This window comes from Moschus berezovskii, chromosome 8 (genome assembly GCF_049115385.1).
Source record: "Moschus berezovskii isolate FMDL1 chromosome 8, NW_MosBer_1.0, whole genome shotgun sequence".
Lineage (NCBI taxonomy): Eukaryota > Metazoa > Chordata > Mammalia > Artiodactyla > Moschidae > Moschus > Moschus berezovskii.
Genome location: NC_142467.1, coordinates 110,902,915 through 111,191,272, shown reverse-complemented (window position 1 = coordinate 111,191,272; position 288,358 = coordinate 110,902,915). Strand labels below are relative to the sequence as shown.

Genomic DNA, 288,358 nt, shown 5'->3' with positions numbered 1-288,358 from the left:
GGGATTCTCCAGGCAAGAACACTGGAGTGGGTTGCCATTTCCTTCTCCATCACATGAAAGTGAAAAGTGAAAGTGAAGTCGCTCAGTCGTGTTCGACTCTTCACAACCCCATGGACTGCAGCCTACCAGGCTCCTCTGTCCATGGGATTTTCCAGGCAAGAGTACTTAAGTCTACTAAGAATTGTTTTATGGCCTAGAATATAGTCTGTCTTGTTGAATGTACATTTGAGGTGAATGTGTATTCTGCTATTCTTGTATGAAATTTTCTATCAACATCAGTCAGTTTGTTGCTTGGTAATGTTATTCAAGTGTTCAATATTCTTCGTGACTTTTTATCTACTTATTCTGTCTATTATTGAGTAGGGATGTTAAAATCTCAGCTACAATTGTAGATTTGCCTGTTCTCACAGTTCTATCTTTCTTGCTTCATGTATGTTGAAACTCTGACATTTAGATAGCACATGTTTAGGATGATTATGTCCTCTTAGTAAATTGACCCCTTTGTCATTGGAAATGCCCCTTTTTATCAATTCTGAGAACAATGTAGACATACCAACTTTCTTTTTTTCATCTTTTTACCTTACCACTATTTGTGTCTGTATACTTAAATAGAGAGTTCTTTGTTGGTTCTAGCTTTCTTATCCAATCTGAAAGTCTCTGCCTTTTCATTGGGCTATTTAGACCATTTATATTTAATGTGATTATTGGTATTATTAGATTGAAATTGACCACCTTGCTATTTAATTTTTATTCATTTCATATGTTTCTTATCATTTTGTCTTCTTCTTCAGACTTATTTTGGGCTAATTGGATATTTTTTAGTGATTCCACTTCATCTGCTTTGTTGACTTATTAGCTATTAATATATCCCTGTGTTATTTTAGACCTTCATTTAGGTATAATAATATACATTGTATTAATTTTTTTATTGTTGCCTAAAGCATTAAAACAATTTTGGAGACATTTAAAATATATACATTTGTTATTTTAGTGTTTCCATGAGTCATGTTGCAGGGAGAGCTTAACTGGGTCCTCTCCTCAGAGTCTCATAGACCTGGGGTTGGAATTTCATCTGAGGCTTAGGATCCCCTACCAAGCTCACGTAAATGGTGTCAGATTTCATTTCCTGGCAGCAGTAGTACTCTCAAGGACTACTGGCTTACTTTCTCAAGGACATCAAGAAGAGGTTGTGGTGGGACTCCCAGACCTCTAGAACTTCTTTTTAAAGAGCTTGTCTGATTAGGTCAGGCTCACCCAGGATGAAAGGCAAAAAGATAAGACACTGAAACATGAACTCCCTAGGTTGGTAGATCCCCAGCACACTACAGGAGATCAGTGGAGAAATAGCTCCAGAAAGAATGAAGAGATGGAGCCAAAGCAAAAACAACATCCAGCTGTAGATGTGACTGGTGACGGAAGTAAAGTCCAGTGCTGTAAAGAGCAATATTGTGTAGGAACATGGAATGTTAGGGCCATGAATCAAGGCAAATTGGAAGTGGTCAAGCAGGAGATGGCAAGAGTGAACGTTGAAAATTTAGGAAATCAGCGAACTGAAATGGACTGGAATGGGTGAATTTAACTAAGATGACCATTTTATCTACTACTGTGGACAAGAATAACTTAGAAGAAATCGAGTAGCCATCATAGTCACCAAAACAGTCCAAAATGCAGTACTTGGATGCAATCTCAGAAATGACGGAATGATCTCTGTTCATTTCCAAGGCAAACCATTCAGTATCACAGTAATTCAAGTCTATGCCCCAATCAGTAATGCTGAAGAAGCTGAAGTTGAACAGTTCTATGAAGACCTACAAGACCTCCTAGAACTAACACCCCAAAAAATGTCTTTTTCATTACAGGGGACTGGAATGCAAAAGTAGGAAGTCAAGAGATATTTGGAGTAACAGGCAAATTTGGCCCTGGAGAACAAAACGAAGCAGGTCAAAAGCTAACAGAGTTTTGCCAAGAGAACTCACTGGTCATAGCAAACACCCCCTTCCAACAACACAAGAGAAGACTCTACACATAGACATCACTAGATGGTCAATACCAAAATCAGATTGATTATATTCTTTGCAGCCAAAGATGGAGAAGCTCTATACAGCCAGCAAAACCAAGATTGGGAGCTGACTGTGGCTCAGATCATGAACTCCTTATTGCTAAATTCAGACTGAATTTGAAGAATGAATTGAAGAAAGTAGGGAAATTGACTGAAATTGAAGAAAGGAGGGAAAAACCACTGAGCCATTCAGGTATGACCTAAATCAAATCCCTTATGATTATGGAGTGGAAGTAAAAAATATATTCAAGGGATTAGATCTGATAGGAAGAATGCCTGAAGAACTATGGGCAGAAGTTCATGACATTGTATAGGAGACAGTGATCAAGACCATCCCCAAGAAAAAGAAATGCAACAAGGCAAAATGGTTGTCTGAGGAGGCCTTGCAAATAGCTGAGAAAAGAAGAGAAGCTAAAGGCAAAGGAAAAAAGGAAAGATATACCCATTTTAATGCAGAGTTCCAAAGAATAGCAAGGAGAGATAAGAAAGTGGTCAATGCAAAGAAATAGAGTAAAATAGAATGGGAAAGACTGGCATTCTCTTCAAGGAAATTAGAGAAATTAGGGAACATTTCATACAAAGATGGGCACAATAAAGGGCAGAAATGGTATGGACCTAACAGAAGCAGAAGATATTAAGAAAAGGTGGCAAGAATACACAGAAGAACTATACAAAAAAGATCTTCACGACCCAGATAACCAAGATGGCGTGATCACTCACCTAGAGCTAGATGTCCCAGAATACAAAGTCACGTGGGCCTTAGGAAGCGTCACTACAAACAAAGCTAGTGGAGGTGATGGAATTCCAGTTGAGCTATTTCAAAACCTAAAAGATGACACTGTGAAAGTGCTGCACTCAGTATGCCAGCAAATTTGGAAAATTCAGCAGTGGCCACAGGACTGGAAAAAGTCAGTCTTCATTCCAATCCCAAAGAAAGGCAATGCCAAAGAATGTTCAAACTACTGCACAATTGCACTCATCTCACATGCTAGTAAAGTCATGCTCAAAATTCTCCAAGCCAGGCTTCAGCAATACATGTACCATGAACTTCCAGATGTTCAAGCTGGTTTTAGAAAAGGCAGAGGAACCAGAGATCAAATTTCCAACATCCATTGGATCATTGAAAAAGCAAGAGAGTTCCAGAAAAACATCTAATTCTGCTTTATTGACTATGCAAAATCTTTTGACCCTGTGGATCACAACAAACTGGAAAATTCTTCAAGAGATGAGAATGCCAGACCACCTTATCTACCTCCTGAGAAATCTGTATGCAGGTCAAGAAGCAACAGTTAGAACCAGACATGGAACAATGGACTGGTTCCAAATTGGGAATGGAGTAAGTCAAGGCTGTATATTGTCACCCTGATTATTTATGCAGAGTACATCATGAAAAACACTGGACTGGAGGAAGCACAAGCTTGAATCAAGATTGCCAGGAGAAATATCAATAACCTCAGATATGCAGATGATACCACCCTTATGGCAGAAAGTGAAGAAGAACTAAAGAGCCTCTTGATGAAAGTGAAAGAGGAGAGTGAAAAAAATTGGCTTAAAGCTCAACATTCAGAAAATTAAGATCATGGCATCTGGTTCCATCACTTCATGGGAAATAGATGGGGAAACAGTGGAAACACTGGCTGACTTTATTTTTTGGGCTCCAAAATCACTGCAGATGGTGACTGCAGCCATGAAATTAAAAGACGCTTACTCCTTGGAAGGAAAGTTATGACCAACCTCGATAGCATATTAAAAAGCAGAGACATTACTTTGCTAACAATTGTCCATCTAGTCAAATCTATGGTTTTTCTAGTAGTCATGTATGAATGTGAGAGTTGGACTAAGAAAGCTGAGCGCTGAAGAATTGATGCTTTTGAACAGTGGTGTTGGAGAAGACCTTTGAGAGTCCCTTAGACTGCAAAGAGATCCAACCAGTCCATCCTAAAAGAGATCAGTCCTGGGTGTTCATTGGAAGGACTGATGCTGAAGCTGAAACCCCAGTACTTTGGTCACCTGATGTGAAGAACTGACTCATTGGAAAAGACCCTGATGCTGGGAAAGATTGAAGGTGGGAGGAGAAGGGGATGACAGAGGATGAGATGGTTGGATGGCATCACCGACTTGATGGACATTACTCTGAGTAAACTCCAGGAGGTGGTGATGGATAGGGAGGCCTGGCGTGCTGCAATCCATGGGATCGCAAAGTGCTGGACATGACTGAGCGACTGAACTGAACTGAACTGAACCCAGCTGATTAAGGCGCTTGATTAAATTTGCAAAATTCCCTTCACCTTTGCCATATAACTTAACCTAGTCATAGGAGTACCATCAATGATATTCGTGGGTCTCACCCACGCTCAAGGAGAGGGGATTACACAAGGCACGTACACCAGAGGCTGGGAGTCTGGGGGGCCATTTTAGAATTCTTCCTGCCACAACTTTAGCTTAGCACTGTCTACCTTCAAGTAATATTATACTACTTCACACATAGTGTGAGCACGCGCTGCCAGCGTACTGCCCTTGTCTCTCAACCTTTGTGCTTGTAGTTGTTTCTTAGAGTTGTGTAACGAGGTACCAGAAGCTGGGTTGGCTTAAAACGGCAGAAATTTATTCTCTCATAGGGTAGAAGTCCAAAATCAAGGTATTAACAGGACCATGCTTTCTCTGCAACCAACAGAAAAATCCTTCCTTGCCTCTTCCTAGCTTCTGGTGGTTTGCCAGGCATCTTTGGCAGTTCCTTGGCTTGCAGCTTCATTGTCGCATGATTTCCTCTCAAGTGTGTCTGTGTCTTCAGATGAACATCCTGTTTTAAGGACATAAGTCATATTAGGTTAGTGGCCCACCTTACTCTAGAATGACCTCATCCTAACTAATTAAATCTACACTGACCCTATTTTCAAATAATGTTACATTCAGTGATACTAGGGGCTAGAAATTCAACATACCTTTTGGGGGACACATTACAGTACTATTGTCATACATTGTGTTTCCACATATTTACAAACCCCACATACATTATTTTTGCTTTGCGCAGTCAATTACATTTTAGAGATATTTAAATAAAAAGAAAAACTGTCTATATTTATCCATGTAGTTCATGTTCTTGCTTCTTTTATGTAGGTCTGGTGGGATTGAGGCTGAACAGGCTTGGCACATCCCTCGACAGCGGCCTCTCGACCGCCAGTGGTGAGAGGCAGAGTAGCCCCAAGCTGGGTGTGCAGCCCACCGTGGCCGCATAGGTGGGGCACGTGGGGCCCCTCCTCATCTCCCCTCTCTGCATTTAGCAGTACCCCTCTGGGTACAGCACATATCGGGCTTTGTCTTAACAGCGATGGTTTTCTACCTCATGATCCCTCTTCATTTTTCTTTCCTGTTGAAATTAAGGGTTAATGAGTGGAAAGGAGCCCAAGCCAAACTTTGGGGAGCTGGAAAGAGGCTCCTTCTCCACCTGGGTGCCGGTTGCACAGGTGTCTTCACTTTGGGAGGACCCACCTAGCTGCGCACTTCAAACGTGTGTGCGTTTTAGGATATATGCTGTACTTCATTAAAAACTTAAAACACAGACTAGTAACAGTGACTAACACTGGAAGAGAAGAAGTTGAGGGCCCCAGGGACCCTGCTTGCAGGAGTGGCCTTGCTGGTCCCCTGGGCAGGAGCTGGGTCCTGGGCTGCTTATTAGTGGCCAAACACATGCTGGGGGCTCGGCTCCCTCAGGGGATAGGCCGGGACCTAGGACACAGAGGTGATGAAAAGACTCCACAAACTAAAATGTTGTACACATGCCAGTCTGAACCCCTAACTGCAGTTTGAATTCCAACTATTTTGAGTCTTGGAACTCTTCTCAAAGAGCAGCGGTGGCAGCACTGCTCTCAGAAAAGAGGTGACGTTGCAGCTGTCGGATGTCTGAAGACAGTGGCTGAGCCATCCCATACATTGGTTTCTGCTTTGACAAATGATTTGAAATCAGTCACCCCTGCTTTTCATTCAACTCAAATGTGTGTGTTATGACCTCCTCAGACCAATGAGTGCCTGGAGAGAGAGGAATTGGCCGCCTTCCCCAAAGCTGTAGGCTCCAGTAAATTGCCTTCTCCTGGCACAGCTGGTGTCATGCTCCTCCTCCATCACCTGTCTGCTCTCTGTTTATCTTTCCTTTCTTTTTTCCCAAAATGAAAAAACCCTTTGACGCTTCTTTGTAAAAGTAATACAAGCCATTGAATCTGAAAGTATCGGAAATGTAGAAAGCAGAAAAAGAAAAACCAAAGCCACTGCTTAGCCTATTAAGGACAAGATGATCCCTCTGGTCATTGAATGTGGTGGGCTTTTTCTCTGGGCTTCCCTGATGGCTGAGTTGATAAAGAATCCGCCTGCAATACAGGAGATCCGAGTTTGATCCCTGGGTTGGGAAGATCCCCTGGAGAAGGGAACTGCTACCCACTCCAGTATTCTGGCCTGGAGAATTCCATGGACTGTGTAATCCATGGGGTCACAAAGAGGTGGACACGACTGGCCAACTTTCTTTCCTTCCCTCTGGGTGTGTGGAGGTATATTTTTCTTCTGCAAAGCTTCACTCATTCTAAGCATAGCCTGAATCATAACTGGCTTTTCTCACTCCTCAGCTGCAGATGTGCTCACCATCTCCTGTGCTCCTCCGACTACTGCATGGCTTTCTGTTGAAGAGAGGGACGACCCTTTGCTTAGCCAGTGCCTGTGGCCAGGCGCTCTGCACTCTTCGCAATGTGGTGGATGTCCTTGTTCTTGGCAGGCGCTGTCAGTGGTTGCACTCTCCCTGGACAGGGTCTCAGGGTAGTTATTATGGTCAAAGGTGTACATCCATGCCAGCTTCCGCCTTCGTGCCACCCATCTGTTGCTCTGGAGCTCGTCCTCCAAACCTTGGTGTATCACGCGGAAGATCACCATGCCCTCATGCTCTCCTCCTCCGTCCATATGGCTGGCCCAATAATCAGCCTTGTCTTCCTCCACTGCTCTACTCTGGGCTTCCCCCCACTCCCACAGCTTCCCTCATGTCAGTCAAGTCCCCCAGATGGCCAAGTGCCAGCCTGAATAGCCACACCCTTGCTGTCCACACATCAGCATGGCCTGTGGGCATCGCCTTCCGCATCTGCCCAGGATGCAGCCGCTCTCTCCACCCCCAGACTCCAGCTCATCCCACAGTCATCACTGTCCCTCTGTCCATTCTTCACCCAGCAGAGACCTGCCAGGGCCATCCCACAGCACCGGGCCAAACCTCCCTCTGCTCATCCCACGCCCCATGGTGGGGGGCGCCTCACCTTGCTCTCGCCACAGTGGCCTTGCCTTCTCGGCGTGTTCCCTTCTCTGGGCCTTGACATCTGCTGCCTCCCTACCCAGCCGTCCCCCAACTCCCAGGACGTCCCTCCCATGTCTGATCCTTCCTTCCAGTGAGTTTCAGAGCAGATGTCAGCCTGTGAGCTGGGCTCCTTAGATCCATTTTGTAGAAGAGAATGTAAGAGGGAAAGGGATCTCCCCAGGGACTCCCAGCTAAGGACCAAACGCATGTCTGCCCTGGTCAGCCTGTGTGTCCCCACAGCCCAAAGCTGATGGGGTGTAACCCACCCCCTGCTGCTGATGTTGCACTCCAAAACCATGTCTGTCTCCAGAGCCTCGGGTCTTAGGATTCTTTCCATTGCATGTGCAAAAGCTCAAGCAGATGCAGCTGAAGCACAAAAGGAGGATGTCTTTGCATCTGTAAATAAAAAGTCTAGGGGTGTGCCTATGGCTAATTCATGTTGATGTTTGGCAGAAACCAACACAATATTGTAGAGCAATTATCCTTCAATTAAAAATAAATACTTTTAAAACTAGAACGAAAAGCCTAGGGGCGGACATCGGACACGGCTGGGTCTGGGGCATGGTTTCTGTCTCCCTGCTGGTGGGCTCTACTTTCTCCACTCGGCTTCTCTACAAGAAGGCCCTTGGCAGCCTTCCATTTACCTCCTGTCCTTCCTTTTCCCCAGCAGCAGGCAGAGTCTCTGCTCCAACAATTCAAATCCCTGTCCCAATGATTGTCTGGTGGCCCACCCCAGTGAAGTGCTACTCATGGATCTGTTCCTAAGTCTGTGGGTGGCGTGCCCTGAGTGGCTGCGCCCAAATCACACACCCATCCCAAAGCACTGCAGTGAAAGCTAGTTCCTACCCCAAGTAGCCACGGGGGCCACATGGCCTTAATGCCACAGGCAAGAAAAAGAGGACAGAATGGTCTCTGTTGCCATAAGGAGAAACAGGTGCTCAGTAGGCAGCAGCCACAGAGGCCCGTGGCCTTGGGCCGCTGCCGCAGAGCCAAGTCTCGCTGTGGACACGCCTAAGTGCTTCCTCTCGGTCGCCATGCCCGGGCCTCACTTACTCCCGGAACCACTGTGGCCTGGCCAGAGGGCCTCTGCAGACCCTCACCTGAGGGCCTTTGCTGGGGCTGCTGGGGCTGCGAGGAGGCTAGAAACGGAGCCAGTTACCAGGCTGCTTCCTTAGAGAAACCGTTGTTCTGTGGCCGTTGTTAAGTAGCTCCCCTTGTTCTGTGGCCTTTAGGCTAGCATCCCCCTCCCTGCCTCTTTGCCAGCCACTCCTTTCTCTCGCTGAGAGTCTCACCCCCACGTCTCAGTCACCCACATGCTGCCAATGTTGTCATCCCTGGAAGCCCCCATTCTGTGTAGCCCCCACCTCCAGGAGCAGAGGGGGCCAGGAGGGTGCTCAGATGGGCCTGACCTGACAGCTACCATTGCCAACACACTGATGTTTTCAGAGTGTCTCTGTGGCAGAGTCTTTCTGAAGTGTTAGTCCCAGAAGTGCCTGTCCCCTGAGCAGCAGGGCCCATCTGCACAAGCGGTGATTCCTCCCAGCCTTACCCTGGCAAGTCTTGGAGGTGTGACATGTGGTACCTGGGCTGGCCTGGCAGCCCGCACAGAGCCTGGACTTTGTTGTCCCGACGACACGACTGATAGCCGCTCGGGCCAAGATGAAAGTAGCACTCAGCATGGCTGGACCATTCAGTGCCCAGCCAGGCCCTCTGTGGACTGGAACCCACGTGGAACGTGTACCTAGGGGAGGGCAGGGCCTGTGTGGCCTCTGCCTCAGGGGCCACCGGCTACTGGAGGTTGTGGCCAGCTGAGGCTCAAAGAAATGGGTCCCTGTGGGTCTCGGGCATGTCAAGGAAGCAGCTTGGTTCACCTAGGAGACTCCGAGACTGGAGGACCTATAATCTACCTCAGCGCCAGCCGTTGTCTTCAGGGCTGAGGACTAACTGCAATACATTTATTCGCTCTTCAGTCATTCCAGCAATGCTGAGGAGTGACCACTGTACTGACATGTTTATTTGAACACATTTTAAAAAGCGCATGGCCAGCACATTAGACCCATGAGTTCGTAGATACTATCAGTAAGAATGATGCTACTTTTAAAACGTGAGTTGATACAAAGAACGTGACTAAGTGCAGAGTCGTCGGTCTGGAAATATGAAAGTGATCCTGGGATGTGTCATTCAAAAAACGCTGGAGTGAAGGGTTTCATGTCCTGAAGGTCCTGAGTCTGGTTCTTGGAGGGATGCAGGGGGCTGCAGAGGGCAGGTGTGTGCACAGGGGAGCCTCACCCTTGTCACCCTTCTGATGCCTGGCAGCAGGCATCCCCAGCCCTGCGCAGACTCCTCCCGGTGGCTGTCCTCCCTTCACGCTCCTCCTTGGCGATTCCTTGCCCTGACACACATGGCCCAGGGCCCAGAACGGAGGAGGCAGGATGCGCTGGGCTCCAGGTCACACACTGTGTCCTGGCCTAGCGCCCCAGCTCCCCACACGGCAGTGCCCAAGTCACTCAACCAAGGTCACCTCGTGTGAAACAGGGAGGATGAAAGCAGCGGCGTGTTTGGACACAGAGGTTTGAGGGCAGAGGTCACTGTATCTGGGCGTGAGGCAGCTGATTCACACCTGTGTCTTCCTGTCCACAAGTGAGGTGGTGCACTGCATCCACTTTACTAGGAAGCTCTGAAGGGATTGAGCCTTGCCCGAGGGCTCTCGGTTGGGTGGCAGTTTGGAGGGTCCCCACCTCTGGGACTCCTCTAGGTTGAAGATTTGGCTGGTTGGGCATCAGAACCACCTGGGCTGTCGACAAGCTGGCATGAGACCTTGGCGTCTGCATTTTCCAGGAATGCAGCTCCAATTGACAACCAGCCTTCCCCAGATTCTGAGGGCACGGACAGATGTCCAGTGCTCACATCTGATCAGGATGACCCTACCCCCACGGTGTAGTGTTGGAGAAGACTCTTGAGAGTCCCTTGGACTGTAAGGAGATCAAACCAGTCCATCCTAAAGGAAATCAGCCCTGAATATTCATTGGAAGGACTGATGCTGAAGCTCCAATATTTTCACCACGTGATGCGAAGAACTGACTCATTTGAAAAGACCCTGATGCTGGGAAAGATTGAAGGCAGGAGGAGAAGGGGATGACAGAGGATGAGATGGTTGGATGGCATCACTGACTCAATGGACATGAGTTTGAGCAAGCTCCGGGAGTTGGTGATGGACAGGGAAGCCTGGTGTGCTGCAGTCCACGGGATCTCAAAGAGTTGGACACGACTGAGCAACTGAACTGAACTGAACCCCCAGTGTGAGAGGTTTCAGCTTTAGAGGCAGAGGCTCACTGGCTTTTGCAAAGGTGGCCATGCCCAAGTGGTGTCCTTACACAGGACTCCAGTTCTAACACCACTGCCTCCATGACTGTCTTTTAGGACATTGGCTGGAGAGGCCCTGCTCTGCATGAACGCCCAGCGTTGGCCATGTGCGCTGGGCAGCCTCGACTGCCTGTGATCTCAGGAGCCCCCCATCCAGCCTGGGCCTCTCCCCACACAAGCTGCTTGGGTCTCTGCATGGAGAACCTCTCAAGTCAGAATCTGTCCTGGCTGTGGGCTACCCCAGACCATTTCAGAAGTCAATAAAAGCCCAATATTAGTTTGAATCCATGGTATGGCTGGGGGCTGTCTTGTCCCCCACCCAATCCAACTAGGTGACCTGGCACAGGTCAGGCCCTCTCTCTGAGCCTCAGTTTCCCCTTCTGTGACAACCATAAGACCCCTTCTGTGTCCCCCTGCAGGTGGCAATCAAGCTGCTTTTCAGCAATCCTAGAGGGAGCAAGGTTCCCAGTCGCCTTTGGGCACATGCTACTCGGTGCTGGCTGTGCGTGAGGGCTCTGCAAGTCCAGAGGCTGCAGCATGGGCCAGGACTGACCCAGAATGCCCCATGGAGCCACCGGTGTGGGCCTCGGATACACTCGCACATCCTCCCAGCTTCTCTGACAAGAGCCCTTTCTCTGTCTACTCAAGGTTGCTGAGAGAAGCCAGAGAAAAACAGTATGTTTCTTTGTTTTATTATAACACGGATGACTTCATCTTCCCAGAAAAGACAACAACGAATTTGTTAAAGTTCAGCTGTGAGAACTTCCTCTTATAGCAGGAATGAGGGGTATTTAAAAGCAGCTTCTTGCTTCCTGGAGCTATTTGCAGCTGAGTGGCCCAGATTGCTGTCGCTTGGGCCCTCCTGCTCCAGTCCTGCCATCCATCTGCTGGGGGAGGGGCTGCATCGCTCTCTCCTCGTCATTCAACTGCCCGACGCTCTGGGACCATCCCATGAGTTTTAATTACTTCCTTCAGATTTCCAAATTCAGGGAGAAATGAAATTATTTCTCTGTCCATTAAGATCTTTCCTTCCTTTCGGCTGGAACCTCCATCTTTCAGTAATTCGCCAAAATGAGCAACCCAAAGGGGAAGAGGAGGGACTCCCGCTATAGGACCTCAAGGCTGTTTAGAAAACATGGAGTTGTTCCTTTGGCCACATGCGTGCAAATCTACAAGAAGGGTGATATTGTGGATATCATGGGCACAGTGGGCACTGTTCGAGAAGGAATGCCCCATAAATGTTGCCATGGCAAAACTGGGAGAGTCTGTAGCGTGACCCAGCATGCGGTTGGCATCATTGTAAGCAGACACGTTAAGGGCAAGATTCTTGCCAAGAGAATTAAGGTGCGTATTGCACATATTAAGGACTCTAAGAGCCAAGATAGCTTCCTGCAATGTGTGAAGGAAAATGATCAGAAAAAGAAGGAAGTCAAAGAAAAAGGGGCTTGGGTTCAGCTGAAGCGCCGGCCTGCTCCAACCAAAGAAGCACACTGCTTGAGGACCAATGGAAAGGAGCCCAAACTCCTGGAGCTGATTCCTATGAATCCATGGCATGATGGGTGTAAAAATAAAGACTTAGACCGTACAAATGTTTCTCTTAATTGAGTAGAGGTGTTGTGTCCCTTCCCAAGGAAATGCTTAAGATACATTTTAATTGTGTCCAAATTCAGTGGGTGACGTGTTTTTTAAATTTAGTGTTTTTTCTTCCTAAAAGATGTAAGATAGCTTGCTGTTCAAGCTAATAAACTACTGTGTACAGACCCTTGACAGACATCTCTAGCTAGAAGCAAACAGTCCTGGGGAGTGATGTCTGTGTGACCTCCAGAGAGGTGCAGTCAGTGTGAGGATCTGGTCTCTAGTCTCCCAGAACACCAGGTCTCCTGAGGTACCCAAACTCAAGGTGACCACAGAGAGTTTAGTCAGGCCAGCCAGAGCAGTAGCAGGCAGATGATGGGGACAGCAAAGTGGTGGCCTCCCTGGGTAGAGGGACAAGTGCCAGGAAGGAATGGAGGCTTAATGTGGCTGGCTCTTGTGAGCTCTTAAGTAAAGGCAAAAATGCTGATTCTCATGAAAACCCTTGTGTAAACAAGGTCAGCAGATCCACCATTTACAGGGGCAGGACACCTGGACCCCTGCTTGTCAACCTCTTGATTTCCCTAGAGTGACCATTGTGGATGCACTTGGCAACTGCCCACCTGGATCTGTATGAGGGACAGAAGTGGTGAACTCTTCCTGGCCATGAATAAGTAGGTGAGAGAGCCACACAGGGACCACAGGGCTTGCCCAGGGACAAATTGCCCAGAGGACTGTGTGAATGGCATGGGAGCCCAGAAAGGGAGCTGTGGCCATTAGCAGGGCCGAGGGGATTGAGTCAGGCTCCCTGGAGGAAAGGACAGCAGGTTGAACTTCAGCCTCTGCCATCCAGAGAGTACAGCAAGTGCAGAGGCCTGGAGGCAGGAAGGGTCCAGAGAAGTAGGAACGGAATGTTGGTGGGCAGGTGGGAGGGCCATAGGGCAAGAGGCCACACGTGTGGGGAGGAGATCCAGGTGGGCTGCAGCTCCCAGGGGGAGCCTGGCAGGGATACTGGAGAAGGGAGAACGTGGACCCAGTTCTTTTCAGGCTGGGGCAGGAAGTCCCTGGCTGGGCTTGATGGGAGGGTCTGAGGGGAGTCGGGGGCAGCAGCACCCGTGAGTTTTCACATCCCAGACTGTCCTAACTGCTGGGGATCCCTACACCTCCACAGCCCCACTTCATTAACCGCCTCATGATTCCTGGGCCCTGATCAACACAGCTTAAGGAGCACTTGGCCAGCTCAGAGAGGCCTGAGCTCAGAGAAATGCCGGATAACCCAAGTGGCAGTGGAAGGCTAGGCATCCGGGGCAGTTCCTGCCTGAAGGAGGCAGAGGAGCAAGCCAGTGCAACCTCCTGGCCAGGAGCCTGAGTGCGTCTCATCACAGAGTGGGCAGTAGCACGCCAATAGAGCAGTGACTCTACTTCTCACCCCAGTAGATCCACCAAGGGGGGCTATTATGAGCCCACTTTATAGATGTGGAAACAGGCTCAGACAGGTGAGGAGGCTGTTCCACTACCAGGCAGTGAGGAAGACCCCCTCCCTGCTCCGTGTAGTCCATGGAGCTCATCCCCAAGCCTCCCAGGCTTGCCTCCCCAGATACTGAAACAAATCCCAGAAGCCACAGGGATAAAAAATAAAGCCTTTATTTTTGCCGACTGTTTCCTGTCTTTGAAAATGCCTGAGAGGTGTTTGTCAAGAGGTGTGGGTGACTCATGCAGAACATGGAAATGCGATTAGCTATTTTTGCCTCAGACTCCAAAGACAGATGGGCAGCATCCCTGAAGGTTTGCAGGCAGTGGGGGCTGGCCCTCAGCAGGGAGGCAGGGCAGTGGTTGCCATGCACAGTGGCCTGGGCTGTCCCAATGTTGTCCGCGTTGATGAAAGCAAATCCGACAGCCCAGAAGGCTAGCTCTGGGTTTGCTGGGGTGTTGTCGTCTCCAGGGTTATGTTGGGTTCCAAGGCCACAGGAGGTGGGGACTATGTTCCTTGTTGATGTCCCCTGCCTTCCAGTCTGCAGTGTCTGAACGTGAGGCTCCTCCTGCCCTGCCACCTCCAGGAGAGCAGGCCCCGGGCCTGGGACCCCATACATGCTCACACCTTCCAGATTTACCTGAGGCCTGCCTTCAGGGCTCAGCTGTGGAAGCTGGAAGTCCCAGGCTCTGTCATCACATTCGATACTCTGGCCTGATGATGAGGAAGCCGAAAAACCTAAACTGAGAGTGGTTTCCTCCTCTGTTGCCAATGGGGTCCTCCCTCCCTAAGGAGGTTCTGGCAGTGGGGATCCCACTCCTGGGCTGGAGGAGGGCCCCAGGATGCCTGGAATGGGAGGCATGGCCTGGGTCTCACCATGTGGCCCCTGAACCTGGAACCAGGGCCGTGGCTTCCGACTTGGTCTGTCTCCTACTCTCTGGGGCTTCCCTGGTGACCCAGATGGTAAAAAAATCTGCCTGCAATGTGGGAGACCTGGTTTCCATCCCTGGGTTGGGAAGATGCCCTGGAGGAGGGCCTGGCAACCCACTGCAGTACTCTTGCCTGGAGAATCCCATGGACAGAGGAGCCTGGAGGGCTACAGTCCATGGGGTCACAGAGAGTCGGACACAGCTGAGCAAGTAAGCACCAATTCTCTGGGACTCAAGGGCCCCAATTTGGAGCGGGTCTGTAGTGCTCACAGGAGCCCCTGCCCTCCAGGCTCTAACTGGGCCGGGCCCACACAGGGTCATCCTGACCCCACCCACTAGAGAGGGTCACAGCCTGCAGTGAGGAGGGACCGAGGGCAGGGGGCCCGCCTCAGGGCAGCTTCCACGGCTCTCATCACGCTCGGGACTCAGACCTGACAAGGACGAGAACAAGCGAGGGACGCGGCCGGCTGCCAGCGCAGCCCCTCGGCGGAAGCACAGGGAGTGGCTCGGCGGAGGCCTGGGGCCGTGCGAACCGTCAGGAGGCTCAGCGCGGGAGAAACCCGGGATGGTTGCTCCCCGGGGCCCAGGCAGGGGCCTGGGCAGGGCAGGCAGGACTGCGCCTCGCAGCTGGCAGGGGTGGGGGCGGCTTGGGGAAAGACTCAGCTGAGAACAGCTAGCGCTTTCATTCCTGCGTCCTCGATTCACACGTCCCAGTGACAAATGTGTTTTTCACCCAGTCTTGAAATTCACTCTCTACGGTAAATAAGACGCTTGTTTCCCCCTCACAGAACCAGCCACTCTCCTCCCTGGCAGCTGTCGCCCGGCTGGCCAGCCCGGTGGAGCAGTACGGTCGCCACTGGTGGCCTTGGCCACTGGCCGGGCGCCCCCGAGCACCTTCTCTGCCCTCCTCTGTCTGCTGTGGCACCAGTCACCTCCTCGCGGCTGTTGTTTGTTCATTCACTCGTTCCTTTATTTAGCCCTTCAGCAAGTGCTAGGTGAGCCCTGTCCTAGATGTCGGTGGTACAGCCTTGGGTAGGGCTGGCAAAGCCACACCCTCAAGAACTCATGGTCACGTGGGGAGAACAGGGGCCGAACAAGTGAATAAGATACACAATAACTTCCTGCCACAGGAGTATGAAGTGGGAGGAAATGCAACCAACTCCAGTGTTGTTCCCTGAAAATACCAAGGACAGAGGAGCCTGGTGGGCACAGTCTGTGGGGTCTCAAAGAGTCGGACACGACTGAATGACTAAGCCCAGCACCAGTGTGGAGAATGACTGGGCAGTGAATCCCACCTGAACCTGTGGTCAGAGAAGGCTTTAATGGGGCATAAGAGGGAAGCAGCCAGGTGAAGGCCTGGGGGAAGGGTGTTCCCAGTGGGGGAAGCACAGAGCCCTGAGGTGGGAATAAGTGTAATGTATGCAAGGGAAGGATTTGTGGCAAGGTTGGAGAGGTGGGCTTGGAGCCCAGTTGGTGGGACTTCACGGTCCACGAGGACTGTAGAGGAGGTCCAGCCATTCCATGGGATGTAACCAGTGATGATTCTGATCAAGTTCCAGTGCTGTGCTGGGCACGGTCACTCACAGCCTCTCCATGCTTATGTGGGCTTATCATCTCCACTGTGTGTGGGGGGAAACTCAGGCTCAGGAAGGAGCCCACATACCCACCTGCCGCCAGCTTCTCCTGTCCCAGCCTACCAGCCCTTCCCAAGTCTGTCTGTATAACCCCAGCTGCTCAGAGGACCCTTTCTTTACTCAGCTCCTCTTGTGGCCCCCTCCAAATGCACTGGACCTTCCCCCCCCCAGGGGGGGAAGCCCCCTGCCTAGGCTTCTTCTAGGAGGGGACACTGCAGCTGGATCTTCAAAACGAACAGAAGGGTCTTCTAAAATGGAAGAAACAATTGAAAACTTGACTCAGTGGTGGGAGTGTGGATACAATGTGGGGCACAGCAGGCAGGCATTACTGGAGTAGTCTTGCTTACTATTTTTTTAATAAAAACTCGTTTATTACAATGAAAATATTCTGTAATAAATTTTACATTTCTATCAGAATCACCATTATCACTTCCCACAACTTGAAAGTTTCCATGTAATGAAAACATGGAAAGTTAATGTAATGAAAACAAACGTTATTGATTTTTTAAAAGAATAAAACTACAAAAATATAAACACCAACATTCGGGCTGTAGGATCATGTACGTATACTCCATTCTGTCTCTTGCACTGACTGCAGCTTAAAATCTAACAGGATGCATGGAGTGGCTACTTTGAAAACTAAATAATAACAGGCAGATTGGAGAAGAAAATCATAATTTGAAGCACCACCTAATTGTCAGTGAACGTACCATTTTTCCTCCACTTGTGTTCCCTGCCGAAACCCAGGGCAGCCTGCGCACTTAAGGGACATCAGCAGTGACACAGAGAGCTTTGGGACATCTCCTGATTCCGGCTCACGGGGCAAGTGAGCCGTCTCTGAGAAAGAGCAGGAAACTGCATTTAAAGACATCTTTCCTGTGCTCTTTTATACTGCAGCTCGCAAACAATGCCACAATAGCATTCCATGGACCCTGTGAGAACCTGAAACTCCGAGGCAGGGGAGCCTTTGTCTCTGAGCAGATGCGTTATTGCCCAACTGAAGGCAGGATGAACTTGGCACGTTTCTTTCTCTTTTGTCCTCCCACCGTTTAGCCCTAGACTCAGGCATAGTCATGGGAAGTGTATAGCTGAACTGGGTAAGTTGGGGAAGCAAAGCCCTAGCTTTCTGGCTTGAAGACCAAAAATGGGAGCCCCAGGACAATGGAAAATTCTAGAGGAGGTCAGGAAAGCTACCTCATAAAGTTTTTTTATTAACTCCTGGGCTAATCCCCAAGCTGCACAGGTTGATATACTCTGACCCTAAAGAGTATATCATAGGTTTTGAACTTCCAGATGTTCAAGCTGAATTTAGAAAAGGCAGAGGAGCCAGAGATCAAATTGCCAACATCCGTTGGATCATAGAAAAAGCAAGAGAGTTCCAGAAAAACATCTGCTTCATTGACTATGCAAAAGCCTTTGACTATGTGGATCACAACAAACTGTGGAAAATTCTTAAAGAGATGGGAATATCAGGCCACTTTACCTGCCTCCTAAGAAATCTGTATGCAGGTCAAGAAGCAACAATTAGAACTGGACATGGCGCCACCACCGCCGCAGTTCAGTTCAGTTCAGTCACTCAGTCGTGTCCGACTCTTTGCAACCCCATGAATCACAGCACGCCAGGCCTCCCTGTCCATCACCCACTCCTGGAGTTCACTCAAACTCATGTCCATTGAGTCGGTGATGCCATCCAGCCATCTCATTCTCTGTCGTCCCCATCTCCTCCCACCCCCAATCCCTCCCAGCATCAAACTCTTTTCCAGTGAGTCAACTTGTCGCATGAGGTAGCCAAAGTATTGGAGTTTCAGCTTTAGCATCAGTCCCTCCAATGAAGGGGCACATCTTTCTCTGGCCTTGTAGCTCTGCTGCTCTGGGATTCTTGTGTGATTGATAAACCTCTGATGAAGCCCTGACCAGACGGGCACGAGTTATTGCCACACAGAACAAAAGACCCTTCCCGACAACATTATGGGAGAACGTGAAGAAGGGGTCCTTTGAGGGACAACACCAAAACCTTCCGAAGAGTAAACAACTGGAAGCCAATAGGCTGTGCCTTAAAAATGATGCACCCCAAGCAAAGCACAAAAAGAATAAAAAGAAAAAGGTGTATTTAAATGAAGACGTGAATGGATTAATGGAACATCTAAGACGAAACTCACAGATGGTCAACAATGGTGAGATGATAGCAACAGTCAGGAAGCAAGGGAAAAAATTGTAGTTGCCTTAAAGAAAGACAGTTGCTGGGAAGGAAGACAATTAAAAAGACAAGCAGCAAAGAAAAATGCACTGGTACGTTTCCATTCTAGACAGCTGGCCATGGGATTGCAGATTGCCCTGCTGCCCTTGAGAATCAAGAAATGGGCACTGGAATATGTTACCGGTGTGGATCCACAAGTGCAAGGTTCAAATAGACCCAGCTCTTGGTGAACTTCCTTTTTCAAAATGTTTTGTTTGTGGGGAAATGGGACATCTGTCCAGATCTTGTCCTGATAATTCCAAAGGACTCTATGCTGATGGTGGTGACTGCAGACTTTGTGGCTCTGTGGAACATTGGAAGAAAGATTGTCCTAAAAGTCAGAACTCAGATCAAATGGTCACAGTTGGTCACTGGGGCAAAAGGAATGAGTGCAGACTATGAAGAAATTTTGGATGTGCCTAAACCACAGAAACCCAAAACAAACATACCTAAAGTTGTTAATTTTTGATGATTAGTACTATTGTTTGTTCAACATTCTGAACTGGGCCTACTTCACAAGTTAGAGCTGGACTGTCCTTTGGAAGCCTGTATTGTATATATCAGTATAATTCAGGTACGGCCAAACCAGTTCCTGAGTTCAGTCCATCAAAGAGCATTCTACCATTGTTTGGAGAAAATCACTGAAAAAAGTATAAGATGTTTAAAATGGATTTTCTAAAAGAATATATTTTTGACCAATAGAACTTAGGTATAATAAGTGGCTATATACCCGACTGTACATCTTTTTTTGTAATCATCTTTTTCTTAAAAACAAAAATATACATTAATATAAACTATCCCTAAACATAGGATAACTGCTTTGCATTTGGAAATGCATTTGTGGCCCTATTACTTTCTTGGTTCAAATTATCAATTTATTATTATATTAGGACTTTATTTACTTTTGCCACAAATGTATTATTTGTAAAATATTAAATAAAAACTCATTTTCAATTAAAAAATGGACATGGAACGATGGACTTGTTCAGAAGTCAGAAAAGAGTACATCAAGGCTGTATATTGTCACCCTGGTTATTTAACTTACATGCAGAGTACATCATGCAAAATGCTGGGCTGGATGAAGCACAAGCTGGAATCAAAATTGCCATGAGAAATATCAATAACCTCAAACAGGCAGATGACACCACTCTAATGGCAGAAAGCAAAGAGGAATTAAAGAGCATCTTGATGAAGGTGCAAGAGGAGTGAAAAACCTAAAACTCAGCATTCAAAAAACTAGAATCATGGCATCTGGTCACATTACTTCATGGCAAATAGATGGGGAAAAATTGGAAACAGTGGCAGATTTTATTTTGGGGGGCCCCAAAATCACTGCAAATTGACTGCAGCCATGAAATTAAAAGATGCTTGCTCCTTGGAAGAAAAGCTATGACAAACCTAGTTCAGTTCAGTTCAGTCTCTCAGTCGTGTCTGACTCTTTGCAACCTCATGGACTGCAGCACGCCAGGCCTCCCTGTCCATCACCAACTCCTGGAGTTTACTCAAACTCATGTCCATCAAGTTGGTGATGCCATCCAACCATATCATCCTATGCCATCCCCTTCTCCTCCTGCCTTCAATATTTCCCAGCATCAGGGTCTTTTCAAATGACTCAGTTATTCGCATCAGGTAGCAAAAATATTGGAGTTTCAGCTTTAGCATTAGTCCTTCCAATGAATATTCAGGACTGATTTTTTTTAGAATGGACTGGTTGGATCTCCTTGCTGTCCAAGGGACTCTCAAGAGTCTTCTCCAACACCACAGTTCAAAAGTATCAGTTCTTCGGTGCTCAGCTTTCTTTATAGTCCAACTTTCACATTCATACATGACTGCTGGAAAAACCATAGCTTTGACTAGAAAGACCTTTGTTGGCAAAGAAATGACTCTGCTTTTTAATAAGCTGTCTAGGTTGGTCATAACTTTTCTCCCAAGGAGCAAGCATCTTTTCATTTCATGGCTGCAGTCACCATCTGCAGTGATTCTGGAGCCCAAGAAAATAAAGTTTGTCACTGTTTCCACTGTTTCCCCATCTTTTTGCCATGAAGTAATGGGACCAGATGACAAACCTAGACAGCATATTAAAAAGCAGAGACATCACTTTGCCAACAAAAGTCTGTATAGTCAAAGCTATGGTTTTTCCAGTAGTCATGTACAGATATGAGAGTTGGACCTTAAAGAAGGCTGAGTGCCAAAGAATTGATGTTTTCAAACTATGGTATTGGAGAAGACTCTTGAGAGTCCCTTGGACTGCAAGGAGATCCAACCAGTCAATCCTAAAGGAAATCAACCCTGAATATTCATTGGAAGGATTGACGCTAAAGCTGAAGCTCCAATACTTTGGCCACCTGATGCGAAGAACTGAGTCACTGGGAAAGACCCTGATGCTGGGAAAGATTGAGGGCAGGAGGAGAAGGGGGAGACAGAGGATGAAATGGTTGGATGGCATCACCAATTCAATGGACATGAGTTTGAGCAAACTCCTGGGGATAGTGAAGGATAGGGAAGCCTGGCATGCCATGGGGTTGCAAAGAGTTGTACATGACTTAGAAACTGAATAACAACAAACCAAAGTACAAAATAGACTGCTCTCCATGCTCAGATTAGCTGCTGCATGGCACACAAATTTGAACATCAACTTAATGGTTTTGAAAATAAAACTAACGTTAAAACCACAACCCCATCAGAGCTTTAGGAACAAGCCCCTCTGAATCAATTGCCTGCCAAACCAATAACAAACGTATTCTCCTCGGGATTTTAAAAGAATCAGAATTTGTAAACATAGTATTCAAAATGTCTATAACACCATCCAAAGTTATTTTACATGTGAAGAACTAGAGAATCTCAACTCACATGGGAAAAGATAGTGAATAGGTGCCAATGCTAAGATAAAACCTAGCACATTCATATTATCTGACAAAGACTTTAAGGCAGCTATTGTAAAAATGTTCCAACAAGTAAGGGCAAACACTTCTGAAACAAATAGGAAGATAGAATATATCAGCAAAGAAATAAGAGATATAAAGAACCAAATGGAAATCTTAGAACTGAAAAAAATAACAATAACCCAAATCTAACAGAATTGAAAATGAGAGAGAAAATGATCGGTGAGATTGAAGGTAGTTTGATAGAAATTATCTAGGCTGAACAATGGAGAGAAATTGAAAGAAAAATTAACAGAGCTTCAGGCACCTCTAGAATAACAGCAGAAGTCTAACGCATGTCACTAGAGTCCTAAAAGGATAGGAGAAAAAGTGTAATTCAGAAAAAGTGTTTGAAGAAACAATGGCTGAAGGAATCTCAGTTTCAGTCTCTATATCAAAGATATAGATCCACATATTCACGAACCCCAAAATAAGGTGTATTCCAAACAGAATAAAACACAAAGGAACTCGTGCCCAGATACATCATAATCAAACCACTGAAAAATAAACACAAAGAAAAAATCTTAAGAGCAACCAGGAGAAATAATGCTTTACTTAGAATTGAAGAATGTGTCAAATGATTGTGGCTTTCTCATTAGAAACCAAAGAGGTCAGAAATAGTTGAAACAAGATTTTTTAACATGCTGAAAGAAAAGAACTGTTAACCCACAGTTCTAGAGCCATTGAAAAGATCATGCAGGAATGAAGATGTTATAAGAAACAGTCAAGTGAAAGAAAACTAAGAATTTATTGCCAACAGACCTGCTCTTTTGCATTGTTAAAGGAATTTGCCCTGGTAGAAAGGAAATGATGCCAGAAGGACACTTAAAACATCAGGAATGAAGCTGAACTGCTTAGAGAAAGGACTGGGCCTGAATGCCGCGAGGGCAGTCTGGGGGAGCTGACTGGAGATAGCAGAGCAGACTGTGGGGTAGCTACCCCGTGAAAAGGCGAAAAGCCCTAACCTAAGACTCCGCCAGCCCCGCTCACAGAACAAAGGACTGAGCAGAGCTAGCTGGCTGTGGACGGCCCATCCCCCACTGAGACAGGCAGAGGAGGGCAGCCAGAGACAGAAGGGGGCAATCGCGGCCCCAGAGAGGCATCCGATACCAAACTGCAGGCAGGCTTCATTGTTAACCAAGACTTTTTGGGTTTCTGGCTGGTTAACATCTGCCTGAGAAGGTGCGCCAGTTGTACACCCAGAAAACCTAGCAGGAGGGACCGGGTAGGCAATAAGTCGCAGCAACTGTGCTCGCCAAACACCTGGTCACTTGAGCTGCTCAGTCCGGGGAAGGCACAAAATGCAGGCCCAACCTAGTTTGCGCCTTTGTGGAGTACCCGAGTACCTGAACCTGAGTGGTTTAGACCTGGGATGTGCATGCAACCCAGCGCTGGCCTCAGACAGTTATCAGCAGAGCAACCTAGAGCCTGTGCAGTGTAGACTGGGACAGCACACACGCCGTGAGCGGGGGCAAACCCAGTGTGGCCGGGACACTGCGAGCACACCCACAGACGCCAGAGATATTTGTCTGCAGTGCTCCTCCCTTCCCAGAACAGGACAGAACAAGTGAGTCTTAAAAAGTGTCCACCACCACCCCCTAGTGTCAGGGCAGAAATTAGATACTGAAGAGACCAGCAAACAGAAGCTAAAACAGAGGGAACCACCTTGGAAATGACAGATAGAGAAGCCTAGAGGCTACTGTAGGAATAAGACTGAAAACAAGAGGCAGGAGAATTAAGTTTGAATCGTGAGAACACCAGAGAACTTCTGACTATAGGGAACATTAATCAATAGGAGCTCATCAAACGCCTCCATACCCACACTGAAACCAAGCACCACATAAGGGTCATCAAGTTCCAGAGCAAGACATACCACGCAAATTCTCCAGCAATACAGGAACATAGCCCTGAGCTTCAATACACAGGTTGTCCAAAGTCACTCCAAACCCATTGACATCCCATAACTCATTACTGTTCACTTCATTGCACTCCAGAGAGAAGAAATCCAGCTCCACCCACCAGAACACTGACACAAGCTTCCCTAACCAGGGAACCTTGATAAGCCACCCGTCCAACCTCACCCATAGTGAGGATATGCCACAATAAAGAGAACACCACAAACTGCCAGAAGACGGAAAGGCCACCCCAAACACAGCAATATAAGCAAGATGAAGAGGCAGAGAAATACCCAGCAAATAAAGGAACAGGATAAATGCCCACCAACCCGAACAAAAGAGGAAGAGACAGGGAATCTACCTGATAAAGAATTCTGAATAATGATAGTGAAAATGATCCAAAATCTTGAAAGCAAATTGGAGTTACAGATAAATAATCTGGAGATGAGGATTGAGAAGATGCAAGAAAAGTTTAACAAGGATCTAGAAGAAATAAAACAGAGTCAATATACAATGAATAATGCAATATATGAGATCAAAAACACTCTGGAGGGAACCAACAGTAGAATAACGGAGGCAGAAGATAGAATAAGTGAGTTAGAAGATAGAATGGTAGAAATAAATGAAGCAGAGAGGAAAAAAGAAAAATGAATTAAAAGAAATGAAGACAATCTCAGAGACCTCTGGGACAATTTTAAATGCCCTAACATCTGAATCATAGGAGTCCCAGAAGAAGAAGACAAGAAGAAAGGCCATGAGAAAATACTTGAGGAGACAATAGTTGAAAATTTCCCTAAAATGGGGAAGGAAATAATCACCCAAGTCCAAGAATCCCAGAGAGTCCCAAACAGGATAAACCCAAGGCAAAATACCCCAAGACATATATTAATCAAATTAACAAAGATCAAACATAAAGAACAAATATTAGGGCTCCGGCGGCGCAGACGTGAGAGACGCCCGGCTCCGGCGCAACCGACCACGTGCAGAATCGTGGCTGAGAGGAGCTGCCCCACGCCCAGGGTTAGGGCGGTGGCCAAGAGGAGCTGTACCACGTCCGGGAGGCGGTGGCTGCTTGGGCACCGGAGGGCCGAGAGGAGCTGATCCACATTCAAAGCAGGAGGGGCGGCCTTGAGGAGATACCCCTCGTCCAAGGTAAGGTACAGCGGCTGCACTTTGCTGGAGCAGCTGGGAAGAGATACTCCATGACAAAGTGGAATATAAGAATCCAGTGTTCTGGGGAGGAAGGAACAAGATGGCGGAGGGATAAGACGGCGAGACCACTTTCTCCCCCACAAATTCATCAAAAGAACATTTGAACGTGGAGTAAATTCTGAATACTGGCAGAGGACATCAGGCTCCCAGAAAAGCAGCCCATTGTCTTCTAAAGGAGAGAGAAGAAATCCAGCTCCACCCACCAGAACACCGACACATGCTTCCCTAACCAGGGAACCCGGACAAGTCTCCCGTCCAACCCCACACACAGCGAAGAAACTACATATATAATAATCACCCAAGTCCAAGAAACCCAGAGAGTCCCCAACAGGATAAACCCAAGGCGAAATACTCCAAGACACATATTAATCAAATTAACAAAGATCAAACACAAAGAACAAATCTTAAAAGCAGCAAGGAAAAAGCAGCAAATAACACATAAGGGGATTCCCATAAGGATAACAGCTGATCTTTCAACAGAAACTCTTCAGGCCAGAAGGGAGTGGCAAGACATACTTAAAGTGATGAAAGAAAATACCCTACAGCCCAGATTACTATACCCAGCAAGGATCTCATTCAAATATGAAGGAGAAATCAAAAGCTTTACAGACAAGCAAAAGCTGAGGGAATTCAGCATCACCAAACCAGCTCTCCAACAAATGCTAAAGGATCTTCTATAGACAGGAAACACAGAAAGAGTGTATAAACTTGAACCCAAAGCAATAAAGAAAATGGCTATGGGATCATACTTATCAATAATTACCTTAAACGTAAATGGGTTGAAATTTTCAAAAAGGCTAGGAAACAATTCTCATAGCCATCAATAGTTCAGTGTTGAGTTCATGAATAGTTTTTAAAGTTTGGGACAAACTGTAGTATTTGCTATTTGAAGTACTATTTGTAATTGGCATATTACGATGTAACATTGGTCTTCATTTCCAACTTAAAACGCCTAAAAATGCCTAACAGGTTTTTAGATTTGTGAATTTTAGTTGATATGTATTTTATGATGTTACTAAACCTGCAGAAATATTGAAATATTTCAGAGAACTTTTTCACTGTACATTTAATTTATTTTATTTATAAAAGTTATGAACTGTAGAAAGTTTTACTTGTTGGGTCAAATGCTTGTTGCTTCAAATGCTTGTTGCATTTGAAGTGCTAGTTACAAGAAAATCAAATACCTTCAATGTATAAATGCTATTAAGTTTTTAAAGGACTCTGGAGTATAAGTAAGTTTGTTTAAAGAAATTTAGTCTATTCAACCTGAATCAGCTCTGTCAAACATTAATTAAAAGCCTCATTTAAAATAAAAAAAATAATAATAATAAATAAAAATAATAGGTTTACAAAAAAAAAAAAAGAACAAATATTAAAAGCAGCAAGGGGAAAGCAACAAATAACACACAAGGGGATCCCCATAAGGACAACAGCTGATCTTTCAATAGAAACTCTTCAGGCCAGGAGGGAATGGCAGGGCATACTTAAAGTGATGAAAGAAAATAACCTACAGCCCAGAATACTGTACCCAGCAAGGATCTCATTCAAATATGAAGGCGAAATCAAAAGCTTTACAGACAAGCAAAAGCTGAGAGAATTCAGCATCACCAAACCAGCTCTCCAACAAATGCTAAAGGACCTTCTCTAGACAGGAAACACAGAATGAGTGTATAAACTCAAACCCAAAACAATAAAGAAAATGGCAACAGGATCACACTTATCAATAATTACCTTAAACGTAAACGGGTTGAATGCCCCAACCAAAAGACAAAGACTGGCTGAATGGATACAAAAACAAGACCCCCATATATGTTGTCTACAAGAGACCCACCTCGAAACGAGGGACACATACAGACTGAAAGTGAAAGGCTGGAAAAAGATATTCCACGCAAATAGAGACCAAAAGAAAGCAGGAGTAGCAATACTCATATCAGATAAAATAGACTTTAAGATAAAGGCTGTGAAAAGAGTCAAAGAAGGACACTACATAATGATTAAAGGATCAATCCAAGAAGAAGATATAACAATTATAAATATTTATGCACCCAACATAGGAGCACTGCAATATGTAAGACAATTACTAACAAGATTGAAAGGGGAAATTAACAATAACACAATAATAGTGGGAGACTTTAACACCCCACTCACACCTATGGATAGATCAACTAAACAGAAAATTAACAAGGAAACACAAAAGTTAAATGATACAATAGACCAGTTAGACCTAATAGATATCTATAGGACATTTCACCCCAAAACAATGAATTTCACCTTCTTCTCAAGTGCACACGGAACCTTCTCCAGGATAGATCACATCCTGGGCCATAAATCTAGCCTTGGTAAATTCAAAAAAATTGAAATCATTCCAAGCATCTTTTCTGACCACAATGCAGTAAGACTAGATCTCAATTACAGGAGAAAAGCTGTTAAAAATGCCAACATATGGAGGCTGAACAACACGCTGCTGAATAATGAACAAATCATTGAAGAAATCAAAATATGCATAGAAATGAATGAAAATGAAAACAGAATAACCCAAAACCTGTGGGACACTGTAAAAGCAGTGCTAGGGGGAAGGTTCATAGCAATACAGGCACACCTCAAGAAACAAGAAAAAAGTCAACTAAATAACCTAACTCTACACCTAAAGCAACTAGAAAAGGAAGAAATGAAGAACCCTAGGGTTAGTAGAAGGAAATAAATCTTTAAAATTAGGGCAGAAATAAATGCAAAAGAAACAAAAGAGACCATAGCAAAAATCAACAAAGCCAAAAGGTCGTTCTTTGAGAGGGTAAATAAAATTGACAAACCACTAGCCAGACTCATCAAGAAACAAAGGGAGAAAAACCAAATCAATAAAATTAGAAATGAAAAGAGAGAGATCACAACAGACAACACAGAAATACAAAGGATCATAAGAGACTACTATCAGCAATTATATGCCAAGAAAATGGACAACTTGGAAGAAATGGACAAATTCTTAGAAAAGTACAACTTTCCAAAACTGAACCAGGAAGAAATAGAAAATCCTAATAGACCCATCACAGGCATGGAAATTGAAACTGTAATCAGAAATCTTCCAGCAAACAAAAGCCCAGGTCCAGATGGCTTCACAGCTGAATTCTACCAAAAATTCAGAGAAGAGCTAACACCTATCCTACTCAAACTCTTCCAGAAAATTACAGAGGAAGGTAAACTTCCTAACTCATTCTATGAGGCCACCATCACCCTTATACCAAAACTTGACAAAGATGCCACAAAAAAAGAGAACTTCAGACCAATATCACTGATGAATATAGATGCAAAAATCCTTAACAAAATTCTAGCAATCAGAATCCAACAACACATTAAAAATATCATACATCATGACCAAGTGGGCTTTATCCCAATGATGCAAGGATTCTTCAGTATCCGCAAATCAATCAATGTAATACACCATGTTAACAAATTGAAAAATAAAGATCATATGATTATCTCAATAGATGCGGAGAAAGCCTTTGACAAAATTCAACATCCATTTATGATCAAAACCCTCCAGAATGCTGGAATAGAAGGAACATTCCTCAACATAGTAAAAGCTATATATGACAAACCCACAGCAAACATTATCCTCAATGGTGAAAAACTGAAAGCGTTTCCCCTAAAGTCAGGAACAAGACAAGGGTGCCCACTCTCACCACTACTATTCAACATAGTTTTGGAAGTTTTGGCCACAGAAATCAGAGCAGAAAAAGACAAAAGAAAAAATCAGGAATGAAGGAAGGGTAATAAATTATAAATATCTATATAAATTCAACAGATTATTCTCCCTTTGAATTTTTAACATGTGTTCAATGGTTGAAAACAAAGATGATAGCATTGTCAGATGAAGTTTTCAGTGTATGTAGATGTAACACATGAGATGCTTACAGTATGGAGGAGAGCAGGTAAAGCACCCTATTGGTGGCTAAGATTTTTCTGTTTCACTTGAAGTGGTGAAAAATATTGATTCTAAATAGATTATGAAATGTACATACAAATATACTTCATTTTATTGCACTTTGCAGATGTTTCATTTTTTACTAATTGAAGGTTTGTGGCAACTCTGATTCAGATGACCATTATATTTACTACTGTGGGAAGGAATCCCTTAGAAGGAATGGAGTAGCCATCATGGTCAACACGAGTCTGAAATGCAGTACTTGGATGCAATCTTAAAAATGACAGAATGATTTCTGTTCATTTCCAAGGCAAACCATTCAATATTACAGTAATCCAGGCCTATGCCCCAACCAGTAACGCTGAAGAAGCCGAAGTTGAACGGTTCTATGAAGACCTACAAGACCTTTTAGAACTAACACCCAAAAAAGATGTCCTTTTCATTATAGGGGACTGGAATGCAAAAGTAGGAAGTCAAGAAACACCTGGAGTAACAGGCAAATTTGGCCTTGGAGCACAGAATGAAGCAGGGCAAAGGCTAATAGAGTTTTGTCAAGAGAATGCACTGGTCATAGCAAACACCCTTTTCCAACAACACAAGAGAAGACTCTACACATGGACATCACCAGATGGTCAACACCGAAATCAAATTGATTATATTCTTTGCAGCCAAAGATGGAGAAGCTGTATACAGTTAGCAAAAACAAGACCAGGAGCTGACTGTGGCTCAGATCATGAACTCCTTATTGCCAAATTCAGACTGAAATTGAAGAAAGTAGGGAAAACCACTAGACCATTCAGATATGACCTAAATCAAATCCCTTATGATTATACAGTGGAAGTGAGAAATAGATTTAAGGGACTAAATCTGATAGATAGAGTGCCTGATGAACTCTGGATGGAGGTTCGTGACATTGTACAGGAGACAGGGACCAAGATCATCCCCATGGAAAAGAAATCAAAAAAGTAAAATGGCTGTCTGAGGAGGCCTTACAAATAGCTGTGAAAAGAAGAGAAGTGAAAAGCAAAGGAGAAAAGGAAAGATATAAGCATCTGAATGCAGAGTTCCAAAGAATAGCAAGGAGAGATAAGAAAGCCTTCCTCAGCGATCAGTGCAAAGAAATAGAGGAAAACAACAGAATAGGAAAAACAAGAGATCTCTTCAAGAAAGTTAGAGATTCCAAGGGAACATTTCATGCAAAGATGGGCTCGATAAAGGACAGAAATGGTATGGACCTAACAGAAGCAGAAGATATTAAGAAGAGGTGGAAAGAATACACAGAACTGTACAAAAAAGATCTTCACGACCAAGATAGTCACGATAACGTGATCACTGACCTAGAGCCAGACATCTTGGAATGTGAAGTCAAGTGGGCCTTAGAAAGCATCACTATGAACAAAGCTAGTGGAGGTAATGGAATTCCAGTTGAGCTATTTCAAATCTTGAAAGATGATGCTGTGAAAGTGCTGCACTCAATATGACAGCAAAGTTGGAAAACTCAGCAGTGGCCACAGGACTGGAAGAGGTCAGTCTTCGTTCCAATCCAAAAGAAAGGCAATGCCAAAGAATGCTCAAACTACCACACAATTGCACTCATCTCACACGCTAGTAAAGTCATGCTCAAAATTCTCCAAGCCAGGCTTCAGCAATATGTGAACCGTGAACTCCCAGATGTTCAAGCAGGTTTTAGAAAAGGCAGAGGAACCAGAGATCAAATTGCCAACATCCGCTGGATCATAGAGAAAGCAAGAGAGTTCCAGAAAAACATCTATTTCTGCTTCATTGACTATGCCAAAGCCTTTGACTGTGTGGATCACAATAAACTGTGGAAAATTCTGAAAGAGATGGCAATCCCAGACCACCTGACCTGCCTCTTGAGAAACCTGTATGCAGGTCAGGAAGCAACAGTCTGAACTGTACATGGAACAACAGACTGGTTCCAAATAGGAAAAGGAGTACGTTAAGGCTGTATATTGTCACCTTGCTTATTTAACTTATATGCAGAGTACATCATGAGGAACGCTGGGCTGGAAGAAGCACAAGCTGGAATCAAGATTGCTGGGAGAAATATCAATAACCTCAGATATGCAGATGACACCACCCTTATGGTAGAAAGTGAAGAGGAACTCAAAAGCCTCTTGATGAAAGTGAAAGAGGAGAGTGAAAAGGTTGGCTTGAAGCTCAACATTCAGAAAACAAAGATCATGGCATCCGGTCCCATCACTTCATGGCAAATAGATGGAAAAACACTGGAAACAGTGTCAGACTTTATTTTTTGGGCTCCGAAACCACTGTGGATGCTGATTGCAGCCATGAAATTAAAAGACGCTTACTCCTTGGAAGGAAAGTTATGACCAACCTAGATAGTATATTAAAAAGCAGAGACATTACTTTGCCAACCAAGGTCCGTCTAGTCAAAGCTATGGTTTTTCCCGTGGTCATGTATGGACGTGAGAGTTGTACTGTGAAGAAGGCTGTTGGCCGAACAAGTGATGCTTTTGAACTGTGGTGCTGGAGAAGACTCTTGAGAGTCCCTTGGAGTGCAAGGAGATCCAACCAGTCCATTCTAAAGGAGATCAATCCTGGGTGTTCATTGGAAGGACTGATGCTAAAGCTGAAACTGCAATACTTTGGCCACCTCATGCGACAAGTTGACTCACTGGAAAAACTCTGATGCTGAGAAGGGTTGGGGGCGGGAGGAGAAGCGGATGACAGAGAATGAGATGGCTGGATGGCATCACCGACTCGATGGACATGAGTCTGAGTGAACTCTGGGAGTTGGTGATGGATGGGGAGGCCTGGCATGCTGTGATTCATGGGGTCGCAGAGAGTTGGACACGACTGAGCGACTGAACTGAACTGAACTGAACTGGCAACTCTGTGTCGACTTAAAAAAAAATATTCACAACCTAAAAGTTAAGAGTTATGTTTTATTCAGTGGGAATTTTTAGGACTCCAAGCCTGGGAGACAGCATCTCAAGTCTCAAGTCACCCTGAGAGAGCTGCTGCAAGGACACAGTAGGTGAGAGGGGAGGAGCCAGGTTATATAGAAGTTTGCAACAAGGGGCAGGTCATCTGAACAGTAAAAGATAGTTGTTAATTAAGAAAAACCAGATATCTCAAGAAATTTAGCACTTTTCTGTATATGGGAAGATTCAAGAGCCCAGGCTCACTGTAATCATTCATTTCATGTGCATCTCAAGTATCTGGGGCCAGTTTTTCAGTACAGATCACAGGTATTGTTCCACAGGTGGTGTTCTTCCTGTTTGCCCTGGAGAGTTGGAATCGCTGATGACTGTGACATTCTTGTTTATTGATGAGGCAGGAAACACTCCATTTCTACCCAACAGCCTTTGCCCACTTTGTGTCTCTGTGTTACAATTTGTTAACAATATTCCAAACTATTTGAATATTGCTGTAATTGTTAGGTGGTGTCCGATTAATGATCTTTGACAATGCTATTGTAATGGCCTTGAGGTACCACAGACAGCACCCACAAGGTAACAAACTTAATATATATCCTGATTGCTCCACCAACATCCTGTTCCCCAACACTTCCCTCTCCTCCGGTCTCCCTATTCCCTGAAATGCAACAATATTGAAATTAGATCAATTATAACCTTACAAGGGCCTCTAAATGTTCAAGTAAAAGAAAGAATCACACACCTCTCACTTTAAATCAAAAGCTAGAAATGATTACACTTAGTGAGGAAGGCATTTCAAAAGCCAAGATAGGCTGAAGTGTAGGTCTCTTGTGCCAAAGTTAGCACGCAGTTAATGCAGAGGGAAAGTTCTTGAAGGAGATGAAAAGTGCTACTCCAGTGAACACACAAATGGTACAAAAGTGAAATAACCTTATGGCAAATATGGAGAGATTTTAGTGTTCTAGATAGACGATCAAACCAGTCACAACATTTCCATAAGCCAAAGCCTAATCCAGAGCAAGAGCATAACTAACTTCAGTTCTATGAAGGCTGAGAGATGTGATTCTGGAGCCCAAGAAAATAAAGGCTGTCATTGTTTCCACTGTTTCTCCATCTATTTTCCATGGAGTGATGGGACCGGATGCCATAATCTTAGTTTTCTGAATGTTGAGTTGTAAGCCAGCTTTTTCACTCTCCTCTTTCACCTTCATCAAGAGTCCCTTTAGTTCCTCTTCACTTTCTGCCGTAACGGTGGTGTCACCTGCATATCTGAGTTATTGATATTTCTCCCAGAAATCTTGAGCCCAGCTTGTGCTTCAGTCAGTCTGTCATTTCACATAATTTACTCTGCATATAAGTTAAATAAGCAGGGTGACAATGAACAGCCGTGACGCACTCCTTTCCCAATTTTGAACCAGTTCGTTGTTCCATATCTGGTTATAATTGTTGCTTTTTGACCTGCACACAAATGTCTCAGGAAGCAGGTAAGGTGACCTGATATTCAAATCTCTTTAAGAACTTTCCACAGTTTCTTGTGATCCACACAGTCAAAGGCTTTTGCATAGTCAATGAAGCAGAAGTAGATGTTTTTCTGGAATTCTCTTACTTTTTCTATGATCCAACAAATGTTGACAATTTGATCTCTGGTCCCTCTGCCTTTTCTAAATCCAGCTTGAACATCTGGAAGTTATTGGTTCAGGTACTGCTAAAGCCTAGCTTGAAGGATTTTTAGCATTACTTTGCTAGCATGTTAAATGAATGCAATTGTGTGGTAGTTTGAGCATTCTTTGGGATTGCTCTTTTTTGGGATTGGAATGAAAACTGACCTTTTCCAGTCCGTGACCCCTGCTGAGTTTTCCAAATTTGCTGACATATTGAGTGAAGCACTTTCACAGCATCATCTTTTAGGATTTGAAATAACTCAGCTGGAATCCATCACCTCCACTAGCTTCGTTCATAGTGATGCTTCCTAAGGCCCAATTGACTTCACATTCCCGGATGTCTGGCTCTAGGTGAGTGATCACACCATCGTGGTTATCCAGGTCTTTAGGATCCTTTTTGTACAGTTCTTCTGTGTATTCTTGCCACCTCTTCTTAATATCTTCTGCTTCTGTTAGGTCCATACCATTTCTGTCCTTTATTGTGCCCATCTTTGCATGAAATGTTCCCTTGGTATCTCTAATTTTCTTGAAGAGATCTCTAGTCTTTCCCATCTTATTGTTTTCCTCTGTTTCTTTGCATTGATCACTGAGGAAGGCTTTCTTATCTCTCCTTGCTATTCTTTGGAACTCAAAGAGTAGCATCCATTCAAATGTGTGTATCTTTTCTTTTCTCCTTTGCCTTTCACTTCTCTTCTTTTCTCACCGTTTTGCAAGGCCTCCTCAGACTACCATTTTGCCTTGTTGCATTTCTTTTTCTTGGGATGATTTTGATCAGTGTCTCCTGTCCATAGTTCTTCAGGAACTCTATCAGACTAATCTCTTGAATCTATTTGTCACTTCCACTATATAATTGTAAAGGATTTGATTTAGGTCGCACCTGAGTAGTCTAGTGGTTTCCCCTGCTTTCTTCAATTAAAGTCTAAATTTTGCAATAAGGAGTTCATGATCTGAACCACAATCGGCTCCCAGTCTTGTTTTTGCCGACTGTATAGAGCTTCTCCATCTTTGGCTGCAAAGAATATAATCAATCTGATTTCAGTGTTGACCATCCAGTGACGTCCATGTGTAGAGTCTTCTCTTGTGTTGTTGGAAGAGGCTGTTTGCTAAGACCAGTGTGTTCTCTTGGCAAAACTCTGTTAGCCTTTGCCCTGCTTCATTTTGTACTCCAAGACCAAACTTCCCTGTTACTCCAGGTGTTTCTTGACTTCCACTTTTGCATTCCAGTCCCCTATGATGAAAAGGACATCTTTTTTGGTGTTAGTTCTAGAAGGTCTTATATGCCTTCATAGAACAATTCAACCTCAGCTTCTTTGGCATTAGTTGTCAGGGCATAGATTTGGATTACTGTGACATTGAATGGTTTGCCTTGGAAATGAACTGAGATCATTCTGTCATTTTTGAGATTGCAGCCAAGTACTGCACTTCAGGCTTTTGTTGACTACGAGGGATACTCCATTTCTTCTACAGGATTCTTGCCCATAGTAGTAGATACAATGGTCATCTGAATTAAATTCACCCATTCCAGTTCATTTCAGTTCGTTGTTTCCTAAAATGTCGATGTTCAGTCTTGCCATCAACTGTTTGAGCACTTCCAATTTACCTTGATTCATAGACCTAACATTCCAGGTTCCTATGCAATATTGTTCTTTATAGTATCGGACTTTACTTTTACCACCAGACACATCTACAACTGGGCACTGTTTCCACTGTGGCTCAGCCTCTTCATTCCTTCTGGAGCTATTTCTCTGCTCTTCTCCAGTAGTGTATTGGGCACCAACCAACCTGGGGAGTTCATCTTTCAGTGTCCTATCTTTTTGCCTTTTCATCCTCTTCATGGGGTTCTCAAGGCAAGAATACTGAAGTGGTTTGCCATTCCCTTCTCTAGTGGACCTCATTTTGTCAGAACTCTCCACCATGACCTGTCCAGCCTGGGTGGCCCCACACGGCATGGCTCAGAGTTTCACTGAATTAGACAAAGCTGTGATCCATGTGATCAGTTTGGTTAGTTTTCTGTGGTATGGTTTTCATTCTGTCTGCCCTCTGATGGATGAGAACAAGAGGCTTATGGAAGCTTCCTGATGGGAGGGACTGGCTGTGGGGAAGACTGGGTCTTGCTCTGGTGGACAGGCCATTCTCAGTAAAACTTTAATCCAATTTTCTGCTGATGGATGAGGTTATGTTCCCTCCCTGTAGTTTGGCCTGAGGCCAAACTATAGTAGGGTAATGGCAACCTCCTCCAAAAGGACTGTGACAGTTAGTGTCACTGACCCTGTGGCAGGCCACTGTCAACCTACACCCGTACAGGCGACTCCTGAACACTCACAGGCAAATTTGGCTCAGTCTCTTGCGGGGTCACTGCTCCCTTCTCCTGGGTCCTGGTGCACACAAGGTTTTGTTTGTGAGTCTCTGTTTTCCCAGTCCTGTGGAAGTTGTGTATTCAAATCCCACTGGCCTTCAAAGTCAGATTCCCTGTGGGCTCTCAGTCCCTTTGCTGGAGCCCCAGGTTGGGAAATCAGTGTGGGGCCTAGAACTTTCACAACAGTGTGAGAACTTCTTTGGGATAATTGTTCTCCGGTTTGTGGGTCGCCTGCTCAGCAGCTCTACAGTGGGGCTAATGGTGACCTCCTCCAAGAGGATTTATGCCAGACAATGTGCCTCTCAGGTCTGCTGCAGCCAGAGCCCCTGTCCCCGTGGCCGGACACTGCTGACCTGTGCCTCTGCAGGAGACACTCAAAGGCAGGTCTGGCTTAGTCTCTTGTGGGGGTCACTGCTTCCTTTCCCTGGGTCCTGATGCACACAAGGTTTTGTTTGCGCCCTATGAGTCTCTGGCAGGTATGAGGTTTGATTTTAAATGCAATTGTGCCCCTCCTACCATCTTGTTGCAGCTTCTCCTTTGCCTTTGGACATAGGGTATATATATATATATTTTTTTGGTGGGTTCCAGCATGGATGGAGGAGGCTGGTAGGCTGCAGTCCGTGGGGTCGCTAAGGGTCGGACATGACTGAGCGACTTCACTTTCACTTTTCACTTTCACACATTGGAGAAGGAAATGGCAACCCACTCCAGTGTTCTTGCCTGGAGAATCCCAGGGACTGGGGAGCCTGGTGGGCTTCCGTCTATGGGGTCGCACAGAGTCAGACACGACTGAAGTGACTTAGCAGCAGCAGCAGCAGCAGCAGCATTCTCCTATTGATGATTGTTCAACAGCTAGTTGCGATTTTGGTGTTTTCACAGAAGATGAGCACACACACTTCTATCCTGCCAAATGCTCATTTACCCCTCCCCCAAATCCTAGGGCCTTAAGAGCTACGCTAAATCTACTCTGTGTGTGTGGTATCAGTGAAAACCTGGATGACAGCACATCTGTTTACATCATGGATTACTGAATATTTTAAGCCCATTGTTTAGACCTACTGCTTAGAAAAAAAGATTCCTTTGAAAATATTACTGTTCACTGACAATGCCCTTGGCCACCCAGAAGCTCTGATATACAATAAGATTAATGTTGTTTTCATGCCTGATGCTAAAGCTGAAACTCCAATACTTTGGCCACCTCATGCGACGAGTTGACTCACTGGAAAAGAGTCTGATGCTAGGAGGGATTGGGGGCGGGAGGAGAAGGGGACAACAGAGAATGAGATGGCTGGATGGCATCACCGACTCGATGGACATGAGTTTGAGTGAACTCTGGGAGTTGGTGATGGACAGGGAGCCCTGGCGTGCTGTGATTCATGGGGTCGCAGAGAGTCGGACACGACTGAGCGACTGAACTGAACTGAACTGAACATAGGATTCATTCAGCAACCACGGACCAAAGAGTAATTTCAACTTTCAAGTCTTACACTTTAAGAAACGCATTTTGTAAGGCTATGTGTGTGTGCTCAGTCGCTCAGTTGTGTCTGACTCTTTGTGACCCTATGGACTATAGCCTGCCAGGCTCCTCTGTTCATGAAGTTTTCCAGGCAAGAATACTGGAGTGAGTAGCCATTTTCTTCTCCATGGATCTTCCTGAGCCAGGGATCAAACCCTTGTCTCGTGTATCTCCTGAATTGGCGGGTGGATTCTTTACCACTACACCACCTGGGAAGCCCCTTTTGTAAGGCTATCACCACCATCAGTAGTGTTTCCTCTGACAGATCTGGACAAAGTAAATTGAAAACCTTCTAGAAAGGATTCACCATTCTAGGTATCATTAAGAACTTTTGTGATTCATGTAAAGAGGTCAAAATATTAACATTGACAGGAGTTTGGAAAAAGCTGTTTCCAATCCTCATGGATAACTTTGAGGAATTCAGGACTTCAGTGGAGGAAGTAACTGCAGATGTGGCGGAAACAGCAAGAGAACTAGAATGAGAAGTGAAGCCTGAAGATTCGACTGAATTGCTACAATCTCATGATAAAATTTTAATGAAGGAGGAGTTTCTTCTTATGGACGAGCAAGGGAAGTGATTTCTTGAGATGTAATCTACTCCTTGGAAGGAAAGTTATGACCAACCTAGGTAGCATATTAAAAAACAGAGACATTACTTTGCCAACCAAGTTCCGCATAGTCAAGGCTGTGGTTTTTCCAGTGGTCATGTATGGATGTGAGAGTTGGACTGTGAAGAAAGCTGATCGCCGAAGAATCGATACTCTTGAACCGTGGTGTTGGAGAAGACTCTTGAGAGTCCCTTGGACTGCAAGGAGATCCAACCAGTCCATCCTAAAGGAGATCAGTCCTGGGTGTTCATTGGAAGGACTGATGCTAAAGCTGAAGCTCCAATACTTTGGCCACCTCATACGAAGAGTTGATTCACTGGAAAAGACTCTGATACTGGGAGGGATTGGGGGCAGGAGGAGAAGGGGATGACAGAGGATGAGATAACTGCATGGCATCACCGACTCGATGGAGGTGAATTTGAGTGAACTCCGGGATTTGGGGATGGAAAGGGAGGCCTGGTGTGCTGTGATTCATGGGGTGCAAAGAGTCGAACATGACTGAGCGACTGAACTGAACTGCACTGTATCTACTTGTGGTGAAGACGTTGTGACAGTTGTTGAAATGACAATGAATAATTTATAATGTCACATAAATTTATTTGATAAATCAGCACAGGGCTTGAGAAGATTGACTCCAATTTTGAAAGAAATTCTACTGTGGGTAAAATGCCATTAAACAGAATTGCATGCTACAGAGAAATTATTCATGAAAGGAAGGGTCAATCATGTGGCAAACTTCACTGTTGTCTTGTTTTAAGGTATCGCTGTAGCCACCGCAGCCTACAGCAATCATCACCCTAATAATGTAGCAGCCACCAACACTGAGCTAAGGCCTGCAACCTGCAAAACAATCATGACTCACCGAAGGCTTAGGTGATGGTCAGCTTATTTTAATAATGACATCTGTTTAATAATTTTAATTTAATTTAAATAAATTTAATTTAATTTTAAAGGTATGTACATTTTTTTACATAATGCTATTGGACACTTAAGAGACTATAGTGTAAACATAGATTCAATATGTACTAGGGAACCAAAAAATTCCATGTGACTCACTTTATTGCAATATTTGCTTTATTTTGGTAATCCGTAACCAAACCCACAATATCTCCAAGGTATGCTTGTGTATTGCAATCCTTAGTGCAACCTTTGGAAAACAATACAAAGAGATATAGTAAAAAGCCAAAGATAAATTAAAATACAATATTTAAAAATGTTCAAATAATTTCAAAAAGGCAGAAAAGGGGAAACAGAGTTAAAATGGAGGCAACACATAGAAAGAAATGGTTTCTGTAAACCTAAAACTACTCTGAAAATAAAGCATGTTTTAAAAAATATAAAATGTTAGCCCTTATCCAAACACATCAATTAATACATTAATTGTAAACAGTCTAAGCATACCAAATAACAGACAGAAATTGTCAGAATGGATTTTTTAATGATCCAATTTTATGCTCCCTAATTTCTCTGGTGGCTCAGAGCTTAAAGCGTCTGCCTGCAATGCGGGAGACCTGGGTTCGATCCCTGGGTTGGGAAGATCCCTGGAGAAGGAAATGGCAACCCACTCCAGTACTCTTGCCTAGAGAATCCCACGGATGGAGGAGCCTGGTAGGCTACAGTCCACGGGGTGGCAAAGAGTCAGACATGACTGAGTGACTTCACTTTCACTTTTCAAGTTCAGTTCAGTTCAGTCACTGGCGTGCTATAGTACACCAGGCTTCCCTATCCATCACCAAGTCCAGGAGTTTACTCAAATTCATGTCCATTGAGTCGGTGATGCCATCCATCTCATCCTCTGTCGTCCCCTTCTCCCGCCTTCAATCTTTCCAGCATCAGGGTCTTTTCAAATGAGTCAGCTCTTCGCGTTTCAGCTTCAGCACCAGTCCTTCCAAGGAATATTCAGGACTGATTTCTTTTAAAATGGGCCGGTTGGATCTCCTAGCTGTCCAAGGGACTCAAGAGTCTTGTCTAACACCACAGTTCAAAAGCATCAATTCTTCAGCGATCAGCTTTCTTTATAGTCCAACTCTCACATCCATGCATGACTACTGGAAAAACCGTAGCTTTGACTAGACAGACCTTTGTTGGCAAAGTAATGTCTCTTCTTTTTAATATGCTGTCTAGGTTGGTCATAACTTTTCTTCCAAGGAGCAAGTGTCTTTTAATTTCATGGCTGCAGTCACCATCTGCAGTGATTTTGGAGCCCCCCAAAATAAAGTCTGTCACTGTTTCCATTGTTTCCCCATCTATTTGCCATGAAATGACAGGACCAGATCTTAGTTTTCTTATTGATCTTATTGTTCTAATTGATCTTACTTTTCTGATTGTTGCGTTTTAAGCCAACTTTTTCACTCTCCTCTTTCATTTTCATCAAGAGGCTCTTTAGTTCTTCACTTTCTGCCATAAGGGTGGTGTCATATGTGTATCTAAGGTTATTGAAATTTCTCCTAGCAATCTTGACCCAGCTGTGCTTCATCCAGACTAGCATTTCGCATGATGTACTCTGCATATAAGTTAAATAAGCAGGTTGACAATATACAGCCTTGATGTACTTCTTTCCCGATTTGGAACCAGTCTGTTATTCATGTCCAGTTCTTACTGTTGCTTCTTGACCTGCATACAGATTTCTCAGGAGGCAGGTCAGGTGGTCTGATATTCCCATCAATCGAAGAATTTTCCAGTTTGTTGTGATCCACACAGTCAAAGGCTTTGGCATAGTCAATAAAGCAGAAGCAGATGTTTTTCTGGAACTCTCTCACTTTTTCGATGATCCAATGAATATTGGCAATTTGATCTCTGATTCCTCTGCCTTTTCTAAATCCAGCTTGAACATCTGGAAATTCACGGTTCACGTACTATTGAAACCTGGCTTGGAGATCTTTGAGAATTAGTTTGCTAGTGTGTGAGAAGAGTGCAATTGTGCAGTAGTTTGAGCATTCTTTGGCATTGACTTTCTTTGGGATTGGAATGAAACCTGACCTTTTCTAGTCCTGTGGCCACTACTGAGTTTTTCAAATTTGCTCCCTGAGTAACTTATTTCAAATATAGTTGATCCTTGGACAACACAGACTTGAACTGTGCAGGGACACTTATATGTGGATGATTTTTCAGTACATACATACTACAGTGCTACACAATCATTGGTGCTTTGAATCCATAAGTGCAGAACTGCATATTCAGAACTACAGATATGAAGTGCTGACTGTTAAGTTAAACGTGGATTTTTGACTGCATGGAGGGTCAGCACCACCAAAACCCTGCATTGTTAAAGGGTCAGCTGTACAATGACTTTGTTAGGTTAAAAGAAAAAGAATGGTAAAGGGTACACCATGAAAATATTAATCAAAAGATATCTAGAGTAGTAATATTAATAACAGTAAACTTCAGAAACTTTCCAAAGATAAGGAAGGATATTACATGATGATAAGAGGGTCAGTTTATAAAAAGTGCATAACAATCCTAAATGTGTGTGCTTCTAACAGCAGAACATTAAAATACATGAAGCAAAACTGAAAGAACTGAAAGGCAAAATAGATAAATTTGCAAATATATTTTACTTACAAACCTCAAAGCTTCTCTTTCACTAAACATTAGAACTAGTCAATAGAAATGAGCAAGGATGCAAAACTGAACGGGGCCATCAAGCAGCTGGGTCTCACTGATGTTTACACACACTTCACCCAGCAACAGAATACACTTTCTTTTCAGATGCACATGGAATATTCACCAAGATATATTATGTTGGATCATAAAACACATCTTAAGAAACATAAAGTCATTGCATTACAAATTATGTCTTCTGACCATAAACAAATTATATTGGAAATCAAATATAGAACAGTAACAGAAATTAAAAGACGCTTACTCCTTGGAAGGAAAGTTATGACCAACCTAGACAGCATATTAAAAAGCATAGACATTATTTTGCCAACAAAGGTCCGTCTAGTCAAGGCTATGGTTTTTCCAGTGGTCATGTATGAATGTGAGAGTTGGACTGTGAAGAAAGCTGAGAACCGAAGAATTGATGCTTTTGAACTGTGGTATTGGAGAAAACTGTTGAGAGTCCCTTGGACTGCAAGGAGATCCAACCACTCCATCCTAAAGGAGATCAGTCCTAGGTGTTCATTGGAAGGACTGATGTTGAAGCTGAAACTCCAGTACTTTGGCTACCTGATGCAAAGAGTTGAGTCATTGAAAAGGACCCTGATGCTGGGAAAGATAGAAGGCAGGAGGAGAAGGGGGAGACAGAGGAAGAGATGGTTGGATGGCATCACTGACTCAATGGACGTGAGTTTGAGCAAACTCCTGGAGATAGTGAACGATAGGGAAGTCTGGCATGCTGCAGTGCTTGGGGTCACAAAGAGTCAAACATGACTTCATGACTGAACAGCAACAACCACGTGCCTAAGCACAATTCAGGCACTTGGGATGCTGCAGTGGACATGAAAGACTGTTCCAGGGTTCTTGATCTTGTAGGGAAACAGAGAAGTAAGTAAACAGACAGACATGAGAATTCTGGTAGGTATCAAAGACTGTGAGAAAATAACCCTGGTAATGAAATGTCTAAGGCCTCCAAAGGAGGTCTGCATGCTGTGATCTGAGATGATCCAGTGTGCATTTCTCCTTTACCTTCACACTCACAACATTTCTGACACAAGCTGGGTGTCCTACAATTCAGATTTGTTTCCTAAGCACTCTTTCCCAAGAAGCTACTGGAGGATGAGCTCCATCAAAATGAGGAAATAAACCAGAAAAGAAGACATGAGCTACAGAAAGCAGGAGACCCAACACAAGAGAAATGATAAGGGAATCCTTTGGAGGATGGTGAAAACTGTTCCAGGATAGTGGGATTTGGACCATGACCCAAGTCAGACCATGACCCAAGTCAGACCATGACCCAAGACTCCTCCACTTACCTCCTCCAGTAGCTTCTGCCCAATGAGGGCAGTGCTGCTGTTTCCTTGCATGGCCAGTGCATGCATTCCCTCCGATTTTAAGACTAAGAAGTATGTTTCTTGGGGTAGATGCACAAGATGCCATAAAGCAAAGCAAGGGAACAATTAACACAAAAACTAGGATGGTTTTTGCCTAAAGGTTAGGGAGTAACCTGATTTATCAGGGGATGTGCATAGGGATTTAATGGTATTGGTAACTGTCTTTTCTTCGCCTGGGTAGAAGTCCACAGATGTTCATTCTTATTGTTATAATAATAATAAAAGTAATTCTTATTTAAATTGTAGAGGCATTTGAAGGATTTTTTGTGTTTAAGAGGAAAGCGTATCAAGAGAACGTCTCTGTGGTGGTCTCCAGGCATGGCCCCATATTTACTCTGGTTGGATAACCTGGGTGGGTCCCTTGCCCAGGGATGGGATGAGGGGCTACCGGAGGAGGTGAGTGGAGGAGTCTTGGGTCATAGTCTGACTTCCTGAGGTGACAAGACCCTTTCTGGGGAACTTGCGAGCAAGGCCATGTCCAAGCCTTGGGAGACACAGGGCTCTCCACAGTTGGGTGCCTGGCAAGGCTGAGGTGTGCAGCAGAAGTTTGAGCAGTGAGAGCGGGCTGCTCTGTCTTTCCTAGTCACTTTCATTCACCAGTACCCAGTTTACCCCCTACTAGTCCCACCCCTCCCTAACCAGGTTCTAGCCAGTGGGGCTAAGTGGTTCCTGGAAGTAAGGAAGCATGGGGGTTAGGAGGGTAAAACCAAACCACTTCACTGTAGTTTGGGGGAGCAACTGGCCAGGGTAGTTTGATTCCCTAATAAGGACTGGTGTCTTTCAGCCCAATGATGTCCCTTCTAGAAGTATGTCCTCAGGAAACAGTCAAGGTTATAGACCAAGAGTAAGGAACTGACCAGATGGATTATGGAGCAAGAGAGAGACCAACTTTCCCTTTTTGAAAGGCTCTATTTTTACTTACTGACCTGTGGTAAGTATTGGTGCTATCAACCTGCACTCCACAGATTGCCTGCAAGCAGAGCCCTGGAATTTCAGAAACCCTAGCTTCCCAAGATACGGAAGCAGCAGGCTCTGTCAGCAAGAGCTGAGGGTTGTACGGAACACAAAAGTAACCCATGCCAGTCCTCTCCTCACAGGCAAGTCTGTTGGCTGGCCTCCCAACGGTAAGGCCAGGTGCATTCCCATGCTGGGTAAGTGCAACCTCTGGGTTCAGGTCTGGGGGAGACTCTAGCACCCTCCAGTATCCCTTCAAGCAGTAGGGAACAGGGAGGAGTCTTTCATGTGACCCAAACTGGAAAGAGATGAGTATCCCAGCTCCAGGCTTTGTTTAGGGAGGGAGGGAAGAAGAACCACAGAGTTCGTTGGGCCTTGGACAAGATGCTGCCACAGCTCAGAGCAGCCAAGCATGAGATGGCATAGGCCATTCCCCTACCTCAGTTGGACCCTTACATCCTCTGATGTTCCAGTGAGACTGGGGGAAGGGCTTGGCCATATGCTGCAACCTCTTCTTGAGCTGAGTCCTTTAGGGGCTGCTCAGGGGGTTTCCTGCTGGCTGGAGGCTGTGCCATGCTTAGATTCCCAGTAATCAGGTTGCCATTCTCAAGCTCTTACCTAAATCTCTGAGCTGCTAAATCTCTGAGCTGTGTCTGTCTTCCACTCAGCATTTGCCAATCTCCTTCCCAAGGCCAGGGGTAGGAACTGGGTCTGGAGTCTGGAATCTGGGCAATAGTTACTAGCTGGTAACCTTGTCCACTCTACTTTACCTTGTAGGGCCCAGATTTGCTCATCTATGGGAGTGGACAATCATTCCCATATGGTCATTTTAAGGATTAAGTGACATGTGAGAACAAAAGACACATAAAGCCTGAGGGAAAATCTGTTTCTTCTTGAAATGAAACCCCTGAGGGTCAGAACTTGCCTGGATTAGATGGGGCAAGTACTTGATCCAGGACCCTTGAAAGAGCCCCAAGTTTAGCTTCCCTTCCCCTAGGGCACAGACTTTCCCTGTTCCTTCCCAATCAGTCCCAATCCCAAAGATGCCCACTTGACTCTCTCAATCATATCGTGGGCCAGCAGAGGCTCCAGATGCCCTACCTGGGGAGCAGGTCCTGCCTGGACCCTGTGAGAAAAGCTTGGAATTCAGGTCTCTTCTTAGAGCTTCAGATAACCATGTACAGAGAGAAGTAAAACTGAAATATGGGCCTGAAGAGTCCATCTAGATGGGTAGCTCTTTCTTTCTTTCTTTTAAAATTATTTTTAATTGGATAATTGTTTGACAATGTTGTGTTGCTTTCTTCTGTACATCAGTGTGAATCAGCTATAAGTATACATATATCCCCTCCCTCTTGAGCCTCCCTCCCACCCACCCCCATGGGCAGCAAGAGCTCACGGCAGGGGAAGAGGAGGACTGGGGCTTTCAGGATACACACAGATTCAGGGACTGTGTGGCCCCAAACCCTCCCAAAAAGCTGCAAGGGGATTGGAAGCATCATCCTACAAGGGGCCTCATCTCTGTCCCAGAGCACACGTGGCCTTGACGGAGTGATGGAACAATATAAGATGCTTATTCCCACTAGTATTGTTTTTGTTGGAGTTTTTTCCATGGTTGGTTTCTGGAAAATCCAAGACTATTAGAATTAATGAGGTATAACAATCCATATACAAAACCCACTAGCAATACTCAATTAAAGATATAACAGGGGGACATCAGGGAAGATAGTGGCATAGAAAGTACCAGGACTCCATCTCCAGCCATATGACAGTAAAGCTGACATAGTCTGTCTAATGTAATTATTGTCACACTCTGGAGTCTATTTAAAGGCTTGAAACTCCAAGAGGAAGACTTAAACAGTGAGTCTTAATTAATTTTGGTCAGTTTCAGGTCTGAATATGCTAACAATATCCTCTACCCTTCAGCCTCATGGCAGGCAGTCATGCCATGGGGAGCAGTTTGTCCGTGGTTTACGGGAGCCAGGGTGGGCAACAAAGCCCTTGTTCTCCAAATACTGGGGACCTGAACTTTTATGCTTCTTGCTTCTGATCATGGAGGCACAGACACAGAAGCAAGCCAACATAAACAACCCCCACTAGCTGAATAGGCTTCAGGGAATATAAAGAGCCAGAGCCTGGTTACCCCTCCCTTCTTTTTCCTCGTATTCCCCTTTTGGGAGCCAGACATTCAAGGATTAGGACTTTTTATTTGTTGCTTAACAAAAGTAGCCACATGTAGGGGAGAATTTTTAAAGTTACTGTACATGCCTGTAGAAAAGTGCAGGTTCAAAAAGACCCAAAATTTTAGATCTTAATCTTATACATTAGGCTGATCCCAGCACAAAGGCACTGTGAAGAAATTAAAAAAAAAAAAAAAACAGGAAACCCTGGGGAAATCTGATTTCCATATTTCAGTTACTACACTGTAAGACTCAAACATCCAGTTTTTAACAACAAATAAAAAATCTTAAGGTATACAAAGAAATGGACCATTGGAAGGAGAAAAAAATATCAACACAAACCATCCCTGAGAAAGACCAGATGATAGACTTATTAGACAAAGATGAGGTGACCAGTTAAGAAAACTATGCAGAAACAAAATAGAAATATCCAAAAAGAGATGGAAAACATAAAAAAGAACCAAAAGAAATTTTGGAGCAGAAAAGTACAGTACCTGAAATAAAAAGTTCACTAGATACATTCCAAAGCAGATTTGAGCAGATAGAAAAATCAGTGTACTTGAAGATAGGATGATTGAGATTACTGAGTCTTAAGAACTAAAGGAAAAATACTGAAGAAAAGTGAACAGAGCTGAAGGAGCCTGAGGAACACAAATAAGCAAACATACACATTGTGAGACTCCCAGAAAGAAAGAGAAAGAGAGATAAAGGAGCATAGAGATTATTTGAAGAAATGATGGTTGAAAACTCCCCAAATTTGATGAAAAACATGAATATAAATGTTCAATAAGGTCAATAAACTCCAAGTAACATACACTCAAAGAGACACACGATGAGACATCTTGTAACCAAATAGTGAAAGATAAGATAAACAGAATATGGAAAGCAATGAGAGAAGCAAATTGCCGCATACAAGAGACCCTCAATAAGATCATTTTCAGATTTCTCATCAGAAACCTTGAAGGCCAGAAAGCGGTGGGTGGATACAGTCCCAGTTCTGATGGTAAAAACATTGTCAACCAAGAATTCAATATATACCAAAACTATCCATCAGAACTAGAAAAAGAAGAGCAACCTAAACCCAAATCTAGCAGAATCAAGGAGTTTATGAAGATCAGAGGCGAAATAAATAAAATATGGAATAGAAAACAATTATAGAAAATCAATGAAACCTAAGGTTGTCTCTTCAAAAAGATTAACAGAAATGGCAAGCATTTAACTAGGTTGACAATAAAAAAGGAAATTACTCAACTACTAAAGTTAGAAGTGAAAGTGGGGACATTACTTCCAATTCTACAGAAATAAAATAGGTATGTTAGAAAGTACTGTAAACAAGTGTATGAGAGCAAATCGGACAACCTCAATGAAATGTACAAATTCCTAGAAACACAAAACCTACCAAGATTGAATCACAAAGAAAATTTAATAAACCTATAATTAGTAACGGGATTGAATCAGTAATCAGAATCCTCCTGACAAAGAAAAACCCTGAAGCTGATGGTTTCACTGATGATTTCTACCAAACATTTAAAGAAGAATTAACACCAGTCCTTCTCAAACTTTTCTTAAAAAGAGAACACTTTCTCTTTCTATGAAAGCAGCATTGTTCTGATGTGAAAGTGAGACGAAGACACTGCAAAAAAAGAAAACTTTAGACCAATACTTCTCATGAACATTGAGGCAAAAATCCTCTACAACATACTAGCAAATTGAATTCAGCAACATATTAGATGGACCAAATGGGATTTATTCTTAGAATTAAAAGATGACTCAACATATTAAAATCAATTAATGTAATACATTGCATTAAGAGAAAGAAGGGGAAAAAATCATTTCGATTGATGCAGAAAAATAAGTTGACAAAACCCAGTATCCTTTAATGATAAAAACACTCAGCAAACTAGGAATAGAAGGAAAGTACCTCTACGTGATAAAAGCAATTCATGAAAAGCCCATAGTTGACATTATACTCACTGACAGGAACAAGACAAGGATACCAATTTCTGCCAGTTCTTTTCAACATGCTGTTGTTGGTGTTCGGTGACAAAATCAGGTCCAACTTTTTGGGACCCCATGGACTGAGGAACACCAGGCTTCTCTGTCCTTCACTATCTCCAGGAGTTTGCTCAACCTCACGGCCATTGAGTTGAAGTCATCCAACCATCTCATCCTCTGTTTTTCCCTTCTCCAATTGTCCTCAATCTTTCCCAGGATCAGGGTTTTTTCCAGTGAGTCAGTTCTTTGCATCAGGTGGCCAAAGTATTGGCGCTTCAGCTTCAACATGAGTCCTTCCAAAGAATATTCAGGGTTGATTTCCTTTAGGGTTGACTGGTTTGATCTCCTTGCAGGCCAAGGAACTCTCAAGAGTCTTCTCCAGCACCACAGTTCGAAAGCAAGACTTCTTTGGTGCTCAACCTTCTTTATGGTCCAACTCTTACATCCATACGTGACTACTGGAAAAACCATTGCTTTAATTATATTCAACATAGCTTTAACTCTATTCAACATAGTGCAAGAATTTCTAGCCAGAGCAAGAAAAAGAAATAAAATGCAACTAAATTAGAAAGAAAGAAGTAAAATTAGCTGTTTGCAAATGAATGACCTTATATGTAGAAAACCCTAAAGATTACACACCAAAAAAAAAAAAAAAACCTGTTAGAACTAATTAACAAATTCAGCAAAGTAATGTGATACAGAGTCAACCCCAGAGAATTAGTTGTGTATCTATACACTAACAATGAACAATCCAAAAAGGAAATTAAGAGAAAAGCTCCATTTACAATAGCATCAAAAAGAATAAGTTCAGAAACTTACATTTAGAAATCAAATCAGTTTAGCCCAGGAGGCAAAACACTTATACCCTGAAACCACAAAACTTTACTAAAGAAATGACACCAACAAATGGAGACAACCTATTTCATGGATTGGAAGACTTAATGTTGTTAAAATGTTAACACTATCCAAAGTAATCTGCAGATTTAATGCAACCTGTATCAAAATTACAATTGTGTTTTTTGCAGAAATAGAAAGCTATCTAAAATCTGGCATCTTAAAGAACCCTAAATAGCCAAACAATCTTGAAATAGAAAAACGAAGTTGTAGTAGTTGTACCTCCTGATTTCAAAATTTACTACAGAGTAATCAAAACAGTATGGTATTGTTGTAAAGACAAACACATAAACCAATGGAATAGAATAGATAGCCCAGAAATAAATGACAGTGTATAGTCAAACTGTTTTTGACAAGAATGCCAAGACCATTCAATGGGCAAAGAACAATCCTTTCCCAAATGATGCTGGGAAAACTGGATATCCACATGACAAATAATAAAGTTGGACCCTTTTCTAACAACATGTACAAAAATTGATGGAAAATGAATAAAAGACCTAAACATAAGAGCTGAAACTATAGAACTCTTAGAAGAAAACACTCGGGAAAAACTTCATGAGTTTGCATTTGGCAATGATTTCTTATGTATGACATCAAAGGCACAGGCAACAAAAGAGAAAACTAGATGAACTGGACTTCACCCAAATGAAAAACTGTGGTGCATCAAAGAACACTAAGAGAAAAATATTTGTAAAACACAAAACTAATGAGGTATTAATATCTGGAATATATAAAGAACTCTTCAAACTCAACAACAGCAAAAAAAGCTTAATACAAAAATTAGCCAAGAACTTGGACATTTCTCCAAGGGAGATGTATATGAATGGCCAATAGGCACATGAGAAGGTGTTCGACATCACTGATCATTAGGGAAATAATCAAAACCATGATAAGATGGCATTTCATACCCTAATGGTGGCTACCATCAAAAATAAAGAAAATTGATATTAGCATGGATGTGGAGAAATTGGAACCCTTCTATTTTACATTGCTGGTAGGAATGTAACATGGATAGCTGCTGTGGAAACCAGAGTGACAAAGGGGGAAGCCACCCAAATATCCACTGATGGATGAGAGTCAGGGTGACGGTGAGAGTCGGGGTGAGGGTGAGGTTGATGGTGAGAGTGAGGGTAATAAAGAAAATATAGTACAAATATACAGTGGAATGCATTACAAACATCCAGCCATAAAAAGAAAGGAAATTCTGACACATGCTACAACATGAATGAACCTTGAAGACCTCGCGCTCAGGGAAATAAGTCAGTCCCAATAGGACAAATACTGCTGGGTAGCGTTGGTGGTACAGTGGGGAGCACAGCTGCCTTCCAGAAAGACAAATACTATACGATTCCATTTATACAGGTAGCTGGAGTAGTCAGCTTCTTAGAGAAGAAAGGAGAACGGTGATGACCAAGGCCTGAGGGGAGTGGAGAACGGGGAGTTGCTGCTTCATGGACATAGAGGTTTATTTGGAGAAGACGGAAATTTTCTAGAAATGGAAAGTGGTGATGATTGAGCAACTAAATGGTTAATGCCACTGAAGTGTACACTTCAGAATAATTAATTGGAAAAAAAAAAGGACCCGCCTGCCAGTGCAGGAGACAGAAGAGACATGTGTTTGATCCACTGGTTGGGAAGACCCCCTGGAGTGGGGCATGGCAGCCCACTCCAGTATTCTTGCCCATAGAATCCCATGGACAGAGGAGTCTGGTGGGCTGCAGTTGGGGTTGCAAAGAGTCAGACATGACTGAAGCGACTTAGCACCCATTCACACCAGTGACACCACTGGACCCGGACTTTTCTTCTGGGACGTTTTTTGATTACTACATTGTAGAGAAAAAGGAAGTAGATTAGTGGTTTGATGACCAACAGCTTGTGGCTGATTGCCTAGCAACTGCTAAGGGCATGAGGGTTTCTCTTCTGAGAGTGACAAAAGTGTTCTAAAATTAGCTTGTGGTGAGGGTTGGACAACAGTGTGAATATACTAAAAACACTGAATTGTTCACTGAGTGAGTGGACTCTGGTATGTGAATTATACTTTAGGAAAATTGTTTAAAAAAAAAAAAGAACAGTTAAAGTGGTAAAGTTTACATTAAGCAAATAAATAACTATATGCTTAACAATTTTTGAGAAAGATATAATGGAAGAAAGGGAAGAAAGATTGGAATTCAAACATGTAAATGTGTGAATGTCTACTACACAAAGGCAGAAGTGACTCTGACTTGAAGTTGTGACCTACCGCAAGGGCAATCCCCAGCAGCTACTGATCGCTGGTTCCAGGAGCACCGGCCACAAAGCTGGACGAGCAGGGTAGAGGGCCTTAGGCCACAGCCAGCTTGGACAAGCTGGTGAAGCACAGGAGTACTGCTGACAAGGCTCTCTGGCACAGACCTCCATTAGCATTTGCAATCACTGCTCACACTGTGTCCTAGGCCCTTGCAGGTGGTGAGTGCCCGTGGGGAGGACTGACCCCGGTGGTCCTTTCTTCTCCATGCCCGGTACTGTGCTGAGTGCTTTGTGTACTACTCTGGCCAGCTCCTCTCCATCAACGCAAGAGAGAGTCTCCTCCTGTTCTCAGGGCACAAAGGCACTTTTCAGGGTCACTTTTAGGAGTGTCCTCTCCCTCTGTCCCCTTGGTCAGGCCACACCCAGTGCCCACTCAGGAAAGGATGCTTGAAAGAGCATCTCTTCTCCTGTCCCCTGGACATGCACTGGCCAGCTGCACACATTTCTTCCACGGATTCTTCAGAGTTCCATTTATGGCAGCCTTTTTATGCCAACAACCAGTGCTGGGGGTGGGAGCAGCAGAATGGGTCTTGTAGACTGGCCACCCAGGAGCCAGAGATGTCATTGTAATTGGGATTTGGAACAGGTTACAGGGAGAAGATCCCAGGTGTCTGGCAGGAGAAAGCAAACCTTGCTGGCCTCAAAAGGGTTCTATTAATATCTAGTGGAACTGGGCTCCAGTTTCGGGCTTTGCATGAGGGGCAGAGTGGCACCCACCCCAGAGCTGACCAGCATACCCCATTGAGCACTGGCAGTCCCCGTATGTCCACATGTGCAGCCGCTTGCCCACTGAGGGACAGGAGACAATTTGGTGAAATGTTTAGTTTCATCAGCTGAAAACCGGACACTTACAACTTTGCTGGAAAGGTGAAATAAAGCTGGGGCTGCCCAGGCTGCTGTCTCCACTGGTTCCCACACCCCCATTCCCTGTACCCCCATACCGTGTGCCCATAGGACAGCCCTCTGTGGGGCTCCTTCTGGTACCTAACCTCAGCTTGGACTCTCTAAGTCCTTCTGTCTCTACTTTCAGGGCCAGGTCACCCAGAGGACAGAAGAAGTCAGAAACAGGCTGGGGCCAGGGTCTGCCATGGGGGTGTCCGGGGTAAGGTGAGCAGGGTGATGGGGAGATGAATCCCTGGAAGGCCCCTGGAGTGAGCCTGCAGGACTCCACAGTTAAGACTGTGGGGACAACTTGAATGTCACATGGGGGATGGTTAATCAGTCACAGGCTTGGCCAGGACTTGTTGCCACATCTGCCCCAAAGACTTCATTCAGGAAGACTGGTTAACAGGGATATATGTAGAGCCTGAGAGAGGAAGCACTGTCCACTGCACTCTCATGGATGGGCCCCTGCTGCAGGCCGGGCCCTTGACCTAGTACTGGATCAGAAGACATGCCCATTCTGGCCCCACCTGAAGGAGGTCTGGCTGGAGACTTTTCTTTGCACCGGGTGCTGGCTGCACCCCAAGCACTCTGCAGTGCTGACAAGGAGAGGCTTCTGATGTCCACCAGAAGTCAGGCCCAGCCTGGATGGGGTCATTGCAGGGAAGCTTTCAGCCATGTCCAGAGGGAATGGAGGATTGAAGATAATGGGAAAGCCTTCCTGCAGGAGCAGACACCTGGACAGGTCAGTGGGTTCTCATCGCAAAGACCTGGAAGGCCAAGCTGTGGAGGCTGCACCTGAGAGAAGCTCAAACACAGTCATGTTACGGAGCAGTCTACAGAGCAGCTTCAGGCACAGCAGGATCCAGGCCTCAGCCACTGAACTCAGGGACGTGCTTTCCTGGCTCCTGGAGGGACAAGATGGTCCCAACAGTGCCATTGCATCAGCTCAGGGACCTAGGGGAGAGAGCTTTCAAGGGCCACACAAGTTCTAGGATTGCATCTGGACCCTCTAGTTAGGATCAGGTCGACCTCTGATTCATTCTTGTGGCCAACAGCACGGCAAATATGCTGACTGTCTAAGCCTGGTCAAAACCAACCTTCACTGTAAGACTCGACACTGGAAGCAGTCAATCCCTAAATGGCCAGGACTGACAATGAAACAGAGATGCCTCCTGGGGGATGCAGTGGCCCGGGGGGCTGCCATCCCTGGCAGACCTCCCAGGAAGTTATCACTGGGCTCGAGTGGGCACAGAAGTGCCTGTGGGAGGCAGGGCCTGCCCAGCCAGGGATCCTGGGGGACCAGCAGATCCAACTGCCACCTTGCCGTTGCAGGTGGGCATGCCCCAGACACTCAGCGCATCAGACATGGTCACCCCAGGCAGGCTCGGCCCACCCCCCACTGAGCCCACGGATGGCGAGCAGGCTGGGCAGCCCCTCCTGGGTGGAGCTCCGTCCTCAGCCTCCCTGGACACCCTGATCCAGCACCTGGTGCCCACCGCCGACTACTACCCTGAGGTGGGTGATCCACCCAGTGGGGAGGAGGGGTAGTAAAATGGGCTCTGTTCTACCATGCCCGGGGGAGACAGCAGAGCTGGGGCTGGCTGGGCCTGGGGGTGCAGGGGCTAGGAGGCACATCCTCCCGGGCCATGTGAGCATGTGCTGCCTGTCTCCTGTGTCCCCCAGAAAGCCTACATCTTCACCTTCCTGCTGAGCTCTCGCCTCTTCATCGAGCCTCAGGAGCTCCTGGCCCGGGTCTGCCACTTGTGCATTGAGCAGCAGCAGCTGGACAAGCCAGTGCTGGACAAGGTGAGAGGCGGGGCAGGGGAGCGGGCCCCCGAGCGTGCTGCCCTCCCCTGACGTGCTCTTGTGAATCAATATCTTGGATAGGCAGAGACTGCCCCTATTCACCTGCCAGGGGTTTCTGACTTGTCTGAAGCCCAGAGCCAGAAGGGGGCAAAGTCAGAATCTTTAACCCCAATGCTGTTTTCCAGGGTCTTATGGGAGCCCCCAGGCTCACACAGCCCAGACCTGGGCCCCCAGAGGATCACGAGGAGAGCCCCATCTGTGGCCGGGGGTGGCCCTGCAGTGCCTGCTGCGCTGCCTGCCCCCTGCATCTTCTGTTCCATCCTTTCTTCTGCGGGTCCGCTGATGGCTCCGCCTTCCCTCAGCGCCCCACTTCCTTTCCTCCATCCCTCGCTGTATCCCATGGGCTGCGACTGTCTATTTATACATGAGTCAGTAGGGACCCACTGTCCAGTGACAGAAACCTGATTTCAACTGACCTAAGGCCAAGGGACTTCACTGGCTCACATAACTGCAGTCTCGAGCTACTGCTGGCTCCAGGGGCTCAAACATCAAGTGGACTTTCTCCCTAACACCCCTTGCTTTGTTTTCCTCTGGGCCAGCCTCTCTCTTGCTAAGGCACATTCTCTGCCTGGTGACAGGTGGCCTCCGCAGGTCCAGGGTCCTGGTCTACCCTTCCCAATCCTATGGAAAGAGGATTCCAATAAAGATCGTGATCTCGTTGGCTTAGCCTAATTAGGCAGCATGCCCCTCTGTGGGCCAATGCCATGCCCTGACTGGCCAGCACTGGTCTGGGGTGTTCCTGAGGCCCTGGGGTAGGGCCAGCTGGAAATGAGGGAGAGGGGTCCCCCACAGCAAACTGAGATGCTGGCAGCAGAGAAAGGGGGATAGGAGGGCTGGCGGTTATGCGTGGGAGATGACCCCCATTCCAAACACGGGTCCACCCCCTCCGCTCTCCGTGGTCAGCCCCCATGCCCCGTCTGTCTCCTGGGACAGAGGAAGGAGAGGCCAACCTCCCCCCAGCCATCGCTGCTGCCCTCGGGCAGCCCACGCACACAGGGAGTGGCTGAGGCAGGGCTGCTGTGACCCCCCACCTCCCAAGCAGCCCTCACCAAATGCAGACGACCCTTGGCTTGCCTTGCAGGCCCGGGTCCGGAAGTTTGGCCCCAAACTGCTCCAGTTGTTGGCTGAATGGACAGAGACATTTCCGCAGGACTTCCAGGAGGAGTCAGCCATCGGTCACCTGAAGGACGTGGTGGGCCGCATCGCCCCCTGTGACGAGGTGGGCAAGCCAGGCCAGAGTCGTTTCAACCTGTCCCCACCCTCACACCTGGGACCTGAGCCTGTTCCCAGGCTGGCCTCTGGGCCCGCATCTCCACACCCACACCCTGGGCCCCTCTGAAATCAGCCCCTTCCTGCCCCATCAGAGAATCGGGCACTGGCAGAGCTGGCAGGGAAATCAGGCCTCCAGATCTGGACCTGGGCTCTTGAGCTCTCTCCCATCCTGGTCTCATCAGATGGCAAGCAAAGGGCTCTTATAGCTGCCTGGTCAGGTCAGTGACCCAGCAGCCTGGCATGGCAGAAACCTCTTCCCCAGTAGCTTGGGAGGCAGCCTGTGTACTGGGCATCAGGTGCCTCTGCACCCCACACCGTGCCCCAGCTCCATTACTCTGGGGAAGGCACTTAAAGGTGAAAGAGGAACAACACTCCCTACCTCCCAGGATTGGGGTGAGAACACTGAGGGGGGAGTGCTTGTCGCTTGTATTGGGAGGAAACCAAATGTGGCAAGTTGTTAGCCCCACAGTGGGTCTGAACCCAGAGCCAGCAAGAGCCAAAGGAAAACTTCTAAGGCAGGCTGAGCAACAGGAAGCTGCAAAGTCCAAGGCCTAATGAGGCTCAGAAAGGGAGGCCCTGCCCTGGGGTTGATTCAGAAACAGAGCAGGCGAGTTAGTTGTTCTGACAGCTTGATGAGCTGAAGGTCATCTCCTCCTCTGCATCCCTTGATCCATCTGGGGATTGATTATGACACTTGGCTTAGGTGCAGCAGGAAACAGGTTCAGGGAAGTCTCCAGGACTGGAAGGATTAGGAGAAGGAAGCAGGAAGGGGAAATGCTGACTGGTTTGCTACATAGTTGGCTACTTTGATGGGTGAGTGGAGGCAGGAAGAGAGTTGTTTGGGCGGTTGGGTAGGCAGGGAGATTAATAGGATAAGTGGCTGTGGAAGACTGATGGAAAGACGTGAAGGCGAAAGGCAGAAATGTTAACTGGTGCGTGGGTCGATGGGTGGACAGATGGATGGGAGGGTGGGTGAATGGGGGGTGGGTGAATGGGAGGGTGGGTGAATGGGGGGTGGGTGAATGGGAGGGTGGGTGAATGGGGGGTGGGTGAATGGGGGGTGGGTGAATGGGGGGAGGGTGAATGGGGGGTGGGTGGCTGGGTGAGAACACGGATGGGAAGGGGGGTGGGGGGTGGAGGGATGAGGACAAGTGTTGGAATGCAGGGAGGAAGGGTAGATAAATGAGTTGGTGGCTCTGTGGGTGACGTTATAAAAGGGGAGGTGGGCATCACAGATGGATGGAAAATAGATGGGTACAGAGATGGTAAATGGATGGATGGATGGATGGAGTAGAGGGTTTGTAGGGGGGTGAGAGCCCAGTCCTCTGCTTTATCTCCACCCCCTGACAGTAGGCCTTCAAGCAGTGTAAAGTCTAAGCCGTTGACAAAATGGATTATCTGCCCTTGTCAGGCCTGCCTCTGCCATTGGCAGAGCCATTTCAGAGGCAGACCCTGCCATTCTGGCCACAGGGGGTTGGGACAGGTGTAAGTCCTGGGCTTGTTTCTTAGAGAAGCAGGGCCTCCTCACTACACCCTCAAGAATCTGCTGGGAAATCTTTTCTAACCACTGAGTGGATGAAAATAAGACACAGCCGAGACCTATGAATGGGCTGTCAAAAGCAGTCATCCACCGGGTGTGGATTTTCAAGAGCTGAAGTAACTCATTTAGGGAATTTTTCATCCCTTCCCGTGGAATCCAGTTAGGTATGCTAAGTGATGTAAACCAGAGCCGAGATTCCCTAGTCCCCTTGCCACCCAGCCAGGCATAGGCAAGGGATGCCCCATCCGTCTTTGTGAGTCCCACATCACCCCTCTCCAGAAAGCGCTTACTCCCAGGGGATGTGCGGTAGACGTTGCTTCCCTTTTCTGATGCTTCGGGCAGCCTGCAGGCTGCTCCCTTCCCAGCACAGGCACAGTCTCAGCTGAGAAAGGAGTTGGTAAGCTCTGAACCAAACTGGTAAGTCAGGACCCATGGGACTCAGAACCTGAAGTCAGGGTCAGACCTTCTGAGCCTACAGCTGTGTGACTTTGGGCAAGGTGCTTCCCCTCTCCAAATTTCAATCTCCTCATCAGTCAAATGGAGATTATAACTACTCCCACCACACAAGTCTGAGGCAGAGTCCCTGCAGTCACCTGTGCTTGCATTTCAGCACTTGGTAAACGTAAGCTATGATGAGGAACAAATTCTTTCCAAAACTCAGGCACATGGGGATTATTTTTAACTTTTATGAAACTTCGTTATGGAACTTTTCACACATATACAAATATAGATAGTAGTAACGATGAAGTCCTGTGTGCTTATCGCCTAGATTCATTCAGTTCAGTTCGCTCGGTCGTGTCCAACGCTTTGCGACCCCATGAATCGCAGCACGCCAGGCCTCCCTGTCCATCACCAACTCCCGGAGTTCACTCAAACTCATGTCCATCGAGTCGGTGATGCCATCCAGCCATCTCATTCTCTGTCGTCCCCGTCTCCTCCCACCCCCAATCCCTCCCAGCATCAGAGTCTTTTCCAGTGAGTCAACTCGTCGCATGAGGTGGCCAAAGTACTGGAGTTTCAACTTTAGCATCAGTTCTATTTGGCCAAACTCGTTTCTTCTCTCCTTTCACACACTTCCCCCTCCCTCCAAATGTTTTTTTTTTTTAATTACAGACATTATATATTTTGCTCCAAAAGCATTTCGGAATCATCTTGTAAAAGATTTCTTACACAGAGATGACAGGATCAAATGATATGAAGTGTAGCGCACAGAACAGTGGGGAAAGCACGAGTGTTTTCAGAACGTGTGTGTCTTGGGGCAGTTACCTAACCCCTCTGGGCCCGGAATTATCTTCTGTAACAGGGACAATGATAATCCCTCCCTCGCAGGATGGTGAGGAAAACCGCACTGTTCAGGAATATGAAGGAGGCCAGTGGGGAGCGGGCTCTCCTGTCAAAGTGGCTGTGAAAACTGACACGTTTCTCTTTCTGCCTGACTCCCTGCTGTCTCCTGGAGGCCTCGCGTTCTCCCTGTGCTGCCCACCACCTCTCAGTAGCCGGGGACAAGGGGCTGGAGGGGCTCTGAGGAGGCCCTGTCCATGCCTGTGGAGTCTGAGCTGCTCCGGCCTCAGGCCCCCCTCTGCTGGGCAGGAGACCCTGCCTTAGACGGTGGCTCCCGTGCCCTGCCTAGAGGTTGGGCTCAGCCGTTTCACCTCAAGAAGCCCAGCAGTGTCACCTTTTGGTGATGCCGAAGCTGAAAGAGACTGGGGGGCCCCAAGGAGGCCTAGAGGGTCAGAGACCTGCTGAGAGAGACAGGGCAGGGAAGAGCAGTGCCCTGGCCACACGCACTGGGTCCCTCAGGAGACTGGCTGTCTGCTGGCTCCCCGGGGGCAGGGGTGGCGGCCCGCCCGCTTAGAGAACAAGCTGTCGATGGTGCAGAGCGCCTGCCTGTGCTGTTGGACATCGGCCACAGGCCCGCTCAGGAGGGAGCTTTCAGGAACTTTAGAAAACAAGGGTCTTTACTTGTCTGGATGGAAAGTGACCCTAAACACAAAACGCTGGGTCCAGGAGAACTTGGAAGTACTAGGAGAGCGCTGCCCCTCACCCAGGCCGCCCTGCGACGGCAACCTCCACGCTGACAGCCGGCTCTGCCCGCAGCGGGTGGCACTCTGACAACTGAGAACGACAGAGAACAGAGTCCGGCCCGTCCTCCCACTGGGGAGCTGAGGCGGCACGGCGGCCGGCGCTCCAGAGGGAGGCCCCGACAGCGACGAGGAGCACCTGGGCTCTCTCGGGGGTGGGTCCCCGGGCCTGCCTGCATTCACCAAGATCACGCAGCCTGCGTCCACAAGGTGTAGAGATCACTGAGCAAACGAGGCAAGGTCAAAGAGAAGGTCAAATCCCCTCCCCCCATTCAGATTCACCAAAAAAAAAAAAAAAAAACCAACAGAAAAGCTTGAGGTTAACACCACTAGAAAATTTTTAAATGAATTAGCACACAGTCAGTGGCAATTTGGAGTGGTTATTGGTTCTATAGAAACAAGCCCTGCTACATTGTTTGCATATTTTTAAAAATAGGGGCAGTGCGCGGTTCTATCAAACTATAGGCACAGACGCACTTCGTCCTTGACTTCAGTAGGATCTGCAGTCTGCCCTGGAGAGGCTGATTGACGGGAGGCAGGTGGAGGCCAGGTTTGTCCCATCCGCTAATGTGTGTGGGTCCCTCCTGTTCATTCTGGGCACCAGCAAAGACAGACCAGGTGTGACCTTCATGGAGCTGGTACTCCAGTGAGAGGCTTGGGCAAGGACTGTGAAGGAAGGGGACGGAGCTCGGAGGAAGAAGGCTACAGGTCCTGCCGTGGCTGCGGGACAGAAGAGACAGCAGCTCAGAGGGGTGGCGGTGGCCTGTGTCTGGAGCATGGAGATGGGGAGCAAGGGCTGCATGGCGGCCACTAAGCGCAGCCAGAGCTGACCTCAGGACCCCCGAGCCATGCCAGGCTTTTGTCTTTGCAGCAGTTTAGGAAAGGAGGGTGCGGTGGTTAGATGAGTGTTCGGAACAGAACGCTCTTGTGGCAGGGTGGAGTGGACAGAGGCTGGCGGGAATGCACGGGGCCCACCGAGGTGGCTGCGACTGCAGCCACCAGGGAAATGACTGTGGCCCACACCACATACACTGTGGTGGAAGACACAGAGACGTAAGCAGGCAAAATCAAGAGGGCTGCTGGTGGTCTGGAGCGGCCTGAGGGAGATGGTGGTTTGAGGATGGCTCCAAGCCAGGAGCCTGAGACAGGGAGCGGGCGGAGCAGGCAGCCCTGCGGAGGACAGCGTGACTTCTGATGGCATGTGTCTGGTCTGGGTAGCCCCTTGCCCCTGCGGCTCTGGAGATCAGAGGAGAACACTGTCCACACGCTGTCCACAGTAAACGACACGTTGGAGATGAGCCAGAAAACCCAGGAGTAAAGTATACAGGATGATCGAGACAGCAGGAGACGAGGCAGGAGGAACTCGGCATGCAGCCACAGGGCAGACCAGCGAGCCCGCAGACAGCCCAGGGCAGGAGAGCTGGGGAGCTGAGGCAGACGCTGCCTGAGAAACGACCACCTGGCTCTCATGACAGGAGGTCCTCGGTGACAGCGAGAGTCAGCCTGGTGATGAGAGTGCAGTCAGGTGGGGTGGTGGAAGGCTGAGTGGGAGATGCAGGAACTCGACATCCAGTGTAGCCCCTCCAGACTAAGTAGCAGAGACATGAGGGGCGGGTGGCGGTGTAGGGGCTCACTGCTGAGCGATGTGTGTCACTGGGGCTGACTCTGGCTGGACCTGACTCGCTGTCTTCCTGGCACTCAAATGAAAACCTGGGAGGCAGCATGTGTGGTCAGCATACTTTGGGATACAGCCCTGACAGCTCAGCTGGTAAAGAATCCGCCTGCAATGCCGGAGACCCCGGTTCAATCCCTGGGTTGGGAAGATCCCCTGGAGGAGAAGGGATAGGCTACCCACTCCAGTATTCTTGGGCTTCCCTTGTGGCTCAGCTGGTAAAGAATCTGCCTGCAATGTGGGAGACCTGGCTTCGACCCCTCAGTTGGGAAGATCCCCTGGAGGAGGGAACCACTCCAGTATTCTGGCCTGGAGAATTCCATGGACTATATAGTCCATGGGGTCACAAAGAGTCAGACACGACTGAGCAACTTTCACTTTCAAGCTGAGAGGCGGGTGTTCCTCCCACCAGCAACAAAGGGAAGTCAGACCTCAGGTCACCCACACACTGGCTACCTTCTCGGTCTGTCCCTCACGACTCTGGGAGTCAGGGTTTGCGTTCAGGATCCGGCTCCCTGTGTCCTGGGGGCTCTACCAAAGCTGTCTTGGTCACTCCACAGAGAAGCACTTTCACAGAGTGTGGGGACATCATCTCCATCTCCAGAGGTTCGGCACCAACAGTGGTCGTCCTCAGTGCTCCTCCGAGCCCCATCAGAGACTTAAGGAACTACTGAGGTCCCCAGACAAGCCCTGCACCCTGTTGCCCACCTGCAAAATGCCTCTGGGATCTACACACGATGAAGAACGTGCATTTTTCCTATCAGAAATTACCTGGCGGTGCTGACCAGTCACCACCTTCTCCTGAGGCATCTGGGACCAGGCCCCACTGGAAACCCCACCTGCCTGCCTGACACCTTTTTGCTGCCAAGAGTCCAGACCCCAGATGCCCACTGCTGCTCCCAGGCCAGCTCCTGGCTCGAGGGGGTTGAATCCACCTCTGGGGTGGCCATTTGCTGACAGATTGGGGGCCTGTTCTGTGGGTTATTGACAGCCCTTTGGGAAGGTGAGGACATCTTCCTCCATAAACCCAGCTAGTCTGATGTGCCTTCCTTGGAAATAGGGGTCTCTGAGGGGCAATAATTGGTTTCGCTGTGGGGTGGGAGGGTGGTCCCTGCACCAAGCCCAGGGCATCTGAGCTGCATGGCGAGGGGCCCTGTTGCTACAGTAAATGGTTATCAAGTGTCCACTGCATGCCCAGAGCTCTAACAGAGGTCAACTGAGATTCCCTGCTCTCACTGAGCTATCACTGCAGGGCAGTAAACAACTGCAGTCATCTCCTACATTGGTCCCACAAGGAAGTCATGTATGGTGAGCTGGAGAAGAGTGCCCAGGGCAGAGGATGGACAGCAAGGCTGGGCAAGGAAGGCCTCTCTAAGCTAGGCCCGGGAGACAGGAAGGGACACCTATTAAAGCCAAGCAAAAGGCTAGCATCCAGGGACGAGCCCGTCCCATGCCTCTCTTCTGCCACTCCCTGGCAGTGACCGCCCCACCTGGACAACTCGGGCAGCTCTGCACCCCAGTCATCCTCCCCGAGGTGTGTTCTACTCGGCTTCCACTGGCTATCCTGCAGCCTTTGCTGCAGCCAGCTTTGCCTGTGAGCCCCAACCCCAGCCTGTCCTGAGTTGGGTCCTGGTACAGTAGGTACACCTAGGAGTAGCCCATCCATGTCAGCTGGGAAGACTTCCTGTCTCAGACACTGCTATGCGGAGGCAGGTTTCCCGGCCTGAGCGCGTCTCTGCCCCACTCCAGGCGTACAGAAAGAGGATGCATCAGCTCCTGCAGGCTCTGCACCAGAAGCTGGCAGCTCTGGGCCAGGGGCCGGAAAGTCTGCTGGGCACCGACAGGCCAGTCTCCTACAGGACCAAGCCTCCAGCCTCCGTCCACAGGGAGCTCCTTGGCATCTGCAATGACCCCTACATGCTGGCTCAGCAGCTGACGCACGTGGAGCTGGTGAGCAGGCCTGTGCCACCCTCCACCCAGACCCGGAGCCTGGAAGGCTGAGTGTCGCCAGCCACCCCTCCCCCATCTGGTCCCACACCTAGTCTCAGCCTGACCCTGGGTCTGAGCCCATCCCTTCAGGGCCACCCCGGCATCTGTAGAGGGCCCTGACTCTGGAGCAGTCTCTCCCCACGCCTGGGGAGAGGAATAGAAGGGCTGCAGGTACCAACCTTGCCTAACTTTGACCTCTGGCCTGTCTGAGTCCAGGCCTCAGACAGAGGAACGAAGTTCAGATCCTGGCTCTGACACCACCGGACGTGTAATCAGCTCCACGGCTAGCACCTTCCCACCCAGGTCTCAGTTTTCCCCATCCATGACTCACACAGCCACTGCACCCACCCCAGCTTTCCAGAGAAGCACAAACAGCCTTTACGGTCAAGACTTATATTCACTGTCTCATTTCATCTTCCCACCACCTGGCCAGGTAGGTGTTGTTAGTATTCTCTTTTCACAAATGAAGCTAAAGCCCAGAGCTTTCGTTTAAGTGATTTGCCACAAGTCACACAGCAGGAGGAACAGAGCCAGGATTCGTTTCTGACCCAGACCCCGTGCTCTTATCCCCTAGGCTACCCTGGAGGGAGGTCATTGCGATGACCCAGTTTTGAGCCTGGTTTCCTAGGTATCTCCCCCCACAAGCACTCCCTATGGAGACGCTGCCCCTGCCCCCGTGAACAGCAGCAGTCCCTGGGCAGAGGAGGGAGGGGCTGGCAGCTTCAGGATGGCGCTGAGCGCTGTGACAGCCCGGAACAGGGCTGTGGAGCCCCCGTGAGAAGGGCGGCAGGCCCATGCCGGGCGCCCCGTGGACATCCCTTTCTCCTTTTCCTGACTCCTCTTCTCTCTCTGGTGCAGGAACAGCTGCGGCACATCGGACCTGAGGAGTTTGTCCAGGCTTTTGTGAACAAGGACCCTCTGGCCAGCACAAAGGTAGAAGGCCCATGGACGGACTGTCCAGGCAGGCCCCTACCCACGAGTCCCTCTGTGGGATTCCCAGAGCACCAGCTCAGCCAGCTCCAGAGGGGCCCGGAACAGAGTCCATGGCTTTGGAGGGGACGTGCTAATTCCACCCGTGCCCCTAGCCTAAGGCTGGCACATCCCAGCAGCCCTGAGTCCCAGGAAAGCCTGGGAGGGAGGGACGAGCCTGACAGGGTCAGCCACCCAGCAAGGGTCGGGGGCACTCCATGATCTAAAGCCCTGGGTGGGTCAGAGGGTGAAGGTTCACACCAAGGCCACTACGAGACCCCATGTGCCCTCCCGGTGTGTTGTGGTGGGCGCCGATGCCCTCTAGTGGCCACTTGGGGAACGCAGGCCGATGCATGCCGTCCAGCAGTTCAGGTCACAGGCTCTTCCCTCTGAAGGCGGATTACACACCGAATGTCAGAACCTGCCCCTCTCTCTGAGAGCCCATCCGTCAGTCTACTTGGTGTTTATCAACGAGTTAAATCTGAAGCAGAACGGGAAATATTGTGTCTTCTTCCCTGGCACCTAATAAAAGAAGTGCAAACTAAATGTACAATTCCATTTCGCCTCCAGGATAAGCAGAGATTTGGGGAGGGGTGTGTGTGTAGGGAAAGGGACAGTCTCACAAACAGCTGGTAGGGGGTGAAATTGGCACAGCCACTTTGAAGAGCAGCATGACATTAGAATCAACACTTGAAATGTACACTCTGGACCCCAACTTTTCGCACCTAGCAATTTATCCTACAGGTACACACACAATATCTGGGATATTTTTCTGTGTTTTATGACCAAAAGCTGGAAGCAAACTACCTTACCACCCACGGGGACTCGATTAAATATTGTAATACATCCATACATAGAAGGCTATGCAGCTATTAGAATAAGAGCATCTGTCAGAATGGAATGAAGGACATTTGCATGGCATCTTTGGTGGCTCAGACAGTAAAGAATCTGCCGGCAGTGCAGGAGATCTGGGTTCAGTCCCTGTGTTGGGAAGATCCCCTGGAGATGGGAACAGCAACCCACTCCAGTGTTCTTGCCTAGACAATTACATGGACAGAGGAGCCTGGCAGGCTATGGTCCATGGGGTTGCAAAGAGTTGGACATGGCTAACACTTTCTTGGGCCTCCCTGGTGGCTGAGATGGTAAAGAATCTGCCTGTGATGAAGGAGACCTGGGCTCGATCCCTGGGTTGGGAAGATCCCCTGGAGGAGGGCATGGCAACCCACTCCAGTATTCTGGCCTGGAGAATCCCCATGGGCAGAGGAACCTGGTGGGCTGCAATCCATGGGGTCGCCAGGAATCGGGCACGACTGAATGACTAAGCACAGGACACAGCAAGAATGGAATATTTGCCAAAGATCCATTGTTGAGAGACGACAAAGTGACGAGCAGTGACAAAGAGCATGTGACCACCTGTGTAATGAAGGAGGACGCATAATACACATCTGCCAGTACATATGTGTGGACAGGCTCTGGGAACACCGGTACTCTGAGGGGTTCATCATGGACCTGGGAGCAGGAGTGCAGAGGAGACTTTGCTGCTCTTAGTGGGTTGTTTTTCCGTTTTGTTTGGGGCTTGGGCCATTTCCAACTATTATTGTTTATTGTGAAAAACATCGTGATTGTTTACCCACTCTACTGTAAATGAATATGTCTGTGTTCTAGCCTCTTAGCTATTACAGATATTGCTGCTATGAACATTCTTATACATTTCCTATGTATGTACATTTTTTTCTAGAGCATCAGTTCTCAAGTGGTTTAGTCCCAGGACAGCTTTTAGTCTTAAAAATTATGGAGGACCCCAAAGAGCTTTTGGTTATGTAGATTAATTACAGAAAGTTCCCTGCATATGAATGACTTCCATTTTGAGAGCACGTTGGTAAGTCCAGCAAAGTTAGCCTACATAGCCAGGTAACACAATTGGCTATATAGTACTGTGCTGGAAGACGTTTGTAATACTTTTCACACAAATAATATATAAAAAACACAAAAATAGAGAAAACATTTTAAATCTTACAGTACAGGACTGTGAAAATCACAGTACAGTACAACAGCTGGCATGCAGGGGCTGGCGTCACGTGACTAGGAAAGAAGGGTTACTGACGGGAGAAAAGAGAGGAGGCGGGAGACGGCAGAGCTGAAGGATCAACAGCAATGGGAGACGGAGGGCAAGCCGCCACTCACTCATGTCTGATGTCGCTGGAGCACACCTTCACATGTTTGAAAGTTCCCAACTTGCAGGTTCATGTGTAGGCAGCTTATTGCGTTTATTATACTGCTCTTTCCTGTGGCTCAGAGTGAAAAATCTGCCTGTCAAAACAAGAGACATGGGTTTGATCCCTGTGTCAAGAAGATCCCTTGGAGAAGGAAATGGCAACCCACTCCAGTATTCTTGCCTGGGAAATCCCACGGAGAGAGGGGCTGGGTGGGTTACAGCCCATGGGATTGCAAAGAGTTGGACACGACTTAGCAACTAAGCAACATTTATTATAATAGCCAGTAAGACCAATAACTTTTAAAAATATTTATTCAAAATCATAATGATCTATTATATGTTAATAAGTTGCATATTTTATGAAAAATAACTCTATTTTCCCAAAAAATTAATGAGAAGAGTGATATTGTTTTTTTTTTAAATTTCTCTCAGTTCAGTCATTCAGTCATGTCCAACTCTTTGTGACCACATGGACTGCAGCACACCAGGCCTCCCTGTCCATCAGCAACTCCCCGAGTTTACTCAGACTCATGTCCATTGAGTCGGTGATGCCATCCAACTTTCTCACCCTCTGTCATCCCCTTCTCCTCCTGCCTTCAATCTTTCCCAGCATCAGGGTCTTTTCAAATGAGTCAGTTCTTCACATCAGGTGGCCAAAGTATTGCAGTTTCAGCTTCAGCATCAGTCCTTCCAATGAACACCCAGGACTGATCTCCTTTAGGATGGACTGGTTGGATCTCCTTGCAGTCCAAGGGACTCTCAAGAGTCTTCTCCAACACCACAGTTCAAGCATCAATTCTTCGGCGCTCAGCTTTCTTTATAGTCCAACTTTCACATCCATACATGACTACTGAAAAAACCAAAGCTTTGACTAGACGGACCTTTGTTGGCAAAGTAATGTCTCTGCTTTTTAATATGCTGTCCAGGTTGGTCATAACTTTTCTTCCAAGGGGCAAGCATCTTTTAATTTCATGGCTGCAGTCAGCATCTGCAGTGATTTTGGAGCTCAAAAAACTAAAGTCTGTCATTGTTTCCATTGCTTACCCATCTATTTCCCATGAAGTGATGGGACCGGATGCCATGATCTTAGTTTTCTGAATGTTGAGCTTTAAGCCAACTTTTTCACTCTCCTCTTTCACTTTCATCAAGAGGCTTTTGAGTTCCTCTTCACTTTCTGCCATAATGGTGGTGTCATCTGCATATCTGAGGTTATTGATATTTCTCCCGGCAATCTTGATTCCAGCTTGTGCTTCATCCAGTCCAGCGTTTCTCATGATGTACTCTGCATGTAAGTTAAATAAGCAGGGTGACAATACACAGCCTTGACGTACTCCTTTCCAGCTCGTGTCAGGTGCAGCAGTGCGCTTCCCCAGGAACACCATGAGACCTGTGTGTGCAGCAGAAGTGCCTGTGTCTACAGTCCTCCCTTGCACCTGCAGCTTCTGCGGCCACAGGTTCCACCGCTCTCAGATAAAAAATATGAGAAAAAAGTAAAATTCAAGAAAGTTCTAAAAAAGCAAAACTTGAATTTGCTGTGTACCAGGCCACTATTTACGTAGTTTTTAGACTGTATTGGGTATTATAGGTAAACTACAGGTGATTTAAAGTATACAGGAGATGTGCGTGAGTTTATGCAAATACTATGCTGTTTTACATAAGGAACTGGAGCATCCTCTGATTTTGGAATCCAAGAGGGGTGGTGGAACCATTCACCTAAGGATACCAACAGATGATGGCACTCCCATTCTGTCACACAGATTACGAAAAAGACATGCACTCAAGGGTCGAGATGTAATAAAACTGGAGTTTACGTTCTCAAGAACATTCTTAAGTCACACTCACTTTTTTTCTTTTACTGTGAGTGTGTAGTAGTGAAGAACACAGTGGTATCATTTGGGGCTTCTGTCTCAGTTCAGGCTAAGGAAGCACTAATTTTACCCATCATTCTATTATGCATCAGTGCAAATGCTAAGACAGTGAAAAGGCAGGAATGTTTTATGAATATGAAGATAAGTTCGCCCTTGTGGACCTCCTGAAAGGGTCCTGGAGACCCCAGTAGTCCAGGGACAACACTGAGATGTTGCTCCAGGATATACCTGTGAAAGGAATCACTATGAAGGGACTCGCTGCCTGCCCTGTGTCAGTCACAGGTGACGCCGGGTGAGCTCTACCCATTTACACTTGCTCCATGGCCTCACTGACACTTGAAGTTGTCAAACTTTAGTTTTGTTAAATGGAGCATCTTTTCATGTGTTTTGGACCTTCTTGTTTTCTCTTCTATGAAATGCCTGTCCCTAATTTTTCTTCAGTTTTCTATTGCTGATTTGTCTTTTTCCTTAAGGATTTTTAAGAGTTTTGTGTGAGTATTTAAAATATGTACTAGTTAATAATCCCTTGTCAGTTAGATGTACTGCAAATTTTCTTCCCCTGGTTGATTGCTTTGAATTTCATTCTCATTATGGTGTCTTTTAATGAATAGGTGTTCTTAATTTCCTCCTGATAAGGAATTTACATTTTTGGATTATTTCTACCTTCATATTTTAAAGTTATATTATTAGGTACAGACAAATTTAAACTCATGCTATATTCTCAATAACTCAAAAATTTTATCTCTATGCAGTTACCCTTTAAACTCTTCTAACGTTTCTTGCCTTAGAGTCTTTTTTGCCTTAAAGTCTATTTTGTCTAATATTAAGATAGATATGTGATATTTATCATGCATATTTTTCTATTTTATTTATATCCCTGTGTTTGGGATGTAGCTCTTGAAAGTAGCAGGCGGTTGCATTTTTTTTTAATTAGTGACTAAACAAATCCATATAGAATAATTTCTGATCTGTGTGCATTTGTTTTTACTGTCTTCTTTTGTACCTTGCCTTCTTTACCTATTCTTCTTTTTTCTTTCTTTGCTTCTTTTGGATTCTCTGAAATTGTGATACACTTATACAGTGGACTTATAAAATTATGTTTCCATTTTTTAAATTATGTTTCTAAAGGATATTTGATAGCACATAAGAAGGTTCATGTGGGAAAATATAGAAATATATATAGTTACAGATAGAAACGTGCATACATACATATGACTGACCCTCATTATGCCACACTTACATCCCACAGTCATCATGAACACTGAACTGGCAAATACTGAGTCCTTACTCCCAAGGAAAATATAAGATTAGGTTCCTTGCAAGCCTCTCATCACAGCCTTTTCATCAACCAGTCAATATATAACCTTGATTTGTGTGTGTTTCTGTTTGATGAGACCTTGTATTGTTGATTCAGTATCACTGAATTCATAGCCAACAGTACGACAACGCACGTCTGAATGAAGCTTATCAGACACATATTGTTTTTTCCTTAGGGCACATGTCAGCCTTCATGTGCTTAGGGACATGAGACAGCATGGCAGCGCTGTGCTGGAGGGTTCCATCTCTGTGCTTGGGGCCACTTTGACCAATGAAATCACCAACAAATATCACGAAAATGCAAAAAGTGACACTAAAATAGATTAGAAAAAGGACACTTGTACAGTACAGAAGCTGAAACCAGAAGTCAGGGCATCAGCTCAACCTCAGCTGGGAACTCACAGGTGTGCTGGGTGACAAACGTCTTGCTGCTCTGTGCATGTCCACAAGTGACCAAGAAGCGATGTGAGTATGAATTTGGAGGTCACGCATGGGATGAAATTTTAGGAAGCAAACACAAAATTTATGAGTAATGCGCATTACTTGTGTGTAGGGGTGTGCGATACACACATACATGAAGTCACATCTTTAGCTGTATAGAAAAGATAACTGGAAGGACATGTCAGATCATCGATACTTGTGGATGGTTTTGAGGTTTCGATGTTTCTGAGATCGTCTCTAATGATGAGGGCTGACTTTTAAAAAGTTATTCATGTTCAAAATGTTACTGACAAAAAATCTGAGCGTGGTTCTTGTGTCTTTCCTAGCCTTGTTTCGGTGACAAGACTAACAACCTGGAAGCTTACGTGAAGTGGTTCAACAGACTGTGCTACCTCGTGGCCACTGAGATCTGCATGGTGCGTAGGAAGTGAGAGCCTGAGCTGGCATGGCCAGAGCTGGCCGGGGCTTGAGAGGAGCCCACCTGGGGGGGCCAGAAGGCCATGATGAGCCCATCTGTCTCCTAGCCCAGAGCCAGGCTGGGCACCCTCTGGGACAACAGGTGTTACCTGGCTTGCCTGTGGAGACATTTCCCCCTGAGTAGAGCCTGACATGAATTCACCTGCCGGTCCCAGAGGGAGTCAGAGAGATGCTTGCTGAAGGAGAGGGGAGTAGGCTATCCGCTTCTCCCACCTGTGCCTGGGGCGGCCTGGCCTGCAGCTGAATTCTGTGTGGCTCCCTCGGAACTTAGAAATAATCCAACTTTAAGAAGTGGGAGATCGCCCTTTGAAGCCCAGGTCCCCGGCATCTCCCAGAAAGCACAGAGACTCGGCAACACCGAGCTGGACGTGCTGGCCCCTGGATCTCAGCCCTGCCGAGCCAGACCCCGCTGAGCCTCCTCCCCTCCTTACGGCGGTGGGGACCCTCTCCCCAGTCCATTCCTCCACTGTGAGGCGAAGCCCAGGGGCCCCTGTCTCAAGAACAGTTTGGAGGGGGCACACGTGCTGGGGTGGGCTCTCTGGAAGCAGACAGAGCTTGGGGGGTAACGGGTTTGTTTATGGGGTCAAAGCCTGAAATTGAGAAAGTGGGAGAGGCTCAAGCGGCTCCCGTCAGGACACCCACACCCCACCGTGGTCGAGCCTGATCTCCCACCTTGCTCGGTCACCATCGCCATCGCTGTGGGGGCCGACCTCCAAAGCAAGCAGGACCTCAGGCGGGCAGCTCTCTGAAGGGTCACGTGTTACAGCTCCACCAGTAACACAACGCACTTCTCAGTGGCAGTAAAGACCGTGGCTGCATGTCTGGGAGGCAGGCGATATCCTTGGAGAGGACAGTGTGGGTTTCCGTGAGCCCTGCCTCTTCTGACATTGCATCCCTGGCCTGGGAGTCAAGAGGGATGGGGCTTTACCTGAGCAAACCCTGGACCGAGCTCACCCAGAGCTGAGCAGCACTTGGCTGGAGAAGGACACGGTCTGCTCCTGAGCCGTCACAGAGGTCCAATCTCACACACTCAGCTGGCATTGGGGGTGAGGTCACACAATCAGTTGACAGAAAGCAGTGGTGGGACTGCTAGGGGACAGGGCCTCGGGGTCACTGTGTGGCCCCCACACCCCATGCAGAGTGAAGTTTGGTGCTGGGAAGAGAGGCGAGGTGGCTCTGCTCCCTGCACCTAAGGGAAGAGATGCTGGAACTGAGCCTGAGAGGAGGGGCCATGAGGGGCCCCCAGTGCCCCCAGGTTTCAGGCGGCTCGTGTGTCCCCCCAGAAGTCCCACCACCCCCCCACTTGACCCTCTGTGCCATGGACTCTGTGCTGCCTCCCCCCGGGGCGTCGTGAGACCCTGAGTCCTCAGGCTGCAGATCGCCCTGGTTCGAAGCATCTCAGCTGGAAAGTTTAATGAGTTTAATGCGTAAGCAGGTCAGTGCGGGGTGGGGACCCCTCATCACTGAGGCTCAGGTGCCCTGTCCCCAGCCGGCCAAGAAGAGACGGAGGGCCCAGGTGATTGAGTTCTTCACCGACGTGGCCCGGGAGTGCTTCAACATTGGCAACTTCAACTCCCTGATGGCCATCATCTGTGAGTGGGCCGCCAGGCCTGGGGCCCCCAGGGCAAGTGCTCCCAGAGAGTGTGGGGTGGGTGCAGGCAGGCAGTGGGGCACCAGCCAGGATGTGCCTCTGAGCAGGAGGTGGGTGCAGGCTGGGCCCCAATTCCCCCACCCCACCCCAAAGGTCCTGGGGAGGTGCCCCTTTAGAGGCGAGCCCAGCCCTTTCAATGTGCTTGGTGAGAGCTTGGCAGCGTGTATCCAGATTCAGGGCGAGTGGAGACCAAAAGCAGGCTCCTGGTCACAGCATAGGCCTGTGTTGTGGGCATGGGGACAGGGGCATGCACATCCAGAAGCCAGGCCAGCCTAGACACAGCGTCCACTAGCGCCCACCCACCCCCCTGGCAGGCTGAGGCTCCCCCAAATGTCAGCCCTCATCAGGGTGCAGCCTGAGAGGATTAGGGGATCAGCCAGCTAGGGGCTTCCCAGAGGAGCTGTGTAGCAATAAAACTATGCAGCCCAGAAGAGCCCTGCCAGCCTGGCCCTGCCCCTAGCTCAGCCATCCCTCTTCCAGCGGGCATGAACATGAGCCCGGTCTCCAGGCTGAAGAAGACTTGGGCCAAAGTGCAGACTGCCAAGCTTTTCATCCTCGAGGTAAGCAAGGCTGCTGGGCTGCTGGGGCCGCCAGCATCCCCAGGACACCGTTGCCCAAATGCCTCCCTGTCTCCTTGCAGCACCAGATGGACCCAACGGGCAACTTCTGCAACTATAGAACAGCCCTGCGAGGGGCAGCCCACCGCTCCCTGACTGCCCACAGCAGCCAGGAGAAGGTAGGTCAGAGGCTTGCCTAGCCCTCAGAGCTCCTCCCTGCTCCGGGCCACCTGGGCTCAGGAAGGCTGTATCAGGGATCCTAGGTGGGGACTGGGAGGTCACTTGGTCCGATCCCTGGCCTTCTACAAGCCCTGTAATAGATAGTCACGCCATCTTGCTTGAATGCCTCCAGTATAGGGAATGCACCGTTTCCCCAAACAGATCAAGACACTCCGCGGCAGCTCTAAGTGGCAGCTAGACGGATGGATGGGTCAGTGGGAGAATGGACGGAAGAAGGATGAATAGACGGGTGGAAGGGTGCGCAGAGGGGAGGGAGGAAAGATGGAAGGAAGAATGGGGGGCCCGGGGCTGGAAGGCAGGTAGAGGGAAGAAATGAGGGCTGGGAGGAGGGGAGGAAGTCTGGAGGTGCCGCCGCAGCCCTCCAGGGCCCCAGGCCGACACTTTGAGGCCAAAGCTCACTCTGCTCTCCTCCTGCCCGTGGCTGGCTCCCTCCGCCCCTCCCGCTCCCCTCGTCTCTGTCGTGAAGCCCCTCCACACAGGTCTCTCTGGGTGACCTCCGTGTTGAGCTGGGTTCTGATGGAACTGCTCAGGTCCAGAAAACAAGGGCACAGGTTTACAGTCGTGAGGACACACAGAAGCGGTGAAAAATTCTCACACGTGGGAAATGTTGCCACCCTGAGGACCGCTCCAAGAAGCCTGCCCCAGGCACCTGAGGGGCCACCTCTGTCCCCAGAGCCCCACTGCCCTTAATCCCCACCCTCTATCCATCTCAGCGGGGCTCCCCATTCCAACTTCATTTAGCCATCACACCCTGGAACTGGACTAGGAACTCAGCACCACAGTGAGGGGCTGGAGATGGATGGAGACCACCCACCCCCGGGCCCAGTGAGGAAGAGGGCAGGACAGGGCTCTGGAGCAGAGCCCGCTGGTCCTGTCCTGCGTCCACTGCTTACCACTGTATGAGCTCATATGAGCTACTGTACCTCAGTTAGCAAAGAATCTGCCTGCACTGCAGGAGGCCCAGATTCAATTCCTGGGTCAGGAAGATCCCCTGCAGAAGGCATTGGCAGCCCACTCCAGTATTCTTGCCTGGAGAATCCCATGGACAGAGGAGCCTGGGAGGCTACAGTCCATGGGGTCGCAAGAGTCGGACACGACTGAGAACTAAACCCCCACCATGAGTTACTTACCCTGAGTCTCAGCTTCCTCATCTGTGAGATGGGTCATAAGAGCCCTACTTCACAGGACAGTGATGAGGATGAAATGTGAGCCCATCTGTACACAGTTTAGCACACGAAGTGCTCAGGCCCACCACTGACACCCCGGTGACCAGGGTGGAAGTGTAGACAGGAAGGGTCTGAACACAGCATGGGGAGTGGCAAAGACATCCCTCATTGTGTAGGTTGAATCCCACCATATTGGTATCAGGAATGAATGTTTGTGACACGTTCTCACTGTCTCCAAGCCCTGGCACAGACAAGACGTGAGCAAATGGTTGCTGAATTGACACAAATCTAGGATAACCAGTTCACCCCAATTTGCCTGGGACTGCCCCAGGTTTAGCACCACAAGTTCTGCGTTCCAGGAAACTCCTGTTGCTGACAAACCCTAGTGAGCCTGGCTCTGGCCCTGGCTTAATGGTCACTAGCTAGATGACCTTGTACCAGGCCCTGACACTCTATGGGCCTCAGTTTCCCCCTCTGCGCTGCCCAGCTGAGCCATCCGTGCTTCGATGCTATGCCGAGTGCTCAGTGCTCAGGTTCTCACCTCAAAGCCCTTGTCATCTTGGATGGGGAATGATCTAAGCATTCCCCGAGCCAGAAGCATCAGGACTTGAGGGATGGGCTAGAAGCCGGCTGTAGCTGGACTGGCCACATGGGCCCAGCTCTGGAGCCTGAGGGCAGAGCAGATGTGTTATTTCCTGGGCTGGCAAAACACAGCACATAAACTAGGTAGCTTACAACAACAGAAATGTGCTATCTCACAAAGCCAGAGGCCACAGGCCAAAGTCAAGGTTGGCAGGGCCACGCTGTCTCTGGGGGCTCTATGGAAGGATTCTTCTTTGCCTCTCCTGGTTTCCGATGGCCACAGGTGTTCCTTGGCTAGTGACTGCATCACTCCTACCTGTCTCTGTTTTCACATGATTATGTGAAACAGATAGTATATGTCTAAATTTACCTCTTTATAAAAGTACCTGCCCACATAATCCAGTGTGACCTCATCTCCACTTGATTCCATCCAGAGCAAGACTGTATCTCCAAGTAAGTTCCCATTTGTAAGCACTGGGGTTTAGGATGTGAACATGCCTTTTTTGAGGGGCACGATTCAATCCACACATAAGGTAGCCCCAGCTGACCCCCCAGCAGTAGTCTGAGCTGTCAGCAGTTGGTCTCCTTTCTTTGTGCTAAGTCACTTCAGTCCTGTCTGACTCTGTGTGACCCTGTGGACTGTAGCCCACCAGGCTCCTCTGTCCATGGCATTCTCCAGGCAAGAGTACTGGCGTGGGTTGCCAGGCCCTCTCCAGGGGCTCTCTCCCCCGCCAAGGGATTGAACCCGCGTCTCTTACATCTCCTGCGTTAGCGGGCAGGTTCTTTACCACTAGTGCCACCTGGGGTCACCAGGTGCAGAATAAGGAGGGAGAGACTGGCCCTTCTCAGGCTGAGGGCAGAAGCCCGTCCCTTTGCTGGCCTTGCCCTGAAATGGCACGGTCGGATCTTTCGCTTCGAGAAAGACATGGAGCAGCACGTTGTTAAACACGTTTGTGAAGGAGGCCGCAGAGTTTCAAGCAGACGACTCACATTCCACTTTTCAATTCATAAAGCCAGAGCTTTCAAAAGCATTGTTCTCTTTCCACCTATTTATTCTTGTTTTAATATTTATTTTATATTTAGCAGTGTGCTCAGCACACACCATTCCTCCTGTCTGTGGACCCGTGATCCGTGGGGGGAAGCTCCCACTGGCCTCTCCCAACAGACGATGGGAGAAACGTTCAAAGGCCACTGAAACTCTGCATCTTTCCCTCCACCCCAACACGAGGGGAGCATGGCATTGTATACAGCAGGAGCTCAGTCATGCTGGGGTCCAATGGGGCCTGGGAGAAAATAGTCTGGTTCCAGTTTGTGCCTCCTTTGTGGTTTCCACATTGCCCGCCCCCATAGTGCACACTAGGTGGTCTATATCCTGTGGATCTCTGAGACTGGGCAGCCTTGCCCGGGAAGTCTCTCCTGCCCTCTGCATGGGGTTATCTGAGGGCCCTGGGGCAGGGGGCTGCTGACACGGCTGCCTCTCTCCTGTGCAGCCGCTGTGGGGAGTGCAGCTGAGGGCTGACCTGCACCCTTTCCCTTCCAGATCGTCATCCCCTTCTTCAGCCTGCTCATCAAGGACATCTACTTCCTAAACGAGGGCTGTGCCAACCGCCTCCCCAACGGACATGTCAACTTTGAGGTAGGGCCCAGGCTCTCAGAGGGCCTGCCACCAAGTTAGGCAGACTGATAAGAGCTTCCCGAGCAGAAGTTCTGGCCCCGAGTGGTTGGATTAATGTAGGGCTCTGAGGCGGAGTGCAGCAGTTTGCAGCCAGCATCTGGGCAGGACTGTTGGGGTCCCTCCACATCTCCCCCAGGAAGAGACTGAGACTCATGAACACATGGATCCCCACTCTGCAGAGGCCTTGTGCCCAGCACAGATGAAGTAGCATAATTTTCAGCCCTTAAAAAGCACCAGACTGGTGAGAGAGAGAGCCGTGCAGATCCACGGTGACAACTTTGATGAGATGCTGTGACAGGAGCCACATAGGAGCACAGTTCAAGGTCAGAAGAGGCCTTCCAAAGGAGGGGCCCTTAGCAGCATGAGGAAGTGATCAGGTGAAGTGGAAAGAAGGAGATAAAGACTTCCTCTCCCTCTGCAGATAACTCCTCACTGGCAGCTCAGGTGCTCTTCCCTCCTCCAGGAGGCCCCCACTGACCTCACAGGCAGAGGGAGGCCCTTTACATAGTGGGCTGGTATCCATCAGTCACAGCACTCAAGTCCCCAAGCTCTTCAGAAGCAAGGCCAGGCTGATCCACTCTGTCTTAACCCAACACACAGACTCACCCAGCACATGTGTCTCAAAGTGGCTTGTGGGCTGGGCATGGAAGGGGAGCAATGGAAGAGGAGTCCCAAGGACACAGGTTAGTGATAGCAGATGGTCACCGAGTCAGACAGAGCATTGCATGAGCAGTGATTCCCAATCCACAGGAGAGCAAGGGCTTTTCTCCTGCAAGAGGGCCAGACCTACCCTGGTACAGCCCCACTCATTCTCCAAGTGGTAGCAATTCTGGGCTGGCCCCTCACTGTCCAAGTCTCAGGCTCTCCCACCACGGAACAGGGCTTCCGCCACGACCACACAGAGGGCCTGGGAGGAGTGGACGTGCAGCAAGGCTGGCCGAGGGCTCTGCCGCTGCCTCCTACTGACAGGGTCCACAGTGAATGCCTGGACTCTCTCACCTGGAGCTGCCTCTGCTGTGGGCCTCACCTGGACACCCCAGCAGGTCTTCACATGCTACCCACAGGCCTGATGACCCCTGAGGGCTGAACATAGCTGGACAAAGCCCAGTCCAGCAAGTGGCCTGGGTGCCATATCCCAGGGGAACAGTCCAGGCTGCAGGCAACAAGGAAGAGGCTGGGCTTGGGAGAGACCACAGAGGCTAAGGGGCCAGGGAGTTCACAGTACACACCCTGTCTTTTGCCTTTCTTGAATTGGTCCTTATAACCAAGGCCTAGGAGGAAGGGTGGGTGGTTGGACAAGAGGCAAGGTACTTAAGTGGCCACAGATCCCTGGGCATGGGCAGTGGGGGCTAGAGGCAGACACCAAGGCTGATCAGAGGAAGCCACAGAGTGGGGTTCTTACCCAGTCACAACTTTGTATTTAAAAAGCAGCAGTTAGCAGTTTTTAAACTTTTAAATAAATGTATTTAAATTTTACTCAAAATTCTACTCAAATGAGTTAAATTTTATTTAAATGCATTTACATCTCAGACTTGCTGTAAGTAGGGATATATCACTTGCCATAAGTTGAGATAACCACAAAAATAAGCAGAATGAAAGTAAAGCAGTAGTCCCCTCTAGCTTAATGCACTGCCTGCTGATGGCCATAGCCCAAGACTGCCCTTTCCCCAAGACAAGAGAAGAGGATGAGCCTTAGGTATTGGGTGTGGCAAATTCTTCACAGAGAATAAAGAGAGATGACCAGCATCCAGATTTCCTGATGAATGACTCTGTCATTTTCTGCCCCATGATCCGCTCTGCCCGCCCTAGAAGCAGGCCTCTCTGGGAGTGATGAGAGAGGACGAGCCAGGGCCAGCCCGGCTGTCACAGGTGACCTCCAGGCACTAAGGGTGCCTACACTTTGTGTCTCTATGTCTTTGGCAGAAATTTCTGGAGCTGGCCAAGCAAGTAGGAGAGTTCATCACCTGGAAACAAGTGGAGTGTCCCTTCGAGCAAGACCTCAGCATCACCCACTACCTGCACACTGCCCCCATCTTCAGTGAGGATGGTAAGGCAGCCCCTGGCCTCCCTTCCCCTCAGCCATGAAACTCGTGGGAGGTCTCTGAGTCACGTCACTGTTGAGGGCCCTTGCTGTGAGTAGGGATGCGCCACACCCAAGTGTGCTGGTTCTGGGAGGAAGCAGAGAAGACTGCATCCCCCAACTGGATAATTGCTGCCCCCAGAGCACAGGACAAGGCCTTGGGAGATGCAGGTTGTGGCCCCAAGGTCACGCTGCTCCCTGGGCACAGTTTGGACGCTGTTGGACATTGTAAATCTGAACAATGTTTGACCCTAATTCCTTCATCAGGAAAGTGGGCGTGATGATAAAAACAGCCCTCCCAGGGCTCATGTGGGGATGGTAAAGCATTCGGCTGACTGTGGGTCTTTTCACAGCTGGTGTTTGTGTGTGTGTGTATGTATGCAATGTGAGTACCTGTGTACATGTGTGTGCATGTGTAATACACACTGTCATGAAATGAGGCATGCATTCCCCCAAGCACTGTTGATATCTGTCTCCTTAAATAGGTTAGCATTTCCATCTGATCATTTGTCAGAATCAACAGATTTGCTTATGAACTTACTGAGTATACTCCCGGAGCTGCCTCCTCCAGAAAGAGAAAGTAATGGAGAAGCAAATAGTCATCTGGGGCTCAGCCGATGACCCTCACAGAGGCAGTGTGACTCCATGGTTAGCTGCTTTCTGGATGCAGGATGCCATGGGACCACGCTGGGAGGACCCTGCTTAGCACACAGGAGGCCTAGATTCTCATCATGGCAGGCATTCTACACACGGACCCACACCCATGCTCAGGAAAACATCATCTGCCAAAAATAAAAAATTAAGGGAAAGAATTTTTTAGTGACTTGCTTCTGAATTAATATTTTCAATTTGGCCATTTTATTCCTTTATTTTGAAGTTAGTAAATTGGGGGGGTGTCACCCATATCTGGAGTCTCCCCTGCTACACATAACGATAAGCTCACCAGCCTGGCTGCTCCCACCCCAGAAGCGGTGTTACCTATCGGCACATATTGCAACTATAAAGTTGGGTAATGAGAGAAACTACTTCCTAGCGCTATGGTGAGAATTAACTGACATGGCACCAGCAAAGCCCACAGGACTACATTCAATCAATACTAGTTGTATTCGTTTCTTACTGACGTTGTGACAGATCACCACAAATTTGGTGGCTCAGAACAACACAAGTTTATCCTCTTGTGACTACAGAAGTTAGCAAGTCTGAAATCAGTTCTACTGTGCTAAAATCGAGGTGTTGTCAGAACTGGTTATTTCTGGAGGCGTTAGGGGGGAAATCCATTTCCTGGCCTTTTACAACTTCTAGTGGCTGCCTGCCTGAATTCCTTGGTTTGTGGCCCCTTCTTCCACATTCTTCTTATACCAGCCTCTGCTTCCACCAGCATATTGCCTTCTGAAGTCAAGTCTCCCTCTTTCTCTCTTGTAAGGATACTTGTGATTGCAGTTAGGACCCCCCCAGATAATCCAGGACAGAGAATCTCCTCATCTCTGGATCCTTAACTGAACTGTATTTGTGAAGTCCCTGTTGGCCATATTCAGGGGATTAAGACCTGTATCTCTGGGGCAATTACTCAACCTACTACACTAATTATTATGATGGTTACTGTCGTTAGTCAGTGGAACGTGGGCAGTAAGATGTGTCCGAGGCACAGTAGGAGAGGGGTGGGGAGAGTCTGGGGCGGGAGGAGGAGAGGCTTGGGGGTGCGTTTCATCCACTCCTTCAGTCAACAGTGTTTCTAGAGGGCCCGCTAACTGCTGGCCAGACAGACTGCCGTGAACATACAAGTGAAGTCCTGGCCCTTCTGGAATGCCCTTAGAGGGAAACACCTTCCATTCTGACCCTCCTTTCTTCCTATCCTTCCCTCCACCCTCCCCCCGGACACACACACACACAAACGAAGGCTGAGAAAATCAAGAAAAGCAACATAAGACGTATTAGGCCCCAGTTAGGATGGTCAAAGCCTCTGACAAAAGCCTGGCCCTGCCCTCAGTCCCATCAGACCTCTCCTGACAGGGTGTGCTAGCCATCCAGTCAGCTCCCTGAAACAAGAGAAAATAGAGAAAATCTCAGCAGAGACATAGAAGATATACAGAAGAGTCAAATGGAAATTATAGAACTGAAAAATGCAACAGCTGAAATAAGAAACCTGAATGGATGTGTTCAATAACATAACAGGGAGGACAGAGGAAAGAATCAGTGAGCTGAAAGACAGAACAGTAGAAATATACAGTCTTAACAACAGAGAAAAAAGACTGAGCCAAGCCGAGGGGCCAGTGGGACTGTAACAAAAGACCTAGCACTCATGTCATCAGAGTCTGGGAAGGAAAGGACAAACTGGGTATGGTTGAAAAGTGCTCAAAGACGTAATGGCAAGAAATTTCCCTATGTGGAAAAGATATAAACCTACAGATTCAAGAAGCTGAGTGAATCCCAAACAGGCTAAACCAAAAGAACCCACACCAAGACATATCATAATCAAACATCTGGAAACTAAAGAAAAAGAACCACCTTGAAAGTACTCAGAGGGAAATGACAGTACCCATAGGAGAAAAACAATCCAAAATTGACATCAGGTTCATCATCAGATACCATAGCCAGGGGCAGGGGCACATTTTCCAAGTGCTGAAAGAAAACAACTATTGACCCATAATTTTATATCCAGTGAAAATATCCTTTAGTAACTTACTGTGGATAAGTCAAAATGGAATTCTAGAAACTGTTCAAGGAACTCATAAGAAAAGAAGAAAAACAAAACACAGAACAAAAAGAAAATAATACATGAGGAAATAAATAAACAGGCAGACTTAAACTCTAACATATCAATAATTATATTAACATAAGTGATCCAAATACAGAGATTGGCAGAGTAAATTAAAAATGTGACCCAACTGTATGCTATCTACATGAAACTCTTTTTCAAATATAATGAGATAGACAGGTTAAAAAGTAAAATGATGGGGAAACATTAATCAAAAGAAAGCAGAAATGGCAGTATTACTATAAGATAAATTACTTCAAAGCAAAGAAAATTTCCAGAGACAGAGAGGAACATTCAGTTCAGTTCAGTTGCTCAGTCATGTCTGACTCTTTGCGACCCCATGAACCACAGCACACCAGGCCTCCCTGTCCATCACCAACTCCCGGAGTCCACCCAAACCCATGTCCATTCAGGCAGTGATGCCATCCAACCATCTCATCCTCTGTCATCCCCTTCTCCTCCTGCCCTCAATCTTTCCCAGCATCAGGGTCTTTTCAAATGAGTCAGCTATTCACATTAGGTGGCCAAAGTATTGAAACTTCAACATCAGTCCTTCCAATGAACACCCATGACTGATCTCCTTTAGGATGGACTGGTTGGATCTCCTTGCAGTCCAAGGGACTCTCAAGAGTCTTCTCCAGCACCACAATTCAAAAGCATCAATTCGGCGATCAGCTTTCTTTATAGTCCAACTCTCACATCCATACAAGACCACTGGAAAAACCATAGCCTTGACTAGATAGACTTTTGTTGGCAAAGTAATGCCTCTGCTTTTTAATATGCTGTCTAGGTTGGTCATAACTTTCCTTCCAAGGAGTAAGCGTCTTTTAATTTCATGGCTGCAATCACCATCTGCAGTGATTTTGGAGCCCCAAAAATAAAGTCAGCCACTGTTTCCTCTGTTTCCCCATCTATTTGCCATGAAGTGATGGGACCGGATGCCATAATCTTAGTTTTCTGAATGTTGAGTTTTAAGCCAACTTTTTCAGTCTCCTCTTTCACCCTCATCAAAAGGCTCTTTAGTTCTTCTTTGCTTTCTGCCATAAGGGTGGTGCAATCTGCATATCTGAGGTTATTGATAGTTCTCCCGGCAATCTTGACTCCAGCTTGTGCTTCATCCAGCCCAGTGTTCCTCATGATGTACTCTGCATATAAGTTAAATAAGCAGGGTGACAATATACAGCCTTGATACTTCTTTCCCTATTTGGAACATTATGTAATAATAAAATGGTCAGTCCCCCAAGAAGATGTAGCAATCTTAAATGTGTATCCACCAAGCAACAGAATTGCAATGTTTATGAAGCAAAACTCAACAGAACTGAAAGGAGAAGTAAACAAATTCACAATTATTAGTATAATTGGTGACTTCAACACCCTCTCTTAACAACTGATGCAACAACTACGGCGGATACCAGCAAAGACAAAGCAGAGCTCTCCACCACCATCAAAGAGGGTCCAACGGACACTTAACAAACCACTCCATATAACTGCAGCAGAACACACATTGTTTCAATTGCCCATGGAACATATACCAAGATAAACTATATCCTCAGCTACATAAGACAAAGTGCAACAGATTTAAACAACTGAAATCATGCGGTATATATTCTCTGATCACAACAGAATCAAACTAGAAATCAGTAACAGAAGACAGCAGGAAAATCTCCAAATGCTTAGAATCTAAACAGCATACTTCTAAATAATCCATGAGTTAAGAAGTCTCGGGGAAATAAAAAATAATTGAACTAAATGGAAATGCTATCAAAATTTGTGGGACATCGCTAAAGAAGGGCTGAGAGAATTTTACAGCAAGGAATGCATATATTAGAAAAAATGAAACACCTTGAATCAATCATCTCAATTCCCACTCCAAGAACTCAGAAAAAGAGGAGCAAAATAAACCAAAAGTCAGCAGAAGGAAAGAAATAAAAGCACAAGAGAGCAGAAATCAATGAAATGGAAAACAGAACCATTTTTAAAAGTTAATTAAAGAGCTTGTTCTTTGGAAAGCATAATAAAATTTCCATCCTCTAGCAAAGAACATCTTGACAAAGAAAAACGAGAGAAGGAAAGAGAAATTACTAATATTGGGAATGAAACAGAGTATCACTACAGACTCTGCCAACATCAAAAAACTCATAAGAAAATACTACGAACAACTATATGCATGTAAATTTGACAATTTAGATGAAATGGATCAATTTCTCAAAAAACATAAACTTCCGCAACTCAACATAAAATAGATAATTTGAATAGCCCTTAGCTATTAAGAAAACTGAAATTTTCATTTAAAAGCACTCCAAAATGAAGCATCTGAGCCCATATGGTTAGAGAATTCTACCAAATATTTAAAGAAATAACACCGACTCTGTATCATCTCCTTCAGAAAAAGAATGAAGAGGAGGAAACTTCCCAGTTTGCCTTATGAAGCTAATATTATGATATCAAAATCAGAGAAAGACAGTACAGATAATACAGACTGAGTCCCTCATGAATACAGATGCAAAAAATCCTTCAGAAAATACTAGCAAATATAATTCAGCAATATATAAAAAATAATTATATATCATGACTTATTCCAGAGATGCAAGGCTATTCAATATTCAAATAGATAACAGAGAACCCAGAAAGAGACCGACACGAATATTCTAAGTGATTTTTGACAAAATTGCAAAAGCAATTCAGTGAAGGAAAGATAGTCTTCGCAACAAATGATGCAAGTGTATCTGGACATCCATAGGGCAAAAAATGTTTCAACCTAAGTCTCACATTTTATACAGAAATTAACTCAAAATGGATCACAGGCTTGAATGTAAAATTATAAAACTTTTAGAAAAAAAAAGAGAGAAGCAAGAGAAAATCTTCAGAATGTAGAACCAAACAAAGAGTTTCTTATAAAACTAAACATGCAACCACTATATGACTCAGCAGTTATTCTCTTGGGGATATGTTTACTCCAGAGAAATGAATGTTTACATGTTTTCACAAAAACTCATGCACTAATGTTTACAGAAGCTTAATTTGTTACAGCCAAAGACTGGAAACAACCCAGATGGCCTTCAGTGGGTGAATGGTTAGACAAAGTATGGTGTGGAGTACTATTCAGCTACAAAAAGTAATGAACCACACTGATACACACTACAGCAGGGATGAATCTCCGGAGAGTTACAGAGTGAAAAGAGCCAGTCCCAAAAGGTTACATACTGTGTGCTTCCATTTATATCAGTCTCAAAATGACAAAGATACAGGGAACAGCTTAGTGGCGGTCAAGGGTTAAGGAAGGGGTGGGGCTGGAAGGGAGCCGAGTGTGGCTGTAAAAGGGCAGCAGGAGGGGCCCCTGTGGCGATGGCATGTTCTGCGCCTTCACTGTGCTGACCCCAATATCCTGGTGATAATCTCGTCCTATAGTTTGGCAGCTGGTGACTGTTGGGAGGAGCTGGGTGAAAGGTGCATGGATCTCCCTGTATTATTTCCTACAACCGCATGTGAGTCTGCAGTTACATCCCAATAACAATTTAATTCAAAAACAAGAAGCAGGTGAGACTGTTGCGTGTACACGACGTTATTATCGTTGACCATACATGCATAATATCACTTCATTTTCTGATTAGGTCTTTATTTGGCTTCTTATGAAAGTGAGAGCCCAGAGAACCAAACAGAAAAAGAGAGGTGGAAATCTCTAAGGTGAGTCTCTGTGCCAAGACAAGGTTGGGGGGTGGGGGGCAGGGTAGAGGGAGGGGTAGGGTGCTTGGGGCCAAGTCAGAGCTGAGGGACTTCATCCATACCTGGTTGTCAGCCTCCTGGGAGGCCTTCTGTGGGGGTGGGGGCAGGTCAGACCAGGGTTTTAGAGGTTAGGGAGGAACTCAAGCACTGGGGCATGAAGAAGAGGCAAGGACCATGCCCCCCAGAGCTGGAGGTTGCTACGTGGGCAGCTGAGATGTGTGCCCCGGGGCCTGGAACCCCAGTCCATACTCATGCTAGAAAGTTAGACATGCACCATCTCTTCTTGTTTGGCCTGTTAATACAGCTGAACAAGGTCAGAAAGGAGGAGCAGCAGTGGGCTCTGAGGACTGAGGCACGAAGATGGCACACGCCCCTCTGGGGTGGGGGTCTCGGGGGTGTATAACCACAGGCCAGGCCAGCAGGTTCTCACCACCCTCAGCATGTTTAAATCTGCAGGTCTTCTATTCTGGGGAAGACATGAGAAGCACTGAGCTGGAGAAGGAGGAGGAGGGAGAGGAAGAGAGGAAGCCAGCCTTCTGCAGTCCCGCCTGCCCCAGCCAGCCCAGTGGGAGGCGGAGGCATTGATGCGTCACTGCTTTGCAAACTGTCATCCTGTGGCCTGCCACCTGCCACAGTGACCACACCGCCCAGGCCAACTTTCTCCACCTTTTGTGAAACCTCAGCCCTGGAAGAGCCTAGGGCCTCCAAACATATGAGGGGCACGTGCCTCGGGGGCCCTGCCTTCAGAACAGTGGTGGTCACATTGCTGGTCAGTCTGTCTGTCCTTGGCAATGATCCAAGAGGTTGGGCGGCTATGGTCTCACCCTCGCCATGGAGGTAGACACCTAGCCTGTCTCCGGGTGACCTGGGAGCCTTCATATCTCCAGCAGGCATCATGGTGGCATGAGAGGGGCTACAGCCCACCTGTGGCCCCTGCCGTTTTACTAATGAACCCAGTCCTGCCCAGTGGGATGGGCTGGTTTCTGCAGCCCTGTGTATGCCATTTCAGCATCCTGCTGGTATCAGGAGGGCTTCCTGGTGAGAGCTATGACGCCGGCCAGCAGGACACATTTGAGTCACGCTCTTGACCATGTGTGCCGTACACTGTAAATTTTAGAGTTGGTATAAACACATTGGTATACCCTGTGTATTGACATCCACTTCACATCTCACTGGTGACCTTCTTCCAGGATGCAGGGCAATGTCCCAGTTCAGGCCCAGGAACACAGTGACCGCAGGTCAGGAAGGGGACTTGGGGGCCATTTCCATGCCATAGACCCCATATCCTGCTGAAACTTGCTGGTGCACAATAGGTATTTGGTGAGCTCCAGTGAGTGGATACTGACAGCCATGTGTGAGGCAGATGCCCCGCTTGTTTGGGTGAATAGAGATGGAGTCGTGGAGGACTCACATCTCACAGGAGATCCTCCCAGCAGGCTCTCACTCTGCCCTTCACACACTGAGCCACATTTCTGGGCCTGGAGCAAATGGGTCATGGAGCTGCTGAGCCCCCACCTGGCATGCGACCAGATCACCCAGTCAAGAAGTCAGGGAGTTTGATGTGCACCCCCATTCCCAGTCAGGGCCTGAGCACTGAGGACTGTGCTGAAGATGCACTGCTGCATCCTGGCCAGCCCCTGACCACATCAGGCCTCTCAGAGTCCAGATCCCACTCAGCTGGGACCAGCCTCAGCTGTCCTGGTAGTGTGGCCCTTGGTCCCACATGGGGGACAGGCAGAAAGAGGACAACCAGCACCCCAGGTGCCTCCCCCAACTCGGAGAACTCCGCCTGACGAACCCAGGGCCTCAGCAAGGCTCCTTCAGCCTGAAGAGGCGCGGGAGTGTGCCTGTTCGGCTTGAACGGAATCTGCTCTACTCCAGACCAGCCTACCCCTTTCCATCCGAGACCCCAGAGAGGCTGAGGAGTACAGCAGGTAGCAGAGATCTGGGTTTCAGTCAGTCCCAGGCTCCCGCCCTGCCTCACACCATATGTAAGCTCTCCACGGGGTGGGGGTGGGGTTCGGGGGTCCCAGGAGCTAACTAGAAGCACTTCCTGATCCCCTCAGGCCTAGCCAGCACACTCCCTCGGTGTCTGGTGTCCCCTGGGGCAACGCTAGACCACAGTCCTGAAGCCCTTGGCAGGGGCTGTGTGCGCACCCCAGTTGCGCAGAGCACTGCCAGTCAGAGGTCGGGGCAGGTGCACAGAGCAGGTTAGTGGCCTGGAGACGCGATGGCAGGCCCAGGGCTGAGGCCTGGGGAGCTCCGGGAGGCCTCCCCAGGTTATCTCCTTCCCTCCTCCCCAGCCACAGGGAGGCAGGACACGCTGGATGGGACCCCCAGTTCCACAGGCCCAGGCCTTGCCAGTCACCTGGCTCCAGCTCCCTATTCTTGAGCAGTTCAGCTCAGGAGCCTGTGAGGAAACCCCAGAATACTGAGCTTCAGGAAGCAGCAGGTGACGTCAAGGAGGTGGGGGCAGCTGGCCACAGTGTGTTCTCTGCCTCATGCGCTCCTTCACCTGGGCCCAGGATTCCAGACCCCAAATTCTTCCCCTCAGCCACACCCTTCAGAGTCCTCTCCTCCTACCAGAGGACTGCAGCTCCTCCAGGCTGTGGGGAACATTAGGAAAGGATGCTGCAGGTTAGCTGTGAGGCAGGCCAAGAATGGCTGTCTCCTGTTTCCTAGTTCTGTGGCCTTGCACTGGGTGTTCCCACTGCCGGGCATGCTGTAGCTGTTTTTCGATCTAGTAAGAGCTGCAACTTCAGACACTGCGGTCCCCCTTCCGGGGGGCTTCCTACTTGCAGCACTCACATCCACGGCTGATCCCTCCAGCCTGCCAGTCCCTTTGGCCCAGGGCAGAATAAGTGTCAGCCGAGGATGGCGAGGTGAGGCCTGGGCTCATCCCCATCTTGGAGAGAGTCCATGCAATGAGGAGGCAACCCCACAGAGAACACAGGGTCAAGGGACTCGAGCTGAGTGCACTTGTATCTCAGATTTATCCAGGAACCTTGCTCCCCACCTCTGTGAGCAGCCGCTTGGTACCAAGCTCCCAATGCCCAGGCCAGGAGGAAGACTTGACTCAGTCGCTCCACAGGTTGGGACCATGGTACCCCTTCTCAAGCACAGCCTCAGGGCTCAGGGAGGATCAGTACCTGGCTCATGGCCTATAGATGGTTCCTTCGCCACAGCCAGGACTCGTGGCCCCTCCCTGCAGAGACCCTGCTGTCCGCCTGCTCTCCTAGCCTCAGTCCCTGTAGCCAGGTCAGATGGCCTACCTGGGGGGCAGCAAATGGAGCCCAGGCTTTGGACCAGGTGTCAGCAGCACAGGTGGTGCCCGAGCATGATGCCCAGAAGCCCAGTCTGGTGCCAGGTGACACAGCTCCCTGACATACGGCAGGTCTGTGGCACCCAGCTCAGCACACTGCAGGAACCGGGATGCAGGACTCGGGGATGACCTTTATCCCCACTGTGCCCAGGAGGCCAGCGGAGGGCGGGGGCTGTGCTCATTCTTTGTGGTCTTGTACTTTTTCTCTAGCCTTCCCCATTCTATTGTTTTCCTCTATTTCTTTGCACTGATCACTGAGACAGGCTTTCTTATCTCTCTTTGCTATTCTTTGGAACTCTGCATTCCTCAGGGATCAGTGCAAAGAAAACAGAGGAAAACAATAGAACAGGGAAGACTAGAGCTCTCTTCAAGAAAACTAGAGATACCAAGGGAACATTTCATGCAAAGATGGGCTCAACAAAGGACAGAAGTGGTATGGACCTAACAGAAGCAGAAGATATTAAGAAGAGGTGGCAAGAATACACAGAAGAACTGTACAAAAAAGATCTTCACGACCCAGATAATCACAATGGTGTGATCACTCACCTAGAGCCGGACATCCTGGAATGTGAAGTCAAGTGGACCTTAGGAAGCATCACTAGGAACAAAGCTAGTGGATGTTTTAGAAGTCCAGTTGAGCTATTTCAAATCCTAAAAGACGATGCTGTGAAAGTGCTGCACTCATTATGCCAGCAAATTTGGAAAACTCAGCAGTGACCACAGGACTAGAAAATGTCAGTTTTTATTCCAGTCCCAAAGAAAGGCAATGCCAAAGAATGCTCAAACTACTGCACAATCGCACTCATTTCACATGCTAGTAAAGTAATGCTCAAGATTCTCTAAGCCAGGCTTCAGCAATACATAAACCATGAACTTCCAGATGTTCAAGCTCGATTTAGAGAAGGCAGAGGAACCAGAGGTCAAATTCCTAACATCTGTTGGATCACTGAAAAAGCAAGAGAGTTCCAGAAAAATATCTATTTCTGCTTTATTGACTATGCCAAAGCCCTTGACTGTGTGGATCACAATAAACTGGAAAATTCTGAAAGAGACAGGAATACCAGACCACCTGACCTGCCTCTTGAGAAATCTGTATGTGGGTCAAGAAGCAACAGTTAGAACTGGACATGGAACAAGGAGATCCAACTAGTCGATCCTAAAGGAAATCAGTCCTGAATATTCATTGGAAGGACTGATGCTGAAGCTGAGGCTCCAATACTTTAGCCACCTCATGCAAAGAAGTGACTCATTGGAAAAGACTCTGATGCTGGGAAAGATTGAGGGCAGGAGGAGAAGGGGACGACAGAGGATGAGATGGTTGGATGGTATCCCTGACTCAATGGACATGATTTTGAGCAAGCTCTGGGAGTTGGTGATGGACAGGGAAGCCTGGTGTGCTGCAGTCCATCGGGTTGCAAAGAGTCGGACACGACTGAGCAACTGAACTGAACTGAACCAGAAAGAACCATGGAAAAAGGCAGTAATGAAGAATCCAACTAGGGTCAGAACAAAACTCAAAAACTGGCCTTTAAAAATACCCCTGAACCTAGAGGGGTGGGATGAGGAGGGAGATGGGAGAGAGGCTCAAGAGGGAGGGGATATACTATGGCTGGTTCCTGTTGAGCTTTGAAAGAAAACAACAAAATTCTGTAAGGCAATTATCCTTCAATTAAAAAATAAATAATTTTTTAAAAAACTACCCCAGAAAGGGGGGTTGCATTTGATTGGGTCAGACTGTAGAACAGTTTATGTCCCAGGAAATTGTCAAAAGCAATAGAAAAATCATCCACGTATTAGTGGAGCTTAGCAGAGGGTGTGATACCAACGAAGAGAGACAGTAGCAGAGAGATAAGGGAAAGAGATGGTGAAAAAGAGCCCTGCCAGAGCACTGTCATCCCAGGGTGGCTGGACATGCCCGAGACTGCACACTCTGTGGCCTCTGCCATCAAAACAGACATGCTTCTCCAAAACAGTCCAGCTAAGTTACCAAACAAATAAACAAGCAAGCAACAGTTAGCCTGAGGGCTGGGGGCAAAAACCAGTGCCCAGATTTACTAACACATATTTTCTAAAATTTCTAGTTTCCATCAAAAATTTCTAAGATGTGAAAAGAAGCAGGAACATCTGCTCATGTATAAGGGGAAAAAAAGCAGGCAATACAAGCCAGCTTTGACAGGACCCTGATGTCCAATGTGATACACAAAAGCTTCAAAGCAGACCACTGTAAATATTCTCTAAGAGCCGAAGGAAACCATGCTTAAAGAAATAAAGGATGAAATGATGACAATGTCTCATCAAGTAGAGAATATAAGAGACATAAATTATAAGAAGGAATAAAATGGAAATCTCAGGTTGAAAGCATAGTAACTCAAGTAAAGACAATTACTAGAATGGTTCAAGAGTATATCTGAAATGGCATAAGAAAGAAATAGCAAACTAGAAGATATGTTGATACAGATTATCCAACTTGAAGAACAAAGGGAAAAAGAATTTTTTAAAATGTGACTCTATTAATCTCACAAACATATGCCTAATGGGAAGATTAGAAGGAGAGGAAAGAGAGAAAGAAACAGAAAAATCTGTTTGAAAAATAATAATAGCTAAAAATTTGTCAAATTTGATGAAAAATATTAATCTGTACATCCAAGAAGTTGAATAAACTCCAACCAGGATAAACTCAGCCACCCACATACAGACAAATCATAGTAAAAATGCTAAAAGACAAGAGAAGAATGTCTGAAAATCTTTGAAGCAGCAAAAGCAAACAGCCCATCAAGCATAGGAGAACACCATCAGAGACAATAGTAGGCGGGGAGATGATGTATTCAAAGTGCTGAAAGAAAAAATATGTCAACCAAATATCTTATCTAGCACAGCTATCTTTCAAAGGATAGGCTGAGCTCTTAGCAGAGCCTTGTGATTAAATGACAGATACATGAGTGGGGACAGAAAGCGAGCAAAACAGGTGGCTAATGCACAGAGAGTTACGGCTTTTACTCATGACTCCTTGGGGTTCAAGGGTCACAGACCCTGACAGGGCCACACTGCTTTCCAGAAGCGTGGTCATATAGTCAATGTGCTAGGTGGAAAAGGATTCAGCTGAGGACAAAGAGGCCAGAAAAGAACTGAGAAAGAGGGTGAGAAGTGAGGGAGAGAAACGTGGCTGGGCGAATAACTGGATGGAGCAGAAGTGAGGGGAACAGAAGTGCTGGAGAAGGGGACAGGAGGGACGCGGGGATTGCTTGACTGTGAGGTGGTACTGTGAGAACAGGATGCTGGAGACCAGAGCATGCAGAAGTAATAATCATCAGAGCAGAAATGAATAAAATAGAGATAAAAAACTAGAAAAGATCAATGAAACCAAAAGTTGGGGTTTTTTTTTTTGGAAAACATAAAATTGATAAGCCTTTAGCCTGGCTCATTAAGAAAAAAAGAGAGAGGACCCAAACAACAAAATAAGAAAGATAAAAGGAGAAATCAAAACAAATAACACATAGATACAATCATAAGAGAAAGCTATGGACAGTTATTTGTCAACAAATTGGCAACCTAGAAAAAATGAAAGATTTTCTAGAAACATATAATCTTCCAAAACTAAATCTGGAAGAAATAGATAACCTGAACAGACCAATTACTAGTTTGACATCAAATCAGCAATTAAAAAACACACAAACAAACAAAAGTCCAGGACCAGATAGCTTCACAGGAGAATTTTACCAAACATATGAAGAAGAGTTAATACCAATTCTTCCCAAACTATTCCAAAAAATTTAAGAGGAAGAAACACTCTCAAATTTGGTCTACAAGGCTATCATTGCCCCAATACCAAAACCAAATAAAGTCACCACAAAAAATAATAAAATTACAGGCCAATATCTCTGATGAATGTAGATATACAAAAATCCTCAACAAAATACCAGCAAAACTGAATTCAACAATATAGAAAAAAGGATTGTAGATGATGACCCAGTGGGATTTATTTCAGGAGTGCAATGATGGTTCAGTATCTGCAAATCAATCAATAGGATTTACCACATTAACAAAGCAAGGGATAAAATCACATGATCATTTCAATAGATGCAGAAAAAATGCTTCTGACAAAATTCAACATCCATTTATGATAAAAAAAAAAATCTCTCAAGAAGTTGGTATAGAGGGAATATATCTCAACATAATAAAGGCCATTTATGCAAACCTACAACTAACATCATACGCAGCAGTGAAAAGTGAAAGCTTTTCCTCTAAATTAAGGAACAGGAAAAGGATGCCCACTTTCCCCACTTCTATTTAAAATAATATTGGAAGTCCGAGCCACAGCAACCAAATAAGTAAAAGAAATAAAATGCATCCAAATTGGAAGGGAAGAAGTACACTGTCACTATTTGCAAAGGGCATCACCGACTCGATGGACATGAGTCTGAGCAAGCTCCAGGAGTTGGTGATGGATAAGGAAGCCTGGCGTGCCGCAGTCCATGGGGTCTCAAAGAGTCGGACATGACTGAGCAACTGAACTGACTGACTGACTGATTTGCAAATGACATGATACATAAACATAAAACCCTAAAGTCTCCACAAAAAAACTAGTACAGTAAATGAATTCAGTAAAGTTGCAAGATACAACTTGTAAGATACAAAGTTGCAAGATTTACATACAGAAATTTGTTACTACTCTACACACTAAAACAATCAGAAAAAGAAACAAAGAAAACAATCCCATTTATCAGTTCAGTTCAATTCAGTCGCTCAGTAGTGTCCGACTCTGCGACCCCATGAATCACAGCACGCCAGGCCTCCCTGTCCATCACCAACTCCCGGAGTTCACTCAAAGTCATGTCCATCGAGTTGGTGATGCCATCCAGCCATCTCATCCTCTGTCGTCCCCTTCTCCTTCTGCCCCAATCCCTCCCAGCATCAGAGTCTTTTCCAGTGAGTCAACTGAGGTGGCCAAAGTATTGAAGTTTCAGCTTCAGCATCAGTCCTTCCAATGAACACCCAGGACTGATCTCCTTTAGAATGGACTGGTTGGATCTCCTTGCAGTCCAAGGGACTCTCAAGAGTCTTCTCCAGCACCACAATTCAAAAGCATCAATTCTTTGGCACTCAGCTTTCTTCACAGTCCAACTCTCACATCCATACATGATCACTGGAAAAACCATAGCCTTGACTAGACGGACCTTTGTTGGCAAACTAATGTCTCTGCTTTTTAATATGCTACCTATGTTGGTCATAACTTTCCTTCGAAGGAGTGTCTTTTAATTTCATGGCTGCAATCACCACCTGCAGTGATTTTGGAGCCCCAAAAAAATAAAGTCTGACACTGTTTCCACTGTTTCCCCATCTATTTCCCATGAAATGTTGGGACCAGATGCCATGAGCTTAGTTTTCTGAATGTTGAGCTTTAAGCCAACTTTTACAATCATACCAAATAGAATAAAATAACTAGGAATGAACTCAACCAAGGAGATAAAAGATCTATACGCTGAGAACCATAATATATTGATGAAGGAAATTGAAGATGTTTCAAATAAATGGAAAGATACCCCATGTTCACATATTGAAAGAAGTAATATTGTTAAAATGTCCAAACCAGCCAAAGCAATCTCTAGATTTAACGCAACCCTTCTGAAAATATCCATGATCTTAGAACTAGAGCAAATAATGCTAAAATTTGTGTGGAACCACAAAAAGCAAACAAGCAAAAACGAATAGCCAAAGGAATCTTGAGGGGGAAAAAAAACAGAATAAAGCTGAAGGTATCAGACTCCTTGACTTCACACTACTCCAAAGCTACAACAAACAAAACAGTATGTTCAGTTCAGTCGCCCAGTCATGTCCAACTCTTTGCAACTGCAGGACGCCAGGCTTCCCTGTCTGTCACCATCTCCCAGAGCTTGCTCAAACTCATATCTATCAAGTCAGTGATGCCATCCAACCATCTCGTCTTCTGTCATCCCCTTCCCCTCCTACCTTCAATCTTTCCCAGCATCAGGGTCTTTTCTTTTCTGGTTCTTCATATCAGGTGGCCAAAGTATTGGAGTTTCAATTCAGCATCAGTCCTCCCAATGAATATTCAGGACTGATATCCTTTAGGATGGACTGATTGAATCTCCTTGCAGTCCAAGGGACTCTCAAGAATCTTCTCCAACACCACAGTTCAAAAGCATCAATTCTTCAGTGCTCAGCTTTTTTATAGTCCAGCTCTCACATCTGTACATGAGTACTGGAAAAAATATAGCTTTGACTAGATGGACCTTTGTTGGAAAGGTGATGTCTCTGCTTTTTAATATGCTGTCTACATTCATCATAGCTTTTTTTCCAAGGAGTAAGCATCTTTTAATTTCATGGCTGCAGTCACCATCTGCAGTGATTTTGGAGCCCAAGAAAATAGTCTGTCACTGTTTCCATTGTTTCCCCGTCTATTTTCCATGAAGTGATGGGACCGGATGCCATGATCTCAGTTTTTTGAATGTTGAGTTTTAAGTCAGCTTTTTCATTCTCCTCTTTCACCCTCTTCAAGAGGTTCTTGAGTTCCTCCCTACTTTCTGCCACTAGGGTGGTGTCATCTGTATATCTGAGGTAATTATTTCTCCCAGCAATCTTGATTCCAGGCTGTGCTTCATCCAGCCTGGCATTTTGCATGATGTACTCTGCATATAAGTTAAATAAGCAAGGTGACAATGTACAGCCATGACATACTTCTTTCCCAATTTGGAACCAGTCCATTGTTCCATGTCTGGTTCTAACTGTTGCTTCTTGATCTGCAGACAGGTTTCTCAGGAGACAGGTAAGGTGGTCTGGTATTCCTATCTCTTCAAGAATTTTCCAGTTTGTTACAATCTACACAAACAATTTAGAGTAGTCAATGAAGCAGAAGCAGATGTTTTTCTGTAATTCCCTGACTTTTTCTATAGTCCAATGGATGTTGGAAATTTATAGATAATGCTTAATAATCAGTAGGACCATGTGGCCTCTATGCCCCCAAACAAAGATGAAAAGCATCACTGACATATTCCTAGTGCCCCTGAGACTATTTACCCATTCACAAATCTTGACTTAGGAATGTGTGTCCTTATCCCAGTTGCCCCTTGGTGATATGGTGTGCAACTATAAATACTTCTGATTGTCGTCCCTCAATCCCACCCAGTAATAAGCTACCCTATATCAAGCCGATCCATGGATTATGTGGAGATACCTGCCTCCTTTTTTGGCCTCAAGATGCCTTCCTTCTCAATTCAGTGGGCACTTTTCATTCCTTTCGTCCTCTAACAAGAATAAAATCCAAAGTCCTACTAGAAATACTGGCTGGTCAATAGACCTGGGGCTGAATTCATTTACTCATGCTTTCAGTCAACTTTCACTGAGTGTTGAAACCAGTGATCTAAATGAAATCACACAGCGATGACACAGGTAGCGAAGGAAACATACTGTATTTTATTTTATTTATTTTTTTATGGTCTTTTTTTTTAAATTTATTTTATTGGAGGCAAATTACCTTACATTAATACATTGGTTGGTTTTGCCATACATTGACACGAATCCGCCCCGGGTGTACATGTGTTCCCTTTCTTGAACCCCACTCCCACCTCCCTCTTCCCCATATCCTCCCTCCAGGTCATCCCCGTGCACAAGCCCCAAGCATCCTGTATCATGTGTCGAACCTGGACTGGTCACATATGATAATATACATGCTACAATGCCGTTCTCCCCAATCATCCCACCTTCACACTCTCCCACAGAGTCCCAAAGACTGTTCTATATACCTATGTCTCTTTTGCAGTCTCGTATACAGGGTTAAGGTTACCATCTTTCTAAATTCCATATATATGCGTTAGTATACTGTATTGATGTTTTTCTTTCTGGCTTACTTCACTCTGTATAATAGGCTCCAATTTCATCCACCTCATTAAAACTGATTCAAAGGCATTCTTTTTGATGGCTAAAAATACTCCGTTGTGTATATGTACCAAAGCTTTCTTATCCATTCATCTGCAGATGGACATCTAGGTTGCTTCCATGTCCTGGCTATTATAAACAGTGCTGCAATGAACATTGGAGTACATGTGTCTCTTTCAATTCTGGTTTCCTCGGTGTGTATGCCCAGGATCATATGGCAGTTCTATTTCCAGTTTTTTGAGGAATCTCCACACTGTTCTCCATAGTGGCTGAACTAGTTTGCATTCAACAACAGTGTAAGAGGGTTCCCTTTTCTCCACACCCTCTCCAGCATTTATTGCATGTAGACTTTTGGATAGCAGCCATTCTGACTGGTGTGAAATGGTATCTCATTGTGGTTTTGATTTGCCTTTCTCTGATTATGAGGGATGTTGAGCATTTTTTCATGTGTTTGTTAGCCATCTTTATGTCTTCTTTGGAGAAATGTCTGTTTAGTTCTTTGGCCCATTTTTTGATTGGGTCACTTATTTTTCTGGAATTGAGCTGCAGGAGCTGCTTGCATATTTTGGAGATTAATCCTTTATCAGTTGCTTCATTTGCTATTATTTTCTCCCATTCTGAAGGCTGTCTTTTCACCTTGCTTATAGTTTCCTTTGCTGTGCAGAAGCTTTTGATTTTAATTAGGTCCCATTTGTTTATTTATGCTTTTATTTCCAATATTCTGGGAGGTGGGTCTTGGAGGATCCTGCTGTGATTTATGTCGGAGAGTGTTTTGCCTACGTTCTCCTCTAGGAATTTTATAGAATCTGGTCTTACATTTAGCTCTCTAATCCATTTTGAGTTTATTTTGGTGTATGGTGTTAGGAAGTGTTCTAGTTTCATTCTTTTACAAGTGGCTGACCAGTTTTCCCAGCACCACTTGATAAAGAGACTGTCTTTTGTCCATTTTATATTCTTGCCTCCTTTGTCGAAGATAAGCTGTCCATAGGTGCGTGGATTTATCTCTGGGCTTTCTATTTTGTTCCATTGATCTATATTTCTGTCTTTATGCCAGTACCATACTGTCTTGATGACTGTGGCTTTGTAGTAGAGCCTGAAGTCTGGCAGGTTAATTCCTCCAGTTCCATTCTTCTTCTTCAAGATTTTTTGGCTATTCGAGGTGTTTTGTAATTCCATACAAATTGTGAGAATATTTGTTCTCGTTCTGTGAAAAATATCGTTGGTAGCTTGATAGGGATTGCATTGAATGTATAAATTACTTTGGGTAGTATACTCATTTTCACAATATTTATTCTTCCAATCCACGAACACGGTATATTTCTCCATCTATTAGTGTCCTCTTTGATTACTTTCACTAGTGTTTTATAGTTTTCTATGTACAAGTCTTTTGTTTCCTTAGGTAGATATATTCCTAAGTATTTAATTCTTTTCGTTGCAACAGTGAATGGAATAGTTTCCTTAATTTCTCTTTCTATTTTCTCATTATTAGTGTATAGGAATGCAAGGGATTTCTGTGTGTTGATTTTATATCCTGCAACTTTACTGTATTCATTGATTAGCTCTAGTAGTTTTCTGGTAGAGTCTTTAGGGTTTTCTGTGTAGAGGATCATGTCATCAGCGAACAGTGAAAGTTTTACTTCTTCTTTTCCAATTTGTATTCCTTTTATGTCTTTTTCTGCTCTGATTGCTGTAGCCAAAACTTCCAGAACTATGTTGAGTAGTAGTGGTGAGAGTGGGCACCCTTGTCTTGTTCCTGACTTTAGGGGAAATGCTTTCAGTTTTTCACCATTGAGGATAATGTTTGCTGTGGGTTTGTCATATATAGCTTTTATCATGTTGAGATATGTCCCTTCTATCCCACTTTCTGGAGAGTTTTTATCATAAATGGATGTTGTGTTTTGTCAAAGGCTTTCTCTGCTTCTATTGAGATAATCATAAGATTTTTATTTTTCTGTTTGTTAATGTGGTGTATTACGTTGATTGATTTGCGGATGTTGAAGAATCCTTGCATTCCTGGGATAAAGCCCACTTGGTCATGATGTATGATCTTCTTAATGTGTTGTTGGATTCTGATTGCTAGAATTTTGTTAAGGATTTTTGCATCTATGTTCATCAGTGATATTGGCCTGTAGTTTTCTTTTTTTGTGGGATCTTTACCAGGTTTTGGGATTAGGGTGATGGTGGCCTCATAGAATGAGTTTGGAAGTTTTCCTTCCTCAGCAATTTTCTGGAAGAGTTTGATTAGAATAGGTGTTAGCTCTTCTCTGAATTTTTGGTAGAATTCAGCTGTGAAGCCGTCTGGACCTGGGCTGTTGTTTGCTGGAAGCTTTCCGATTACTTCCTCTAGTTCCGTGCTTGTGATGGGTCTGTTCAGATTTTCTATTTCTTCCTGGTTCAGTTTTGGCAAGGTGTACTTTTCTAGGAATTTGTCCATTTCTTCCAAGTTATTCATTTTATTGCCATATAATTGCTGATAGTATTCTCTAATAATCCTTTGTATTTCTGTGTTGTCGGTTGTGATCTCTCCATTTTCATTTCTAATTTTATTGATTTGGTTCTTCTCCCTTTGTTTCTTGATGAGTCTGGCTAGTGGTTTGTCAATTTTATTTACCCTCTCAAAGAACCAGCTTTTGGCTTTGTTGATTTTTGCTATGGTCTCTTTTGTTTCTTTTGCATTTATCTCTGCCCTAATTTTTACAATTTCTTTCCTTCTACTAACCCTGGGGTTCTTCATTTCTTCCTTTTCTAGTTGCTTTAGATGTAGAGTTAGGTTATTTAGTTGATTTTTTTCTTGTTTCTTGAGGTGTGCCTGTATTGCTATGAACTTCCCCCTTAGCACTGCTTTTCCAGTGTCCCAGAGGTTTTGGGTTGTTGTGTTTTCATTTTCATTCATTTCTATGCATATTTTGATTTCTCTTTTGATTTCTTCTATGATTTGTTCATTATTCAGCAGCGTGTTGTTCAGCCTCCATATGTTGGCATTTTTAATAGTTTTTCTCCTGTAATTGAGATCTAATCTTAGTGCATTGTGATCAGAAAAGATGCTTGGAATGATTTCAATTTTTTTGAATTTACCAAGGCTAGATTTATGGCCCAGGATGTGATCTATCCTGGAAAAGGTTCTGTGTGCGCTTGAGAAGAAGGTGAAATTCATTGTTTTGGGGTGAAATGTTCTATATATATCTATTAGGTCTAACTGGTCTATTGTATCATTTAAAGGTTGTGTTTCCTTGTTAATTTTCTGTTTAGTTGATCTATCCATAGATGTAAGTGGGGTATTAAAGTCTCCCACTATTAATGTGTTATTGTTAACTTCCCCTTTCATACTTGTTAGTAATTGTCTTACATATTGCAGTGCTCCTATGTTGGGTGCATAAATATTTATAATTTTTATATCTTCTTCTTAGATTGATCCTTTGATCATTGTGTAGTGTCCTTCTTTGTCTCTTTTCACAGCCTTTGTTTTAAAATCTATTTTATCTGATATTAGTATTGCTACTCCTGCTTTCTTTTGGTCTCTATTTGCGTGGAATATCTTTTTCCAGCCCTTCACTTTCAGTCTGTATGTGTCCCTCAATTTGAGGTGGGTCTCTTGTAGACAACACATATGGGGGTCTTGTTTTTGTATCCATTCAGCCAGCCTTTGTCTTTTGGCTGGGGCATTCAACCCATTTACGTTTAAGGTGATTATTGATAAGTATGATCCCGTTGCCATTTTCTTTATTGTTTTGGGTTCGAGTTTATATACCCTTTCTGTGTTTCCAGTCTAGAGAAAATCCTTTAGTATTTGTTGGAGAGCTGGTTTGGTGATGCTGAATTCTCTCAGCTTTTGCTTGTCTGTAAAGCTTTTGATTTCTCCTTCATATTTGAATGAGATCCTTGCTGGGTACAGTAATCTGGGCTGTAGGTTATTTTCTTTCATCACTTTAAGTATGTCTTGCCATTCCCTCCTGGCCTGAAGAGTTTCTATTGAAAGATCAGCTGTTATCCTTATGGGGATCCCCTTGTGTGTTATTTGTTGTTTTTCCCTTGCTGCTTTTAATATTTGTTCTTTGTGGTTGATCTTTGTTAATTTGATTAATATGTGTCTTGGAGTATTTCGCCTTGGGTTTATCCTGTTAGGGACTCTCTGTGTTTCTTGGACTTGGGTGATTATTTCCTTCCCCATTTTAGGGAAATTTTCAACTATTATCTTCTCAAGTAGTCTCTCATGGTCTTTCTTTTTGTCTTCTTCTTCTGGGACTCCTATGATTCGAATGTTGGGGCGTTTAATATTGTCCCATATGTCTCTAATATTGTCCTCATTTCTTTTAATTCTTTTTTCTTTTTCCGTCTCTGTTTCATTTATTTCTACAATTCTATCTTCTAGCTCGCTTATCCTGTCTTCTGCCTCCGTTATTCTACTGTTTGTTCCCTCGAGAGTGTTTCTGATCTCATCTATTGCATTATTCATTGTATATTGACTCTTTTTTATTTCCTCTAATTCCTTATTGAACATTTCTTGCATCTTCTCAATCCTTTTCTCCAGTTTATTTATCTGTAACTCCATTTTGCTTTCCAGATTTTGAATCATTTTCACAATTAAAATTCAAAATTCTTTATTGGGTAGGTTCCCTATATCTTCCTCTTTTGTTTGTGTTGGTGGGCATTTATCCTGTTCCTTTACTTGTTGGGTATTTCTCTGCCTCTTCATCTTGCTTATATTGCTGTGTTCGGGGTGGCCTTTCCATCTTCTGGCAGTTTGTGGAGTTCTCTTTATTATGTAGCTACCTCATTGTGTGTGGGGTTGGATGGGTGACTTGTCAAGGTTCCCTGGTTAGGGAAGCTTGTGTCGATGTTCTGGTGGGTGGAGCTAGATTTCTTCTCTCTGGAGTGCAATGAAGTGTCCAGTAATGAGTTTGAGATGTCAGTGGGTTTGGAGTGGCTTTGGGCAGCCTGTATATTGAAGCTCAGTGCTATTCTCCTGTGTTGCTGGATAGTTTGCGTAGTATGTCTTTCACTGAAACTTGTTGACCCTTGGGTGGTGCCTTGTTTCAGTGTATGTATGGAGGCATTTGATGAGTACCTATCAATTAATGTTCTCTGGAACAGGAGATCTCTGGTGTTCTCAGGATTTGGACTTAAGCCTCTGCCTCTGGTTTTCAGTCTTATTCTTGCAGTAGGCTCAAGGCTTCCCACTCTCTTACTTCCAAGGCAGTTCCTTCTGTTGAAAAAGCTCTTCTGTTTTCTGGTCTCCTCAGTGTCTAATTCCTGTCCTGACACCAGGATGCGGTGGTGGACACTTTTTTTTCCCCCCAGCTCACCTATTCAGTCCTGCTATGGGGAAGGAGGAACAGCTAACTAATATCCCTGGCATCTGTGGGGAGTGCTTGCAGTGTCTCGGCTACACTGGGAATGCTCCCGCTCGAGGCGTGTGTGCTTTCCCTGTTTATGCTGTTTAGACTTTAGGTTGCTCTGCTGGGAGCTGTCCGCAGCTGGCACTGGCTTGCATGCACTTCCCAGGTCTGAGCGGCTCAGGTTCAGGTCCTCGGGTACTCCACAAAGGCGCAGACTTGGCTGGGCCTGCGTTTTGTGCCTTCCCCGGTCCGAGCAGCTCAGGTGACCAGGCGTTTGGCGAGAGCAGTCGCTGCGACTTATCACCTTCCCAGTACCTGCCGCTCAGTTTTCTGGGAGTACAACCGGCACACTTTCTCAGGCAGATATCGACCGGCCCGAACCCAAGAAGTCCTGGCCAGCAAGGGAGCCTGCCTGCAGCTTGGCACGGGAAGCCTCTCTGGGTCCGCGGCTGCCCCCGCCCCTGCGCTGGCTGCCCTCCCCGCCTGCATCGGTGGGGGCTGGGGGCTGGGCCGCCCACCAGCTGGCTCCACTCAGCGCCCGGTTCTGTGGGTGGGGCTGGCGGAGTCCTGGGTTGGGGCTTTTCGCAGGCTCTTCCTAGCCTTTTCGCCTTTTGGCTGTAACCTCTGCTCTGGTATCTTAAGTTCGAGCCCTCAGTTTGCCCTGGGGCGTTCAAGCCCGGTTCTCCCTCTAAGCCGCCCCCGGCGCCTCCTGCCAAGCCCCCGCCTGCTAGTGGGGGGCGCGGGCGTCTGCGCTGCTTCTCCGCTGAGAGTTTCCTCTGGGCACTTAGTCTGTGAGTTTTAATTATTTATGTCTTTTGTCTCCCAGTTATGCGGCCCTCTGAGATTCCACTCGCCAGTGTTTCCAGGTGTTTGGAAACTTCTCTCTTTTTTTTTTTTAAGCCTCCCTTCCTGGGACGGAGCTCCGTCCCTCCCTCTTTTGTCTCTCTTTTTATCTATTTCCTACCTCCTTTCGACGACTATGGGCTGCTTTTCTGAGTGCCTGATGTCCTCTGCCGGTATTCAGAAGTTGTTTCGTGGGATTTACTCAGCGTTCAAATGTTCTTTTGTTGATTTTGTGGGGGAGAAAGTGGTCGCCCCGTCCTCTTCCTCCGCCATCTTCCCGTGCTCCCCCGAACGTACTGTATTTTAGTGTGTTTGGTGTTTCCTTGAACTTTAAATTAGTGGCCTTAACTATAGTCACAAGTCTATATATTAGATCCCCAGAAGTTATTTGTCTTATAACTGAAAATTTGTACCCTTTGACCAAAATGTCTTCATTTACTCCACCTCCTACCCAGCCATGAGTTCAGCTTTTTTAGATTCCATATATACAGCAAAACCTCAGAGGCACTGCAGGTTTAATTCTAGACCACCACAGTAAAGCAAACATTATGATAAAGCAAGTTACACACAATTTTTTGTTTCTCTGTGCATAAAAAGTTACACTTACACTATACTGTAGTTTATTAAGTTTGCAATAGCATTATGTCTAAAAAAAATGTGAATAATTTAAGGTGCTTTATTGCTAATAAATGCAAATCATCATCTGAGCCTTCCGCAAGTCGTAGCAGCAACATTTCATTATACTATAAAAATATAATAGTAATGAAAAAACAAAATATTGCAAGAATTACCAAAGTGGGACACAGAGACAGTACTGATTAACTTGCCTGATACAGGGTGGCCACAAACCTCTAGTTTTTAAAAACTGCAGTATCCATAAAGTACAGTAAAGAGAAGCATAATAAAACAAGGTAAGTGAGATGATGTGATTTTTCTCTTTGACTTATTCCATTTAACAAAATGCATTCAAGACCATCCATGTTGTTGAATAGGGCAAGATTTCCTTCTTTCTATGGTTGAATAATATTCCACTTTTGATATTGAGTTATATGACTTCCTTTTATATTTTGAATACTAACCCTTTATCAGATACACAATTTACAAATATTTTCTTCCATTTCATAGGCTGTCTATTCATTTGTTGATTGTTTCTTTTGCTGCACAGAGCTTTTTAATTTGATGGGGACCCACTTGTTTATTTGTGCTTTTGTTACTTGCATTTTTGGTGTCATATCCAACAAATTGTTGCCAAGACCAATGTCAAAAAGACTTTTCCCCTATGTTTTCTTCTAGAAGTTTTTCAGCTTCAGGTCTTATGTTTAGGTCTTGAATCCATTTTGTGTTAACTTTTGTGAATGGTGTAGGACAGAGGTCCAATTTCATTCTTTTTGCATATGAATTTCCAGTTTACTGAAGAGACTGTCTTTTCCCCCATTGAATATTCTCCCTTGTCATACATTAGTTGACCATATAAGAAAGATTCTGTTTCGGGGTTTCTTGATTCTGTTCCACTAGTCTATGTGTCTGTTTTTATGTGTGTCATATTACTTTGATTACTATAGTTTTGTAATATAGTTTGAAATAAGAAATGTGATGCCCCAGCTTTGTTCTTCTTCTTCAGGACTGCTTTGTCTATTAAGAGCTCTTTTGTGCTCCCACACAAATTTTAAGATTGGTTTTACTTTTGCTGTGAAAAATGTCATTGGAATTTAGATAGAGATTGTTTGAATCTCTATATGGCTTTACTAGCCATACTTTGGCTGGTATGGACATTTTAACTATATTAGTTCTTCTAATGCATGAAGACAGCATTCAAAGTTTATTCTTATCTTTAGTTTTTATTAGCTTGATTATAATGTTTTCCTTTGAGTGTGATTTTCTTTGAGTTTATCCTTGAGAGTTTACAGATTTTTTTGAATCTGGAAATGTTTGCCTTTCATCAAATTTAGGGATTTTTCAGCCATTATTTCTTTTCTTTTTTTATACACTAGTCACTTTTTCCTCTCTTTCTGAGACTCCAATGAGTCATAAACGTTTTGATATTGCCCCATGATCTCTGAACTCTCCATTTTTTCCACATTTTGTTTGTATTTCTCAAATTGGATAATTTCTAGTGCTCTACCATCATGTCAACTATTTCCTCTGTCATCTCCATTTTCCTATATATCCCATCTCTTGCCTGGAAAATCCCATAGATGGAGGAGCCTTGCAGGCTACAGTCCATGGGGTCGCGAAGAGCCAGACACGACTGAGCAGCTTCACTTTCACTTTTCACTTTCATGCATTGGAGAAGGAAATGGCAACCCACTCCAGTGTTCTTGCCTGGAGAATCCCAAGGATGGGGGAGCCTGGTGGGCTGCTGTCTATGGGGTCACACAGAGTCGGACACGACTGAAGTGACTTAGCAGCAGCAGTCATTCAAGGAATTTTTAATTCAAATATTGGGAAGGGTTGTTGTTCTAAAACTTATATTTGTTTGTTTCTATTTCTATGTGAGAATATTTATCTTTCATTTTTTTAAGGGTGTTACTTTTATCTCCAGAAACAGTTATAATAGCTGCTTCAACATTTGGGTTATCTGGGAGTTGGAATCTTTGTTGATTGTCTTTTTCCCTTAAGAATTAGTCACATTTTCTTTATTATTGGTACTTCAAGTAATTTTTTATTGTATCCTAGACATTTTGAATATCATGCTGTGAGGTTTGGAGTACCATTAAAATTCTCTGGAGAACTGATCTTTTTGTTCTTGTGGTGGTTTTAGCAATCAATCAGTCCTGATTAGTTTCACACTATAAATTCTGTCTTATCTTCTGTGGGTAGTAGGTCCAATGTCACCTTAGTTTTCAAAGGCTTTGTTTGGCAGAAATGTAAAGTGGCGCTGCTACTTTGGAAGATATTTTGGCAGTTCCTTATAAACTAGACATGCACTTACCATAAGACCCAAGAATTTCCCTCTTGGGCATTTATATCAGAGAAATGAAAACTTACATTCACACAAAACCTGTCTATGGGTGTTCATAGCAATAATAGCTTTATTTATAATATCCCCAAACTGGAAACAACTCAAATGTCCTTCATCAGGTAAATGGTCAAATGAAGTCTGGCACAACCACACAGTGGAATATTGCTCAATGTTAAAAAGGAACAGGCTACTGATACACATCACATCTTGGATGGATCTCACAGAAATTGTGTTAGTGGAAAAAGCCCGTCTTAGAAGGTTACATACTGTATGTCTTCATTTATATAACATTCTCAAAATGAAAAAACTACATAACTGGATACCAGGGTAGTGGTTGCCAGAGGACAGGGATGGGGGTGGGTACAACTGTAAAGGGGCAACAGGACGGGGTCTGTTTGTGGGGTTGGAGCAGTGCTGTCCTGACTGTGGCAGTGGTTACACAGATCCATATGAAGGACAAGACTGTATGTAACTACACTCACACACACATACACACATACATACAAGGGCATATAAAAGCTGATGAAATCTAAATAAGCCCTGTATCTAGTTAAAACAGTCACACCAATGTCAGCTTCCTGGTTTTGATGTTGCATGTGTAAGTTATATAAAATGTCTCCGTTGGGGAGGTGGGTGAAGGGTACATAGGATTTTTAACCTCCTATGGATTTATGCAAGTGAAAGTCACTCAGTCATGTCTGACTCTTTGCAACCCCATGGACTATACAGTTCATGGAATTCTCCAGGCCAGAACACTGGAGTGGGTAGTCTTTCCTTTCTCCATTGGATCTTCCCGACCCAGGAATCGAACCAGGGTCTCCTTCAATGCAGGCAGCTTCTTTACCAACTGAGCTATCAGGGAAGAATGGATTTACAATTATTTCAAAATAAAATAATTTTAAAAAGACTTTGCTATGCTACTTTGGGTCTGCTCTGTGCAGGTTGGCGGTAAGCCAGTTCATCCACAGAATTAGGGATCCTTCCTTCAGCTCTCCCCTCTCTGGGCTTGCCTTCCCTCGGCTCTCCCCTCTCTGGGCTTGCCCTGCACTCTGGCTCACACGAGTTTCCCCTTGAAGTTTAGGTATTTACACTGCTAGCCCAATAGTGCTGCTTTGCAACTGAGGCTGTACTCGGGGTAGGAACAGGGTAGGAAAAAAATGGGAAAAATTAAGTGAGCCCAAGGATTTTCCCATACACACTTCATCTTGCAGAGGCCCCTTTCCTAGTCCTCCAGCTAGAGGGATAGTTCCTCTCCACAGTTCTATACTGGGACTGACCTCAATTCAAAACTGGAAGATGAGAGAGGAAAAGAATCTGGGAATCTTGTCCCCGTAATGGGTTATCAAGTTTTGGCTCTTCTCTCCAATTTGCCTGTCATTGCTAACATGTTTAGAGTTATTGTAACTGATGAGATTGATAGAATTTAGTGGTTTTAATTTATCTTGGCCAGCTTCAGAACCCTTAAATGTAAAGTTTAATTGTGTGCGATCAATATTAATTCTATTTTAAAGATAAAGAAAGTGAAAGTGTTAGTCGTTCAGTCAAGTTCAACTCTTTGCCACCCCATGGACTGTAGCCTGCCAGGCTCCTCTGTCCATGGAATTCTCCAGGCAAGAATATCACAGTGAGTTGCCATTCCTTTCTCCAGGGGATCTTCCCAACCCAGGAATCAAACCCAGGTCTCCTGCATTGCAGGCAGATTCTTTACTATCTGAGTCACCAGGGAAGCCCTAAACATAAAGAACTTGAGGCTTAATGAGATATAATCTGCCCAAATCCATAGAGTCCATGCTAAGGTGAAATGTATAAACAATTAAAATTAGCTCATGAAATAGGCTGTTGAGTGGAGTCAGAGAGCAGGAGAAGGACAAAAAGGAAAGATACTGTTTGTTAGAACAGAGTGGTGGGGAGATTAAGGGTGAAAAGGGATGGAAGGAAGACAGAGAGTAGCGGAGGTAAGGAGGTCTTTTCCAGGTGGCTCAGGGCTGTACCAGGCAACAGTTGCTGCTCTGCATTGAGGGTACTTACCCAAAACTTACTATCTTTACTTGCACCTCCATGGATTTCTTGTAAGCAAACAGGCCAGTCTAAGCAATGATATAATCTTATTCCCTTTCCAGTCAGAGCCCAGGCTTAACCCAATCAGCCTTGGCATTTCTTAGTTGACCCCCTCTGTCCAGGGGCACTTAGGCAGGTCACCACAATTGGCTAATGGTGAGGTTTTCATTCTACAAATGAGAGGAGTCTTTCTCTCTTCCCATCCAACAAGAACAAGGAACTATGGCATGCATCTGCATCTGGGATAGAAGATAGGCTTGGACAAAGCCCATGCAAGACAGCCTGCCTGGAACATCTGCTTCCTCTAGATTTCCTAATCAAGTGTTACTTGCACCCTGAAACATACAAACTGACCACTCTCAACCTGAGCCACTCCTGGACGTGTTCCAGGAGCTACCTGACCCTAGGCTGGTGCTGTAGAACTGCCTGACTCTGAACCCAGGACAAGAGCAAGCCTGCCTCTGAACACAGGTTGGGACTTCAAGTGCACCTCTTAGTGTCCCTACAAAGATCTGTGTCCTATAAGCTTGCAAGTGCACACTATGCTTTTTTTTTTTCCAATACCAATAACCAGCTCTTCAACTGTCCAGACACCAGCCAATTCTGACAACAACCGTTTGTCCTGTAATCCAATTCAACTCTGATACTAACTACTTGGAGTTAACATCAGACTCCGCAAGGTAAGGGTTCAGTGCCACAAGACTGTGGGATGCCAGTTGCAAGTGTCAGATATCCAGGTAACCCATATTTCTGTGCAGCTTGGCCACAAAGCCAAGAGTCCCATGTTTGACAGAATGATTCATAGGAATCAGTAAAAAACTTATTATTACCAGTTCATTATAAAGGATATAAAGGATACAACTCAGGAACAGCCAAATGGAAGAAATGTATAGGACAAGATATGGGGAAGGAGGTGGGTGGAGCTTCCATGCCCTCTTAGGGGATGCCACCCTTCCAGCACCTTGATGTGTTCACCAACCTGAGGACTCTCCAAACTCTGTTGTTTAGTAGTCTTGTGGCAATTCCAATACATATGTATGACTGATGAACTTGATGGCCACTGGTGATTAACTCAATCTCCTCACTGGAGACTGGGGGATGGGGCTAAATATCCCAATCCTCTAATCATGACTTGGTCGTCCTGGCAATCAGCCTCTATTCCTAAAGCTATCTAAGGACCCCCAGCCATCTCATCTCCTTAGCACACAAAAGACACTATCACTCTGTAGATGGCAATGGTTTTAGTGGCTATGTGAAAGGAACCAGGGACAAACACCAAATACTTATTTTTACTATGCCATACCCTCCATCCTCAGTCTATGGGGCTGGGTCAAGGGGATTCCATGTCTGCCTCCCTGAGTGAGCATGTGGTAAGGTTTGGCCAGTCAGAGCATTTATCCATTTGGTCATAATGGTCATCATGGTGGTGAGCTCATGATATAAATACAAACCAATGAGACTCAGAATATTGAACGGAAAGTCCATTGAGAAAGAAAAGCACTCTCTCTCCTGCTATGCTCTTCTAAGATTCTGAAAGAACAGAATGTACCTCCCTGGGCCTGCTGGAGCTCATCTCACACCCACATGGAGAGAGCTTACTTGAGAATGAATGAAGGCAACAAAGAAGAGAGAAAGGCTGAAAGAGAGTCCCCAGAAGCCCAGCTCTGATGATATCATCTGACCTCTTGATTCACTGGTGCCTAAGCTTACACCATGCCCAGACTTTTCATAAGCGGTCACAAAAAGTTTCCTCCACATTGAGCTGGATTTCTGGTACTGCAACTAGAATGGCCCCAGTTAGTACATGCCACCCCATACCCACAGGGCCACCAGTCTGCTTCTGGACCCTTCCCAACTTCCCTCTCCACTTAGACCCCAAAATCCCCACTCCTCCATTCTTACAGTTGAGTGCCTTCAGTCAGGAGACCTAATTTGAACATCTTCTAAAATGAACAGAACAGGGAAGATTTATCTTCGGATGTTAAGACACTCAGAGGCCAGGCATAGAGATTTTCTGTGCCCCCACTTTCTCTGTTTATATCAGTCAGGGCTGCTTTCAGAAACAAATAATGGGAAATCTTCTACACAGCAGTCTAAACAAATAAGCACAAAAGAATACAGAAGGACCCAGGCTCCTTCACCCTTGCTTCTCCACCAGCTTTAGTGTATGGTTTCCATCCTCATGATCCCATGTGGGCAGAGAAAGGCTAAGATGTGGCAATACCAGACCTTCCCTCCCAAGACACTAGCCAGAAACGCATCTTGGCTAGAATGTGTCCTGAGGGAGGGGATCCTTATTCACTTATACATTCCACTTCTTAGAACTGCTGCTCAATGAGGAGCCTGAATGAATGAGGGAATGGATGGATGTCTATACAGGAAAACTGAGTTTTTACCTCCTATAGCCCCTACAGTGGAATCAGGTAAGATAGGAGGGGCTGGAATAACCACTGAGTTATAATAACTCGGTTATAATATAGTAACTGAGTTATAATAACTCACAGCACCTGCCACTCCTTCCTCAAGCTGGTGTGCAGTCTCCTGGCATTCCCCAGGGGCCTTCATCCTCTACCAACAGGATCTCTTGGGAGGTTTCTTTTTTTCATACATCTGAGCAGATCTGGATGCCCCACCCCAAACTTTCCTAGAGGTTCTTACCCACAATGGGGCATACGCTTCCCTGGCAGGTGTGTTCTCCACCTATTAGTAACTTCTCCCAGGACGAAAAATGATTGGCAGGAACGACATTTAACAGTGACTCCAGCAGGGTAATGAGCTGATCTGCTCTGCCTTTGGCAATATTAAAAACAAAACTGGCACAATTCTTGAATAAGGACTTATAGGAATATAGCTTGTATTCATATCCCATGTGGTGCAATCATGTGAGATTTATCTTCAGTAAAGATGCAGAGTCAACAGACCAAAGTTATGTCTATTTTTGCTTTAAGAGCTGGGTAAAGAATCATTAAATATTTGAACAATATTTAGCCTGTGTAGGAGAATTTGACTGAGGGTCACTGGGAGCCACCAGCCCAACTTCATACAATCTCCTTAACCTTGGCTCCACAATCCTCCTTCTTCTAATAGGTTCCTCAGGGTCTCATGATGGGTCATAAGAGATAGCGTTTTTATAATTGCACAAAGAACACAATGTTTTGAAAATAGAAAAAATGTAAAGTAAAAACAATTACCCATAATCCTCCCAAATAAACTGTTTTCACTTTGCTAAAGCTGAGCACCAAAGAATTGATGCTTTTGAACTGTGGTGTTGGAGAAGACTTTTGAGAGTCCCTTGGACTGCAGGGAGATCCAACCAGTCCATCCTAAAGGAAAGCAGTCCTGAATATTCATTGGAAGGATTGATGCTGAAGCTGAGGCTCCAATACTTTGGCCACCTGATGCAAAGAACTGACTCATTTGAAAATGATGCTGGGAAAGATTGAAGGCAGGAGGAGAAGGGGATGACAGAGGATGAGATCGTTGGATGGCATCACCCACTCGATGTACATGAATTTGAATAAACTCTGGGAGTGGTTGATGGACAGGGAGGCATAGCGTGCTGCAGTCCATGGGGTCACAAAGAGTCGGACATGACTGAGCGACTGAACTGAACTGAACTAAACTTTCCTTATTGGCCATGTTCCCATATGTGGACTTAGTCTACAGAGTGACCACCAGAGATTTATTCCATATTCTGTGTCTGCACTCAACATTACATCATAAGCGTTTGCCCCATTACTACAACTTGTTTGATACAGTAATAGCTACGTAATCATCCTCAAATTTGTACCATAACTTGCTTAATAAATTAATGAGTTTATTTCCAACCTTTTGCCCCTATAATAAATGCTGCAATAAACATCTTGTGTACATAGTTTTCGTTTTCTTGTGTTCCTGTTGGTTTAAAAGTAGCATGAATGGCTGGTGTCAGCTCTGGGCTGACAGTTTGCTTTCCGCTACTCTGCCTGAATACCCAGGTCAGAGAAAAGCTGATGTGACTCTAATACTAGTCTTGCAACCAATCACACGCAAAAAAAATTGGAAGCAGCATGGCCTCCAGCTGGATGACGCCTGAAGAGACAGACTCGGAACTGCACCTCTTCTGGAAGAGACCAGCAGCATCCGCCTGGCAGGAAGTGGGACAAGCAGCCTGTGTGGTTTTCCTGCAGCAGACAGGGCCGCCTTGTCTCCTGTGTGTGTGTCTGTGTCTCCTGTGCCTTGTCTCCTTGTCTCCAGTGGCACTGGGTTATGCCACTCTGGGGACTATTTCTTCTCCACTCATGTTCCCTCAGCAGACTGACATAAAGGTGCCTTGCGTTTCTAGGATCAAATGATCTTGGATCACTTGACTCAAACTAGACAAGTCAGATGCTTTTTTCCCAGAGGAATGCAATGTTAACTTCATCCAACAGCTGTGCCTTGATGAAGCCACTGCTCTGTTCCCACTGCCCAGATCCCCAGGGTCGTATGGGTGCTAACCTTTCTGAGACTGGTCCTTCTGCCTTGCCTTCACCAGACAGCTTTCTAAAACTCTCTCTGGGCGGAACAGCCGCGCGCCGGGCCTGGCGGGCGTTTGTTGGGCGACGGCGCGGCTCTGCGTGCGGGCTTCCTGCTGAGCGCGCGCGGGAGCCCAGTCGCTAAGGCGCGGCTGCTCCGCAGTCCCGCCGCCGCCCGGGTCCGAGCGCCGGACGGCGGGGCCGCTGCGGGGAGCAGGGCGCGCGGCGGGCCGGTAGGGGGCGCGGCGGGGACCGGGCGGCGCGCACCTCCGCGGTTCCGCAGATGGCGGCTGCGGGCGCTGGGCCGGGGGCGCCCCCGGGGCTGGAGGCGGCCCTGCAGAAGCTGGCGCTGCGGCGGAAGAAGGTGGTGAGCGCCGAGGAGATGGAGCTGTTCGAGCTGGCGCAGGCTGCGGGCGGCGCCATGGACCCGTACGTGTTCAAGATCCTGGTGGACCTGCTGAGGCTGAACGTGGCGCCCCTCGCCGTCTTCCAGATGCTCAAGTCCATGTGCGCTGGGCAGAGGGTGGCGAGCGACTCCCAGGACCCCACGGCCGCGCCCCTGCCCACGCCCAGCGTGCCTGAGACCCGAGGGAGAAACAAGGGCGGTGGTGCCCTGGGTGGAGGCCCGGCACTGGCAGAACGCGGCGGCCGGGACGGACCCAGCCAGAGGATGCCCCGCCAGCCCAGCGCCTCCAGGCTGCCCAAGAAGAGGACTTAAGCTTTTCAGCCTTCTGCACGACTGAAATATCTTGCCACATACACACTTTTATAACGAGAAAACCTAATACAAACATGGAAAAAGATTCCACGAAAATGGTGCACCCCTGAGCAAACGGTTAACACATGAAGTCACACTCAGACTGACAAGTGAGGATGCATTCCTGTCCATCAGGGGTGAACTGTCTTCCGCGGGGACAGCAGTGTGACCTCCTGTACCTCTCCACAGACTGGCCTCCCCTCTGGCTCACACACTCGGCCAGGACGGGAAGCAAGACTTCCCTGTGGTCCAGATGCTGCGGTTTACTGCAGGGGGCCAAGGGCTGATCTGGCCCAGTGACTAAGATCCCTCAGGCTGCGTGGCATGGTAACAAAAAAGCTTTCAAACCAACCTAAAACCTAACCTCGGAGGCCTGCAAGCATCTACGGAAGGTTTACCTTCGTGGATATTTCTAATTGCTGAGCCCTGTTACACACACGCTTTACCCCGTGAGTCACTTTCCATGTGTGAGTGGTACACCCTCAGATGGTCCCTGGCAAGGTGTCCTGAGGGGCTGACAGGGGCCAGGAGGGTGCAACACCGTGGCTGTGGTCAGAGGCGAGCTCTGATTCAAATGGGACTCCTCAGGGCTCAGACGCAGGAGCCAGCACCTTATCTAACGCAGATCAGTTGTGAAAAAGGACTCAACAAGGAAGAGGGCGCAGGGTTAACAAGCCCAGGCGTGGCCAGGCACTTAGTCTGGTGATCACGGTGGGACATTCTGGGACTTGGCTTCAAATTCAGGATGCTCTTCTCTGGGCAGACGTTTCACTGTGACACTAAACACAGTTGGAGAAGCCACTTAATTATTAGTGTGATTTTGTATGGGAGGCGGCATTCCAAGTCTGGCTTGGAAAAACAGCAGTGAACCACCCTTGGTCCCACAGGAAACACTACATAAAAATAGAAGATCCTCTCTACAAAAACGTAAACGTTGCCTCAGATTGAGTGACAACTGGTGACTGAAGTAATGGGAAATCTGAACCCATTGTTTGTATCACAGAATAACACCATAGACTGACACGGTTCTTGGGCGAGCAGCAGGGAAACCTGAGGACAGGCAGGCCTGCAGTCGGAGGTCTCTGAAAGCTCCGTCCTTCCCTCGCTGCCCCTGAGGCCGTTAGGTTCTAAAAGCTGTCTCAGCCTCTGTCTCTGAAGTGTACGATATTAGGAATGTTAGCCCATGAGCATTATGGGTTGCTTCTAAGAAGTGAAGGTGCGTGAGTATTGGTCAAGATCGAGGCATCCAGCTCACTGATTGCTAACCTTGTTGTCCCTGCAGCCCCTGGAACAGGGACCCTCCGGGCGGGTCAGCACCCCACCCCCAGGCCAGCCACGGGTAGAAAGCTGCACACGCGCGCTCTGCCCTCCTACCTTGAAGCTGGTCGGGCACCAGTCCACAAACTGGATGGTGCGCTTGGTCTTGATGGTGGCGATGGCCACGTTGACATCTTTGGGGACCACATCCCCCCGGTACAGCATGCAGCAGGCCATGTACTTGCCGTGGCGAGGGTCACACTTGACCATCTGGTTGGCCGGCTCGAAGCAGGCGTTGGTGATCTCGGCCACGGACAGCTGCTCGTGGTAGGCCTTCTCAGCCGAGATGACCGGGGCATACGTGGCCAGGGGGAAGTGGATGCGGGGGTAGGGTACCAGGTTGGTCTGGAACTCGGTCAGGTCCACGTTGAGGGCGCCGTCGAAGCGCAGGGAGGCTGTGATGGAGGACACGATCTGCCCGATGAGCCGGTTGAGGTTGGTGTACGTGGGCCGCTCGATGTCCAGGTTGCGCCGGCAGATGTTGTAGATGGCCTCGTTGTCCACCATGAAGGCGCAGTCCGAGTGCTCCAGGGTCGTGTGCGTGGTCAGGATGGAGTTGTAGGGCTCCACCACAGCCGTGGAGACCTGGGGCGCCGGGAAGATGGCGAACTCCAGCTTGGACTTCTTGCCGTAGTCCACCGAGGGCTGCTCCATGAGCAGCGACGCGAAGCCCGAGCCGGTGCCGCCCCCGAAGCTGTGGAAGATGAGGAAGCCCTGCAGCCCCGTGCACAGGTCCGCCTGCGGGAGGGAGAGGCGTGAGCCGGGCCGCACGCACCGCCGAGAGCCCGGGCCTCCCCTCCCGTCCGGGAGCCCCTGTGCCCCCTCACCAGTTTGCGGATGCGGTCCAGGACCAGGTCGACGATCTCCTTGCCGATGGTGTAGTGGCCGCGGGCGTAGTTGTTGGCCGCGTCCTCCTTCCCGGTGATCAGCTGCTCCGGGTGGAAGAGCTGCCTGTAGGTCCCCGTGCGCACCTCATCTGCGGGGGGACAGCGGCCGGGCTTGGAGGACGCTGGCCTCACCCCCGTGGCCGGCTCCGGGACCCGCCCGTCTGCCGGCCCCCACCGCTCCTCCCAGGCCGGGGGTTGGGTCTCCCAGGAGAGTCACCGAGACAGACTCGGCCCACCTGCCATTCACGGCTCCAGGAGGGTCCAGTCAACACGGAACAAGCCCCAGTGTGGCCGGTTCCCGAAGGACACGAGTGCCCAGGTGGCTCTGTGTGCGCCTCTTGCCCACACCCGCTGCTCCACCCCGGGCGTCACTGGGCCAGTCCTGCCACCCTGGATGGGTGCCAGCCTGGCTGCCCCAGGTAACCCCTGGGGCCCAGGTCTCCCAGGTCCGGGGTGACTGTCTTTCGTCTCCTGGGTAGCCCCTCCCCTCAGAAACTACGTCGGGCTTCTGACCTGGAGGCACCTGGCGAAGGTTCTGGGCTTCCCTTGACGAGTGGGAGGGTACCTACCGACCACGGTGGGCTCCAGGTCCACGAACACAGCCCTGGGCACGTGCTTGCCAGCCCCAGTCTCACTGAAGAACGTGTTGAAGGAGTCATCCCCACCGCCGATGGTCTTGTCGCTGGGCATCTGGCCGTCGGGCTGAATGCCATGCTCCAGGCAGTACAGCTCCCAGCAGGCATTACCGATCTGGACGCCTGCCTGCCCCACGTGGATGGAGATGCACTCTCGCTGGAAGCAGAGCTACGAGTGAGTCCGGGCAACATGACAGTGGTCTCTGCGCGGCACACAGATGTACCTGACTTCTTAATAGTTCTAATATCTTTCGGTCTCTTAGGGTCTTGTCAGACTTTGTCCTAAGAGCTTCCCAGGTTGACAGCAGCCCTACATGCTACCGGAGAAGAGTGGAGAGACTGCCCGAGGGAGTGAAACGGCTGAGCCAAAGCGGAAGCAACGCCCAGCTGTGGATGTGCCTGGGGGTGAAAGGAAAGTCTGATGCTGTTAAGGACAACATGGCCAAGGAACCAGGAGTGTTAGGTCCATGAATCAAGGTAAATTGCAAGTGGTCAAAATAGGATTAGCAAGAGTGAACATTGACATTTTAGGAATCAGTGAACTCAAATGAATGGGAATGGGTGAGTTTAACTCAGATGACCATTATATCTACTACTGTGGGCAGGAATCCCTTAGAAGAAATGGAGTAGCCATCGTGGTCAACAAAAGAGTCCGAAATGCAGTACTTGGATGCAGTCTCAAAAATGACAGAATGATCTCTGTTCATTTCCAAGGGAAACCATTCAATGTCACAGTAATCCCAGTGTATGCCCTAATCACTAATTCTGAAGAAGCTGAACGGGTCTATGAAGACCTACAAGACCTTCTAGAACTAACACCCAAAAAAGATGTCCTTTTCATCACAGGGGACTGTAATGCAAAAGAAGAAAGTCATTTTCTGTCTGAGCACCTGCCTATCCAGCATGGAGACAGACCTGAACTGTCATTATAAATGTCTTCCCAACACTCAATAAAAACAGTAAAAACCTAAAAAAAAATAAATAAATAAAACTCTCTCTGTACACATCTCTCCAGCCTGTGAACAGACAGCCCTTCCAGACACAGCAAGGCACCCTGGCAGGGGACCCTAGGAATTCCAGGGACCACCACCCCAGGCCAGCCTGAGGAGCAGCAGACATGAGGGCTGCTCTTCCCAAGCAAGCTCAGCCCAGCAGGCCTCTCCTTTCTCAGCTCCTGCTGGCGCAGTCGTTCATCACTCTGACTAAATGAATCTTGACAAAGGACTGGGCGATGCTTTCGATTCTGCTAACAGTCTCCCGCGCCAGCAGCCTGTGCCCACTCAGCATCGGCCCCAGGCCCCACCCAAATTCCTGGAGAGAGCCTCTGGCTTCTTGGCCTGGGCCAAGTTCAAGGAAATCCAGACATTGTCTAAATCCTTAACCTGGCACTGACCTGCAGGAGTGAAATGAGTGAGGGTCGTGGAGCCAGTCGGGACTGGGCTCCACCCAGGGATACCACCTCATTAGCTGGGGCAAGGTCACTGGACAAAAAGCTCAGTTCTCTGAGCTGGTTTCCTCATATGTAGAATAGGCGTACAATCCCCATATTTGAGAGTCCTCAGGAAAATCAAATTCCAGCCCAGGACCATGACTGGTTCCAAATCTGAGCCATTTTGTCTCTCATCAAAGTCCTCTGTCGACAGAGATGTTCACAGACTACTTGACCCAACACCAGGCCCGCCCTTATGCAGGTGGCCTATGAACACTGCTGGGCTCAGAGGACCACCACGGTAGCAGGCCTCCTCTCTCCACGTCCTGCCGTTACTTCCCTAGCGCCACCCAACCAGGAAGGGGAGAAGGGGCAGCCGTCTCCTTCCTCTAGTGGCCCTTTCGGAGGAGAGAGGACCCTGGGTCACTTCCATTTCTGAGGTTTCTGGTATGTTAGAAATGAGGAAAGTTGCAGTCACTGTGGTATAATTTAAGTGTCTACACATAAAAATATGACACAACAATATTCATACTATTGACAAGACGACCACGGAAAATGCAATACATTTTCTGGCGAACCCCAAGTGGTATATCTGGGGTACGATATAAGCTCAGATCTGCAGGACTGTCATCTGTTTCTTATGATCTGCTGGAACTGAGCCTGTAACCTAAAAGCTTGAATTTTTAGTAGAAGACATAATCAAACCCAATGCAGAAACTTCATTGGATCCCATTCAAAGAAAACAGTGGGTTGGGGTGGCATTTTTGGATGCTTGGGAATATTTGAATAGTGTAAGATATGGATTATTTTACAGAATTACTACTTATTGTTTTGGTCATAGTAATATAGAAGAAGAGGCCAAAGGATCATAAAATGGTTCAGGAAAACAATTTAAAAATAAAAGCAATAGATAAAGTAAACAAATATTAACAAAGGTTGAACCCAAGCGATGATATACAAGGGCTTCACTGTGCCAACTTCCAACTTTGTCTTATAACTTGAAGTCTTTAGTTAAGAAAGATTAAGAGTTTTGGACTACCAACATAAATATAGTTTACATTTTTCTAAATAAAATGCTGTTACCTTGTGCCCCTGCTAGCAGTGGGGCTCTGGGCGACTGAGAATGCAGGACACTGACCAGCCGAGGGACTGTCCATTCTGGACAGTCTGTTCTAATTAATGCTTGTGGGAGGGCAGAGCTGCAGTCCTCACCTAGGCAGCTATGCAAACCCTGCACAAGTCCCTGTGCCTGTCTGTCTCTGAAGCCCCTTCTCTTTTCTTTGTCAGAATTTCCCTCACTTTGCTCTTTTGCACATCACTTTCACATCACATCCTTGTTCTGCCTTATTTTTTTCCTCCCCGAGCTGAGAGGTTTGCCACATCCTAGTTCCTTGCCTAGACACTGAACCCACGCCCCCTGCAGAGGAAGCACAAAGTCCTAACCACTGGACCACCAGCGAATTCTCCTAATTTTTTTGTTAAATACTCTACTCTAAGATACCTCAGTTTTTAAAGACAAGTGATACTACTACCATCGAAAGTGAAATCACTTGCTATAAAAAAGAAGGCAATGTTAATGTGAACACTTAATTGTTAAATCAAACTGTTCTTTGCACTTCCCCTTTCTGTGTGCTGGTCCAAGTAACCCAGGGGTTACACTCTTGGAAAATGGGACTTGTCCTGCCTGCCCTCTGGAAAGGGGCCTGGCATGTCACTGGGTCTTCCAAAAGGAGGAGGTAGCGAATGTGATGTGAATGTAAAAATGCTCAGGTGGTATCCAGAAATGTGTCTTGTACAGTCTTAATGTCTCCACAGGGCTCTTCATCTGCTGCATCTCTTGGGACTTTAGGATCGATGAGGAACATACTGTGAACAGCTTCTCCAGGATGATCTGTCCCGTGGGGATTAGTAGGTGTCCACAATCATCTCACCCGTGGCCAGTTTAGCAGGGGGAGCGTGTGATAATCAGCAGCAACAGCAGGGGAAGCTGACATCGACCAAGACCTTCAAGGGACAGAGCCCCAGGGGAGAAACAGAAAAGAGAGGCTGAGACTAGGAATGGGGGGAAACGGAGAGAAGCTTAGAGAAATAGTGCTAGTATCCACCAAAGCTAAATACACACTTACCTTATGGTGCAGCCATTCCACTCCACAGTATATACTCTCAGAGAGACCTACACACGTCCACCAGGTGACACACAGAGTCTTCGTAACAGCTGTGTTCATAAAAGCCCCAAATGGAAATCAATACAGATGCCTATCAACAAAAAAATGAACAAATCTACTGTGAAATAGTATACTGCAAAGAAAAAAAGCAAACTACTTCACTAAATGCAAAAAGAGAAAAGGATCTCAAAGATATACTTTTAGGAAAAAGAAACCAGAAACCAAAGAATACATATTATATGGTTCTACTTCTATAAAGTTCAAAACAGGCAAACTGATCTCTGGTAACAGAATCAGAACAGGGGTATGCTACTGACTAAGAGGTACAGGAAACCTCTGAGGGTGCTAGTAACGTTCTCTATCCCGATCTTGATGGCGGCCACAAAGGTGTTTTCGCTTATTAAACATCTGTTGAGCTATACAATAAGATTTGTTTGCATTTTAGTACAAGTATGTTGTATTTCAATATAAAATTTAATGCATAAATGTAAGAAAAAGGAAAAAACTCTAGCATAATGCTGAGTTAAGAGAATGAAAAGCAGAATTACCCCTATAACCAACTGCTTAATAATTAAGAAGCACACACACACTAAAATAACACCACCATTTTGAAAGAACACCAAAGATACATATTAAACATTGGAATGGTTGCCTGTAGGGTAAAGAATGAGATTGCAGGGTAGTGATAAAAGGGAATACATAAATAATAACACTGGGGTCTTCTTAGGACCAGAGAGGACCATGTGCTATTTAAGAAAGAATGGAAGAGAAGAAGGGTGAGGAGGAGGACTGAGATTTTTGCACAATCCTTTGAGGTTTCCAACATTGCCCAGGGAGCCCAGCTTGGGCTAGGCTCCCTGGAGCATCTCCACAAATGTAGTATACACAGAATACCTTTCTTCACAGGCCTGGGAAGGCAGTTCTGAAGGACTCGATGCTGGAAGGCTGCCAGCTGGGCCCACTGGAGCTCTGCAGAGAAGGAGAATTTCAGTTTGGGCTTCCAGTTTACCTGGAACTAATTGCAAAAGCAGGGGAGAGTTATATATGGTAGAGTCAGAGAAACAGCCCCATAGAAGAGGGAGGCTCATGGGCAGCTCACTCTCAGGCCAGCATGGGCCCGAATCAGACCTCAGAACGTGTCCTTCACAAGATCTGTGATAGCCAAGTACCACTTGTGCTTTTAATCAACTCACTCTTTTTTTTCACTTGAATAAATATTTCAAGGGTTAATTTTGTCCAAAGTGTTGGTGTGAGTGTGGATAAATAGGAACACTTGTGCATGGCTGGTGGGAATGTAAAATGGTATAGATGTCATGGAAAAGAATAAAACAGTTCCTTAAAAACAAAACAAAACAGAACTACCATGTGACCTAGCAATCCCAATTCTGGATATCCATGCAAAAGAATGAAAATAAGGATCTCAAAGAGGTATTTGTACTCCATGTTCATTGAAACATCATTCACAACAGCCAAAAGATGGGAATCAATTCAAGTGGCCATTGACAGACTGGTAAACAAAGTATGGTATATACATACAAAGGAATATTATTCATCCTTAAGAAGGAAAGACTCAAAGACACATGCTACATCATGGATGAACCTAAAAGACATTTTTGTTGTTCAGATGCTAAGTCATGTCCCACTATTCATGACCCCATGGATTGCAGCATGCCAGGCTTCCTGGTCCTTCATGCTCTCCAGGAGTATGCTCGAACTCATGTCCATTGAGTTGCTGATGCTATCTAACCATTTCATCCTCTGTTTCCCTCTTCTCCTTTTGCCTTCAATCTTTCACAGCATCAGGGTCTTTACCAATGAGTTCACTGGAAGGACTGATGCTAAAGCTGAAACTGCAATACTTTGGCCACCTCATGCGACGAGTTGACTCACTGGAAAAGACTCTGATGCTGGGAAAGGTTGGGGGCGGGAGGAGAAGGGGATGACAGAGAATGAGATGTCTGGATGGCATCACCGACTCTGTGGACATGAGTTTGAGTGAACTCTGGAAGTTGGTGATGGACAGGGAGGCCTGGCGTGCTGTGATTCATGGGGTCGCGGAGAGTCGGACACGACTGAGCGACTGAACTGAACTGAACTGGCTCTTCACATCAGGCAGCCAATGTATTGGAACTTCAGCTTCAGCATCAGTTCTTCCAATGAATATTGAGGACTGATTTCTTTTATAACTGACTGGCTTGATCTCCTTGATGTCTAAGGAACTCGCAAGAGTCTTCTCCAGCACCACAGTTCGAAAGCATCAATTCTTCAGCACTCAGCCTTCTTTATGGTCCAATTCTCACATCCATACATGACTACTGGAAAAACCACAGCTTTGATTATACAGACATTTGTCGGCAAAGTGATGTCTCTGCTTTTTAATACACTGTCTAGGTTTGTTACATCTTTCCTTCCAAGGAGCAAGCATCTTTTAATTTCATGGCTGCAGTCACTGTCGCAGTGATTTTGGAGGCTAAGAAAACAAAATCTGTCACTGTTTCCACTTTTCCCCCTTCTATTTGCCATGAAATGATAGAGACAGATGCCATGATCTTAGTTTTTTGAATGCTGAGTTTTAAACCAGCGTTTTAATTTTCCTCTTTCACCCTGGTCAAGAAGCTCGTTTCTTTTCACTTTCTGCCATCAGAATGGTATCATCTGCATATCTGAGGTTGCTTCTATTTTCCCAGCAATCTTGATTCCAGTTTGTGATTCATCCAGCCTGGAATTTTGCATGATGTACTCTGTATATAAGTTAAATAAGCAGGGTGACAATACAGCCTTTTCCTACTCATTTCCCAATTTTGAACCAATCAGTTGTTTCATGTCTGGTTCTATCTGTTGTTTCTTGACCTGCATACTGGTTTCTCAAAAGACAGGTAAAGTGGTCAGTACTCCTATCACTTTAAGAATTTTCCACAGTGTGCTGTGATCCACACAGTCAAAGTCTTTAGCTCAGTCAATGAAGCAGATGTTTTCTAGAACTCCCTTGCTTTCTCTGTGACCCAATGGATGTTGGGAATTTGACCTTTGTTTCCTCTACCTTTACTAAACCCAGCTTGTACACCTGGAAGTTCTCAGTTCACATGGTGCTGAAGCCTAGCTTGAAGGATTTAGAGCATAACTTTGCTAGTATGTGTAATGAGTGCAACTGTACAGTAGTTGGAACATTCTTTGGCATTGCCCTTCTTTGGGATTGGAAAGAAAACTGACCTTTTTCATTCCTGTGGCCATTGCTGAGTTTTCCAAATTTGCTGACATATTGGGTGCAGCACTTTAACAGCAGCATCTTTTAGGATTTTAAAGCTCAGTTGAAATTCCATCACCTCCACTAGCTTTGTTCATAGCAATGCTTCCTAAGGTCCACTTGACTTCATACTCCAGGATGTCTGGTTCTAGGTAAGTGACCACACCATTGTAGTTATCTGGGTCATTAAGACTTTTTTGTATAGTTCTTTGCATATTTTTGCCACCTCTTCTTAATCTCTTCTGCTTCTGTTAGATCCTTACCACTTCTGTTCTTTATTGTGCCCTTCCTTGCATGAAATGTTCCCTTGATATCCCCAACTTTCTTGAAGAGTTTTCCAATCTTTCCCATTCCACTGTTTCCCTCTATTTCTTTGCATTGTTCATGTTAGAAGGTTTTCTTACATCTCCTTGCTATTCTCTGGAAGTTTGCATTCAGTTGGGTATATCTTTTCCTTTCACTTCTCTTCTTTACTCAGCTAGTTTTCAAAGCCTCCTTAGACAACCATTTTGCCTTCCTGCATTTCCTTTTCTTTGGGATGGGTTTGGTCACCACTTCTTGCACAGTGTTATGAAACTCTGTCCATGGTTCTTCAGGCACTCTCTGCCAGATCTCATCCCTTGAATCTATTCATCACCTTAATTGGATTAGTCCCTTAGACTGCAAGGAGGTCCAACCAGTCCATCAATACTGGGTGTTCATTGGAAGGACTGATGCTAAAGCTGGAACTCCAATACTTTGGCCACCTCATGCGACTAACTGACTCACTGGAAAACAGTCTGATGCTAGGAGGGATTGGGGGCAGGAGGAGAAGGGGACGACAGAGAATGAGATGGCTGGATGGCATCACCGACTCAATGGACATGAGTCTGAATGAACTCCGGGAGTTGGTGATGGACAGGGAGGCCTGGCGTGCTGTGATTCATGGGGTTGCAAAGAGTCGGACACGACTGAGCAACTGAACTGAACTGAACTGAACTGAACTGAAGGGATTTGATTTAGGTCATACCTGAAAGGCCAACTGGTTTTCCCTACTTTCTTGAATTTAAGCCTGAATTTTGAAATGAGGAGCTGGTGATTTGAGCCACAGTCACCCTCAGGTCTTGTATTTGCTGACTGTATAGAGCTTCTCCATCTTCTGCTGCAAAGAATATAATCAATTTGATTTTGTTATTGACCATCTGGTGATGTCCATGTGTAAAGTTGTCTCTTGTCTTGTTGGAAGGGGCTGTTTGCTATGACCAGTGTGTTTTCTTGACAAAACCGTGTTAGCCTTTGCCTTCTTCATTTTGTACTCCAAGACCAACTTACCTGTTACTCCAGGTATCTCTTGACTGCCTACATTTGCATTCCAATCCTCTATGATGAAAAGGACATATTTTGGGGATGTTGGTTCCAGGTCTTGTAGGTCTTCATAGAACTAGTCAACTTCAGCTTTTTTGACAATAGTGGTTTGGGCACAGACTTGGATTACTGTGATGCTAAAAGACATTATGCTAAGTGATATAAGCTAGTCACAGAAGGACAAATACTGTATTTGTTCTACTTGTATGAGTGGAATAGTGAAATTGATAGAAACAGAAAATAGAACGGTGGTCCCAGGGGCTGGGGGAGGGGGATGTTATTGTTTAATGGGTACACGGTCTCAGTTTCACAAGATGATAAGAGACTGGAGGTGGATGGTGAAAACGGTTGCACAATAATGTGAGTGTAAATCCCTTGTTGTAGTAGAAGCGACTAAAGTCACTTGTACCATGCAAAAAAAGTATTTATTCCCTTGTGTAATTAGTAATTAATTAATTCATTATATATATAACGAATTAAATATATATATATCTGTTGGGCACCAAAAAAAATGTGAGTGTATATTTTGTATCACTGAAACGTGCACTTAAAATGTTAAGATGATAAATTTTATGTTAGGTGTATTTTACAATTTCTTAAAAAGATAGCTTTGTATCACTACTTATAAATGAAAAACCTCGGGCGGCGGGGGGTGGCCCTAAGATGGTGGAGGAATAGGACAGGGAGACCACTTTCTCACCCAGAAATTCATCAAAAGATCATTTGAATGCTAAGCAACTTCCACAAAACAACTTCTGTACACTGGGAGGACACCAGGCACCCAGAAAGGCAGCCCATTCTCTTCGAAAGGAGGTAGGACAAAATATAAAAGACAACAGAGAGACAAAAGAGCTAGGGATGGAGACCCGTCCTGCGGAGGGAGTCATGAAGGAGAAGTTTCCAAACAGCAGGAAACCCTCTCACTGGTGGGTCTGTGGGGAGTTTTGGAATCTCAGAGGGCAACATAACCAGGAGGAAAAAAAAAAAACAAAAACCACAGAATACGCGCCTAACTGCAACTCCCAGTGGAGAAGTAGCCCAGATGCTCGTGTCCCCCACCAGTGAGCAGGGGCTGGACTGGGAGGCACGGGCTGTATGCTTAGGGTAAGGACCAGGCCTGAATGCCCTCAAGACCATCTGAGGGATTTAACATGAGATAGCAACCCAAACTGTGGGATAGCCAGAAAGAGAAAAAAATAAAAAGAGTTTCCTGTGAAAAGCTCTAACCTAAAGCGCAACCTGGTACTCTCACAGAACAAAGGATTGAGCAAACACCAAAGGAGAGCTAGCCGGCTGCAGACCAGCCCCTCCCCGCGCCAGAGGCAGACAGGCAGGCATGCGACAGCCAGAGTCAGAAGGCAAAGGGCAATCTCAGCCCCAGAGACAGCAGGCTCCCAGTTGCTAACCAAGTCTTCCTGGGATCCTGGACAGTTGATATCTGCCAAGAGGGTCACAGCCTGAGATCAGCTCCCCAGAGGAGACACACGGCACACCTGAGACAGCACTCTCGCGGCGCACCTAGGAAATTGAGCTGCCAGGACCGGGGAGGTGATTAAGACACACGACCCACGTGAGACAGTGTGCTCATCAAGCACCTGGTCGCCTGAGCTTCTTGGACCTGGGAAGGGTACAAAATGTATGCCCAACTGAGTCGGTGTCTTTGTGGAGTACCCAAGAACCTGAACCTGAGAAACCTTAGACCTGGGAAATGCACAAAGTGCAGTGCCCGCTTTGGACAGCACCCCTGCAGAGCAATCTGAAGTCTGAGCAATGTAGACCAGGAAAGCACACGCCACTGTGAGCTGGGGCAAACCCAGCGAGCACTCCGCATACATGCCAATGATATATGTTTGCAGTGTTCCTCCCTCCTCACAACACAACTGAACAAGTGAGCCCAAATAAGTGACCACCTTCACCCCCTCGTGTCAGGGTGGAAATTAGACACTGAAGAGACTTGCAAACAGAGGAAGCCAAAATAAACAAAGAAGAGGGAACTGCTCTGGAAGTGACAGGTGCAACAGATTAAAACCCTGTAGTTAACATTGACTAAGCATTGGAAGGGGCCTATAGACCTTGAGAAGAAGTACAAGCTGGACCAAGGAACTATCTGAAACTGAACTGACCCCACACTGCCCACAACAACTCCAGAGAAATTCCTAGATATGTTTTTACTACTATCATTTCTCAATTTTTAAAATTTTTTTATTTTTAAGTTCTTTATTACTCCTTTAAGTTTTATTTCTATAACCTCCTATTATAGAGAGGTGGCAAAATAAGATCCTATTTTTAAAGCAAATTTCATATACATATATATTTTTATAATCTTTGTGATTGGTTTTGTTTTATATTTTTAATATTGTATTTTTGAGAGTCTAACCTCTATGCTAGATTTTTAATCTTTGTTTTTTTGGATTTGTTATCAATTTTGTACCTTTAAGAATCTAATATTTAGTACCCATTTTTACTTAGGGGTGTGATTACTGGCTTGATTACTCGCTCCCCTTTTGATGCTCCCTTTTCTCCCCCAGGTCACCTCTATCTCCTCCCTCCCCTTTCTCTACTTAAGTCCACAAACCTCTCTGGGTGTTCCAGACTGTGGAGAGCACTTAGGGAACTGATGACTGGCTGGGTCTGTCTCTCTCCTTTTGATTCCCTCTCTGCTCCTCTGGCCACCTCTGTCTCCCTCCTCCCTCTTCTCTTCTCCAAGTAACTCTGTGAACCTCTCTGAGTGTTCCTCACTGTGGAGAATCTTTTCACCATTAACCTAGATGTTTTATCATCTGTGCTGTATGGATGCAGAAGTGTTGAGGATACTGTAAGAATAAGACTGAAAGCCAGAGCCAGGAGGCTTAAATCCAAAACTTTAGAACACCAGAGAACTCCTGACTCCAGGGAACATTAATCTACAAAAGCTCATCCAAAAGCCTCCACACCTGCACTGAAACCAAGCTCCACCCAAGAGCCAACAAGTTCCAGAGCAATACATACCACACTAATTCTCCAGGAACGCAGGAACATAACATTAAGCATTAAAATACAGGCTACCCAAAGTCACACCAAACACATAGACACCCCAAAACTCACTACTGGACACTTCATTGCACTCCAGAGAGAACAGATCCAGCTCCACCCACCAGAACACAGATGCAAGCTTCCCTAACCAAGAAACCTTGACAAGCCACTAGTCCAACCCCACTCACAGGGAGCAACCTCCACAGTCAAGAGGAATTACAAACCTCCAGCCTATAGAAAGGCCACCCCAAACACAGCAATCTAAACAAAATGAAAAGGCAGAGAAACATTCAGCAGGTAAAGGAACATAATAAATGCCCACCAAGCCAAACAAAAGAGGAGGAGACAGGGAGTCTGCCTGAAAAAGATTTCAGAATAATGATAATAAAGATGATCCAAAATCTTGAAAACAAAATGAAGTTACAGATAAATAGACAAGAGACAAGGATTGAGAAGATGCAAGAAAGCTTTAACAAGGACCTAGAAGAAATTTAAAAAGGTCAGTCAATAATGAATAATGCAATAACTGAGATCAAAAGCACTCTGGAGGGAACCAACAGTAGAATAACTGAGTCAAAAGATAAGTGAGACGGAAGATAGAATGGTGGAAATAAATGAAACAGAGAGTAAAAAAGAATTAAAAGAATTAAGGACAACCTCAGAGACCTCTGGGACAATGGTAAATGCCCCAACATTCGAATCATGGGCGTACCAGAAGAAGAAGACAAAAAGAAAGGCCATGAGAAAACACTTGAGGAGATAATAATGGAAAACTTCCCTAAAATGGGGAAGGAAATAGCCACCCAAGTCCAAGAAACCCAGAGAGTCCCAAACAGGATAAACCCAAGGCAAAACACCCTAAGACACATATTAATCAAATTAACAAAGATCAAACACAAAAAGTAAAATATTAAAAGCAGCAAGGGAAAAGCAACAAATAACACACAAGGGGATTACCATAAGGATAACAGCTGATCTTTCAATAGAAATTCTTCAGGCCAGAAGGGAATTGCAGGACATACTCAAAGTGATGAAAGAGAAAAATGTACAACCCAGATTACTCTACCCACCAAGGATCTCATTCAAATATGAAGGAGAAATAAAAAGTTTTACAGACAAGCAAAAGCTGAGAGAATTCAGCACCACCAAACCAGCTCTCCAACAAATGCTAAAGGATCTTCTCTAGACGGGAAACACAGAAACGGTGTATAAACTCAAACCCAAAACAACAAAGCAAATGGCAATGGGATCACAGTAGTAGTAGTACTTCAGTCGCTCAGTCGTGTCCAACTCTCTGTGACCCCATGAACCACAGCAGGCCAGGCCTCCCTGTCCATCACCAACTCCTGGAGTTTACCCAAACTCATGTCCATTGAGTTGGTTATGCCACCCAACCATCTCATCCTCTGTCGTCCCCTTCTCCTCCTGCCTTCAATCTTTCCCAACATCAGGGTCTTTTCAAATGAGTCAGCTCTTTACATCGGGTGGCCAAAATATTGGAGTTTCAGCTTCAACATCAGTCCTTCCAATGAACACCCAGGACTGATTTCCTTTAGGATGAACTGGTTGGATCTCCTTGCAGTACAAGGGACTCTCAAGAGTCTTCTCCAACACCACAGTTCAAAAGCATCAATTCTACTCAGCTTTCTTTATCTGAAAGTCTGACTCTCACATCCATACATGACTAGTGGAAAAACCATAGCCTTGACTAGATGGACCTTTGTTGGCAAAGTAACATCTCTGCTTTTTAATATGCTGTCTAGGTTGGTCATAGCTTTGCTTCCAAGGAGTAAGTGTCTTTTAATTTCATGGCTGCAGTCAGCATCTGCAGTGATTTTGGAGCCCCAAAAAATAAAGTCAGCCACTGTTTCCCCATCTATCTGCCATGAAGTGATGGGATCATACTTATCAATAATTACCTTAAATATAAATGGGCTGAATGACCCAACCAAAAGACAAAGGCTGGCTGAATGGATACAAAACAAGACCCCTATATATGCTGTCTAGAAGAGACCCACCTCAAACCAAGGTACACGTACAGACTGAAAGTAAAGGGCTGGAAAAAGATATTTCATGCAAATGGAGGCCAAAAGAAAGCAGGAGTAGCAATACTCATATCAGATAAAATAGACTTCAAAACAAAGGCTTTGAAAAGATACAAAGAAGGACAGTACATAATGAACAAAGGACCAATCCAAGAAGAAGATATAACAATTATAAATATTTATGCACCCAACATAGGAGCACCGCAATATGTAAGACAAATGCTAACAAGTATAAAAGGGGAAATTAACAATAACACAATAATAGTGGGAGACTTTAATACCCCACTTACACCTATGGATAGATCAACCAAACAGAAAATTACCAAGGTAACACAAACTTTAAATGATACAATGGACCAGTAAGACCTAATTGATACCTATAGGACATTTCACCCCAAAACAATGAATTCCACCTTTTTCTCAAGTGCACACGGAACATTCTCCAGGATAGATCTCATCCTCGGCCATTAATCTAGCCTTGGTAAATTTTGTAAAAATTGAAATCATTTCAAGCATCTTTTCTGATCATAATGCAGTAAGATTAGATGTCAACTACAGGAAAAAACTATTAAAAATATAAACATATGGAGGCTAAACAACACGCTTCTGAATAACCAACAAATCACAGAAGAAATAAAAAAGAAATAAACATATCCATAGAAACAAATGAAAATGAAAACACAACAATCCAAAACCTATGGGATTCAGTAAAAGCAGTGCTAAGGGGAAGGTTCATAGCAATACAAGCTTACCTCAAGAAACAAGAGAAAAATCAAATAAATAACCTAACTGTACACCTAAAGCAACTAGAAAAAGAAGAAATGAAGAACCCCAGGGTTAGTAGAAGGAAAGAAATCATAAAAACTAGGGCAGAAATAAATTAAAAAGAAACAAAGGAGACTATAGCAAAAATCAACAAAACTAAAAGCTGGTTCTTTGAGAAGATATATAAAATAGAAAAACCATTAGTCAGACTCATCAAGAAAAAAAGGCAGAAGAATCAAGTCAACAGAATTAGAAATGAAAATGGAGAGATCACAACAGACAACACAGAAATACAAAGGATCATAAGAGACTACTATCAGCAGTTCAGTTCAGTTCAGTCGCTCAGTCGTGTCCGACTCTCCACGACCCCATGAATCACAGCACGCCAGGCCACCCTGTCCCTCACCAACTCCCGGAGTACACTCAAACTCATGTCCACAGAGTCGGTGATGCCATCCAGCCATCTCATTCTCTGTCGTCCCCTTCTCCTCCCGCCCCCAACCTTTCCCAGCATCAGAGTCTTTTGCAGTGAGTCAACTCGCCGCATGAGGTGGCCAAAGTATTGCAGTTTCAGCTTCAGCATCAGTCCCTCCAAAGAACATCCAGGATTGATCTCCTTTAGAATGGACTGGTTGGATCTCCTTGCAGTATAAGGGACTCTCAAGAGTCTTCTCCAACACCACAGTTCAAAAGCATCGATTCTTCGGCGATCAGCTTTCTTCACAGTCCAACTCTCACATCCATACATGACCACGGGAAAAACCATTGCCTTGACTAGACGGACCTTGGTTGGCAAAGTAATGTCTCTGCTTTTTAATATACTATCAAGGTTGGTCATAACTTTCCTTCCAAGGAACAAGCGTCTTTTAATTTCATGGCTGCAATCAGCATCTGCAGTGATTTTGGAGCCCCAAAAAATAAAGTCTGACACTGTTTCCACTGTTTTTCCATCTATTTCCCATGAAGTGATAGGACCAGATGCCATGATCTTTGTTTTCTGAATGTTGAGCTTCAAGCCAACCTTTTCACTCTCCTCTTTCACTTTCATCAAGAGGCTTTTGAGTTCCTCTTCACTTTCTGCCATAAGGGTAGTGTCATCTGCATATCTGAGGTTATTGATATTTCTCCCAGCAATCTTGATTCCATCTTGTGCTTCTTCCAGCCCAACGTTCCTCATGATGTACTCTGCATATAAGTTAAATAAGCAAGGTGACAATATACAACCTTGACGTACATATTGAATGGTTTGCCTTGGAAATGAACAGAAATCATTCTGTCGTTTTTAAGATTGCATCCAAGTACTGCATTTCGGACTACTATCAGCAACTATATACCAATAAAATGGACAACTGAGAAGAAATGGACACACTCTTAGAAAAATATAATCTTCCAAAACTGAACCTGGAAGAAATGGAAATCTTAACAGACCCATCACAAGCATGGAAATTGAAACTGTAATAAAAAATCTTCCAACAAACAAAATCCCATGGCCCAGACAGCTTCACAGGTGAATTCAACCAAAAATTTAGAGAAGAGCTAACACCTATACTACTCAAACTCTTCCAGAAAATTGCAGAGGAAGGTAAACTGCCAAAATCATTCTATGAGGCCACCATCACCTTAATACCAAAACCAGACAAAGATGCCACAAAAAATAAGGAAACTACAGGCCAATATCACTGATTAACATAGATGTAAAAATCCTCAACAAAATTCTAGCAAACAGAATCCAAAGACATATTAAAAAGATCATACATCATGACCAAGTGGGCTTTATCTCAAGGATGCAAGGATTCTTCAATATTTACAAATCAATCAATGTGATACACCACATTAACAAATTGAAAGATAAAAACCATATGATTATCTCAATAGATGCAGAGAAATCCTTTAACAAAATTCAACATCAGTTTATGATAAAAAAAAAAACCCTCCAGAAAGCAGGCATAGAAGGAACATACCTCAACATAATAAGCGCCATATATAATAAACCCAAAGCAAATATTATCCTCAATGGTGAAAAATTGAAAGCATTTCCCCTAAAGTCAGGAACAAGACAAGGGTGCCTATTCTCACCACTACTATTCAACTTAGTTTGGAAAGTTTTAGCCACAGCAATCAGAGAAGAAAAGGAATAAAATGAATCCAGATTGGAAAAGAATAAGTAAACTTCTCACTGTTTGCAGATGACATGATCCTCTATATAGAAAACCCCGACGAGTTGACTCACTGGAAAAGAGTCTGATGCTAGGAGGGATTGGGGGTGGGAGGAGACGGGGACAACAGAGAATGAGATGGCTGGATGGCATCACCGACTCTATGGACATGAGTTTGAGTGAACTCCGGGAGTTGGTGATGGACAGGGAGGCCTGGCGTGCTGTGATTCATGGGGTTGCGGAGAGTTGGACACGACTGAGCAACTGAACTGAACTGAAACTGAAAGATACCACTATAAATTACTAGAGCTAATCAATGAATATAGTAAAGTTGCAGGATATAAAATTAACACACAGAAATCCTTTGCATTTCTATACACTAACAACAAGAAAACAGAGAAATTAAGGAAACAATTCCATTCACCATTGCAACAAAACGAATAAAATACTTAGGGATAAATCTACCTAAAGAAACAAAAGAACTATATATAGAAAACTATAAAACACTGATGAGAGAAATCAAAGATGACACAAATAGATGGAGAAATATACCATGTTCATGGATCAGAAGAATCAATATAGTGAAAATAAGTATACTACCCAAAGCAATCTATAGATCTGATGCAATCCCTATCAAGCTACCAACAGTATTTTTCACAGAACTAGAACAAATAATTTCACAATTTGTATGGAATTACAAAACACCTCGAATAGCCAAAGCAATCTTGAGAAAGAAGACTGGAACTGGAGGAATCAACCTGCCTGACTTCAGGCTCTACTACAAAGCCACAGTCATCAAGACAGTATGGTACTGTCACAAAGACAGAAATATAGATCAATGGAACAAAATAGAAAGCCCAGAGACAAATCCATGCACCTATGGACACCTTATCTTTGACAAAGGAGGCAAGAATATTCAATGGAGAAAAGACAATCTCTTTAACAAGTGGTGCTGGGAAAACTGGTCAACCACTTGTAAAAGAATGAAACTAGAACACTTTCTAACACCATACACAAAAATAAACTCAAAGTGGATTAAAGTTCTACATGTAAGGCCAGAAACTATAAAACTCCTAGAGAAAAACATAGGCAAAACACTCTCTGACAAAAATCACAGCAGGATCCTCTATGACCCACCTCCCAGAGTAACGGAAATAAAAGCAAAAATAAACAAATGAGACCTAATTAAAGTTTTTGCACTATGAAGGAAACTATGGTGAAAAGACAGCCTTCAAAATGGGAGAAGACAATAGCAAATGAAGCAACTTACAAAGAATTAAATCTCAAAAATATACAAGCAGCTCATGTAGCTCAATACCAGAAAAATAAATGACCCAATCAAAAAATGGGCCAAAGAACTCAACAGACATTTCTCCAAAGAAGACATACAGATGGCTAACAAACACATGAAAAGATGCTCAACATCACTCATTATCAGAGAAATGCACATCAAAATCACAATGAGGTACCATCTTACGCCGGTCAGAATGGCTGCTATCCAAAAGTCTACAAGCAATAACTGTTGGAGAGGGTGTGGAGAAAAGAGAACCCTCTTACACGGTTGGTGGGAATGCAAACTAGTACAGCCACTATGGAGAATAGTGTGGAGATTCCTTAAAGAGATGGAAATAGAACTGCCATACGACCCAGCAATCACACTCCTGGGCATACACACCAAAGAAACCAGAATTGAAAGAGACACATGTACCCCAATGTTCATCGCAGTACTGTTTACAATAGCCAGGACATGGAAGCAACCTAGATGTCCATCTGCAGATGAATGGATAAGAAAGCTTTGGTACATATACACAATGGAGTACTACTCAGCAATTAAAAAGAATACATTTGAATCAGTTCTAATGAGGTGGGTGAAACTGGAGCTTATTATACAGAGTGAAGTAAGTCAGAAAGAAAAACACCAATACAGTATATTAACACATATATATGGAATTTAGAAAGATGATCACAATGACCCAGTAAGCAAGAGAGCAAAAGAGACACAGAGATAAAGAACTGACTTTTGGACTCTGTGGGAGAAGGCAAGGGTGGGATGATTTGAGAGAATAGTATTTAAACATGTATATTCCCATATATGAAACAGATCGCCAGTGCAGGTTCAATGCATGAGACAAGGTGCTCAGGGCTGGTGCTCTCAGATGACCCTGAGGGATGGGATGGGGAAGGAGGTGGGGGTCGTTCAGGATGGGGGACACATGTACACCCAAAGCTGATTCACGTCGATATATGGCAAAAACCACTACAATATTGTAAGTAGCCTCCAGTTAAAAACAAATTAATTTTTTTAAAAAATGAAAAACCTCTTGCCCTAACAGAAAGGTTTTCATTAAATTAAAGACAGTTACACCCTAAATGCAGGTGTTTTTAATATTGTTCTAGATGCTGATGCCTGCTATAGTTGTGGGCAAAGACCAAATCCCACTTTATGTGAAAGAGGGAATACCAAGTGCCAGAGAAGGGTTAAATGCACTTTAGATCCAACTTTCTCCTTGACAAATTCAGAAGGAAGGGCCCAAAGAGAGCTTTAAAAAGATGCACTTTCTCTCCAACTGATTTAATAGGGTGGTGTCTCTGGGTCTCTATAATCATCTCTCATGCCAGGGGGCACAGGCACCTTACACTTTGAAAGACCTTTGTAAGGCCAAGTGAGTAGGGGGCATGAGTTTCTCAAGCAGAGGCAGGGCAGGGCAGATTAAGACACAAGAGCAGAGTAAGAAAACGCTCACTAGAGAAGAGCTCTACCATGTAGGCCCCAAGTGGTCCAGGGCTGTTCGGAAAGGGAATCCTGGCTCTAAGTGCCTGAGGAGGGGTACTTTGAGTCCAAGGACTCCTTGCCCTATGAGAGGGGCCCAGCTGTGAGAGAGTCTCTTTAAATACAGGGCCTAGGATTGTGACCTGGTTAATTTGTTGTTGTTCAGCTGCTAAGTTGTGTATGACTCTTTGGGAGCCCATGGACTGAAGTACACCAGGCTTCCCTGTCCTTCACTATCTCCTGGGGTTTGCTCAGATTCATATTCATTGAGTCGGTGATGCCATCTAACCATCTCATCCTCTGTTGTCTTCTTCTTTTGGCTTCAATCTTTCCCTGCATCAAGGTCTTTTCCACTGAGTCAGTTCTTCCCATCAGGTGGCCAAAGTATTGGAGCTTCAGGTTCAGCATCAGTCCTTTCAATGAATATTCAGGGTTGATTTCCTTTAGGACTGACTGGTTTGATCTCCTTGCAGTTAATTACTGTATGCAAGTAAATGCATTCTCATGACAGGGCATGGACTTGACAAACAAACCCGGTAGGGATGGAAGGGAAGAAACTGGATGAACTTGTTAAGAATGTTGATAAGGCAGCACCAGTGGACAGCTGATGTGTTGGCCTGAACTGCATCTACACCCTTTCACTGGAAACAGCAGCTCACCTTTCCTTTCAGAAGTAGCCTCTCTGATTCTCAGTACTTTTGGTTGTGCAAGGCTGACTTCATCCCCTTTCCACCACGGGAGGCAGGAGATCCAAGCTTGGCTAGTCAGAAGATACCATCTTTCCTCCCCATGCTCAGTTGTGTCTGACTCTTTGTGAGTCCACAGAGTGTAGACGGCCAGGCTCCTCTGTGCATGGGCTTTTCCTGGCAGGAATACTGGAGTGGCTTGCCATTTCCTTCTACGGGATCTTCCCAACTCAGGGATCGACTGGCATCTCCTGTGTCTCCGGCACTGGCAGATACAGTCTTTATCACTGAGCCACCTGGGACTTCCCCTTCCTCTCCACTTCATCGCAATGATGAGAGTATTGCCCACTAACATATAAACTCCTGAATTCAGCTGCACCTGAAGCTAGAATCCCCCTTTCCCTTTCATTTATGCTTTAGAAAAGTCCATAGCTTAGCTGACACGGGCTGACACAGGGTGTGTGTGTGTGTGTGTAGAGTAGTGTGTGTGCTGGGGGAGGGGGGCGGAGGGAGGCGGGAGCCTCACAATGCCTGTCTTGTCCAGTGTCTCTGGAGATTTCATCTAGTCTGTACATGTCCTTTCCGAATAACCCAGCTATCCTTAAAGATCCGGGTCTAGTGAGCCCCGTACTCTTATTGCACAGAAGCATTCCCCACCCTGTCCCGAGATGCCAGTTACACGACTTGGAGGTGACCAGCGGAAATGTGTAATTCCACAGACATTTAATTTTAGAAATAATTTTAAAGTCTTAGCTATCTTTCTTTTGTATCCTCATCCCAAACTCTTCCACAGGCCCTCGGGAAGACCCCAGGCTCCAAGCCAGACGCGCGTCCGGCCTGACGCACAACATGGCCGGGCGCGCGGCGGGCGGGCGCCGCCAGGGCTCGCACGCATGCGCAGGGAGGTGGCGCCGAGCCCCAGGCCTGCGCCGTGCCGCTGCCGGGCGGGGGCGGGGCGCGCGCCGGGGGCGACTGCCGCGCGCCGAGGGGCTGGTGCTGCCCAGGCCGCTCTTCGGGCGCGTCTTCCCCGCCGGGCGCCCCCACTCGGCGGGACGTGGCCGGGGGATGGCGTGGGCGCGCCGACGCGGCCCCGGAGGGACCCAGAGGAGACGACGGCGCGAGCCCTGACCCGCCGTCGGCGGCGCAGCGCCCATGGGCGCCCCCCTGCGGGCGGGCCGCGGCGCTGAGGGCGGCGAGCGGCGGGGCCGCGGCGCCGGGGAGGGCTGCGCTCGTGCCCGGGCCCGCGCAGGCCACGCGCGCGCGCTCGCGCTGCAGGGCCGGCCGCGCCCGCCCCTCCTCTCGGCGCCGGCCCGGGAGCCCGGTCCGCGGGCGGCGGCGGCCGGAGGGACGATGGGCGGCGCGGCGCGGGCGGGCCCGGCGCGGCTCGCCGCGTTCGCTCTGCTGACCTGCGGCCTGTGGCCGGCGCGGGCGGACAACGCGAGCCAGGAGTACTACACCGCGCTCATCAACGTGACGGTGCAGGAGCCCGGCCGCGGCGCCCCGCTGACGTTCCGCATCGACCGCGGGCGCTACGGGCTCGACTCGCCCAAGGCCGAGGTCCGCGGCCAGGTCCTGGCGCCGCTGCCCATCCACGGAGGTGAGTGCCTGGCGGGGGAACGAGGAGCCGAGGAGGGCGGAGGCGGCAGGGTTGGCCCTCGGCCCCCAGGAGCCACAGCCTGGGCGCGGAGGCGGCGGACGCGGCGCCCCCACTCCGGCCCGGACTGATGCGCCGCTCGGCGGGCGGCCGCAGGGTCGAGGTTCCCGTCGTGTTCTCCCCAGCCTGCTCGCTGCTGGGAATGAGGCTCCAGACGCGTTGTTCGCTTCTTCTCTTCTTTTTAAAAAGGCTTTTTTTTTTTTTTTCTGGGTTCAGTTAGCTTGTTTACAGGAAGGCATTGAACTGCGAGTTTGCAGGGACAGCTCAGACAAAGGAGGTGGTGGAAGAGCGCAAAACTAGTTCATGATGGATGAGGTCTCAACCTGTATTTCGGAATCCGCACAGGTTCCTTCCCGAAATCACAGACTGCGCTTTTGACTCTAGAAGGATGAGGCCCTTTTCTACCGTAAAAACGTGCCGTTTTTCTTAAGTGACAAGTGGCAGGAGGATGGAGGAGGAAAATGGGCATCTTCCGTGTTGCTTTTGGCTCTTATTGTGCCCCACCAGCTTACTGTAATTCGACGCCTGAACATCTCACGTTACGACGAATCCGATACCAATTGGAACCTGTAGCCAAATCTTCAGGTCATGAGAGTCTGCCAGAGGGGAAATAGGTAAAATTTTTGAGAGTTGTCTTTGAAGCCTTTTGGCTTAATCTTACGTCTTCCTATCATTTGCTCTTTAATAATTTAGTATAAAGCATATATTTATACAAATTTCTGGTAATGTTTTAAAAGAAACTTTTCCCACACTGTGGAGTATGATTTTGTTTTTGGCCCATAGCAGACTTTTTGGGAAAATGTCTACTGTCTTCTCCATCTCTGCCCACTCTCACCCTGAGAATGCTGAGAGGGGACTTTTTTTAAAGCTGCTTTTCATGTTAAGATGACCTAAACTAGGCAACCTACATAAGCTGTTTGTTTTTATACTCTAAACTATTAGAACATCACGCCACTTCTGAGATATGTGTTTGAATCCGAACGTGCTAAGCTGTTTTTTTCTTTGAGGCAATCTAACCAGGGAAGAAGACTCAGGAAGGGTTTTCACCAGCCTTTCCCCAGTTTACACCTTCCTTTCAAACGTTCATTTTTACGTCAATAATCAGTTGCTTAGTATGCACTTCTCATCTCCACTTCGTTAAAAAAAAGCAGTTAGGGTCCTGCCTTGCCCACAGTAACAACTTTGGCCTTTGGTTCATTCAGTAAATATTTGCTTGCTTGTTCTGTGCCAGTCACTGTGCTTGGGACACAAAATGTTTCCAAACTGTGGCACTGACAATGGTAGTCTGTTTTCTGGGGTTGAGATCTGTGAGGGTCACGTGGAAGGGGAGGAAGAGGGAGAGGCAAACTGTTCTGGAACAAGAACTGGCCCTGTGCAGTATTTTGAAATCTGTGGTTTGTCTTTGGGTTCCTCTAGGCATCTTGAATCCATGATTCTCTCTCTTTTTTTTTTTTTTACATAGTGAAAATTTTATATTTGGAATTAGCCAGCTGGACTCAGTTTAGATGATCCCAATTTTGTTGGCAACATCTAAAGCATCATAGTCAGGAGCCAGTCGAACATATGCCTTCTTCTCTCCATCAGGCCTGATCAGAGTATTGACCTTAGCCACGTCAATGTCATAGAGCTTCTTCACAGCCTGTTTAATTTGGTGCTTGTTGGCCTTAACATCCACGATGAACACCAGTGTGTTGTTGTCTTCTATCTTCTTCATGGCTGACTCGGTGGTGAGAGGGAATTTGATGATGGCATAGTGGTCAAGTTTGTTTCTCCTAGGGCGCTCTTCCGAGGATATTTGGGCTGCCTCCTGAGCCGCAGTGTTTTGGGCCGCCGGAAGGTGGGTGACGTCCGGATCTTCTTTTTCTTGTGGCTGTGGACACCTTTCAACACTGCTTTCTTGGCCTTCAAAGCCTTTGCTTTGGCTTCAGCTTTAGGAGGGGCAGGGGCTTCCTTCTTCACCTTCGGCGCCATCTTCGTGAAAAGGGCTTGAATCCATGATTCTCACTTGAGATACTTGCCTCATGAGTGATCTGTGTTCTGAAACTACTTGTTTCTTGCCTGTCATTCCAAGCAAAAGCCCCATCTTTAGAAAACTTGGATAGAAGGGTATTGGACACTGATGGGTGGTAAAGGCTGGTCTTGTTTCTGTCAGTGGGGAGGTTTCAGTTGTGCTTTACATAAGCCTTATGTCACTGGCGAAGTACTGTGTGAGTTTAGGAAAGTAATTTGGCCTTTTAGCCTCAATTTTGTCTGCAGAAGGGAATGGTGAAATAGTTATACCTTAAGTTTATTGAGGGGCTTCCCTGGTGGCTCAGATGGTAAAGAATCTGCCTGCAATGTGGGAGACGTGGGTTCAATTCCTAGGTTGGGAAGATCCCCTGGAGGAGGGCATAGCAACCCATTCCAGTATTCTTGCCTGGAGAATCCCCATGGACAGAGGAGCCTGGCAGTTTGCAAAGGGTTGGACTCCACTGAGCGACTAAGCACAGCACAACACAAGGTTACTGAGAGGCTTAAATGGTGCCTGCATTCTTACAAGAGGAGATTTGTTAACCTAAATGAATCTCTATAAATTGGTGCAGTTTCAGACATGGCATCAATGTGAATACATTGGAGCAGTCTTGGAAACTTGAGTCTGCAGTCAGTTCCCCTGGGTGTCTATCTTCTCTTCATTTCCTCTGTTCTCTCGGTGCTCATTTTGTATCCGCACATCATGAGATTGCTCAAGGCTTTTTCATGGCATTGGTGGTGGACTCCTGCAGGTAGTTTGGGTCTGACTTTCTACTAGGGGATCTGCACACATAGGTTCTTTCAATCCAGCAAATACTAATTGAAAACCTGCTGGTCCCAGCCACCATCCAAGGTACTAGGGAAGAGAGAGGGGGCCCAGAAATAAGCAAAACAAATTCTTTCTCTTCTTCCTGAAGCTCACAGTCTAGTGGCATTTTTATGTCAGTTTACCTATAAACTGTTTCTAAATCAGTGGACTAACATGAAATCTAATAAGTTTTTGTGCTTTTGCAGCAGGAATTTAGGAATGTATTTTGTTTTTTTGTTTTTTGTTTCTTGGCCATGCTATCTTTAGCGTGCAGAATCCTTAGTTCCCCTGAACAGAGATCTAGCCCACACCCCCACAGTGGAAATGCAAAGTTCCAACCACTGGACCACCAGGGAAGTCCTAGGAATGTATTTTTAAAAACAAGAATGGTGATAGAACTCTGTTAAAAATTTTCATGTTTAAGAAAATGGCTTATGTCTATTATGTCAGTGTACTCTAGTCACTCGGTCGTGTCTGGATATTTGCAACCACATGGACTGTAGCCCACCAGGCTCCTCTGTCAATGAGATTTCCCAGGCAAAAATACTGGAATGGGTTGCCATTTCCTCCTCCAGGGGATCTTCCTGAGCCAGAGATGGAACATGGGTCTCCTGCATTGCAGGCAGATTCTTTACCATCTGAGCCACCAGGGAAGCCCGTATGTCTGTTATACCTCAATTTAAAAAAAGAAAGTAGTTTAAAATTTGAATAATATTTGGTTATTTCACATTATGATATTCTTTATTTAGTCTCAAATTTTAGTGCTTTTAGAAAAAATAATATGTTCTGACTCTTGCGTGCTTGTAATTTTAAGTTGAAGAGAATTCTTAATGTGTTTATTGAAGATTTACTGAGTGTTGACACTAAACAAAGTGATGTTCAAATTACCAAAAAAAATAGTTATGAGACAGAATTACTGGCAAAAAAAGAACCAGCCATGGTCAATAGATGGGAAGTTAATAAAAATTTTGAGGACAAGTGGTGAATATAAAGACAAAAGTAGTTTTCCGAGAGCTTTAACATGATAACTTGTTTTAATTCTTTGACTTGGTTGTGAAAGTAAAAACCTTTCTAGTTATTTTGCATTATTTCTGTAAATTAGGCATGTATGAATTACTGGACAAGATTTATTTGTCCTATATCTTTAAAAAGCAATTTGGCAATTCTTCCTAAATGCTTTGGTATTTTAGAAGTACATTTTGAAAAGTGTTAAACTTTATAAAATATTTCATAAACAAGTGTTGTACTTTGAAAATACATTCTTTATCATTAGAGTACACTTTAAATGGAGATTTATTTGGTGATAACAAATTTCATGTTTTAACTGTAAAGAATTTATTTTTTGAAGTGAACTTTTTCAGGAACATGCCTTATATTTATTCACAGATACTGGTTGTTGTTCATGGTTGCTTTCTTATTACTCAAAGGGTGAGCTTAGATCTAGAAACAAATATGAAATCTAGCTAGCATTTACTGTGGAACAGACGTTGTAGATGTGCTTTGTGTGTGTGCACACTAACTTTTTGTTTGAGCCTGGAGGTGGGGGTTGGGAGAGAAGGCCCTGTTGTTGATGATGTCATTTTGTATGCAGATATGCTGGTGGGAAGAATTTGGTAATAGTCATTTTGCATACAAGTTTTCAGGATTGGATGTTTAAGCCTTGGAGAACAATTTTACCAAGTAATAATTTTTTTTTGGTCATCTAGTTGACTAAAGGGATGCCATAACATTTTTTTAAAAAATCTTAGATTCTTATGTTTTATATATGTGATTTTGTTGGATGAATCCATTAAACCTAAACTTGGTTTTAAAAATTCTGATTTTAGAGTGAAGGCAATCAGTGTGGAAACAAGATCTTGGATGAAAAGGGCCATGAAATGTTAGATTGTATAATGCCAAAGACAGGGGCTACTGCATATAGAGATTTCAAAATATTCAGAAAAAAAGTAGGTGTTATCCTGGAATCAGAGACCCTGAAAGGAAAGAGAATTCAGAAGGAGCTAGAAGCTCTAAAAACCAAATTTTGACCTAAAATAGATAACCAGGCAATATATGATAAACTGTATTTGTATTAAATTTTAACAATTTAGAAAATATTTTTACATTCTGTATTTTTCCTTTGCTTTTGGATGACTCATTAGCATTTAAAATTTGAATATATATTTTTAAACCTCCCCACCAAATATATACACCCTTCCTCCGTTCCATCTTTCTGTGTCTCTTTATAGCAGCGTTGTCTGTACTTTCTGCCTTAGAGTTTTCATCTTGCCGTTCTTCACATTGTGAAGGTCTTTGTTGTGCCAGTGATTTGATAAAGATGTGACATATTTAACTGAAATATTGGACGGCAGGATCCTCAGGATCTCAGTGTATGCAATGGTGGGCTGAAACTAAGAGAAAAGTTAATAGAAATTATTATGTAGTCTTGAATTTGGGTAAAAAAAAATTAGCTGCAGTGAAAGGAGTTGCAGGGAAATAAGGCTTCAAGCTGCATGTCATAGGACAAAGCCTCTGTGCACTCACTGACCAGCCCATTCTAATCTTGCGTGCATTTGAGCGTGGTATCCTGGGTAACACAGGTCCCACTTCATTATAGGCCAGGCACACTTTTAATGCATGTTAATTTCTGAATATGAGTTTTAAAAGATGAACAAACTACAAAACATTGTTCTGAATATTACAAAAGGGAAATCCTTCATTTGAAGGAGCATTAGATTAGATGGCTTTTAAGATCCCTCTATCTTGAACAAGGTGTAACTGTAAGTAAAATAGTAAGACGAATCTTGTTAAACAAAATGCCAGATATACCCATTAAGGATACTGTTCTTTTAATGCTCGTCACATGGGCGTGTATATGTTCCTATGTATACACACATATTTTGCAACCATGAAAAATTTAAACACTTTCAGAATTTGTTTTGTGAGGTTATCTTTTTGATTGAACCATTTGGAAAATACATACAGTTTATCAAATGTCTGTCTTTTCTGGATAGATTTTAATTTTGACAATTGAAAATTATTTTTGAGGCAGTCTTTTAATGTGCTTGTGAATTCTCTCTTTAGATAATTCTCAAAGAAGTCTGGTAGTGTTTTGGACCATGTCCACACCTCTGGGATGCATTCCCACCTACCAAATCTTAGAGGCAAACCTTAAAAGGATAAGATTTATTCGAAGTACCTAATTGTACCAATCCTCAGAACTGGTTCTTTTAAGTATAGCAACCTTGACTTATTTTCAAAATGAAATTAAGTTTTCAGGATCATCATTTGTTTGTTTTATCATCCTTAGAGTATTTTATGCACTAAACATTCATTTCTTTTCCATAAGTCATAGTAAGTGTAGCTTTCTTTACTGTTGGAAGCAATTTTGAACAAAATAAAGGGATCCCTTCAAATGCCAAATGAAGTAAATTAAAATTATGCAAGTTCTGTGGTATGTGTGTGGAAGATACAGTATGCAGTTCCTGCCTGAGAGAACTTACCGGGATGGCACAAATAGGACATGCCATTGTAGAAGATGGTGCAGGCTGTCTGCAGACACCAGCAAGGGGACCGGCCACATGTTCTAGTAAACAGAGTTTGTTGGGATACAGCCATGTCCATTCATTCACATGTCTGTGGCTCTGTGGTATACCAAGAGCTGAGCGGTTATTACAGGAGCCTGTATAACTTCTAAGCCTAAACTGCTTGTTCTCTAGCCCTTTAAGAAAACTTTTGACAAGCCACAATCCATGTTCTAAAGGTTCGTTCATACCTTAGTTTTTCCCATTAAAACTATGTTATGGATTTATGGGTGAGAAGTTGATTCCTAAGTTGTCCCAAACTGTGAGCTCTTGGAAATTAGGGACAGTGTCTTCTTTGTTTTAACCAAATACCTCAAACTGTGCTTGGCACTACCAAGCCACTGTAATATGTGGTTGCATTTAACCCTGTGATGCTTGGTCTGGTAGTGAAACTGATGGCAGGTGTTTCTGGAATCTGTATGATGGGATGGGGATGGTGGGTTGTTGATAGAGTATACTGTAGGGCCTCTGTTACTATGCTAGATCAGTAAATGGTACAAAGATCAGAGAAATGAAAAATTATTTGGACTTGTAGTCTAGAGAGGTTTCATTGAAAATGTGGAAGTTGGAGAAGGAAATGGCAACCCACTCCAGTGTTCTTGCCTGGAGAATCCCAGGGATGGGGGAGCCTGGTAGGCTGCCATCTATGGGGTCACACAGAGTCGGACACGACTGAAGTGACTTAGCAGCAGCAGCAGTTCTTCCTCTGGCCATAATGGAATAACAGACACTAGGTTTACCTTGCCACCTCAAGTGACTGGAAACCTGATAGTTATGAAACAACAGTTTTAGAAATAGGTCAGAAAACAGCACAGGACAGTGATCCCTGAGAGTAAGGAAATAACAGAGTTCTGAGACTGCCTCAGCTTACCACCTGAAGTTTCTAAACTGAAGCGCAGGGAAGGGGAACCCAGAAAGAATCTAGTGGTCTTCCTGAGTTGATGAGACAGAGTTCAGAGCTCAGAGAGGTAAACGCAGCTTGAGTAGGTTTGAATGTGTAAGGAGGTTAGGTACAGGAGAGGAGGGAGCTGCAAGGGGTTCGTTCACTCAAGCCCTTGATCGAGTACTGTTCTGCTCGTTTTGTGGAGACCTGTCAGAAATTAGCAGGTGGAAGAATTCTTGGAGTTCACACAAGGCTGGGAATAGTTCATATTCTCACTAATCAAAGTAGAAAGACCTAATGATGAGGCATGGAGTAAGGCCAAAGTAGCCCTGGAGAAAAGCCTGTTCTGGACCCACCTACCAAATCTTAGAGGCACACCTTAAAAGGATGAGGTTTATTTGAAGTTCCTGCTGCTGCTGCTAAGTCACTTCAGTCGTGTCCGACTCTGTGTGACCCCATAGACGGAAGCCCACCAGGCTCCCCCGTCCCTGGGATTCTCCAGGCAAGAACACTGGAGTGGGTTGCCATTTCCTTCTCCAATGTGTGAAAGTGAAAAGTGAAAGTGAAGTCGCTCAGTCGTGTCCGACCCCTAGAGACCCCATGGACTGCAGCCCACTAGGCTCCTCCATCCATGGGATTTCCCAGGCAAGAGTACTGGAGTGGCTTGCCATTGCCTTCTCCGTTGAAGTTCCTAGTCGTGAACAAACCCTAACAATATCTGAAGGGACTACAACAAAGTCCAGCTCCCAGAAACATGAAATCCAATACCAGCATCCAATAAAAAGTGAGCAGACAAGCCAAGTAGAGAAAATATGACCCATAACCAGACAGAAAACAGTCAGCAGAAACAGTCCCAGAAGTGGGACAAATGATGGGATTGCAAATAAAGGTGTTGAAAGAGCTATTATAAATATACTCAGTTTGTTCACGGAGGTGAAAGGAAACTTGAACGTGACAAGGAGAGAAATGGATCTAAAAATGGACCCACATCAAACTATGAGCAAGGTGAAAAGACAGCCCTCAGAATGGGAGAAAATAATAGCAAATGAAACAACTGACAAAGGATTCATTTCCAAAATATACAAGCAACTCATATAACTCAATACCAGGAAAACAAACAAACCCAATCAAAAAGTGGGAAAAAGACCTAAACAGACATTTCTCCAAAGAAGACATACAGATGGCTAACAAACACATGAAAAGATGCTCAACATCGCTCTTTATGAGAGAAATGCAAATCAAAACTACCATGAGATATCACCTCACACTGGTCAGAATGGCCAGCATCAAGAAGTCTACAAACGATAAATTCTGGCGAGGGTGTGGAGAAAAGGGAGCCCTCTTGCACTGTTGGTGGGAATGTAAATTGATACAGCCACTATGGAAGACAGTATGGAGATTCCTTAAAAAACTAGGAATAAAATCACCATATGACCCAGCAATCCCACTCCTAGGTATATACTCTGAGGAAACCAAAACTGAAAAAGACACATGTATCCCAGTGTTCATTGCAGCACTGTTTACAGTAGCTAGAACATGGAAGCAACCTAGATGTCCATCGACAGATGAATGGATACACACAATGGAATATTACTCAGCCATAAAAAGGAACACATTTGAGTCAGTTCTGATGAGGTGGATGAACCTAGAGCCTATTATACAGGGTGAAGTGAGAAAGGGAAAGATAAATACCGTATTCTAATGCACATATACAGAATCTGGAAAGTGGTACTAAAGACATTTGCAGGGCAGCAGTGGAGAAACAGACATAGAGAACAGACTTATGGACGGGGGAGAGGGGGGAGAGGGGGAGATGCATGGAGAGGGTCACATGGAAACTTACTTTGAGTTCACTTCAGTCACTCAGTCGTGTCCGACTCTTTGTGACCCCATGAACCGCAGCACGCCAGGCCTCCCTGTCCGTCACCAACTCTCGGAGTCCACCCAGACCCATGTCCATCGAGTCGGAAACTTGCTTTACTATATGTAAAATAGGTAGCCAACAGGAATTTGCTATATGGCTCAGGGAACTCAGGGGCCCTGTATCAACCTAGAGGGTGGGATGGGGAGGGAGGTTCAAACGGAAGGGGATATATGTATACCTATGGCTGATTCATGTTGAAGTTTGACAGAAAATGGCAAAATTCTGTAAAGCAGTTATCCTTCAATAAAATAAATTTTTAGAAAGTAGACCCACATTGAACTTCTAGCAGTAAACTCAAACGTGAAAAAGTGTAGGGTTTATGTTGATAGAGAAAAGAAGACAGTATGTCCTGAGAGGATGATGTCTCCTGCTTTGGCGATCTCTTTACCCCAGTCAGTGATACAGTTGACATGCGCTGGGTGCACACTTGGCCAGGCGCTGTACGTGGGGCGTCACTGACTCCTGTGACAGCTCTCGGTGGCACACCGCACTCTGAGCATGGGATTCAGGGCACTCCAGTCTCTCAGTGTGTCTGTTGATTCATTTTTTTCTTTATGGCACTTAGTATGCTTGGAAACTGTGTCTGTACCTTGTTTGCTTCTGAAGGCAGACATCCTGATGTCCACTTTTGTATACTCAGTGCTGAGCCTGGAACATGGGAGGGTGGTGCTGGTAATTAGTATTGGACAGATTAAAGTGAGTGAGGTAATCCACCAGCTGGATCTTGTGGTGATTCAGAAGAGTTTGGATTTGATGTACGTCTGTCTGACTACAGAGCTCATACTTCCACCATGTCTTGTACCACTTCTCAAGTGAGTTTAGTAAATTATGAATGATTTACTTTGTGGAATCTTACACAACCATTAAAGGGGTCATGTGAAAGTTAGGTATATCCTACAAAACTAGTATCTTTACAGTGGACAGGGACTCAAAGTAATATGCAAAAATAAAAATGGCTCTTATATCTGTTGGATAATCGGTAACATTTCTCATTTTCTTTTCTCTCATTTTTGAAGTTATTTTTAATATAAAACCTTCACAGAGGGAAAGTCATACTCTGTAAAAGGAACAAGTAAGTGTCTAAAATTTATTTTTTTTTAAATACAGTTTATTCCCTAGCTTCAAGAAAAATTGAATTAATTCCACACCATGGTTAGAATGAGTAGAAAACTGAGAGATGATGAGAAATACGCCGAAAAGTGCATGTTTTTCCCCAATAAGAAAAGAGTTAAGACCGAATATTCTTCTCTTAACAGGAATCAAGCTAAAATGAGGCATCCCTTTTTTAAATTTATTTTTAATTGAAGGATAATTGTTTTACAGTATTGTGTTGCTTTCTGCCATACATCAACATGAATCAGCCATAGGTATACACACGTCCCCTCCCTGTTGAACCTCCCTCCCACCTCCCACCCCATCCCATTCCTCATTGGGTTTGAGCTCCCTGAGTCAAACTCCCACTGGCTATCTGTTTCACATACAGTAATGTATATTCTTCCATACTACTCTCTCCATTTCTCCCACCCTCTCCTTTGCCCCCTGGGTCCAGAAGTCTGTTTTCTGTGTCTGAGTCTCCATTGCTGGCCTGCAGATACGTTCATCAGTGCCATCTTTCTAGATTCCATATATATGCATTAATATACAACACTTGTTTTTCTCTTTTTGACTTTCTTTCAGTTCAGTTCAGTAGCTCAGTCGCGTCCAGCGCTTTGCGACCCCATGAATCACGCACACCAGGCCTCCCTGTCCATCACCAACTCCCGGAGTTCACTCAGACTCACGTCCATCGAGTCGGTGATGCCATCCAGCCATCTCATCCTCTGTCGTCCCCTTCTCCTCCCGCCCCCAATCCCTCCCAGCATCAGAGTCTTTTCCAGTGAGTCAACTCTTCGCATGAGGTGGCCAAAGTATTGGAATTTCAGCTTTAGAATCAGTCCTTCCAATGAACACCCAGGACTGAACTCCTTTAGAGTGGACTGGTTGGATCTCCTTGCAGTCCAAGGGACTCTCAAGAGTCTTCTCCAGCACCACAGTTCAAAAGCATCAATTCTTCGGCGATCAGCTTTCTTCACAGTCCAACTCTCACATCCATACATGACCACTAGAAAAACCATAGCCTTGACTAGACGGACCTTTGTTGGCAAAGTAATGTCTCTGCTTTTTAATATGCTGTCTAGGTTGGTCATAACTTTCCTTCCAAGGAGTAAGCGTCTTTTCGTTTCATGGCTGCAATCAGCATCTGCAGTGATTTTGGAGCCCAAGAAAATAAAGTCTGACGCTGTTTCCACTGTTTCTTCATCTGTTTCCCATGAGGTGATAGGACCAGATGCCATGATCTTTGTTTTCTGAAATGTTGAGCTTCAAGCCAACCTTTTCACTCTCCTCTTTCACTTTCCTCAAGAAGCTTTTTAGTTCCTCTTCACTTTGTGCCATAAGGATGGTGTCATCTGCATATCTGAGGTTATTGATATTTCTCCCAGCAATCTTGATTCCAGCTTGTGCTTCTTCCAGCCCAGCATTCCTCATGATGTACTCTGCATATAAGTTAAATAAGCAGGGTGACAATTTACAGCCTTGACGTACTCCTTTTCCTATTTGGAACCAGCCTGTTGTTCCATGTCCAGTTCTAACTGTTGCTTCCTGACCTGCATACAGGTTTCTCAAGAGGCAGGTCAGGTGGTCTGGTATTGCCATCTCTTTCAGAATTTTCCAGTTTATTGTGATCCACACAGTCAAGGGCTTTGGCATAGTCAATGAAGCAGAAATAGATGTTTTTCTGGAACTCTCTTGCTTTCTCCATGATTCAGCAGATGTTGGCAGTTTGACCTCTGGTTCCTCTGCCTTTTCTAAAACCAGCTTGAACATCTGGAAGTTCACGGTTCACGTATTGCTGAAGCCTGGCTTGGAGACAGACAAAATGTGGTCCACTGGAGAAGGGAATGGCAAACCACTTCAGTATACTTGCTTTGAGAACCCCATGAACAGTATGAAAAGGCAGAATGATAGGATACTGAGTGAGGGCCTCCCCAGGTCGGTAGGTTGCTTCCAGGTCCTAGCTGTTGCAGATGCTGCTGCAGGGCGCACTGGGGTAGATGTGCCCTTTTCAGTTATGGTTTCCTCAGGGTATATGTGTGGCATCGTTGTGGCATCATTTGGAGCAGTTAGTGAATCCTAGAAAGGCACAGGACTTTTCTATAATATTTTTATGATGTTGATATTAATGCTTTTATTTTATTTTGATTTTCCCTATTTAAAATCAATCTGTATTTAAAGCATGAAGACTTAACTATGGGTAATCTCCACTTTTCGAAAGTTCACCTTATGCCATTTTGCTTTTATGAAGGACCTACATTAGTACCTATTTTTGATAACCAAAAGAAACCTCAAGAGGATTTTTGCTTTTAGCAGAAAACAGGCCAGAAGCAAAAATAGCATTCATTGTTTGTTTTGTCGCAAGACGAGCCATTGCAGAGGCAGCCGCACTGGGAGCAGTGAGAGCAGCCTCCCCAGAGCTCCTTCACCTGGAGCAACACTCAGCATCGTAACGTTGAGCGGCCATGGTTGTAGAACATGTCTCTGAGCATCTGTGCTCTGTCTTGATTCATTTTGCAGGTCCATCAGCAAGATGTGACCTCCGATAATTGTTTCTTCCTTTTTTGCCATTTTGGTTTACAGTAAGCTTTTCCTCTTTCCACGTGTCTCCTGTCACTTCTTACTGTGTCTTTACTTTTAGCCTAGTCTTCTCTGAGCTCTGGATTCATATATTCAACTGCCTACTTGGTATTTTTAACTTAAATTTCCCACAAACATCTCGATTGATAAATGGAGCTTTTGATGTGTGTATGTTTGTGTATACATATATATGTGTGTGTATATATCCTGTCTACTACCATTGTTTTCGGGGCTTCTCTGGTGGTTCAAATGCTGAAGAATCTGCCTGCAATCAATCCCTGGGTCGGAAAGACCCCCTGGAGAAGGGAATAACTACCCACTGTAGTCATTGCCTCGAGAATTCCATGGACAGAGGAGCCTAGTGGGCTGCAGTCCGTGGGGTTGCAAAGAGCTGGACACGACTAAGCGACTAACACCCAGTCTTTCTAGTCTTCCCCATCTCAGCAAATGACATCGCGGTCCACTCTTGTTGTTTAAACAAATCTAGGAGTCACCCTGGCCTCTTTTCCTTACACTCCACTTCTGATTCATCCTTTACATTTTACTGTCAGGGTGTGTCATGTCTGTCTGCTGCTTGCCGTTTTCACGCCTGTCATCTCATTGCAGACACTTGCCACGTCTCTGGTCCTCCTGCTTCTTAACTTCCGTCAGTCTTTTCTCCCCGGTAGCCACAGTGATCTTGAAACTTCACCCGGTCTTGTCACTGCTTGCTTAAATTACCCCTCAGTGGCCCCTTCTAATCCTTAGAGTGGAAATCTGAACTCGTTACTGTAGTATACAAGGCACCTCCTGGTTGGTCTGGATCTAGCCTTTCCTTCCCTCAGGCCATCCATCTCTCCCTTGTTCACCGTGCTGAAGCTACCTGTATTTTGATCCTCTCGTTCCAGGGCCTCTATGTTTTCTTTACAGTGTCTGCCTTCTTGATGGTATCCCACTCACCTCTACCTCCTACTCTTCACATGATGTTTGCTGTATTAATAGAGCTTTATGGTTCTTTGATTCTGTATGCTGCTGCTGCTGCTAAGTCTCTTCAGTCGTGTCCAATTCTCTGCGACCCCATAGACGGCAGCCCACCAGGCTCCTCTGTCCCTGGGATGCTCCAGGCAAGAACACTGGAGTGGGTTGCCATTTCCTTCTCCAGTGCATGAAAGTGAAAAGTGAAAGTGAAGTTGCTCAGTCGTGTCCGACTCTTCACAACCCCATGGACTACAGCCTACCAGGCTCCTCCATCCATGGGGTTTTCCAGGCAAGAGTACCGGAGTGGGTTGCCACTGCCTTCTCCTTGATTCTGTATAATGGCCAGTTAAAAGGGCTGTGGAGTTGGAGACATGGGGAAGGAATTGTAGAATCTAAGAACTTAATGGTCATCTGTAATCATCAAGTCTAGCCACTCATCTGAGGCCTCATCTGATTCCTATCCAGTGGTCTTATAGCTCACACTTGAACAAATGAGTGATGGAAACCTACCACATTCATCTCTGGAAAATAGAATGTTAGAAAGTCTTTTTTTCATCTGCAGAACAAAAATTGGTTCAAAAATTTGTAGACAGTTGTTAATTTCCTTTTCTGATTCAAGTTCTCTAACCCTTAGGCTTCATGTTCTTAAGAATATAGTGTTTTAAACCACAGAACGCAGCATTTCACTTAAAGGGTACAGTGAGTTCAGCAATGTCCCACAGAAATTCATGTCCACCTGGCACTTCAGAATGTGATCTTATTTGCAAATAAGATCTTTGCAGAAGTAAGCAATTAAGGATCAAGATAAGATCATACTAGTTTACAGTGGACCCTAAATCCAGTGACTTGTGTCCTTATAAGGAGAAGAGAGAATGCAGAGAAACACCCAAAGATAAAGCCCATGGGAAGATAGAGGTTGAAATAGGAGTTATGCTGCCACAGCTAGGGAGTGCCAAGGATTGCTGGCAACCACCGGAGGCTAGGAGAGAGGCATAGGATTGTTTTTCCCTTGAAGTCTCCAGAAGGAGCCAACTGTACCAACACCTTGATCTTGACTTCTGCCCTCCTGAATTAGGAGACAATACATTTATGTTGTTTTAAGCCACACATGGACATCACCAGATGGTCAATACCGAAATCAGATAGATTATATTCTTTGCAGCTGAACATGGAGAAGCTCTATATGTTCAGCAAAAACAAGACTGGGAGCTGACTGTGACTCAGATCATGAACTCCTTATTGCCAAATTCAGACTTAAATTGAAGAAAGTAGGGGAAACCACTAGACCATTCAGGTATGACATAAATCCCTTATGATTATACAGTGGAAGTGAGAAATAGATTCAAGGGGTTAGATCTGATAGAGTGACTGAAGAACTATGGACGGAGGTTTGTGACATTGTACAGGAGACAGGGATCGTGACCATCCTCAAGAAAAAGAAGTGCAAAAAAGCAAAATGGCTGTCTGAGGAGGCCTTACAAATAGCTGAGAAAAGAAGAGAAGTGAAAAGGAAAGATATACCCATTTGAGTGCAGAGTTCCAAAGAATAGCAAGGAGAGATAAGAAAGCCTTCCTCAGTGATCAGTGCAGAGAAATAGAGGAAAACAGTAGAATGGGAAAAACTGAAGATCTTTTCAAGAAAATTAGAGATACCAGGGAAACATTTCTTGCAAAGATAGGCTCAATAAAGGACAGAAATGGTATGGACCTAACAGAAGCAGAAGATATTAAGAAGAGGTGGCAAGAATACACAGAAGAGCTGTACAAAAAGATCATTACAACCCAGATAACCACGATGGTTTGATCACTCACCTAGGGCCAGACATCCTGGAATGTGAAGTCAAGTGGGCTTTAGGAAGCATCACTACGAACAAAGCTAGTGGAGGTGATGGAATTCCAGTTGAACATTTCAAATCTTAAAAGATGATGCTGGGAAAGTGCTGCACTCAATATGCCAACAAATTTGGAAAACTCAGTGGCCACAGGACTGAAAAAGGTCAGTTTTTATTCCAGTCCCAAAGAAAGGCAATGCCAAAGAATGTCCAAACTACCACACAGTTGCACTCATCTCACACGCTAGTAGAGTAATGCTCAAAATTCTCCAAGCCAGGCTTCAGCAATACGTGAACCATGAACTGCCAGATGTTTAAGCTGGATTTTGAAAAGGCAAAGGAACCAGAGATCAAACTGCCAACATCCGTTGGATCATGGAAAAAGAAAGAGAGTTCCAGAAAAACATCTACTTCTGCTTTCTTGACTATGCCAAAGCCTTTGACTGTGTGGATCACAACAAACTCTGGAAAATTCTGAAAGAGATGGGAATACCAGACCACCTAACGTGCCTCTTGAGAAATGTGTATGCAGGTCAAAAAGCAACAGTTAGAACTGGACATGGAACAACAGACTGGTTCCAAATAAGGAAAGGAGTACGTCAAGGCTGTATATTGTCACCCTGCTTATTTAATTTATGCACAGAGTACATCATGAGAAACGCTGGGCTGGAAGAAGCACAAGCTGGAATCAAGATTGCCGGAAGAAATATCAATAACCTCAGATATGCAGATGACACCACCCTTATGGCAGAAAGTGAGGAAGAACTAAAGAGCCTCTTGATAAAAGTAAAAGAGGAGAGTGAAGGAGTTGACTTAAAACTCAGCATTCAGAAAACTAAGATCATGGCATCCGATCCCATCACTTCATGGCAAATAGATGGGGAAACAGTGGTAACAGTGGTTGACTTTGTTTTTCTGGGCTCCAAAATCACTGCAGATGGTGATTGCAGCCATGAAATTAAAAGACGTTTACTCCTTGGGAAAAAAGTTATGACCAACATAAATAACATATTAAAAAGCAGAGACATTACTTTGCCGACAGAGGTCTATATAGTCAAAGCTCTGACTTTTCCAGTAGTCATGTATGAATGTGAGAGTTGGACTATAAATATAAAGAAAGCCGAGTGCCGAAGAATTGATGCTTTTGAACTATGGTGTTGGAGAAGACTCTTGAGAGTCCCTTGGACTGCACGGAGATCCAACCAGTCGATTCCTAAAGGAAATCAGTCCTGAGTATTCATTGGAAGTATTGATGCTGAAGCTGAAACTCCAATACTTTGGCCACCTGATGTGAAGAACTGACTCATGTGAAAAGGCCCTGATGCTGGGAAAAATTGAAGGTGGGAGGAGAAGGAGACGACAGAAGATGAGATGGTTGAGGACTTCACTGACTCGATGGACATGAGTTTGAGTAAACTCTGGGAGTTGGTAATGGACAGGGAGACCTGGAGTGCTGCGGTCCACGGGTTTGCAAAGAGTCGGATGCGACTGAGCCACTGAACTGAACTGACTGAAGCCACAAGGTTTGTAGTCATTTGATATGGCAGCCATAAGAAATTAATGCAAAGAGAAAATTGAACAGCATTGCAGTTTGGTTTCACCAGTACAGAAGAGGGTAGAACTGCTTTCTTCCCCATCATTCTGAACACATGCCTAGAGTCATATAGGTTATTTTGGTAGTCTTAACCACTGACTTATACTGAGATTACTGCTGATTAGACTTTCTAGGACTTTTTCATAGAGGTTGCCCTAAATCGAGTGCTTTTATCTTTACTGGATTTAGGCTGGTCATTCAGCCTTTCAGGATACGTTTTGAATCCTAATCTGCCATCCAGTCTTTACTCTTCGTAGCAGCTGTGTGTCACCCATGAAGGTGATGAGCATACTTTCTGTATCTTCACCTAAGTGGTTCTTAACCTTCTGTGGTTGTGGATTCAAGACTTTAATGGAAGCTGTGGACCTTTCTGTTGAAAAGTACTTATTTATGTATATATACGCCGAGTTTTCAGTAAGGTTTAGGATGTTCAGATGCCTCTTGAAGCCTCAAGTGGTCCATAGACCCAAAGTTAAGAACACTGATGTAGGTTATTGATAAAAGTATCAAATGTCAAAGAGCGTGAATGAACAGACCCTTGTACTGTGTTCCTAAAAACCTTCTAAGATGGTTGACATTATTCCATTACTCAACACTTCTGGGGAGTTGAGTGGGCATTTCATAGTTTACTAATTTATTTTATTGACTTTGCATTTAGTATTGTACGTATTTCTTTGTCTTATATCGTAAGAGCCAATCAAGTTCTTTGATTAAAAAAAATATGTATATTTACTTTGTCCCTGATTTGTTGGGAAGAAGAAGTAAGTCTTTATGGCTTAACCATAGTATGTTATTTTCCTGTTGCCACTGTAATCAGTTATCTCAAACCAAATGGCTTAAAAGAACACAGATTTATTACCTTACAGTTCTGGGAGTGAGAAGTCCTAAATGGGTCTCACCGGGCTAAAATCCAGAGAAGGCAGTGGCAACCCACTCCTGTACTCTTGCCTGGCAAATCCCATGGATTTGTCCCTTGTCCCAGAGGAGCCTGGTAGACTGCAGTCCATGGGGTCGCTAGGAGTTGGACATGACTGAGCGACTTCACTTTCACCTTTCACTTTAATGCATTGGAGAAGGAAATGACAACCCACTCCAGTATTCTTGCGTGGAGGATCCCAGGGACGGGGGAGCCTGGTGGGCTGCCGTCTATGGGGTCGCACAGAGTCGGACACGACTGAAGTGGCTTAGCAGCAGCAACAGAACTAAAATCAAGGTGTTGGGCAAAACTGCATTCCTTATGAAAGGTCTGAGGGAGAATCCATTTCCTTGTTTTTTCCAACTTCTAGAGACTGCCTGCATTCGTTAGCTCATGGCCCCTTCTGTTCAAAATCAGCAGTGAGCTTTTTTCAGAGCTTTCTGTGACTCTCGTCTTCTACCTCTCTTCTACACTTAAGACCCTGTGATTACATTGGGCCCACCCACATGTAATCTTATGTGTGGGCTTCCCTGGTGGCTCAGACAGCAAAGGATCTGCCTGTAATGCAGGAGACCTGAGTTCGATCCCTGGGTGGGGAAGTTACCCTGGAGAAGGGAATGGCAACCCACTCCAGTATTCTGGCCTGGAGAAGTCCTTGGGCAGAGGAGCCTGGTGGGCTACAATGCATGGGGTGGCAAAGAGTTGGTAATGACTGAGTGATTTTCACTTTCACCCACATAATCCAAGGTAATCTCTTTATTTTAAAGTCATCTAATTACCAACCTTAATTCCCTCTTGTCATGTAACCTAGCATATTCACAGGTCCCAAGGATCAAGGTGGAGACATCTTGGGATGGAGAGCTTTACCCATCCTTTTGCACATAGTGAACCTGTGTAGGCATCCCTTGATTTAAGTGTCTACAAATTATTCCTTCCGTTATTATTTCTGACATTTGCTAAGGATTGATAGTACCCTGAGGAGCTCATAACTCCCACAGCCCTTCTTTATCAGTTTATAAACAGTGAAGTGCTGTTACACAGGTCAGTTTCTGACACCTTTCTTACGTGATTCCTCAGACGTCATCCACTGATGCAGTTTCTGTTTTGAATGTTGTCACCAGACTATATATATGAAAACTGAAAGTGGCATTAAGAAAACAACAGCAACAACCTTGGAATGCTTGAGTGTAGAGGTAAGGCGGAGAACGGTACATGTGTTCCAGTTTTTTACTTTATCCCGAGAGGAGTAGCAAACTCTTGGAGGGTTGGTTGGTTTAATTTTTTGGTGTCACCGAGTCTTTGTCGCCACGCTAGGGCTCTCTCTAGTTGCAGTAAGTGCAGGCTACTCTGTTGCGGAGGTTGGGGTTCTTTCTGCAGTGGTTTCTCTTGATGCAGTGCACAGGCCCTGGGCTCACCGACTCATTAGCTGTGGCTCAGGCTCAGTAACTGGTGCGTGGGCTTACTTGCTCTGCGGCATGTGGACTCTTTCCAGCCCTGGGAGCAAACCCATGTCTCCTGCTTTGGCAGGATTCTTCCCCGCTCTACCACCAGGGAAGTCTCTTACAAGTATGTTAAAATTCATGTAGCATAAAGTCTACCATCTTAACCAGTTTAGGTGTGGGACATTTCAGTAGTGTTGCATAGATGTGTGTTACTGTGCAACCAGTCTCCAGAACTGTTTTCAGCTTGAAAAACTGAAACTGCATGCCCATTAAACACCTGTGAATTTCCTTCTCTCCCTGGCCCCTGGAACCCATCCTTCTACTTTCTGTCTCCACGAATTTGACTGCTCTAGAAACCTCATATAAGTGGAGTCATACGGTATTCCTTTGCTATAACACACGGAAAAATGTCCAGTCATTAGTCTGCAGCTTGATGGGTAACTCTAGCAAACACATTGATGTCACTCTGAACCTTATCAAGAAATGGAGTGTTACCAGCTCCACAGAGCTTCCTGGAAATCCCCTTTCAATCACTATTCTCCTCCCTCGCTCCCCCAAAGTAAATACTATTCTGACTGAACACTAGAGACTATGCCTGTTTTTTAACTTATGTACATAGAATCATGGTATGTATTATTTTTCATCTTATGATTAGTTTCTTTTGCTCACATCATGCTGGTGAGATAAATTCATGTTGTTGCATATAGCAGTAATTGTCTGTGATCCAGCGCATGAATATACTGCATTTTACCTATTTTGCTGTTGAAGGACGTGTGGGATGCCTGCTTTTTAGCAGTTAAAACCAATGCTGTCATAAATATTGTGTGCGTGTCTTTTGTTACACGTATATAACATTTTATTGGGTATATGCTTAGGATGGAATTATCCTCTCACTCTCAGTTTTCTTACAAGCCTGATGTGTCCATCACATTTCACCATCTTTCCTCCAAAACTCTGTTCCTCCTGCAGTGTTTGCTGTTTCAGTCAGCACAGACTTTTACCCCCACATCTAATTACTTACCAAGTCCTGTTGATCATATTCTTTAACATCTCTAAAACGTGTCTCCATTTCTCTCCACATCCACTGCAACCTGCTAATCTCTTACCTGGGCTGTGGCTTCCTGACTGGCTTTCCTGTGTCTGCTGGCATTCTCTCGCTGTAGTACCAGGAGGCACACTTTTTTGATTGTGTGTGTACATTTATCCCCAATATATGTATTATACTTATAAATGTTAAACCACACTACTGGTTTTTTCTTTGACGTAGTACCTTAAAGTGTAACACTTAGGTTACTAGTTAATAATAGCTATAATAAAGTCTGTATTTCTAATAGTCTTTTGTGATCATTTCCTATGTGACGGTGTTATTTTCCAAATCTGATTAGTTGGGTTTTTTTTTAATAACCTTTTATGGTTAGTGAAAAAGGGCTTATATAGGAGTAGAAATGTCAGCTCTGCCAATTTATTTTGCTTTATTTTGTAGGGACTTTTTTAAGACATTTGTCCATTTAATGAGAGACAGTTTAGTTAAAAGTAGATGGTATCATGTGTAACTTGATGTAACTGTATATGCTGTTTTGTAATAAACTGAAAAAACATTTGTGTGAGGGCGTTATGCATACACTTTACATTTGCGGGATCATTTTTCATTCAGGATACCTCGGAATACCATATGAGGTACACAACCATCTGACATGGATTAAGGAAAAAAGCCAGTGTTAATCCATAATTAAATGTCATTAATTCTTAATTTCTTATTTAACAGTGATTTTTGTTGTTGTTGTTGAAGTAAGTTTAGAAAGGTCACTAGATACATACACACACACAGTGCTGAAACAACTGGATAGCCAGGAAGACAGTGCGGGAGGAGATCAAAGAAGTTTGTATTATCGCAAAAGTTCAGTAGTTAGGTGCCTCTGACATTGCTGAGGAAGATGGCATGCCGAGGAGTGGAAAGTATTCTTTACATTTGTTGATATAAAGCTAAGTGACTGGAAAATTTGGAAGAAAGCAACTATAACATTTTTAAGTTTACAAATACTGGGGTCAAAGAAAGCTGGGTAATTGTAAATTATTTTCATGAGATGAGAGATTACTTGAAGAAACCAGCATGAATACACAACTATGAACAGCAGTTTTACTGAGATGAACTGGGAGACCTATCTTAAGAATATGTTTGCTTTCTTATGAACTTTGAACACATTTCCATTGTGCTTTAGCCTTGCTCTGATCATCTTAGTTCTCAGGTTATTTTCCCTTTATAGGGAAACAAAAACAAAAAAGGTTTTGAGAAATGTTTTCATCCATTGTTTTGTTGGCCCTGAGCAGTGACCTATTTCTTCTTTCTCTGAAAAAACTTAAATCTTTTGGAAAGGACCTTCAACTTTCTCTGGGCTTTTTAGTTTTGGCGATAATTTTTATAAGTCTGTACTGTCATCCCGCATTTGCCTATACTTTGTACGCATCTTCCTTAAAGTTGAATTTGTCTGTGCATTCTTGCTGGTTTCTTAATTTTCTTTCTCATCAAGATGATTTGTAATTACGCAGCTTCTTTGTCCTGGGCTTTGCATACTATAAAATGATAGGTTGCTTTCTTCCAAGTATTTGGTCACGCCGCAATCTGGGGATATGTTAAGTTCTGGGTGGCGGTTTCCTCCGGTTAGTGTTAGCCACTCAGTTGTGCCCGACTCTTTGCAACCCCGTGGACTGCAGCCCACCAGGGTTCTGTGACCATGAGATTCTCCAGGCAAGGATACCGGAGTGGGTTGCCATTTCCTTCTCCAGGGGATCTTCCCGACCCAGGGATCGAACCCCAGTCTCCTGCGCTGCAGGTGGATTCTTTACCGACTTAGCTACAAGGGAAGCATCTTCCTCTGTTTATCCCTAGCATTTATTCTGTGGAAGATGAAATGAACAGTAAAGCAGATCAGGAACTGTTAGATATCCTGCTTTTAGCTGAAGGAGATTTCTGTAGATGATTCAAACCCCTGTCAGTACTCAATCTTGGCTGACACTTTTGTGATCTATAAAAAACTTTAATATTTACTCCATTTGGCCAGTTGACCTTGGAGTATTGCCCCCATCAAAGTCTCATTTCTATCTCTCAGACATGTTCTGAGTTCTTCTTTTCACTTCGATTTTCTTCAAGGATGAACTCTATCTTGATATAAATGCTTTTCCTTTTTTCCTTCTGAGTAATAGTTTCTTAGGTAAAGTATTCTTTTTTATTATTATCAGCCAATCTTGAGACCCACTTAAACAAATCTCATCGATTACTTTGTATATTTAGGATAAACTTTAATATTTTTGTCATTGTGCTGTGTGCTTGGTTGCTCAGTCTTGTCGGACTCTTTTTGACTCTATGCCTGCCAAATGCCTCTGTTCATGGGGATTCTCCAGGCAAGAATACTGGAGTGGGTTGCCATGCCCTCCTCCAGGGGATCTACCCGACCCAGGGATAGAACGTATTCTTTACTGTCTGAGCCACCAGGGAAGCCCGCTCACACTAATTGCTGAGAAAGGAGGTAGGAGAAGATGAAAAAAAAAAAATGAAGTCAATCCCTGTGGAGGACAATTAGGAAGAAAAGCACCATGCTGAGAAGCTATTCACATGAGAAAACAAATGAGAGCAGAAGTGTGGAGTTTTCATAACCTGAGGTGTTTGTGAACCAAAGTAATGACAAAAGAATGACTTGTTGTTACTTATGTTTTTTGTCATGATTGATTTCATGATTTTTTTTTTCATGTTCTCTCGGTCCTTCCTCAGAAGCTTTGCTTAAAGCCCTTTGATCAGTGCTCAGTCAGCCTCTGGACAAATACTTCTCCTGTTAGTGTGAGACTGTTCCTTGCCCATCATTTTTTTTGTTTTTCATGAGAATCATTTCTTTTAACTCATCATTAATTCAAGGGATAACAACAATCTCATCATACACTTAGCTAGCTCCTGTGAAATGTAAGGAATAGTGGGAAACTATGTAAATAGAAATTTGCATGAAACAAGGACCCCAGATAATGGAATTGTATGAGTTCTTAATATATTTTGCATATTCACCCCTCATCAGTTGTATGAACTGCAGATATTTTCTCTCTTTCCTTAGGTTGCCTTTTAATTTTGTAGATGGTATCATTTGCTGAGCAGATGCTTTTTAGTTTGATGTATTCCCAATTGTGTATTTTTGGTTTTGTTGCCTTTGCTTTTGGTGTCAAATCCAAAAATTCATTGCCAAGACTAATGTCAGGGAGCTTACTTCCTGTGTATTCTCCTAGGAGATTTATGGTTTCAGGTCTTATATTCGGATCTTTAATCCATTTTGACTTGTTTTTTTATATGTTGTAAGATAGTGGTCCAGTTTCGATCTTTTGCATGTAGCTGTCCAGTTTTTCCAAAGCTTTCCTTTCCCTATTGTATATTCTTGTTTGCTTTGAATTGACTATGTATGTGTGATTATTTCTGGGGACTCTATTCTGTTCCATTGATCTGTGTGTCTGTTTTTATGCCAGTATCATACTGTTTTGATTACTATACCTTTATAATATAGTTTGAAATTAGGAAGCATGGTGTGTCTAGCTTTGTTCTTCTTCAAGATTGTTTTGTCTATTTGGGATATTTTGTGATCCCATACAAATTATAGGATTATTTGTTCTGTTTCTGTGGGAAATGTCATTGAACTTTTTATAGAGATCACATTGAATCTGTAGATTGCTTTGGGTAAAATGGACGTTTTAACAGTATTAAATCTTCCAAACTATGAGCATAGAATATCTTTTCATTTATTTGTGTCTTTTTCAGTTTCTTTCATTGGTGTCTTATAGTTTTCATTGTTTGGGTCTTTGACCTTTGATGCAGCTATAAATGGGACTGTTTTCTTAATTTCTCTTTCTGGTAGTTTGTTATCTGTATAGAACACAAGCACAACAGATTTACATATATTGATTTTATGTCCTGCACTTTTATTGAATTTATTAGTTCAGACAGTTTTTGGTGGAATCTTTGGGGTTTTCTATAAGTACAATATCATGTTATCTACAGATAGTATCTTATTGGGCTTCCCTGGTAAACAGTTTGCCTGCAATGCAGGAGACCCAGGTTCAATCCTTGGGTTGGGAAGATCCCCTGGAGGAGGAAATGGCAACCCATTCAGTGTTCTTGCCTGGAAAATTCCATGGACAGAAGAGCCTGATGGGCTACAGTCCATGGGGTTGCAAAGAGTTGGACACAACTGAACGACTTAACACATACATCTACAGATAGAGACAGTTTTTTACTTCCTTTCAGATTTGGAAGCCTTTTATTTATTTTTCTTGCCTGATTGTTATGGCTAGAGTTTCCAGTACCATGTTGCATAAATGTAGCAAAATGAGTATCCTTGTCTTTTTCCTAATCTTAGAGGAAGAACTTTTAGGTTTTCACTGTTGAGTATGATGTTAACTGTGGGCTTGTCGTTATGTTGAGGTGCATTCCCTCTCTACCCATTTTACTTTGTTGAGAGGTTTTTTTTAATCATAAATGATGCTGAATTTTATCACATGCTTCTATAGTGATGATCATATGATTTTTATTCTTCTTGTTAATGTGGTATATCACATTGATTCTTGGATGTTGAACCATCCTTGCATCCCTGGAATAAATCTCACTTGATCACAGCGTATTACTCTTTTACTGTGTTGTTGAATGCATGATTATAACATTTGAAACTGTGTTTCAGATAGCCCAGTCTTTTTCAACACTCATTTTGTCAGAGCCACTAGTACTAAAAGTATTAGTACCAGAAACAAGAAATGATAAATAAAATAGGAGTGCTCCTGCATCTTTTACTTTTCTGCCCAAGAAGTGATAATGTCTTTCAGTGTTGTGTACTTTGAGTTATAAAATGAATGTTTTGGGGAAATCTCATGTATAGCATGGTAACTATAGTTAATAATACTTCATTGTATACTTGAAATTTGGTAAAATAGTAGGTCATCAGTGTTCTCACCACACACCAAAAAATAAAAGTAAGTAACTGTATGAGGTCGGAGAAGGCAATGGCAAGCCACTCCAGTACTCTTGCCTAGAAAATCACATGGACAGAGGAGCCTGGTGGGCTGCAGTCCATGGGGTCACTACTAGTCGGACGCGACTGAGTGACTTCACTTTCACTTTTTACTTTCATACATTGGAGAAGGAAATGGCAACCCACTCCAGTGTTCTTGCCTGGAGAATCCCAGGGACGGGGGAGCCTGGTGGGCTGCCGTCTATGGGGTCGCACAGAGTCGGACACGACTGAAGTGACTTAGCAGCAGCAGCAGCAGCAACTGTATGAGGTAATGGATATGTTAATTGACTTGACTGTGATCATTTCACAGTGTATTCAGTTCAGTTCAGCCACTCAGTCATGTCCGACTCTTTGCGACCCCATGAATCACAGCATGCCAGGCCTCCCTGTCCATCACCAACTCCCGGAGTTCACTCAAATGCACGTCCATCGAGTCAGTGATGCCATCCAGCCATCTCATTCTCTGTGTTCCCCTTCTCCTCCTGCCCCCAATCCCTCCCAGCATCAGAGTCTTTTCCAGTGAGTCCACTCTTCTCATGAGGTGGCCAAAGTATTGCAGTTTCAACTTTAGCATCAGTCCTTCCAATGAACACCCAGGACTGATCTCCTTCAGAATGGACTGGTTGGATCTCCTTGCAGTCCAAGGGACAGTCAAGAGTCTTCTCCAACACCACAGTTCAAAAGCATCAATTCTTCGGCGCTCAGCTTTCTTCACAGTCCAACTCTCGCATCCATACATGACCACGGGAAAAACCACAGCCTTGACTAGACGGATCTTGGTTGGCTAAGTAATGTCTCTGCTTTTTAATATGCTATCTAGGTTGGTCATAACTTTCCTTCCAAGAAGCAAATGTCTTTTAATTTCATGGCTGCAATCAGCATCTGAAGTGATTTTGGAGCCCCCCAAAATAAAGTCTGACACTGTTTCCACTGTTTCTCCATCTATTTCCCAATGACAGAATGGTCTCTGTTCGTTTCCAAGGCAAACCATTCAATATTACAGTAATCCAAGCCTATGCCCCAACCAGTAATGCTGAAGAAGCCAAAGTTGAACGGTTCTATGAAGACCTACAAGACCTTTTAGAACTAACACCCAAAAAAGATGTCCTTTTCATTATAGGGGACTGGAATGCAAAAGTAGGAAGTCAAGAAACACCTGGATTAACAGGCAAATTTGGCCTTGAAGCACAAAATAAAGCAGGGCAAAGGCTGATAGAGTTTTGCCAGGAGAATGCACTGGTCACAGCAAATGCACTGGTCACACCCTCTTCCAACAACACAAGAGAAGACTCTACACATGGACATCACCAGATGGTCAACACTGAAATCAGACTGATTATATTCTTTGCAGCCAAAGATGGAGAAGCTCTGTACAGTTAGCCAGAACAAGACCGGGAGCTGGCTGTGGCTCAGATCATGAACTCCTTATTTCCAAATTCAGACTTAAATTGAAGAAAGTAGGGAAAATACTAGACCATTCAGATATGACCTAAATCAAATCCCTTATGATTATACAGTGGAAGTGAGAAATAGATTTAAGGGACTAGATCTGATAGATAGAGTGCCTGATGATCTATGGATGGAGGTTTGTGACATTGTACTTAGGAGACAGGGATCAAGACCATCCCCATGGAAAAGAAATGCAAAAAAGCAAAATGACTGTTTGGGGGAGGCCTTACAAATAGCTGTGAAAAGAAGAGAAGCGAAAAGCAAAGGAGAAAAGGAAAGATATAAGCATCTGAATGCAGAGTTCACAGTGTATAGGTATATCAAATCACCATCTTAAATATATACTTGCTTTGCTGCTCAGTCGTGTCCAACTCTTTGTGACCCCATGGACTGTAGCCCACCAGGCTCCTCTGCCAACGGGAATTCTCCAGACAAGAATACTAGAGTGGGTTGCCATGCCCTCCTCCAGGGCTCTTCCCAACCCAGGGATGGAACCCAGGTCTTCTGTATTGCAGGCAGATTCTTTACTATCTGAGCTACCAGGGAAGCCCTGAATGCATATAGTTTTTATTAGTAGTTGTATTAATTATTTTATTGTACCTCAGTAAAGCTGGATTGGGGAGGCGTGCCTTCGTATACTCCTTTGGGCCTTCAGTGGTGTTCTTACATTTCTCTGTACATCAGCAGGATTTAGTTACAGTGAGGTTGTCTAGCTGGTTCTTAGTGGCAGCCAGGAAAATTGAACACTATTGATTGAATGGGTCTCTTTATAGCCACTGACCTGTTTTCAGGAATGCAATGAAAATTTCCACCTTACGTGTTTAACAGTCTTATTGATGAAACTATCAGTAAGGAATTCTGTGTGGAATGATCACATTTGATGTGGGAAGAGTTTGAGATACTCCGCATTCATGGAGAAATATCTAGCAAGCAGTTGTAAATTAAAGACTAAAGCTCAAGAGAGATTTAGAATTAAGCATTATCTACATAGAAGTGATAGTTGAAGCCATGTGAATGGACCCCCTGAGAAAAGAGGGCCTAGGGGCAGAGCCTTAATGAACACACCCACTGAGAGACTAGCAATGGAAAAATACAAAAGAGCTGTCAGAGAGCTGGGAGGAAAATGTGATGGACAGAAACTAGCAGAAAAGAAAGCCTCGAAAGAGTTGTACTCAATGCTCTAATGCTTTTGTGGAATGGGGAGTGATATGGATAAAATAATTAGCATTTTTGTATATTGTACTGTGATACCATTATTTTACCTTGCAGTGATTTTTAGTTATTTTCATTTACAGCATCTCTCTAGCATGAAGTATTTGTTACATCAGTTGTAATAAAAATTGTTTCTGAACATGACTTTCCAGGTTGATTTGTATTAGCCATCATTTAAAATTACTTTAAGATGCTTTTTATTATGTCATGGAGACCATCCAACAGATATATATATATAATTTCTAAGGATGTGAAAAAGAATCAAATCCATTTGAGATCTGCAGTAACTAAGTAATGATAATGGATGGCTGTTGACAAATTTGCTGATTGTTCAGCTGTGTATGATCTTTTCTGCAATGCTGATTGATATATCCAGCACTCTAGGTGTACAGAAGATATTTTATTGTTTTCTTTTTTCTTTAAAATTCTGTATGAAAAGATTGTAATTTATTGTAAAAGTTCATTTCTTCAGAATAAAACCAAAAGTAAAAATTGACAGTTAATAGAAAAATAAGGAACACATTTATTTTGCTTCTTAAAAATACTAGATTTGAAAGTAAAAAGTAGGTGGGTAACATTTGAGAACCTACACAGTTAAAATGTTCTTTTCAGCTCCTCTCAGTATAAGAATCAGAAGACAGTGAAATACATTTAGTGTGCTAACAGAACAGTAAAATTTAGACTTTTTGCCTTAATTTATCATTCAAGGATGAGAAAGTAAAAGAAGTTTTCAGATATGTAAAGACATGTTTACCATGACAAGCAAGTTTACCCTTAACAGATCTTCCTTGAAAGAACTTCTAAAATATGTAGAACAAGTAAGAAGGAGGAAGCACAGAAGTGAGATATGAATAGTACTGTGGTAGTTAATTTTATGTGTCACCTTCACAGGGCCATAGGGTTCCCAGGTATTTAGTCAACATCATTCTGAGTGTTTCTGTTAGGGTGTTTTTAGATGAGAAAAACATATAAATTGGTAGATTGAATAAGGCAGATTAAAGCAGATTGCTCTCCCTGTTGTGGTTGGGCCTCATCCAATAAGTTGAAGGCATGGATGAAACAAAAGGGGTGATTATCCTTCAAATAAGTAAGTTTCTTCTTGCCTGACTGCCTTCAAACTGGTCATTGGCTTTTTCCTGCCCTCTGAGTTAAACTGAAACATCAGCGCATCTTGCCAGCCTTTGGACTGAAACTCCTCCATCAACTCTCCAACTTACTGACTTACCCTGCCTGGGGCTTGTTCAGTTCAGTTGCTCAGTCGTGTCTGATTCTTTGCGATCCCCTGGACTGCAGCACGCCAGGCTTCCCTGTCCATCACCAACTCCCAGAGCTTGCTCAAAGTCATGTCCATCGAGTCGGTGATGCCATCCAACCATCTCAACCTCTGTCGTCCCCTTCTCCTCCCGCCTTCAGTCTTTCCCAGCATCAGGGTCTTTTCTAAGGAGTCAGCTCTTCGCATCAGGTGGCCGAAGTATTGGAGCTTCGGCTTCAGCATTAGTCCTTCCAGTGAATATTCAGGATGGATTTCCTTTAGGATGGAGTGGATTGATCTCCTTGCAGTCCGAGGGACACTCACGAGTCTTCTCCAACACCACAACTCAAAAGCATCAATTCTTTGGCGCTCAGCTTTCTTTATAGTCCTCGTTAGCCTCCTTTATGGGACTCGTTAGCCTCCGTAATTGCATGAGCCAGTTCCTTACGAAATAAATCTCTTTACGTATGGAAGTATCTTCCTGGTCTGGTCCTCTGGAGAACCTTGACTAGTGTAAGAGTGGACAGGCCTCTGTAGGCGGAGCTTCACGAGCACTGACTGTGAGACAGGGGCTGGTTAAAGCGACGCGGGCTGTGTAGTGGGCGGCTACACCTGAGATGAGAGCTGGCGGCTGCCACTGCTTTCTAAAGGGCGCTGAGAGGTCGTCCCCTAGAAGACATGCTCTTGTCTGACCCCTGGGACGTGTGAATGTGGAAACATTATTTGGGGAAAAAAGGTCTTTGCAGTTGTCATTAAAGATCTTTAGATGAGATCATCCTTGACGGCGTAGATGGGTCCTAAATCCAATGAGAAATGTGTTTGTAAGAGACAGAAGCGAAGGGACAGACACAGAGGAGAAAGCCATGTGAAAGCAAAGGTTGGAGTGATGCAGCCACAAACCAGGTCACATGGAGCTGCCAGAAGCTCCAACAGGCAAGGAAGCATTCTTCACTGGGACCTTCAGTAGGAGGATGGCCCTGCCAGCAACCTGGATTTAACACTTCTGGACTTCAGAATTGTGAGAGAATAATAAATTCCTGTAGTTTAAACAAACATCAAGTTTATAGTACTTTGTTACAGAAGCCTTTTAAGAGCCTTGTGTTATTTAGGAAGAAGATAGAGACACTGATTAAATGTCTGCATTCACAGATGAAGAAAAAGCCAAATTTCATTTAGTATCTATAGATGACTTCCCTGGCCTCTTGGATTCTACCGTGGATCTTTCAAGAGGTCTCTTGCTGTAGATGTTAATCTTCAGGTAAAGCTCTCTTCTACTGAATAGTTACCACATCCTCTCAGGATGGCAAAAAACTGGCATCACAGATGCCTCTCTGTGTCAAAGGACTTTTCCAGGAAGCTTTCTTCTTAGCTCTGATCTTGATGGGCTTGAGTTGCCAAATGTGGATCCTGGTGAATTAAGCTGCTGCGTCACTTCAGTCATGTCCGACTGTGTGCAACCCCATAGACGGCAGCCCACCAGGCTCCCCCGTCCCTGGGATTCTCCAGGCAAGAACACTGGAGTGGATTGCCATTTCCTTCTCCAATTTGTAGGCTACCTCCTGCAATAATAACTTAATGGGCCCAATTGTGCCCTTTGAGTGGACCAATTTTATGCTTCTCTTAGAAAATTTTGAGTTCGGTATAGTTTCTTGGTGGATTAAGAGAGCCCCTCATTGCTGCTTGACTCACATGAGAAATGTGAGTGCTCCAAGTGACAAATGCCTGATTAAGTTGATTAAAATAAGGAAGACGTTAATCCTGTGTCAGAACCAGAAGCTTCAAGGTAGGACACCTTTCACGGTCCAGGAATTCAGCACTCAGCAGTGTTCCCAAGGACCTTGTCCCTCTCATTGTCCTTTGCCATTGTAGTAATAGCTTTAACTTTATCCTAAGATTTTCCCTTCTCTATCATGAAATGACTGTCAGCAACAACTTGACTCGTGTGTTCCATTACTCACATCCTGTGGAAAGCAGAGAGAAGTCCTCTCATTCACATGTAATGCAGCTTCTGTGTGGTCCATCTAAGATTGTCTGTCTGCCTCCCAAAGTTTGGACTCCAGTAGGTGTCACTTAAAGCACGTGACTGTGTAGAGGCGATGACCAAATTAAATTAGGTTTCTGTTCCTGGTTTTTGTTTGGCGGTAGGTATTTTTGGCAACTAATAGCATCCATTTGAAACCTCAAAGTGACCCTTGGCCTTGCCTGAAGGTGGAGCAAAGCAGCCTGGAAAGAAATACATTAAAAAGAGACTGTCCATAGACCTGCCTACAGATGCTCTCCCATGCCTCCTTCCATGTGAACCAGCAAAGACATTTAAGAATGTTACGTCAAGGCAGGAGCAGTCTCTGCTTGGAATGAGAAGGCATGAATCTCCTTCCTGTGTGTAATTATCCATATTCCTCTTCTGATTCTTAGTATTCTGATTTAGTTGTATATATTGGAAACTGGATTTGTGTAAGTAAAATTTGAAAAATAGTTTCTCAGGAAAGAGCTGATTGGCATGAAAAGTTAGTAAGCATTGTTGCTCCAGTAAGAAAAAAGCCTACCAGCAATGTAGAGAGAATTCTAGCTCCAGAGAGTCTTAGACCTCCACGTGGTTTGAGTGCACATGTGGAGGGAGAGGAGTCAGTAAAGAACATTAGCAAGGAGGGCTGTGAAAGAAACGGAGGAAGAGGAGAATCGGGAGGATAGGGGTCTTGGAAGCCAAGAGAGTAGCGTGCTCAGCTGGGACACTTGTAGCTGTCAGGTCAGTTTGGAAGAGGATCACACATGTCTTGGGATTTAGCAATGCTGAGGTTATTGATGCCTTTTCAGAGCACTTTTAGTGAAGTGACTGGATGCAGAGACTAAAATGTCACGAGGAGGGACTTCTCTGGTGGCCCACTGGTTGAGAATCTGCCATGCAGTGCAGGGTATGTGAGTCCAATCCCTGGTGCGAGAACTAAGATCTCACATGCTGCGGGGCAGCTAAGCCTGTGCACTGCAGTTACTGAACCTGTGTGCTCCAGAGCCAGCTTGCTGCAACTCCTGAGCCCATGCTCCACAACTGGAGCATCCACACACCACAAGAAGAGACCCCGCATGGTGCAGCAAAGACCCGACAGCAGCCAAATAAAGGTGCTTAAAATGCGATGAGAAGTGGGTGGGCACTGAGGAGCTGAGAGCCACGGGCACAGAGAGCCCTTGAGGATGGCCGCAGCCAAGAGGGGCTTCTGAGGCGCTGCTCTCTCTCCCCTTTGTCTCTACGACGGGAGAGACAGGCAGGCGCAAATGAGGGAAAAGGCGGGGAGTGATCACTGACGCAAGGCTCCTGAGAAGTCAGGGAGGGCTCGGGTCCAGGTTATTTCTGCAGGCCATAACGATAACAAATCCTACCAGAAAAAATACATACATAACAGAAGTATTGGGGGAGGGATTTAAAAAACTAGATACAAGATGAAGACAGAAACTAAAATTTGCACATAAGTTAACAGAAAATTAAAAGAGTAAACATTTTCAGTGCGTCAGAGACTAAACAACTGATGAAGATGAGTGATAAGATGGTGGAGGTTTGACAGCAAACAGCAAGCTCTGTAAGGCAATTAATCTCCAACTGAAAAATAAATCAGATTCAAGGGCAAATTAGAAATAATAAGTTTACCCATGGAAGTAATAAAGGGATGGAAGCTAGCTGCTTAAGTCCAGTGGCTAAACGTATAAATTTAAGAAATTGGGTGAAAAACAATCCTGTGGCTACCAGAGGGGAAAAGGGGAGGGATAAATTTGGGATTAACAAGTGACACTGCTGTAGATAAAATAAACAGCAAGGACTGCTTTGTAGCACTGGGAACGCTATTTGGTACCTTTTAATAACCTGTCAGTTAGTTCAGTCGCTCATTCGTGTCTGACTCTGCAACCCCGTAAACCCCAGCATGCCAGGCCTCCCTGTCCATCACCAACTCCCAGAGTCCACCCAAACTCATGTCCATTGAGTCGGTGATGCCATCCAACCATCTCATCCTCTGTTGTCCCCTTCTCCTCCTGTCCTCAATCTTTCTCAGCATCAGGGTCTTTTCAAATAAGTCAGTTCTTCGCATCAGGTGGCCAAAGTATTGGAGCCTCAGCTTCAGCATCAGCCCTTCGAGTGAATATTCAGGACTGATTTCTTTTAGGGCAGACTGGTTGGATCTCCTTGCAGTCCAAGGGACTCTCAAGAGTCTTCTCCAGCACCACAGTTCAAAAGCATCAATTTTTCAGCGCTCAGCTTTATAGTCCAACTCTCACATCCATACATGACTACTGGAAAAACCGTAGCCTTGACTAGATGGACCTTTGTTGGCAAAGTAATGTCTCTGCTTTTTAATATGCTGTCTAGGTTGGTCATAACTTTACTTCCATGGAGCAACCGTCTTTTAATTTCATGGCTGCAGTCACTATCTTCAGTGATTTTTGGATTCCAAAAAAAGTAAAGTCAGCCACTGTTTCTACTCTTTCCCCATCTATTTGGCATGAAGTGATGGGACCAGATGACATGATCTTAGTTTTCTGAGTGTTGCGCTTTAAGTCAGCCTTTTCACACTTCTCTTTCACTTTCATCAAGAGGCTCTTTAGTTCTCAGTTTCTGCCGTAAGGGTGGTGTCATCTGCATATCTGAGGTTGTTGATATTTCTCCTAGCAGTCTTGAATTCCAGCTTGATTCACCACACGGCGTGGCTTAGTTTCATTGAGTTAGACAAGGCTGTGGTTCATGTGATCAGATTGGGTAGTTGTCTGGGATAGTGATGTCAGTCCGTCTGCCCTCTGATGCCCTCTCTCAGCGTCTACTGTCTTACTTGGGTTTTTCTTACCTTGGGCGTGGAGTATCTCTTAGTGGCTGCTTCAGCAAAGCGCAGCCACTGCTCCTGACCGTGGACGTGGGGTAGCTCCTTTCAGCCACTGCACTGTGCAGCTGCTGCTCCTGTGCCACACGTTATAATAACCTATAGTGGAAAATAATCTGTAGAATACATATACATATGTTCATATGTATGCACCCACTCTCACATATATCTAACTGAATCACTTTGCTGTACATCTGAAACTAATCCAATATTATAAATCAATTATACTTCAATTTTTTCAAAAGTTGGGAAGAAAAATAAAGAATTGTATTTTTTAATTTGAATCATAAAATTAAATTCAACATTGAAAATAAAGACAAGAAGTAAAAAATCTAAAGATTAAAGAAATTATAATCTAATGTGAAAATAGTGAAAATGGAAACATCTAAATTTAGGGTAACTAGTAAGGTCCACTTTTATTTTTACTTCTTTTATAGAAAACACTGATAGAATATCACCCCTGTCAGAACATTACCACATGAAACAGAGTGGTCTTTGGCACAAGCTGCTGCTTTATATCAGGTCTTGCTTAATCTCCCTCTGTCATTCTTCTCTTGGTTCCTTCATCACGTGAGTTAAGTGTCTGCTGTATGCCAGAAGTATTGGAAGAGATGCTAGATCTCACGTTCCAGGAGAGACTCAGAATGAATAGTCAGTTTCTGGTAAAGTGTGATAAATGCTAAAATAAATGGAATCTCAGGGTACCATGGGAGCATGAATAAAACACCCAACTCAGCCTTAGGAAATTGGGAAGGCTTTTCAGAGAAGATATGTTAGCACAGCTCTGAGGCTTAGAAGGTGGTCAGCAAAGGAGTAGTGGGATTGGCCTTTAAGGTGGAGGAAACAAGACACGCATTCTCTGGAAGCGAGTCTTGCCGGGGCACCTGCGCTGTGTGCCTAAGGATTCCAGCAGTTGCCCACCCCTAGGCCCACATGGCTCTTGCAAGTTCTCAGGACGCAGGGGGAAGCACCACCCACACACCAGTGTGGCTATCACTACTTGGCAGATGGGGTGTTTGCAGTTTTAAGAAATGGGAGTGAAACTGATCAATGTGGAGGGCTTTAGGCTGCCCTGAGGTGGGGAAGAGAGTATTTATTTACTTACCTACTCACAGCCTACTTTCAATATTCAAATACTTAATGTTTGCCTTTCAGTGTATCATTGAAGGGCAGATATTAGAGTCGCCCCTGCTCTCCGCAGTTTGAGAGAATTTGTGCTCAATTTGTGCTCCCATGCACACCAGCAACGAAGACCCAGTGCAGCCAAAAATAAATAAAATCTGTTTGATTTTCACAAGAAGTTTAAGAGACTCTCTCAGTCTTTGTTCTGTGTGTTTGTGCTAGTCGCTTGTGCCCCTCCCCTTTCTGCTTGAGCAGTTTTCACGTGTTTTAGCTTCCAGCTTCCCCTGAACTTAGACCACTACGCTGCTCTTTTCCTTTCCTAGATTTGTAAGGTCTCCGCGTGGGCATTTTACACTGCTTTGATACTTAATTTCTGTGCCAGGCATGCATCTTCAAGGTGTTCGGTTCTGTTGTCTTTCTCTCTGGTATTTAGTATGTTACTGAGCATTTAAGTTAATATTCGTTGAAGTGAGTATTCCATAATTGTTCCTGTCCAGAATTGTTTGGTTCTTGTTAAGGAATAATTAGTCTCATTACTATTTCTGGACTCAACAGGAAAGTCCATACAGAAAAAAAAATTGAAGTTGTTTCTCAATAATGTAAAATTTTTTTCCAAATTTACTGAGATATATTTGACAAATAAAATTGTAAAATACTTTAACATTTTATATCACCTATAATTTCACATTTTCATTATGACTTTTCAGTTCAGTTCAGTCGCTCAGTCGTGTCCGACGCTTTGCGACCCCATGAATCACAGCACGCCAGGCCTCCCTGTCCATCACCAGCTCCCGGAGTTCACTCAAACTCACCTCCATCGAGTCGGTGATGCCCTCCAGCCATCTCATTCTCTGTCATCCCCTTCTCCTCCCGCCCCCGATCCCTCCCAGCATCACAGTCTTTTCCAGTGAGTCAACTCTTTGCATGACTTTTAGTGGAAATAAATTTAGTGCTTCGTAGATATTTTATGCCATATTACTGCTTGTCTTTACTTAATAAATTACTTCAAGTATAAACAACTGGGATTAAATTCTGGCGTAGTGCCAGTCAGTCATCAGTCCTCTAGTTGTGTTGTAGAGCTGTTGACGTTATTTTCATTGTTCAAGTTATTTGTTAATTAAAGCCAAGCATAGATAAAATAACCATATCGTGATATTAAGTGATTATAAAAATCCTTTATTTTTTTCTTCTGAATAATGGTGACTACTTCCTTGAACAAGAACTTGAATTTAGGGACTTCCCTGGTGGCTCAGCTGGTAAAGAATCCACCTGCAATGCGGGAGACCTGGGTTTGATCCGTGGGTTGGGAAGAGCCCCAGAGAAGGGAAAGGCTACCCACTCCAGTATTCTGGCCTGGAGAATTCCATGAACTGTATAGTCCATGGGGTCGCAAAGAGTCGACACGACTGAGCGACTTTCACTTCATTGGTAGTCCAGTGGTTAAGAATCCCCCTGCCAGTGCAGAGGACGTGGGTTTGATCCCTGGTTCAGGAAGATCCCACGTGTCGAGGGGCAGTTAGAGCCTGCATGCTACAACTACTAGAGCCCGTGCTCTGCGACAAGAGGGACCATTGCAATGAGAAGCCCACACACTGCAACTGGAGAGTGGCCCCCGCTCTGCAATTTGAGAAAGTCCGGGCACACCAGCAACAGAGACCCAGTGCAGCCAATAGCAGATAAAGTTTGTTAAATAAGAACTTGAATTTCTTATATTTCTATTGATATAAAGGTTTTCAAAGACCCTTTGTGAATAATGATTTGGATAAATTTGGGGGAACAGGAAACTTCTTTTCCACATACAGTCTGTTTTTGGAATTTGTATTGATGATGGCGTTGTTCACAGAATCTGTTCTTAATGGGTGGGGATTCCTTAAGAGGATTTTTAAGTTTTCCTTCAGTATGTTTCATCAGTTTTGCTGTTTTGTTGTACCCCTTGGCGTGTCTTTGCAGTCTTAGACTTTGTGACTTATTAGAGAACTGCTGTTCTTCTAAGTGGACAGCGATACTGTCAAAGCATCAGGGAGAATGAAATGGAAGTGGTAGCTATTAGGAGCTAGGGAAATGGGGTGGAGGTGTGCTCCTGGGTTGTGGATAGACTTCACACACATCTGTGTAGAAAATCCCCGTGTTTCATAGAAGACAAGCATACAGATCTCTAGGTATTCTTGAAAATTCTCCCAAGACAGGTTATCATAACACATTGACTAACTGCTTATATTTTTAACCATGATAATTATCTATGAAACTGACATTATTACTGAAAGTAATGTCTGTTTCAGAATTTCAGAGTTTCATGATTTTTATAAAGTCTTTCAAAAGTTGACTATTAAAGTCATGACATAGGGCTTCCGTGGTGACTCAGACTGTAAAAATACTGCCTGCAATGCAGGAGACCTGGATCGGGAAGATCCCCTGGAAAAGGAAACAGCAACCCACTCCAGTATTCTTGCCTGGAGAATCTTATGGACATATGGACAGAGGAGCCTGGTGGGTCACAGAGTCAGACACGACTGAGCAACTTACACGCACAAATCATGACATAAACTTTTTTTCTCTGTTTGACTGAGAAAGGACTTAAGTTTCAGAGTGTAGAAACTGTTTCAGGAAAAGGTGAGTCATAGTTGTCGACAGTGTCAGTCACCACAAATTGTGAAACCATCTGTCTCCCACTTAGCTATGTATTAGGAGATCTGTAGTAGCAAACACGCTCTCATTGCTGATGATCACCATGATGATAAAAGAGTTTAGGGACAGCTGTTATTTAAGAGGGATGATAGATGTAGCATTTCTCTGCAGCTAGTGGCATCGCTGCATTTTGTGTGTTCTCTGAGTAGTGTGAACATTTCCTTTCTTTTGCTGAGCAGTGTGCTTCTAGGGTGTAGAGAGCAAACATTTCCCCCCTGGTGTTGTCTACTGTACACCTCATTTATTCAGTGTTTAGTTTTTCATTATTTATTTCCTTCTGGTGTTACCCATTTGTGCTGTGCTCCTTTCCTTCCCTCCCTCTCAGCCCTCAAAGTACTGGCAGTGACCAGTTCCAGGAAGGCTAGGCACACCGTTCTCTGGCACTGCATATCTGCAGTCTTCAGAATAAATATTTGTGACTTTCTTCCTCCTTCTGAACTGCCCTTCCCTTTTCATTTTAACCTGTTATAAAAGTAAGGATAGGAATGGAAAGAGCAACCAGGGACAGCTTTTTAAGATATGCAGAGTGCCAGATGTATGATTCCCATGTTTGCAGAATCAAAAATTGATCAACTTCCCCTGACAAATTTAAATGTACTTGAAAAAACTTCCCTCCGAATCTAGGACAATGACCATGTAATTTACTGTCCCAATGGATAGTTTCGGTGTCTGTGTATCTTGTTAGACAAGTGGATATAATAAGTTAATATATGTATCCTAATGTGAAACTGTAGAGAAATATTTGCCCATAAATATAAATTAGATGAGGCTTTCCTGGTGACTCAGCAGTAGAGAATCCACCTACAATGTGGGAGCCACAGAAGACATGGGTTCAGTCCCTGGGTGGAAAAGATCTCCTGGAGAAGGGCACGGCACCCCACTCCAGTATTCTTCCCTGGATAATCCCATGGACCAAGGAGCCTGGCAGGCTACAAGTCCGTAGGGTCACACAGAGTCGGACACAACTGAAGCAGCTTAACACAGCACATAAATTATAGGAATATTTATTCTAGTTTCATGTTATTTTCCCTGATAGTTGAGTTGGTAAAGAATCCTCCTGCAATGCAGGAGACCCCGGTTCCATTCCTGGGTTGGAAAGATCTGCTGGAGGCTACCCACTGCAGTATTCTTGGGCTTCCCTTGTGGATCAGCTGGTAAAGAATGCGCCTGCAGTGCGGGAGACCTGGGTTTGATCCCTGGGTTGGGAAGATCCCCTGGAGAAAGGAGAGGCTACTGATTCCAGTATTCTGGCCTGGAGAATTCCATGGACTGTATAGTCCATGGGGTCACAAAGAGTCAGACACAACTGAGTGACTGTCACTTAACATGTTACTTTAACTAATTTAAACTTTCAAATGCAGACCTGAGCTTTTCTAATTTTCTTTGGTACTTACTGAAAAATTTGTTCAAGGATACTTGAATTTCATCAAGACTGTTACTAACTGAACCGAAAGTTTGGCTTTCTCATTTACTCCAAGCAAAATCAGTCTCCTTGTGGTGATGATGGAGATGGGGATCAGGAGATACGTAATGCAAAGAAGTAGAGGAAAGCAGCAGAATGGGAAAGACTAGACATCTCGTCAAGAAAATTAGAGATACCAAAGGAACATTTTATGCAAAGATGGGCACAACAAAAGACGGAAATGGTATGGACCTAACAGAAGCAAAGATATTAAGAAGAGGTGGCAAGAATACACAGATCTATACAAAAAAAGATCTTCATGACCCAGATAACCACGATGGTGTGATCACTCACCTAAAGCCAGATGTCCTAGAATGTGAAGTCGAGTGGGTCTTAGGAAGCATCATTACGAACAAAGCAAGTGGAGGTGATGGAATTCCAGTTGAGCTATTTCAAATCCTAAAAGATGATGCCATGAGAGTGTTGCACTTAATATGCCAGCAAATTTGGAAAACTCAGCAGTGGCCACAGGATTGGAAAAGGTCTGATTTCATTTCAATTCCAAAGAAAAGTAATACCAAAGAATGCTCAAGCTACCGCACAGTTGCACTCATCTCACACACTAGCAAAGTAATACTCAAAATTCTCCAAGCCAGGCTTCAACAGTATGTGAACCGTGAACTTCCAGATGTTCAAGCTGGATTTAGAAAAGGCCGAGGAACCAGAGATCAAATTGCCAACATCCATTGGATCATCAAAAAAGCAAGAGAGTTCCAGAAAAACATCTATTTCTGCTTTATTGACTATGCCAAAGCCTTTGACTGTGTGGATCACAATAAACTGTGGAAAATTCTTCAAGAGATGGGAATACCAGACCACCTGGGCTGGCTCTTGAGAAATTTATATGCAGGTCAGGAAGCAACAGAACAAACACGGAACAGCAGACTGGTTCCAGATTGGGAAAGGAATACGTCAAGGCTGTATATTGTCACACTGCTTATTTAACTTATATGCAGAGTACATCATGCGAAATGTCAGACTGAAAGAAACACAAGCTGGAATGAAGATTGCTGGGAGAAATATCAATAACCTCAGATATGCAGGTGATACCACCCTTATGGCAGAAAGTGAAGAGGAATTCAAAAGCCTCTTGATGAAAGTGAAAGAGGAGAGTGAAAAGGTTGGCTTGAAGCTCAACATTCAGAAAACTAAGATCATGGCATCTGGTCCCATCACTTCATGGCAAATAGATGGGGAAACAGTGACTATTTTTTGGGGCTCCAAAATCACTGCAGATGGTGATTGCAGCCATGAAGTTAAAAGACACTTGCTCCTTGGAAGAAAAGTTATGACCAACCTAGACAGTGTATTAAAAAGCAGAGACATTACTTGGCTGAGAAAGGTTCATCTAGTCAAAGGTATGGTTTTTCCAGTGGTCATGTATGAATGTGAGAGTTGAACTATACAGAAAGCTGAGCACTGAAGAATTGATGCTGTTGAACTGTGGTGTTGAAGAAGACTCTGAGTCCCTTGGACTGCCAGGAGATCAAACCAGTCAATCCAGAAGGAAATCAGTCCTGAATATCCATAGGAAGGACTGATGGCTGAAGCTGAAACTCTTGATACTTTGGCCATCTGATGCGAAGAGCTGACTCATTGGAAAAGACCCCGATGCTGGGAAAGATTGAAAGCAGGAGGAGAAGGGGACGACAGAGGATGAGATGGTTGGATGGCATCACCAACTTGGTGGACGTGAGTTTGAGCAAGCTCCTGGAGTTGGTGAGGGACAGGGAAGCTTAGCGTGCTGCAGTTCATGGCATGGCAAAGAGTCAGACAGGACTGAGCAACTGAACTGAACTGCAGTGAATGAGCAGAAGTCAGGGTAGATCCATCCCTTGGATTGCTGGGAGTTCTGTTTGTCATATCTTCCTCCTCTCTTCACCAACCTACATTAGATATGATCAGTCATTTGTATTTTGTCAATCTGTGAAGTTAAACAGAGTCTTTCCCTTGTAATTTCCTTTACAGGTAACGTTTTAATGGAGCATCTCTCTCCCTGTACAGATACAGACTCTGATTCATTGCATTGTCCTTTGTGGATGTATTTATAGCCCTGCTGGCAGCAAGCTGCTTGAAGTGCTATGGTATCCAGAGAATAGTTAAGCATTTTGACGAAGACTTGATTGATTTTATTTCCTTGAGGAAAAAGTTAATGTCTCTGGTTGTTGTTTTTTTTTTTTTTTTTGCCTCTTCTCATCTGTCTAGTTGCTGATCATCTGGGCTGTGATCCTCAAACGCGGTTCTTTGTCCCTCCTAACATCAAACAGTGGATTGCCTTGCTGCAGAGGGGAAATTGCACCTTTAAAGAGAAAATTTCACGGGCTGCTTTCCACAATGCAGTTGCTGTAGTCATCTACAACAATAAATCCAAAGAGGAGCCAGTCACCATGACTCATCCAGGTAAATAAAAACAGGAAGTTGTAGATTTTGTTTTCCCTCTGACAAATTATTGCTTTATAGGAAGGCATTCTACCTCTTGCTGAAACTATATCATTTCCAACATAATTCTAGGATTATATTTTTCTTTGGTATTGCCATTTGTTTGTTGAGATGCATTTTTTCTTTAAGTTGAACTTTTTCTTACATAATGACAGTAAAACACTGTGAGACTTGCACTTATTAAGGAACTGACTGTGACTGAATCCTTAGTCATTTTACATTTCACTTGATAACTTTGAAAAATAATATCTTAGATTTAGAATCATTCATCCAGATTATGTCATGCCTTTTATCTTATCAAAATGAATGTTGGAACTAACTTAGTAATTACTTTAATTACAGTAATAACCATATTTCTTCATTTTTGTGGAAACCGGATATTTCTAATGTACTTGTTTTAATAACAATGGTGCAATTTATTGAGCACTGCTATATATATGGCAGGCACTATATGGCAGTGAGTTTTTTGGTTTTTATTAGACTTTATTTTTTAATGCAATTTTAGGTTCCCAGCAGAATCTGGACATTTTTCAGACTGGCTTTTTTCACTTAGTTATATGCATTTAGGTTTCCTCCATGTCTTTTCATGACTTGATAGCTCATTATTTTCGAGTGCTGAATATTCCAGTGTCTGGATGTTCCACAGATCATTTATGGAGTACTCACTGCAGGACATTTTGGTTGCTTCCAGGTGTGAGCAGTTATGAGTGAAGGCACCATAAATATACATGTGCAGGTTTTTGTGTGGACATGTTTTCAGTTCCCTTGGATAAACACTAAGGAGCCTGATTGCTAAGTTGTACAATAAGAGAATAGTTTTGTAAGAACATCAAACTATCTTCCAGAGTGTCTGTACCACTTTATACATTTCCAGCAGCAGTGAATGAAAATTCCTCTTACTCCACACCCTCACCAGCATTTAGCGCTGTCACGTTTTTTTTTTTCTTCTTTTTGGTCATTGTAATAGGTTGTTTTAATTTGTGTTTCTCTGATGACATGATATAGTGGAGCCCCTTTTTACGTATTTTCTTAGACAGTATGGCCTCGTGGCCTCATCCTGGCCATGTATGTTATAGGTACTCTCCCACTTACAGACCAGGAGGTTGAAGCAAGCAAGGGCCAGCAGAAGAGAGGCTTAGACCCAGGTGTTTTGGTGTTTACCTTTCAGTTTACCAATCTGTCTCTTACAACTAGTTGAAACCTAGATAAACTTCAATTCTGCATTTATAAGAAATGTTAGATTAATGACTTATTTAAAGAATTAACTCTTTAATCATATAATTAATATTTGCATTATCAATTTTAGAGTTATCTTGCAAAGACCTCACCCTAACTTAAGATCATTGATACTTTCGTGTATACGTTGATAGAATAATGCAGATTAATTTAAATTTCATTGTTCTAACTTGTTTTCTTCCCTTCAAATTAAGCATTTTAGAATTAAAATATATATTTTTTCTTTTTCCAAAAGTAATTTGTGCTCATTGTAGAAAAACTGAGACTTTTTAAGGAGAGTATAAATAGAATGTGTGGTTTTCCCTGTCAGAGATCACTAACACAGAATTTTAAATCAGTTATCCTCAAAAAAAAAAAAATGACAGTGGTTTTTCTGCCTAGGTCTCAGAGCAGATGCCAGTTTGCTCTCATCAGCTGTATAGAGGGAAGAAAAAACTTCAAGATTTTGGACCTAATCATTCCTTGCTGTTTTCTTCTTACTGAAAACACACAAAAAATGGATAGAGAGAAATCCAACTGAGAAAACAACTGAGAGTGTGTTTTTCTTTCTACGTGATGTTATCTTACACACACAGAACTGCTAGAGGGGTAGTGAGAAGGAGAGTCTTTTACGTGTGTAAAGGTCTGGGGGTTACAAGAGAGGGAATCAAGTTTGCTTTTTTCCCCCAATGATTTTTGTTTAAAAAAGGAGAGAATTCTTTCTCTTTTATTACATTTTAGCTAATAACACAAATAAGGAAAATTAGGGATAGAGTTTGAGGATATATTCTTAGGATATAGAACTTTTGTAAGGCAAATGTAATATAAGAGCAATAATAAATGGCTTTATATTGCAAAATATATGGCTTTATGATACATAGAAAATTAGAAAGAACAATGTGAGACAGTAAATTGATAACAATACCTCAGAGAGAAATTTAGTACCGTCTAATACCATTAACGGAGAAGGCAATGGCAAGCCACTCCAGTACCCTTGCCTAGAAAATCCCATGGATGGAGAGGCCTGGTGGGCTGCAGTCCATGGGGTCACTCACTCGGACACGACTGAGCGACCTCACTTTCACTTTTCACTTTCACGCATTGGAGAAGGAAATGGCAACCCACTCCAGTGTTCTTGCCTGGAGAATCCCAGGGACGGGGGAGTCTGGTGGGCTTCCGTCTATGGGGTCGCACAGAGTCGGACACGACTAAAGCGACTTAGCAGCAATACCATTAAAGAACTCTAACATTGTGATCTAGTAATGTCATATCTAGATAGATGCTCTGGAATACTCTTCACATTTTGATGTACATATGTATCCTCTGGGAATCTTGTTAAAATGGAGATTTTGATTTGGTAGGTCTGGAGTGTAACCTGAGATTCTGTATTTTTAGTGAGTTTATATGTGATACTAATGCCACTGGTCCACAGATCTTGCTTTGAGAAATAGGTAAAGATAAGAAAGCTAGGTTTTCATCTCACATTTTTCACTGACTTCCTCCCTGTGATGTAGGCCACGTTGCCTCCTGTGTAGGAAGACCTCTTTGGCCTCTAAATCTCTTTCTCTGGACGGCCATGAATCCTGCTGTGGAGGACAGCAGCGTAAGCAGTGTCTGTGCTCTGAGAACCCTTGTTTTCCTGGCTCATTAGTGTGCATTGCTTCTCTCTCCCTTCACAGAGCCCTTCCTTCCTGTTTCTGTGTGAGGTTCAAGGCCCCTTCTGTCAGAGTAACTAGATAGCCCCTGTATCTACACCTGCACAGATACCTGGAATACACCTGTAGTTCCGCATCTCAAGGGGGAGATGCATGTTTTAGCCCTCCCCTGCTCACATTTCAATTCAGTTATCCACCCGTCATTTGAGAAAAAGCACCTTGTGCTGTGCACTGTAGTATGAACTAACATGAACTAGTAAGCGTTGATAATGAGGCCCCTGGGTCACACCCTCTGATTTTACTGCCTGAGGCCCCTTCACTCTTCACAGTGTCTTTTTTGTGCCTCTGGACGGTACTGTCCTTTCGCTTTCTCTTGTCATCGTGTGTATACTTCACTGGTGGTAGAGAGAAGACTGCGGGTTTAAGTTAAAGTTTGTCTTTTTATTTTCTGCAGTGGTTAGCAAAAGATCTTGAACAAAATAAGTATGTGCTGCATTGAAATGATATCATGAAGATATTTAGCTTTGTTAAGCTTTCACTTCATTTAAGGATATATTTTATAACTAATTTTAAAATTTCACATCGTTAAGTATTTCATTTTCTTGCCTTGTTGACAGTGTTTCAAGAACTTATTCCTGTTTGTTCTAATGAATGCCCTTCATCTGGTGGCTGAAGGACATCTTTTCTGGTGCGGTGTCCATGACATCATTGACAGGAAAGACCGCTCAATTTGTGGTTTTATTTGTTACCTCTATTTGGCAGAATGAGTTCTTTGTAATGTAGTTAACACATATGTGGTAGTATAAAGGGGAAGTTATGGGCACTTGCCTAGTTTAAAATCATGCACATTTGTATAAAAGTTAAGGATTTATTTTCCTTGTTTTTAAAAATTAATATAGACTTTATTGCTTAACAGTCATAAATTGTGTCAAATTGTTGTCAAGTCAGAGAGCTCTTTTATAGTTTTATTTGTATGTCTGTAAGAATCTGTGAGCATTTTTTCATTGCTAATAGGAAGATGAGGTAATTTAGGTAAACATTTAACCAAATAATTTACTTTTCTATCTTTATGTCAGTTAGCAGTATTGAATGCTTCTTAGTGTTCCTTTAACTGGTTGAATAGAATCAATCAAATAGCTCTTCGCCTTTTCTGCATCATATTCTCTTTTTTAAAAAAGATATATAGCTCTGTATTATCTAGCAATGAACGGAAAAAAATTACTCTGTAGAATATAGGATATTCTCTTTGTGAATAGGAAAAAAATCACACCTTGTGAAAACAAGTAAAGCTAAATCACAAATACATTGTAAAATATCTTTAAATATCCATAATTTGGGCCACTTCATGTAAATCTATTCTTTTATTCTAAAAGCCCATCAAGAAAATAAATAATAGTCATACTGTTGCTTTAACTGTTTAGTTTTTAGGTTCTAATTGAATATGAATTTAATTACCTCAGAAAAGATTGAGTCTTTTAAATATACTACTATAGCAGAAAATAGACTCTTAATTGTGTTCTGTGGCCTGACTTTGCAAATATCTCTTCTGTATCTTCCATATGATCCATACACTTTTTTCAGAAATTCATAATTACCCTCTTACACTGTTGGTGGGAATGCAAACTAGTACAGCCACTATGGAGAACAGTGTGGAGATTCCTCAAAAAACTGGAAATAGAACTGCCATATGATCCAGCAATCGCACTCCTGGGCATACACACCGAGGAAACCAGAATTGAAAGAGACACATGTACTCCAATGTTCATCACAGCACTGTTTATAATAGCCAGGACATGGAAGCAACCTAGATGTCCATCTGCAGACGAATGGATAAGAAAGCTTTGGTACATATACACAATGGAGTATTATTCAGCCATTAAAAAGAATACATTTGAATCAGTTCTAATGAGGTGGATGAAACTGGAGCCTATTATACAGAGTGAAGTAAGCCAGAAAGAAAAACACCAATACAGTATACTAACGCATATATATGGAATTTAGAAAGATGCAAATGATAACCCTGTATACGAGACAGCAAAAGAGACACAGATGTATAGAACAGTCTTTGGGACTCTATGGGAGAGGGTGAGGGTGGGATGATTTGGGAGAATGGCATTGAAACACGTATGTTGTCATATGTGAAATGAATCACTAGTTCAGGGTCAATGCATGTTATAGGATGCTCGGGGCTGGCATGTGGGGATGACCCAGAGGGAGGATAAAGGGAGGAGGGAGGTGGGAGGGGGTTCAGGGTGGGGAACTTATGTAAACCCGGGGCGAATTCATGTCAATGTATGGCAAAACCAACCAGTATAATATTGTAAAATAATTTGCCTCCAATAAAAAATAAATTAATTACCAAAAAAAAAAAGTATGGTATCACACTTCCCATCCATATTTTTACATTCTTGCTATTATACATTCATAATCTATGAGATTGTTTTGAGTGCTTTTAAAAATTAAAAAAATTTTTTTTCCTTCATGTGAAAAAAAAAAAAAAAGAAAAATCTGAAACTAATATGTAACCAGCAGCTTTTGAAAAAGAACAACTTTTAAAAAGTGGCTGCTAATGATTCTGTTTTAAGACATTCCTGTAAGCTCTGAACTTGTTCTTTATTTCCCTGTAAGTGGAGAGCCCCTCCCTCTGCCAGATCCTTAAGACAATTTATCTTCTAGTATTCCTAATTCAGACACTGCAGGCTCAGTATCCTGAGTAAATTGATTGGACTCATCACTTGACTTGTGATTTTATCCTGCTTGTGCTTATCCTTTCCTCTCCAGCAGTAGAAGAGGAGGAAGCTAAAATAATGTAAAGGATCTGTGTGGGGTTTAGAGTACTGGCTTAGAAATCAGTTTCACAGGTTACAGGACAGAAGGCATTTTTTACTTGTTAGCTGTTTATATGACAATGAACTGGATTTACAGGGACAAGCTCAGAGCTAGTGCCGCAGGCACCGCTGCTAAGGAAGATGGTGCAGCCTTACTCTATGTGTTAGAGGACTGGTAAAGATTAATTGATGTCTTACAGTACTCCTCAGTTCGGGTTTTTCAGGAGGTAGAATATTGAGGCAGGATAATTCTTGGCTCTGTAGAAATGTCCTTTGTATTTATAGAGTGTTTAGCCTCCCAGGCACATGCCTACTAAATGCCAGAAGTACCCCTCCATATTTTTAACAGTGTAAAATCCTTCCCCAGAGTTTGTAGATGGACTCTTCCCTAGGAGGGCTTTTCTGCCCTTGTAAGACTTACTGTCAAACTCTTAAGTCTGTAGAGCCTTTGGAGGAGGAATGAAAAAAAGTCACTTGTTGGTGAGGGTAATGGGAACAGAAAAACTGATGAAGGGAAAAGTGATAGGCTTTTATATTATTTACTCATATGTTGCATTTCTAGTGTTCTTTTTTCTTTGTGTAGTCACAGATATCATCTAGTGTCATTTCCCTTTCAATCTAGATAATCTTTTAAATCATTTCTTGCAGTGCAGATTTGCTGTGACAAATTCTCTCATCATTCATTTGCACTAAAGTGTCTTTTTCTGCTATCATTTTTTAAGGACATAGATGTAGAATTCTAGGTTTTAGCACTTTAAAAGTGTTGTTTCTTTGTTTTCTAGTCACTGTTTTTTTTTTTCAGATAAGTTCCATTTTATAGCATGACTCTTTAAAATAAACCTTTTAGAACAGATTTATATTCACAGAAAAATTGCAAAGATAGTACAGATAATTCCCATAGACACTGTGCCCAGTTTCTCTTATTATTAACATATTACATTAGCATGGTACATTTTTTGCAGTTAATGAACCAATACTGGTATTTTATCATTAACAATTAATGAACCAGTATTGGTATATTGCATGCATGTGTGCGTGTTAAGTCACTTCAGTCCTGTCCCATCCTTGGTGACCCCATGGACTGCAGCCCACCAGGCTCATCTGTCCATGGGATTCTTCAGGCAAGAATACTAGAGTGGGTTGCCCTGCTCTTCTCCAGGGGATCTTCCTGACCCAGGGATCAAACCCGTGTATCTATGTCTCCTGCAGTTGGGTTCCTTGCCCACTAAGCCACCAGGGAAGCTCTTGGTATGTTATTATTAACTAAAGCCCATATTTTATTCTGTTGGGCTTATCCTTGGGCTTCCCTTTTGGCTCAGCTGGTAAAAAATCCACCTGCAATGTGGGAGACCTGGGTTTGATCCCTGGGTTGGGAAGATCCCCTGGAGAAGGGAATGGCTACCGACTCCAGTATTCTGGCCTGGAGAATCCCATGGACAGGGGAGTCTGGGAGGCTACAGTCTAGTCCATGGGGTCGCAAGAGTCAGACACGATTGAGTGACTTTCACGTCACTTCCAATTTTATTCCAGTTTCTTTAGTTTTTATATAATGTCCTTTGGAGTTCCAGGATCCCATCCAGGATATTACATTACTTTTGGTCATTATATCTGCTAGGCTTCTCTTGGCTATGACAGTTTTTTAGGACTCCTGTTCGGGTATTTTGTGTAATGTCCTTCAGTGGGATTTGTTTGCTTTTTCTTCATGATTAGACTGAGGATATGGGTTTGGGGAAGGAAGACCACAGGGGTAAGATGTCATTCTCATCACCTGTCATGTTCTATCAATGTGAGTGATCACTGTTGGTGCTGACCTTGACTACCTGGCTGTTTGTCAGACTTCTCCATTATAACATTTCTCTTTTCCCTCTTCCATACAACACTCTTCAGGAGGTCACTGTGTACAACCCACACTTAAGGCTTTGGGAGTTAGGCTTCCCGTCCTTAGGGTAGAGTATTACATATTTACTTGGAATTATTCCATATGGATGGTTTGTCTCTTTTCTGTTGATTTATTCAGTCATTTATATGTATCAGAATGGACTTACGGATATTTATTTTGTACTTTGTATTATAATGCAATATTTCTTGGCTTATTTTTTGTTCACATTATTCCAACTTTGGCCATCGGGAGCTCTTTCAGATGACTCTTGTGTCCTTTGACATGTTTCCATTACTATGAGTGTTGTTTTTTTGTTTGTTTTGTGTTTTGAGCATTTTCTTCTTTTCTGGTGCTATAAGATGCTCCAGGTTCATCTTGTATTTATTTCCTTTCCTATTCCTAGAATCAAGCATTTCTCCAAGGAACCCTAGTTTCCATTTATTGGAAAATGATACTAGAAATCAAGCTCTGGGTATTAGATGTACTTGTTACTATTAAGGTTTTATTGTTTCTGGACCTTCTCAGTTGACAAAGGAAATATGTATGTGTATACTAATATCTGTATATGCACATAACTAAATATGTCTATATATAACCATTTGTATCTATATTAAACTAAGAATGAGTTCATACTTAGGTCTCCAACTCTAATCCATTACATTACATGGATCCTTGTGGTTTTCTCCCTTTGCTTATCTGTATAAACTCCCACTCCAAAAGTGAGAAACCTGACTGACACCAGCCACCATCCGTTTTCTTCAGTTCCCTGAGCTCTCAGACTTAGAAGTTTTTAAACATAAAAAGCATATTGTAAGGCCTTTGGAGTGCTGGTGCTTGGTGTAAAAGCTACCATTAGTTTTTTCTCAACTTAAATCTTCCCTGGTTGAAACGCCTGTGGACTTAACTTTTCTTTCTCCACTCATTAAATTTTTTTTTATCAAAAACTTGTACCTAATCAAATTTGCAAGCTTTTGCACAGCAAAGGAAACCATGAACAAAATGAAAAGACAGCCTACAGACTGGGAGAAGATATTTGCAAGTGGTACAACTGACAGGGCTTACTTTCCAAAATATACAAACAGCTCACATAGCTCAATAACAGAAAAACACACAACCCAATAAAACAGTGGGCAGAAGACCTAAACAGACAGCTCTCCAGAGAAAACATAATAGGTGGCCAGTAGGCAAACGAAAAGATGCTGATCATCACTCATCAGAGAAGTGCAAAGCAAAACTATAATGAGGCTCCACCGCACATAGGTCAGAATGGCCGTCACTAAAACGTCCACCATTATCAGACATTGAACCTTCAGATTTCCATTTGTTTCTGTCTTCACAAAATTCTCTTAATTGAAAAGAATTTCGACTTCCTGGAGGATTATAAAAGGCACCTGAAACAGTTCTTTGCTCAAAGAGATAAAAAGTTTTGGAAAATGAAATTTTGAAGTTGCCTGAAAAGTGGCAGCATGTAGTGGAACAGAACAGGGAATACCCTGTTCCATAAAGTTCTCAGTGAAAATGAAAAATGTGTCTTTTATTTTTCCTTAAGAACCAAAGGAACTCTTTGGCCAACCCAATACAGTGGAATATTACTCAGCCATAAAAAAGAATGAAATAATGTCATTTGCAGCAACATTGATGAACCTAGAGATTATCATACTAAGCAAAGTAAGTCAGAAAGAGAAAGGTAAACACCACCTGTTATCACTTACGTGTGGGGTCTAAAATATGGCACATACACATATGGACATATTTACACAGACTCAGAGATAGAGAACAGACTTGTGGTTGCCAAGGGGCATGGGATGTGTAGGAGGGGAAGGTTGGGAGTTTAGGATGAGTAGGTACAAACTGATATATAGGATGTATAGCATGGGGAACTGTATTCAATATCCTGGATAAATCATAATGGAAAAGAATATGAAAAAGAATATATATATGTATAATTGAGTCACTTTCCAGTACAGCAGACATTAACACAACATTGTAAATCAACTATACTTAAATAAGATTTTAAAAATGAAACTTGTAAGAAAACATAAATATAGGTATCTTAACTTGAAAATGGCACAAAACTAGGTGAATCTTGGAACGTATAACAATGAAAAGAAAGTATTCATTAGGTCAGCCCACAAATGGTGTAAAAACGTTAGTAACTAGGTTTTGTGGAGAAAGTAACAGTTCAAGTTGAGGACAGCTGGGAACAGGAATCATGTGAGCTCCACATATGCTGAAATGCAGCATGGCTGCTACAAGCATTGAAAGCGTGACCTGTGTCCCTGTAAGCGCGCTGTTCAGATGGAGGGAGAGGCCAGTGTCAGGCTGCTCTCGGCACTGAAGTGTTACATTCATCCTTAGCTGAAAAAGACATTTTAAAATGTCAAAAAAAGAACAGGATGGAAAAAGTTTTGTTGAACACAATTTGGAATTTTAGCATCCAGTTAATAATGATAGTGTTTTAGACCACTAAGTAAAATAATAACCGTGAATTCATACTGATCTAAAAAAGTTAAATAAAGTGAAAGTTTGATGAGGAATGGAATGCTTACCTAGTCTCAAAATGCCTCCCTACAGAATCCTTAACAATTACTAGGGGAAAGAGTCACTTCAAATGCCTGGAGGACATCACCTTTGTGAATGATCACAGTGAACATCACTAGTAAGGGGCTTTATCCAAACTGTGCCACCTGGGAGTATTCACGAGAAAGGGCACAGCATCGCTTCTGTGATGTTCCTGCCAGAGGTGCGTGACCCGAGTCTCGCCACAAGGAAACACCAGGCACATCCAGGATGAGGGACATTATACAGAATAAAGACATCAAGGTCGTGCGCGCCGGGCAAAGCCTGAGAGACTGTTGAATGTAATGCGTGGCTCTGGCCTGGACTGCTGTAAAGGACATTATTGGGAAATTGAGTGAATTGAATGGACTCTCAGATTAGACAGCAGTAATGTATCAGTGTTCCTCTTCACTTTCTGCCATAAGAGTGGTGTCATCTGCATATCTGAGGTTATTGATATTTCTCCTGGCAATCTTGATGCCAGCTTGTGCTTCTTCCAGCCCAGCGTTCCTCATGATGTACTCTGCATATAAGTTAAATAAGCAAGGTGACAATATACAACCTTGATGTACCCCTTTTCCTATTTGGAACCAGCCTGTTGTTCCATGTCCAGTTCTAACTGTTGCTTCCTGACCTGCATACAGGTTTCTCAAGAGGCAGGTCAGGTGGTCTGGGATTCCCATCTCTTTCAGAATGTTCCACAGTTTATTGTGATCCACACAGTCAAAGGCTTTGGCATAGTCAATGAAGCAGAAATAGATGTTTTTCTGAAACTCTCTTGCTTTCTCCATGATCCAGCGGATGTTGGCAATTTGATCTCTGGTGCCTCTGCCTTTTCTAAAACCTGCTTGAACATCTGGGAGTTCACGGTTTACATACTGCTGAAGCCTGGCTTGGAGAATTTTGAGCATGACTTTACTAGCGTGTGAGATGAGTGCAATTGTGCGGTAGTTTGAGCATTCTTTGGCATTGCCTTTCTTTGGGATTGGAATGAAGACTGACCTCTTCCAGTCCTGTGGCCACTGCTGAGTTTTCCAAATCTGCTGGCATATTGAGTGCAGCACTTTCACAGCATCATCTTTCAAGACTTGAAATAGCTCCACTGGAATTCCATCACCTCCACTAGCTTTGTTCATAGTGATGCTTTCTAAGGCCCACTTGACTTCACATTCCAAGATGTCTGGCTCTAGGTCAGTGATCACATTATCGTGACTATCTTGGTCGTGAAGATCTTTTTTGTACAGTTCTTCTGTGTATTCCTGCCACATCTTCTTAATATCTTCTGCTTTTGTTAGGTCCATACCATTTCTGTCCTTTATCAAGCCCATCTTTGCATGAAATGTTCCCTTGGAATCTCTAATTTTCTTGAAGAGGTCTCTTGTTTTTCCTATTCTGTTGTTTTCCTCTATTTCTTTGCATTGATCACTGAGGAAGTCTTTCTTATCTCTCCTTGCTATTCTTTGGAACTCTGCATTCAGATGCTTATATCTTTCCTTTTCTCCTTTGCTTTTTGCCTTTCTTCTTTTCACAGCTATTTGTAAGGCCTCCTCAGACAGCCATTTCGCTCTTTTGCATTTCTTTTCCATGGGGATGGTCTTGGTCCCTGTCTCCTGTACAGTGTCACGAACCTCTGTCCAGAGTTCATCAGGCACTCTCTCAATCAGATCTAGTCCCTTAAATCTATTTCTCACTTCCACTGTATAATCATAAGGGATTTGATTGAGGTCATATCTGAATGGTCTAGTGGTTTTCCCTACTTTCTTCAATTTAAGTCTGAATTTCGCAATAAGGAGTTCATGATCTGAGCCACAGTCAGCTCCTGGTCTTGTTTTCGCTAACTGTATACAGCTTCTCCATCTTTGGCTGCAAAGAATATAATCAGTCTGATTTCGGTGTTGACCATCTGGTGATGTCCATGTGTAGAGTCTTCTCTTGTGTTGTTGGAAGAGGGTGTTTGCTACGACCAGTGCATTCTCTTGACAAAACTCTATTAGCCTTTGCCCTGCTTCATTCCGTGCTCCAAGGCCAAATTTGCCTGTTACTCCAGGTGTTTCTTGACTTCCTACTTTTGCATTCCAGTCCCCTATAATGAAAAGGACATCTTTTTTGGGTGTTAGTTCTGAAAGGTCTTGTAGGTCTTCATAGAACCGATTAACTTCGGCTTCTTCAGCATTACTGGTTGGGGCATAGGCCTGGATTACTGTAATATTGAATGGTTTGCCTTGGAAACGAACAGAAATCATTCTGTCGTTTTTAAGATTGCATCCAAGTACTTATGGCAGAAAGTGAAGAGGAACTCAAAAGCCTCCTGATGAAAGTGAAAGAGGAGAATGAAAGGTTGGCTTGAAGCTCAACATTCAGAAAACAAAGATCATGGCATCTGGTCCCATCACTTCATGGGAAATAGATGGAAAAACAGTGGAAACAGTGTCAGACTTTATTTTTTTGGGCTCCAGAATCACTGCAGATGCTGATTGCAGCCAGGAAATTAAAAGACGCTTGCTCCTTGGAAGGAAAGTTATGAACAACCTTGATAGCATATTGAAAAGCAGAGACATTACTTTGCCAACCAAGGTCCGTCTAGTCAAGGCAATGTTTTTTCCCGTGGTCATGTATGGATGTGAGAATTGGACTGTGAAGAAAGCTGATTGCCAAAGAATCGATGCTTTTGAACTGTGGTGTTGGAGAAGACTCTTGAGAGTCCGTTATACTGCAAGGAGATCCAACCAGTCCATTCTAAAGGAGATCAATCCTGGGTGTTCATTGGAAGGACTGATGCTAAAGCTGAAACTGCAATACTTTGGCCACCTCATGCGACGAGTTGACTCACTGGAAAAGACTCTGATGCTGGGAAAGGTTGGGGGCGGGAGGAGAAGGGGACAACGGAGAAGGAGATGGCTGGATGGCATCACCGACTCTGTGGTCATGAATTTGAGTGTACTCCGGGAGTTGGTGATGGACAGGGAGGCCTGGCATGCTGTGATTCATGGGGTCGCGGAGAGTCGGATACGACTGAGCGACTGAACTGAACTGAACTGAATGTATCAGTGTTAATGTCCTTATTTGGGTGACTGTACTATTTATATATAAGTGTTTTTTGTTTGTTTGTTTGTTTATAGAATGTACAGTGAATGTTTAGGGATGATATGGCATCATGCCAGTAGCTTACTCTTGAATGGTTTGGGGGAAAAGAAGTTTTTAAATTTCCAACTTGTAAATGTTAGATTCTTTTAAAAATCTTTTTTAAAAATGAATAATTTGGGACTTTGGGAATAATTAGTATGGAGAAAAGACTGAGGCAGAGTTCCAGGGAGGATGTATTTGACTTCTTCCAAGGGAAGAGGAGTTTTCATCAATCCTTGGAGGTGTTTCTTGTATTTGATGGCATCTTATGGTTTCACAGGATTTTTTCTTCATGATACATACAGTAATGATGCACTTTACAGTGTATGGTATTTTGCAGCATCGATAAGTGAAATAGAATTTATTTGTTCAGTGATGCTTCTCCAGAGAAGAGAACCAAGAGCCATGCATGGGCATTCAGGAATCAGGAATTTAGTTATTGAGAGGACCTTTCTGGTACTAAAAACTGGGCTTCCCTACTGGCTCAGCGGTAGAGTCCACCTGCCAGTGCAGGAGGCACAGGTCCCATCCCTGGTCCAGGAGGATTCCACATAGCGTGGAGCAGCTGAGCCTGTATGCACCACAAGTGTTGAGCTTGTGCTCTAGAGCCCGAGAACTGCACCTGCTGAAGCTGCGCACGCTAGAGGCCGTGCTCTGCAACAAGAGCAGCCTCTGCAGTGAGAAGTCTGCACCGCAACTGGAGGGCGACCCCTGCTTTCCCTCACTAGAGAAAAGCCCATGCGGCAATGAAGACCCAGCCCAGCCAAACATAAATAAATAGAATTTTTTTAAAAAAGTAATTTATAGGTGGTTCCTGTATTATGTTGAAGATGATCTCTAAGAACTCTTCTAACTAAAAGATTGGATCATTTTCTTGGTGTCTGGTGCTGTCCTCCTAATTACCCTCCTACTTTTCTGCCTCTCTACATCCAGGGCAAAAGTGGCTTTTTTTCCATCTGGTCTTTGCTCCTATCTTTTCTTTATTATGATGTAGAAAATAAGAACAGAAATTACCTGATGAGTACATATAGGCAGGGGATAGCATAAGAAGAAAAGAAAGGACATTTGAGTACTGGGCATTGAGCCTTGGCCCTACTTGTTTGAGGAACTTCCCACTCAAGGAATAAAAGAACAAGGATTCAGTAGACCCTTGTTCTTTTTAAGGGCAGTTTATAGCCGAGAATCATCAGGAATTATCAAGCAACTCTGAAATCGCTTGGTGGCTCACATGTGGAGCTCCCCTGTATGTCAGCTTTTGGGCAGGCGGTTTAGGTTCAGACTTCAGCACAAGTTCATCAGTGTTGTGAACCTTGAGGGCATCAGCTGGATACCCATGGTACTGGCATTTTCTCAAAGCAGTACAGCTGCTTCCACACCAGTGTACTTCCACAGTAACAACTTTACCTTTCATTCTCTTCTTCCGCACCGTGTGTCCCTCTTATGTCAGTCGTTCACCTCCCTGCCTGTCACTTCTCAGAGGCCCTGACTCCTGGCTTACTCACCCATACATACGTAGCCCTGCCGTCATCCTGGCCAACTTCAGTACCCATGTGGGGAGTGAACAACCAAACCTAAAATTCTCTTAGATCCTTTGACCATCCCACCTCATTAGGAACCTGGGCCTTATCATCTCCTGGAATTTTTATATCTCTTGAGTTTCGGTTCCAGTGTCCTGTTCTCTGACGCTGCTTCTTCTCTTTCTCTCCTTCTGTCACTTGGCTTTGTTGAAGCTTTCAGTTCTGTGAGCCCTCTGTTCTCTCACATTTATCCTCCTCCACACTTCACCCTTGCATACTACTTAGATCATGAGCCACTGTTTCAGTCACTTTGGACAAACAATTTCATTTGGTCAATAAGAAGTGTCTACCATCACATGAGCCTATGCATTGGAAAAGACCCTGCTGCTGGGAAAGATTGATGGCAAACGGAAAGGGGGCAGCAGATGATGAGATGGTTAAATAACATCACTGACTCAGTGGACATGATTTGAGCAAACTTTGGGAGATAGTGAAGGACAGGGAATCCTGGCATGCTGCAGTCCATGAGGGTGCAAAGAGCCGGACATGACTTAGCAACTGAACAACAACCATTACACAATGCTCAGTTGCCTTTAGGTCCACTGGTCTCCTGAAATGCCCTGCATGTCGTGGAGTTTGAACTTTATTTGGTTGACAGTAGGGATACGTGAAAGGTTTTGAATAGAGGAATGAAATACAAGTGTATGTTTTAGAAAAAAATAGTAACAAATCTCAGCAGGAAATCTATAATATAATCTGTCACCCACGGGTATATTCATTTTGTGAAAGAATGTAGCATATTTTTTTCTCCTTTGAATTCTTTTTTTTTTTTTTCATTTCCCCTCCTACACATTCATCCCACAAGCCTCTGTTAGAGACTTCTCTCTGTGTGGCTCCAAATCCGAGGGCTCCCAAGTCCCTAAAGAGTGTTCTGCCTCTGTTCTAGAGAACGGCTCCTGTGGGGGTCTCAAGGAGTACGTACAGAGGCCTTTCAAAACTGACTTTAAATGCTCATCAGGGCACTGTGTAAAGAGACTAGGGTGGGAGCATGTTACATGTGAGTGGGGACTGTAGTGTCCTGATAGAGAAGGGACCCACCCATCAGGGCAGCTAGGGTACACCCAACCTGGGATAAGGGAACACAGTAGAGGCCCTCTCTGGAGGGTCCCAGGGTCACCTAGGATCCCTTTGAGGTAGATAACTGGGGAGAGAACAGAAGAGGCGCTCCCATGGTGGTAGTGATAAGTGGTCACTTCCTCCATGATATTGCCGATAGCTGGGGTAGCCTGCGACCGGGTTACACTCAGGGGGCAGCTGGCTGAGCTCCTCCAGGAATGGGCATGTATTGCAGAACTGCTGGGCCCTGTAGTGAGTTTGGAGGATGCCAGCACCCTCGATGAGGGCCAACGGGATGCACCCCCATCATTGCTGAGCCAGCCGTGGCCAGTGGCCACTGTGGGCAGCCGGCACAGCCCTGGTCAGTGCTCCAGGGGTGATGGAGCTCCAGGGGTCTTCCTTGTCCCACAGCAGCACCAGACCACAGTTGATGGTGGAAAACATGTCCCTCCACATGACGGAGATATCTCCAGTCTGAGGGGCTCAGATCCTCACAGCGTTGACACTGCCTGTCAATTGATGCCAGATTCCACCGCCATTACAGAAGCCCTTAATAGCCTGGAAGACTCCATGCTGATAATACCCATAGTGAAGTTTCCACTACAGTCATCCACATAATTCACCAAGGGCAAGGCTCACGAACGCACTCCTCCGTGGCAGCCTCACTTGAATTCTGTTGTTTTTTTTTAATAAATATATTTTATTGAAGTATATTTGAGTTACAATGTTTCAGGTGCACAGCAAGGTGATTCAGTTATACAAATATATGTAATATATTATTTTTTAAATTATTTTCCATCGTAGGTTATTATAGGATATTGACTATAGTTCCCGGTGCTGTACAGTAAACATTTGTTGCTTGTTACATATATATTTTTCAATTAGAAATCTAACATTCTATTCATACTAAGTCAAACAAGTGGAATCAAAATCAATTTCTTTTTAGTTAGGCAAAAACTTGTAAGTTTTTTAAATATATATATTACACATATTTATATATATGTATACAAAAGCTTTTCTGCTACACTTGATAAAGGCTTGAGAAAGAACATCCAAAAACAAAGAAGAGATGGAGAAATTGGAGAACATAAACTAAATGAAATGGGAGTGCTGAATATGAAATAGAAAAAGTGAAACAAACTAGATAAAAGGCCATCATGCAGTTCAGTTGTTGGTAAACATGACTGCTCATTAGAAACTTCTGGAGCTTTGGAGAAAAAAGTCAATACTTGAGCATTTGTATTTTCCAAAAAATTTCAAGATAGTTCTGAGATGCATCTGGATTTCAAAAAGTAATTATAGGTTTTTCTATTAGATCCTAGTTTTGGTGCTATAGAGTTCTGTTATTTTTCTGTTGACCAAGAGACCTCTGGGACAACATTAAACACACCGACATTCACATTATAGGGGTCCCAGAAGGACAAGAGCAAGAGAAAGGACCTGAGAAAATATTTGAAGAGATAATAGCTGAAAACTTCCCAAACGTGGGCAAGGAAGTAGTCAACCAAGTTCAGGAAGCGCAGAGTCCCAGGCAGGATAAACCCGAGGAGGAACACAGAGAGACACATAGTAATCAAATTGACGAAAATTAAAGACAAGGATAAAATATTAAAGGAAAAATGACAAATAACATACAAGGGAATTCCCATCAGGTTATCACGTACAGAAGGGAGTAGAAGCTCTTCAAGCCAGAAGGGAATGGCATGATACAGTTAAATGTTGACCAATCATGATATAGCAGTATTAAGTGAGTAATAGTTACATAATCCCAATAGTAAAAGATGTTTATCAGTTTTCACAATCAATAACCTGAGAAAAAATAATAGATAATTAAAATTGCAAGTCATAATGGGAACATGATTAACAGTATAAAATAGTTACATATACAATTTGGGAGGGTCAAGCATAGTGATGTCATAAGTGAAAGTGCATACGTGCACATGTTTTCATCCACCTATGTATTTTGGTTGGTGTGTTCAATCCATTTACATTTAAGGTCATTTTTGATGTGTATAATCCTGTTCCCATTTTCTTAATTGTTTTGGGTTTATTTTCTGTAGGTCCTTTCCTTCTCTTGTGTTTCCTGCCTAGAGAAGTTCCTTTAGTATTTGATGTAAAGCTGGTTTAGTGGTGCTGAATTTTCTTAACTTTTCTTGTCTGGAAAGGTTTTGATTTCTCCATCAAATCTGAAGGAGAGTCTTGCTGGGTAGTTGTCTTGATGTGTGCAAAAATCCGAGTCTCCCGGATCATGAGGTTTCATGGAGACACAAGCACACAGGGCTCGGCCAGGATGTGCAATGTGATTGATGGTGCAATGTGACTGATAGGCCAGCACAGAAAACCCCTGTCGTACACCTGCTTGTTCCCTCCGCAGCAGCCATTCTAGCTAGACCTTTTGTTGTTCAGTCGCCAAGTTGTGTCCGACTGTGATCCCATGGACTGCAGCACGGCAGGCTTCCCTACCCTTCATTATCTACCTGAGTTTGCTCAAACTCATGTTCATTGAGTCAGGTAAGGTGCTCTGGTATTCCTATCTCTTTAAGAAAATTCCTGTTTGTTGTGATCCATACAGTCAAAGGCTTTAGCCTAGTCAATGAAGCAGAAACAGATGTTTTTTAGGAATTCCCTTGCTTTTCCTATGATCCAGTGTATGTTGACAATTTGATTTCTGGCTCATCTGCCTTTTCCAAATCCTGTTGGTACATCTGGAAGTTCATAGTTCACATACCACTGAAACCTAGCTTGAAGGATCTTGAGCATAATCTTCCTGGCATGTGAAATGAATGCAATCATATGGTAATTTGAACATTCTTTGGCATTGCTTTTCTTTGGGATTGGAATGAAAACTGACCTTTTCCAGTCCTGTGGTCACTGCTGAGTTTTCCAAATTGCTGGCATATTGAGTGCACCACTTTTAACAGCATCATCTTTTAAGATTTGAAATAGCTCAACTGGAATTCCATCACCTCCGTTAGTTTTGTTCGTAGTGATGCTTCCTAAGGCCCACTTGACTTTGCACTCCAGGATGTCTGGCTCTAGGTGAGTGATCACACCATCATGGTTATCTGAGTCATTAAGAGCTTTGTTGTATAGTTCTCCTGTGTATTCTTGACACTTCTTCTTAACATCTTCTGCTTCTGTTAGGTCCATACCATTTTTGTCCTTTATTGTGCCCATCTTTTTATGAAATGTTCCCTTGGTATCTCCAGTTTTCTTAAAGAGATGTCTATAGTCTTTCCCATTCTATTGTTTTCCTCTATTTCTTTGCACTTAAGAAAGCTTTCTTAACTCTCCTTGCTGTTCTCCTGAACTCTGCATTCAGATGGATATATCTTTTACTTTCTTCTTGGCTTCTCTTCTTTTCTCAACTGTTTGTAAGGCCTCCTCAGAAAACCAATTTGCCTTCTTGCATTTCTTTTTCTTGGGGATGGTTTTGGTCATCACGTCCTGTGCAATGTTATGAACCTCCATCCATTGTTCTTCAGGCACTCTTAACAGATCTAGTTTCTTGAATCTGTTCGTCACCACATAATCAATGGCAAGCCACTCCAGTACTCTTGCCTAGAAAATCGCATGGACAGAGGAGCCTGGTGGGCTGCAGTCCATGGGGTCGCTACTAGTCGGACACGACTGAGCGAATTCACTTTCACTTTTCACTTTCACACATTGGAGAAGGAAATGGCATCCCACTCCAGTGTTCTTCCTGGAGAATCCCAGGGACGGTAGAGCCTGGTCGGCTGCCGTCTATGGGGTCGGGTCGCACAGAGTCGGATAGGACTGAAGCGACTTAGCAGCAGCAGCATACCTGAATGGCCTAGTGATTTTCCCTACTTTCTTCAATTTGAGCCTGCATTTCACAATAAGGAGCTGATGATGTGAGCCAGTCAGCTCTCGGTCTTGTTTTCGCTGACCATATAGAGCTCCAACTTCTGCTGCAAAAAATATAATTAGTCTGTTTTCAGTACTGACCATCTGGTTATGTCCACGTGTAAAGTCCTCTCTTGTGTTGTTGGAAGAGAGAACTTTAAAGAAATTTTAATCTCTTTCACTTAAAATATACAGTGTTCTGCTTTACATATAAAGAGGCATTGAATTCTTTAGGAATAACTGATGACACTACCAGAAGTTACTGAAGTGCCTTTGCAGACACTTAATATGGGAATGCAACATTCCCCTGAACTCTTTATATGGGAAATTATTTAAGAGCTTTAAAATTCCTTAGAACATTGGCAACTGATTTGAACTTAGCAAACAAGTTCATCTGTTAAGGCAGAAAACCTGTTAAATGGGATTTTGCACAGGGATGCTGTTTTATTAGAAACAAAACAGGTAAGCTTACAGTACGAATGTGGGAAAACTTGCAGTGAAAGCACTTTCTGCACTTGGGGCCTAGTGCCTCAAAAGGTTCATTCTGTATCTGCCTTTCCATAGTATCAGCTGCCCAGCTGAATTGGTCTTGCCCTGAGATTCATTCCCAGGAGTGGGGTGATGAAGGCTGTTGAGAGACGAGCTCGGTGATTTCTGATACTTCCCAACTGCAGGCACTCCCTGAGCTGAAGTTCCAGTCCTCTTGGAAGCCAGGAGGATTGTGTTGGTCAGCAGATAGCTCTGAGTGTTTCTCATGGTTGTCGGAGAAGTTAAAGAGAAGCAACAGGAGTTCCAAAATTTTGCGGTAGGGACTTTTTGGTTTCCTCTACTTTCTGTGAGTAATAATAATACAAGTAGGATAAGCTAAATAAACTGTAGATACATTTACTGAGCATCTGCCGTGATGCCTGCAAGTAATACCATTTTTTGAAAGAAGAGAGAGAGGTTCAGAGAGGTTAATTATCATGCTGACATTCGAACCTAGACATTTTAACTTCAGAGCCCAAAGGCGCTTAGCTTCATTTGTTGGCCCCTGAAATTGATTTTGTAGTCAGGATTATAGCAGCATTAACCTATTTTTCCACATACCCTTGTTTCCCAAAGAAATGCTAGGTGTTGGGGGAAAAGGGACTCTTTCACAGAAAAGATGCCAACCCAGAGGTTCTATTTGTTTAGTAGGAAAAAAAGATAGGTAGAATCATATTGTTTACAGAACCACTTTGCAATAAATAGAAGATACTAGAAAAGTCACCATTTTACAAATGCTGTTGTAGTAACTGATTCAGGTGGGCATTAGTGGGTGCCTTAAAGACTTATTGGGGAACTGGATATTCTGAAAGCATCATCTTATAGACTGCTTATCTGGCAGATACCAGATGAGCCAAGTGATAAAACTCGCCTTCATCAAAAATTTACCTGACATATGATGTAGCATGCTAGAAGGACCTAGCATCACCTGTGTACTATTCCCACCAAAAATATTTACTTTGGAGATATAATTGTGAAAAAACAGTCAAACCCAGACTGAGGGACATTTTTAAAATATGTTGCCTGGACTCATCAAAAAGGTCAGTGTTGTGAATGTCCGAAAGTGACATTGAGGGATCTGCTTTAAAACAGAGGAGACTAACAAGAGACAGCTAAGCACAGTGCTCACAAGACCAGATTAGGTACTGAGTACTCAGCTAACCTAAATAGTTGTGAGAGTCCTTGGAAGCAGGCAGAAATATTTGAGTATAGGCTGTATATTGCAGAGCAGTGTCATGTCAGAGTTCAGTTTCTTGAATGTGATAAATGAATTATATCCAAGTTCTTAGGAGATAATGCTGAAGTATTTAAGAAGGAAATGTCATGGTGTTTGCAACTTACTGTCACTTGGTTCAGCAAAAAATATAGAAAAGGTGGTGTTACCAGTTGACAGATCTAAATAAAAAGTGTGTTTAAGTGTTCATATAGTATTGAAACTATTCTGTAGGCTTGAAAATTCTCAAAATGAAAGAACAGTTTATTAAAGTAGCCATACTCAAGCAGGGGAAACATTCACATTAAAAATGACAATGGAGAAAGCTTTCAATAAAATAGATGAAAGCAGGGATCACAACGAGGCTTTTACTTAATTGATATCTCTGGTAAATTAATCCTGGCTACTGAGCATGTTGAAATGAATGGAATTCTGAGGCCATATTCATGATTTATTAGCATTGTTTCCCAAGGGCTTTAATGTGAGAGTGGTGATGAATGTTCTAAATATTTGTCACCATTCGTTGAATTGTTTGTATTGTTACGGTTAAATTAGGTACTTTGCTGTTGTTCAGTCACTCAGTCATGTCTGACTCTTTGCAACCCCATGGACTGCACCCTCCAGGCTTCCCTGTCCTTCACCATCTCCCGGAGCTTGCTCAAACTCATGTCCATTGATTCAGTGATGCCATCCAACTGTCTCGTCCTCTGTTGCCCACTTCTCCTGCCTTCAGTCTTTCCCATCATCAGGGTCTTTTCTGATGAGTTGGCTCTTTGCATCAGGTCATCAAAGTATTGGAGCTTCAGCATCAGTCCTTCCAATGAATATTCAGGACTGATCTCCTTTAGGATGGACTGGTTGGATCTCCTTGCAGTCCAAGGCACTCTGAAGAGTCTTCTCCAGCAGCACAATTCAAAAGCATCAATTCTTCGGCACTCAGCATTCTTTATGGTCCAACTCTCACATCCATACATGACTACTGGAAAAACCATAGCTTTGACTAGATGGACCTTTGTTAGCAAAGTAATGTCTCTGCTTTTTAATATACTGTCTAGGTTGGTCATAGCTTTTGTTCCAAGGAGCAAGTATCTTAATTTCATGGCTGGAGTCACCATCTGCAGTGATCTTGCAGCCCAAGAAAATAAAGGCTGTCGCTGTTTCTGTTGTTTCCCCATGATGGGACCAGATGCCATGATCTTTGTTTTTTGAATGTTGAGTTTTAAACCTGCTTTTTAACTCTCCTCTTTCACCTTCATCCTCTTCCCTTTCTGCCATCAGGATGGTTTCATCTGCATGTCTAAGGTTGTTGATAATTCTCCTGGCAGTCTTGATTCCAGCTTGTGCTTCATCCAGCTCTTATCAGTCATTACTTGATCTAACCCTAATTTCATCCTGAGCTTACATTTTTCCTGCACTAATACTCTCCCCCCAACAGAAACTAGCTTCACAAGTCTTTAGAAACAGCTTTACAAGTCCTTAAAAGGCAAGTGTCTGAGGCAGTCCTTAAGTTAGGATCTTTGAGCCGAGATCCCGTTTATGGTGGGGCGTGAGGAAGTCAGGGACTTCTGCGGAAACTAGAAGGGAGTGCGCTGCCGTCAGATTCGCTGAGGGCTTTATGAGCTGAAGTGGTTGAGAGCCGAGTTCCTCTGCTAGTATTCTGATGATCTGCTATAGTTATTTTTCACTTTGTTTGACCAGCAGTGTTTTAGTCTCCTTTCCTGTCACTCTTTCCAGGCCCCCTGCATTACAGTAGTATTTGGCGCCTCTGTCTAGTCCCTTTTAAGATTCTCCATTGCCCTTTGAGAGCAGCTGTAGTTTTCACGTAATCAAGAGCAGGTATAAAGGAAAAAGCTCCCCTCTGTGTGTCTCCTTTACTACTCACAAAGAAAACTTCACTTCTGACACTTCTTCCTGGTCACCAAATGTTTATGGGGTTTTCCCTGTACCAAGCGATTTTCAGCAACTCTAGCTGGGTGTCCTGTAATTCAGTTTGATTCTGACAGTATCTGCCTGGTGTTAGCATCAGATTCCACAGGACACCCCAGCCCCCTTGTCACCGCTTCAGAAGCCAGCTGGTAGTCCAGTGTTGTCACAAGTACTTCTGACCCACCAGTTGTGTGTTGTGGTTCCCTCAACCCCTTCCTTCTGTCCAAAAGTTTGTTAGAATGGCTGATAGAACTCTGGGGGAAACGTAACATTTACTGGTTTATTATAAAAGCTAAAAGATAAACAGGGCAAAGAGTGTGAGCAGTGGCCCTTTGGCGTGCTGTCCTCCCACCTCCTCTGTGTGTTCACTGGCCTGGACATCCATGGATCCCCATACCTTTGGGTTTTTACGCAGGCTTCACATTTCTAGTCCCTCTTCCTTCCCAAAGGACTGGGAGATGGGGCTGAAAGGTCCCAGCTCCTCATCACGGTTTGGTCTTTCTGATGACCAACCAACGATCCCGCTGCTATCCAGGAGTCCACCAAGATTCACCTCATTAGCACAAAAGACACTACCGTCATCCAGGGGATTCCAAGGGATTTAGGGACTCTGTGTCAGGAACCAAGGTGAGAGACCTAGTATTAGAACCAAAGATGCTCCTAGTGCTGTTATTTAGGAAATTGCAAGCGTTTAGGAGCTTTGTCCCAGGAACCAGAGACAGAGACCAATATTTATCTTTCCTGTTATTTCACAGCAGAATGTTATTTCCATTCTCTTTGGGAAGTGGACATTAAGGAGCCTTGATGATAGTATATAACTCAATAAATATTGTTGAAAGGATGGTTGAAATAATTAAATATTTCTTTTCCCAAACAGCTTTCCATTGAAATTAGGTGGTGCTCACTTAGTGTTGTTTTAATGAATGAAATTACATGGATCAGTTCCCTTGGCTACCTGTGCAGCTCTCCCCGCTCCCTTTCCAGCTTGAGTCTTCAAGAGGGAGCCTCAGAATTGGTTCTAAAACTGTTTGTACCTGGTGTGATTATAAAGCAGTGAGACTGATTGTCATGTGTCGTTGGTGGGATCCGTCTCAGTTACTTTATAGCCATGCCTGGTATCTCATACCACAGAAAATTGCATGTTGAACAGCATTTTAAAATCACTTAAGGTTTCTAACTGAAAATTTTAAATGGTTTAGCATCATTTTAGATTTTTTTCTAACTTACTTCAGAACTCTTATATCAGAAAGATAATTAGATGTTAACTTGTTGCTTTAATTTGCAGTTTTCTTTTTGTTTTTAGAATTTTAATCAGTATTCTGATAAACTGCTTATTGAATTTCTTTTCAGTTGTAAATGGTCTTTGTACATTGTACAAGGATAGTCCTTTCAATTGAATATTGTAAATTAAACATATAAATTGGGGTGAACAAAAAAGGAACCTTCCCCTAGTCCAGTCTACACATAGGACCTAAGATAGTTTCAGCTGTTACTGATTAAAGATACCACCATTTGGCATTTTGCTGTTGACACTCTATTATCAAATTTCTGTCCTAAATCAGTGAAATTATAAAACTGTATATCCTGAACTTCTGCTTCTTTCTGTTCCTTGTGCTAGCTCTACACACAATAGATGCTCCATAAATGTTTATAAGAAAAGTTAATGCCAACAAGTACCAACTTTTGTATTATAAATAACAGTGTTTTTCTCCTTTTCATAAGGAATTGGGGCTCTCTAAAGCACATTTAAGATGGAAAAGGTTTTACAGTGAAACATGCTGTGATTTTTGTCACATTTCTATTGCCGTGTAATACGATTCCCGCAGGTGGCTCAGTGGTCGAGAATCTGCCTGCCAATGCAGGAGACGCCGGTTTGATCCCTGGGTCCAGAAGATTCCGTGGAGTAGGAAATGGCAGCCCACTCCAGTATTCTTGCTGGGGAAAGCCCACGGTCAGAGGAGCCTGGCGCTTTTCCCGCTTGGCTGCAGTCCACAGGGTCATAAAGAGCTGGACACGACTGAGCTCTGAGCATGACTGCCGTATTATAGAGTGTTGTGCACTGTCTCTTTTTCCATTTGGCTGAGTTAATGGTCTGTCTTTCAAATATAGCTGTAAGACAAATTAATACGCCTTTAACCACTACAGTCATTTTATGCTTTAAGTGTGTTTGTTTAAATCTTAAGTAGTACACATCAAATTTCTTTTCCCACTTGGTGCCAGCATACCCAATTACAATTTCATTTCATTTGAATCTGCAAAACCTTGCCATTAGCAAAAATTGCAGTAGTTTTTCTACGTAACATTTTTATATATTTGATATTCTGTAAATTTTAAATGTCACTTGAGTATATATATTTATTTTACATTACAGGCACTGGAGATATTATTGCTGTCATGATTACAGAATTGAGGGGTAAAGATATTTTGAGTTATCTGGAGAAAAACATCTCTGTACAAATGACAATAGCTGTTGGAACTCGAATGCCGCCAAAGAACTTCAGCCGTGGCTCTCTAGTCTTCGTGTCAATATCCTTTATTGTTTTGATGATTATTTCTTCAGCCTGGCTTATATTCTACTTCATTCAGAAGATCAGGTACACAAATGCCCGGGACAGGAACCAGGTGAGCTACCAGTACTCTACAGTGATTAATGCTTACTGGCCATAATTCATAGACATCTGTTGTAATCATACACAATATGAACATTTTTTCATTTAAAAAAAGTGGTCAAAAACATATCTATACAAGTATTTTAAGGATATTTGAAATACCTAAATGGAGAAATTAATAAGTTTATAGTGATCACTTGGAATGTTCCAGGTGAATGGTTAGCTTAATATCAGAGTATGATATACCTAATTCTTGTAATTTGAAAAAATATTGCAAATTTGCATTTTAAAGCTGGTAACATTTGTTGTTAGTAGCAGGGGAGTTGGAAGGATGAAAGAGGGAGACTTTTCACTATATTTACTTTTGTTCCATGTGAAATTTTTTCCCCTGTGAATTATCTGTCCTATTTAAGCTAAGCCACAGGGCATTGATGAGGTCAGAAAGGACCAATAGGAGAGATGTATCTATCTAGTCACCCTGGAAATTACATTGACCAGCACAGCCTAAGTACTCAGTATTAAGATGAATAAAGGCATAGGAAAAACAATATACTGCCCTGTAGTAAAGGACTCGCAGATGGTTTTCTGTCAGTTTGTTACTTATTAACCGTTTGTTTGTTTGATGTGCTATATACAGAATATGTGCCCTGGAGCAGGTGTAAGATGTTAGGTCCCAGTCCTAGGTACTTCTAAGAAACTAAGAAGTAAATAACTTTGGCCACCTGATGCAAAGAGCTGACTCATTTGAAAAGACCCTGATGCTGGGAAAGATTGAGGGCAAGAGGAGAAGGGGATGACAGAGGATGAGATGGTTGGATGGCATCACCAACTCAATGGACTTGAGTTTGGGTAGGCTCTGGCAATTGGTGATGGACGGGGAGGTCTGGCAGCTCATGGGGTCGCAAAGAGTGGCACATGACTGAGTGACTGAACTGAACTGAAAAAGTAAATAGTGTGGAGCGTGGTTTGAAGCCTTTTTTCATTACTATTTTTGGTTGCATTGGGTCTTTGTCACTGCACACGGGCTTCCCTTCAGTTGCGGTGAGCTGGGGCTACTCTCGTTGCAGTGCATGGACTTCTCATTGGAGTGGCTTCTCTTGTTGAAGAGCACAGGCTCTAGGTGCGTGGGCTATAGATACATGGGCTCATTAGTTGTGACGCATGGGCACGGCATGTCCAGGAAGATTTCACATGCCATGCCCATGCGTCACAGCTATTGAGCCCATGTACGTGTATGGTTCACATACACCATGGAATATGACTCAGCTAGTAAAAAGAATACGTTTGAATCAGTTCTAATGAGGTGGATGAAACTGGAGCCTGTTACAGAGAGAAGTAAGTCAGAAAGGAAAACACCAGTACAGTATACTAACGCGTATATATGGAATTTAGAAAGATGATAACGATGACCCTGTATGCGAGACACAGATATAAAGAGACACAGATGTAAGGAACAGTCCTTTGGACTCTGTGGGAGAGGGCGAGGGTGGGATGATCTGGGAGAATGGCACTGAAACATGTGTATTATCATATGTGAAACAGATCACCAGTCCAGGTTCGATGCATGAGACAGGGTGCTTGGGGCTGGTGCACTGGGATGACCCAGAGGGATGGGATGGGGAGAGGGAGGTGGGGGGGTGTTCAGGATGGGGAACACATGGACACCCATGGCTGATTCAGGTCAGTGTATGGCAGAAACCACCACAATGTTGTAAAGAAATTAGCCTCCAATTAAAATTTAAAAATAAAAAAAAATTTTTCTATAGCACAGTTCTCTGTTCAAACAGAGCACCTGTAAATCCCTGCAGGGGATGGTGCAAGGTGGGGGTGTGTGAAATTCTCATCCCTCCTCATTCCAGTGAAAAGAAACATAGACTTTGATATGGAGTTCAAACCCTGACTGCCAGTTTGCCACAGTCCCTCTTGCACAGTTTATATAGCTTCTCAACTTGTTTCTGCATCTGAAAGTATGTATAAAACATCTCAGATGTATAATTTATTGAACAGTTGTGTGCCAGGCTCTGTGCAGCATGCTACATCTAGGAAATTTTTATCATAATAGTTTTTATTATTTGTGATTTCAGACCTACAGAAAGTTGTAAAAATAGTATAAAGTATTTTCTTGCCCAAATTCTCCAGCTATAAACATTTTACCTTGTTTCCTTTTCTGTGTGTATCAGATCAGTTTGGTTCACTTGCTCAGTCGTGTCCAACTTTTTTAGACCCCATTGACTGAAGCACGCCAGGCTTCCCTGTCCATCACCAACTTCCAGAGCTTGCTCAAACTCATGTCCATCGAGTCGGTGATGCCATCCAACCATCTCATCCTCTATCATCCCCTTCTCCTCCTGCCTTCAATCTTCCCCAGCATCAGGGTCTTTTCCAGTGAGTCAGTTCTTCACGTCAGGCGGTGAAAGTATTGGAGCTTCAGCATCAGTCCTTCCAATGAATATTCAGGACTGATCTCCTTTAGGATGGACTGGTTGGATATCCTTGCAGTCCAAGGGACTCTCAAGAGTCTTCTTCAACACCACAGTTCAATAGCATCAATTCTTCGGCATTCAACTTTCTTTATGGTCCAACTCTAATATCCATACATGACCACTGGAAAAACCATAGCTTTGACTAGATGGACCTTTGTTGGCAAAGTGATGTGTCTGCTTTTTAATATGCTGTCTAGGTTGATCATAGCTTTTCTTCCAAGGAGCAAGTGTCTTTTAATTTCATGGCTGCAGTCACCATCTGCAGTGATTTTGGAGCCCAAAAAATAAAGTCTGTCACTGTGTCCATTGTTTTCCTGTCTATATATACTTTTTTAAGAACTGGCCACCTCATGCGACGAGTTGACTCACTGGAACAGACTCTGATGCTGGGAGGGATTGCGGGCAGGAGGAGAAGGGGACGACAGAGAATGAGATGGCTGATGGCATCACCGACTCGATGGACATTAGTTTGATGAACTCCGGGAGTTGGTGATGGACAGGGAGGCCTGGCGTGCTGTGATTCATGGGGTCACAAAGGGTTGGACACGACTGAGCGACTGAACTGAACTGAACTGAGAGTAAATTTGGGATAAGATGCCCTTTTACACTTAAATACTTCATTGTATATTTTCTAAAAGCAAGAACATTTTCTTATGTAGCCACAGTATGATTATGAAGATAATGAAATTAACAGTAATATCATTGTCTGATCTATATACCTTTTCTAAGTTTTGTAGAATTGTCTTAATAATGACCTTTACAGAAAAGAAAACCCTGGGTTGGTCCAGTCAAATTGTTTGTTGTATTCAATTGTCATGTCTTTTTTAACCTGTTTTTATTAAACAAATTATTGAAGATTATAATCCAGTTGTTTTGGATTTGAGCTTGTCTGATGTCTGTTCCTTCATGATTAGGTTCAGGTTATCTGTGTTTAGGCCTTTACATTTATTAATTTTTCATTTTGAGATAGTTGTAATTTCACATACATTTATAAGAAATAATGCAGAGATCCCAAATAGCCTTCACCCATTTCCCCCTAGATATAAAATCTTGCCTAACTGTGGTAAATATCACAACCAGGATATTGCCATTGGTGCAGTCCACTGATGGTCAGAGTGTTCCAGTTAACCTTCACCGGTATGTGTGTACTTCTTTGCAATTTCAGGTGACCGCCATCAAGGTCCAGATACAGTCCTGTATCACAAGGATCCTTTGTGCAGATTGTTTGATAGTCAGCCATAGCCACCTCCCTCTCTCCTACACTGTGCCTAACCCCTGACTACACTAGTCTGTTTCCACACTCTATAGTTTTGTCGTCTCGAAAATGCTATATGAATGGAATCATAGAGTACTTAACTTCTAGAGTTTGGATCTCTTCATCTAACATAGTCCCTTGAGATCGTCCCAAGTTGTATGTATCAATAATTTATTTCTTTTTATTGGTGACTAGTATTCTGTATCTTGGATGTACCATAGCTTGGTAACCAAGTTATTTCCCATTTTGGCTATTATAAATAAAATGATTATGAACATTTGCGTACAGGTTTCTGCATGAGCGTGAGTTTTCATTTCCCTGGCATAAATGTTCAGTAGTGGGATTTTTGAGTTATTTTGATAGGTACATATTCAATTTTGTGAGGAATTGCCATTCTCTCTTCCCAAGCTGCTGTACTGTTTTACATTCCCGATTCTTCTGCATCCTTGTCAACATTTGGTGTGCTCATTGTCTTTCATTGCAGCCATTCTGACAGGTGTATAGTGATACCTCTTCGATGATTTTAATTTGCATTTCTCCAGTGACTAGTGATGTTGACCATCTTTCACCTGCCAAATGCCACCTGTATGTCTTCCTCAGTGAAAGGTTTTTGTCTTTTACCCGTTTTCTACTGTGTTGTTTCTTACTGTTGAGTTTTGAGTGTTCTTTATACATTCTAAATACAAGTCTTTTGTCAGAATTATGGTTTGCAAATATTTTCTCTGATGGTCTTTGAAGAGCAAAATTTTTAATTTTGGTGAAGCTTAATTTATCAGTTCACTTTATGAATTGTGCTTTTTCTGACAAGTATAAAAATTATTTGCCTAACCCTGGATACCAAAGATTTTCTAATTCTTTTCAAGAAGTTTTACATTTTGTATCTGACCCATTTTAAATTACATTTTATATAAAGTGTGAGGCTTAGATTGAGGTTCCTTTTTATACTTATGTCTGTCCAATATTGCACCTATGTCAAACAACTCAGTTGGGCACATTTGTGTGGGTATATTTCTGGGCTTTCTGTTTCACCCATCCAAGTGTCTGTGTTCACACCACACTGTCTTCTTACTGAAGCTATTTATTATGCCTAACTATTGGGTACAGTGATCCATCCCATTTTATTTTCCTTTTCAAGATTGTTTTATCTATTCTAGGTCCTGGAGTCTTTTCATACAAATTTTAGAATAAGTTTGTCTCTGTCTCTACCAAGAAAATAAAAACTTGCTGGGATTTTGATGTGAATGCATTAAACCTATTGATCATTTGAGGAGGATCTGTATATTTATCATGTTAAATCTTTCAGTTCATGAACTTTGTTTTTCCATTTTTTTTTTTAGGTCTTTTTTCCCCATTTAATAGCGTTTTATTCTTTTCAGCCTACAGATCCTCTCATGTTTTGTTAAGTTTTTATCTAAGAATTTTGTTTTGTTTGGAATGACTATAAAAAGTAATGTAACGGCAAATGGACTCTAAATGTGTTTTTACTTTCAGGTTCCACATGTTTGTTTTAAGAATATCAAAATGTGGTTGAATTTTGTATATCAGTTTTGTATTCTGCAGCCTTAGTAAGCTCACTTATTATTATAAATTTCTTGGGATTTTCTGTATAGACAATCATGTTATCTGCTGCTACTGCTGCTGCTGCTAAGTGACTTCAGTTGTATCCGACTCTCTGCGACCTCACAGACAGCAGCCCACCGGTCTCCTCTGTCCACAGGATTCTCTCGGCAAGAATACTGGAGTGGTTTGCCATTTCTCTCTCCAAATGTTATCTTCAAATAGTGACTGTTTAAATTGTTCCTTTCCAATCTCAGTGCTCTATTTCATTTTCTTGCCTTATTGCAATGGCTAAAACTTTCAGAACTATGCTGAATAGCAGTAATGGAAAGAGTGGGCATCCTTGCCTGTGCCCAATCTTAGAGGGAAGGACTCAGTCTGTTGTTGTTAGGTAAGTTAATATGTGTATAACTGTCATGTTTGTTACCAAGTTGAGGAAGGTTCTCTCTCTTTCTAGTGTGCTGAGAATTTTTATCACCAGTGGGCACTTGACTTTGTCACATGCTTTTTATGCATCAGTTGATGTGATCATATGATTTTTTTTGTTTTCTTCTTCAGCCTGTGGTGGATTACATTCGTTGATTTTTGAATGTTGAACAAGCCTTGCATACCTGGAATAAACTGTACTTGGTCTAGTCTTATATACCTGGAATAAATCCCACTAGGTTATGGCATATAATTTTTTGTGCATTGCTGGATTTGATTGGCTAGTACTTTGTTGAGGATTTTGGTATGTTAAGTTCATGAGAGATACTGGTTTGTAGTTTTGAGGGAGAAGCTGTAAAAACTTAATTTATTTAATGGTTAAAAGAATATTTAGGTTGTGTTTCATCTTTTTTGGGGGATTTTGAGAAACTGGCCCTTTTTTATATATTGTCATACTTATGAATGTAAAATTGTTCATAGTATTCCCTGTTCTCTTAATGACTGCAGTGTCTGTACTGATATTTCCTGCTCATTGCTGATTTTAATTATTTGTATCTTCTCTTATTATCCTCGTCAATCTTTCGAGAAATTTCTCTCTTTTTTTTAATTTATTTATTTTAATTGGAGGCTAATTACTTTACAATATTGTGGTGATTTTTGCCATACATTGACATGAATCAGCTATGGGTGTACATGTGTTCCCCATCCTGAACCCCCCTCCCACCTCCCTTCCCATCCCATCCCTCTGGGTCATCCCAGTACACCAGCCCTGAGCGCCCTGTCTCATGCATCGAACCTGGACATGTTTCAGTGCTGTTCTCTCAGACCATCCCACCCTCGCCTTCTCAATTTTGATTCTTTTCAAAAACAAGTTTCCTTGAATTTTAAAAGATAGGAACTTAGATTATTTATTTGAAAACTTTTCTCTTTCTGTTGTAAGCATTTACTGCTGTTTTCTCTCATCACTATTTTAACTGTGTCCCCATATGCTTTGATATCCTCTGTAGTCATTCAACTTTATGTAATTGTTTTCTTCTGAGACTTCCTCTTTGACCTGTTCAATTCAGTTCAGTTCAGTTGAGTCGCTCAGTTGAGTCGCTCAGTCGTGTCCGACTCTCCGCGACCCCATGAATCACAGCACGCCAGGCCTCCCTGTCCGTCACCAACTCCCGGAGTTCACTCAAACTCATGTCCACAGAGTTGGTGATGCCATCCAGCCATCTCATTCTTTGTTGTCCCCTTCTCCTCCTGCCCCCAACCTTTCCCAGCATCAGAGTCTTTTCCAGTGAGTCAACTCGTCGCATGAGGTGGCCAAAGTATTGCAGTTTCAGCTTTAGCATCAGTCCTTCCAATGAACACCCAGGATTGATCTCCTCTAGAATGGACTGGTTGGATCTCCTTGCAGTACAAGGGACTCTCAAGAGTCTTCTCCAACACCACAGTTCAAAAGCATCAATTCTTCGGCAGTCAGCTTTCTTCACAGTCCAACTCTCACATCCATACATGACCACGGGAAAAACCATAGCCTTGACTAGACGGACCTTTGTTGGCAAAGTAATGTCTCTGCTTTTTAATATACTATCTAAGTTGCTCATAACTTTCCTTCCAAGGAGTAAGCGTCTTTTAATTTCATGGCTGCAGTCAGCATCCGCAGTGATTTTGGAGCCCAAAAAATAAAGTCTGACACTGTTTCCACTGTTTTTCCATCTATTTCCCATGAAGTGATGGGACCAGATGCCATGATCTTTGTTTTCTGAATGTTGAGCTTCAAACCAACCTTTTCACTCTCCTCTTTCACTTTCATCAAAAGGCTTTTGAGTTCCTCTTCACTTTCTGCCGTAAGGGTAGTGTCATCTGCATATCTGAGGTTATTGATATTTCTCCCAGCAATCTTGATTCCAGTTTGTGCTTCTTCCAGCCCAGCGTTCCTCATGATGTACTCTGCATATAAGTTAAATAAGCAAGGTGACAATATACAGCCTTGACGTACTCCTTTTCCTATTTGGAACCAGTCTGTTGTTCCATGTCCAGTTCTAACTGTTGCTTCCTAACCTGCATACAGGTTCCTCAAGAGGCAGGTCAGGTGGTCTGATATTCCCATCTCTTTCAGAATGTTCCACAGTTTATTGTGATCCACACAGTCAAAGGGTTTGGCATAGTCAGTGAAGTAGAAATAGATGTTTTTCTGGAACTCTCTTGTTTTCTCCATGATCTAGAGGATGTTGGCAATTTGATCTCTGGTGCCTCTGCCTTTTCTAAAACCTGCTTGAACATCTGGAAGTTCACGGTTCACATCTTGCTGAAGACACACTTATTTAGAAGTGTTTTGTTGAGTTTTCACTTGTTTGGAGATTTTGCTATTGTCTTAGTGTTGCTGCTGCTGCTGCTAAGTCACTTCAGTCGTGTCCGACTCTGTGTGACCCATAGACGGAAGCCCACCAGGCTCCCCCGTCCCTGTACTGATTTCTAATTAGATTTCATTATGATCAGAGAAATACTCTGTGTGATTTCAGTTCATTTAGATTTGTTGAAGTTTGTTTTATAGTCTAAGATCTAGTCTGTTTGGGTGAACGTCTGATGGGTGCTTGGGGAAAAAATGTATATTCTGCTATTGGGTAGAATGTTTTATAAATGTCGATTAGATCAGTGCACTCAGCTTGCTTCTAAGAGGTCGGGGAGGGGGAAGTTCACTTTCCCAGTGGACCCTGCTAAAACCATTGTGGGAAGAGGGATGCAGTTTTTCCATTGGTGTTTTGCTAGAGTAAGATGTTTGTAGCCCACTCTTCCTGGTACTGTAGCTTGGGGAAGCAGGCTCTTTTTTTGGACTAGGGTAAGGGTGGGGATCTGTTCCTGTTGGCAGTACCAGATTGGAGGCTTCTGCAGCATCTTGTCTGAGACATATGAGGTCAGGAAAACTCAAGTCTTCAGGCCCCTAGGCAGCTCACCTCCTCTACCTTTCAGAGACTTACTGTGCTGGTTTGTTGTGTTTTGTCCAGGGCTTTTTAGGTGTAGAGGGGAAGAATGGGGCCTCTCCGTTGTAGGAGAACTGAGAGTTCCTATAACATCTCACATGATTTTTGATTTGGATATAGGTGATTTGAAGTGATAATGGGATATTAGATGAAAGGGTTAACTGATCTAAAACTATGACACTTTCATAGAAAAGATTATTGGATATGCATGTATAAAATAAAGTTTACAGCCTTAAAATAGAATGCACCAATTTTCTGAGATTTTTGACAGAATGAATGCATGCTACGTCACTTTAGTCGTGTCTGACTGTCTGCGACTCCATGGACTGTAGCCCACCAGGGTCCTCTGTCCATGGTGTTCTCCAGGCAGTAATACTGGAATGGGTTGCCATTCCCTCCTCCAGGGGACCTTCCCGACCCAGGAAAGTCTCTTATATCTGCATTGGTAGGCAGGTTCTTTAGCACTAGCGCCACGTGAGAAGCCCTTTTGACAAAGTGAATAGCCATAAAATCGAGTTCTGATGAAATGGAGGGATACATACTCAGATCAGCACTAACAAGTTGGCAGCATTTATTTATCTTCAAAGCACCTGGCAAGAAATTCTATCCAATGATATTTGAAGAAAATAGAAGTCAGCTGCAGTTTTTCAGCTTCTTTAAAGGGCAGAAGCATAGCACTGAAGTGTTCTTTTACCCTCTTTAACCAGTGATGTTGCCTTCTTTTTTAAATTGAAAGGTTTAACCAATATAATATATCGACATGATTTTTAAGAATAAATGGTACTGCAGTTTGTTTCCTTGCCTAGTGTTTTCCTCCTTCTAATTCTTGTTTCCCAGCAACAAGTCATCTCTTTCAACTCTTTTTTTCTCTTCCTTCTGTTACTAACTTAACTAACTAGCATGCTGTACTCCTTTTTAAAATAAATGTAAAGGCTTCTTTTAAATATATTATTGCCATTATGGAAAACTAAAAGAAAATGATCAAGAGTAGTTCTAAAAGGGTGTTCTCTGCAAGCAAGCCCTATAATGTTGGTTTGAAGGTAGTGCGTCTCAAGGACTTTTGAAAAAAGCAGATTGTTTATCCCAGGAGCCTGCTCTTTAGTAGTACTTTAGTTAGCACCCAGCATGGGACCTGTGTGTAATGAAGGACTCAGCGTAGTCACCATCTGGTATAGACCGCAAATGGAAACTGGCTTTGTGGCTGACTGCACACAGAATTCCTCAGCATTCTTCCCCAGACTCTACTATAGCAGGGTCTGGTATTCCGACCTGTGTTCCTCCTTCGGTTTTTTCCTAAGGTTGAGAAGCATTTGATGACGTTTCATGTGGCTTGAAAAACTTAGCTTGTTAAACACAAGCAAAGACAGCAGCACCTCAACTGGTTGAAACCTTTCGCTACTTTAAAAGAGAAACCAGAACTGTTTGCAAAGAAAAAAAAGTAAGCTTAACGAGAGACTCATTTCTCCCACAAACTGTCATCGTGAAGCAGTTCTTTCTATAGAATATGCTATCTTTTTAAAAGAAGTAGTTAGATTGTTAAGTGAAAAATGAACGTTATCTTAATTTCAAAATGGATTATTCTCCTCAGTATAAGTATGATAATGCCTGGCACATGGTAAGTTATGTACATTGTTTTCAATGTATTATTGTTATTATCTAAATATATTGATTTGGAGAAAACAGGGAAAGCAGGTAAAACCAATATATAAGCTTGTGATTTAAAAAAAGAATATGCTACCAAAGAGAGCCATATGTTGTAAATAACTTTCTAAGCACAGTGCAATGTACACAGTTGATGCCATTTTACATGTGAAATAATAATCTAACGCATTGGCTTTTTAGATCACTGCCAGATACCTGTGGTGGTTCTTCCTGAAAATTTGTTAGAATATATCTGAATACAAACAGATCAGATGATGGCTAATGGTAAACTTAAATGTCATCTTATAATAAGGCAGTGATAGTTATTTCACATAAGAGGATAAATATTTGGTATGTTTTATTGAAAGGGTACTTAACATTTTCACGATTACAGTTAATATTGTACCCTTAATCTCAAAGTGGTCGACCAGAGTTTGACAAACCAGAACAATAAAATTTTTATTTAACTGTTGAGGAATAAGGTAGATATTAGAAAAAATTCCATAACCTAGGACTACTGAGTTTAGAAGACCTTCTTATGAAACTCCTGGTGAAAATGCATATGGTTTCCAAGGTACTTAAAACTCATTAAAGCTTCTTACCAAAATGTGTATACAGTGTTCCTAGACTTCATGCATTATCTCAGGGCTACTGAAGGTGAAACATGCTTTTGTTGCCCATTTTCATCTTGGAAGATAGCTCATTGGAAAATGGACTTGTGTGGGAGAATATGGATGCGTATTGATCTTCAGAGGAAGGCTAGTACTTTGCATGCATAATCTTTGAAAATGGTGGGTTTGAAAAGTCTTTTCCATCTATTGGAGGAGGAGAAGTTGCATACTGTCAAGATTTTTCCCATAGGAAAAGATTATGTAGTCAAAAGAGACAGATTTCTTCATTATTGGATGGTAGATTGAATTTTATTTTGTTTTTTAGGGACTAACAATTCCAGAAGAACTGGAAAAATGAAAATAGATCTTCGAACTGAGAATGTATTATTTTACCACTTTTTAAATACATTGCAAGTTACTTTAACTTCTTTTTCATGTCCTGCTATTCTGATCAATTTACGTTGATAAATATCACTTTCCATATTCAGAGACTATATGCCTTCTAAATGTTATATCAAAGCTTAAGACTTTGTTTTTCTAGCACAAAATATTCTCTTGAGAGTGTTTCTGAGACATTCAGTTCTACATCCTTGGCATTTAGCATAGGGCCTGGCATGTCACAGTATCTCAGTAAATGCTTAAATGAATTAAAGAATAAGAGTGCATTCTATTGGGAAGGCAGACAGGTGTAATCAAAATACTGTGTAGTTTAAGAGTTATTCTTTTGGGGCAGAGTGATATTACTAGAGTGATATCACAGAGAAGGTCATGACATTTGAGCTGAATTTTAAAGGATAAGACTTCATCAGACAGAAACTGGGCAGAAAGGCAAAGGGATTGTTTTCCACAGAGATGTGGGGAGCTGAAAGGAGAGACAGCAGAGTCGAATCACATCAGAAAAAGGGAAGAGACCTGAGAATGAACCTATCCTGGATGAGCACATTGACTACAGATGAAGGGCTTGACTCTTGTGCTGAAAAATTCAGACTTTACTCTAGAAGCAGTAGGAGTCATCAGAGGGTTTTTTGTTTTTTAGTTTTTTCTGTTAAGGACAGGCTTGGGGGAAAGAGTTCCTAAAGAGAAAATATTGAAGAGCAAAGGAAAATAATATTAATAAAACAAGGTAATATACAGAGCTGGGAGAAGGATTAGGCCACAGGCAGGTGGTTACCTTGGAAAAACATTGGGGATACTTCTTTTCAGAAAAGACGGGAAAAGGTAATAGTGATGAGAGAATGAATGGAAGAGGTGCTTTCGGTTGCTTCCATCAGGGAAGAATTGTATTCACAGCACCTAGATTTCATCAGTGCCTAAAAGAGGAAAATCCAGTTATCTGCTGATGCAGACCTAATTCCGTATCTGTGGGAAAGCTCTGAGGATTGAAACAGAAACCTGAGATGAGTCTCGTTAAAGTGACCTGCCATCAGTCCACTTAGGACACTCTCATTGCGAACAGATCGTTCCTGTTCAATGAAGCAGGATGAGTTGTTTTAAATTGTTTTCCACCAATTTAAAACTTTTGGACACACTGCATCCATACGTAGAATACTGTTCACGTTATTACTGATGTCTTTACACAAGTGAAATAAATAAATTTGGCCCTGGATGATCAATATCCCTTCATATTTTATAAATGGGAAATCTTTAGGCGTTTAGCATGGAAAAAGGAACTGGTCTGAAAAGTCAGGAGACCACAGGTTCTGGTCTTAGCACTTTTACTAGCTTTAGATAAATCACCTCACTTCTCTCTGGCTTTGGACTTTCTCCTTTGTAAAATAATACATCCCTTTGTGGTTTTGTCCCACTCCATAATATTCTGTATGTGATGAGGTGGAAACTTGAGTAGCCTTATTACCTAAAGTACAGAGAATGTGAATGAGTGGGTAGAGGGTTATGGGAAATGCTTTGGAGCTGGCGTTGCTATTTTATACTTCGGTTTTGCACGTGTGCTCAGTTGCCTCTGATTCATTGCCTGCCAGGACTATAAACCCACCAGGCTCCTCTGTATATGGAATTTTCCAGGCTTGAATACTGGAGTGGGTTGCCATTTCCTACTCCAGGGGATTGTCCCGACCCGGAGATCAAATCCGAGTTTCTTGCATCCTGTGCATTACAGATAAATTCTTTACCACTGCACCACCTGGGAGGCCATACTTAGTTTAGTGAGTCTCAAACTGCAGTTTACAAAAGAATGGTATGAGGACACTTTTCCCCTCCCCCTCCTCTTCTCCTTTTCCTCCTCCTCCTTCTCCTCCTTCGCTTTTAAAAACTGCAGATTCCCAAGTCACCTCCCCCCTCCAGCAAGAATACACAGAACTATACCCAAAAAAAGGTCTAATGACCCAGATAACCACAATGGTGTGGTCACTCACCTAGAGACAGACATCCTGGAATGCAAAGTCAAGCGGGCCTTAGGAAGCATTACTATGAACAAAGCTAGTTGAGGTGACGGAATTCTAGATGAGCATTTTAAAATCCTAAAAGATGATGCTGTTGAAGTGCTGCACTCAGTATCTCAGCAAATTGGGAAAACTCAGCAGTGGCCACAGGACTGGAACAGGTCATTTTTCATTCCCGTCCCAAAGAAGAGCAGTGCCAAAGAATGTTCCAGCTAAGGACAGTTGCACTCATTTTACATGCTAGGAAGTAGTTATACTCAAAATTCTTTAAGCCAGGCTTCAGCAGTAGATAACTGAGAACTTACCGGTGAACAAGCTGGGTTTGGAGAAGGCAGAGGAACCAGAGGGCAAACTGCCAACATCCATTGGATCACGGAGAAAGCAAGGGAGTTCCAGAAGAGCATCTACTTCTGCTTTATTGACTACATGAAAGCCTTTGAATGTGTGGATCACAACAAACTGTGGGAAATTCTTAAAAGAGATGGGAGTACCAGACCACCTTACCTATCTCCTGAGAAACCTGTATGCAGGTCAAGAAACACTAGTTAGAAGCAAACATGGAACAACTGACTGGTTCAGAATTGGGAAAGGAATACAACAAGGCTGTATATGGTCACCCTGCTTATTTAACTTCTATGCAGAGTACACCATGTGAAATGCTGGGCTGGATGAATCACAAGCTGGAATCAAGATTTTCAGAAATATCAACAACCTCAGATATGCATATGATGCCACTCTAATGGCAGAAGCAAAGAGGAACTAAAGAGCCTCTTGAAGAGGGTGAAAGAGGAGAGTAAAAAGTTGGCTTGAAACTCAGTATTCAAAAAACTAAGATCATGGCATCTGGTCCCATCATTCATGGCAAATAGAAGGGGGAAAAGTGGAAGCAGTGATAGATGTTATTTTCCTGGGCTCCAAAATCACTGCAAACTGTGACTGCAGCAATAAAATTAAAAGATGCTTACTCCTTGGAAGGAAAGCCATGACAAACCTAGGCAGCATATTAAAAAGCAGAGACATCACTTTGCCAACAAAAATCTATGAAGCTAGTGGAGGTGATGGAATTCCAGCTGAACTATTTCAAATCCTAAAAGATGATGCTGTTTAAGTGTTACACTCAATATGCCAGCAAATTTGGAAGACTCAGCAGTAGCCACAGGACTGGAAAAGGTCAGTTTTCATTCCAATCCCAAAAAAAGGCAATGCCAAAGAATGTTCAAACTACTGCACAATTGCACTCATCTCACACACTGGCAAAGTAATGCTCAAAATTGTCCAAGCTAGGCTTCAACACATGAACCGAGAACTTCCAGATGGTCAAGCTGGATTAAGAAAAGGCAGAGGAACCAGAGATCAAATTGACAACATCCACCGGATCATAGAAGAAGCAAGAGAATTCCAGAAAAAACATCTACTTCTGTTTCATTGACTACACTAAAGCCTTTGACTGTGGGGATCACAACAAACTGGAAAATCCTTAAAGAGAGGGGAATACCAGACTACCTTATCTGCCTCCTGAGAAATCTTTATGCAGGTCAGGAAACAATAGTTAGAGCTGGACATGGAACAGGTGACTGGTTCCAAATTGGGGAAGGAGTATGTCAAGGCTGTGTATTGTCACTGTGCTTATTTAACTTATACGCAGAGTACATCATGAGAAATGCTGGGCTGGAAGAAGCACAAGCTGGAATCAAGATTGCTGGAAGAAATATCAATAACCTCAGATATGCAGATGACACCACCCTTATGGCAGAAAGTGAAGAGGAACTAAAAAGCCTCCTGATGAAAGTGAAAGAGGAGAGTGGAAAAGTTGGCTTAAAGCTCAACATTCAGAAAACTAAGATCATGGCATCTGGTGCCATCATTTCATGGGAAATAGATGGGGAAACAATGGAAACAGTGTCAGACTTTATTTTGGGAGGGCTCCAAAATCACTGCGGATGCTGATTGTAGCCATGAAATTAAAAGACTCTTACTCCTTGGAAGGAAAGTTATGACCAACCTAGACAGCATATTGAAAAGCAGAGACATTACTTTGCCAACGAAGGTCCATCTAGTCAAGGCTATGGTTTTTCCCGTGGTCATGTATGGATGTGACAGTTGGGCTGTGAAGAAAGGTGAACGCCAAAGAATTGATGCTTTTGAACTGTGGTGTTGGAGAAGACTCTTGAGAGTCCCTTGGGCCGCAAGGAGATCCAACCAGTCCATCCTAAAGGAGATCAGCCCTGGGTGTTCATTGGAAGGACTGATGCTGAGGCTGAAACTCCAATACTTTGGCCACCTCATGCGAAGAGTTGACTCATTGGAAAAGACCCTGATGCTGGGAGGAATTGGGGGCAGGAGGAGAAGGGGACGACAGAGAATGAGATGGCTGGATGGCATCACCGATGCGATGGACGTGAGTTTGGGTGAATTCCGGGAGTTGGTTATGGACAGGGAAGCCTGGCGTGCTGCGATTCATGGGGTCGCAAAGAGTCGGACACGAGTGAGCAACTGAACTGAACTGATGATGAAAGAGGAGAGTGGAAAAGCTAGCATAAAACTTACAAAAAACTAAGATCATGGCATCTGCTCCCATCACTTCATGGCAAATATATGGGGAAGCAATGGAAACAGTGAAAGACTATTTTGTGGGGCTCCAAAAATCACTGCAGATGGTAAGTGCAGCCATGAAATTAAAAGATGCTTGCTCTTTGCAAGAAAAGCTATGACCAACCTAGACAGCATATTAAAAAGCAGAGAGAGGGAGCCCGCCCCTCGGCCCCGCGCGCCGGGCGCGGTGGCGGTCGCAGGCGGCTGTTGGAACTGGAAGGGCTCCCGCCTCCCCTCAGCCGCGGCCTCCCTCCCCGGGGGAAAGGCGAGCCCCGGGAGGCGGAACAAAGGCGCGGCTCGGCGGGGGAGGCGGACCGAGGTGGGCGGGGGGGGGGGGGGCTTCGGGGCGGGGCCATTTTGCAGCCGTTCCCGCCTCTTAAGCGCGCGGTATCCGCGGCCGGAGGACTGGCCGCTGCGCGGCTGCCCGTGGCTCCCCTCCGCCGGCCCCGGAGGGCCGAGATAATAGCCTCGTTTTGATTACCAGTCACGACCTGGAGAAAAAACAAACCAAAACCTGATAGCTTTGCCTTGTAACCCTGACCAATACTCCTGGCTTGCAAGTGACAGAGGAGCTGTGATGGAGCTGCTTGAAGAAGAACTCACGTGCCCAATCTGTTGCAGTCTGTTTGATGATCCCCGGGTTTTGCCTTGCTCACACAACTTTTGCAAAAAGTGTTTAGAAGGGATCTTAGAGGAGAATGTGCTGAATTCCCTGTGGAGATCCTCTCCATTTAAGTGCCCCACGTGCCGGAAGGAAACTTCAGCAACGGGAGTCAACAGCCTGCAGGTTAATTACTCCCTGAAGGGTATTGTGGAAAAGTTTAACAAGATTAAGATCTCTCCTAAAATGCCAGTGTGCAAAGGACACTTGGGACAGCCTCTCAACATTTTCTGCCTGACTGACATGCAGCTGATCTGTGGCATCTGTGCGACTCGGGGTGAGCACACCAAGCACGTCTTCTGTTCTATCGAAGATGCTTATGCTCAGGAAAGGGACGCCTTTGAGTCCCTCTTCCAGAGCTTTGAGACCTGGCGTCGGGGAGATGCCCTTTCTCACTTGGATACCTTGGAAACTAGCAAAAGGAAGTCTCTACAGTTGCTGATTAAAGATTCGAATAAAGTGAAGGAGGTTTTTGAGAAGTTACAACACACGTTAGATCAAAAGAATGAAATCCTGTCTGACTTTGAGACTATGAAACTTGCAGTGATGCAGGCCTATGACCCAGAGATCAACAAACTCAACACCATCTTGCAGGAACAACGAATGGCCTTTAACAGTGCTGAGGCTTTCAAAGATGTGTCAGAACCCATCATATTTCTGCAGCAGATGCAGGAGTTCAGGGAGAAAATAAAAGTCATCAAGGAAACTCCTTTGCCTCCCTCAAATTTGCCCTCAAGCTCTTTGATGAAGAACTTTGATACCAGTCAGTGGGAAGACATAAAACTAATGCACGTGGATAAACTTTCTTTGCCTCAAGACACTGGCACATTCATTAGCAAGATTCCCTGGAGACTTTTTCTGTTATTTGTGGTGGTCCTTCTGCTTGGCTTTCTCATTTTCTTCAGTCCCGCCATGTTCCTAGAATGGTCCGTATTTGATGAAATCGCAACTTGGAAGGATAATCTTTCAAACTTTAGTTCCTACCTGACTAGATCAGCTGATTTTGTAGAACAATCAGTTTTCTACTGGGAACAGTTGACAGATGGACTTTTCGTTTTCAGTGAAAGATTGAAGAGTTTTACTTTGGTGGTGCTGAACAATGTGGCAGAATTTGTGTGCAAATATAAACTATTATAAAATCTGTTTCAAGTACATAGTTCTGTGTCTTTTGTTAGAAATTTGTTAGAATAGAGTGGTAGTTCAGATTTGGTTAAGATTCCAGTCTTATTGCCCTCTAAAAGTATTCCTTTCAAAAATAATGTCTTATACATGTTGAAATTAGGTAGCATAAAGATAAAAGTGAAATTTAGTAGTTTAGTCTCCAGCCCTCCTTCCTTTTTAAGGTGCTTTTGAAATTAGCATCCTGTCCCCAGTATCAGTTATGTCTGTGCTATGAAAGGAGGGGTTAAGAGAGTACATGATTTAATATTGTATTGATGAGGTAGTATAATAATGATAGTTTTTAAGCATGTAATAAAGACTACTCTTGTAAAGCAAAAAAAAAAAAGAGAGAGACATTACTTGGCCAACAAGGGTCCACCAAATCAAAGCTATGGTTTTTCCAGTAATCATGTATGAATGTGAGAGTTGGACCATAAGGAAACCTGAACGCCGAAGAATTGATGCTTTTGAGCTGTGTGTTGGAGAAGACTCTTGAGAGTCCCTTGGACTGCAAGGACATCAAACCAGTTAATCCTAAAGGAAATCAGTCCTGAATATTCATTAGAAGGACTGATGCTGAAGTTGAAGCTCTAATACTTTGGCCACCTGATGCTAAGAACTGACTCATTGGAAAAGACCCTGATGCTGGGAAAAATTGAAGGCAGGAGGGGAGGATGAGATGGTTGGATGGCATCACCAACTCGATGAACATGAATTTGATCAAGCTCCAGGAGTTGGTGATGGACAGGGAACTCTGGCATGCTGCAGTTCATGGGGGTCCCTAAGAGTCAGACACGACTAAGTGACTGAACTGAACTGATGGTTTTTCCAATAGTCATATATGAATGTGAGTGTTGAACCATAAAGATGGCTGAGCACTAAAGAATTGATGCTTTTGAATTGTATTGCTGGAGAAGACTCTTGAGAGTCCCTTGGACTGTAAGTTCAAACAGTTAATCCTAAAGAAAATCAGCCCTGAATACTCATTGAAAGACCTGAAGCTGAAACTGAGGCTCCAATGCTGATGACCCTGATGCTGGAAAAGATTAAAGGCAAAAGGAGAAGAGGGCAGCAGAGGATGAGATGGTGGGATAGCATCACCGACTCAATGGACATGAACTTGAGCAAACCCCGGGTGATAGTGGAGGACAGAGGAGCCTGGTGTGTTGCAGTCCATGGGGTCACAAAGAGTTGGACATGACTGAGCAACTGAGAAACATCTCCCCCTCCAGTCTTTTTGGGAAGTCAGGCTAGGACGTACTTAGCAGCTCTCAATCTGGGCCAGTTACTTAATCTCTCTGTGCTTCAATCTCTTCTGTAAAATGAGAATAATGTAATTCTTGTAAAATGATCGTGAAGATGTTCTCAATCAGTCCATGTGAAGGTCTTACCACAGTACCTAGCACATTGTGTATACTGAATACATCTTACTTACTTATCATCACTATCATACTGTTACTGAGCACTCAAGGTAGATTTAAAGCATTTGCCCCACAGACAATATCTTAAAAAACAACAACCTGGCATTGGTGGTGAGGTGAAGGTAAGGAATCTTAATAAAAAATTGTCTTCACAAAAGGAATTTGTGCTTCATCTTAGATATTTGAAAGTCAGTAGGAGTTGAGGTATACGTGTCACAAAGTGATGGGAAATATTGAGGGAGATATTTAAGACTCAAGGGATAATCCAGAAGAAGATAATAACACAGACACCAAGTCCACAGAAAAATATTACAGTGAAGATACTTGGCATTATTATCAAACACAAGGAAAAGATGCTTACTGGTTTTGCCACAAGAGGTTCTGAAAGTTTAGAGGTGGAAATGATGATATAACCAAATATTTATGGGAGATCTCTTAATTTGATGGGCTTCCCTAGTGACTCAGCTGGTAAAGAATCTGCTTCCAATGAGGGAAACCTGGGTTCGAATCCTGGGTTGGGAAGATCCCCTGGAGAAGGGAATGGCCACCCACTCCAGTATTCTGGCCTGGAGAATTCCACGGACTGTACAGTCCATGGGGTCGCAAAGAGTCGGACACCACTGAGCAGCTTTTACTTTCCTAATTTGATTCCCTTCATGGATTCAGATCAGCTTTCTGGAGGCAGCTTGCTGGAGGCAGCGCCTGCTCGGCTCTTTCCCAGGCTCTCCCCTTCTCTGACGCCTCTCGCACACGGCCAGTTACTCACTCGGAAGTCGAAATGGCCGTTCTCGACTTCCCTCTCTCCTCATGCCTCCACATTAATCAGTCATTAGGTTCTGTCCGTTTTACCTCTTCAGTCTTTCTTACTTTGTCCTTTCTTCTTGCCTCGCTACTACTTACCTAATTCAGGCCCTTCTTATCTCTTTCAAGTACTATTTCTACCTGGTCTCACTGTCTCCAGTCTTTTCTGTGTCACATACATTCTTCTCTGGAGGTCAGATCTGAATTCTCAAAAATTCAGATCTCATCATGGAACTCTTGTTTTAAATTCTTCAGTAGAATTCTTCTGTGAGCAAAATGAAAGCAGTGGGTGTTTTGTTTATTCTTCCCAAATCTCTTAAAAAAAGGAGAGGAAGAACTAGGATAGCAAAAGGGAAGCCCCACAGACAGCATCTTCAGTGATACCAAAGAGCCAGGGTACCTCCTGGAAAAGGAATGGGCAAGCTAAACAACTAGCAGCTGCACGACCTGCATTGTAGCTCCAAGAAAGGGAGCCAGAAGAAAAAAATAGATGGTCCTAAGAACCAAAACTCAGAAGGAAAGGCCTCCACTCAGAGGTGAAACCCCAGCAAACAAATCTGAGAACAGCTGGTGAAATAGAGGCAGGACCACAGACTCTAATTTGTAAACAATTGAAAAACAGATCTTGGCAACCCATTAAGGACTGTAGGGAATACAGAGAGTGGTGGAGCAGCTTCAGCTCTTGAGGCAGTCAGTAACACACAGCAGCACATTCTTTCAGCATGAAAGCCATTGGATAAACACAGAGATGTTTCAGCTAAGTGTAGTTCAGTCGCTCAGTCATGTCCAACTCTTTAAAAGTCAAGACAAAACAGAGCTACATGTGTTCTGCTCTGCTATTTAATTTGTGCTGTAGGTACTGATGTAAGCAGTTAGGTAAGGAAAAGCAACGAGACACAAGACTTGGAAAAATATCACTCTTTTTAGCTGATCTGAAGGTCAATCTCAAAATCCCAAAGGAGTGAGTGGAACAACTACAACAAATAAGAGGAAAACTCAGTAAAGGAACAAGATGTAAAGTTGACAAACAAATAATTGAAAGGTAAAGTGGGAGGGAACACGCCATGGATGGACAGATGGGTAGATCAGTCTAGCTGTGCACTTTGTTGTTGCTGTTTAGTTGCTAAGTTGTGTCTGACTCTTTTGCAACCCCATGGATTGTAGCCCACCAGGCTCCTCTGTCCCTGGGGTTTTCCAGGCAAGAATACTGAAATGGGTTTCCATTTTCTTCTCCACGGGATCTTCCCAACCCAGGGATCAAACCCATGTCTCCTGTATTGGCAGGCAAATTCTTTACCACTGAGCCACCAGGAAAGCCCAAGTATGAACTTTCAGTCAGTTCAGTTCAATCACCAGTTGTGTCCAACTTGCAACCCCGTGAACTGCAGCACGCCAGGCCTCCCTGTCCATCACCAACTGCTGGAGGTTACTCAAACTCTTTTCCATCAAGTCGGTGATGCCATCCAACCATTCATCTTCTGTCATCCTCTTCTCCCACCTTCAATCTTTCCCAGAATCAGGGTCTTTTCCAATGAGTCAGTTCTTCGCATCAGGTGGCCAAAAGGTTGGAGTTTCAGCTTCAGCATCAGTCCATCGATCTATCCATCCTTCCAGTGAATATTCAGGACCGATTTCCTTTAGGATGGACTGGTATGAACTTTAAAACTATATAAAACCTATATGAGAAAAATTACAAAACACTCCTGAAAGACTAAGTATATACTTAAGCAAATGGAAAAGGCACCTTCTTCCTATTGAATATTGGAGAAGGAAATGGCAACCTACTCCAGTACTCTTGCCTGGAAATTGCAATGGACAGAGGAGCCTGGCAGGCTACAGTCCATGGGGTTGCAAAGAGTCAGACATGACTGAGCAACTTCACTTCACTTCACTTCCTATTGAATATAAATATTCAATACAATAAATACATCATTTCTTCCTAAGTTTATTCATAACTGTATCTTCAGATATTTTTCTGGGGTTAGATTAGGTAGTTATAAAATTTATTTAGAAGAATTAATTAAGAAAAAGCTTGAAAAAGAGGAGCAACGAAAGGTGGTTAGCCACACTAAGTCTTATACTATAAAACCTCTTATTTAAAAAAAAATATTTGTCTTGACTGCACCAAGTCGTAGTGGCAGCACACAGAATCTTCAGTCTTCACTGTGGCATGGGAACTCTTAGCTGCAGCATGCAGGGTCTTTAGCTGTACCATGAGGGGTCTAATTCCCTGACTCGGGTTCAAATTTAGGCCCTTGCATGGGGAGTCTGAAGTCTTAGCCACTGGCCCACCAGGGACGTTCCAAAGCCTCTTATTTATTTTTTAAAATAATATTTTGTTTATTGGTAATAGAAAAGCTCTTTTAAAAACTTATTTATTTTTATTGAAGTACAGTTGCTGTACAATATTATTTATATAAATTACAGATGTACATTATAGTCGTCACAGTTTTTAAAGGTTATATTCCATTCAGTTCAGTTCAGTTCAGTCGCTCAGTCGTGTCCGACTCCTTGCGACCCCATGAATCACAGCATGCCAGGCCTCCCTGTCCATCAGCAGCTCCCGGAGTTCACTCAGACTCATGTCCATAGAGTCGGTGATGCCATCCAACCATCTCATTCTCTTCGTCCCCTTCTCCTCCCACCCCCAATCCCTCCCAGCATCAGACTCTTTTCCAGTGAGTCAACTCGTCGCATGAGGTGGCCAAAGTATTGGAGTTTCAGCTTCAGCATCAATCCTTCCAATGAACACCCAGGACTGATCTCCTTTAGAACGGACTGGTTGGATCTCCTTGCAGTCCAAGGGACTCTCAAGAGTCTTCTCCAGCACCACAGTTCAAAAGCATCAATTCTTCGGCGATCAGCTTTCCTCACAGTCCAACTCTCACATCCATAGTTATTATAAAATATTGGCTATATCCCCTGTGTTGTGCAATATATCCTTGGTTTTTTTTAACTATTTATTTTGTATTGAGGTATAGCCAGTTAACAAATAATGTGATAGTTTCAGGGACTCGACCATAAATACACATGGATCCATTCTCCCCCAAACTCCCCTCCCATCCACTGAGCACAGTTCTATGTGCTATACATTAGGTCCCCATTGGTTATCCATTTTTAAATATAGCAGTGTGTACATGTCCATCCAAAGCTCCCTAACTTCCCTTCTGCTCATCCTTGACCTCAGCAACCGTAAGATTGTTCTTTACGTCTGTGAGTCTCTTTCTGTGTTGTAAGTACATTCACTTGTATCATTTCTTTAGATCCCTCATAAAACAGATAGCGTATGGTATTTCTCCTTCTCTGACCTGCTTCACTCCGCATGACAGTGTCTAGGTCCGTCCACCTTGCTGCAGATGGCATCATTTCATTCTTCTAAACGGCTGAGTAGTACTCTAGTGTATATATATAGCACATCTTCTTTCTCCATTCCTCTGTTGATGGACTTACGTTGTTTCCAAGTCTTGGCTATCGTGAACAGTGCTGCAGTGAACACTGGCGTGCATGTGTCCGTTTGAGTCATGTGTTTCTCCGGGTAGATGCCCAGGAGTGGGGCTGCAGGGTCCTGTGGCAGCTCTGCTGTTAGTTTTTTAGGGGCCTCCACACTGCTGTCTCTAGTGACTATCGATTTGCACCCCGCCAACAGTGTGAGTGGGCTCCCTTCTCTCCACGCCCTCTCCAGCATTTATTATAGCCCGTGGGTCTTCTGATGATGACCATTCTGGCTGGTCTGAGGTGATATCTCACTGTAGTTTTGATTTATACTTCTCTAATAATTAGTGATGTCAAACATCTTTTCCTGTGCCTCTTGGCATCTGTTTGTCTTCTCTGAAGGAATGTCTGTTTAGGTTTTCTGTCCACTTGGTGATGAGTTTGTTTGTTTTGATGCTGTTGAGTGTCATAAACTTTTTGTAAATTTTGGAGACTAATCTCATTGTTGGTCACACTAACGGCAAATATTTTCTTGCAGTCTCTAGGTTATCTTTTTGTTTTGTTTATTGTTTCATTTGCTGTGCCAAAGCTTTTGAGTTTAAGTAGGTCCCATTTGTGTTTTTGTTTCTATTTCCATTATTCTGGGAGATAGATTGAAAAGGATATTGCTGCGATTTATGTCAGAAAGGGTTCTACTTGTGTTTTCCTCTAGGAGTTTTATAGTGTCCAGTCTCACATTTAGGTATTTAATCAATTTGGAGCTTATCTTTGTGTATGATGTTAAAGAATGATTTCATTTTTTTGCATGTCCAGTGTTCCCAGCACTATTTGTTGACGATACTATCTTTCCAGCATTGTGTAGTCTTGCCTCCTTTGTCAAAGATTAATTGACCATAGGTGCATGAGTTTATTTCTGGGTTTTCTATCCTGTATTTCTGTTTTGGGGCTAGTACCATATTGTTTTGATGACTGTAACTTTGTAGGATAGTCTGAAGTCAGGGAACTTGATTCCTCCAACTCCATTGGTCTTTCTCAAGATTACCAAAACCTCTTATTGCAAAGAGTGTTAAAAGTTAATCCATGAATAAACAGCAGTAGTAGAACAAAATGCAAAATCTAAAAATAGACACAGCTGAATATGGAAATTTAATATAAAATATCTCAAATCAGTGGAGAAAGATGAACTTTTTAATAAATTATTTGGGACAACTGGAAAAAGATAAAATTACATCCATTCCTCAGTTGTACACGAGGATAAATTTCGAATGAGTCAAAGATGTAATTATAAACAATGAAACTACGATTATTAGAAGAAAATGTGGGCTCTTTTTCCTTTTTTGATGAAGAATTTGGAAAACTCTGAATTATGGCTCAAAATCCAGTAAAGTGATGAGAATGATAAATTTGACTGCTTTTAAAGAAAAAAATGAGAGGACAACCAAAAAGTGAGTGACAAACTGAAAAGATATTTCCAACTTATATTACAGACAAAGGGCTAATGACACTGATTATATAAAGAAGACCTACTCTCTCCCCCCCAACCAAGAAACAGAAAATCTGATAGAAGAAAATGGGCAAAATCAAAATAGTTGACTAAAAAGAAATGCAGATGGTTTTTAAAATGTTAAAAGATGTTCAGCCACATTCATAAGTTGAGTATGACTTGAAACCAAATTGAGATACCATTTTTTATTAATCAGTGTGGAAAAAAAATTCTAAGATTTGTCAGTATACTTTCTTGATATGGTTGTAGGGAAAACAAACATTGATGATGGGAATACAGAATAGTACAGTTTCTGTGGTGAGGATGGCATCACCAACTCTGTGGACATGAGTTTGAGTGAACTCCGGGAGTTGGTGATGGACAGGGAGGCCTGGCGTGCTGTGATTCATGGGGTCGCAGAGAGTCGGACACGGCTGAGCGACTGAACTGAACTGTGTTGAGGAAGTGGGAATTTGTTATGTCTTGCAAAATGCATATGCACTTTGTCTTAGTAATCTCACTGGTAGGGAATGAGCCTGATGATAAACTTGCAAAAGTATAAAAAATGACATACTTGTTACACAGTTCATTGTGATATTACTTATAATAATAAAAGACTTGAACCTCTCAAATGTCTCTCAGTAGGAGTTTGCTTGAATAAACTAGTACTCTACACATGAAATACTCTAAACGTAGTGGAACAGTACCAGTATATATTAATAGCTGTAAAAGAGAATGGTTTCTAAAGCTCTCTGGATGCTGCTGTGGGGTGACCTCTTAGTGCAGAATAGCTTTAACATACCAATTACTATAAGAAGGGTGGAACCATGAAAACATTAATAGATATGGGTATACATATAACATATCTACATGCACATATATGTGCTTTAACTTTCAAAAGAAGCAATGTAAGGATAAAGCAAGAATTAACATAAAGAGCTATTTAGGGGAAAGGAAACAGGGTGGAGGAGACAGATGGATAGAGACTTCCCTGTGCTGGTTTTATAGTTCTGACTTTGGAACTATCTAAGTGTTTTAGATAATATTTTGTAAAAAGAAAAGAAATCGTCACACTTAAAAGCAACTAGAACCTAAATATGTTTCAAGATGATTACATAAACACATAGAGAAATGGCCATTAGCCACTTCTAGCCATGTTTTAGAAGGATTTTTTTGACAGTATGTTTCTATTGGGCCACATTCTAAGGATAAAAAAAACAGTCTGAACTACGTTTAATAGTCTTATTGTTGGTAGTTTTGATTGTTGTTTTGAAACTATTATATGTAGATTGTAAGATAAAGCAAAGAAATAATTGTGTTAATGATACTAGAAGCCAAGAATCAGAATAAGAGAATAAATATTTAAATTAAAGGAATTAAATAATAATCCTTTAATCTTATTATTGAGTTGAAAATATCAGTATGGACTCTTGGTTTATTTTCCTTTTTCTAAAATATACAGAGCTCCTCTGTCCATGGCAATGACAGCTCAGTAACAATGAATACCTCTGTTAATAGAAGAATTCCAACTAATAAATACGAGAGAAATGACAGAATCAGAAAGTTATTTTGCATCATTTATAAAATAATATAGAAACTGAAAGATGAACTCCCCAGGCGGTAGGTGCCCAGTATGCTACTGGAGATCAGTAGAAATTACTTAAGAAAGAATGAAGGGATGGAGCCAAAGCAAAAACAACACCCCATTGTGGATGTGACTGGTGATACAAGCAAGGTCCGATGCTGTAAAGAGCAATATTGCATAGGAATCTGGAATGTTAGGTCCATGAATCAAGGCAAACTGGAAATGGTCAAACTAGAGATGGCAAGAGTGAACATGGACATTCTAGGAATTGGCGAACTAAAATAGACTGGAATGGGTGAATTTAACTCAGATGACCATTATATCTACTATTGTGGGCAAGAATCCCTTAGAAGAAATGGAGTAGCCATCATGGTCAACAGAAGAGTTGGAAATGCAGTACTTGGATACAATCTTAAAAATGACAGAATGATCTCTGTTCGTTTCCAAGGCAAACCATTCAATATTACAGTAATCCAAGCCTACGCCCCGGCCAGTAATGCTGAAGAAGCCGAAGTTGAACAGTTCTATGAAGACCTACAAGACCTTTTAGAACTAACACCCAAAAAAGATGTCCTTTTCATTATAGGGGACTGGAATGCAAAAGTAGGAAGTCAAGAAACACCTGGAGTAATAGGCAAATTTGACCTTGGAGCACAGAATGAAGCAGGGCAAAGGCTAATAGAGTTTTGCCAAGAGAATGCACTGGTCATAGCAAACACCCTCTTCAAACAACACAAGAGAAGATTCTACACATGGACATCAATCACCAGATGGTCACCACCGAAATCATATTGATTATATTTGCAGCCAAAGATGGAGAAGTTCTATACAGCCAGCAAAAACAAGACCGGGAGCTGGCTGTGGCTCAGATCATGAACTCCTTATTGCCAAATTCAGGCTTAAATTAAAGAAAGTGGGGAAAACCGCTGGACCATTCAGATATGAACTAATTCAAATCCTTTATGATTATACAGTGGAAGTGAGAAATAGATTTAAGGAACTAGATCTGATAGAGTGCCTGATGAACTATGGATGGAGGTTCATGACACTGTACAAGAGACAGGGATGAAGACCATCCCCATGGAAAAGAAATGCAAAAAAGCAAAATGGCTGTCTGAGGAGGCCTTACAAATAGCTGTGAAAAGAAGAGACATGAAAAGCAAAGGAGAAGAGGAAAAGTATACCCATCTGAATGCAGAGTTCCAAAGAATAGCAAGGAGAGATAAGAAAGCCTTCCTCAGTGATCAGTGCAAAGAAATAGAGGAAAACAACAGAGTGGAAAAGACTAGAGATCTCTTCAAGAAAATTAGAGATACCAAGGGAACATTTCATGCAAAGATGGGCTCAATAAAGGACAGAAATGGTATGGACCTAACAGAAGCAGAAGATATTAAGAAGAGGTGACAAGAATACACAGAAGAACTGTACAAAAAAGGTCTTCACGACCCAGATAGTTATGATGGTGTGATCACTCACCTAGAGGCAGACATCCTGGAATGTGAAGCCAAGTGGGCCTTAGAGAGCGTCACTACGAACAAATCTAGTGGTGGTGATGGAATTCCAGTGGAGCTCTTTCAAATCCTGAAAGATGATGCCTGAAAGTGCTGCACTCAGTATGTCAGCAAATTTGGAAAACTCAGCAGTGGCCACAGGACTGGACAAGGTCAGTTTTCATTCCAATCCCAAAGAATAAACTACCGCACAATTGCACTCATCTCACACACTAGTAAAGTGATGCCCCAAATTCTCCAAGCCAGGCTTCAGCAATAACGTGAACCGTGAACTTCCAGGTGTTCAAGCTGGATTTAGAGAAGACAGAGGAACCAGAGGTCAAATTGCCAACATCCAATAGATCATCAAAATAGCAAGAGAGTTCCAGAAAAACATCTATTTCTGGTTTATTGATTATGCCAAAGCCTTTGACTGTGTGGATCACAGTAAACTGTGGAAAATTCTGAAAGAGATGGTAATACCAGACCACCTGACCCTCCTCTTGAGAAATCTGTATGCAGGTCAGGAAGCAACAGTCAGAACTGGACATGGAACAACAGACTGGTTCCAAATAGGGAATGGAGTATGTCAAGGCTGTATATTGTCACCCTGCTTATTTAACTTATATGCAGAGGACATCATGAGAAATGGTGGATTGGATGAAGCACAAGCTGGAATCAAGATTGCCGGGAGAAATACCAATAACCTCAGATATGCAGATGACACCACTTTAATAGCAGAAATCGAAGGAAGAACTAAAGAGTCTCTTGTTGAGGGTGAAAGAGGAGAGTGAAAAAGTTGGCTTAAAACTCAACATTCAAAAAACTCAGATCATGGCATCCAGTCCCATCACTTCATGACAAATAGATGGGGAAAGAGTGGAAATAGTGGCTGACTTTTATTTTCTTGATTTCCAAAATCACTGCAGATGGTGATTGCAGCCATGAAATTAAAAGACACTTGCCCCTTGGAAGGAAAATTATGACCAACCTAGACAGCATATTGAAAAGCAGAGATATTACTTTGCCAACAAAGGTCTATCTAGTCAAGTCTATGGTTTTTCCAATAGTCATGTATGGATGTGAGAGTTGGACTGTAAAGAAAGCTGAGTGCCAAAGAATTGATGCTTTTGAACTGTGGTGTTGGAGAAGACTCTTGAGAGTCCCTTTGACCGCAAGGAGATCCAACTAGTCCATCCTAAAGGAGATCAGTCCTGGGTTTTCATTGGAAGGACTGATGGTGAAGCTGAAACTCCAATACTTTGGCCACCTGATGCGAAGAGCTGATTCATTTGAAAAGACCTTGATGCTGTAAAGACTGAGGGCAGGAGGAGAAGGGGACGACAGAGGATGAGATGGTTGGATGGCATCACTGTGACTCAGTGGACATGAGTCTGTGTAGGCTCCATGAGTTGGTGATGGACAGAGAGGCCTGGCGTGCTGTAGTTTATGGGGTCACAAAGAGTCAGACACGACTGAGTGATTGAACTGAACTGAGAATAATGAATCTCTGTTCCCACCCCATTCCACCTTCAGACTGCTTAGGGTTATTTTCAAATATCATTTCCCAGTCAGAAAAGCTTAGGAATCCTTAGAGAAAAGGTATACTTTAGGTTTAGGACAGCAAGTGTATAAGATGAATATTGTTTAAGATAGCAAGGAAGCTACTGAATTCTATTATGGCGATACCATAAGGACCTGGGTGCCAGGTTGGTCATATTGGTCATAGATAAGACCATATTCGTCAAAGACTGAACTTTCAGGGATTAAATATTGCAGTTGATTATAATTGAAAGTAGTTAGAACCAATTGGAGAAGGCAATGGCAAGCCACTCCAGTACTCTTGCCTAAAAAATCCCACGGATGGAGGAGCCTCGTAGGCTGCAGTCCGTGGGGTCGCTAAGGGTCGGACACGACTGAGTGACTTCACTTTCACTTTTCACCTTCACACATTGCAGAAGGAAATGGCAACCCACTCCAGTGTTCTTGCCTGGAGAATCCCAGGGACGGGGGAGCCTGGTGGGCTTCCGTCTATGGGGTCACACAGAGTCGAACACGACTGAAGTGACTTAGCAGTAGTAGCAGTTAGAACCAATAGAAAGTAGTTATTCTGGAAATCAATTTTTAAAAACTGACTTTTAAAAAAAAATTTTTTTTCTGTACAAATTGTATTGCATAGTAACCAGCTAGTTGATGAGGGAAACATCTTTAAAGAAGAACTACCCCCCCCCAAAAAAAAAAGAAGTACTCCAACTAATAAATGAATTATGAATTAGAAAATCACCATTTCCTAACCCTCAGTGAAATGATAGATTTTTACTGATCATCTCTGGGTGCTAAAAACCAGGTGAAAGACTGATGGAACCTTCATAGTGGATGGATAAAGCTCTTAGGGCTATCAGAATCTCTGCCTCCACTGCCTTAACATAACTGCTGATTGTGTATCCGTAGAATAATACTGCAGTTGGTGGTCTGACCCCACCTACTTGTAGTCTGGGGTTTATGAGGTATTCTTCCACCTGGCTTTGCCGAAGATGTTTGCAGGCTTTTACTTTTACTCTTTCTCTGCATTTTATGAGGAAATTTGGTAAGATTTAAAAAGCTGCCCTGGCGTCACCACCTTGTTCCAGTTGAAGGCCACTCCATCAGGCTTTTCTTCCTGTTAATCCACTGAACGATTATTGTTGAGGCCACCATGACCTGTGCTTCCCATCTCTAGTAGTCAGTTCTCATGATACTTGACCTCAAACTTCATGCACCCAATACTGAGCTCTTGGTTTCTCCCTCCAAATCTTCTTTTCCTGTATCTTCTCTATGTCATTAAATGGTGATTATATTCTCTAAGCTACTCAGGATTATCTTTGACCCATTTCTTTCTCCCATATTCCACATTTAATCTATCCGTTATCTCAGATCTGCCTTCAAAATATGTTCTATATACTAACACTGAACAATTCAAGAAGGAAATTAAGGAAACAATTTCATTTACAATAGCAGTGAGATAAAAGAGTAAAATACTTAAGAATAAACTTAACCAGGACTTCCCTGGTGGTCCAGTGGCTAAGACTCTGAGCTCTCAGTGCAGGGGACCTGGGTTTGCTCCCTGGTCAGGGAACTAGATCCCACATGCCACAGCTAAGACCCAGTGCAACCAAATAAATAAAAATAATTAAAAGAAAAGAATAAACTTAACCAAGGAGATAAAAGACTTATATTACACTGAAAACTACCAAATGTTGCTGAAAGAAATTAAAGATACAAATAAATGGAAAGTCATACTGTATTCATGGATTAGAAGACTTAATATTGTTCAGATGATAATAGCACCTAAAGTGATGTACAAGTCAGTGCACTTCCTATCAAAATTCCCATTACTTTTTTGCAGAGACAGAAAAATCTATTTTAAATTTCATAGGAAATCTCAAGAGATCTAAATAGCCAAAACAACCTTGAAAAAGAACAAAATTGAAGGTCTCAAACTTCTTAATTTAAGAATTTATTGCAGGGACTCCACGCTTCCAGTCCAGGGGGCCCAGGTTCAGTCTGTGGTCAGGGAACTAGATCCCACGTGCTACATCTAAGATGCAGCCAAATACATACATACATACATATATATATATTTCTATATAAAGAACTTATTACAAAGCTACAGTAATCAAAATAGTGTAGTGCTGGCATAAAGACAGACTAGTGGAGTAGAATTGAGAGCCCAGAGATAAACCCTGACATATATGTTCAAATGAGTTTTGACATGGTGCCAAGACCATTAATGAGGAACAGACAGTCTTTTCAACAAATGATGCTGGAAAAACTGGATATCCTCATACAAAAGAATGAATTTGGACTGTTACCTTACACTGTGTACAAAAAAATAGGTCAGAGACCTTATCATAAAACTGTAAAACAGTATATCGTTTGACAGTGATTTGTTGGATATGATGTTAAAAGTACAAGTAATAAAAATTATAAATAAATTGGAATGTATCAAAATTTAGAATGTCTGTGCATCAAAAGTTTGTGCAGTCCCTATCCAAAATACATAAAGAACTTCTACAACTCAGCATCAGCAACAACAAAAAAAAAACCTGACTTTTTAAATGGGCAAAGGACTTAAGACTTTTCTCATATAGCGAGATACAGACAGCCAATAAGCACGTGAAAAGATGTTCAACATGCTAATCATTAGGGAAATACAAATCAAAACCACAATTGAGATATTGTTTCACAATCATTAGAGCTAATATTTCAGAAAACAGAAAAATAAATATTTCTTGGATGAGAAGAAACTAGAACCTTTTATACACTGCAAAATGGTACAGCCACTTTTAAGACAGTATAGCAGTTCCTCAAAACTTTTAAATACCATGTGACCTAGCGATTTCACTTCTGGCTATTTACCAAAAGAATTGAAAACAGGATCTCAGTGAGATTATTTTGTACCCATGTTCAATAGCAGCATTATTCACAATAACCAAAAGTGGAAGCAGCTTGGGTGTCCATCAATAGATGAATGTATAAAGGAAATATGATATATACATACAATATTATTCAGCTTTAAATATTATTTAACCTTATTCAGCTTTAAAAAAGAAGAAAATTCTGACACATGCTACATTATGGATGAACCTTGAGGACATTATGGCAAGCAAAACAAACTAGTCATAAAAAAGACAAATACTGTATGATTACTCTTATATGAGATATGTAGAGTAATCAAATTCAAAGATGGAAAGTAAAATAGTGGTTGCTAGCAGAGACATTACTTTGCCGACCAAGGTCCGTCTAGTCAAGGCAATGGTTTTTCCCGTGGTCATGTATGGATGTGAGAGTTGGACTGTGAAGAAAGCTGATCGCCGAAGAATCGATGCTTTTGAACTGTGGTGTTGGAGAAGACTCTTGAGAGTCCCTTATACTGCAAGGAGATCCAACCAGTCCATTCTAAAGGAGATCAATCCTGGATGTTCATTGGAGGGACTGATGCTAAAGCTGAAACTCCAATACTTTGGCCACCTCATGAGACGAGTTGACTCACTGGAAAAGACTCTGATGCTGGGAAAGGTTGGGGGCGGGAGGAGAAGGGGACGACGGAGAATGAGATGGCTGGATGGCATCACCGACTCTGTGGACATGAGTTTGAGTGTACTCCGGGAGTTGGTGATGGACAGGGAGGCCTGGCGTGCTGTGATTCATGGGGTCGCGGAGAGTCGGACACGACTGAGCGACTGAACTGAACTGAACTGAACTGAGGGACTGGCAGAGGAGTTGGGGGAAGGAGGGAACGTTTAATTGATACAGAGTTTCAGTTTTGCGAGATGAATGAGTTTTGGAGATTTGCTGCGCAAAAATGTGAATGTACTTGCCACTAATAAAGTGTACACTCAGAGATGGTTAGGATGGTAAATTTTGCGTTACATGTTTTTAACCACAATTAAAAAATTGTTTACTCTGTAAGATATTTATATGTTAAAAAATATGATAACATATTATGGAGTTATACAGGATAAGTGGATGACAACAAAAGCACAAAAGCTGAGAGGGGTGCAGTGAAAGAATACTATTATAAGGCTCTTACTGGCTCAGAGGTTAAAGCGTCTGCCTCCAACGCGGGAGACCCGGGTTCGATCCCTGGGTCGGGAAGATCCCCTGGAGAAGGAAACGGTAACCCACTCCAGTATTCTTGCCTGGAGAATCCCATGGACGGAGAAGCCTGGTAGGCTACAGTCCACGGGGTCGCAAAGAGTCGGACACGACTGAGCAACAGAACGGAACACTATATGTAAAGCAGTATATACCTGAAATTAGACTAGTTACATATCTGTACTTAAACCCTAAAGTAACTACTACAGAGAGTTATAGCTAAATCAAACAAAGGAGATAAATGGGATTATTTTAAAAATCCTAAAGAGAACAGAAAAACCAGGAAAAGGGAATAAAGAGTAGATGGGACAAATAGGAAACAAAAACCAAAGTAATAGACAAACATAATTGTTTCAATGACCATATTAAAGTGTACAATCTAAACACTGAGTTAAAAGCAGAGACTTAACAGATTGGACCAAAAAAAAGAGCAAGACCTAACCATATGCTCTTTATAGGAAACCTAGGTCAAAAAGATGAAGAAGGTACACGATACTGACACAAATCAAAATGTAATTGAAGAGGCTAATTAATATCAGAGGATTGCAGAGCAAACCTATTGCTAGGGATAAGTCACTTCTTAATAATAAATGGTCAATTTATTATGGTCAGTTAGGAACATTACATTTAAACATTCATGCAGATCTCCTGGAGAAGGGAATGGCACCCACTCCAGTATTCTTCCCTGGAGAATTCCATGGACAGAGGAGCCTGGCGAGTTATAGTCCATGGGGTTACAGAGTTGGACACGACTGAGTGACTAACACACACAATGTCAAAGCTAAAAAAAAAAAAATACGAAGTGTAAACCTGCAGTGAGAAGTAAACAAACCTGCAGCTATTGTCAGAGATTTGATTACCTCTCTCTCAATAATCAAAAGAATAAGTAGAAAATCATTGCATATATAAAAGACTTGAATCAACTAACTTTACCTGATTGATGTTAATGGAACACTCCATCCAACAAAAGCAGAACATAAATTCTTTAGAAGCACTATAAAACAAGTCTCAATAAGTTTTAAAAGAATTCAAGCCATACAAAATACATTCTCTGACCTCTTGGAGTTAAATTAGAAATTAATAACAAAAATCTCTGGAAAACCCCCAAATATCTAACGTCTAAATGACCCATGAGATGAAGAAATCAAAAGGTAAATTAGAATATCATTTGAACTGAATGAAAATACAGTATATCAAAATTTTAAAGATGCCACTAAAGCAATTCCTGTATTAGAGAAGAATGTCTAAAATCAGTACTCTCAGCTTACACTTTAAGAAATCAGAGAAAGAAGAGCAAATTAAACCAAAAGTAGGCAGAAGAAAGGTAATAAGAAAGATCAGAGCAGCAGTTGGCAAACTAGCAAACAGAAAAACAGTAGAGAAAATTACTCAAAGAACTAGAATTGCCAAGCCTCTGGCCAAACTGATCAGGAGAAAAAGAGAAGGCACAGATTAACAGTATTAAAAATGAGAGAGATGACATCACTACAGATTATGGAGATAATAAGGAAATCTTATGAACAAGTTTTGCGGAGAAGGAAATGGCAACCCACTCCAGCGTTCTTACCTGGGAAATCCCATGGACAGAGGAGCCTGGTGGGCTGTGGTCCATGGTGTTGCAAAGAGTAGGACACAACTTAGCAACTAAAACAAACAGGTTTATGGCAGTAAATTTGATAGCTTCTATGAAATGGACAAATTCCAGATGATTTGATAAATATCCCTATTTTTATTAACAAAATTGCATTTAAAATTATCCAAAAAAGAAAACTCCAAGTACAGATGGTTTCTGATGAGTTCTAACAAAAACTTAAGGAAGAGATAATAACAGTTCTATACAACTCCAGAAAATTGAAAAGATGGGTATACTTCCCATTTCATTCTGTGAAGCCAGAATCATCCTGATAGCAAAACCAAACCAAAAACATTACAAAACAGAAAAGTACAGACAAGAATCCCTCTTGAAGCATATACTCAAAAATTCTAAACAGATTTTAGCAAATCATATCCAACAATACGTAAAAAGGATAATTCATCATGATCGAGTGGCATTTATCCCAAGAATTCAGGTTGATTTAACTTTCAAAACTAATATAATTTCTCATATTAACAGACCAAAAAAGGGAAAACCTATGATCTCAGTGCATGCTTAGTCCCTCAGTCTTGTCTGACTCTTTGCAATCCCATGGACTGTAGCCTGCCAGGCTCCTCTGTCCCTGGAATTCTGTAGGCAAGAATATTGGAATGGGTAGCCATTCCCTTCTCCAGGGGATCTTGCCAATCTAGGGATTGAAACCAGGTCTCCTGCATTGCAGACAGATTCTTTACCATCTGAGCCAGTAAATGCAGGGGAAAAAATAGCCAGAATCCATCATGTATTCCTGATTAAAAAGTCTTAGCAGGTTTCTGGGATGATGTAGCGTTCATGGAGGGCAGTGCACAGGGCCTGGGGGGCAGCTGGCCAAGAGTTGACAGACTTGCAGTATCCTTGTCTCCCCAACCCTTACCCAAGACTACTCAAGAGGATGAAGCCTCCCTGATGGCAGGCTCAGCATGTGGGAACCACCTGTCTGAGACTGTCCTTGTTGCTGAGGCTGACAGAGGGCCTGGTTTCGAGAAAGACAGACTGACAGTTACAAGAGTCCCTTCCCTTGGGCAGTGAAAAGAATCAGGGAGTGTGCTTTGTGTGCCTCTTAAATAAAAGGAAATTTAGGTTTTTCCTCCCAGAGCTGACCTCAGGTCTGTTCATTGCATCTGTACCACAGCAAATAATTTCTAACCCTTGATTATGACCTACCAACCTACCAGGAGACTTTAAAAAGGTGGTCTTGAGCAGACAGCTGTTGTTTCCACAGGTTTTTGAGCACCTGTGGTATTTCACAAGCTCTTATAGAACAGCTTGTACCACAGGCACAGGTTTGCCATTAGAATCAAGTGAAAACAGGTGTTAAGATCTGGCCATACACAAACGTTATTGTTGGTAAACAGCAAATGTCAGTAGGCAAAGTCACTTGATTTACAAGAATTTGACTTCTTAAAGAGGTACCTTTAAAACCCCTGTTTCAACATATGAGACTTTCTCTCATTTTTTGAGGACTAGTATGGACACTGTGGCTTCCCTTGTGGCTCAGCTGGTGAAGAATCCACCTGCAATGCAGGAGACCTGGGTTCAATCCCTGGGTTGGGAAGATCCCCTAGAGAAGGGAAAGGCTACCCACTCCAGTACTCTGGCCTGGAACATTCCATGGACTATAGAGTCCATGGGGTCACAAAGAGTCGGAGTTGACTGAGCGAATTTCATTATCATTCATTATTCATCATCATGGACACTGTGCCTCCTTGGGGGGCAAAAGCTACAAAAGAACCATCCTGCTGTCTTTACCACTTGTTTCCAGTACTTATAGGTTATGGATATGTTTTTATGATCATCTTATACACTATTACCGTTGTTTTTATTTTTATTTTTTTTTACAGTAAAAGTTAAGTGACATGTTTTAAATCTCTTAGCAAAGTAAACAAAAGGTAACTTCCTTAAACTGATGAGGAACATCTATGAAAAACTGACCCAGGTGGCGCTAGTGGTAAAGAACCCACCTGCCAGTGCAGGAGATATAAGAGACACAGGTTCTATTCCTGGGTTTGGACAGTCTTCTGAAGGAGGGCATGGCAACCCACTCCAGGATTCTTGCCTGGAGAATCCCGTGGACAGAGGAGCCTGGCGGGCTACGGTTCATAGCATTGCAGAGTCGAACACGACTGAAGCACCTTAGCACACACGTGCGATCATATTAAAGGAGAAAAACTAGATGGTTTTTCCTTAAATTAGGAACAAGAGATAGATGTGTGCTCTGATGACTGTTTCCACACTATACCGGAGGTTCTAGCCAATTCAGTAAGGAACGAGAAAAGAAAGAAAGGTATCTGTATTAGAAATAAAGTAAAACTATTCATTTGCAGATGACATTATTATCTGTGAAGAAAATTTGATGGAGCTCATTAAAAAGATACTGGAACTAACAGACGGGTTTAACAAGGTTGCAAGGTATCAGATCATTATACATTAATGAATTTCCTGTACAAGCAATGAATGGGAATTGAATTTTTAAAATACCATTTTATTAGCATCAACAGGAAATAGCATAAACAGAATTCTTAGAGAGCTCACAAAAGATATGCAGGCCTATACAGTGAAAACTGTAGAGCGTTGTTGAGAGAAATAAGAGTTAAATAGATGGAGAGATATACAGTTTTTGGGGGAAGACTCGGTATTAATATGTCATTTCTCTCCCAGTTGATCTATACATTCAGAACAATCTCACTGTGGATCCCAAAAGGCTTTTGTTTTTAATAGAAACTGACAACATGAACCTAAAATAATATGGGAAAACAAAAGATCAACAACAACCAAAAGATACAGGAAAAGAAGAAAAAAGTTGGACTTGACTTCAGATTTGTCACAGTGCTACAGAAATCATCACCCTGTGGTATTTGCTTAATGATAGACAGATAAATACATGGTACAAAATAGTATTCAGATATAGACCCACACATTTATGACCATAAATAAACTAATTTTTTCCAAATGTAAAAAGCAGTTCAGTGAAGGAAGGACAGGTGGGGCTAGAACAATTATGTGTCATATAAAGAAAATAAAACTTTGATCCAACCCTTGAACCATATAAAAAGTAACTAAAATGAATCAGAGAGCTTCATATTAAAGGCCTACATATAAACTTCTAGAAAGAAAATAGAGGAAACTCTTGTAACATTGGGATAGGCAAAGATTACTTAGATATGACACCAGAATACAATTGACAAATGAAACATTGATAACTGACATCATCAAAATTAAAAGTTTCCCTGGTGACTCAGATGATAAAGAATCTGCCTGCAGTGCAAGAGACCCAGCTTCAGTCTCTGGGTCAGGAAGATACCCTGGAGATTTCAGTATTCTTTCTTAGAGAACTCCATGGACAGAGAAGCCATGGTGGGCTCCAAACTGTAGCCATGGTGAACTACAGTCCATGGGGTCACAAAGAGTCTGACACAAGTGAGCGACTAACACTTTCACCAGAGTTAGAGAAAATATATGCAAAATGAATTCTATTTAGAGTATGTAATCTCTAGATAGCTCTGTAGTTCAGTGGATAGCACATTGAAGTTTTAGCATATGTAAAATACTCTCAAATCATAAACAATAAACTCTAGAAAAATGGGCCCCTTCATGGATCACAGCCATGTCATGGGGAAGGGGCTTGCGTAATTCAACGAAGCTACGAGCTATGCCATACAGGGCCACCCAAGACAAATGAGTCATAGTGAAGAGTACTGACAAATTGTGGTCCACTGGAGGAGGAAAGGGCAACCCACTCCAGTATTCTTGCTGCGAGAACCCCCTGAACAGGATAAAAAGCAAAACGACCAGACACCAGAAGATGAGCCCCCCAGGCGGAAAGATGTCCAGTATAAGTACTTGGGAAGAGAGGAGGATAATTACTAATAGCCCCAGAAAGAATGAAGCAGCTGGGCCAAACAGGAAACAACACTCAGTTGTGGATGTGTCTGGTGGTGAAAGGAAAGTACAGTGCTGTAAAGAACAATATTGCATAGGAACCGGGAATGTTAGGTCTATGAGTCAAGGTAAATTGGATGTCGTCAAGCAGGAGATGGCAAGAGTGGAAACATTGACATCTTAGGAATCAGTGAACTAAAATGGACGGAAATGGGCAAATTCAATTCAGATGACCATTATATCTACTACTGTGGGCAAGAATACCTTAGAAGCCATGGAGTAATTAACCCTCATATTCAACAAAAGAGTCCAAAATACACTACGTGGGTGCAACCTCAGAAACCACAGAATGATCTCCATTCGTTTCCAAGGCAAATCACTCAGCGTCACAGTAATCCAAGTCTGCCCAACCACTAATGCCAAAGAAGCTAAAGTTGACTGGTTCTTTGAAGCCCTACAACATCTTCCAGAACTAACACCAAAAAAAGATGTCCTCTTCATCATAGGGGATTGGAATGCAAAAGTAGAAAGTTAAGAGAGATCCAGAATAACAGGCAGGTTTGACTTTGGAGTACAAAATGAAGCATGTCAAAGGCTAACAGAATTTTGTCAAGAGAATATGCTGGTGATAGCAAACACCCTTTTCCAACAACCCAAGAGGTGACTTTGCACATGGACATCACCAGTTGGTCAGTACCAAAGTCAGGTTGATTATGTTCTTTGCAGTCAAAGATGGAGAAGCTGTATACACTCGGCAAAAACAAGACCTGGAGCTGAATGTGCCTCAGATCATGAGCTCCTTATCACAAAATTCTGGCTTAAATTGAAGAAAGTAGAGAAAACCACTAGGCCATTCAGGTAAGACCTAAATCAAATCTCTTAAATGATTATACAGTGGATCACAACAAACTGTGGAAAGTTCTTAAAGAAATAGGAGTACCAGACCACCTTACCTGCCTCCTGAGAAACCTATATGCGAGTCAAGAAGCAACAGACATGGAACAACTGACAGGTACAAAATTGGGAAAGGAGTATGACAAAAGTGTATATTGTCACCCTTTTAACTTCTATGCAGAGTACATCATGCTAAATGGCGGGCTGGATGAAGCTCAAACTGGCATCAAGATTACCAGGAGAAATGTAAAGAGCCTCAGATATGCAGATGATACAGCTCTAATGTGCAGAAAGCAAAGAAGCGCTAAAGAGCCTCTTGATGAAAGTGAAAGAGGAGAGTGAAAAAGCTGGCTTAAAGCTCAACATTCAGAAAACTAAGATCGTGGCATCCAGTCCTATCACTTCATGGCAAATAGATGGGGAAGCAATGGAGATTATGACAGACTTTATTTTCTTGGGCTCCAAAATCACTGCAGATGGTGACTGCAACCATGAAACTAAGACACTTGCTCCTTGGAAGGAAAACTAGAACAAACCTAGACAGCATATTAAAAAACAGAGACATCACTTTGCTGACAAAGGTCCATATAGTCAAAGCTATGGTTTTTCCAGTAGTCATTTACAGATAAGAGTTGGACCATAAAGAAGGCAAAGTGCCAAAAAATTGATGCTTTTGAACTGTGGTGTTAGAGAAGACTCTTGAGAGCCCTTGGACAGCAAGGAGAGCCAACCAGTCAATCGTGAAGGAAATCAGTCCTGAATATTCATTGGAAGGACTGATTCTGAAGCTGAAGCTCCAGTACATTGGCCACCTGATGTAAAGAAGAGTTACTGGGAAAGACTGTAATACTGGGAAAGACTGAACACAAAAGGAGAATTGGGCAGCAGAGGATTAAATAGCATCGCTGACTCAAGGGACGTGAATTTGAGAAAACTCTGGGAGATAGTGGAGGACAGAGGAACTCGGCATGCTGCAGTCCACGGGGTCACAAAGAGTCGGACACCACTTAGCAACTGAGCAACAACAGAAAAATTGACCAAAGATTCTAGCAGACGCTTCCCCAGAGAAAATATGCAGGTGGAATGACTACATGAAAGGATGCTCAACTTCATTAGTCATTATGGAAATGCAAATTAAAACCTCAGTGAGATGCCACTGCACACCTGTTAGAATCGAATGAAAAAGACTGGCCACACCAAGTGTTGGTGAGGAGGAGGAGAAATTGGAATTTTCATACACTACTGATGGAAATGTGAAATGGTACACTCACTTTGGAAAACATTTTGGCAGTCTCTTAAAAAGTCAGACATGTGAGACTGGCTCTCCATGCAGCCAGAGCTTGGGGCATCCGAAACTTCTGGAACAACTACCACCGAGACAGCAGGAGACACCCTGTGGCCCAGCGAGACTCGCCACTCTTCCCTTGGACTCCCGCCCACGCTGCCACCACCAGAGACCTCAGTGAGCAGGGCTCACTGCCTGCCTTGCACTCGGGAGGGGCTCAAGCCCCCTGGGGGCTGAATAGGTAATCAGGAACCCAGAAGTATCAGTGTTGATGTCTTCCCTTCTCAGTGGTGTTTCTGGTGTCCACCTCAAGAGTCTCCTTGGCCAGTCTTGATACACTTGGAAATTAAACAGAGGATCCACTGCATATATTCTTTTTGAAAATTTTCATTGTATGTGTTCAGTACTCACAGAGTGAGGGACAGGCCAAAAGTACAGCAGTAGGTATGGAGAGGCCATGGAATATCCTCCAACCAGATAATCATCGCTGGAGTAACTGGAAGCATCTGAATGTACTATCAAAAAATAGCAGCTCAACACAAATCACTGGACCAACCTTAGGAGGGCAGAAACCAACACGAAGAAAGAATTCAAAATTGAATCCTGGGAAAAGAAGACCTCAAACACAGTAAGTTATAATAATAATGAAAAGGCAGAGAAATACTACACAAATTAAGAAGCAAGTTAGAAAGAAAGAAATCCAAATGAAGAGGAAACAGGCAACTACATGAAAAAGAATTCAGAATAATGATAGTAAAGATCATCAAAAACCTTGAAAACAAAATGGAAAAAATGCAAGAATCAATTAGCAAAGACCTAGAATAATTAAAGAATAAACATACAGAGACAAACAACACAATTACTGAAATTTAAAATATTCTGGAAGGAATCAATAGCAGAATATCTGAAGCAGAAGAACGAATCAGTGAGCTGGAAGATAAAATGGTGGAAATAACTTCTGAAGAACAGAATAAAGTAAAAAGAATGAAAAGAACTGAGGATAGTCTCAGAGACCTCTGGGACAATGTCAAACACACCAACATTTGAATTACAGGGGTCCCAGAAGAAGAAGAGAAAAAGAAAGGGTATGAGAAAATTAAGAGGCACAAAGAGTCCCGTACAGGATAAGCCCAAGGAAAAACACACCAAGACACATACTAATCAAACTAACAAAGACTAAACCCAAAGAAAGAATATTAAAAGCAGCAAGGGAAAAGCAACAAGTAACGTACAAGGGAAACCCCGTACATTTAAGAGCTGATCTTTCAGCAGAAATTCTGAAGGCCAGAAGGCAATGGCTGGATATATTTAAAGTACTGAAAGGGGAAAATCTACAACCAAGATTACTATACCCAACAAGGATCTCATTCAGAATTGATGAGGAAATAAAAAGCTTTTCCAACAAGCGTAAGTTAAGAGAATTAAGTACTACCAAACCAGCTTTACAACAAATGTTAAAGGGACTTATATAGTCAAGAAATACAAAAGAAGGAAAAAGATCTACAAAATCAACCCCAAGACAACTAAGAAAATGGCATTCAGTTCAGTTCAGTCTCTCAGTCGTGACCGACTCTTTGCGACCCCATGAATCTTAGCACACCAGGCCTCCCTGTCCATCACCAACTCCCGGAGTTCATTTAAACTCATGTCCATCGAGTCAGTGATGCCATCCAGCCATCTCATTCTCTGTCGTCTCCGTCTCCTCCCGCCCCCAATCCTTCCCAGCATCAGACTCTTTTCCAGTGAGTCAACTCTTCGCATGAGGTGGCCAGAGTATTGGAGTTTCAGCTTTAGCATCAGCCCTTCCAATGAACACCCAGGACTGATCTCCTTTAGGATGGACTGATTGGATCTCCTTGCAGTCCAAGGGACTCTCAAGAGTTCTCCAGCACCACAGTTCAAAAGCATCAATTCTTCAGCGATCAGCTTTCTTCACAGTCCAACTCTCACATCCATACATGACCACGGGAAAAACCATAGCCTTGACTAGACGGACCTTTGTTGGCAAAGTAATGTCTCTGCTTTTTAATATACTATCTAGGTTGGTCATAACTTTCCTTCCAAGGAGTAAGCGTCTTTTAATTTCATGGCTGCAGTCAGCATCCGTAGTGATTTTGGAGCCCAAAAAACTAAAGTCTGACACTGTTTCCCCATCTATTTCCCATGAAGTGATGGGACCAGATGCCATGATCTTTGTTTTCTGAATGTTGAGCTTCAAGTCAACCTTTTCACTCTCCTCTTTCACTTTCATCAAGAGGCTTTTGAGTTCCTCTTCACTTTCTGCCATAAGGGTGGTGTCATCTGCAAATCTGAGGTTATTGATATTTCTCCCGGCAATCTTGATTCCAGCTTGTGCTTCTTCCAGCCCAGCGTTCCTCATGATATACTCTGCATATAAGTTAAATAAGCAGGGTGACAATATACAACCTTGACGTACTCCTTTTCCTATTTGGAACCAGTCTGTTGTTCCATGTCCAGTTCTTTTTTTTTTTTTTTCAAGAGGGTATTAAATCTTTTATTGATTACACATGATAATGGATGATACACAAGCTTCATTCCCATCTATAACTTTATCTGGTACCATAATTCAATTTAGATATATTGCATAGGATGTGCCAACAATCATTAATAACCAAAAAGAAAAAAAAAACCTCCATGACTTTGCATGGGTGACCCTTTTAATGGTGAACTCCAGGTCACAACACAGTAACTGTCAGTTCAACTACACCAAGGTTCTGAAGACAACAGCTTCTCCACCAAGCAGATTGTAAATAAATTTCAAATGGAACCTGGCATCACCCTGAAGGAATTCTAACTTCACACTGTTGGGGTAGTTTACCAAAATGGCTTCAGAGTAGACTAACTTTACACAGCACATTAAAAAAAAAAGACATTTATTCAGCGTCATGATCAGACTATTACATTTAGCAATCAACAGCATGGGTGCAAAAAAAAAATCTACCTTAAAACCCTTTGTTGGAATGCTTTACACTTTCCACAGAACAGAAACTAAAATAACCTGTTATACAATTAGTCACAAGTACAGTCCTCCAGTTTTTTGCCCATACACATGAGTATTGTCTAAAACATGTCTTCTTTGTAGCAGCTAGGCCCTGCCACCACTGTGCTTGGCTGAGTTCACAAATCCGTTGTAACCTGTAGCTTCCCTGTCACTTCTCTGGCTCTCCTCTCCTGCTCAGCTTTGTTTCCTGGCAGTAATTAAAACCTTCTGCCACTGCCATAGCTACTGCTGCTGCTGGAACCACCATAGCCACCTTGGTTTCGTGGTTTAGCAAAATATTGACCTCCACCACCATAGGGGCCAGAACTTCTGCCTCCAAAGTTTCCTCCTTTCATGGGTCCAAAATTTGAAGATTGATTGTTGTAATTGCCAAAATCATTGTAGCTTCCGCCACCTCCAAAATTGCTTCCCTCATTACCAAATCCATTATAGCCATCCCCACTGCCACCATATCTGCCACCACCACGGCTACCACCAAAGCCACCTCGACCACTGAAGTTTCCTCCACGACCAAAGTTGTCATTCCCACCGAAACCACCTCCACGACCGCCACCAAAGTTTCCAGAACCACTTCGACCTCTCTGGCTGGATGAAGCACTAGCCATCTCTTGCTTAGACAGGGCTTTTCTCACTTCACAGTTGTGGCCATTCACAGTGTGGTATTTCTGAATGACAATCTTGTCTACGGAGTCATGGTCATCAAAGGTTACAAAAGCAAAGCCTCTCTTTTTACCACTGCCTCGGTCAGTCATGATTTCAATTACTTCAATTTTCCCATACTGTTCAAAATAATCTCTCAGGTGATGTTCTTCAGTGTCTTCTTTAATGCCACCAACAAAAATCTTTTTCACAGTTAAGTGGGCACCAGGTCTTTGAGAATCTTCTCTTGAGACGGCCCTCTTTGGTTCCACAACTCTTCCGTCCACCTTGTGTGGCCTTGCATTCATGGCCGCATCCACCTCCTCCACCGTGGCGTATGTGACAAACCCGAAACCTCTGGAGCGCTTGGTGTTTGGATCCCTCATTACCACACAGTCTGTGAGCGTTCCCCATTGCTCAAAATGGCTCCTCAGACTCTCATCGGTTGTTTCAAAGCTCAATCCTCCGATGAAGAGCTTCCGCAGCTGTTCGGGCTCTTTGGGAGACTCTGATTTAGACATGACGGCAGTGGAGGCGGGGAAGACTTTAACGATGCTTTCTCGGCGGCGTCCACGGGCAGAAAGCCATGTCCAGTTCTAACTGTAGCTTCCTGACCTGCATACAGGTTTCTCAAGAGGCAGGTCAGGTGGTCTGATATTACCATCTCTTTCAGAACTTTCCACAGTTTATTGTGATCCACACAGTCAAAGGCTTTGGCATAGTCAATGAAGCAGAAATAGATGTTTTTCTGGAACTCTCTTGCTTTCTCCATGATCCAGAGGATATTGGCAATTTGATCTCTGGTGCCTCTGCCTTTTCTAAAACCTGCTTGAACATCTGGAAGTTCACGGTTCACATATTGCTGAAGCCTGGCTTGGAGAATTTTGAGCATGACTGGAACATATATATCAATAATTACTTTAAATGTAAATGGATTAAATTCCCCAACCAAAAGACAGACTGACTGAATGGGTACCAAAACAAGACCCATACGTACGCTGTCTACAGGAAACCCACTTCAGACCTCAAGACACACACAGACTGAAAGTGAGAGGATGGAAAAATATATTCCCTGCAAATGGGAAGCAAAAGAAAGCTGGAGGAGCAATCCTCATATCAGACAAAATAGATCTTAAAGAAGATTACAAGAGATAAGGAAGGACACTACATAATGATCAAAGGATCAATTCAAGAGGAAGACATAACAATTGTACACATCTATGCACCCAACATAGGAGCACCTCAAAACATAAGACAAACACTAACAGACATAAAAGGAGAAATTGACAGAAACACATAAATAGTAGGCGATTTTAACAGCCCACTCATACCAATGGACAGATCATCAAAATTAATATTAATATTACCTAACGATATTAATAAGGAAACCCAGGTCTCAAATGATACGTTAGATGAGATGGATCTCATTGATATTTTCAGGACATTTCACCTAAATGCAGAAGAATATACCTTCTTCTCAAGTGCACATGGAACATTCTCCAGGATAGACCACATCTTGGGTCACAAATCAAACCTCAGTAAATTTAAGAAAACTGAATTCATATCAAGCATCTTCTCTGACCACAACGCTGTGAGACTAGGTATCGATTACAAGAAAAAAAAACTGTAAGAAACAAAAAGTTTCTCGACTCAAATGACAATGAAAACACGACAACTCAAAACCTATGGGATGCAGCAAAAGCAGTCCTAAGAGGGAAGTTTACAGCAACACAATCCTATCTCAAGAAACAGGAAAAACATCGAACAGACAACCTAACTGTACACCTAAAACAACTGGAAAAAGAAGGAAAAAACCCCCCAAAATTAGCAGAAGGAAAGAAATCATAAATGTCCAAGCAGAAAGAAATGAAAGGAACAATAGTAAAGATTAATAAAACTAAAAGCTGGTTCTTTGAGAAGATAAACAAAATTAACAAACCTTTAGCCAGGATCATTAAGAAAAAAATAGAGAAGAATCGAATCAACAAAATTAGAAATGAAAAAGAGGTTACAAGAGACAATGCAAAAATACAAAAGATTATAAGAGATTATTATGAACGATTATATGGCAGTAAAATGGATAACCTGGAAGAAATGGACAGTTTCCTAGAAAAGTTCAATCTTCCTAGACTGAACCACAAAGAAAGAGAAATTATGAACAACTCAGTTACAAACACTGAAATTGAAGCTGTGATCAAAAATCTCCCACAATACAAAAGCCCAGGACCAGATGGCTTCACAGGAAACTGCTGTCACGCATTTAAAGAAGAGCTAATGCCTATCTTTCCAAGACTCTTTTGAAAAAGTGCAGAGGAAGGAACACTTCCAAACTCATTCTACAAGGCCACCATCACCTTGATACAAAAACCAGACAAAGTCAACACAAGAAAGAAAACTACAGGCCAATGTCACTGATGAGCATAGATGCAAAAATCCTCAACAAAATTTTAGCAACAGAATTCAGCAACACATCATAAAGCTCATACATATGATCAAGCTGGGGTTATTCCAGGGATGCAGGGATTCTTCAATATACACAAGTCAATCACTGTGATACTGTATTAAACTGAAAGATAAAAGCCATGTGATGATCTCATTAGATAAAGAAAAAGCCTTTGACAAAATTCAGCACACATTTGATTCAGTTCAGTCGCTCAGTTGTGTCTGACTCTTTGGAACCCCATGGACTGCGGCACGCCAGGCCTCCCTATCCATCACCTGGAGTTTATTCAAACTCATGTCCATAGAGTCGGTGATGCCGTCCAACCAACTCATTCTCTGTCGTCCCCTTCTCCTCCTGCCCCCAATTCCTCCCAGCATCAGGGTCTTTTCCAATGAGTCAACTCTTTGCATGAGGTGGCCAAAGTATTGGAGTTTCAGCTTTAGCATCAGTCCTTCCAATGAACACCCAGGACTGATTTCCTTTAGGATGGACTGGTTGGATCTCCTTGCAGTCCAAGGGACTCCCAAGAGTCTTCTCCAACACCACAGTTCAAAAGCATCAATTCTTCGGCAATCAGCTTTCTTCACAGTCCAACACTCACATCCATACATGACCACTGGAAAAACCATAGCCTTGACTAGATGGACCTTTGTTGGCAAAGTAATGTCTCTGCTTTTTAATATGCTGACTAGGATGGTCATAACTTTTCTTCCAAGGAGCAAGCGTCTTTTAATTTCATGACCTCAGTCACCATCCGCAGTGATTTTGGAGCCCAAAAAAATAAAGTCAGCCACTGTTTCCACCATTTCCCCATCTATTTCCCATGAAATGATGGGACTGGATGCCATGATCTTAGTTTTTTGAATGTTGAGTTTTAAGCCAACTTTTTCAGTCTCCTCTTTCACTTTCATCAAGAAGCTCTTTAGTTCCTCTTTGCTTTCTGCTATTAGAGTGGTGTCATCTGCATATCTGATATTATTGGTATTTCTCCTGGCAGTCCTGATTCCAGCTTGTGCTTCATCCAGTCCAGCATTTCTCATGATGTCCTCTGCATATATAAGTTAAATAAGCAGGGTGACAATATACAACCTTGACGTACTCCTTTTCCTATTTGGAACCAGTCCGTTGTTCCATGTCCAGTTCTAACTGTTGCTTCCTGACCTGCATACAAATTTCTCAAGAGGCAGGTCAGGTGGTCTGATATTACCATCTCTTTCAGAATCTTCCACAGTTTATTGTGATCCACACAGTCAAAGGCTTTGGCATAGTCAATAAAGCAGAAATAGATGTTTTTGTGGAACTCTCTTGCTTTTACGATGATCCATCAGATGTTGGCAATTTGATCTCTGGTTCCTCTGCCTTTTCTAAAACCAGCTTGAACATCTGGAAGTTCACAGTTCATGTATTGCTGAAGCCTGCCTTGGAGAATTTTGAGCATTACTAGCGTGTGAGATGAGTGCAGATGTGCAGTAGTTTGAGCATTCTTTGGGATTGGAATGAAAACTGGCCATTTCCAGTCTTGTGGCCACTGCAGAGTTTTCCAAATTTGCTGGCATAATGAGTGCAGCACTTTCACAGCATCATCTTTCAGGATTTGAAATAGCTCAACTGGAATTCCATCCAGCTTTGTTTGTAGAGATGCTGTCTAAGGCCCACTTGACTTCACATTCCAAGGTTTCTGGCTCTAGGTGAGTGATCATACCATCATGATTATCTGGGTCATGAAGACCTTTTCTGTATAGTTCTTCTGTGTATTCTTGCCGCCTCTTCTTAATATCTTCTGCTTCTGTTAGGTCCATACCATTTCTGTCCTTTATCAAGCCCATCTTTGCATGAAATGTTCCCTTGGTATCTCTGATTTTCTTGAGGAGATCTCTAGTCTTTCCCATTCTGTTGTTTTCCTCTGTTTCTTTGCATTGATCGCTGAGGAAGGCTTTCTTATCTCTCCTTGCTATTCTTTGGAACTCTGCATTCAGATGCTTATATCTTTCCTTTTCTCCTTTGCTTTTCGCTTCTCTTCTTTTCACAGCTATTTGTAAGGCCTCCTCAGACAGCCATTTTGCTTTTTTGCATTTCTTTTCCATGGGGATGGTCTTGATTCCTGTCTCCTTTACAATGTCAAAAACCTCTGTCCCTGGTTCATCAGGCACTCTGTCTATCAGATCTAGTCCCTTAAATCTATTTCTCACTTCCACTGTATAATCATAAGGAATTTGATTTAGGTCATATCTGAATTGTCTAGTGGTTTTCCCTACTTTCTTCCACTTAAGTCTGAATTTGGCAATAAGGAGTTCATGATCTGAGCCATAGCCAGCTTCCGGTCTTGTTTTTGCTGACTGTATAGAGCTTCTCCATCTTTGGCTTCAAAGAATATAATCAGTCTGATTTCAGTGTTGACCATCTGGTGATGTCCATGTGTAGAATCTTCTCTTGTGTTGTTGGAAGAGGGTGTTTGCTATGACCAGTGCGTTCTCTTGGCAAAACTCTATTAGCCTTTGCTCTGCTTCATTCTGTACTCCAAGGCCAAATTTGCCTATTACTCCAGGTGTTTCTTGACTTCCTACTTTTGCATTCCAGTCCCCTATAACAAAAAGGACATCTTTTTTGGGTGTTAGTTCTAAAAGGTCTTGTAGGTCTTCATAGAACCGTTCAACTTCAGCTTCTTCAGCATTACTGGTTGGGGCATAGGCTTGGATTACCGTGATATTGAATGGTTTGCCTTGGAAACGAACAGAAATCATTCTGTCATTTTTGAGACTGCATCCAAGTACTGCATTTCGGACTCTTTTGTTGACCACGATGGCTACTCCATTTCTTCTAAGGGATTCCTGCCCACAGTAGTAGATATAATGGTCATCTGAGTTAAATTCACCCATTCCAGTCCATTTTAGTTCACTGCTTCCTAGAATGTCGACGTTCACTCTTGCCATCCCCTATTTGACCACTTCAATTTGCCTTGATTCATGGACCTAACATTCTAGGTTCCTAGGCAGTATTGCTCTTTACAGCATCAGATCTTGCTTCTATCACCGGTCACATCCACAACTGGGTATTGTTTTTGCTTTGGCTCCATATTACTCAGTCATAAAAAGGAACGCCTTCAAGTCAGTTCTAGTGAGGTGGATAAACCTAGAACCTGTTATACAGAGTGAAGTAAGTTCAGTTCAGTTCAGTTCAGTTCAGTCGCTCAGTCGTGTCCGACTCTCCGCGACCCCATGAATTACAGCACGCCAGGCCTCCCTAGAGAAGGATAAATACCGAATTCTAATGCATATGTATGGAATCTAGAAAAATGGTGCTGAAGAATTTACTTACTGGGCAGCAGTGGAGAAACAGACTTAGAGAATAGACTTACGACACGGGGAAGGGGGAGGGGGGAGAGGGTGAGAGGCATGGAAAGAGTAACATGGAAGCCTGCATTACCGTATGTAAAACAGAGAGCCCAGGGAAATTTGCTGTACGGCTCAGGAGGCTCAGACAGAGCCTCTGTATCAACCTAGAGTTGTGCGATGGGGAGAGAGGTTCAGAAGGGAGGGGATATATGTATACTTATGGCCGGTTCATGTTGAGGTTTGACAGAAAACGACAAAATTCTGTAAAGCAATTATCCTTCAATAAGAAAATAAATTAATTTTTTAAAAGTCAGACATGCCTGCCATATTAGCCAGTCTTCCCTGCTTCAAAGCTGTTTGACCCAGCAGAAAGGAAGCACAGATCCTTACAAAGACCTGTGTACTGTTTGAAATGTAAAGTATATTGTTTGTTTTTAGCTTTATTCATTACCGCCAAAACTGCCTCATCAACAGGGAAAAGGGTAAATAGGTTGCAATACAAAGGGATACTACATCGCATAAGAAAGAAGTGAACTATTGATGCATGCAGCAACATGGGTTAATCTCAAGAAAATTATGCTGAGTGAACGAAAGCATACAGAAAATAGTAAATACTATCATTCCATTTATATAAAACTCTCAAAAATATAAACCATAGTAGCAGAAAGTAAGTCATAGGGGATGAAGTGAAAGGATGGCAGGAAGAAGGAATTAGGTAGAGACACAAGGAAATTTGGGAAGGATGATGGACTGTGTTGATTATTGCAGTGCTTTCATGGGTCAAGTTAAAACTTCAAATTATACACTTTATGCAATTTAAGTCAGTTATATTTCCAGAAGCCTGTTTTTGAAATACGTGTACGCGTGAATGCATGTATGTGATTGAGGGGACTCGTAGATTAAAGGAGACTTGAGAGACATAGCAATCAAATGCCATGTTTAGACTTTGCTGTATCCTGATTCAAGCAAGCCAACTATAGTAAGACATTCTGGAGACACTTGAGGAAATAGTTTGAGTGTTAGATTATATTGAGTAATTATTGTTAATTTTGTTAGGTAAGACAGTAGCACCAAACAAAAGCCCATATCTGTTAGACATCGTTCACTTGGTATGAGTTTATGGGTGAAAGCATACAGTGCTTGTGATGTGCCTTTGAAATCCTCTAGGACAGTTATGAGAGGGGAATAGATGAAAAATATAGTGAAATATTGATAATTGAAACTCAGTGATGAGTACTTTAAAGGCTCATTCTTTTGTATACTTTGAAGTTCCTCCTAAAATTTTCCGTTGTTTTTGTTTCATCCTCAAGGTAATATCTAAGGTCTCCCTTGTTTTAGCCTCTATCATGCTACTACAGCCCCATCATCTGCCTCCTATCGCAGTTTAGGATCTGGTTATATGCAAGCTGACCATCTGTCCCAGTGTGCCTGCAGTCTTGGTTTGCACCTGTTGTCCCAGTATAATTATTAACAGGGTCCTCTCACTCTCAGAATATTCTAATTTGAGTAATAAAATATATGCTCACAGTTATATCACTCTGTAATTTCTCTCACATACCTGTGCCTCTTACCTATTTGTCTTTACTGGACTAGTCCTTGGTCCAGAATACCCCTTCCTGTCCCAATGCTTTCCTTATCTAACTCCTTCCTACTCTTTTCCAAGCCTTAGAGATTTGTCTGATTTAACTCTCTTAAGTAAATGAGAAAAACTCAGGCTCAGAAAGGTGAATGTACCTGCCTAAGATCATGGAGCATAGCAGTGGCAGTCAGAAGCAGAGCTCATGACTGCATCCTTTCTCCCACACACTGATATTGATAAGCAGTTTTAAGGAGTTTTAGAGATATCCTTTCACAAAGACAGAGCTTGTGTGTCTAATAGTGTGTCACCCTTGGAGCAGACTAAGAAAGCTATTGAAACAGTGGCAGTAGCTCTGACGTATATAAGAACTAGATACTGATAATGTAATGTCTCAAATGTTTGTTAGATACAAAATGCATTGGTGATTATGACACCTGGCTTTTTTTTTTTTAACTATATACACTTATTTACCAGAATGCTAAATCTGTAGGGAAACTGCCAGTTTTTCTAACTTTTTAATTTCTTTCTTGGAATCCTTTCATATGATATGACTTGGAAAGTAATGTAGGATAATAGGGCTTTATATATTTATTTTAAAATAAAGAATATCATCTAGAGTATATCTTAAACGTTATCTCAAGAAGGAAAAAGGTCTGTCTGGTGATGGATATTGAGTTCCTGTGATCATTTTGAAACATATACAAGTATTGGATCATTATGTTGCATACCTGAAATTAATATAATGTGTATATCTATTATAACTCAGTAAAATTCTTAATAAAGTTTGCTGAAATAAGAAAAATCCAGAGATTCTGCACTTAACATCTGTTTTTCTTTGCTATTTTCGTAGCGTCGTCTTGGAGATGCAGCCAAGAAAGCCATCAGCAAGTTGACAACCAGAACAGTCAAAAAGGGTGACAAGGTGCAGTAATGAAATCACCTTAGCCCTGTGAAAACAGTAAAGTATTTTGCTTTTTATTTGGTGGGTGAAATACATACTGACCATTTGTGTCTCCTCCATTAGGTTTTCCTTTTACTTCAAGCATACTATCTAATGCTTTATTGTAAACTAGCTTCTCTTGGAAATCTTATTCTTAGTATGCCTGTCATCTGGAGATCCTCCATACAGTTTTCTAATTTTCCTGGACTTTTAATGCTCTTGTATCATTAGCTTCACTGGACTACTTAGAATTTCCCTAGCTGTGCTCTTCAACAGTTTTCTTCTGCTAAAACCTAGCGTACTTTGGGGTTCTTCTGTAAAGAGCCAGGAGTGTGCATTCTCTTCCTGTGCTTTCTAAGACTACATCTCTCTTTCATGTTTTAATTCTTCACAGTTTGTGGAGAACTGGAGACCCACATTCAGGAGGTGGTGGTTTACATGGCGCTTCCTGTACAGCTGGCTAAGCAGTTTGAAAGAAGGGCACCGTTTGTTAGAGTTAGGCCGGTACCTTACGGGAAATAAATCAGAGAGGCAGTGATAGAAGCTATCTATGGTTGAAATTGCTAACCCCAGTTCTTCAGTCAGATCGCAAAACTTGGTGCAGTCCTGCTTCTGCTTTCTGTGGGAAAAAATAGCAACTTAATGTGAGACCCTATATTCAGTATGTTCAAGGCTATTGAGAATTTAAAAATTGTGTCTCTGAAGGCATAAAAACCAAACCTGTCTTCTGCTAAAAACCAACTCTAATTTTTTTATCAAAGAACTCTGGAAGGATAGTTACAGATAATTCTCCATCCTCTTAAGTTTTACCACTTTATTGACTTTACTCATTTTTATTCCCACTTCCTTGATACCACCCTACGTCTAGTTTCCCTTTTCACAGCTCCAAAAGGTAGAAATATTTTCAATGAACTTGATGGTACACGAAAGAAACAAAAAACTAAAAATACTTGCAGAAAATATATGCAGCATCTCAACAACTGTACTTCATGCCAGAGGAGTGAGCACCCATATAAATGCTTTTTTGATCTGATAGCCTTCAGCTGCCACATTAATTTGAATTTCCCTGGAGCTCATTCAACTTATCCATCCTACTTTGTCCCCCATGCTAACCATCTTTCCTTATTAAAGCCAGAAGTTTTCTTAGTTTGTATCTCCTAGACGTGTCAACAGTTGTCCTACTGAGTTTCAGTCCAAGGGGGCAGTGATGCAACAAATAGTGTTGCTTTTCCTGGTAGTGCTCTGTTTAATGACAGGGCAGGGGACCCCTTCCCCAGTCCAGAGGAGGCACAGATCGGTTACCCTTGTTGACCAAACACCTGGCAGACTCTTCCTGAACCTTGATCAAGACCTAGTATAGAGTCAAATCCATGGCTGTTCTCTGTCCCAGATCTCCCATCCTTGGGGCAGCTCTTGTGGTGGCTCACCATCTTTCCTGCCAGTACTTAACTTTGTGGTGAGATGAGTGTCCTGGTGAGCAAAACATACTCAGAATACTGATGCAGCTGTAGTGGGGAGAAGTTGGTCCAAGATGATGGCTGATTTGAATCTTGAAAAACATTATTATTCTGACTTCTAAGATATTTCACAAGCAGAATTAGTAATAATTGTTATACTGTAGTTTAAAAACAAAATAGATGGGCCTGCATACAATTTGGGTTGACACAGTTCAGCAGTTGGAAACATACTATGTTTTTTATAACCTTTCATTCTATAATCACCTGTTTACCATAGTTGCCACAGGAGAAATTTTAGCTGGATTGTGTCTCCTCCATTTAGGTACTTTTAGGAGTAGTGTGTAACTTTTGTTCCCGTGCTTTGCATTTCAGGAAACAGACCCAGACTTCGATCATTGTGCAGTCTGCATAGAAAGCTATAAACAGAATGATGTTGTCCGGATTCTGCCCTGCAAGTATGTCGGCTTTCTCTGTTTAAAATAGAATGGTACTAATGTGATTTGTGTATCTCCCTTTTGGAGTGGGTATCCATTTGCTTTTGAGAGCCATTCTTACCCACAACTTTTCTGGGAGGAAGAGGCCTGGCTGCACACTGAACGTAGTGGTAAACAGAAATAATACAGAAGGACATCTTTATGCTGGCCCAGCCATTTCTGAGTCGTGTGGCCCTGGCAGCTCTACTACAGACTTCAGCAAGAACTGATTGCAAACCTTCTCTGGTTAAGAGAAAAATAGGGTGCATCAGTAGCCTAAAAGCAGTAAGGTCAAGAATTTTTATTTCTGTGATTTCTGTGGGTTTCAGATCTAGCCACTGATCCTCTCCTTCTTAGATCAAGGGTTCATCACTAGTCCCTCCAGTAAAGCTTCAGTGGTGTCCACTTGGAACTGGGTACCAGAACTCTGCATTGGCAGCTGGCTTCTTTACCACTAGGCCACATGGCAGAAAGTGAAGAGGAACTAAAGAACCTCTTGATGACGGTGAAAGAGCCCCTTAAGACTAAATATTAAATTAAGGTCATGGCATCCGGTCCCATTACCGTATGGCAAATAGAAAGGGAAAAGATGGAAGTAGTGACAGATTTCCTTTTCTTGGGCTCCAGAATCACTGCAGATGGTGACTGTAGCCATGAAATCAGAAGACTGTTGCTTCTTGGCAGGAAAGCGATGACAAACCGAGACAGTGTGTTGAAAAGCAGGGATATCACTCTGCTGATAGGAGTCCGTACAGTCAAGGCTATGGTCTTCCCAGTGGTCAGGTACGGTTGTGAGAGCTGGACCGTAAAGAAGGCAGAGCGCCAAAGAATTGACGCCTTCGAAGTGTGGTCCTGGAAAAGACTCCTGAAGTTCCTTGGACAGCGAAGAAATCAAACCAGTCAACCTTAAGGTAGACCAATCCTGAATATTCACTGGAAAGACTGATCCTAACGCTGAAGCTCCAATATTTTGGTCATCTGATGCATGCAGACGACTCATTGGAAAAGTCCCTGATACTAGGAACGATCGAGGGCAGAAGGAGACAAGAGCATCAGAGGATGACGTGGTTGGATGGCATCACCGATGCAGTGAAAATGAACTTGGGAAAACTTCAGGAGATGGTGACAGACAAGGAGGCCTGGCATGCTGCAGTTCATGGGGTCACAAAGAGTCAGACATGAGTGGGCAACTGAAGGACAAGCGGAACTCCAGGACTCGGGTTGAGTCTTGCTCGAGCCTTGGCTGTGTGAAGCGGGGAGGACTGGCACGTGCTGTGTGCCCACCCCAGGCCAGGAGCTCTGCTCGGTGCAGTTTGCATCTCCTCTCTCCCGTCGTCCAGTGAGCTGTGGTGAGGTCAGTAGTGCAGCTTCCAGGGCCAGGGTCGCACGACTCAGAAATGGCTGCGCTAGCACAAAAATGTCCTTCTGCATTGTTTCTACTCTTTACATAGGGCCACATGCCTCCCTCAGAAAGGAGGATGTTCGCTGGCACTCTGGTGCCCCCAAAAGAGCGTATGGATTTCTACCATGGTGCTCTGCCGAGCTTGGAAGTATGAAACATTAAGATTATACAGTCTGAGCATTGATTGGAAAAAATATGAAGTCACCTACCAAGAAGCCTGAAATCAAAAGCCTTCATTTAAAACTCATTCACATAACTCTTAACCTTCTAATAATATGAAACACGTGAATGAATAAAATAATCAGTAGTAGTTGTCTACATGAGGCTGCTGGTGTTAATTTACTTATTCACACAGTTATATATTTTCAATCCTGAGAGATCTGGGTTTCTTTAAATCATAACTTATGAATAATTCCATATATTGAAACGGAAAACCAGGATTCTGGAAGTCACGTCATTTAGTTTACATATAAGGGAACTCTGTAAAACTAAATGTCGGCTGTCCTGTAGAAAATTAAAGTATCTAATTATAGTTTTTCAGATCTGAAACCATGAAGCTAAAGGAAATACACATGCAGACACAGTTGACCCCTGTACAGCGCAGGTTTGAATGGCACCAGTTGACTTATTTCAGTAGTAAATACTGCAGTAATAGGTGATCAGCTGACGGCTGACTGTGCAGAACCATGCATACAGAAAAAAGAAAGTGGAAACGCGAGTCACTCAGTCGTCTATGATTCTGCGACCCCACGGACGGTAGCCCGCCAGGCTCCTCTCTTTCTGGGATTTCGCAGGAGTGGGTAGCCATTCCCTTCTCCAGGGGATCTTCCCAACCCAGGAATCGAACCTGGGTTTCCTTCATTGCAGACATATTCTTTACCATCTGAGCCAGTGGGGAAGCCCACCAATACAGAGGGCTGACTGTAAGGTTATATGTGGATTTTCAATTTAAGTGGGTGTCAGCACCCCTAACCACTGCCCCTCCACATTTGTTCAAGGATCAGCTATACAAATCAGGGGAAACGGTAGTAGGATACTTTATAAAGCTCTTACTTGCTTTTAAAAACTGTTTTTACCTGCACAGATTTCTTTTGAAACTGGAATAGCCAGGGAAAAGTCAAGTCTTTGCAGATTCTCTTCCTGTCTCAGTCCAGGGGCCCCTAGGACTGTCTGGGACCGAAGAATGAGGGCTTCCAAAGCTGTTAATGGTAATTAGTAAGGTGACAGTGTTTTCCTCAAGGGAGCCTCAGCTGAAACTAGATTGTGCTGGGAAATTTGTTCCATATTCTTTCTGTCCTTCAGGAATTGGCTTTTCTGGAGTTTCATTCCTAGTTCTCTTTTTTCCTTCCAAAGGTCAGAATCAATGGGGAGCTTTCAGAAATATATTCTGAGGGGAGCCCCAGGCTTGTTTGTTTTTATTAAGTACCAGGGGTGACTCTGATGCTGCAAGGCTAAGCCAATTATTGAAGTCTAGAGCTGTGCTTGATCTTAGAAATTTCTTAGAATTTGACCGACCACCAAAGGAGGAGATCTCAACCTTTGTATTTGTTGTCTGCTTTCGAGTATTAGAGTTTGACGGACTTAGCGGTTTTTGCACTTGTAATTAGGACACACATCGTGTGGTTGTCTTCTATTCCTGGATCCTTGTCTAGGTGATACTTCCCCTTTTCCTCTGAAGCTAGTTGTAGTTTCCACTGTGTTGCACAGCCTGTTCAGCAAAACATTTTGTCTAACTGAGATGGTGACAGCAGCATGATTCTGAGGTGTAGTAAAAACTAACTTTGCAATCAAGCAGTGTTTTGTGTGACCCAAGTTGACAGTTTTTCACCTAGAGCAAGGTCTTTCCACCTGGGCACTGTTGAGATTTGGGACCAGACATTTGTTTGTTGGGCAGGTTTGAGGGGCTCCCCCTGCATTGCAAGTTACTTACCAGTACCTTTGGCTCCACTTACTAGGTGCCAGTAACACGCCCCACACATGGCCGTTGACAACCACCAGTGCCTCCAGGTGAGGACGCCTGACCTAGAGAATGGCTCCACACAAATACTCATCTTTCCTCCACATCTTCTCTAAGCCTCTGTTTTCCCATGGATCCCTCTCAAGTACCTTTGAGTTAACAAGTCTTGTGTGCTACTTGCTCTGTTCTCTCTCTCTCAGATACTCCGCCTTCCCTCTGTAGTCTGTGGGCCATTAAAACTGGTCTGACGTGTGACTCGGCGATGTCGCCTTTAGCTCTGGTTGCCGGACAGCTCTGGCGCCTGGAAGGCTAGCTGGGCCTGGAGCACTGCCCAGAGCCCGTCTTTTTCCCAGGTCATTTCTCCCGTCTCCTCAGGCAGCACGTCCAGGGCTGTCTCTTCTCCTTAAATATCTTCACTCATCCCTTTAGTCCTCACTCTCATCAGATAACTTCACCGTCATCTTCACAGAAAACGGTGGCTGTCAGTTGAAATTCTCCTGGCTTACTGATCCTAAGCCTTCACGCATACCTGCCTGCACACCCACGTGTGCCACCTTGCCTCCTGTCAGGACAGGACGTGGTTCTGATGTGCTCTTTCAGCCTGGGCCTCAGTGTGCCAACACCTTCCCATCCTTGAGACCTCTGCTCCCTCCAGCTCTTGTTCCTTCTCTCTTTGCCTACCAGCATTTATTCATGCTCAAGCATTCCCTATCCAGTTTTCATAACTCTCTTTCAAACCCATCTCCGAAGCTGTCCCACCCTACAGCTTCTCCCCTTTACAGCCAGATTCTGAAAAGCATCTTCACTACTGTGTCTTCTTCCCCTGAGGAAGGCAGGAGAAAGTACAGGTGCCTTTCTGTCTGTTTGTCGTTCCTTTTAACATACCTATCCCAAGACTCAACTGAGACTTTGTACAGATAGCAAGCCTCTCGTGGATTGCTGGCTTCTTGCTGCATGGCCTTTACTCTTTACCTTCGTCACATTAATTTACTAAGGACAGGTGGCAGTCAGCACCGCACTGGGACCTCCTCCTTGTGTCAGCTGATCACAGTCAGCAGTCCTCTGGGTGTTAGCCAACACATCTTAGAAACTGGAAAACTGGCACGCTGCTTTGCACCTCTTCTATTTAAAGGTCAGCCACAAAATTTTAGTGGTTCAAAACACTTTTCAGAAGTAGAGTGCTGCAGCTCGGCTTATTGTGTGTCTAAGATGCCACCTCAGAAGCTAAAGTGGGTCGGTCGCCTGGTGGCTGGCAGAGGCACTGCTGTGATGCCCGCTCCTCAGAGGGAAGCCTGTTTAAACAGTGTCTGCTGCCAGTCCTAGTTCGGGGAAAAGCGGAGTTCTTGTCTCTGACCTTTAGTAATCCTGGATCCTTTTATATTTGCCAGGTTCTTGCACGGCACCAAGAGGCTGCAGAGCTGTGAAAACAACTTGCCTTCAATGTAGACGCCTCACCCCACCCCCAGCCATTGTTCTGATCCCTCTAGCTTACAGCGCATTGGGAAGGAGGAGAGTGGGAAGGCTTTGTGTTTTGATGTTACTGGTTTTGTTCCCTTTTCTGTTCTATACTTCCACACAGCCCAAAGTGTTTCTGTATCCCACAGTGCTTCTAATAGGAATAAAGGACTTTCTGAAACTCTGATAACTTGTGCTTTACATGTCTCATCGTCCTCAGGACGCCACCCGCTCTCCGTCCCTTACACTGCTCAGCCCTAAGTTTGTTGGGCCCTTTTCTGTGTTTATGTGCGTTTTTATTATTCGGGTCTTTTTAGAACAGTGGGAAGGGGTTCTTTCCAGGTCTGACTGGCCCCACGTGCCCCTCTGAGCTGTCTGTGGATGCCTTTTATACATCTCCAAGCCTGTAAGAGGTCACTCTGGTGCGGGCGTGCAGAGACCTGAGGCACGCTGAAGTGTTCTGACCGTGTAGCAGTTGTGTGAAATATCGGCATTACTTTGCCTGGTTGTATGTTTAATAATACCTTTTATTTGCCTATCCTTGGTGCCTTTTCTAAACTTATTGCTCCAGACAGCCTCACGAGGTAGATGGCAGGCCGCCTTCCCCACTGTGCTTCTCCCCGGCAGTGTTCAGATGAGACAGCTGGTAGTCAGAAAGGGTTGTTTGTCACGGCTCAGGCTGTTGTAGGAGCAGAACTTTGGCCAGGAGGAAGGGAAGGCCGTGTGGAGTTTAAGAGGTAAAGAAAATAGGTGACGAAGAAGAGATGGGCGAATACAGGGCAGCTCTTCAGCACAGTGCTGTCAGTGGCCTGAGGCGGAGCAGTGGGCGTGTGTCAGAAGGGCCAGCAGGTGGAGAGAGAGAGGTGTGCTGAGGGAATTAGACTGATGTTTTCCGGGACAGGCGCAGGAGCTGGACTGTTGAAATCCTGGAAAGAGTGTAGCTGGAGGAAGAAGTTTGGGAGGGAGGGAGGGAGGAAGGGGCAGCTTGCTGGCTAGGGTGGGGACTGAGGGTGGGAAAGCCATAGGGTGGGCAGATAGCCTAACGGAAAAGGGTTTTTTATGGAGAAAAAAACAAACTTTCTGATTTTGAGTTAGCTAAGGAAGAGAGGTGGAGAAGGAAATGGCAACCCACTCCAGTGTTCCTGCCTGGAGAATCCCAGGGATGGGGGAGCCTGGTGGGCTTCCGTCTACGGGGTCACACAGACTCGGACACGACTAAAGTGACTTAGCAGCAAGGAAGAGAGGCTTTCTTTCCCAGCTTGTCCCTAGAGAACAGTTGATCTTTGTTTTCCTTCATTACAGTGCTCCACAGGGAACCAGACACTTTCTTTTGGATCAGCAAACCTAGAAGGGAACTCTTAAGGACCCTGACATGAGAGAAATCCATTTATAACTAAGGTTAAAGGAACAGAGAACACTCAACTTACACAGCTTTAAAAATTACCATTAAACCATTAATTAATGGATTAAACCATTTTGTTTGTTCCAAATAACCGGTAATAGTAAAGAAAAGCTAGATAATAAGAAAAGAGGAAAGCAGAAACGCTGTTAAGAAGAGAAGGTAAAAGCCAGCAGTGCTTATTTAAACCAGAATTTCCAGACAACTGATTCAGGTCAGCTCCCCAACACCACAGCAGCTGCACCAGAGGTCACACAACTTTCTCTTCTGTCACCTGCCAACTGACCCAAGTCCACTGTCCACACTGCATCAAACTGGCTGAGAGCACTTTCCCAGCCCCCCTTCTCTGCCAACGCTGACCAAACCCTCACTGGTCCATAGACCTCCCAGAAACATTGCCAAATAAAGGCAGATGCACCCTTGCGGTGAGGAGGAGCTGTCATTTACGTCAGACCTAAAGGGGTCTGTATCTGAAAAAAGGACTGGAGGCCTTGTTCTCATCTTCCTTAGGCCACAGCCAACACCGTTCACAGCTGCTGGGAAATAATCCCCACCTCTGAGAATACCCTTAGTGGAATTCTGGGGCAAGCCTTTATCTCCCTTTCAGAGTACACTCCAGATGCAAGGAACAGTAAAGAGACGTGACAATGCGTTATGTACACTAAATGAATTTAGGTCTTGCCTATGGTTTGATGACCGTCACCCCTTAAGTGAAAACCTGCAGGGATGATGAGGTTCTGATTCACTGCGTTATCTGTAAGTTTCAGACTGTGTGTGCTAAGTAAGGCACTTCAGTCTTGTGGGACTATTTGCAGCCCCGTGGACTGTAGCCCACCAGGCTCTTCGGTGCATGGGATTCTTCAGGCAGGAATACTGGAGTGGGTGGCCAAGCCCTCCTCCAGGGGATCTTCACAACCCAGGGTCGAACTTGCATCTCTTACGCTTCCGGCACTGGCAGGCGGGCCCTTTACTACTAGCACCACCATTTAGTTGCCAGTGTCTTGATTCTTGGACTTCTCAGGTGACTAAGTGGGTAAAGAATCTGCCCGTCATGCAGGAGATGTAGGCAGAGTCAGACACGACTGAGCACGCACACACATCTTGATTCTTTCCCCAAAAAAGTGGGTACAAGGCTACCGAGTGATGATCGGTTATTTGGGTTGAAACTGTAAGCATGAATGTTTCTTCCAAATCCCAATTAAAACAGTGAGTTTTCTAAATCTCTTACTTTTTTAAATCGAAGCTGCATTTTAAAACAGGTATATATATTTTGAAAAGGTATACATAACTACTTATAAGCTAATATATAAATTACAAATTAACAACATTTAAAAAGCATATGATGGTTCAATTTGGTATCTTTCTCAAAATTTCTTTTATCTTATCCCGAGACTGTGATTAGATGATGTTGCCGGAACGCCGGTCCTGGCCCATGTCTCTGCCACTGCCCCGTTGGCCTGGACTCTGGGGCTGCCTCATGGCCTCATTTCAGGTTCTCAGAGCTACCACAGGGTTAGTTTCAACAGCTCCCTCACTGTCTTTTCTCCTTTCCATAGGGCACAGGCACCTTCTTCAAGAAGGCAAAACCCTCCATGACTTATTTCCAGTCACAAGGATGTGACTCTCTACTCTCTGGAATAAAAATCGCCCATCCTCTCTCCCTTCAACATTTCAGCTAAGAAGCACTGGTTAAATGTTATCTGATTCCTAAGCACAGCTCATCCCTAAAAATAGTCCCAACTACCCTGTAACTTTACAAGCATTTAGCTTGGATTGCTTAGAAGTCTTTTTTTTTTTTTTTCATTTCATTTACTTATATTTTGTTTTTACCTTTGGTTTATTTTTTTAACTGGAGGAAAATTGCTTCACAGTGTTGTGTTGGTTTCTGCTGTACAGCAACATGAATCAGCCATAATCATGCACATATCACCTCCCTCTTGAGCCCCCTCCCTTCCCCCCCCACCCGTTTAGGTACTCAGAGTGCCAGGCTGAGCTCCCCGTCTGTTTTACAAGAACTCTTTAAATAATGTTTTAAACAACATTTAAACAGAGGTCCATGAAACTAGTTATATAGTTTAAATCCTGGTTAATATTTAACTCCTGGTTAGTATTTTTTGAAATTCTATTTTTCTGCTTTAGGTATTGGAAACAACTGATTAATAAGATATAACTATCTTCATTCTTAGTGAATTTCCTACTTTTCCTCAGATCTTTATTTGGAATTTGGTGGAGTAAAACCAAACAGCTGAATACTACTTATCAGTTCTCGTTATACAGTGCTATCAACATATAAGATTGGGTTTAGGAGATTCTCTGCCAGCTCTGTTTTAGTGCATCCCCAGTATTTGTCTCTTGGGACCAAACAGACTGACTAAAAATTTCATTTCTTTACATTTTGGCCTAAGAGTTTTTCAGGCTATAATTTGTGATATAATTCTCCATTTTCTTATAGGCATGTTTTCCACAAATCCTGCGTGGATCCCTGGCTTAGTGAACATTGTACCTGTCCTATGTGCAAACTTAATATTTTGAAGGCCCTGGGCATTGTGGTATGTTTCCTGTTTTGTTAATACTTCTGTGTTGTTTTACCTCTAAGCATAGCATAACATAGGCTTTCTCCGCCAGATAGTCTTGTTGGTATTTGGTCCAATACTACATTTTCCCCGTCAAAGTCCAGCACCCATCAGAGAACTTAGGGAAGAGCAGCTGAAGAACTGTGCTAGTCTACTTTAAAGCCTGCTTCTGTTGGGCGGTAGGTGTGTGACGAAGAACCAAGGCAAAAAGGAGGAGGTGATTTTCCTATACTCCAATATCTTTTTTTTTTAAGAGTAGAATGTGGATTTTTAACTCTAGTCCAGTAGTAATTTTTTCTGCATTCAATGTGATATAAAACCGTGTCATTATTTATGTTTCTTGCTCTTGAATTTGGCTTTGCTCTCCTAGATGTTGGTAATTGCCGTCAGTGAGGGTAGGCAGTGCCAGCCCCGAGCTGATCTTTGACAGCTGGGTAGGGGCTTTGGTTGGGTGCCAGCCATATAGAGCACTTCAGCCATAGCCAGGTGAGCCAGCGTTGACTATTGGGGAACTTGGAGTTCTTTCAAGAGTGATTGAATGATCTCCATATAGAGAAGAAAGTTTATGTTGACCCAACAGATGAATTCTTCATTTTGGCTTTGCAGATCTGAATAATCCTATATAAAATATGCTATCAGATGACAGTTTAGCAGCGATCCAGTTAGGTAGTAGTGCCCCATTTACCCCCCCACCTTCAAAGATCATGTCAGTGACTTGTAGTTTCTTTACCTCTTAACACTTGACACTGGCCTAGATAATCCCTTCTGGTGAGGGTCATCCTTGAGACTGTCTGGCAGCTTCCCTGGCCGTCCATATCCGTATTTAGTGGATGATAGTAGCCTTTAGCCCCACAGCACTCTGTTCCTCTCCCTTAGCATTAGATGCTTAAATTTTGAAACAGGTTTTTTTAGGGTCAGAAGACTTTTCAGTGTTGATCTACTCTTGGTTGCATGCTTTCTTTATGTTTTAAAGGTGAAATACATTTAAAACCTGACTAGCAGATACATGAGGTGTTACAGAACAGTTAACAGGGTGAAAGGGATATTTTATGTTATCTGTGTTAACACATGCACCAAAGTGATACACTGCACTGACTGTCAACTTTATAATAATAATAATGAATCTCTTTGCCTGTGAGCCATGTTCACAAAAAGTTGTCCTTTATAAAGATGGAGTATCCAATTTTCTCAGTTCTACGGTGGATTTTGGCTTTCCTTTGTATCATTTTGGGGCAGAAATCATTTGTTTCTTTTAAATACAAACTCTTGAACAAGAATGGAAAGTGTAAATGGGGGGCGAAATGAGAGGCAATCACATGGAAAAAACGTAAAATCTTTTCAACAGGGTGTCAAGCATTTAGAATTCGATAAAAGGATCTGTTAATCTTACAAGCACTTTTAACCTGGAAATATTTTGCAGCCAAATTTACCGTGTACTGATAATGTAGCATTTGATATGGAAAGGCTCACCAGAACCCAAGCAGTTAACCGAAGATCGGCCCTAGGTGAGCTGGCCAGCGACAACTCCCTTGGCCTCGAGCCACTTCGCACTTCGGGGATCTCGCCTCTTCCTCAGGATGGCGAGCTCACACCTCGAACAGGAGAGATCAACATCGCAGTAACAAGTAAGTGAGCCCTGTGCCCGCGGCGCGGGACTGGCTTGCTGCTGATATTTGACGTGTGGTGAAGAGTTGAGGCGATCGGTCACCGGGGCCAGTGACCTATAACTGAGAAAGTCGTGGGTGCTTTGGTTAATAAGAAACTCGTGTATTTGTGTGTAACTAATGACTTTAGCTGCCATTTGATGAGCAGTTGATCAGAGGTCTGTCTTAATAGCTGCTTATCAGCCTGTTTTGAAGTGATGGTGTTGCACGCACGGATGTGAGGTAGGACGTCCGCAGAGTCACAGGTGTGTTGTGTAACTGTGAGCCCCAGTACTGTCTAGTTCCTGTGCTGCAGGAAGCTTTGTAAAAACACTCATCCAGAATTTGAACGTAAACTCCCCACTTTAGGAACAGTTGAGATAGCCAGTTGCTGCTCGCTGTGTTTTACACTTTTATGAAATTTGGCGTCTTGGTATAATTGTACAACAGGTGTGAGAAAAGCCATAAGATAATCTACTTTTAAAAAATGTTCTGGGCTAGTTATGAATGTCATGACTGTTGAAATGTTGACAAGAAAAAAAAGTGCTCTGAATGCTTTGATGGCCTTACCAAAGTATGAGTGGGCTGGCAGGCGTGTGAGTGGACATTGATCCCGTAACAACCCAGCTGTTTCCAATCCACTCTTTATGTTACTCTCTCCTAACACCTTTCACCCCATCTTCCTCATCACCACTGTGGTGCTGCCTTTTTCAGCATATGCTGTGCTTGCCTATAGCTTCAAGCCCTGACCCTAATGGAACTCCTCTCAATGTCTGGGAGTCAGTAAAATGGATAAAACTATTACAAGAAGACTTTTCCCTTAAGTAGTAAGACTTGGGTGGTCTATTCAGTTGATTTATACATGTTTTTAGCCAATCAAAAATTGTTAGAAAATGATTTTGCAGGTTTTATTCTCATATGTTGAAACTCAGGGAGAGTTTAAGTTATAGAATCAGTAAAACTATTCTTTGATACTTTTTGGCTAATTTCTTACCATTTCCCAGTGGTTGGTTTTAATAGCATTTCTTGTTTTCCTGCTTTGAGCTTTAGGTTTTATGGGCTAGATTTTTTAGAAATTATGTAATAATAATAAAGGAGACAAAGGTTGCCTGTTTATTAATGAGTTATCGGTAGGTCTTTGATTGATCAGCATTTATTGAGCACCTGCTACTACGTTAATTACCCCGTTATATTTTATACAGAAACGTCCTTTCAAATCGTGCGTTGTGACGATAAAAGTGTTACTTCATGTGCCACATTAACCACCTTTAGCAACTCTGTGCGCGTTAAAATGAAGCTCATGTGGTTCCATGAGACCAGAGCTGCCTCTCCTCTAAGCTCACAGCTGTGTAGTGCCACAGTCACTACGGTGCGTTCAGCCAGCGTCCACTGTCTGCAAGGCACTGTGCTAAACACACACTGGGGAGGGCAGAGGTGGCCGAGGCCCCAACCGCAGTGCATCGGTGCCAAGATACCTCTGGCCCGTCGGGCATTATTGTGATGGCGTTTACTTCTTTTTGGTTACTAATTTTTATAACTGAAATGCCATGCATGTCTGGATGCTATATTCACAATTGGAAACATAGATATAATTGAAGTTAGTCTGCCTATCAGGTTTGAAAAAGTCTTAAAAAAAAAAAAGAAAGAATGCTATATTAAGCTTCTTGAAATTGATGACCAGCATCTCTTAATTTTTTTTAAATACCAGTATATATTTTTTTCTAATTTAAAATATATGGGATTAAAAATGGTGGATTTTGCATGGATTCTTGAATGTTTATTATTTTGACTTAAAGAAAAGCCTTATAAATTCACTCTGTTGATGAAGAATTTGTATTCCAAGAAGCAGTGGCTGCACTGTTATCTAAAAAGAGAGAGCTTTCTGAGTATTTTAATAATGTAAACCAAGCTGGGCAGAGAAATGCTTATAGAACAACTCAGCATCCTGGAATCCTGAAGAACAGTTCTTCTTAACCTTTTGAAGATCACCACCTTTAAAATTCAATGAAAGTATAATAACCTTTTTCTGGAAGAATTAGTGGGCTCACACAGTGTTGCATAGCTGTAGGGTCCATGGAAAACAGATTAGAAACACCCATGTCACACACAGCTTTCGCGTCTAAGTATTTGGCATTCCAAGTATAAATTTCTTCTCTCTGCATCATTGCAAATATATAGGGAATTTTATTGTGTTAAACTTTGTTAAACCAGTCCCAGTTTGTGTATACTTTAGGAAATATTTCGTGTTAAAACTTTTTAGGAAGTCAGGTTGATTCTCAGGTTGCTTTTATGGTTCTCAGTAAATACTGTTTTTGAAATATTACCTGGATGATACAGAGTTTGAAAAGTCAAGGGAAAATATTAACTGATTTCCTAGATCTAGAAAGAGACTAGATTAAAAACCTTTAGAGCTCTGTGTACCAGAGGTTTTCATCTCTTTGATGGGCCAAGTCTCTTGTGAGTAACCTTCCCTTTCTACTTCTGCTTCATAAAGCCTTAACAGCCAGTGCTGCTTCTTAGTGGTGGAGTTGTGAAGGGTAGTCCTCTTCTTTGCAAGAGACACCAATAAGATGTCCTTTTTAAAAAAGACTCTTAAGTAAACCCACTCATAGACAAAAAGAATACAGATGAGAATGCCACGGAGGCCAGCCTGCAAACTGCTTGGAGTATCCACAAGACCTTTGGGGACCACTGCTCCATCTTTCTAAGCCTTTCTTTAGGAATGGGTGACACAACCTTGCAGAAGTGACAGAGGAAGAGAAAGAGGTTATAAGTATGGCTAGTCCACTTTACTGCCATTGAAATTAACAACTTTAAAAACCTGTGCCCATGTGCCATTTTATATACATCTTTTTACTGCACACTTTTTGGTGGCCACACCTCTCACAGACCTCAGGACCTTAACTGGAAGGAATGTCTGGGCCATGCTTTCCTTTCTCCCTTGCAGCTTTCACCACTACTTCCGCTAACCTTCTCCACTCAGTAGCTCTCTGGCAAACCTCCTCCTGCTTCACTTCCTTGTGCCAGTCTTGGCTTACACCTTCGTTGACGTCTGCTTCGTTGCATTTGAGGGAAATGTTGACGTCGATTTGACTTAAGTCTTCTCCCCAGAGTGATTTCCTCCCTTTCCTTTGTCAACAGAAGAATGGTTTATTATTGCCAGTTTTGGCCTCCTCAGTGCTCTCACACTCTGCTACATGATCATCAGAGCCACAGCTAGCTTGAATGCTAATGAGTAAGTAACAAATTGTTTTTTGGATTGCATGTGCCAAATGAGCCCAAGAAAATATGTCATTTTCCTAAAGATCATGAGAATTGGCTTCCACCAATTTTATACTGATCCTGATGGGATCATACCTAACTGAACAGTTTATTTCACAAACAGTAATACTGATTGGGAGTTCATTTTGTTCACTCTAGAAAAGATCTCGGGGCTTTCATTAGCCGCGAGGTTAGAATACATCAACGATGGAACAAGTGCCAAGAAAAGCAGTACAGGTGTAGTATGTAGAGAATCCCCACGTCCTGATCGTTGATGGGGTTAGCCCCGCTTTGCTGCGTGCTCGTCACACTTTACCTGGAGCTTTATATGCTTAGCTTTCGGTGGAGAACTGGCACCCTGGCCTATGGTCACAGGAACATGGATATTTAACCTGCAAGAAAGAAGCAATCAGAAAGACCTGTGACTTCTAAATATTAGAACGACGATCAGGAAAAAAAAGCATAGACTGTATTTTCATAGGACAAAATGAAGACCAGGTTACAGATAGGCAAAATTTCACCTTGGTAAAAGGAAGAACATCTGTCAGCAGGCTACTTAAAAACCAGTGAGATGGTTTGCTGTGGGGGTAGGGAGTGCCCTGGACCAGGAATGCAGGCAGAAGCTGCATTTTAACTTGTCAGAGCTGTTGGATGGAAAATTTGGGCTGGATAACTGTTGAGGTCCAGTTTGATCCAGTGGTTTTCCAAAAGTAGCTTTCCATGGGGGTAGCTTCTTTGCATGGAGGTGGCTTTATTTGTTTTGCATTAAACTTGGGGCTTTACTTTAGGATATTTTTCAGTCCTTTCTTTTAAGCAATATTCATGAAAACTAATTCAAGATGAAAGCGTCCCTGGAACACTGCTGAAATTTGAACTTGAATTGGTGGAGTTCCTGTGTTCCCTGTATTCTGTTATGTCCTGGCACTTTAGCTGATTAGTAACAACAAACCAAGCTCATGTAATTGATTCAATTAAGTGCTCATAGTCCAACTGTAGAAACAATGGCAAGAAACTTCCTTTCCAATGACGTGATTTTATTACTTCTAACCTGATCATTTGGCTAGATACTTACAAGAAGCACCCTCTGGCATCCTTGACATGTTACATATTGAGAGGGTGTCGTGGCCACTTGGCAGTCTTCAGTCTTCAAATGAGTGGTCTCAACCTCACCCAGTAGGTCACCATTTAGCTGCTTCTGTTGGCCCCACCTGATGCATTTTACTTCAGCATAGCACAGTGTTAATAGCTCAGACTCTAGAGTCACACATACCTGGATATGACTACCTGCTCCTCCATATTTTGCTTGTGAGACCTAGATAATATTTATCTGAAGTTCATTTTAGTCATCCGTAAAACAAGAATAATGGTAGGAGTAGATCATAGGGTTGTTGTAAGAATCAGCATATGAAGTGCTTAGCACAGTGCCTCGTACATAATAAGTGCTCAATAAATGTTAGCCAAACAACTCCTCTGAGACTCTTTCAAAGTTCTAGGAATAAGATGGCCATCTGTCTTTATCATTTGGCACATGAACTTAATTTTCTTTCATGAAATAGAACACAGAATCATAAGAGCTCACAAGTGCCTGTAATCAACCCTCAGAATGGAGGGAAATACTTATTTCTCCTGAAGTCACCTCTTTTGCTTACTCCCATACCAACCCATCAGACAAGATGATAATGTAAGTCCATTTCTTAAAATTTCGCAAATGAGCAAAAACCAGTCACAGCAAGTGGCTGCACACTGGGCACTTTTAGGGAATTGTTAAGTAATTTAATAGTCACCTTGCTCCCACTCAGAATGGGCCAGGTGCTCGGTTCATGTTTTAGATATTTTAGAGAATGCTCAATAGACATGTTACCTGTTGTAAGTTAGAGTTCCATTCATAAATGCATGCATGACTCAGAATCCGAGTCAGAGATCTTAGATCCATGTCTTAGTCCATCCCTTCTCCCATTAGCCTTTGTAGGGGGTTGTTAGTACAGTTATTCATTTAACTATTATTTCTATGTCTTAGTCAAAACCACTCTGAATGACAGTTTCCATAATTCCATTTAGAGAAGTTGAGAGAGAGAGAGCGAGAGAGAGAGAGTGTGTGTGTGTGTATACACACATGTGGATGGATAAAAGGACGGTGACCAAATTATTAATGGTGATTTTCTTAATGTAGTAAAATTTTGGATGATGTTTTTCTCTCCTATATGCTTTTATGTGTTGACTTTTTGTAACAGTACTTAATTTTTTTAAGTCCATTTTAATTATAGGGGATTGAAAAAAAAGATAATGGTTGGGAATTCCCCAGCAGTCCAGTGGTTAGGACTTCACACTTCCACTGTTGGGGGCCTGGGTTTGATCCCTTGTCTGGAAACTGAGATCCTACAAGCCAGGCAGTGCAGCCAAAAATAAATAAATAAATACCCACTGTTATTCAGTGTCTCCTTCTCAAGAATATTGGTGAAAAATTCCTATGTGATTTTAATTCTGAAAAGTTTATTTAGCAAATAAATTTATAATTATTCTTCATTAATTCTTTGAAATCTATCTTATTTCCCGTTTCACTTTTACCAAAAAATTGTAGTCAAAATGAGATTGCCTTTTCAATTTAATTGCTCTGTTTCAGTTTTCTGGGTACCCTCCTCCATTTCTAAGATGGTCTTCTATATGAGTAGATTCTGTCTTTTCCCATGTTAATGATTTGTCTGGATGTTACTAGTAAATTCCACCTTATGCCTTCTACCTACTATCATAGTTTACTTTTCTGACAGTGTTACACTGAACTTGTGTACTGTGATGTCAGTAAGACTGACCCAGTCTAGCCACTGGTAAGACCCTGTGAGCAAGATCAAGCAGTGAGCAAGATCTGTGGCCAGATAAAAAAGCTGGGCTGTGGAACCCAGGCAGGTCCGAGCCTCCATGGGTCATGGATTGCTGCTCACCTGGGGTTGAAAGCACTCTGCCTCCCTCACCACACTCTGCATGTTCACCCGGGGCTTGATGCTAGTGACTTAACTCAAGTTAATCAAAAGTCCATGTATCTGGGATCACCACCTTCTGTTGTGATGAAATGCTATATAAGTACTCAATCATGACTAATTGTGCTTTACTTTTTTAATACTATAAACAGATCTAGTGAATTTTGAAACTTGACAAATATGTAAACAGGATAATAGTCAAAGAAGCAAATGCATGGTAAATGTATTTTTATATTAGCTTCCCAAACATTTGTTGTGCCTAAGTAAGGCTCTGAGGAGGCCTTACAAATAGCTGAGAAAAGAAGAGAAGTGAAAGGCAAGGGAGAAAAGGAAAGATATACCCATTTGAATGCAGAGTTCCAAAGAAGAGCAGGAAGAGATAAGAAAGCTATCTTAAGTGAACAATGCAAAGAAATAGAGGAAAGCAATAGAATTGGAAAGACGAGAGATCTCTTCAAGAAAATTAGAGATACCAAAGAAATATTTCATGCAGAGATGGACGCAGTACAGAACAGAAACGGTATAAACCTAACAGGAGCAGAAGATACTAAGACAGAGTGGCAGGAATCCACAGAAGAGCTGTACAAAAAAGACACTCACGACCCAGATAACCACGGCAGTGTGACCACTCACCTAGAGCCAGACATCGTGGAGTATGAAGTCGGTGGGCCCTAGGAAACGCCACTAAAGGCAAAGCTAGTTGGAGGTGTTGGGATTCCAGCCGAGCTACTTCAAATCCTAAAAGATGATGCAATTAAAGTACTGCACTCAATATGCTAGCAAATTTGGAAAACTCAGCTGTGGCCACAGGACTGGAAAGGGTCACTTTTCATTCCAATCCCTAAGAAAGGTAATGCCAAAGAAAGTTCAGATTACCTCACAATTGCACTCATTTCACATGCTAGCAAGCTCAAAATCCTTCAAGATAGACTTCAGCAGTACATGAACTGAGAACTTGAAGATGTACAAGTTGGATTTAGAAAAGGCAAAGGAACCAGAGATCAAATTGCCAGCATCCATTGGATCATAGAAAAAGCAAGGGAATTCCAGAAAAACTTATGCTTCATTGACTACACTAAAGCCTTTTGACTGTGTGGATCACAACAAACAGTGGAAAATTCTTAAAGAGATGGGAATACCAGACCACCTTACCTGCCTCCTGAGAAACCTGTATGCAGGTCAAAAAGCAACAGTTAGAACCAGACATGAAACGATGAACTGGTCCAAATTGTAAAAGGAGTACGTGACGGCTGTATATTGTCACCTTGCTTATTTGACTTCTATGCAGAGTACATCATGGGAAATGCTGGGCTGGATGAATCACAAGCTGGAATCAAGATTTCTGGGAGAAATATCAACAGCCTCAGATATGCAGGTGATAACCACTCTAATGGCAGAAAGCAAAGAGGAACTAAAGAGCCTCTTGATGAAGGTGAAAGAGGAGAGTGAAAAAGCTAGCTTAAAACTCAGCATTCAAAAAACTAAGACTATGGTGTCTGGTCCCATGGCTTCATGGCAAATAGGGGAAAATTGGAAACAGTGACAGATTTCATTTTCCTTGGCTCCCAAATCACTGGAGACAGTGACTGCAGCCATGAACTTAAAAAATGCTTGCTGCTTGGAAGGAAAGCTATGACAAACCTAGACAGCATATTAAAAAGCATACATCACTTTGCCAACAAAGGTCCCATATAGTCAAAGCTATGGTTTTTCCAGTAGTTATGTACAGATGTGAGAGTTGGACCATGAAGGCTGAGCACCGAAGAATTGATGCTTTCGAACTATGATGCTGGAGAAGACTCTTGAGAGTCCCTTGGACTGCAAGGAGATCCAGCGAGTCAATCCTAAAGGAAATCAACCCTGAATATTTATTGGAAGGACTGATGCTGAAGCTAAAGCTCGAATACTTCGGTCACCTGATAAGAAGAGCAAATTCATTGGAAAAGATCCTGATGCTAGGAAAGACTGAGGACAGGAGAAAAAGGAGGGGACGGAATGAGATGCTTGGATGCAATCACTGACTCAATGGACGTGAGCTTGAGCAAGCTTCGGGAGATAGTAAAGGACAGGGAAGCCTGCCGTGCTGCAGTCCATGGGTCGCAAGTCAGACACCAGTAAGCGACTGAACAAGTTATATTGAACATCAATTCGCAAAGTATGTTTTCTGCTATGTTTTTTTATTTAAGTAAACCTTGTTAAATCTCAAGTTTTACCAGCTTACATTTACATAAATCTATTTTTCCCTCAACATAAGAAAAGTAAATATTTATTTGAAATGTTTTTATTTGAGGAATAAGTTATAAGATATGTGGATGATGTAGGAGAGATTTTGAGTTGACTGGGCGGTTCAGCTAGGTATTCTCTACAGCCCTTTCTTAGTTCCTGGATTCTGATGCTTAGAAATCATGTTCTGAGATTTGCAGAGGTGTATAGACTAGCATTTAAGATTCAGACAGTCTCAGCAGGAGGAAATGAATCTGATGTGCTTGACTTGTTGGAAGAATTGTAGCAAATTTGAAGTCGTGTCGCATAATTGAAGACCAAGAAGTCCTGGCTCTGCAGCACATCCATTCAGTGTTCTCTTTGCGTTGTCCTCCTCTGAGTTGTAGTAGAAATATATAGGCCAGGTCACAGGAATTGATGTTTCTGTTTTACTCTCTACTAAGAGTATTTCAGTATTTCTGAATTGTTTTGCTCAAGCTTTTTAAGAGGAACATTGACATATTTCAATATAAAAGTATCTGAAAACTTAATCATTTCATACTTTGGGGATATTTACCTTAGAAAAGAGGAGACTGAAGTGATGTAAGAGGTGTTCTCAAGTATTTGGAGGACTTTCAAAGGTGAGAACAGCTACTGTTTATTGTATGCCTACCAAGATCTTACTCCTTTGTGGGACTCTGTTATTACCCACATTGCCCCCAGTTAATGCTTGTAATAGTCCCATGGTGACTAACCAGTGCCTACAAAGGGCAATACTTCCTATGTAGCTCTGGAGACATCTACAGGGAGGTAGGTTTCCATTTAATGTAAGAAAGAACTTCCTGCCAGTAAGAATTGTTCCTCCGTGAAAATGAGCTGTCTTAAAAGCCAATGAGCTTGCCAGGAGTTGCTTATTCAGACAGAAACTACAAGGCAGGAGCTGTTTGGAGGCAGATCTTGAGTCAGATTGGAGAAGGCAGTTGACACCCCACTCCAGTACTCTTGCCTGGAAAATCCCATGGATGGAGGAGCCTGGTAGGCTGGAGTCCATGGGGTCGCGAAGAATCAGGTATGACTGAGCGACTTCACTTTCATGCACTGGAGGAGGAAAAGGCAACCCACTCCAGTGTTCCTGCCTGGAGAATCCCAGGGACGGGGGAGCCTGGTGGGCTGCCGTCTATGGGGTCGCACAGAGTCGGACACGACTGAAGCGACTTAGCAGCAGCTGCAGCTTGAGTCAGATAAAAGTTCTAAGACTCCTTCTAGTTCTCAGAGTTCCTCTTGAATTGTCTGTCCTAAATGATCCCTTCCTAGGAGAGATCAAAACCCATCGAGAGGGGTCTGGGTCTCAGCTGGCTACCCCTTATTGAATCTTCAGGGTCAAGCAATGTCTTTACAACTTTTTAAAATCATCTCCTACTGTAAGAAATACATTTTCTATTGTGACCCAGTACTCCCACATGTGTGACTGAAACAGAAGTTCCACAGTTTTCCTTACTGCATACAGATCTTTTCTTCTCTGTGGTTTCTTGTTGTTAATGTGGGTCACGAACTCCTGCATAGATTTTAATGATCCATTAATAGGTTGCAGCCTGCAATTTGAAAGACACTGAGCTGACGAATTTTGAATATTTAGTTCTCAACCTAATAACTTCCTTTTTTTTTTTGACTGTGCTAGGTCTTGGTTACTGTGTGCAGGCTTTCTCTAGTTGCAGCAAGCAGGGGCCGCTCTCTGACGGTGGTACACAGGCTGCTTCTTGCAGTGGCTTTTCTTGTCGCAGAGCATAGGCTTTGGGGTGCTCAGGCTTCAGTAGTTGTGGCTCAGTAGTTGAGGTGCATGGACTTAGTTATGCGTGGAATCTTCCCAGCCTGGGGATCAAACCCGAGGCCCCTGCATTGGCAGGCAGATTCTTTTTTCTTTTTTAATTCTTTTATTTTGCTCTTCCCAGCATCACCTGAGATCTACATTTTTTACATTGGAAAAGACCCTGTTGCTGGGAAAGATTGAGGGCAGGAGGAGAAGGGGACAACAGGATGAGATGGTTGGATGGCATCACCAACTCAGCGGACATGAGTTTGAGCACACTCTGGGAGATAGTGAAGGACAGGGAAGCCTGGTGTGCTGCAGTCCATGGGGTTGCAAGGAGTTGGGCATGACTTAGTGACTAAACAACAGCACCACATTCCTTTGATGCCAGGGTTGTGGATTCACTTTACATTCTGAGCAGGCAGATTCTCAACCACTGTGCCATCTGGGAAATCCTCAACCTAATAACTTGCTCACACTGGCACAAATATCTGATTGTTTATTTTCCTGAGACAGCTTCTTTTGTAGGAATGTCAGCAAATACTTGTCCCCAGCCTCACTGTGAATACTCTTCTTTCTTTTAGTATTTAGTTCTTTTAGCCACAGTGAGCCCAAGATACGTACACAAAGGAGTAACCTGAGGCCCAGAGGGGCTGAGTGACCTCCAAGAAGTGCCATAGGAGGAAGGACCTGGGACTCCAGCCCAGTACTTCTGGTTCCAATCTTTACTCTACACTGCTTTTCTTTGACTACTCCGGAGGGCCATTTAAGGGTTCCAAATAATATAGTTGAAAAAGATAAATTTGATTTTGTAAAAACTTAGTGACAAAAAAGGAGATTAAAGCAGCAGAACCTTTAATTGGGCTCCTGTCTTGTCTTTGTCAGTCTTTTTATTTTTCAGAAGTGCCTTTAATGTTTGGCTTCATCGGGTTTTTTTTTTAATTACTTACACGTGTTAGTCATTCAGTCATGTCCACCTCTTTGCGACTCCATGGACTGTAGCCCACCTGGCTCCTCTGTCCATGGAATTCTCCAGACAAGCATACTGGAGTGAGTTGCCATTCCCTTCTCCAGGGTATCTTCCCAACCTGGAATTGAACCTGGGTCTCCCGCATTGCAGGCAGATTCCTTACTCTCTGAACCACCAGGGAAGCCCCATAATTACTTAGAAAGGCAGCAAAAAAAGTAAGTTTAAAAATCTTGACTCACCCTTTAAAATCTTGACTCGCTCCCTATGCCTACTGAGGAAATATTATAAAAACAATGTGTCATATTAAATATGAACTGCAATAAACAGGTGTAGAGCCTCAGTCACAGTTTCTGTGAATGACCCTAACCCTAAGCCTTCCAGCCTGAGGCACCAGGCCTGCCCTGCAGGAACCCTGGGGTGACGGGCTGCAGTGCTCTCTGCCCAGCGCTGTGCCTGTGTCGGGGCAGTACGGCATGAGTATCACACAGACGCAGAGGAGCTCTCGTCCTCCCCTGAGGGAGGCAGAAAGGCTTCCTGGACGAAGCGACTTAGAAACCAGGCCAGGCATCATTAAAACAAAGGTGAGGAAAAAGCACTGCAGGTTCCAGGAGCTGTGTGGTTTGATATGTCTACTCTAGGTGATGGTGGAAGTAGGCAGACTCTGGAATTTGGACTGTTGTTTGGTTTTGGTTTTTTTTTGTAACCAGCAGGTGATGTCTAAGGCTTTTCAGTAAAACTAAAATTGCTAGTGACTGAGAAATTGCTTTGGCATGGTAGAGATCGAAAGCAAGAAGGTAGGTTAGGTAAAAATACGGAGCTGAAGGAGAAAGTCAGGACGATGGGGAAGAGACAAAACACGAAATGCTGGAGAGCTGTATGACGACCAAAGAGTAAGTGATCTGGATCCAGAGTGTGGATCTGGAGCTCAACAGGGAGAAAACAGAGCAGAACTGAAGATACGATATATAGAAACCAGAGCAACGAACCAGACTCTAGAAGGGTTGACGAAGCTAGAGCAGTCCCACACCGCCAGGCTACAGAGGGACAGCATTAGCCTGAGGGTAATGCAGAAAACTTCAGATGTCAGGTACCTTCAGGCACCTGGTTTAGAGGGAGACACACACACACACAAAATACACGCACATTAAATCTGTGAGTTCCTGTAAGAAAGCCTTATATCCCTGGGAGTCCATACTCCTCAAATCTTATTTCAAAATAAATAAAGATGTTTGTTTGAGGTATAAAGAGAGAGCATATTTTAAAGACAGCAGCTACAGATCTCAAGGCATTTGGCATTTAGAACATGCGTTCAAACCAGGACAAGTTGTAAATTGTTTAATTGTCCCCACATTTTTTAAACAAAATGCTGTTAACCTGTACTTTCCCCTGCCTTCCTTTTGGAAGTACTAAGACACTTTTAAGTGACTGAGCCACTTAACCACAGATCTGAAGCTGCTGAGTTCAGGAAATGCTGATGGCTTACTGGCTTGACCAAACTGCTCTGGGAAATACTTGGGGACAACCCAGCCCACCATTCAGTTAGAATTACTTTCTATTTTAAAAATTTGACAAATACCCTTTAACTAATTCTTAACCTCTCTTTTTCTCCTTTTATTCCATAGGGTAGAATGGTTTTGAAGAAAGAAAAACACTGCTTTCTGACTGATTGCCTTGAAGGAAAAAAGAACCTATTTTTGTGCATCATTTACCAATCATGCCACACAAGCATTTATTTTTAGTACATTTTATTTTTTCATAAAATTGCTAATGCCAAAGCTTTGTATTAAAATAAATAAATAATAAAATTAAAAATCTGTGTTGTTGAGTATTATTCAACCACTTGTGTTTGAAAGGCTGATTGGGAGATCACATACCCATTTCATTTGTGTATGTTTCAGAGACAGAACGTGCTCATACTCTCCAGGGGAGGAATAGCAATGCTATTTCTTTTGATATTTTTATGTTGGCTCCTGTAGTTTCCAGATAGGACTCGGGTGTGGGGACATCCTGTGGAGCGATGCCCCCTCGGGCCCTGAAATGAGTTACTCCATTTTATTTTCTTCAAGATTGCCATTCCCTCTCCCTCTCTAATACTTCCTTATTCCTTTGTTTATGGTTGACCTGCCTCCTCTAGCATGTCAGCTCCACAGCCACAGGGACTTTCAACTGTGTTTCTTCCCACTGTATCTCTGGTACCTAGTATAGTGCTTTGCAGAAAGTAAGTGCTGAGTAAATATTTGGTGAGCTGGAAGGATGAGTGTACAAAAAATGTTCCAAAATCCACGCTGTTAGTGATAAGTTGTATCTGCCCACGATTTTTTACCTAGTTTACGCAGTGTTCTATGCAGGGACGTGCTGTGCTGCATCTCTGTGGCTGCACGGTGGCGCGCTGTGGTTGTGGTGAGCGGGGGACGCATCGTTGCAGCACACAGGCTTCTCATTGCTTGCTTTCCCTTGGTGCAGAGCCCAGACTCTAGATCTCAGGCTCAGTAGTTGTGGCCCACAGCTTAGTTGCTCTGTGGCATGTGGAATCTTCCTGCGTCAGGGATCAAACTTGTGTCCCCTGTTTTGGCTGGCAAATTCCTAACCATTGGACCACCAGGGAAATCCTATATTCTTTTAAAAACAGTAAATTCTAAAGTTGGATGAGAATCATTTTACATGTGCAAATGTAATTTTTTTTTTGCATTATTTGTAAGGAAGCGGTTGAAATATTTTGTTTTATGAATCAGTGTGATAAACTTGAAGGGATTATCAGTATGTGTAGCTGTTTTGAGCAGTCAGTTCCCAACCTTCCACGTCAGCATACCTCAGCTGAGAGTATTCCCATTAGTACCAGGCCCACTAGAGTAGTCATACTCACATCAGTAGGGGACTGAAGATTCTTTTTTTTTTTATTAAGATATAACATACCATGAAATTTACCCTTTTAAGGGTAAGCTATTTCAGTGGTTTTTTAGCATATTCACAAAGTTGTACAACCATCACAACTGTCTTAATTCCAGAACATTTTTATCATCTCAGAAAGAAGCCTCATACCCTTTCACCTCTGCCAGCCCAGAAACCATTAATCTGCTCTGTCTCTAAGGATTTGCCTGTTCTAGACATTTTGTATAAATAGAATCATTCAGTATGTGGGTTCAATATTGGAGTTCTTTCACATCCTATAATGTTTCAAAGTTCATCCATTTGCAGCATGTATCAATATTTTTTTCTTTTTTGTAACTGAATAATATTCCATTGTGTGAACGTGTTAGTTGCTCAGTCATGTCCAATTCTTTTGTGACCCCATGGACCATAGCCCGCCAAGCTCCTCTGTCCATGGAATTCTCCAGGCAAGAATACTGGAGTGGGTTGCCATTTCCTTCTCCAAGAGATCTTCCCGACACAGGGATGGAACCTGGGTCTCTGGCATTGCAAGCATATTCTTTACCATCAAGCCATCAGAAAAGCCCCATTTCATTGTGTGCATAAATAGATAGGTAGGTAGATACTGCATTTTATTCATCCATCCATTGATGGATGTTGTGGGTTGTTTCCACATTTTGTCTTTTATGAATGGTTCTATGAATATGCATACTCAGATTTTCGTGTGAATGTATCTTCAATTCTCTTGGATATATCCCTAGGAGTAGAATTGCTGGAGTATATGTTAACTCTAGGTTTAATTTGTTGAAAAACAACCAGACTGACCTCCAGGCAGCTGCACAGTCTCACTTCCCTGCCAGCAATATACAGGTGCTCCTGTTTCTCTGCCTCCTCACCAGTGCATATTTTGATTTTTCTAAAAAATTTTGCCATGTCTAGTGGGTTTGAAGTGGCACCTCATTGTGACTTTGATTTGCATTTTTCTCCCTGGCAAGAATACTGGAGAGTCCCATGTACAGAGGAGCCTAGCCTCAAAGAGTCAGAGACAGCTGAAGCAACTGAGCACACACGCACGAAAAATTCTAAGGATATTGAACATCACTCATGTGTTGGCTACTTGAATATCTTCTTTGGAGAAATGTCTGTTCAAGTCCTTTTGCCCATTTTTAATTGAATTATTTGTCTTTTTGTTATTGCATTCTAAGAGTTCTTTATAAAATCCAGATCCGAGGCCCTTATCAGGCTTCCCTGGTGGCTCAAATGGTAAAGAATCCACCTGCCATGTGGGAGACCTGGGTTCAATCCCTGGGTTGGGAAGATCCCCTGGAGGAGGGCATGGCAGCCTACTCCAGTATTCTTGCCTGGAGAATCCCCATGAACAGAGGAGCCTGGTGGGCTACAGTCCATGGTGTCGCAAAGAGTCAGACATCAACTGAGTGACTAAAGCACAGACCCTTATCAAATATATGATTTGCAGATATTTTTCTCCTGTAAGTTCTCTATTCACTTTCCTGATAGTATCTTTTGAAATACAAGTTTTTTTGTTTTGGGGGTTTCAGTGAGGAACTCCAATCAGTCTTTTTTGTTTGGTTTGTGTTTTGGGAGTCAGATATCTAAGAAACCATTGCCTAATTCAAGGTCACAGAGAATTCCAAGAGTGTTACAGTTTTAGCTCTTATATTTAGTTCTCTCATCCTTTTTGAGTTAATATATGTATATGATGTGAGGTAGAGGTCCAACTTCTTTTTTTTTGCATGTTGGATATTTATTGTCCCAGTACCATTTGTTGAAGAGTTTTTTTTTTTTTTTCTCCCAGATGAATGGTCTAGGCACTCTTGTCAAAAGTCAGTTAAGCATAATACATGAATTTATTTCTGGACTCTGAGTTCTATTTTATTGGTCCCTATGCCTGTCCTTGTGCCAGGATCACATAGTATTGATTATTGTTACTTTGCAGTAAGTTAGAAATTGGGAAGTGTGAGTCCTCCAACTTGGTTTTCTCTTTTTTTCCCCAAGATTGTTTTGGCTATTCAGAACATTGCATTTCCTTGCATTTTCATATGAATTTACAACAGTTTTTAATATCTGCCAAAAAAAAAAAAACTACCTGGGATGTTGATAGGGATTTCCTTGAATTTGCAAGTCATTTTCAGGTAGTAGAGTCATCTTCCAATGCGGGAGACCTGGGATCGATCCCTGGGTCGGGAATATCCCCTGGAGAAGGAAATGGTAACCCACTCCAGTATTCTTGCCTGGAGAATCCCATGGATGGAGAAGCCTGGTAGGCTACAGTCCACGGGGTCGCAAAGAGTCGGACACGACTGAGTGACTGAACAGAACAGAACAGAGTCATCTTAGCAACCTTTATCCTTACAACCTTGCTAAACTCATTTACTAGCGCTAATAGTTTTTCAGTGGATGCCTTAGAATTTTCTATGTACAAGATTGTATCTGCAAAGAGAGATCATTTTACTTCTTCATTTCCAATCAGGCTGCCTTTTATTTCATTTTCTTGTTTAATTGCTCCTGGCTAGAGCCTTCATTAGTGGTATGTTGAGAAGTGGTACAAGCAGACATCCATGTTTTGTTCCTCATCTTAAGGGAAAATCTTTCACCCTGTCACCGTTGAGTATGATGTTAGCTGTGGGATTTTCGTTGATGTCCTTTTATCAGGTTGAAAAGTTCCCTGTTGCTGCTACCTTGTTGAATGTTTTTATCATAACATTGGTAAACATTAACATTTTATCATAACATAAGTTCACTTTTTCTGTGCCTATTAAGATGATTGTGTGGTTTTCTTTTATTCTATTAATATGGCATATTATATTAATTGATTTTCATATGTTGAACCAACCTTACATTCCTGAGATAAATCCCAGCTGGTCGTAATGGGATTATGTTTTTATAAATTTCAGGATTCAAGTTGCTAGTATTTTGCTGAGCATGTTTGTGTCTACATTCAGTGAGGGATATTGGTCTGTAATTTTCTTGTGATGTCTTCTCTGACTTGTTATCACTGTGATGCTAGCCTTAATTACAAAGTGTTTCCCTCTCTTTTGTTTTTTGAAAGCGTTTGAAAAGAATTGGTGTTACTTCTTAACTGGTAGAATTCCCGGGTAAAGCTGTCTGATAGTGGTCTTCCCTCTGTGGGAGGTTTTTGATGACTGATACACTCCCTTTTAGGCTATTCAGGTGTTGTATTTCTTAGTAAGTCAGTTTCAGTAATTTGTGTCTCTCTAGGAATTTGTCCATTTCATCTAGGTTATCTGATTACCTGGCATATAGTTGTCCATAAGATTCCCTTATAATCCTTTTTATTTCTTCAGTGTTGATAGTAATGTCTCCTCTTTCATTTCTGATTTTAGTAGCGCGAGTTCTTTTTTGCCTGGTCAAAAGCATATGCACTTAACATTTATGCATGGTTTAACTAGTTATACCTAGCTAAAGGGTTTTTAATTTTGATCTTTTCAAGGAACCAACTTTTGGTTTTATTGCTTTGTCTATTTTTCTACTGTATTTTATTAATTTTCACTCACATCTTTATTATTTTCTCCTTTCTGCTTACTTTGGGTTTAATTTTTTCTTCTCTTAAAGTGAAGATTATGTTATTGATTTCAGATCTTTCTTTTTTAATATATACATTTTAGCTATAAATTTCTCTGAAGCACAGTTTCACCCATCCATAACTTTTGGTATGTTTTGGTTTGTATATCATTCATCTTAAGAATATTTTCTAGGTTCCATTATGATTTTTCTTTTGTTCCATTGGCTCTTTAGGAGTATGTTGTCTAAATCCCACATATTTAGTAACTTCCCAAATTTCCTTCTGTTTTAGAGTTCTAACTTCTTTCCGTTTTGCTTGGAGAGCATATTTTGTATGATTTCAGTCATTTTAAGTATACTGAGGCTTGTTTTCTAACCTCACACATTGTCTGTCCTGGAGAATGTTCCATATACGCTTGAGAAGAGTGTATATTTCGCTGATCCGGGTGGAGTCCTCTAGGTCTAGTTGGTAAATGGTCTTATGCAGATCTTCTGTTTCCTTCTTCATCTTCTATCTAGTTCCGTCAGTTGTTGAAAGTAAGGTATTGAAGTCTGCAGTGGTTACTGCTGAATTGTTTATTCTCCCTTAGCTTGTGTCTGGTTTTGCTTCACATGTTTCAGGGCTCTGATGTTAAGTGCTTATGGAGTTAGAAGATTTTTAAAAGCTGCACAGATTATTCATTACATCTTTTGTGTTCACTGAGATTCACTGGTTCAGTGGTCCTCCTGATATTTCTACACTCTAAACATTTTCCTCAATACCTACAAAATGGTTTTCACTTAGTAGTATTTTCATAAATCACTAGTATAGTTTCTCCCCACCTTTATCCAGTGGACATCAAATGAATTGTTCCCTCTCTTCTATTTCCCATTTATAGTGAATTATTTTCCTTCATCAACAGTCGGAAGATGTAGGACTGTTTAATGCCAGTGTTACTGTTTTATTACTGTACTTTCACCCTTTTCACATTATTTCAAGTTCTAGCAGAGAATAGGACTAAAAAAAGCAGTGCTATTTCGGCCAAATATAAAATTTTTACAAAAGCTAAGAAATAAAATGAGTGAATTACTAGGATATGGCTGCCCATTAATCTTAGAGAAGATTTGTCATCATCCATTGACATCATCAATTATTCATGGTCTCAGTGCTTTTTTTTAAGGCGTGGGATCTATTCTTTAGAACCAGAGTTAGAATTAGCATCAAAATGCAATTGCTTATTCTTCATGGGCATGGTGCTATCAACTAAGAAATCAACTTTATGAATTAAAACAGTGT

The 288,358-nt window shown here is 43.4% G+C and overlaps 5 protein-coding genes and 4 pseudogenes across 6 annotated transcripts; 5 read left to right on the top strand and 4 right to left on the bottom strand.

Moving 5' to 3' along the window:
- The first annotated feature begins 15,728 nt into the window (after positions 1–15,728).
- LOC129558028 (zinc finger CCHC domain-containing protein 9 pseudogene) lies at positions 15,729–19,056 on the top strand (annotated as a pseudogene).
- Positions 19,057–52,258: 33,202 nt separating this feature from the next.
- RASGEF1C (RasGEF domain family member 1C) lies at positions 52,259–84,990 on the top strand. The gene is made up of 14 exons (XM_088838415.1): positions 52,259–52,526; positions 53,117–53,299; positions 53,468–53,590; positions 54,732–54,869; positions 61,965–62,165; positions 63,063–63,137; positions 69,341–69,430; positions 70,981–71,083; positions 71,623–71,702; positions 71,783–71,878; positions 75,228–75,323; positions 77,286–77,409; positions 83,809–83,881; positions 84,377–84,990. The coding sequence occupies exons 1-14, from the start codon at positions 52,293–52,295 to the stop codon at positions 84,399–84,401; spliced, it is 1,641 nt and encodes a 546-aa protein (XP_088694541.1). The 5' UTR covers positions 52,259–52,292; the 3' UTR covers positions 84,402–84,990.
- Positions 84,991–111,057: 26,067 nt separating this feature from the next.
- LOC129559304 (mitotic-spindle organizing protein 2 pseudogene) lies at positions 111,058–111,563 on the top strand (annotated as a pseudogene).
- Positions 111,564–111,666: 103 nt separating this feature from the next.
- On the bottom strand, positions 111,667–116,385 carry LOC129558029 (tubulin alpha-3 chain-like). The gene is made up of 5 exons (XM_088839332.1): positions 116,377–116,385; positions 114,361–114,583; positions 113,732–113,880; positions 112,843–113,642; positions 111,667–111,853 (listed from the first exon to the last, which is right to left on the bottom strand). Exons 1-5 carry the CDS (start codon positions 116,383–116,385, stop codon positions 111,667–111,669), a joined length of 1,368 nt encoding a protein of 455 aa, XP_088695458.1.
- Positions 116,386–135,002: 18,617 nt separating this feature from the next.
- On the top strand, positions 135,003–282,483 carry RNF130 (ring finger protein 130). 2 transcript variants are annotated; one of them, XM_055429980.2, is made up of 9 exons: positions 135,004–135,639; positions 177,579–177,773; positions 203,610–203,860; positions 257,011–257,082; positions 258,930–259,012; positions 267,696–267,792; positions 269,237–269,441; positions 272,601–272,694; positions 282,294–282,483. In XM_055429980.2, the coding sequence occupies exons 1-9, from the start codon at positions 135,195–135,197 to the stop codon at positions 282,307–282,309; spliced, it is 1,458 nt and encodes a 485-aa protein (XP_055285955.1). In that variant the 5' UTR covers positions 135,004–135,194; the 3' UTR covers positions 282,310–282,483. The 2 variants fall into 2 exon arrangements, with proteins under 2 accessions (XP_055285956.1, XP_055285955.1); XM_055429981.2 differs by lacking the exon at positions 272,601–272,694 and having other exon boundaries at positions 135,003–135,639.
- Positions 137,185–137,682, bottom strand: LOC129558650 (large ribosomal subunit protein uL23 pseudogene; annotated as a pseudogene).
- Positions 193,762–198,133, bottom strand: LOC148777205 (mitochondrial import inner membrane translocase subunit Tim17-B pseudogene; annotated as a pseudogene).
- Positions 220,117–249,389, top strand: LOC129558648 (E3 ubiquitin-protein ligase TRIM13-like). Its single transcript, XM_055429982.2, has one exon. The coding sequence runs from the start codon at positions 220,361–220,363 to the stop codon at positions 221,579–221,581; it is 1,221 nt and encodes a 406-aa protein (XP_055285957.2). The 5' UTR covers positions 220,117–220,360; the 3' UTR covers positions 221,582–249,389.
- On the bottom strand, positions 248,350–249,384 carry LOC129558649 (heterogeneous nuclear ribonucleoprotein A1-like). The gene has a single exon (XM_055429984.2). The coding sequence runs from the start codon at positions 249,325–249,327 to the stop codon at positions 248,365–248,367; it is 963 nt and encodes a 320-aa protein (XP_055285959.2). The 5' UTR covers positions 249,328–249,384; the 3' UTR covers positions 248,350–248,364.
- Positions 282,484–288,358: the final 5,875 nt, after the last annotated feature.

Excerpts from the sequence above, each read along its gene's own strand:
- LOC129558029 (XM_088839332.1), bottom strand. Across the intron at positions 113,881-114,360 it reads CCTGGAGCCCACCGTGGTCG|ATGAGGTGCGCACGGGGACC; the intron begins GTAGGTACCCTC and ends GTCCCCCCGCAG. Across the intron at positions 113,643-113,731 it reads TGGACCGCATCCGCAAACTG|GCGGACCTGTGCACGGGGCT; the intron begins GTGAGGGGGCAC and ends TCCCTCCCGCAG.
- LOC129558649 (XM_055429984.2), bottom strand. The coding sequence starts at position 249,327 with ATGTCTAAATCAGAGTCTCCCAAAGAGCCCGAACAGCTGCGGAAGCTC.
- RNF130 (XM_055429980.2), top strand. The coding sequence starts at position 135,195 with ATGGGCGCCCCCCTGCGGGCGGGCCGCGGCGCTGAGGGCGGCGAGCGG. Across the intron at positions 177,774-203,609 it reads AGTCACCATGACTCATCCAG|GCACTGGAGATATTATTGCT; the intron begins GTAAATAAAAAC and ends TTTACATTACAG. Across the intron at positions 203,861-257,010 it reads ATGCCCGGGACAGGAACCAG|CGTCGTCTTGGAGATGCAGC; the intron begins GTGAGCTACCAG and ends CTATTTTCGTAG.
- RASGEF1C (XM_088838415.1), top strand. The coding sequence starts at position 52,293 with ATGCCCATTCTGGCCCCACCTGAAGGAGGTCTGGCTGGAGACTTTTCT. Across the intron at positions 62,166-63,062 it reads AGCTGACGCACGTGGAGCTG|GAACAGCTGCGGCACATCGG; the intron begins GTGAGCAGGCCT and ends TCTCTGGTGCAG. Across the intron at positions 71,879-75,227 it reads CCCACAGCAGCCAGGAGAAG|ATCGTCATCCCCTTCTTCAG; the intron begins GTAGGTCAGAGG and ends TTTCCCTTCCAG.
- LOC129558648 (XM_055429982.2), top strand. The coding sequence starts at position 220,361 with ATGGAGCTGCTTGAAGAAGAACTCACGTGCCCAATCTGTTGCAGTCTG.